Raw genomic sequence first — 288,358 nt, forward strand, 5'->3', positions numbered from 1 at the left:
ACAATATGAAGATAAGGTCACATACACGAAAGGATGTGGAGAGTTTAGTCATAGACTAGGACCCTATTGTGCTACCCACATTGTGCAGTGGTACTGCAGTATAATTGCTGTATGAAATCACACATGAGACCCGGCAATAGGTGGAGATATTCCTTAGGTTTTTTGGGGTAAGCCTCTAGCCATACTGTTTCTGTATCCAACATTTATCTTCTCTCTCTCGTCTCCAACAGAGGTGTTAGCCAGCAGCTGAAGAACGCTGTAGAAGAAATGATCTGCAAATATAAATGTTTTTCTGGTTAATTCCTATTAAGTAAGACTCCTTGTGTGCAAATTCTTCTTGTCTCCATGGAGCACAGAGCTGTGTGTGCCAAAATGTTTTCTGGATGGGTCCAGGGAGAGGAATTGTGTGAAAACAGCAGAAAACAACCAGCAGCATAAGCCATATTTTTGCTCAGCGAACAAATTGTAAGAAGGGGATATTTCACCCTATGGAAAAATTGCATCAAGGAGATGTATTTGTCAGAAGTTTCATTCTGAACCAAGCCTGAGAATTCTTGGGTTCCAACAGAGAATACTCATGATTGTTTCATGTAGCTCAATTAGAAATGTGGCACATTTTGTAACAAAAAGGGCAAAAATGAACAAAGACAATGATAGCTCATTTCCATCTTCTTGGTGTGCCTCAGCAGATGAAAATCAAGAGTGCACCTACAGTTCGGGGCCTCCTGTTCCAAAGATGTCCTCAGAGACCAGCTTTTGTAACATATTGTGATGCAGATTTGATGAACTCCATCTAGGATCTTTCATGGCTTAACCCCATTCCTGCTCCTGGCTCCTCTAGTTCCTGAAAACAAAGTGAGGGGGCTAATCGACTAAGGTCTAGTGTGACAAAGGGGGCTAGTGCTGGTACCGAGCTGAATTCAAATGAGCACCTTTGCAGATATGGACCAGGGGCTTCCAACTGCAGGCATTATCAGAATGAGTAGAGACTGGAAATCACCAGTCAGCAAACTGTCGGGAAGTACTGTTCACTAGAGTGTCTCTAAATAAGAATTTGATTGAGGCAATGTAATGGAAAAATAATCAACTTTCCTCCTAGTCTGTTTTCCATTTATAGTCAGATTCCAACCCTTTACTCTTAATTTGCCCTCATGGCAAATATTTCATATACATAGGTATGGGAAATGCACAGTCTTTGCAGTAAGAGTGTGCTGCATAGGGATGTTCACTCTTCCCTTGTTCCACTGTAGTATCAGTAGGTAAGATACCATTACTGTAACATACCAGGATATACACTGCACACACACGTTGCCTGCTTTGAATTGTACTAATACAATTTATAGAAAAGGGGTCGTTCTTCACAGTTTGTTACCAGATTCCTTCTTGGTCTGCAACGTACACTATTTGACATTTGAGCTGATTTGAGTGGTTAGCTATGCCACATAGTATTGCTCATTGTCAGAGTCTGGCTGGCCCTTTAAATGGAGTCAGGCCTCCCCTGTGGTGGATGGACTACTCTCCCAGCTGATCCTGATCAGCTTGATATCAAATGGCCCTGTTCAGTTACTAGACCCAGTTGGGAAAGGGTCATGGGATGCCTTCAAAGGGTGAGAGAGTTTGATTAGTGTGTTGGGGAGGGGGGTTGCAGAAGTGCAGTTGGCTCCTCTAGTAATCCTGGAGAAAGGTAACTCCCAAGCAGATGGCCTTGAGCAGAGTTCGAGGAAGGAGGCTGCCTCTTGTGATTGGCCCTGGATGAAAGGCAACTCCTGGGGGAAAAGCCCTGAAAGTTGGCGCTCTGCAGGAGAGCGGGAAAGAGCTGCGAGCTGAGTGCTGGAGGAGCAGAAGATCCTTTTGGTTTATTGCACTTGTTACTTGTGCCTTGCCAGGTGGTGCTGAGAGAAACTACTGCTGGGCAAGTTTTCCTCGGGGGACTGAGGCAGGCTGAATAGTGCCGAGGCAGGCCAGAAGGGGGCACTGTGGATGCCACCTTTCTTTTGCCTGAAAGGATGAACATGACCTCTTGGATCTGCCAGGTTGTCTTGGTACTCTTGCGGGAGAGATACTTTTGTGAGTTTTCCTGTTTCCTGCCATGGTGGAAATACCATCAAAACATCTTCCATACATCTTTTGTACAGATGATTCTGAAGCAGAAGCACAGCAAAAACTGTATGAGCTATGACTGATTATACCACCTGAGAATCTGCCCCCAAGAGTCTGCTTGACTTTAACCTCTTTGCTCCTGTTGTCCACAGAGGGTACGTCTACACTGAAATGTAAACAGGGGCTCAGACTCAAACTTGGGCCCAACCCCCTCCTCCATCTACACACAAATCTGTCAGATCCAGGACAGTAAGCCCTCAGGACCCAGGTCCTAAAACCAAACAACGTTTTGCGTCCCACTGGGATCGGGTCCAAATTCCATCATTTTGCAGTGTGTCTGTAGCTTGGGGCCAGGTCCCCAGACTCATGTCCTGAAATCTTCCAATGCTATCCCACAATCCTTTGTGCCAGTGTTTCTTGGCCTTTCTATCTCAAGACTAGCCAATCGACTCCTGGGAAATGGAAGTAATCATCCTGGTTCAAGTACAACTACTCGGTGTTTAACTCTTGCTTATTATTCTGGCTGCTAAACGGCAAACAGAGTGAAATGTCTCCTGTGCTAGCTATGGCCACTGTGTGGCAGCAAACAGCTTATGGTTTTTCCTGTTAGCACCGCAGCTGAGTGATAGGGATTAATACAGTCCTAGGTGCACAGAGTCCAAACTGTGGGCTGGCCTACTGATCAGCTGTTGAAATGTACACTTCAAAACCAAATCATGGTCACAGGAGAATAAAGAATCTTCCAGGCAAATATTAGTCTCCAGTGTCTGGGTGTAGCACCTATTTGACATGCCTGCTATAATAGGGAAATGCTGATATGTCTGGAATAATTAGTTGTATTATTGTCCTTTGTTAAAACCTAAGCTCTAGTTGAGAACATCCGGATTAATTGTATGCACTCCTGTTGATGAGGTCACAAGATAATCAGAGGGACACAACAGGAACTGAAACCATCACCGTGTTCGAGTTTCTAGGTTTCACTATAATGTAGTGAGATCTTGTAATGGGGGGTTAGCTGGGGGAACTCCTGGAGGAGGAAGGAAATAGAATCCAAGGAAAGGCAGACACAACTGCTGAAATAGAAAAGAGAGAAAATCAGAGGCATAGCAGGAATGCAGTAAAAATAGTCTTTTTAAATAAAGAGAAAGCACAAGCACCTCAAACCATGCAAAGTCCAGAGACTCACCCAGAGGTTCAGAAGCTTCTCAATACTTTTATGGATTTCAAATCAGGCTGGAAATGTTACCAGAATGTTTTTTTGGGTGGGGGGGGGGCAGGGAGGTGGTAGTATTTCCTGCCCCAATCAGGCATGCCAAAATCCAAATGATCTTTTTCAAGTGCAAACCAATTTTATTTTTGAACCTCAAAACATTTTTGGTTTGAGTCTGAGTCCTGAGAGAGATTTAGATTGGTTCTTTTATTTATTTTATGACAACCTGATCATAAAAAGATGCTGGGACAAGTGTTTAAAGGAAATAATAAATAAGAATTAAAGTTAAAAGCATGACCAAAAATCAAGCTGATCCATAAAGCCTTTTACCCTCGTCTCCATCAAATCCCTCCTCAATTATTATTATACTTCATTATTTGTATTCCAATAGTGCTTAGAAGCCCAGAGACCAGGGTCCTATGTGCCAGGTACTATACAAACACATAGTAAGAGACAGTCCCTGCCCAGAAGAGCTTACGGTTTAAATAGAGAAGATGGACACTGGTTGGGAGAAAGGAAACTTTTAGTCCTATTTTCACAATTGAGGCACAGAGAGATTAAGGGTGAAACTTGCAAGAGCACCAAAGTGGAGGAAACAAAAGAGCCTAAATCTGATTGACTTTCAATAGGTCTTTAGGCTCCTAAGTCACTTAGGGTAAAATTTCCAAAAACCTCTTTAGGGATTTTAGGGACCACACACGAAATCTACAGCAGAGTCAGAAACTGAACCCAGAACCTAAATCACAAGACTATCCTTCCTTTCTAAGACCCACTTGTTCCATGATGACTTCAAAGAACTAAAACTGAAGGGCAGCTGAGTAGAGATGATGACCCTGCACCTGAACTGTGCTTGACCCAGGTAATAGGGAAAGGTATTTTTGCCAGTGCCAGCCTATGTTCAACCACAATGAACTTGGGTGAATGTATTTAGGGGAGGAGCTGTGCTTGTTAAATAATTGTCAAATATGGCGCACAGCCAAAGGGAGCAGCAAAGATAGAGGCTTAAACAAAAAAGCCAGACAGAATTCTTCCAGTCTAGGAAGGAATGTGGTCATGCAGGTAGGCAGGAGCAGAATTCAGTAGAGGCATGAAGGTTAAGTTGAAGCAGAAGCGTGACTTGTACATGGACTAAGGAGACACTGATAAAAACACAGAGGTATATTCAGATTGTGGCCATTTTCAATCAATGGCATAATTCAAGAATTTAGTCATAGGTTTGTTATTTTCTTACTTTAAATAGGAAATAGCACTTTTTGCTTGTTAAATATCTCAACAAATGAAAAATATCTCAATTCAGCCCATTGTTTCACCTTAAAAGAGTGTTTATCTGAAACTAAGATAATAAACCCATAAAGTCATGTTATAGGTGTTTGACGAAGCCTGTAGTTTGGTGTTGGTTGGTGGCAGTTCCCCTTTACAGCTGCATGACTCTTTAGTACCTTTGTTCTCTTTGTCTTTTCAAGTTCGTCAGAAATGATGTATTATAGATCAGATTTATTTATCTTAGTGCTATCAAAAACTGGATAGAATAAAGCGGTTGACACCAATGTTAAGCTTTTTTCCTCCCAATCATTTATTACAAAAAAAAAAATAGTGCAAGCCAAAATGGATTTTTTTACCTCCTGCTCTATAAATCTTAGTTGTGTTTCTCTTATTCTCTAGAAGAATAGGCCCCATTGCAAGGAGTCTTCTATCAAGATTAATACTTCTCTCCATCTGAGGATGAGCACAAGACCCAAATGCTGACAGAACTCTCTGCAAAGTCCCACAAATAACTTTCCTGTTCTGCCAATAGATGAATTTCCAGCCACACCTTGCAAATAACATGTTATAACATGTTCACACAACTTTTTTAAAGGGTCAACGACTGGTCAATTGTCAGTAACATGAAGAGGATACCTAAGGTTTAGGTATTTTGACAAATCCTTCAGGAAGGCTTTAAAGATCAGATTTTCAAAGACTGGTAAGGATAGTTACACTCACCTGGTTTGTGTGTACACAGTTCTGTGTGAAAATTGGATATTTATAGGCATGTGTAGCCAGTTAGACACAACTACCTGAAGAATAATATGGCAGGCAAAATTTAGGGCATGTGTGCTCCTTATGAAATCTGTCTCTTTTGAAAGCCATCTGGTTGCATCAGAAGAATTTTCTCTCTCTTTCTGAGTTATATGGGAGAAACATCAGGATCAGAGCACTGCCAACTCACTTACTCCTTTCCGGGTCCATGTTGTTGCCACTTCTCTCTTTCCTTTTGCTTGTGCTGTCGCTATTTCTCTCTGCCTGGTCTTTCTTGCTTATAGTCTCCAAGTCAGTTGGCTTCCAAGTGCTGTTTTTCATTTTCCTCATTAATCTTCAGCTTCTTCAATACCACCTGCTACTGAAACAGTGAACTCTGTCTGGGTGGAGCATTGTAGCTGCTTCTGTCATTCTTTTCCCCGCTCTCCTCTAGTAGGTCATCCCTGAGATCTCACTCTTGCTGGTCCATTCTGGTCTCTGTGTTCCAGATCTGGTATCCCTAGTGTTGATCTAGGTGCTTCTCTTGAGCCCCATCCTGGTTCTGGAACACACTTCTTTTCTGATCCTCAGAGAATAGCAGTTCACCAGCTGGGCCGTTGTCAGCTCTTGAGAGTTTATTTGTCTATCTCCGCATAACCTCATGAGCTGACTTTTCTTGAGTTGCTCATAACTCACCTTACCTGTATATTTCCCCAAAAAGACTAGAGGGCACTTTTTTTTCTCTTTGCTTTTTCCTACTACCATGCTTGCTTTTAGCGCTGTTGGAACTTACTGGAAATTCCCCATTGTCACTACCCCATCATGCTTCCATCATATATGTCATAGTTACTGAGCTAACTACACCACGGATCCTGCCTTGTCTCTTTGAATGCACCCAGCTCGGGCCTCCAGGCATGGTCTGAGAGTGGGAGAATCTTGTGATTGCACCTCAAGAGGGATGACTGTTTTAGGCCTGAGATATGAAAGGGGATGCACTCAAAGAGACCAGGAGGAGTCAGAGGTGCAGTTATCCTAGTAACTCTACCACATACGATATAATATAACTGTGGATGTTCTCAGTATCCATGTGAATTTCCAGCTGTTCTTGATGCAAAGTAATTTTCCCTGCGAGGTTTCCAGAAGAAACGGGCATGTTCTAGAGGCCACAGAAAAATATGGACAGTTTCTGAGTAGCTCTGCATTGTGTCACAAATATTTTGCATGCTTCTAATAAGGATATCAGTGTGTACGTCCTTATGCTGGTTCAAAGTCCAAGCCTTCAGCCAAACCCTGCACGCCTTACTCATGTTGCAGAAGTGAGTGGGACTGTTAATCTCTTAGTGAAATAATGAATACCACTCTTAATTAAATAAATCCTTGTACAGAGTTAACTAACGTGGTCTGACCAACCTCTTCACAATGATTATTTGGTGGGAGGGACAGATTCTGCTCACGTTCACAGGTGTAAAAACAGATCAATTCTAATCTAGTGTAACTGAGCTCACAACTTGCCCCCCAACCCATCTTGGTAGCCTCAAATGTTTCTATGCAGTGCTATATCCACATCAATCGAAAGCCACATTAGAAGCAATGAAATTACATGACACATCCATCTGCCATTTCTAGTGCATGCACTATAATCTACGGCGCTTCATAACCAGAAGGAATTAATATTCTTCATAACAAGAATATGATTTGGCACTTCTCTGGCAGTGAGAGATGGGGGGTTTAATGCTCATTTCAGATGGAGGTCTAGAGGGTTGAAGGTGAAAGGGGCCCTCCATCAAATCCTGCCATTCTTTGGAAGCTTTGGGGGCAATATTTCATACACTTTCCTCTTTATGTACTTTAATAAATCATATGGGAGCATCAACTCTGAGTAAAGAATAGCAGCAAAGGGGAAAAATTACCCAGATAGTGATCTGTCTTACTCCAAGCACGGAAGGTCCTTGTGTCTGTGAGGCCACAGTATTCTTCCTAAAGCTATTTTCCCTTCTCTTAAGGTTTACCCTTGATGACTCCCCCTGAAAAAAACTTATGACTGTTGTTGTAGGAAACAAACATTATTGGAAGTCCAGGATGTTTATCGTACTCTCAATAGTTTAAAAATAACTTTCCCAGTCACAATTAAATTACAAGGGCTCTTCCTAACTGTGATAATTTTAGAGTCACAGAATAAAATTCTGGCACATTTGAAAGGATATTGTCCAACTTATGATGTCGTAAACAAAAAATTACCCCACCTACATCACTAATACCCTCGATTATTTAAAATTAAAGAAATTTGAAAATCCAGTTTACTTGATCCTCTGCATTCTTTATTTGCTCTCAGATTGGACAACAAAAATCAGTGAAGTCAGTTTCATTCTTGCTTGCTGTCAATATCTCATTCGGGTTCTTTTTGCTGGCTGTTTGGGTTTCAGACTTTGCGAGGGGATGGTTATTTGTTTGAAAACAGTTGTCTTTATTAGGATCTTTAAAAATGTGGAAACCTTCCTGTTGGTCTTAGGTCGTTTCCTTTTTAAAATATACATGTGCCAAATTTGTCAGAATCGATCTAAGCCAACTTTCCCAGGAAGACACTCTGCCACAAATCACACTTGCTGTTTATTTGCACAGGCTTCTCAATTCGATTCACAACCAACGTGTATTAGAAGAAGGACTATACTGCATCCAGCTTGTCACATCATTCCCCCCACCCCAGGCATCTGTGCCGCTTTCAGTGTAGGGTTTAAAATAGAACAGTGTGAAATGTTCATAAACAGTGTGAAACAGGGGTAAAGGTTTCTGTTCTGTTTTCTCATTCACCTGAAATAAAACATATATTATCATCTCAGACTCCTTGCATTCCCAGACTGAGAAAAAACAACAAAGCAAGAACAGGACAAACAAAGAGACAGCCTCTGGAAAGGTAACTTGCCCTGTAACATTGTACATCAGAACTGGAGTATGAAATGGAAGCTGTCCCTGAAGCAGGCATGGAGACTCCTCCTCATCTGAAAGTGTCATACGTCGGTAAGAGAATGACAACATTTCCTCTTTTTCATAACGACATACAATACACATTCAGTTTCTTTGCAAGCCTGTTACCCAAACCCCAGGCCAGTTTTGCCAAAATATTCATTCGAGTTGATAAAACTGGTCCAGATTTCAAGGGATGCAAAATGGGACAGTTTGATTGGCTTCACTCTGAGTTTTGTGGGTTATTCAACTCTGGAAACTCCAAGAGCAACTCATTGGTTGCGAAAAGTGTTTTGGGCTTCAGGTGAAACATTCTGCATGATTTCCTGGGCAACCAAAGCACCATGTTTTACATAGTCCTAGTGAAATTCTGTGCGTTACACATGCAGGTACAGGGCGTTGTGGTGTCGGGGAAAGGTGGCTTTCATCCTTCTGCTTTCTGGGCTGAACAGAGGCCAAACAAGACCCCAAAGAGCTTGAAGTTAGAGACAGCTCCACAGGAGTTGCCCAGAGTGGCCACAGCAGTATGTGCTATGACCTCACCCTCTACTGCCTTACCCTGGAATGCCCCCAACACCAGGCCTTGTAAGGAGGCCAGCCCTGAGCTCCCTATGGAGGGCCAGTGTGGTATTTGTGCTGGGAGACTTCTTCCCAGCCAGCTAAAAGGCTTTTACAGTCCCTGCACTATTATTTATTCTTATCCATTTGCATTACCCTAGCACCTAGGTGCCCCATCATGTACCAGACCCACATTGTGCTAGGCGCTGTACAAACACCAAACAAAAAGATAGTCCCTGCCCCCAAAAGCTTACAACTGACATATAAGACAAGAGACATCTGGATACAGATGCACAGATGGGGGAGTACAAGGAAACATTGAGACAGTGTTGGTCAGGATGATTGGCAGAGGTCTCAATATGCCGGCAGCCTAACTGTTGTCCATTTTTTTTAAGGCCTCATGTCAAAGGAGGGTTTGAAGGAGGGTTTGGAAGGCGGATAAGGAGTTAGTTTTGCAGATGTTTTCAGGGAGCTTCTTCCCAGGCATGAGGGGCTTGTTTGAAAATTTAGCAAGTGGGTGATGGAGACTGGCATCCTGGTCTGATAGGCAGCAGGAGTTTTGATACTGAATGAGAGATAAGGTAAATGGGTGTCAGATGTGGAGGGCAGTGACACAGATGGGAAAGACCCTCCCAGTATTCTCAGTACCTTTGCATTCTTGTCAGAAGCAGTCACATCATCAGCCATCATGTTCTTTAGCCCCTGGTAGGCTAATAGGTAAGGGTGCACATGTTGGGAATCCTGGTGACAAACTGCTGACAAGGGTCCAGGAACTTATGCTTTACACTTGGTTTGCTAAGAAATACATCACCTCAATTACTTCAAAAACCAAAAGTGCCCCCCAAAACCTGAAATTCCAACCCTCTATCCCCAGTCTACACCCATTTGTGCCCATTACCAAATTTTCACAAGCACATTTCCTGGTTAGCTTTCTTGAGATGAGGCTCAGACCTGGAAGGATTCCCAGAATGTCTCATTTAGACGCAACTGGAGTTATAATTTCACACTCTGCCTTCAGCTGAATTGGGTGCCACATCCCTTGGAAAACATTCCAGTGTGCATAGGAGAGTAAATAAAGCACCTAACAGTTGGTGTCCAATGGGTTATCAGCTGTTCGTTAAAGATCAGGGTGTTGTGACAGTACTGGATTGATAGGCAGTTAGAGACTCTCTGAAAGGCATTACTTAACCCTTCAGAGCACGATACTCAGACACAGATATTTATGCAAAGCAGTTGCGCATTCATATGCTCAGCAATCATCTATCCATGGCAAAAGGTGTCTGACCTCCCACATCTCAGCTATTTGATCCAACCTCAATCCCCACAATACTCCTGACCCCTTTCCAGCTCCCCACCCAGAGGTGCCAATCTGGGTCACTCTATCTTCTTGATGGCTCTGTCCCTAAACCCTCCAGATGTGCCCTCTTGGCTGACCTATCCCTATTCTGATGTATTCAAGAGGTGGCTGGGTTAGGAAACCTGGAATGGGAAAGCAGGTCACAAAAGGGGAGCAGAGGCCAAAGACTATGGTGTGTTTCCAGGACTTGCTCCAGATAAAACCCAACCTCTTTTGTCTCCCGCCTGCTAGAAACCCCTCTCATATCACTGACCCCTCCCCCACCACGGGGAATTAGTAGTCTAAGGGTTAAAAGGAAAGTACCGGTACGTGTTTTCTTAACTCTAAGCCTCCTTTCGCAATTTCCTTCTTGAGTTACTTCATCAGATTAGGTGCTTTGCTACATATAAATATTGGCTGCGCTGAGAACATGAACCTTTACACTCTGAAGTGAGGTGAGCGTATTTCAAAAACGTGCTAGGGAAAGGAAGTTGTGGCTTATCACCAGATATGACAAACCAGTGACACTCCCACTCTCTCCTTCCCTCATGCCTAGAGATTTAGGAGAATTAGTGCCTTCAGAAGCCATCTGCAGTGCTCAGGCTAGACGGGGCTAAACTGGACTATCCATGGGATCAGCAGAGAATTCTTGAGAGCAATAACTCCTGCTTTCCTTAGGGTCCAAAGAAGCTGGCAAGTAAGAGACTTCACTTTTAACCAGCTGGTCACATGTGCAGGAGTAAAATGATGCAATAACATGCCACAGAAACATATTCCAAGAGCATCAGAAGTAAATTTACATAAATACTGTGATTGTTTGCTAACCCATGAGAGAATATTGTCTATAAGGGTGGTGCGATGGCAGGGGGAGGCAGCAATGGAAGACAGAGTAGAAATGCTGACAGCCCGCACTTTAAATCATTTTCCAGGCAGAATAGTGTGTTTCTGGTGGTTGGGCTAAATAGTGCTCTGAGAATCCAGATGCTCAGGGGTCTAGATTCCTGCAGATGCTCAGGGGTCTAGATGGAATGATCATAGGATGGTATCAGTGATGACGTCTTAGAGAGGTTAGATGTGATTGCTGCAGGAATCTGACCAACTGGATCAGAGCTTTCCCCCTCTTTATGTCATCAAGGGAACAAACAAAAGATAGCAGACCCTACCCGACAGTGTATTGTAACTTCTTCTCTTCATGTCCTAAATGGCTGTACAGTGAGTTGGGAATCAATAGCTGCTGTGATCCACCCTGGAGGAGACTGAAGGAAAGAAAATATTCCTGCATATAAGTAGTTGGTAAAGCACTTTGGGCCAGATTTTAAAAGGTATTTGGGTACCTAAAGATTCATTGGGGAGTTAAGTGTCTTGGCACTTTTGAAAACACCACGATGCACCTATCTGCGTATTTAGGTGCCTATTTAAATCTAGCTCTTTGTTGCTCCATCTCAAAGGCACTAACTACATCAAGTACATGAATTAATTATTATTTAGGAATAAGAACAGCAAAAACACTTACATATTATGCTCTCTTGTACCTAATTCCATGGAGCATTTTGTTATACAGTTTATAGGGATGCTATTTATGAAATGGTAGAAAGCCTTTTAAAACACTCATGTTCAACCTTTTTCTTCTCCGCCCCCCCAACTTTTTCTTCCCTTTTGTCTCTTTTAAAAATTCACTTCACCTATCCAATATAATATGTTCATGCTCATGAAAACTGTTTTTGTGGCCTCTTCATTACAGCCCTTTCACAGCCGCCCTTCTGCAAAGGAACACATCATTTCACTTCCAGGTTTCATACAGATCTTCTGGGATGACAACTGCATGCACATGGCTCTAATATCAGACAATTGCTGAGGCCAGATATGAAAAACCTCAGCCACCCCAGCCGGTTGTTACCTGGCAACATAATTCTCAACTTTAGTGATGTTTATTTTTCTTGTCCTTGGGATAATCCATTTCGATCAAAGGCTTTAATGCCAATCTGTCTGGTTTATCAGAAGGAATGCAAAATATCTTTTATATAATTCTTAAGCCCTTGAGGCAAAGGCTAGGTATTTTTTAAGGTTGTGATTAAAGAAATCTGCAGTCTGGTGTTTTGGTGGCAGTGTAGCTGTGGGGATCCTAGACAGAGAATTTAGGCACCCACAGGATGTATTTTACATTATGTTTCATAAGGCTAAATGTTACCTCTCATCCTTGTATGTGAAACATTCAGCCAATGTTGTATCATTACAAGAAGGCAGGCCTGAGGAATGAAGTTTGGATCCAGAATCGGATCATATTTGAATATTCCCAAAGTTTAGGGAAAGTAGGGGTGGGCATGAATATGTTCAGATTTGATGTCCCCATTGGAACCAGTACAGAAACTTACGCCATCTGGATCGGATTGTCTGGTTCTGCCTCATCTCTCGTCTTTATTGTCTGTGCAATAGCATCTAGAATGTTTCAGATGCAGTACTGGCAAAATACTGAACACAGAGGGTGCCAAGCATTTCATTCAGCTAAGGTCTATAATGACTTTTTTTTTTTAACAGAGCTTTAAGTACCTCCTTTGATTTTTCTTTTAAATGGAATGGGCTCCAACTCCTTGCAGCTGAATAGGTAGGAGGGGTGGAGATGTAGATCTAAGCCACCTATCTCCATCTCCATTCTTGGGCTGGCCAGCCGCTGGCTGGCAAACAGCTTCCCAGGCAACTTAGAGCAGCCTCAGGGACTGCTCTAAATCACACTGCCTGCAGATCTGGCAGAGTGCTGCGTACTCCACCTCTTTCTTCTGAGGAGATGGAGAACAGAGAAGGGGTGTTGTAGAGCTGGGTGTGCCGGCATTGCACCAACTGAGGATTCCTATTTGCTGGGGGGATCCTCAGCTGTCCCACTAGGGCAGCCAGGAAAGGGGCTGAGGATGAAGCCCAGTGGTTTTATCAGGAAAACAGAGGCATAAACCAGTTAGGAAATAAATGTTATATGGGTTACAGTTAAGGGCACAGAGAGCGGGGGCGGGGAATGTTGCAAAACACAAGTTAAAATAATTGGCCCTAAATCTTAGGTTTTGAGACGTAAGCTGCAGGAGTAAGTAAGGAGTCATTTCCCTGAATGTACAACATTACACCATCAGCTAGGTATATTAGAATGGGGGTCCACTTTCCTCTGAAGCAGCAGGAATCGGTCACTGCTTGAGGCAGGACGTGAGCCATGATGGCTCAGTGGACTGACCTAGTATGGCAAATCTCTCTCTGTAAAAATAACTGGTTATTCTTACTATTTCCTTATATTGAAACAGAATTTCCTGCCCCCCCGTCTCCCCACTCAGATTTTTCTGAGGCTTGTGTAGGGGACAGACCTGTTTTGAAGAGTGTTGAACTCTGGCATAAAGCACCCTGTGCGGTGAAATAATTGCATTAAACAGCAATTAGTGGAGACTGAGTTGGAAGTCTGGGTCCAGCATTAAAAGCCTTTGATCACAGCCAAGGCAGATGTGTTTGACGTAAATTACCAAGTGATGCCTGTTTCTTATCTTGGTTTTTCTGCTTGTGTCACATAAACATTTAGCAAATGCACTGTGTTAATTAGCTTTATTTTATTTCTATGTCAAATAGTCAAAGGGTATCCATTTTATTGCTACTCCTATAGAATTAGATATACAGGGTCAGATTCCCTCCTTTGCCAACAGATACCCAGCTCAGTAGAGTGGGGGTGGGGGACTCATGGGGATGGTATGAGGGGACGGCCTAGAATGGCATGTGGCCCATTGGCAACTGCCAGTAGCAAAAATCCCCAACTGCTGGAGACGGGACACTAGATGGGGAAGGATCTGAGTTACTACAGAGAATTTTTTCCCAGGTATCTGCCTGGTGGGTCTTGCCCACATGCTTAGGGTCTAACTGATTGCCATATTTGGGGTCAGGAAGGAATTTTCCCCTGTGTTAGACTGGCAGAGACCCTGGGGATTTTTCACCTTCCTCTGCAGCATGGGTCATGGGTCACTTCACGTTTAAACTAGTGTAAATGGAGGATTCTTTGTAACTTGAGGTCTTTAAACCATGATTTGAGGACTTCAGTACCGTAGCCAAAGGTTAGGGGCCTATTTCAGGAGTTGGTGGGTGAGGTTCTGTGGCCTGCAATGTGCAGGAGTTCAGCACTAGATAGGATGACCAGATGTCCCGATTTTATAGGGACTGTCCCAATATTCGTGTCTTTGTCTTATATAGGAACCTATTACCCCCCACCCTCTGTTCTGATTTATCACACTTGCTATCTGTTTACTTAAAATCAGATGAGTTGGTTATAGCTCCTTGAGTCCATGGACTAATCAGTGCTGACCCCATTAATGCCATGAGTTAGAGCAGCCTTGGGGGCTTCTGTACCACCTCTGCAGGAGCCATGAGGATAGGGGGCATTGGCAAGCTGGAGAATGGAGGAGCCAATGCAGATCTATATACTAGCTATTTAGTGACCTGCGAAGGCCTGTAGGCCATAAGAGTCCTGCACAGGGACTGGCCTGGCTCTGAACAGGGGAGGCATTTAGGTGCCTAGTTCTCTAGGAGTTAGGTGCCTAAGTACCTTGGAGTGTCTGGGCCAACTGCCTTCCCTCTGTCTCTGTTCCACAGTAAGGCTGACGCTCCTATGGAGGTGTACAAAGAATTATCAGTGCCTCGTTTTCTATTTGGCATTCTTCATTTTTATAATCCTTTTCTTCCTCACCTCTCAAACAACCCTTCTGTAGCAGGCCGGTCACAAGAACACTGCATGGAGGAAAGAGACCATATTACATAAATACTGCTGTACAAATAAGTCTTCTTTGAAAGTCCTTTTTAAAGGCGTGCTAACATTAGTTCATAATTTTCAGCTCTTCTTTAGTCATTTCCTATTGTCATATGGTTTTAAAAAAATCCATGAGATTAAAGAGGCAGATTCCATCAGGGTCCTTGTAGTGCTCAGTGGAGTTTGTAGCCCACTAAGTATACAGAAACTTAGTGGGAATGTTGGTCTCGTATCTGTCATCTCAACCTGCTGAGCTCTGAATGTGCAACCCAGGCTTTTGAGTCATCCAGTGAGGAGGCACACAACAAAACACAGATGAGGAGGAAGCTTGTGGATGTATAGCTTTCATTTCTTTGTGAGATCTAAACTCTGGGTTGAAGATGCAGCATTTCCAGAATTTAATTCATAGGAATGGACACTGAGAGAAGGGTGAAATCTGGATCTAAAACATGTAGGCTTCTTCTTAATCAGTAGGCAAACTTTCCAAATAATGCAGATATGTAGTGCGAAGAAATGCAAATTTTGTAGGGTAATTTGTTTGCAGTCAGTGGTCACTCTGTGAACAGACAGATTATCATTACTAATGATCATTATTCCCGTAATAAACATAGATAGTTCTTGGTGACATTTTCTTGGGGTGGGAGGAGGGGCTACAATTATAGATGGGTTTCAGAGTAGCAGCCGTGTTAGTCTGTATTCGCAAAAAGAAAAGGAGTACTTGTGGCACCTTAGAGACTAACCAATTTATTTGAACATGAGCTGTAGCTCACGAAAGCTTATGCTCAAATAAATTGGTTAATCATAGATGATTTTACCCATATATCTTCATGAAGTAACTTAGACCTAGTAGCTGTTTCTTATGGGACATTTTGAATCAAACAAAGAGAATTTGATATTGCATGTCTGGCAATCACTTAATGCATACGGATCTGCGTAGCTTATACTGGGGGAGGGGAGAAATAGTGGTACTATTCCAAATTCTGTTTCTAAGCCAAGCTCTGCCCTAAATGAGATGTGTTGCTCAGAGGCCTGTCCTCTTAAATTGTCCAAGGTAACGAATGTCCAACACTGCCTGTTACATAAAATTGTTTATAAAAATCAGCATAAAATGGAGACAAACAGAGTGGTACAAACTGACTTGTGTAGGTTAAAAGAACTGGGTTCAGGGGTTTTCAGGGCACCTGGTAGAGTCACAGGTTGGCATGACAATTAGGTGACAGGTTTCTAGAAATGGGAGGAAATGTTTATAGTTGAAATCACCAAAATGTGTTTGGATCAGTAAATGTTAATGGGATGAGGTTGCCACCCCTTATTGGACATTGTTTATTTGGGGGCCACTAAATAAGAGGGAAGAGTGGACTGGAAAGACTGAGCTTCACCATTTTGACTCTCTCCTTCATCATCTCCTGGGACTCTGGTATCCACCATGACCCCAATAGGCCTCTGTCTTCCTGATCCTGAATGGCATCCTGTCCAGGCCAGGCCACAGAAAGAGGGGACAATTTGACATTGCCACTTCCACCAGCTTTGGCTAAATCCTGAACGGCAGCTGAGATGTGAGATTTGGGTTCCTATTGACACCCACCCTCATATGTCATTTTTCCTCCCTATCTTATTTTCCCTCTTTCCTATTGCTCTCCTTTGTCTTTCTGTCTAACCAGAGTCTGGTTTAGCCAGACAAGACAACTCATCTTTTTCAACACTGTGGTGACCCTGTGAGCAGAAAAGCTGCTAAAAGCAATGTCTTAAACTGCCTGACGTTGATAAAAGTTGCCAGATCTTGCGTGGCACCTGCCGTGCTCCTGTTTCTCCAGCAGCCAGGCTACAAGTGAAAGCCAGCGTCAGAGACAGAAGCTACATTTTTCTCTCTTTGCCATTCTCTCCTCTCCCTTTTGCATAAATTTTTCTTCGTTTGACTTAAAGAAAACAGGATCAGACTTCATCAACAGCTCCTGACCATCTCAACTAACTTTTTCTCTTTCCCCATGAAAAGGGCAGTTAATGCAATCTTTAATACCATCTAAAACACTGCCAAACACTAGGGGTTTCTGTCTGAGAGCTCTCTATAGGTAAAGCAAAAGGGAAGAAGGGCTATTGTTAAAATGGAAGCCCTCTTTAATACTTTACATTTTAAATGCTTTAATCATTTTTCCTTTTTCTGTATCTTTAATAAAAGTTTTAAAAGATCATTAATGGTGGCTGTTACAGTGGGAATTGCCACCAACGATTTGACATAAAACCCTGGACGACGCTTAACTGTTTAATGTTGTAACAGTGAACACGGGTTTCATTAACATCTTATCCCTTAAAAAGAAAAGGAGCACTTGTGGCACCTTAGAGACTAACAAATTTATTTGAGCATAAGCTTTTGTGAGCTACAGCTCACTTCATCAGATGCATTCAGTGGAAAATACAGTGGGGAGATTTCTATACATAGAGAACATGAAACAATGGGTGTTACCATACACACTGTAATGAGAGTGATCACTTAAGGTGAGCTTTTACCTTAAGTGATCACTGTCCTTACCGTGTTTATGGTAACACCCATTGTTTCATGTTCTCTATGTATAGAAATCTCCCCACTGTATTGTGATCACTCTCGTTACAGTGTGTATGGTAACACCCATTGTTTCATGTTCTCTATATATATAAATCTCCCCACTGTATTTTCCACTGAATGCATCCGATGAAGTGAGCTGTAGCTTATGCTCAAATAAATTTGTTAGTCTCTAAGGTGCCACAAGTCCTCCTTTTCTTTTTGCGAATACAGACTAACACGGCTGCTACTCTGAAATCTTATTCCTTGTTCGGCCAGGACACCCCCTATTGAACACAACAGATGTCACTCAAAATGTGTAGTGTAGGTATTTATAATACATGCTCTTCTGGGCTCCGCTCCTCCTCACCAGGTTTGAATACACTCATGGGGTCTCCTGAGCTTCATGTTGGCAGTTTCCTCTCTGTTGGGCTTCAGATACCCCCCTGGGCTCTGATAGGTTCCTTGGTCTTGCTTTCTTGTTGATTTGGATGGAGGGGGAATGGTAGTATCTCACAAGGCCTGTAACTCACGTCACTGAAAGGTAATGTCACTCCAGCAGGCCAAGCAGACCTGCACAATAATGCCCTCCCTCTCCCTTCTCATATGTTTGATCAGTTATGAAACAGTTAAGAACCTTGACATTTCAACAGGTTTCAGAGTAGCAGCCGTGTTAGTCTGTATCCGCAAAAATGTATCCTTGACATTTAGAGTATCTTGCTTAAGCATCTGGGTTAACACCTTGCTGACATGAATCATAGAATATCAGGGTTGGAAGGGACCTCAGGAGATCATCTAGTCCACCCCGCTGCTCAAAGCAGGACCAATCCCCAATTTTTACCCCACATCCCTAAATGGCCCCTCTCAAGGATTGAACACACAACCCTGGGTTTAGCAGGCCAATGCTCAAACCACTGAGCTATCCCTCCCCCTGAAATGGATATGGACAAGGGGCAGTTCACACCTCCCACCATGGCTGTGTTCTCTCCAAACTCAGGCAGACATCTCCGCATCAGTTACACTTGGCTCACATTTTGAAGGTTTTCTTAGCCCCCATAAAAAGGTGAGACTTCACTGAGCCTTGAGGTCAATGGAGTTAAGCAAGTGTATAGCCACTGTAAGTAAGAGGAGATTCAGGCCCTTAGTTTTTCAAAATGAAAGCATAAATTTGGGAGCACAAGATGGCATCTTGGGAGAGATGTCGGCAGGTCAAATAAATACCCCTATAAAGCTCCCAAATCTGGGCATACTACAAACCTATCTTATGGATAGTATAGTTTATCTACCTTACATTTAGCTAACTATGCCCAGAAAGTGAGTTAAAATAGATGATAAATATTGTTTCCAGCAATTTACAATAAAAGCTTCAGTGACTGTAAAAAGAACATGGGTGATTCATTTGAATCTCAGTAAATATCTATTTTCATCACAGGATAAGATCAGGACAAGTTCTCAATATTTCCTGTTTCTTGCTTATTCTTATAAATAAATGGCCTAGAAACTAGGGTTCAGAAAACCACAAATAGAGCAAATACAGGAAAGGTTCTTTGGAAACTAGATTCTGGTGATAGATGAGTCACTAGAGCCACAGAACTTGTCTGGAACTGAAGAGCAGACATCACTTTCCTCCCCAAATGCCTCTTTGTATTGGGAAAGCTTCAGCAAATGATGCAGGAGGGGACAAAGAACATTGCTGTGGAAGAGAGGCTTTCATTCCAGCTCCATGTCAGCTGGTGTGTGATAATCCTTTATTTGTCATCCAGGTATTCTGTTATCATTTTATCATATTTCCAATGAGGCACGTAATGCACCTTCACTACTGTTCTTATAGCAAACATACACACTCCGCATTTGTAGAGGACAAATAATTAATTATAAAATGGCACACACCTATGAACTGTGCTGACGGTATAATATACAATGGCTAGGGATAACTTTGAGAATTAGTCACACAGAAGCAGCTGCCAACACTAGAACAAAATAATGCTGTGCAATCTCCAGTAATATTCACTGTCTTTAGAAATTGCACATGTCTTATTCTCGTCATTGTTTATCTCTATTGAAAATACACTACAATGAGTGTTTTAGCCTCAATCTAGGTCTCCTTGTACATATAGCCCCTGGTTTACCTGCTTGCTCTACTTGTGTCTATAGTAATTTCCAATACCTGTTTCTTTTTGTTCCCATTTTTTACCACAAGGCAAAACCCTCTTTGCTTTAGTGGCCAGTTTGCACAAGTGCTTTATTTCTTGTTTTATAACTTTCTCTTGTCACATCTCTGGAATCCTGTTGGGTCCTGTCATGGTAATTTTATAGGTTTCAGAGTAACAGCCGTGTTAGTCTGTATTCGCAAAAAGAAAAGGAGGACTAGTGGCACCTTAGAGACTAACCAATTTATTTGAGCATAAGCTGTAGCTCACGAAAGCTTATGCTCAAATAAATTGGTTAGTCTCTACGGTGCCACTAGTCCTCCTTTTCTTTTTGGTAATTTGATAGTTCAACTAGTTTGCTGGTTAACAGAAAGATCACCTCTCCATACTACATTAGCGGCCTTGCAACACATTTTCAGTTTGGCTGTCTTGGCTGTAATGTAATACAATGCAAATGTATACACAACAATTAGAATTAGACGCGGCAGAACTCAATTTTTTTTTTTATAATTCAGATGGATAATGTCGATATTAATTCTTAAGCATTTTTTTATTATTTTTATCAATCTGATTTTTCACAGCTGTGGGAAATTATGGAGGGGTATCAGACAATTATTCAGTGACAGTAGATGTTGAGATTCAAAGTTAAAGCTTTATAAACTATTAAAAACTCAAATTGTTAACATCTTATGTTAAAATGTACAAAATAAATATAAAATCAACAAACCTTACCCATTTTTACTATTCCTTCACTAGTCCATTTGTAACAAGTCTAATCCAAAAGTCTAAAGTGCTGTGATTTTGATTGTAATAAGTTCTCAAACAGCATTTTTCTCACTTTGTCTATCTGTAAATTTTGATATCAATGAAAATACTTTTTCATCAGTTTTTGTGTGGGTACAGTGAAATTGATGTTTCCCACATTTACCAATAAAAATCTAACACTTTGAAGCCTAGATATAATATATTTGGGGCATGTTCAGACTCAACAGAACAGGCTTTTCAAGGGCACATGGCTTTTGTTCTAGAAGCTATTTGGATACCTGAAACAAATATGGGGTTTTTGTTTTTGTTTTAATTTTGATAAGCTAGAAAGAGAATGATGAAAAATATCATGCCTATAGTGAAAATAGCAAAAAATTGTTTCTTCATTTTTGGCAGGGATATACAGTTAATTTTTGGTTCTCAGGTAACTTCCACTGGAGCCATTCCCTTCCGCTTGCACAAGCTAAGCAAGGTTGGCCTGGTTAGCATGTGATTGGCAGACTCCTGTGAAGTGGCATGAAACTCTGCCCTTTGAGCCAGTAATGACTTGAATTAATACCACAGCTCAGAGACATAGACCTTGAACTTGCATTCTTCTTAGCATATGTGCAATGCGCCTCATGTGGCATGTAATCAGGATTCACCACCGAATTTGGTCTGCTGGTTGGATCATTAACTTCCCTGGCCTAGGCTGGGTACTGACAGGGAGTGCATCATGAACACTGATCCATGCCTCCCAAACATGCACTGAGGCCCTGATACTTTAGTGGGGCTATGCCTGGTGGGTAGGTCTGCCTAAGCAACTGTACCTTGCATGATCAGGGCCCAAGTTAAGTTTGGCCTTGATCAAACATGCTTAGACATGTGATGAGTAACCGTATTCATGTGAGTAATCTCATTGCCCCTGATCCTGCAGTTGGATTCACATGGATTCACATGGATTCACCAAGGGTCTGCCTGTCCAGATCTGACTGTAAGCTGGGTCACAGAGTTCAGTGGCACGACTCCCATCTCTGTTTACAGGATTGGGGCCTGGGGCACTGTTTTTACAAGAGGGTTTTTTGCACTGATGTAGCTATCTAGCAAAACCATCACAGTAGATTCACTACACAAGCCCTGCTTGGCACTGGTGTAGTGCAGTGGTTCCCAAACTAGGGGCACCACTTGTTCAGGGAAGGCCCCTGGCAGGCCGGGCTGGTTTGTTTACCTGCTGCGTCCGCAGGTTCGGCCGACTGGGGCTCCCACTGGCTGCGGTTCGCCTCTCCAGGCCAATGGGGGCTGCAGGAAAGGCGGCCAGCACATCCCTCAGCCTGCACTGCTTCCCGCAGCCCCCATTGGTTGAGAACAGCGAACCGTGGCCAGTGGGAGCCACGATTGTCCGAACCTGCAGACGCGGCAGGTAAACAAACCAGCCCAGACAGCCAGGGGCTTTCCCTAAACAAGCGGCGCTCCTAGTTTTGGAACCACTGGTGTAGTGTGTTTACATTAGTCACTTGCACCAAGTTACGCCAGTGCAAATTTCCCTACTTTAGACAAGCCCTTAAGTAGCATCTGTATTTCCACTGAGGATACAGTGTCTGATTCCCCCTTGCCCTGCACCTTTCATAGTGACTTACACTAGAGCAAAGCATTTGTTAAATGTTTTCAGATTAGAATGATAGTACATTACACCCATTTTGCCGTGATGAAAATCTACCCAAGGGATAGGGCAAGCGAGAAAGAGGCCTAGTTTACCTTTAAACATTAGATCGACCTAGCTATATTGCTCAGGAGGACTGTGAAAAATTTTGAAGTCGTAATGTTGACCTAACCCTTGTTGTAGGCATGGCTAGGTCTACTGAAGAATCCTTTAGTCCACCTAGCTCAGAGGTGGGCAAACTAGTGCCCGTGGGCCACATTCCCTCCAGCCCCTGAGCTTCTCGCCCAGGAGGCTAGCCCCCAGCCCCTCCCCTGCCGTTCCTCCTCCCCTGCAGCCTCAGCTCACTGCGCTGGGCAGCGGGGCTGTGAGATCCTGGGGCAGCGCAGTTGCAGAGCCCGGCGTGACCCAGTGCTCTGTGCTGCGCGGTGTGTGGCTGGCTCCAGCCGGGTGGTGTGGCTGTAGAGCTGCCAGCCACTGGTGCTCCAGGCAGCGCAGGAAGGGAGCAGAGACCAGTGGGGGTTGGAGAGAGGACGGGGAGTTCGGGATGGTGGTCAGGGGGTGAGGGTGTGGATACGGGGCGGGGCGGTCAGAGGATGGGGAACAGGGGGGTTGAATGGGGGCAAGGGTCCTGGGGCGCAGTCAGGAAGGAGGTGGGGATTGGATGGGGCAGCAGGGGGGCAGTCAGGGGCAGAGGTTCCGGGGACGGTCAGGGGACAGGGAGAAGGGGTGGTTGGATGGGGCAGGAGTCCTGAGGGGGCAGTCAGGAATGAGAGAGGGGGTTGGATGGGGTGGCGGGGAGCAGTCAGGGGCAGGGGTTCCAGGGATGGTCATGGGGACAGGGAACAGGGTGGTTGGATGGGGCAGGAGTCCCGGGAGGGCCCTCAGGGGGCAAAAAGCGGGGGGGGGGGAGGTCAGATGGGGGCAGGGGCTGGGCCACACCTTGCTGTTTGGGGAGGCACAGCCTCCCCTAACTGGCCCTGCGTACAATTTTGGAAACTGATGTGGCCCTCGGGCCAAAAAGTTTGCCTGCCCTTGACCTAGCTACTGCCTCTCGGAGAAATGGGCTCATTACCTTGATGGAAAAACCCCTTCCATCGACTTAGGAAGTGTCTACACAATGGCACAACAGCAACAGCTATAGTTCTGTAGGGGCCATAGTGTAGATGCACCCTGAGGCCTGAAGAATAGGACAGAAATGCTATGCACGGTTGCACTTGTCTATTTTTACTACAACTATTAGAAGCAAGGGTGGCTTTTTTAAAAACCAAAACTTACTAACTTTGATATGTGTTGAGGTCACATTAGTGTTTGTTAATGTTTTTCGTTAGTGATCTTTATGTAAGCAGTGTCAGGATGAGCTCCACCCTGACATCTGGTGGTGAGGTGTGGCAAGTTGTGGAAAAGAACTTCAGGGGCTGATCTCATTTGCATAGGCACACCCACCCCGCCTAGAATGAGGCCATAGCTGCCCAAATGGTCACTTTGGCTGCTGTGGGATCCCCAGTGTCTCTGTTATTGGGGCAGGAAGAATAAATTGTTATTACCCTGATTATGGGAACTGTGCTTGGAACTGTACGTGGCCTTTTGTTATGATGGAGGGATTCACCATCAACTAAGTAGCACTCGCTAGGCAAGGGTCATGGGTTCCAAAACTGTGTGAATGGAGAGAGGCTGGGGCCAAGTATTAATAGTTGGTGGCATGGGCCCCTTGGTGAGGGTCTTACATGCTAATTGCACTTCCTCCTCTCTCCACTGTGGAATATCAGAGCTAATTTTGATGTCATTAGAAGTCTGGTTGAAGGCTGCTGAGCTCACTTTGGGCTGACAGTCTACCAGCACTGAGGCTCCCCTACTACAAGCTGACTTCACCTAAGAGCTGAAATCACTGAGTGTTGTGTTAAGTAGTGGGGGAGCCTGAAGATATATTGTGGAGCAGTTTGCAGGACGGCTGGAGCGCCTTGCGGACCGGCTGGTGAAGCAGTTTGACGCGGAGCAGTTTGTGGATGGCAGGAGCTGCTTGTGGGCCGTGGAGCTGAGCGAAGGAGTTCGTGGGGCGGCTGGCGGAGCGGAGCGCCGCTATGGGGCGGTCAGCTTCAGATCATGTAAGGTGCCTCTTACCCCCGTCCCATTTCCACCCAGGTTGGGAGGTAAAGCTCCGCAGATAAACTTTCGAACTCTGGGGCTGCCCTGACCAGGGACAGAGACTTTTGGGGCATTGGACTTTTGGGACTTTTGGGTGATTTGGGGTTGCTGGACTCAAGAACCAAAGGGAAAAGGGCATGCCCCAATTTGCTTGGGGTGGGTTTTTTTTGCTCATGGGTTGTGTTATGAATCCTGTTGGTGGTGTTTCCCCAACATAATGCCACATTGTTTCTCTCTGTTATTAAAAGGCTTTTGCTACACTCAGACTATGTGCTTGCCAGAGGGGAAGTATTGCCTCTTGGAGGCGCCCAGCGGGGGTGGTATATATTTGTCCCAGGTCACTGGGTGGGGGCTCGAGCCGGTTTGCATTGTGTTATTGGAATGGATCCCCTAGATATTGAACCCGGCCCTTGTTGCTGCCAACTCTGACGGGCAGAAGGGTTACATTTATAATGATATTCCTAAATTATTTTATTTTACCAGCATTAGTTGGAAGGAGATTTTTATCAGCAAATGTCCATAAAAGTAGATCTCACCCTAGGCACGCAAACAAAAAAAAATAAAAAAGTTATTTCCATCGATGATAACAGAAATGTACAGATTGTCCGCTAAAGGAGGAAAAATGCGGCTTGAGAATTTCTAAGAATTTGATTTAAGGATCTTTACTGTATATTTTGGCACGTGGCGATGACAAATTGTGCCTTAACAGTTATAAAGCGCCGTCTTCATGAATCGCAACGCCTGTCATTAACTAATTATTGTCTGACCGCCCCCACCCCGCCCCATTTCCTGCAACATTTTAAACGGAAAAAAAAAAAAGGAAAAAAAAGCAGTAAACAATGCTTAAACACAAACTTCGATGTGATCCTTTAGAAATGAGATAAAAATAAAGCTTGAATTCTGCCAAGCCGAATTATAACCCTCAGGGGCTGCTTGGCACCAACTCCCCCCCGCGGTCACTGACTGTCCACCACTGGTGGCTTCGGAATCGGCTTGATCCCCTTTATTTGGATCACCCTTTCCCGACCCGCCAGACGCCCCCGCCCGCCCCAAAGGTAAACCGGGAAGCGTCGAGCCCGGAGTGGGATTTCCCGGCCGGTGCCTGCCGGCTGCAGTGGGATTTCCCTGCTCGGCGGGACGCTCCGGCGGCGGCGCTTCCCCCTAACTCAGGGCTGAGGCTCCTGGAAGCCGCGGCGCTGGCGGGGCTCCTCCCCTGCGAGTGGCGGCGGCGGGGGCGAGGAAGCTGCAGCCGGAGCCGCCGGGGGAGCGGAGCCCGGGACACCCCGGCAGGTGAGAGCCGCTGCCTCGGGCGCGGGCAGGGACACGCGAGGGGGCCCCTGCCCCTGCCCCGTGAAGTTGAAGGCCAGACCCGGGGGCGGGGAAGAGGGACTCTGGGGTGCACTGACCGACGGGGAAACGAGGCGAGTGGAGGGGGCGGAGGGCTGGGCAGCTGGGTGCTGGGGTGGGGCGGACGGTGGGCTCTGGGTGCTGGGGGGGAGGGTAGGCAACTGGGGGAGGGTGGGCACTGGGCGCTGTGGGGGGGCAATGGGGGGAGGGTGGGCACTGGGTGCTGTGGGGGGGCAATGGGGGGAGGGTGGGCACTGGGTGCTGTGGGGGGGCAATGGGGGGAGGGTGGGCACTGGGTGCTGTGGGGGGCGGTGGGGCGGATGGTGAGCTCTGGGCGCTTTGAGGGGCACTGGGGGCTTTGAGGGGTGGTGGGGGAGGGTGGGCACTGGGGGCTTGGGGGAGGGTGGGGCGGACGGTGGGCACTGGGTGCTGTGGGCGGCGGTTGGGTGGACGGTGAGCTCTGGGCGCTTTGAGGGGAGGTGGGGTCAGGGTGGGCTCTGGGTGCATTGGGCAAGGTGGGGGTGGGCACTGGGTTTACGTGGGAGGAAGGTGGGGGAGAGGGCATTGGGGGGGAGATGAGGGAGTGGGCACTGTGTGCATTGGGGAAGGTGGGGAGTAATGGCATGGGGTGCACTGGAGGAAGGTGGAGGGATGTGCGTAGGGGTGGGTGTTGTGGGGCCAGGAGGTGGCAGAAGCAAGGTGCATAGTGTTGCTTCTAACTGTAAAGTTTGCCCCCTGCCCCCTTTAGTGACTGCTTCTAGTCTCGAGACAGACAGTGGGAGTTGTAGTGAAGGGGGGAGACCCCGGGTCCTCTTCTGTAAGGGATGGGATTTCCCTCTGCTTGATTTCCCTGGGACTCTCACACGTTCAGCGCACCAGCACAGCTATTCACTTGTACTTGGTTATTAAACCAGGACACTGGCTTCCTCTTGTCCCTCCACGTATCAAAAACCCCACCAGATCCTTTTCAAACAACAGGTTTGGTGATTGATTTTCTTAGGAACACGTAAGCGGAAAACCAATGGCTATACTCGGATTACAGGCTTCACTGTGACTGTTGTGAAATCTATATGGCTGGAGCAACATTTGAAAGCCAAGTGATGATGACTGGGTTGAAGTGTAAATGTTAAAGTGACAAATGTAATAATCAGATTGTATTTGTTTAAGCAAACCATGCAGTTGTGGATATTGGACACACAGCTGGCAAACACGGCATCTCCCTTCCCACCCATGAACTAATTGGTAAACAGAACAGGAGTACTTGTGGTATCTTAGAGATTAACACATTTATTTGAGCATAAGCTTTCATGGGTTACAGCCCACTTCATTGGATGCACAGAATGGAACATATAGTAAGAATCTATCTATCTATAATCTGCAGGTTGGGGGGCTGTCTGTAAGCGAGGACTGGTCTGTCTCCCAAGATCTGTGAGAGTGAGGGTTCATTTTTCAGGACAGGTTGTAGATCTTTGATGATGTGCTGGAGAGGTTTTAGTTGGGGGCTGAAGGTGACAGCTAGTGGTGTTCTGTTGTTTTCTTTGTTCTGTCCTGTAGTAGGTGACTTCTGGGTACCCTTCTGGCTCTTTCAATCTGTTTCTTCACTTCAGCAGGTGGGTGTTGTAGTTGTAAGAATGCTTGATAGAGATCTGGTAGGTGTTTGTCTTTAAGGGATTGGAGCAAATGAAATTTCCCTTACTTGAATGCTGCCCAGATAATTACCCAGTCAACTTGCTCAGGCAAGTAATGCTCCTCATGAGAGGTTTCAGAGTAACAGCCGTGTTAGTCTGTATTTGCAAAAAGAAAAGGAGTATTAGTGGCACCTTAGAGACTAACCAATTTATTTGAGCATAAGCTTTCGTGAGCTACAGCTCACTGCATCCGATGAAGTGAGCTGTAGCTCACGAAAGCTTATGTTCAAATAAATTGGTTAGTCTCTAAGGTGCCACTAATACTCCTTTTCTTTTTGCTCCTCATGAGATTACTGCTTTAGGGTTTGAACACTAAAGTCAATGGGAATGTGTCCTTGTCTTCAGTGTAAATAAGATCAGGCTTTTAATGTCTACTAGGCATAAAGGGTGGTTATGGAGGAAAGCTTGTTGCTACTAAGTATTACATTTTTTCAGCGTTTTTCCAACAGTGCTACTTGTGTATAATGCTGTAGTTTTAGTCTACTCCTAGCTGATTTATTTCCCTCTTCCCCTTAAAAGTAGCTTCTTAGAAGCATCTGAAGTTTTGCACCAGTGGCTATGCAGTAAGTGTTGGCAGGGTGGTATCATCCCTTCAGGCCTTCTGTATGTCATAACAACTTTAGTGCAATCTGTTGAATTATTGGTCTGTTACTAGGATGTCAGGCTTTATCAGTCTCAGCTTCTTATTCTTGTGTGGCAAGGTAAGTTTGGGAGCAGACTCCAGATTCTTGTTCTTCAGTACCATGTGCAGTCACACAGCCACTTTCTTGGCAGCAGCTTTGTGTAATCATCTGCTTTTGTGGATCAGAGGGAGGCATGGTTTACAGGAGGAGGATGAAACATTCTAAAATGCTCTTAATTTCCTCTGTTCCTTTTTTTTGCCTTTGAGTGGAAAATTGCTCCTGTTTTCCTCAGACCTACAGGAAGTATGCTGCCACCTCTCCATGCTCTCATTGTCTCCTATTCTTCACTGCTGCATAATAGTCACAGAGAAACTGTTTTTCTGGGAAATTAACATTTTCTGTGAAAAAAACATTCTGATTTCCTTCTTCAGGAGCTGGGGATTTAAATAACCCCCTGCAGTGTTGAGAACCCAGATCTGTAGAACTTCTCACCTGGGTGAAGCTAGGCATGTGCATAAGGCCATGTCTATAGCTGTACTGGCAAATTATCCTAGTTAGATGCAGCTTCTACTATCAAAAGTTGCCAAAGCAAAATAAGCTTTTTTGCTGGTATGACTGCTAGGGCTTTTGCTGGTATAGCTGTGCTGGAAAATACTCACGCCTGCAACCGACGTAGCTATGTCAGCAAAACTTAAAAGTACGCACTAGGCATCAGTCTCTGCAGGATCGGGCCTTAGTACATGAACAGAAAGAGAAACTGATTTAAAATTGTCTATAAACAAAACAAAGACTAAAGAAGTGCTTTACATAAGAACGGCCATACTGGGTCAGACCAAAGGTCCATTTAGCCCAGTATCTTGTCTTCCGACAGTGGCTAATGCCACATGCCCCAGAGGGAATGAGCAGAACAGTTAATCAAGTGATCCATCCCCTGTCACCCATTCACAAACAGAGGCTAGGGAAACCATCCCTGCCCATCCTGGCAAATAAGTCCATCAATGGCTATCTTCCTGAATTTATCTAGGTTTTTTTTTTTTAACCCTGCCATAGTCTTGACCTTCATGACATCCTCTGGCAGAGAGTTTCACAGGTTGACACTGCATTGTGTAAAGAAATACTTCCTTTTGTTTGTTTTAAACCTGCTGCCTATTAATTTCATAAGACCATAGTCTTTGTGTTATGACAAGGAGTAAATAATCCTTCCTCATTTACTTTCTCCACACCAGTCATGATTTTATAGACCTTTATCATATCTCCCCCTTAGTCGTCTCTTTTCCGAACTGAAAAGTCCCAATCTTATTAATCTCTCCTCATACGGCAACCATTCCATATCCCTAATAATTTTTGTTGCCCTTTTCCGAACCTTTTCCAATTCCAAAATATCTTTTTTGAGGTGGGGCGACCACATCTACACACAGTATTCAAGATTTGGACGTACAATGGATTTATATAGAGGTGATATTATATTTTCTGTCTTATTATCTATCCCTTTCTTAATGATTCCCAACATTCTGTTAGCTTTTTTGACTGCTACTGCACACTGAGTGGATGTTTTCAGAGAACTATCCACAGTGATTCCAAGTTCTCTTTCTTGAGTAGTAACAGCTAATTTAGACATTTTATATGTATAGTAGGGATTCTGTTTGCCAATATGCATTACTTTGCATTTATCAACATTGAATTTCATCTGCCATTTTGTTGCCTAGTCACCCAGTTTTGTTTTATTATCTAAATTGATGTAATTTAAAATAAAATAAGAGGTAAAATAAGACATTTGATCCTGCATTCCCTGTACAAACTACATTTTCATTGCCTTCAACGTGGCAGCTGCCTTGCATGAGGACTGCGGCCATCATGCCGAAAGATATGAAAAGTACCTTGGACGTGTACGATACGCATGCATCAAAATTTATTAGGATGGTCACATTATTGTTTTGCTTTTAATGCTAACTACTGCATTTTTGCAGTTAACTAAATCTTAATGAGAAAAATCCTCATTTTAAAAAACAACAAAAACTGAGGCCTTGTCTACCATTGATATGGTGAACAGTGTTGAGCACAGGTGTTACTACGTAGATGGTGTTACACTGGGGCTAACCCTTCACGTATGCACACTGCACTGATATAAAGCAAGTCTTTACTATTACTTTGATTATGTCCTGGAATTATTAGTCCTCTCTCAAAAAAGTTTTTATAACCATCGAACAAAGCTATCTTTAAAAAGTTACCAGTTTAAGTCAATTTTTAAAACCCATATATCAAATTCTGGGAATTTTTACTTTTTTATTTTTAAACTGTGAAAGTGGCACAGCTGAGGAGTAACATATCATGTAAAATGGAAATGACAATGAAGATTTCTGAAACATTCCTGAAATGTTGGAGGAGATTTATGCCTATGTGCTATGGTGTACCACTGAGATGTCTTAGAGAAGATTATTGCTTTGTATATCTGTCAATGCCAGCTACAGTGGACTGATCACATCAAGATACACAATTACCCTCAAGTGAAGTTTACAGGTTTTGATTTGTCCATAACAAATCTAGGAAGTTGAGGTTACAGTGTTAAATATCCACAGATTTAATTTTTTAAAGCTTATAAGGAATAGCGAAACTTAAAACAATTAAGTGTGTGTGTGTCCTTAAATTGTGAAATAATCCATTGTTTTGTCACTAGTTAAATAACAATTATTAAGTGATCAGGGTGCAAAAATACATAGTGTGATTTTACTTTTTATTTTAATTTTTAAAAAATATCTATAGATATTATAGGCGAGGAAGGATTGTTTTAGGGTCTCACTTGGAACTGGGGTACCACTGAGGTCACCTGACCCGCCAGCCTGGGTTATCTTTACACTGTGTTGCTGTTACAGGCTCTCAAGCCCCCGTCCAGCCCACACACAGGTAGGGACACACCCAGCTGCAAGAATTTTGTTGTTGCAGCCTTTGGAATTAGCTCTCCAGATCTAGATTTGCTAATATTCAGGGAATACTAGTTCCCTCAGCATTTTCTTGGGAGGTAAGCGTGTTGGTTGATAACTGTATTGATGTAGGAAGCACTAATTCTCTTGTATTAACTAACTAATGCACTGCATGTCTTTTTTTTTTTTTAATCGTCCTCTAAGGCCCTGATTCAAAGACTCCCTGTGACTTTCTTGGACTTTGGAACAAGCCTTGTCCTTAGCAATTCAGAAACAGGCAGCCATTTTCTCATGTTTAAATGTCCTAGGGCCTGATATGATCCATGCAACACTGCACATCTCACAATAACGTTATTTGAAAGTTAATCCATCCTGTGGCACTAATCAGACCAAATTTGGGAAGGAATAAACGTTTTCTGCTTGGTACAGAGTCTATAGTGACAGACTACTTCCTAATCTGTTTATTAAAGTTATGCTATTCCTATTTCAAGACTGGTCACATTTGAATAAACACTAAGCAAGGAAAGTTGATCTGTATCCAAAATGCTTCAATAAATTAAGAAAAATACATATAAAAACTTGTTGGCTCTTGTCTGTATCTAGAAGTGTAGATATGGACAGCTGGAGTGGGGATAGTTCTTATATGCATGAGCAAAACACGAGAGGTTAGAAGATAATTAAATCCATTAAAGGTTTAGGTTTAAACTTCCAATACCCAAGCTTTGACATTGAGAAATAAATAAATATAAGTACAAGGAAGTAGTGCGATTGAATGGTAGATTAATAGACTTTTCCCCCCAGTTAAGCTCTGTTTTTACTTTGTAACTACAGGGAGAGGATAGTTTGTAAGACTTATTTGGCTTCTTGGATGCGCTTTGATCACCCTTGGTTATACCTCTGAATGAGGCTATGTCATGCTTACTAGGCAGTTTTGGAGCTCTCTTCATCTCCCATATTGCCCTGTCTCCATCCCTGCACTCTGCAACACATGCCGGCAGTAGCATATTTGCTCAATTTCTTCCATTTTCACCTTCATTTTTGCCTCTCTGCACCTCCCGTGTCAAGAGCTCTGACATGGCTCCAGGATCCCTCTTGAGTCATCAGGCTTGCCCCTCTTCCAAGCTCCTGTGGCCCTTCTTGCTACACCCTGGACATTTGCCCTGGCCTTCTCTGACTCTTGGAAAGACTCCCCTTTCTCATGTGGGATGTTAGTTTTATACAGGGAGTCCTCTGACTTATGATGCCACTTACGATGCTTTTCAATTGACTGCCTGTTTCGCCCCTACGACGCTGGATTTGCATAAAGTTAGCTTGAAATCACTTCCTAGTTGCATTATACTGGTATGGAGCTGGAAGTGGTCGCTTCTGATCAGCTTTGAGACAGCAGGGTAGCTTGTTGCCGTGTAGGGTTGCTGCTTGTTTTTGATGGATATCGCAGCTTTAAAGTTGGGCTACAAAGTTGAAGTGAGAATTGACTTAAGCATGGATTTATGTTCTGCATTTTGTCCCATAAGCCATGTCTACTGATTTCCAGTCCAGTGGCAGGACCATCCTTCCTGACAAATCACTAGTTAGAGCTGGCCTCCATAATTACTCGTTGTTTTTGGGGTGCTATTCTTATTGTCCAACAGTTGAAATCTAGAGGGAGACATTACTACAACAATGATTTATGATCTGAATAACATGCCTCACAAACAATTCCAAGCACATAATATGCATTTCAGTAAAGCAAAGAAAATGTATACTTTTATTATCAAAAAATGTAGGCTATATTTACAGGATGGAAAACAGTGACTCTCAAAAATATTTGGGGCGAGTGGTGGATGATTAGCTGAACATGAGCTCCCAGAGTGATGCTGTGGCCAAAAAGACTAATGTCATCCTTGGATGCATAAACATGGGAATCTTGAGTAGAAGTAGAGAGGTTTACTTGGTTCTGCCTCAGTGCAGAAGGCTGGACTAAATGACTTCTCAAGGTCCCTTTCAGCCCTACATTTCTATGATTCTGTATTTGACATAGGTGCGACTACTGCAGGAATACTGTGTTCAATTCTGGTGTCCAGAATTCAAGAAGGATGTTGATAGACTGAAGTGGGGTCAGAGAAGAGCCACAAGAATGATTACAAAGGATTAGAAAACATGCTTTTTAGTTATAGACTCAAAGAGCTCAATTTATTTATTTTAATGAAGAGAAGGTTAAGGGGTGACTTGATTATAGTCCATCAATGTCTACATGGAGAACAAATATTTTAAAATTGGCTCTTCAATCTAGTAGAGAAAGCTGAAGCTAAACAATTTCAGACTGGCAATGAGGTGTAAATTTCTAACAGTGGCAGTAATTAACCATTGGAACAATTTACCAAGGGTCATTCTCCATCACTGGCAATTTTTAATATCAAGATTGGATGTTTTTCTAAAAGAGATGCCCTAGGAATTTTGTTGGGAAAGTTCTATGGCAGGGATTGATAACCTTTGGCACGCAGCCCATCAGGGAAAGCCCCTGGCAGGCTGGGCCAGTTTGTTAACCTGCAGCATCTGCAGGTTTGGCTGAACGCAGCTCCCACTGGCTGCAGTTTGCCCCTCCAGGCCAATGTGGGCTGCGAGAAGTGGCGTGGGCCAAGGGATGTGCTGGCTGCCCTTCCTGCAGCCCCCATTGGCCTGGCACGGCGAACCGCGGCCAGTGAGAGCTGTGATGGGCCAAACCTGCAGACGCGGCAGGTTAACAAACCATCCTGACCCCACAGCAGATTTCCCAGGCAGGCCATGTGCCAAAGGTTGCTGATCCCTGTTCTACAGTATGTGTTATACAGGAGGTCAGACTAGACTACCCTTCTAGCCATGAAATCTCTGAATTTTACAGTGAGAGATTAAAGGAACTCATTTAAACTATTTAGTTTGTTAAAAAGAAATTTGAGATGACTTAATTATGATCTAGAAGTACCAGTTCAGGAAGAAGAGATCTGATATTAGCGGGCTCTTTAATCTAGTGTAAGGGGACTGTTGCCCCCTTACTAACATTCAGTGGGGGTGTTTTAGTTGCTAGCTCCCAGTACTAAAACGGGGGAAGGGTCGATGGGAAACCAGGACCTGGGGACTGGCAGTCCCCAGGAACAATGGGGAGAGGCCAATGTTCCAGGTCAGCCTGAATGACAGGGTGGGCAGGCTAATCAGGGAGTCAGGAGGCGAGGGAGGTCCCATCCTCCGTGTGAGCTGGATTTGCCTGGGTCAGACAGAGTGGGGCTAAGCTAAGGAGAAAGCAGGGGCCTGAGCTAAGCTGGGGAGCAGAGCTGGGCCAGATCTAGAGGGACCAGAAAAGCAGCCCAGAGAGAGCAGACCCTGTCCTGGGAGCAGAGCTGCAGCCCCAAAGCCAGAGGCACAGTCCAGAGAGAGCAGACTTGCCCTGGGAGCAGAGCTGCAGCAACCAGAGCCAGAGGGGCCAGAAAAGCAGCCCAGGAAGCAGGTCAGTGCTGGGAGCAGAGTCACAGAAGCAGCCTGCAGAGCAGACCTGCCTGGGAGCAGAGCTGCAGCAACCAGAGCCAGAGGGGCCAGAGCAGCAGCCCAGGGAGCTGGAGGCAGAGCAGCAGCAGTGCAGAGACAGAGTGGTGCAGCTGGGGCTGGAGCAGACCGGAGCTGGGTGCTGTGAGCAGCTGGGGAGAGCGAGGGGGACCCTGGGCAGCGGGCCCAGCACAGGGAGACGCCTCAGCCAAGGGGCTCTGCAGGCCAGGCTTGGATCGTAACCCTGACAGGTCAGGGGCAACACTGGGAAGAAGGGTCCTACCACTTAGAGCCTGAGAGCGTGTGGCCACCACCAGAGCGAGTGTCCAACCCACAGCATCCCTGCAGCACAGCCAGGGCCGGAGAAGAAGGCCTGGGACTTACAAGGAACAGACTGTGAACTGCCCTGACGTTCCAGAGACATTGTTTGTGATGCTCCCTGCCACAGAGCGGGGTGATGTGTTTCCTTTAACCTTTCCCATTTTTTCTTATTCTTTTTAAAATTAATTGTTGATTAAATAACTTGCATTTGCTTTCACTTGTATGTAATGGTCAGTGGGGGTCAGAGAAGTGCCCAGTGCAGAGAGAGTACCCCAGAGTGGGGACACCCTAGCCGTTGTCCTAGGTGACCACAGCAGGGTTGGGGGTCGAGCCCCCCAGGAATCCTGGACCCAGCCTTTTTGGGGTTACAAGGACTCTGCCAGACAGGAGAGTGGAAGGGGAGTCCTCAAGGGCAGGGAGGCCCCTGGGTAAAGGAAGTAGGAGCGAGGACTCAGATCCTTTTGCTAGCCCACTTCACCAGGGTAGTGCAGAAGCCAGGAAAGTTCCCCACAATAGCGGGACTATTCCCCTGCTTACACTAGCATACAAAGACATAACAAGATCCAATGGATGGAAGTTGAAGCTAGCAAAGTTCAAACTGGAAATAAGATACAAAATTTTAACAATGAGGGTAATGAAGCATGAATCACTGGGTAAAATTCTGTGTTTGTCTTATGTTAGGTAGGAGGTCAGACTAGATGATTGGAATGATCCTTTCTGACCTTAAAACCCATGAGTAAGTCCGCACAATAAGTACAGTTTCAGAGTAGCAGCCGTGTTAGTCTGTATTCGCAAAAAGAAAAGGAGGACTTGTGGCACCTTAGAGACTACCAATTTATTTGAGCATAAGCTTTCATGAGCTACAGCTCACTGCATCCGATGAAGTGAGCTGTATCTCATGAAAGCCTATGCTCAAGTAAATTGGTTAGTCTCTAAGGTGTCACAAGTACTCCTTTTCTTTTTACAATAAGTACAGTGTGGACAGAGGTAGTTCTGAGTTCACTAAGCAGTGCTCTACAAATGTCCATCAGAACTGGTCTGGAGAGACCATCCTTAATGGGAGAGAAGATTGTTCAGTTTCCTTGGGATTTAGATGGAATAATGCTGTGTCTTACAATAGCCTTCCTATATCCCCCACCAAAACTGTACACAAATTCCTGGTTAATACTCTTGTTAGTAAATTCTTGTTAGTAGGAAATACACTGTTAGTCCTGAGACGGAAATGAGAACCAGATGCCTAAAAAGATCTGAAAGTGAAATTCAGACTCTGAATCATCAAGTACTGTATTCCAGACACTAATGGAAATAAAAGTGGCAGCAACCTAATTTAAAAAATCAAGTGTCCCTGCCTTTGGGAGTGGTGTGGCTTGATTATTAGTAGCTACGATGTCTTGAAGCTATGGTGAACATAGATCCGTACTGTTGAATTGGGCTTTCGGAGAAACTGCAGTGACAATGCTAAGCAGATAATGTAAAAGTAATTTCAGATGTGGATAAGGTGAGCTCCAATATGCATTTTGACATATGTCCCCGGCCAGCACATCCCTCGGCCCCCGCCGCTTCCTGCAGCCCCCATTGGCCAGGGACAGCAAACTGCTGCCAGTGGGAGCTGCGATCGGCTGAACCTGCAGACGCTGCCAGTAAACAAACCAGCCTAGCCTGCCAGTGGCTTTCCCTGGCAGGCCATGTGCCAAAGGTGACTTAGTTCCCTGACTTAGTTCCTTGCTCTTTATAACTCTGTTCCCTAGACCTTGCTGCCTGGATGCTGGGAAATGGAGCACTTTGGGATAAGGAAAACTGGGCTGCAGAACAGTTTGCTTAGTGGAGTTTTTGGACCTGTTCCAGGCAAGGTTAGATTGTAACTGGCAGTTGTATGATGCCATTCCTGCTGTATGATGCTGATCATAGAGGTCCTGTTAATATTTACTGTTAAGAATCTTGCTTAACAAAAACATATTACAGGGTCACACAGTTGACACCTTGGCTATTTTATGGCTAAAACATGTGATGCCTACGTAAGCCCTTTTGACTTTTTTCCTTTTTAGACTTATATTCCCCGTTTCATCTCCCTACCTTCTATTTTGAACATATTTCCATCTTTCTTGTATCATTTGTGCATCCTCTAATAATAATTTTAAGAGATGGTTTTTATAGATTTCTCTTGCTAGAGTGCATAGCTGCCAAGTTTCAAGGAGTTCCATGTGACATCGTATGCAAGTTATTTAATGATTTAATTTGTATAGTACAAAACAGTTTGCACTTAGGCACAAACTTCTTCTTTTTTAAGCTTTGCGCAGTGAGGGCTGATGAAAGGCAACAACTCATTTGACCTCCAGTGGAAACAAATCACTGATTTCCCTCACAGGGTTGGTTCCCCAGGGCAGTTGTGAGAAGGCAGGTCCTTATTCCTGGCACTTCTCAGAATTAAAGGGAGGAGTTGGCATCATGGCAGGTAAATTAAGGTCTAAAGGAGGTGCAGTTGCCGTGCAGGAAGGAGCTGGAGGTAGTTATTGGTGTGAACCTGGAGGAGTTAGCCCTATTAGCCCCTTCCATGCATCAGTTCCAGTTCCCGCCCTGTCTTTCTATTGGTTCCTGAGCCTCATTCAACCCATTCAAATCCCCCATCATCCCCACTCACATTCTGTTTCCCTATTAACTCCTGACCTCTCCATAGCTCCCTCCAGTAGCTCCTGTCCTACTCACTCTTAGCTTGGCCAATAGCCCCTGAGTCCTCCGAGCAGCTCCTCCTTCCCCTTGGTACCTCGCATTAGTCTGTTCTCTCCCCTCTGTGGTGCAGCCTTACCAGACATGTCCTCTGCTGAGCTCCACGCAAATATGAACTGGGAGGCAAGAGCAGGCAAAGGAGGAGGCACCGAGGCTGCCTACTCTTTCTCGGCAGTGCCCCAGCGACTTTGGTGGCTCTCTCTGTGTGGTATTTGTGTAGTGAGGGTACTGTCTGAATGTGCAGTTTGCTGTGAGCCCTGATGTTAGAAAAACATCATGAAATAAATAAGATTTTCTGCCTCCCGCTGGTACAGCTATGAGGCATGCTGTCCTGGGTCTTGCTTTGTGTGGCAGAAAGGGTGGAAAGTATTGGTGAGAAATTTTGTATATAGCACTTCTTCTGTTTTAGAAGATAATGTAAGAAGTGAAAGTAATAGCTCCACAAGTTGGAGGCAGGTGCATATTTTTTTTTTCTCCACTAACTTTCACTACCAGGTACTATTTTAAGATGTCTGTAACATTTGATTCTTCATTTACTGCCCAGAGTTAGTCTGCTTTTATGTGAAAAGAAAAACAAATTCTTCAGATTGTGTAGGGAGTCTCCAAGTAGCTAGGGCTGCTTCCTTCCTCTCCCCAGTCAGGACTGCAGACAAATGAGTATGCAGATCATGTACTCATTATTGTAACTCATTGTATATGTGACCGGTTATTTAAAAAAAAAAAAAAAAAAAAAAAAAAGGCAAGAGCCCAGGGCTTAAAATACCCAGGGATCTCTGTGTACAAGAAAAAATAAAATAAAAACAAATCTCACAACAAGCTTTGTAAAATAAATGTTGTTAAGTTCAGTGTTTGCCTCTAGAGTTTTTACATTATGACGTTCATCTGCAGAGACCTAGATTTCCTTCAGATAACATGAATAAAAGGAAGTCTGTTTCTGTTGATCTGTTTTTATTCAAGCATTGCAGCATGCAAGAGTTGTCTTTGGTGAAGCAGTTAGCATTTAACGTACTGCCTAATATAGTGTAAAGTGATGGTAAGAGAGGAATGGACCAAACCAAAAGACTATAATGTGCACGATTCCAGTATGTCACCGTTTCCCACCTTTTCTAGCTGAAGGATCCCAAAGTGCTTTTCAAAGAATTATGCAATAATAGAGAGAGATTACTTTCAATTGAAACTGCAGGAAAAATTTAGGAAGGAAAAAAAATGTTATTGCCAGAGTTGGAATTTGGCAAAAACACGTAAACCCCTGCTGTTGCAAAAAGTCCTATGAAATCTTGAATGACCATATGTGATTAGGACTTTATCTACACATTTGCACCTGCAGGAGCCAGTAACACCAGCCTGGGACACTTCTTTGTATTGACACAGAGGGAAGAATAGTCTGCATCATATTCAGGACCAGCTCTAGGCACCAGCAAAGCAAGCACGTGTTTGGGGTGGCACATTTCTCAGGGCGGCATTCCGGCCATCCCATCCCCCCTCCCCACCAGCTGAGCCCACCGGCTGCTCCCTCCACCCCGCGCATGGGTGGAGCTGGGGACGCTGCTCCCCACCCCGCGCCAGGGCAGGCTCCCACCTTGCAGGTGAGATTGTAGCCCTGCCTGAGCGGCGGGGACTGCTTGTGGACCTCTGCGGTGCCAGTCCAGCCAGAACAGAACCCGGTCCCCAGACCCAATTTATGAGAAACTGGGTGCATCGGAAGACACTAACGTTTTTCATTACAGTGTATAGTTGAACCCAAATTGTTTGTAATTGTGATTTTGTTAAAATTAAATGAGTACACTAGTAGGAAATTGTTTTATTTCACTAACTACAAATTCTCTATTTTCATTTTTTTAAAATTTGTAAACAGCCAAAAAACAAAACAAAAACATTGCAAACATGTTAAATGCCAAAAAAAAAAAGGGGGGGGGGCAATTTTTTTTTGCTTGGGGTGGCAAAAAACCTAGAGCTGGCCCTGATCATATCTGTATCATTGAGGTATTCCTTGTAGGTCTCCTATCCACATTTTGGCCCTGTTTAGCTTATGAGATAAGAAATCACAGCGCTGGGAGGTATGGCTGCAAGCCCATCCAAATCAATGCTTCATATTGGCATCACCTGTTCTACAAGAAAAGTTAAATGATTTAAGCAGCCAACATTGCAGGGATAAAATCATGACCCTATTGAAGTGAATGGGGCTCAGATTTCCCTCGAAACGTTTAAAATAAAGTCATCACATGGGGAACTGAATTTGAAAGCTCAAGGATAAACTGATAAACTTGAATGCAAACAAAGGACTACCAGTACTTTGCAAAAGTATTTTCATAATCCTTTTGATTAGGATTGCTTATCCGAGGCAGGCTATGTTTCCAGATAAGTAACTAAAAGCAAGCCATTAAAATGTAAGTATGCAAAGCTTTCTGTCTCTCAAATTATTTGCTTATAATGGTAACGATTTATACTTGAGTGAGGTTCTGTAAGCAGTGATGGGAAAGGTCTGATATATCTAACGTGACCTGTTTCATATCTAACACACTTTAACATACCCTAAGTCAAGTCTGTCTATCAATTAGCTGCAAAAATTAAAGAGAATAACGGGTATGTCTACACTACGAAATTAGGTTAAATTTATAGAAGTCGTTTTTTTAGAAATCGTTTTTATATAGTCTATTGTGTGTGTCCCCACACAAAATGCTCTAAGTGCATTAAGTGCATTAACTTGGCGGAGTGCTTCCACAGTACCGAGGCTAGAGTCGACTGCCGGAGTGTTCCCGCAGTCTCCGCCGCCCATTGGAATACTGGGTTGAGATCCCAATGCCTAATGGGCAAAAACATTGTCGCAGGTGGTTCTGGGTACATGTCGTCAGGCCCTCCCTCCCTCCGTGAAAGCAAGGGCAGACAATCGTTTTGTGCCTTTTTTCCTGAGTTACCTGTGCAGAAGCCATACCATGGCAAGCATGGAGCCCGCTCAGCTCACTATCACCCTACGTCTCCTGGGTCCTGGCAGACGCGATACTGCATTGCTACACAGCAGCAAACCATTGCCTTGTGGCAGCAGATGGTGCAATAGGTCTGATAACCATCGTCGTCATGTCCAAGGTGCTCCTGGCTGCCTCGGTAAGGTTGATCAGGAGCACCTGGGCAGACATGGGCGCAGGGACTAAATTAGGAGTGGCTCGACCAGGTCATTCTCTTTAGTCCTGCCGGCAGTTCTATTGTACCATCTTCTGCCGAGCAGGCAGGAGATGAGGATGGCTAGTAGTCCTACTGCACCATCTGCTGCCAGCCAAAGATGTAAAAAGATGGATGGAGTGGATCAAAACAAGAAATACACCAGATTTGTTTTGTATTCATTTGCTCCCCCCTCCGTCCGTGAAATCAATGGCTGACAATTGTTTCGGTGAGGTCTGTCAGGGGCACCTTGAAAAGTTTAATGGAGATTCAGTCCTGCCTGAAATACCGGGGGGAGGGATAGCTCAGTAGGTTGAGCATTGGCCTGCTAAACCCAAGGTTTTGAGTTCAATCCTTGAGGGGGCCATTCTGTGTGACAGTTTTTGTTTCTCCTTGAAGTAAAGCCACCCCCTTTGTTTTTAATTCCCTGTAAGCCATGTCGTCAGTCACCCGTCCCTCCGTCAGAGCAACATCAGACAATCGTTCTGTGCCTTTTTTCTGTGCAGACGCCGTACCACGGCAAGCATGGAGCCCGCTCAGATCACTTTGGCAATTAGGAGCACATTAAACACCACACACATTATCCAGCAGTATATGCAGCACCAGAACCTGGCAAAGCGAAACTGGACGAGTAGGCGACGTCAGCGCAGTGACGTGAATGATGAGGACATGGACACAGACTTCTCTCAGAGCACGGGCACTGGCAATGTGGGCATCATGGTGCTAATGGGGCAGGTTCACGCGGTGGAACGCTGATTCTGGGCCTGGGAAACAAGCACAGACTGGTGGGACTGCATAGTGTTGCCGGTCTGGGACGATTCCCAGTGGCTGTGAAACTTTCGCATGCATAAGGGCACTTTCATGGAACTTTGTGACTTGTTTTCCCCTGCCCTGAAGCGCAAGAATACCAAGATGAGAGCAGCCCTCACAGTTGAGAAGCAAGTGGCAATAGCCCTGTGGAAGCTTGCAACGCCAGACAGCTACCAGTCAGTTGGGAATCAATTTGGAGTGGGCAAATCTACTGTGGGGGCTGCTGTGATGCAAGTAGCCAACACAATCAAAGATCTGCTGATATCAAGGGTAGTGACCCTGGGAAATGTGCAGGTCCTAGTGGATGGCTTTGCTGCAATGGGATTCCCTAACTGTGGTGGGGCCATAGACGGAACCCATATCCCTATCTTGGCACCGGACCACCAAGCCTGCGAGTACATAAACAGCAAGGGGTACTTTTCAATAGTGCTGCAAGCTCTGATGGATCACAAGGGACGTTTCACCAACATCAACGTGGGATGGCCGGGAAAGGTATATGACATTTGCATCTTCAGGAACTCTGGTCTGTTTTAAAAGCTGCAAGAAGGGACTTTATTCCCAGACCAGAAAATAACTGTTTGGGATGTTGAAATGCCTATAGTTATCCTTGGGGACCCAGCCTACGCCTTAATGCCATGGCTCATGAAGCCGTACACAGGCAGCCTGGACAGTAGTCAGGAGCTGTTCAACTACAGGCTGAGCGAGTGCAGAATGGTGGTAGAATGTGCATTTGGACGTTTAAAGGCGCGCTGGTGCAGTTTACTGACTCGGTTAGACCTCAGCGAAACCAATATTTCCACTGTTATTACTGCTTGCTGTGTGCGCCACAATATCTGTGAGAGTAAGGGGGAGATGTTTATGGCGGGGTGGGAGGTTGAGGCAAATCGCCTGGCCACTGGTTACGCGCAGCCGGACACCAGGGCGGTTAGAAGTTGTCAGGAGGGTGCAGTGCACATCAGAGAAGCTTTGAAAACCAGTTTCATGATTGGCCAGGCTACGGTGTGAAAGTTCTGTTTGTTTCTCCTTGATGGAACCCCCCACCACCCTTGGTTCGCTCTACTTCCCTGTAAGCTAACCACCCTCCCCTCCTCCCTTCGATCACCGCTTGCAGAGGCAATAAAGTCATTGTTGCTTCACATTCATGTATTCTTTATTAATTCATCACACAAATAGGGGGATAACTGCCAAGGTAGCCCAAGAGGAGTGGTGGAGGTGGGTAGCACCAGGAGGGGTGGTGGAGGAGGGAAGGACAAGGCCACACAGCATTTTAAAATTATAAAACTTATTGAATGCTAGCCTTCTGTTGCTTGGGCAGTTCTCTGGGGTGGAGTGGCTGGAGGCCCCACCACTGCGTTCTTGGGCATTTGGGTGAGGAAGCTATGGAACTTGGGGAGGAGGGCGGTTGGTCACACAGGGGCTGTAGCGGTGGTCTGTGCTCCTGCTGCCTTTCCTGCAGCTCAGCCATATGCTGGAGCATATTAGTTTGATCCTCCAGGAGCCTTGGCATTGAATCCTGCCTCCTCTCATCACGCTGATGCCACCTTTCAGCTTCAGCCCTCTTTTCAGCCCACTACTTACTCTCTTCAGGCCACCACTTCTCCTCCTGGTCATTTTGTGCTTTCCTGAACTCTGACATTATCTGCCTCCACGCATTCGTTTGTGCTCTGTCAGTGTGGGAGGACAGCATGAGCTCAGAGAACATTTCATCACGAGTGCGTTTTTTCCACCTTCTAATCTTCGCTAGCCTCTGGGACGGAGAAGATCCTGTGATCCTTGAAACACATGCAGCTGGTGGAGGAAAAAAAAGGGACAGTGGTATTTAAAACACATTTTATAGAACAATGGGTACACTCTTTCACGGTAAACCTTGCTATTAACATTACATACCTAGCACGTGGTTCCTAGCCGCTGTTTGTACAAGCGTAACTTACCTTTGCTTGGAACCAGTTTAGGTGAACTTAAAGCACTGTCCCCTCTGTCTCCTAGGGCTTTACACTGGTGCAGCTATGCCAATGCCTGCCACCAATGGCAGAAATCGTGGGGAAATTCTTTATATAGACAGGGGCTAAACTATTTCAGCTTTCACGTTGAGGGAGCTGGAATGTGTAAAGTTGCACTAGGTTAGGCTTCAGTAGAGTTGCCTTTGAACTGAAACCAGTATTAAGACATGTGAATAAAGAACATCTTCCTAATAGCCTCTGTTTGTCATTTGTTGGTCTTTTCAGCTACTTATTATAAGAATTGTTCTAAATGTTGAGGAGTGGTTAGTCGTAGCTGAAAGCATCCTAACTTAAGCATATGTTCACAAAGCTTGGTGGCAAGCAAACCGACCCTTTATTTTCACTTTCATTGTATAAGCAAATTGAATACAACAATTAGAATATTTATGAAAGGTATAACAGCAGCGTTCATGTGCTCAATTGCATATACTTGATTTTTACTGCTTTTGAGGGTACTTCTTAAAAAGTTTGCTGGGTAATGTTTCAGTGTAAGCCTACAGGTTCAGTTTATCGTGTTGTTCCATGGGGACTGGTGGCAGTAGTGGGGTGAGTAGTCAGAATGAATATGGCAACACATTCCACAATGATGGTGCATCATATTGTAATTTAGCATGACTCTCTGCACCTATTTACTAACAATTTGCACTTGTAGAAGGTCTTCCATCTGAAGGTCTCAAAGCACTATATGCTAGTGAATTTAGCTTCACGACACCCCAGCAAAATAGTGAATAAAGATGAATTAGTTTACATAATTTATCTAAACTCTCAAATGAGCCTTTTGACAAAACCCCTCACGAGCATTTTAAGGAAACTTAATAACCAAAGTAATGTTCAGTTCCAATAATCAGAAACAGGTAAAGAGAGAGAAAATAAAGTGGGAAAACGTGATCAATATTTGTCTTGGCCCAAGGTTAACTATGGAGTGCCCCACATTTTCCTACTAGGACCAGTGTTGTTCAATATAATTATTTATGGTGTGGGAATGGAAATAAACAGAAGTGGCAATATTTTTACATGACATAATTATTTAGGTCAGTGAACACTGTGAGGAAGCTCAGAGGGACCTAACCAAATGATCACATATGAAATGCAATGGTGACAAAGTCAAAATAATGTAAAGTAGAGGGAATAATATCAACTACTTGTACATATTCTAAATATACTGTAACTATCCAGGAAAAAGTGGAGAGCTCAAAGAAAACTAATTAATGTGTTGAGATGGCCCCAAATCAAACATAGTGCTAGCATACCTAAAGAACAGGAGAGAAAACGCTAAAAATGTTTAGTTATATCAGTTAATGGCGTGCTCTGACCTTAAGTACTATGGTGAGTTCTGATCACATTGTCTCAAAACAAAACAGAAAAGCAGAAATAGAGAGGGTTCAAAGCTAGGAGACAGAAATGATTAGAGGCATGGAAAGCCTTCTGTATGAGGGGAGAGAGAAAACGTTGGGACTATTCAGCGAGGCTCTGAGTGGGTATAAACATAAATAGTATAGAGATGGGAAATAGGAGAAAGGACACTCCTATTTATTCTAATACAGGAAAAAACCCAAGAAGACATTCAATGAAATTGAAAGGCAAAAAAATTAAAATTGATCACAAGAAATACTTTTTGTGCATAATAAGCCTATGAAACTCCTTGCTACGATATATCATGAATGCCAGAGAAGAACGAAGGAGGAGGTATTGGGGCTGAGGCTCTGGCCCTGGACAGTTTTTTCTCTGCATATGTGTGATTGCTTAGACAAGATTTTGTGATGATGTTGGCACCAAGCATTTGAAATTTACAGCAGGAAAGAAAACTTCTGATCTACGATGGAAGTAGAATATATAGAGAATGCTGAAAGTATTGAAAATAAGACTAAACTTATTATGAGCAAGTGAGAACCTGCTGCTGTCTGTTAAATTATAGTTACTGTCCTGCTGCTAAAGATGGTGAGTAAAAGCAGGAAAAGAAAACACTGGAGAAAGTAAGAGCAGGCTGTTTTTTTGGCATTTGCTGTAGATCACAGTAATCAGTTAAGAGAAATGCACATATTTATAAAAAGACACTCCGATGAAGTGAGCTGTAGCTCCCGAAAGCTTATGCTCAAATTTGTTAGTCTCTAAGGTGCCACACAAGTACTCCTTTTCTTTTTGCGGATACAGAGTAACACAGCTGCTACTCTGAACCCTGGCACATATTTATGCAATTCCACTGCAGCGCATTGTCTCGCCCAATGTTGTCACTGGAAAGTTTGTCACTGCTTCATCAGAACACAGCATTGTGGTGAGATGTTATTGGGATAATCTTTCTTTACTTCTTACTGTGATGCTCTCTCGGGGCATCTAGAATTGTAGTCATGCAATTACCTTTCTGCGTTATCAAGAGGGATTTTTTGGTGCTTTACTGGATGGTAGCTCCCCACCACCCCAGTTTGGGAGCCAGCCAAACAAACTCCTTAGGATTCTGCCAGTCCTAACTTTGCCTTGCAGGTTAACCCTTGGTGTACTTCAGTTCCCAGTCTCTCTAGAACAGTGTTTCTCAACCTTTCCAGACTACTGTACCCTTTTCAGGAGTCTTATTCATCTTGTGTACCTCAAGTTTCACCTCATTTAAAAATTACTAGCTTATAAAATCAGATAGACAAAAGTGTCACAGCTCACTATTACTGAAAAAAATTGCTTACTTTCTCATTTTTACCATATAATTATAAAATAAATCGATTGGAATATAAATATTGTACTTATGTTTCAGTGTGATAGTGGAGCCTGTTCTTCACTTGTGAGCTTTGTCTGAAGCCTAAGCGCTGACGCTCAGGGCTGAAGCCTGAGCCCCGGTGCTTGGGGCTGAAGCATGTAGCTTAGCTTCGCAGGGTCCCCTGTGGGGTGGGGCCCTGGGCAGTTGCCCTGCTTGCCAGCTCCTATGCCAGTCCTGCACTTGCGATCCCCCTAAAACTGTCCTGCGACCCCCATGGGGGTTACAACCACCAGGTTGAGAAACACTAATTCTAGATGAGCAGAGTACCCCCTGGAAGACCGCTGCGTACCCTGAGGGGTATGTGTACCCCTGGTTGAGAACCATTGCTCTAGAACAGTGGTTTTCAAAGTGCGGGTTGCGACCCAGTACTGCGTCATGGAAGGTAAGGCACTGGGTCGGGGCAGCTCTGGTCAGCACTGCCGACCGGGCAGTTAAAAGTGCTGCCCAGCTAAGGCAGGCTAGTCCCCCCCTGTCTGGACACCGCGCTGCGCCCCGCAAGCGGCCAGCAGCAGCTCGGAGTCCTGTAGCCCCCCCCGCCTAGGAGCCAATGTGCTACTCCCGCCCTGAGCACTGGCTCCTGGCCAATGGGAGCTGGGGAGGCGGTGCCTGTGGGCAAGAGTCGCGCGTAGCCACTTGTATGCTCCTCTGCCTAGGAGCTGGACCTGCTGCTGGCTGCTTCCAGGTTGCAGCGCGGTCCATGGTGCCAGGAAATGCAGGAAGCCTGCCTTAGCACCCCCGCTGTGCCACTGACCATAAGCTGCCTGAGGTAAGCACGTGCCCCACCCTTGTGCCCCAATCCCCTGCCCCAGCCCGGAGCCCCCTAAACCTGCAGCCCCTTTCTGCACCCCAAACCCCTCATCCACAGCCCCACCCCAGAGCCTGAACCCCCAGCCCAGTGCCCCCTCCCACACACTGAACCCATCATTCCCGGCCCCACCCCGCAGCCCTCATCCCTGCATCCCAACCTTCTGCCCCAGCCCTGAGCCATTCCCAAACCCCTCATCTCCAGCTCTGTTGGGTTGCGGGCATCAACAATTTTCTTCATCTGGGTAGCCAGAAAAAAAGTTTGAAAACCACTGTTCTAGAAGGTCTCCCTGCAGCATTCAGCCCCTGTCACTGGATGCCCACAGAAATACCAAATTTGCCATCTCCAAAGAGACAGACTATACCTGCCTACTGGCTCATTTGAGGATGCCTACCTCACCTTAATATAACAGCACTGATAGGAATTTATAATAAAACAGGAATAAGTTTATCACTTACATCTGTTATTTATTAATACTTAGAGATAATAGAAACAGAAATGGTTACAAAACCACAAAAGTATAATGTGTGTGTAAGAGACTACATGTAACCTCAGTAGGCTCCAAGCTTTGTCTAAAGCAGTTTTCTCACCTATAGCTGATTCTCAGCATCACCAACCCCCATAGTTGGGGTTCCTCTGTTCATAGATGCAAAGAGCTCTATGTCTCCTTAGTGATGAATACCCAGAATGTCTTTTTGCTTCTGCTTATGTTCCCCAAGATTTGTTGTCTTTGTCGCCGGGTTCAAGATGAACCCTTGGGGTTAAGACTCCCGTGTCTTCCTATGCTGATTTTACATCCTCATATTAATTTGCTCCTCCTGTTTGACCTCTGATGCAAATGAACTATTCCTTGTCTCTTGCATCATCAAGCTCAGTTTACATTATAGACGGGGAGAGAACTATCTTCCTTCTTGTCTGGAAAAAAACCTGTTTCTCCCTTTCATTGGTTACAGACTTTAGAGCATAAAATCAGTGTAATTCCTCATATAGTGGTAACACATTTCATAATGATATTAATGACCATCATGTTACTGGTTTTCATCTGGTATCTTACACAACATTCTTTCTAGATAAAAAACAACAAGGAATCTGGTGGCACTTTAAAGACTAACAGATTTATTTGGGCATAAGCTTTTGTGGGTAAAAAAACTGCTGCTTCAGATGCAGGTAAATATTATGACAGCGGTGTATGAGGTGTAGTGAGTTTGTCAGGCTTACTAAGAGTTGCTGACATGCAGCAATGAAACACTAATGGGCCTCTGTGTCACTCACTTACTCACTCCCTAACCTCTTCCTGCCCTGTCTTGTCATCTGTCTTGACATTTGGTATTCTGTAAACAATTTTGTGCCTTGGGGAAGTAGGAAATTGTAAAACTATGGGGGTTTAATGCTATCAGTGGCTGATACTTTTTATGTCCAACAGTGGGGTACTTGGGTCAGTCTGACCAGTGCTTGTAATGTCGGAGTACTGTATTGTGTTCATTAATTTGATGTGTGCTGTGCCAAGTTTTTTCAAACATTCCTTGGATTATATTGTCATTAGGGAAAAAAGTGACATTCCTTAGGTTGGTGGAACAGATTTTGAGACACACTGGTCCACTATTCTTGAAGTATTTTGTTTTTATGGTGGTGGTGATGATGATATGGTATAAATTATTGGGGAAACACTTTATTCATAGTGTTATTTGTAGAGTGCTATATACATTGATAAGGGACTGCCCCATGGCAGCTATCGTTCAGATGGCCCTGTTCTACAAATACTGTTTACCGAGTGAAGTGCTTACTATCATGAATCCTTTCATGGAGAACTATGCCTGGTAGCGTTTGCAGGAGTAGGTTGTATGTTCAATAACAAAACAAAAGCAAACAAAGACGACAAGCCGTGGTGAATAGTCAGGAAAGTGTGTGTGTATGTGGTGGGGAATAATGGAAAGGGAATAGGAAACACAGCTCTTTGAAGAGCTTTGTTCATCTAGGGAAGCAGATGTTATGAACTGGTCCTGTCTTTATCAACAGCATTTTGAATGTGACAGGTTTGTGTGTGAGAGAGCAAGAGAGAGCCAGCAAAACAGAAGGTGCTGGATAAAGATGAATTTGAATTTCAAAAGTCTTATTTTATGGCATTTTCTACAAACATGTTTGGCCTGGTAATTCTAAAATGATGTAATATTGGAAGTGGAGGCCCTATGACTGTGAATGGCCCATCGTGTTTGAAGGTGGAAAGGTTTCTAAATGAGAATCGTCAACAAAAGCAAGCTCAGTACAGCCTCCTATAGTTAAAGCATTGCACTGGGATTTGAATCTGGTCTCATTTGCTGGCTCTGCATCGACTTCCCTGTGTCCTTTGGCAAGTAATTTAGGGCCAGATTTATTTATATTGTTCCTCCACACGAGTGCAGTGTGCTTGCTTCTCCCCTTGATTTCAGTTGGAGCTGTGGGCGCTTACCTCGCTAAAAAACAGGCCCCCTGGCCTCTCTGTGCCTCAGTTCCCCACTGGTGAGATACGGAGAATTCTTCCTACCTGAAAGAGGTGCAGTGATAAATTCATTTAGTCTTGATTTAAACACTGTTTTTGTACCTGGATAGCAGGGACCAGCAACCTTTGGCACCCGGCCCACCAGGGATAGCCGCTGGCAGGCCGGGACAGTTTGTTTACCTGCAGTGTCTGCAGGTTCGGCCGATCGCAGCTCCTATTGGCTGCGGTTCGCCGTGCCAGGCCAATGGGGGCTGTAGGAAGTGGCACAGGCCGAGGGATGTGCTGGCCACCACTTCCCACAGCCCCCATTGGCCTGGAATGGTGAACCGCAGCCAGTGGGAGCTGCGATCGGCCGAACCTGAAGATGCTGCAGGTAAACAAACCGTCCCGGCCTGCCAGCGGCTTTCCCTGGAGGGCTGCGGGCCAAAGGTTGCCGATCCCTGCTGTATAGCTATGTGGGTTAAGGGTGTGACTTTTTTGTACCAAAATAATGGCACAGCCACTAGTGGACAGTTTTATACCAGTACAAAAGTGCCATGCACCAGTATAGTTTGTTCACTTTCCTGTATGGGAATAGCTATACTGATATAGATACTTTTACACTGATTTAACACAAAAGCAGTATTGCTACCCCCCAAATGCTCACAAACCACGAATTAGGGTCCCCCCCCCCAAATCAAAGGAGTAGGTTAAAAATCATGAGATTTTAAAAAACAGAACAAAACAGGATTGTTTTTATTTTCCTTCTGACTGATAACAGTTTGTTTTATTTTAGCTGGTTGTAGAGTTTTGAAAATGTACAGTAAAATTGTACAAATGCGTTTTCCTGTGTTCCAACCTGCTGTAATTGTTCTGCCTCACACTTTTACAAAAATCTAATCCTCCCTGTGCAATTTATTAAGCTTCTTTCACTTATAGGGGCCTTACAAATGTCCAGTATATTGGTTTGCTGTTTTCGCAGGATGTGGTCAACGCCTTTCTCCGCCTCCCCTCCCCGCCCCCAAACTCATGGAAAAACCGTGCTTGCACACACATAGGTTGTTTGTTTCCACAAAGACCTGCTCTGAAAGGAAACCACTTTCCTGCTTGATTGCTTGGAATATCACTTATATAGCGAAAGCAAATCCTCCCAAAGGAGTTGATTAATTTATGAAGCATTTGATACCAGTAAGTGTCTCAGCCATTAAGTGCCTAATCCAAAGCTCTTTGGAATCAGTGGAAATCTTCAACAGGCTACGGATGAGACCCTAAGAGAATTACATGTACCTGAAGGTAGGTTCTTTGTTCCCTTTGCGTGTAAATCAGCTTTGGAACTGATGGAGCATTCTGTGCAATTTTTAAAGTCTGCCCAGGAAAGTGTGTTTGGGGATTCTTTTTTCTTTTTGAGTCAGGTTATTTGGATAATAGCCTGTTTCTGAGATTGCATGCTATTAATGCTGTAGTCAATAAGACTTGTATTGAGTTAGATCATTATTATTAATTGTTTATATTACATTAATACCCAGAGGGCCAATTTGGGATTATGGTCCAGTTGTGCTAATCAGTACAGCAAGGAAAACACAGTACCTGCCTGAAGAGCTGACAATCTGAAAAGTAGAGCAATGTGGAGGGAGAGTGACACCCTTAAAATCTATCGATGAGAAAGATTGTATAAGTATATTAGGAGGTCAGCAGGGACCCATATGATCATGTAGTCTGACCACCTGCATAACACAGGCTAACGAACCCCACCCAATAATTTCAGCATAAAGCCCATAACTTCTAATTGAGTGATAGATTCTAGAAAGACATCTAGCCTGGATTTTTATATAAATTTTCTAACTTTTTAAAGTTTTATTATTTCATCAAAAAGATCAGCATGTCTCGACTCTTCCTTGGCCTTACTGCATCGTCGTCTGTCTGGCTGCGTGTTGGCACCGCAGCAGAAATGGGTCTGGAGGGGAGAATAGTGGCGTTATGCCTCAGAGAGCATTGCATGCATGAGGGGTGTGATGAAAGGATGTTCAAAGGTGTTTGTGGGAGGAGTTTTACAAGTGAGCGATTGAGGCTGGCGTCATTGGCGGAGAAGAGGAAACAGGGTGAGGGGTAGGGTGATGCATTAAGGGCTGTATCCAAAGCCCATTGAAGTCCATATAAAGAGTCCCACTAACTTCAGGCAACTTTGCATCAGCCTGTGGGAGACCAGGAGTGGATATGTAGAGAGGGGCAGAGTTTAAAATGTGGATTAGTGGTTTGTTAATCAGCAGCTGGCTGGTTAAATTAAGTATATTCATCTCATTTCTCCAGCTGACAGCCATAGCTTAGTTTGTAAAGTAGTGTATGCAGAGATGAGTTCCCTAAGTATGCTGGCCTCAGTTATTAAATGCTCCATGGCCAAACTAATTGTGTTCTACCTCACAACTGTGCTGAAGTCTATTAAAATGTCTTCCTCCCTTAGTCCTCTCAGAGGGTCTGGTTTTGGCCATTCTAAATGAAATTAAAAAGTATTTCTGATGTGACTAGTCTCTCTGATATCAATGGGGCTATTTCAGGGGCCTCCTGATTCAGCGGATGCATTATACTAGGAAGTGGTGATGGAGAGCAAGCCTGCCTCACACTCACCGTGCAACAACAGCTCCTGTCCTACAGGGCTAGGCCTGACTCCTCGCTCTGGGCCTCGTGATCTGGTGCACGGGGTCACAAGTGGCAATCACTCAGATTTGGCCCCACCACCTCTCCATCGTGATGGAGGAATATGTACTACATGCATGAAAAAGGGTCTGCAGGATCTATGGCTGCGGGATAAGTGTTCGAACAAGTTTTACTCTGTGTGTGTGTGTGTGTGTGTGTGTGTGTGTAGATTAAAGTATGTCTCTTTAATCTAATTCAGATGGTATTCTACAAATTCATGCTCTTCTTGCCTACAGGCACCTTGGATTTATAGCTCTTGCTGTGCCAAACTTTCAAAGTGGTCTCCTCCAAAGAATAATTCTGACATGTAATGGTGTGTTTCTGTGGGGAGGGAGGGACTTCCAGGGACAATAATGAGTGCAGGGAATCTAGGGACAATAATCAGTGCAGAGAATGTTATTAGCTGTGCATCAATTGAAGCCTGGATTACTAGATTCTTGGGTGTTGCCTTGAGCCATCACTGTTCATTCCACCTTGACTGATGAGTGGCAGTCCTCAGTGTTCTGTTTATGAGTTGGTATACTGGGATGCCCAAGAATTTGCTGAAAGTTTTAGATACTCTCCACAGAGCTATCTCCTGCACATCCTATCCTTTTTGGCCAACATATCTAAAGTACTGCCCCATGCTGAAGTGTCAGTAGAAAAGGTTTTAGAACAAATTGATACATTAGACAGGAATAAGTCATCAGGACCAGATGGTATTCACTCACAAGTTCTGAAGGAACTCAAATATGAAATTGCAAAACTACTACCTGTAGTATGTATCCTATTGTACAAACAAACGTCTGTACCAGATGACTGGAAGCTAGCTAATGTAACACCAATTTTAAAAAGGGCTCCATGGGTGATCATGGCAATTACAGGCAGGTAAACTTAACTTCAGTACTGGGAAAATTGGTAGAAACAAATGTAAAGAACAGAATTACCAGACATAGATAAACATGATTTGTTGGGGAAGAGTCAACATGGCTTTTGTAAAGGAAAATCATGCTTTACCAATCTGTGAGAATTCTTTTACGGTGTCAACAAGCATGTGGATAAGAGTGATCCAGTCAATATAGAGTACTTGGCTTTCCGGAAAGCCTTTGACAAGGTCCTTCACCAAAGGCTCTTAAGGAAACTAAGTAGTCGTGGGATAAAAGGGAAGATCCTCTCATGGATCATTAACTGCTTAAAAGATAGGAAACAAATGTTGAAGCCTGGAGGAGAAGACAGGGATAGATCATTCCAACTACCCTGTTCTGTACACTACCCCTGAAGCTTTGGTACTGGCCACTGTCAGAGTCAGGATACTGGGCTAGATAGACCATTGGTTTGACCCAGTATGGCATTGCTTATGTTCTTTCAGGCAGGAAAGTGTGCACAGAAGCATTGCATTGCAGTTTTTTTCTCATGAAAACGTTACCATGCGTCAAATCTTTGTTTACAATATTTACTAAGCCAATCACTCTTCCAGATTACAGTACCTCTGGTTTCAGAGTGGTCACCGTGTTAGTCTGTATCAGCAAAACAACTGAGGAAGCCTTGTGGCACCTCAGAGACTAACAAATTTATTTGGGCATAAGCTTTTGTGGGCTAAAACCCACTTTATCAGATGCATGGAGTGAACAAAACAGAAAGCAGTGTAAATATTACAGCACATGAAAAGATGGGAGTTGTCTTACCAAGTGAGGGGTCAGTGCTAACGAGGCAAATTCAATTAAGGTGGAAGTGGCCTATTCTCAACAGCTGACAAGAAGGGGTGAATATCAAAGGAGGAAAATTACTTTTGTGCTAACGAGGCCAATGCAATCAAGGTGGACATCACCCATTTCCAACAGTTGACAAGAAGATGTGAGTATCTGCAGAGGGGAAAATTACTTTTTGTAGTGACCCATCCACTCCCAGTCTTTATTCAGGCCTAATTTGATGGTGTCCCATTTGCAAATTAATTCCAGTTCTGCAGTTCTTGTTGGAGTCTGTTTTTGAAATTTTTTGTTGTTGAAGAATTTGCCACTTTTAAGTCAGTTATTCAGTGTCCAGGGAGATTGAAGTGTTCTCCTTCCGGTTTGGGATCATCCTTCAGGATAAGTTGTAGATCTCTGATGCGCTAGAGAGGTTTTAGTTGGGCCTGTAGGTGACGGCTAGTGGCATTCTGTTATTTTCTTTGTTGGGCCTGTCCTATAGTAGGTGACTTCTGGGTACTCTTCTGGCTCTTTCAGTCTGTTTCCTCACTTCAGCAGGTGGGTATTGCCTCAAACAACTCTGACATTATAATAAAGAAGGCTGACCAAGGAGGTGCTGTAGTCAGCATGAATAGGTCGGAATATGAACCAGAGAGAGTTGCCTAGCAGCCTGACACCACATTCTACAGCCTGATCCCACTGAGGGCTACCAAAAGAAACTACATCATCTACTCAAGAAACTCCCTGAAGAAGCATAGGAACAAATCTACACAGACACACCCCTAGAACCCCGACCAGGGGTATACTATCTGCTTTCCAGTGCATCAAGGATCTGCAACCTATCCTGAAGGATGACCATCAGGGGCTCGTTCACCTGCACATCTACCAATGTGATATATGCCATCATGTGCCAGGAATACCCCTCTGCCATGTATGTTGGCCAAACCGGACAGTCTCTATGCAAAAGAATAAATGGACACAAATCAGACATCAAGAATTGCAACATTTTAAAAAACCAGTAGGAGAACACTTCAATCTCTCTGGACACTCAATAACAGACTTAAAAGTGGCAAATTCTTCAACAAAAAAACCTTCAAAAACAGACTCCAGTGAGAAATTGCAGAACTGGAATTAATTTGCAAATGGGACACCATTAAATTAGGCCTGAATAAAGACTGGGAGTGGATGGGTCACTACAAAAAGTAATTTTCCCCTCTGCGGATACTCGCACCTTCTTGTCAACTGTTGAAAATGGGCAACGTCCACCTTGATTGCATTGGTCTTGTTAGCACTGACCCCCCCCCCACTTGGTAGGCAACTCCCATCTTTTCATGTGCTGTAATATTTATACTGCTTTCTGTGTTGTTCACTCCATGCATCTGATGAAGTGGGTTTTAGCCCACAAAAGCTTATGCCCAAATAAATTTGTTAGTCTCTAAGGTGCCACAAGGACTCCTAGTAACTCTAGCAGTTGTCAAGTTGAATATTTTAATTCATAAAGTTTGATAACCCACAATATCAGGTTTCAGAAAGGGGAAAGAGTGGAAATGGCCCACTTCTGATGATCCTAAAGGAAATGGGCCTCACATAATCTTAACCATCATTCCTTAGTATAGGGCACACTTTCTACTGCTCATTCCCTTCTAATAACACAGTATGCTTTCCTCTTACTTGTTAGAAATGGACTGAAGGTCTGTGGGTGAGACATCATGAGTCATAATCCAGAACTGCTGTTCACTTTAACGATTTGGCTTTTATTCTTCTCACATTCTTTTTAGTGACCTTATGAATTACTGAAGTCCATTCAAAACCAATAATGCCAAGGAGCTGGTGACATCCCTGTTGCAGCTATGGATTTGGATAGATCCTCTGTCTGGGGATCCCTGAAACAGAAAACCAGGCCTTTGTTACAAAACTTCAACATAAAGATGATAAAGAAAAGCTCTAGAAAAATGGTGGCTAGAAGGCAAAGGCATTCCTTGGACCGACGCCTCAGCGTATCTGTGCCCGACATACTGGAGAGTGAGTCTTTCATAGGTGAAGAAACTACTTATTCAGGTTCCCAGGCCCTGTCCACCTTTATCCCCAGCACTCTTTCCAGCTCGGTCATGTCTCTCAAGAGCAGCAGCACTTCTTTGAAACGGGCAGGAGAGGACCTGCAATGGAGACAGCAGGAGGCTGTGCATACGGAGATCAACATAACTGAAACAGAAACGGAAGTCATGTGTGGATCAGAACCCAGGCGGAAATCCAGCATTGACCTCTTAGCATTGCTTCAGAGAGCTCGCCTGAGTGGTGATCTGACAGAAGAAATGACTGAGGTAAGGGGCTTTTGGATAAGCCAGGGTAAGTAACCATGTCAGAGTTTGCATTCTGTCCTTTATCTGGGTTGGTTATGAAGGGATGAAGAAAGGCTAAAAATAAATTTTTAGGTCAGTAAAAATTAACGTATATAACTTGAGAATAAATCCTATTCCAAATTTTCCCTTTCATATACTGGAAAGTTCTAAATGCCACATTGGAACATTGTTCTAGCATCTGGCTTTGGCAAGTGCAGGATACTTTTAAAGGCAAATTTTTGAAGGTTCTCAAAAGAATGATCCCTTGATTCAAAAGTGTTTGAAGGCTTCTGACCTTCAAAATATGTTGCTCTCTGAAACATTTGGTGTAATACTTTCTTTGTTATCATAATATACTGGTTTCATCAGATAGCAAAGACCCACCCAAACCAGATTGAATAGTAGAGTGGGAGGGAGAGCAAGGTAAACTCTGCCTGAAATATGAGCTAACTGAAATAACTCGATGGCGTACAGTGAACTTGTTGGATTCTGCTCAGGAATTTCATTCAAGTTTTCATTACAGGATGATCAATCTGGTTAAAAGCACAGACAAAAGGGTTTTCTAACACTCCCATTTAATACTCATGGAAATGAGAGACTACCACTGACTGCAGGAGGCATGTGAACTTTGTCAGTGTATCTCTGCCAGGGTTATTCAGTCCTGACTAGCATCACCACTTGCCTATGTGTGTGTGTCTTTACAATATGTGTCATTAATACTACTTACTGACCTGTTCCATTGCTGTCCTCCTGCACCATTTAAGCTCCATTTTCTTTTGAGTCAAAGTGGTATTTGCTGTCTACAGTGAGATTCAAATAGAGCGAAGAAACCTGGGCCATACCCGTATCTTGCTAAACAGATGTTTAGTGTAGTGGCTCATGTTTCAAAAGTGGGGGCCGTATTCACACAAGCTGATGCAGAAAGTGTAAAACACACCTCAATGAACCCCTGCCCTCAAGTATCCTATATACCAGGAGGGATTCATCTACAGAAAAAGCTGTTCCTCCTGCCATCCCACTTGCCCCTTTCTGGTGTTTCCTACTCTTGGGGCCTTGTACCCGGGAGTGAATCCCATTGTCCCCGTGAGTGAATCTGGTCTACTGCTCTAGCCTTGGTAGTGACCTCGTCTAGTTACTGGTTTAGTCTAGAATGTGGTTTAGCCCCCATCCAAATGGTTGCCAAGCTTACAGTTAAAAATCATTGTAGCTGACATTGTGACAGTTCCTTAGGGCTGTTCCCTGTCCATTGCCAGGGCGCTAAATGTTCTGCAGCCACAGAATCCAACCCAGGCCACAGAAATGTTCTCCAGAACTTAAGCGTTCAATTTAAAACAAACAAACAAAAAAATCTGTCCCTTATGGTTGCAGAGATAAGTTTCCAAGTGTAAGACAAGTACTAAACCAATGCAGTGCTGTGTTCCTGAAATCTGTCCGTTAAACGATAACTTGGAGAGATGAGAACTACTCCATTTATTGTAAATAACTATATCGTTAGCTGTTTCACTGCTGTTCATTCTAGCCGAAACATCCAGTCCCACAATCCCAAATAGTGACAAAATCCCTGATTTTTCCCTGATGTAGATATCACAATTTAGGGGTGGTTTACATTAGAGAAGTTGGGGAAATGGTATAACCAAGACATTTTATAATTGCACTATAAAGTTGTAATGACTTCTGATATATATGAGGGATATATTTACTGTTCTAACTGAATAGTGAGTTCTAAAATGCCTAACCTGTCCTGGCTGGAGTAATTATCATTATTACTTTTATTATCATATTGTACTTTGTACTACTTTAAATAATGACAATCAAATAATAATATTTTCCTACAATGTAACTTTAGCTTGTACTAACTTTAGCAGTGCCAGTTTAAAAGTCCATTAGCTAACACATAACTTTAGACACTGGGCAGATGAAGGTCACTTATTTTCAAATGTATTTTTAGTTCTATCTGTAAAATAACTTAAAATTTGCATGAAAATAAATGTAGTTCCAACTATGATACCAATAACAATTATGTGAGTCACATACATGATTGTGATCAGTAAACATAAATGCCAAAATAATTTAGAAAAATAAATTCCCTTTCTTCATAAACAAGAAAAAAACTTAATCACATATGTTAAAATTATGTTTTTAGTTTAAGACAATTGACTAAAATAGAGTAGATAATGGGAATAATACAGAGTGTGTCTGTTAGAGAAAGTAAGCAGATTTTATTAATGTTTGTTTATCTGTACTAAAGATAGTGTACAAAGTATCAAACTTGTGTTTCTGATATCTGTGTTAAAGCTCTAGAACTGATACCTCAAGGTTTGGGATTGGGAATAACTTGCTGTATTATCTCCTTTTTGTTCTAAATTTACATATAAACTTTAAACATGGCTTTAATTGGAGTTTGTATATATATATTTTTTTCTTTATATAACAATTAAATACAGTGCTCCTGTCAGCTAATTCCTAAATTATTATCGGCAAAAACCCTAGAGTTTTCAGGTGCCCAAGTAGTCCATGGAATCATGGCTAAAGTTTCCTCCGAGCCCCCCTGTCATAAATATAAAGGGAAGGGTAACCACCTTTCTGTATACAGAACTATAAAATCCCTCCTGGCCAGAGGCAAAACCCTTTCACCTGTAAAGGGTTAAGAAGCTAAGATAACCTCGCTGGCACCTGACCAAAATGACCAATGAGGAGAGAAGATACTTTCAAAGCTAGGGAGCAGGGGTGGGGGGGGAGGAAACAAAGGGTCGGTCTGTCTGTCTGTGTGATGCTTTTGCTGGGAACAGATCAGAAATGCAACTCAGAACTCCTGTAAAAAGTTAGTAAGTAATCTAGCTAGAAATGCGTTATATTTCTTTTGTTTAATGGCTGGTAAAATAGCTGTGCTGAATGGAATGTATATTCCAGTTTTTGTGTCTTTTTGTAACTTAAGGTTTTGCCTAGAGGGATTCTCTACATTTTGAATCTGATTACCCTGTAAGGTATTTACCATCCTGATTTTACAGAGGTGATTCTTTTACCTTTTCTTTAAAGAAAAGTCTTCTTTTAAGAACCTGATTGCTTTTTCATTGTTCTTAAGATCCAAGGGTTTGGGTCTGTGTTCACCTGTACAAATTGGTGAGGATTTTTATCAAGCCTTCCCCAGGAAAGGGGGTGTAGGGCTTGGGGGGGATATTTTTGGGGGAAGACGTCTCCAAGTAGGCTCTTTTCTGTTCTTTGTTTAACACGCTTGGTGGTGGCAGCATAGGGTTCAAAGACAAGGCAAAGTCTGTACCTTGAGGAAGTTTTTAACCTAAGCTGGTAAGAATAAGCTTAGGGGGTCTTTCATGCAGGTCCCCACATCTGTACCCTAGAGTTCAGAGTGGGGAAGGAACCCCAAAATCTGAAATGGTGCTCCGGGTGAGCCAGGAGTGGCCAGAGGGCTGCAACAGGGCCACGGGATCTGGTAAGATGCAACCCCAGTGTGATGGTGCAAAGCCTGCCTTGAGGCACATGCTGAGCATCAGGCACCACAAGTCACAGCAGTGGCGCAGAAGGGTGGCAATATACCATATACCACGCCACACTTATTATATGCCGCCACTGCTGGCGGTGGTGTTGCCTTCAGAGCTGGGTGCCCGGCTAGTACCCGCCAATATCAGGCTGCCCTGCCAGTGATTAATTTGTGCCAGGGCTGAGCTCTGGCATCTCTTTTTCATTTCAAATTAAACACTGGGGGAGGCAGTGGGGCCCAGAGGCGATGGGGTGGGGGGGAATCCCAGGGAGACCAAGGGGCCAGGATTGATGGGGGGGCACCAAAATAAAAGCTTGCCCAGGGTGCCATTTTCCCTAAGGCCAGCCCTATTCTTATGCTCTAAAACAGGGGTGGGGAATCTTTTTTTCTATCAGGGGCCATTGACACCCAGAAAAAATCGGGCCTCACACAAACAGAAAGCGAGGGTCTGATCCAAAGCCAAAGTCTTTGACTACCCCAGTCTTTGGATCAGATGCTGTGATGCAGTTCTCACCATAAATCAGCCCTACCATCCCCTGGTGCTGTCGTGTGGTCTTCTCTGAATTTCCCCCGGTTTGTCAGTATATTTCTGTGGGGCCCAGAACCAAGTGCAGGATCCCTGGGAGCATGGGGGAGGGTTCCTCCCCAGAACTGGACTGAGGGGGCTGTCCTCTCCCTGTTTTGGGGTGGGTGGCCCAGTGGCATAGCCAGGACGGGACACTTGGGTGGGCCCTGACTTTTGGTGGGTGGGAAATGATGGGGGGGGGGCAGGAGGAGGGTTTGGGGCTGCCTCCCACCCACCCCTCCAGGCTTCCTTGCAAGGGGCGATGGACACTCTGGGCAGGGGCTCCCCAGGGCCCCAGGCGCTCACCCAGCTCTGAGAAGAGACGCTGCTCTCCAGCAGCAACGGCTCCCTCCCACCACCCTGCACCGGGCCTGACTCCCCAAGGGCAGGTCTACCTTTTTTGAGCATTCTTCTGTTGCTGATGGGTCACCCACTTGCTCGCCCACCTGCCACTGGGTCAAGGGAGCATGCTCAGGAGCCCCAGCCAGTTGGGGCCCCCAGAAAAATGGGTGCCCCCACCTGCTCTGACCCCCCTGCCCGGTGCTTCTGCCGGGGAATGGGGTCAGGGCACGCGGGGTCTTGCCTCAACCCCACTCATTCAGGCATTTCAGAGTTGCTGCAAAAAAAGAAAAAAGGCACCCAGTCTATAAAATTATGTATCTCTTACTATGATCAAAGAGAAAAGGAGCTGCTAGAAAAGCATTCTCTGAGTACCCCCCTGCTTTGGAATTTGCTGCCCTGTCTTGGTGACCTTCAGAAGACCTTGCAAGGCTCCTCTTTTCTCTAGGTCTTTTGAAAACTGAAGTGTTGCTAGAGAGATGATATTTGGGGGAGAATGGATGATTCTTCAGTGTGAATTTTCTTTTGCTTGGGGGCTAGCCATCTATTGTCGCTATCTGGTGGTGGTTCTGTGTGTTATGTCTTACCCTTTTAAATAAATGTCAGTAGTGCCTACAGCCTGGCTAAAGTGCCTTTTTAAGTTTTCCATAATATATAATGAATATTTTTATCCTTGCATTTTGGGCACCCAATATTTACCAGTGAATGGATCACAGAAGTGTTTCCTCTGTGTGTCTTATTTTGTTAGCTTATTTAAAATGGTAAATGAAACAAAATACTGGGCTCCATCCTGCTGTCATTCACTCCATTGTAGTAATTTCAGGGACTGCAGTGGAGTGACTCTGGATTTACACCAGTTTAAATGACAGCAGAATTTGGCCTAATGCAAGGAGGATAGGCTTTGATGAGTGATCACATTTATTAGGTGCCCGCTGAAATGTCGTTATACTCATTATACACTTGAGAAGGGTGGCAGTTTGACAACCCTAAAGATGGAAGGCCAGTTTATCCACGGAACAGGTATATCACAAGCAGCAGCAGCCGTGTAGCCTTCCTGCACACACCAGTGTCCCTCAATTCTGATTTGGAGGGATGACCTCTAAGGATGAAAGAGAAGCTTGAGTTTAATAACCCATTTAATCACTGGCCTCTCTGCTGAGACACCCACAAGGGTGCCAATTAATGCAGTTGTTGGGGTTTCTTTTGAGACATGGATACTTTGGCATGGTAAATGGACTAAGACCACCAAGTCATAACTAGTAACAACTTTACAGTAGGTCACTAACGACCTGGGTCCTATCCCATTGCCTGCTTGTATCTCAACTGTCCCTCCAGATAAGGTCAGAGAAGATGGAGAGTGTAAGCTCTTTGGGGATAGGGACTGTCTTGCTGTGTGTCTCTACAGCAACAAGCACAGTAGGACTTCAATCCTGATTAGGGCCTCTGGATACTACCAGAATACAAATAACAATGATAGAGGGAAAATCTCTTCCTACATTTGAGCAGGAATTGGACAGCGCTTTATATTCTGGTTTATAAGGTGAATGACTAAGAAACATTAGCTATGTGAATGATGCTGATTTTACAGTTCAAGTATAGGAGGTCACAGGCCCACCGACAGCAATTCTGGGCCCCAGGGTAATTGCCCCCTTTGCCCCCCCCCCCATCAGCAGGCCTGGGAGGTCAAATTCTGCAAACCTTATTTGGGCAAAATTCTCCTTGTGACCTTGAGCACCTGATTTAACAGAAGTTTTCTCTGTTCCAGATTTGGCTCCCTATGTATCTCTTCTCATTTTGCACTTTCAGTCTAAATCCTTAAAAAATAAAAAAAAATGAATTCTCCAAGCTGTGAACCTGAGTCTCTCTTACCTCAGTGTAACTCCATTGACTTCAAAGAAGTTGCTCCTGGCTTCACTATTGATCAGATCAGAATCAGGGTTTGCATATCTCCTATTGCATATCTCCTATTGGGACATTCTGACCAAATGAAATTTGGACCAAAAATGTAAATATGAAAATTTTCATGACTTTTCCCCATTTCTGTTAACCTCTTTATATATAATAAAAAAAATTCCATTTTGGAAAAAAAGACTAAATATTGATGTTGCTCAATTTTAATTGCAAAAACTAACTTAGCTGCATTGTTGTTGTATAACACCAAGGAGTCAATGCCATGTTTTTAGGCATGCATATTCAAGAGTCTCAGTGAAATTAGATTTACTAGAATAATAGGACTATATGGAAACCAAATTATAACTAGTTTCATTATCTGAAAACTATAACTTTGTTCCAAAGATAGGATGCAAAATGTACGAGGAAAAAATAAAGGTTGACTTAATAATTTTTGGGGTAAGTGGTTTATCATAAATGGTATGCAGGTAGCAAAGAGACAAATATTTTTCATTTCACTTTTCTGCAATGTTCTTTGCTCTTCCATTTATGCAGTTTATAGCAAAGATGTAGAGCCAGACTATTATCAGTACAGTTGATGGTACTTGACAGAAATTCCTTAAAAGCCTCAGACTGCTAGAAATACTCTGTTTAAGGCAACACAATTGAGATTTTACGCACGCTAGTCAGAAAATTCAAAATTAAAGGTCCCCAAGCAACTGTAACTCAGCCGTTTCGTGTAGAGAGTCTATGTTGCATTATCTGATGATAATTTTGCTGAGTTTAATATGTGTTTGCAATGTGGCCAAGTTATGGTTATAGTGGGAACCATAACTTTAAATTTCCTGCCTATCATGCAGATAAAATGTCAGTTGTAATGTGGCATTAATGTAGTTTTTTCAATGCAATTTATTTTTTGAAAATTAAAAAAGAAAACTGAAGTGATTTAAGTTTTGAAGTATAAATACATTTGCATTTATTCAGAGTATTAATGTCTGTATGACTGAAAGGTGCCTGGGGCAGGAGCTAGTCTTTTTATTATGTTTGTACAGTGCTTAACACAACAGGGCCCTGATCGTGCCTCTATGCTCCATCAACATGCAAATAATAAATAATGATGACAGCACTTGAAAACTGATTTCTGGGCTGTGTGTGTGTGTGTGAGTGAGTGAGCGAGAGAGAGAGAGAATTCTGGGTCGTTTGTGTGTGTGTGTGTGTGGTGTGTTTAGGAGAGGGATATCATCCTTCTTAGCATTAATCTATGCTGAAATTCTGACCAATGTGATCATCCTGTATGAAACCAGTACAGCTGCCCTCTATGTTATGCCTCATAAGAGCAGAAGAAATCTGAGCAGGGACCTGTACCAGTGGCCATAGTGTTATCTGGGGTATCCTGACCCAGATGTCCACTTTTACCCCTACAAATAGCCTATCCATGGCTCAATGTATGAAGTCAGAAGCAGCGGAAGCCTGCTAAAAGTGTGTGTGTGTGGGGGGCCCACTGGTGCCTGAACTATGGCCCCTCCGCCATACTGCCCCTTCCCCTGAGGCCCTTCTCCCCAAGCCCTTGCCCCAGCACTGCCTTTTCCCCCAAGGCCCCGCTCTCCTCACCCCATCACTTGTCCTTATGGCTGGTAAAAAGTGATGGGGCCATGGACCCGTGGCCCCCCCCCCGGGTTCCAGCGCCCCTGCATGGAGTACTCCTAAGGTGTGTTTACACGGCACACCACTGGCGGCGGCATGTAAGGTACATGTCGCTACCTGCCTCAGTGAAAGCAGGCTGCATCCACATTGCAATATGTAGCTACATGTGACCGCTGGGAAAGTCTCTGGCAGGGAGGAGGCAGCAGGGTAGAGGCACCATAAGCAGGGAGCTGCCAGCACCTCTTCCCACTACCTCCCCTCTGCTAGAGCCTTTCCCAGCTGTGGGAGTCTTTTCTTGCAGTGGAGAAAGGCTGAGCAGCTGCCCACCCATGGAGCCTTTCCCCTCTGCCTACCCCCTGCCAGGGGCTTTCCCTGCTGCCGGAGCCTGGAAAAGGTTCTGGTGGCAGACAGGCAGCGGGATGCTACACTGCTAAAAACAGCAGTGTAGACGGGGGATGCACTGCTTGGATGTGTGTAGAGCTGTATAAGGTACGTACTCTAAGGTGCTATTTATACACTGCACACCCCCAAGCACAGGTAAGCGCTCTACACGCGGTCGTAAGATTTGTGCAGTGTTGACTTACCCATTAAACACTTGCAGATGCAAACTCTAGGGTTTGGAGGAGTCAAGCTTTGGCTGCAGAGGTTGCACCCTGTCCTTCCCTCCATGCCACCTCTTTTCCCATCTGCGCAGAAGGACCAGACCGCATTTTATTCAATCATAAAAGAAAATGGCGCAGAACGTGTTTTCTTTTTCCCCCCCCATCTCCTTGACCACCGTTGTCTCATTCATGAGGGAAACATGTTTTACCAAGTTAAAGATTGAAGAGTTATGTACATCACATGCCAAGTTTGAAGTTTTAAAATTTAAATGGCGGCATTATTTGAATTTCTAAGATTTTAGTTTGATTTCTTCTTTCTCCCTCCCCAAGCTTAGAGATCTCCAAACTAAAATACACAGTGAGATATTACAAAGATTTCCCCATTAAAAAACTATGCCTTTGGATTGAGAAGGTGAGTTAGAAATTTCAACCTGAAGTGTCGTTTCCCTTCCCCTTATCTCTAGTATGCTGTTGCTCCTGCTTTTTTTTTTTAAGCACCTGGAATTGGGACAGTGACAAAAAATATCTTGTCATCCATAAGTATAGCATCGCTAGGACAGTGTTGGAATGCAGAGTGGGAATTCACTAAATTGGTGGAAGTGTAACAATTTCTCAGTCTCTACCCCTCGTCCACACAGTCATCAGCAGGGTTTGAACCAGGAATCTTCATTACTGAAAGCATGGGCCTCTACCATTTGAGCAGAAGAGCTAATTCCAATAGCTGGAAGAACTAGAAGGCTCTTCTTTTCTGTGTGGACCAGCCACTAGAGAGTGAGGATAGCAATATACCATGTGACGTGTTTGTGTTAGGCCTGATCCACACCCAACTAGTGCCAATGCAAGTCTGTCAATTATAGCTATTCTGATACAGCCGCTAGTGTGGATGCAGTTGTACCAGGGTAAAGGTATCTTGTATTAGCATAGTTCATACTCCTTCTTACTTGTGAATAAGCTATGCTGGTATAAATACATTTATACCCGTATAACTGGGTTCATATTAGAAGGGTTGTACCACTTTAACTATACCAGTATAGCTAACTATACCAGTATCGCTAAAGTGGTACAACTTTTATGTGTAGATGAGGTCTTCTAAGCAGAGTTTGTGGTAAAATGGGAGAGCAGTACACAGTGAGTCTTTCAGGTGTCTGAGTGCCTTCATCTCCAACTGGCACCGATAGGAAGTTAGGAGTATTCAGCCCTTCCCATGTTCGGGGCCCAAATGAATGTTTTGTGGCAAAGGATATCTGTACTATGAGCCTCACACTTGAAACTGGCTCACCTTTCCAAACCCTGCCTCCATGCCAATGAAGATGTATTTTACAGTCACTTCCACAGAAGCACTAATTTATCAACTGTTTTTAATGCTACATTTAAGCACGCATAGTTGTTTAGATTTTTGGTTTACTGCCTGCTCCCTCCCACATCTGAAAAGGCAGAGAGCTGTTTAGTTTTAAGGGCATCTATATGTTTGATTCATATTAAATGGAGTATTAAGACCTGAGAATATTTGTTGTGGTAGGTGAGGGGAATCCCGATATTTCTTTTGCTTATTTGATCATCTTTTACATTTTTGTTTTTAACAGCATCCATGTGAAGGGATAGATCTGGAATCTTCAATGTCCTCTCAACTTTTTGATGAACAAATAGTAAGTTTATGGGTTTGAAATGTTTTGAATCCTGAGCAGACTATCTGGGAAAATGGGGGTTAAATTTAGATTTGGGTTCAGCTCCTTACAGATAAAGGGAATACTGTACATCTGAATCTTCAACTTCCTTAAAATATTTTGTTTTGTTTTTTTTGGTGTGTGGGAAGGGGAGGGTGAAGTGGTGTGAGACAATCACATGTCAAAAGAACTGAGGTACTCTAGAAAACAACATCATTTTCAAATGAGATTTCACATACAAGCTGCCACATTTTTCAAATACTTTTCAAAAGAAAGGGTTGGATACAAAAGAGCCTTCCAACTGTATTGCTTAGAGAAAAATCTGGTCCTAACAAATTGTTTGTTTTGGAGAAATGTGCTGCAAAAAGCACCAGGGTATGTATTCAACTACTTGGAAGATGTAGGAAAAACTTGGAGTGGATTTTGGGACTGAGGGATATTATTTGAATATGGGGGTAGAGCCATTGCAATGTTTATTTGGGCTCAAGCTTTTACTATTGAGTTCACCTTTCATCATCCTCCAGGCAGTCTAAAGCAAACCGGGTTATGACACATGCTGGCCATGTTAAAAAGGCATTGTTAACGTACACACACGCTCAGTGGGCGCAATGTGTATTTGCAAAATTTGGATTCAACTCTGGGACTTTTACCATTAACATCCTGAACTTCATTATCTTCCTCCATAATGGTGATATAAATCAGATGTTTTATCTGAAGATACAGTCGGGATGATGATGATGGTTTATATTATGGCAACATCTAGAGTTCCCAACCAAGATCAGGGCCCCATTGTGATAAATGCTGCACAAATACATAGGGAAAGACTGTAAAATATTAGATACCTTAATCTAAATAACATGTCCAGAGAAATGTTATATATTGGCAATGAACATATCTGAGTGGAGATGAATGTAAAAAGTACAAGAAAGTAGGAGGAAAAGAACATAATTTTATGTTACTCTGACTTGGAAATCTCAATATGGACATAACCAGCGTACAATGCATATCTACAGTATTATTTGTCATTCTCGCTTATGGCCCATCCTTTATATTACCCCTTTTCTATCTCTTGTGCATGTCTGTGATGTTGTTCTGGTTACCATTATTTGCATTATGTGTTTGTTATAATTACTACTAAAGCTGGCTGCAATTCGGGATTTCTAGTTCATAGGAATTTTCAGTATTTCGAAATTTCCTGCAGACCAGAAATTCCAAAAGGATTTGGCTTCAGAAGCTCAGAAACATGTTGTTTCAAAATGAATTATGCTTCCAGACCAAGGCAGCTGCTGTCTGAAATTGACAATAAATAATTGGTCTGCTGCTGAGGCAGCCTGCATGGCAGGGCTGCTTTGGAGCTGTGGACACTAGAAGCCCCAAAGTCTTAAGCAGGCTGCCGGGAAAGGTTTCTTTTGGAACTCTGCCTGTGATTTGATAAAAGTTCATCAAACTCAAGATGTTTCTGGAAAATAATTTTCAGGTTAGCCGAATCAGCGTTTTCCAACAAAGCTCTGTCTTGTTGGAAATTCCCGACCAGCAATATTTATGATTAAAATGAAGAAAATAGGTAATTCTGACACAGGCTTTAAAACAAAGCCTTTGAAAGTTGGCTTGTGTGTGAGTGCGTGCGCATGTGCCAAGACATGCGTAACCAGGATTCCTCTTGCATAAGGAGAGGAAATGAGGCCTGTGAATTTCAAGTCACTCCAGAAATAGAAAGCATGTTTTTGTGTGTGAGCTGAGCTGTATAGATGGTGAAACTGATGACTGGCTTCTTTGCCTTGCCACAGCCTCTTGAGGAAGGAAATGACTGTTTGAGCAGCTTATCAAGCTCCTTTGCTTACCTACTGACAATACACCTGAAAGAAGGCCGGAACCTGGTCATTAGGGATCGCTGCGGTGAGTCTGCCTTTTGATGTACAGCAGATAACTCTCTTTTGGGGGAAAAAAAAACCCAAGAACAAACTACGGTCCTGATTCTCCCTTCACTTTCTTTCCAAACCAGTCTAACTCAATTGGCTTCTCACTTACTCTGGTGTCAATCAGGGGAGAATCAGGCACTACTTCTGTCTGCCAGCCTCCAGTCTGCCAGTCAAAATGTTAAATTTCCTGTCATATAATCACCCTAGGTACACAAGGGAGGGGATGGGCAGATATATATTGCTGCTTTTCCCAGGTCTGAGAATTATACACGTTGCAACGTGACCTTGTAAAGCACATGCTTTCCTCCTACTGCTGGCAAAAGACCCAGTTCAATTCTAGTTTACTTAAAGGAAACCAAAGGATGTTTTGAAATCCAGTGGGTGGTAGTGAAGGGGAAGACCAACAGCTTTGTGATTTCAAGGATGGTGTCTAAAATGTGTGTTTTATAGGGAGGAAGTTAGTAAAGATCTTGAAACTTGAGGGCTGCAACGTAGGGAGCGTTCACTTCTGAGGGTAGGGATTATGTAGTTTCACCTAATAAGGCCTGGGGTGTATGTTTTATGGCTTAGTGAAAGGAAGGTCAGAAAGACATTGAGGAAATGAGTTAATCAGTGGGACATTATTCAAATATTATGGAAAATGTTTGAATTTAGGTCGCTGCTGGCTTGAGAGAGTAGCACGTAGTCCTTGACTGTATGCAGGAGCATTTCCTTTAAGAGCTTAGACCTGGGTCTCTTTGCCTCTCCAGAAATACAATTACTAGTGTTAATTATAACACTCTGTCCATGGAGAAACCTCTGAATACTTTTACATTGCAAACGTGTAAGCACTTTCTCTCTTGAAACTGAGCAATAGGGCAAAAGTACACGAGTAACAGGATAAGCATGGACCTGTTATAAAGATGTATTTGCTTTCTTATAATGGGCCCTGGCTTGTTGGGCTCCTTTCTGATTACTAGATGCATTGTTTTTTCTACACTATATTTTACTGTCCTAGCCAGACGGTAAGCTCCTTGCCAGGGACTGTTTCTTTCTCTGGCCAGCTCCTAACATTCTGAAGATATTAATAAATAGATGTTATGTAGTCTAAATCCTTTACTTTTTAAACAGAACTGCTCTTTGTTGAAGTGTTTTCTGACAGGACAGCATGTCACCAGGTTCACTAGAAATCATATATGTCAGAACAAGTCTTGCTGTTGGATGGCTCTGTGGAAAGGACTCTCTACTTGCTACAAATGAGCAACTTGGGCAGAGGAATGTTTCCCTAGAAGAGAGAAGGCAGTCTTAATCTCACATTGTATTTGCTGTGTCTTAGGTGAGGCACTGCGCAATTCAGCTCAGTGTAATGTGACAACACAAAGACAATCCAGGGCAAGATGGATTATTGTTGGTTTGTTGGTTTAGCGAGGGCGTGCATGGGGAGATGTGCAATCCACTAAAATTCCTCCTGTATTTGCATACAGAGAAGTACAAAACGAGTGTCTGCCAATCGGGCCATCTATCTTCACATTGCTATAATATCTATATACAAACCCTCGACTTTAAAAGCACAGTTATGATCAGACTTTTGCCATTGTGGTGCTTTTGACTCTCAGGTTTTTCTTCTTGAGAAATTTAGCTGGGCTAATCTGCAGCCATCTGTGTTAGGGTAACAGATGGGTTTTGAAATGTATTCTTAAAGGTGGAAAGTCCTGGGTTCATCCTACCCTCCAGTAATGGGGGAATTTAATAGCTAAAGGCCTGATGCTAAGAGTGCCCTGCCACTGAGTCTGACTGTTGATCTGTCAGCCCATAAAGTCTTGGTAGGACACCGTGTCATCGGAGTTGCAAAGAGGCAATCCCTGAAATAGCTATGGCCCTACTCTAAGATGGAGCTCTAGTATTTGATAAGGAGCCAGTGTATGGCACGGTACATTTTTTGATGTGCTCTCACTGGCCTTTTTTACCTAGAAAGTGGGTTGCTCTGCCCCATGCTGTAAGTATATGCTTCTGTCTAGGTAAAAGAATGCAACCTATTAAATTAGACAGAGTAAATATTCAGGGTCATTCCACTTTTATTGACAAAGAATACAATGTAAGTTACTGGGCACCTGAAAATGTCCAGTTAGGAAATGGATCAGTCTGAATGTGAAATCCATTAAATGTCTTAAAAAACAATGTAATAAACTTCAGCCAGTTTGGTTATATTGGAATGGATGTGGGAAGCTTCAAAAAGATTTCAGTGCATTTATTACTCCTCAGGCTTTCCTGATTGCTCTGGCAAAGATTTCAAGTTACCACTCTGTGCATGTGGAAAAGCTTATTTGCATGTGTGTAGATAGGTAGTTCTGAATATAGTTACCTGGTTCATATCTGCACATGGATCACTGGGGGGTTTTCCTTCTAAGAGACCTCCTGAAAATGTGAAGCTTTCAGATTTATTTATTATTTTTGCCCCCAGAGTGCCAGCTGATGCTCCTGAAAAGTTTGGGAACCAGAAACCTACCCAGCTAACTAAGCAGTGCAGTTAAACACGGCTATCAGACGGGTTTAAAACCCACAACCCTAGCTGCTTTACTCATGTGGTGGCATATTGCTATAAGCAAATAAGTATTTTGGTTCTGTAGGTCTTCTGGGACTCTTGTAAGCAGGGTTGGTGCATTTCATTGGGATTTTACATTGTTTGTTGGCCTGGAAATGCTCTTAACTTACAAAAAAAGTGCAGATAAGCATCATCTGGCAAATTGCAGCAATGTTGTGCTGTATAGCAGTCACAGTGGAGAGTATGTCAGAGGCATTCGTATGTTAAGAATACCCAATATGACTGTACCACTCAGGGGTTTGCTCATATTTGAGATCCTATTGCAAATCTAGGGGTAAATTCCTTTCCAGTGACACAAGATGAGCTTCAGCCTAAGATTTCTTGTCTGTTACACAGGGATGGTCATATGAGAGAGAATAGTATGTCATACACAGAAAACCCAAGATATATAAAGCTGTTAATATTAAATCAATAAGGTTTGAAAGAGTTGGCATGGCCTAATTTCAACCAATTTTAGTTTAACATGTTTTATAGTATTCTTGTCCTAAATCCTGGGGAATATAATTTAAGAAGACCACAAACACTTATAAATTTTACATAAAAAGTTATTCGTCAACCTAGATCTATTTTGGTAACATTATTCTTTGATTGCTCACCACTTTAATTTGTTAATTTTTGTTCAAAGATTGTGATCATATTGGGGAAACGTGATTCAAGATGCACAGTATAACAATGTACAAAAATTGCCACTTATTTGGGGGGAGGGGAAACGCTATGATCTTTATTTACAGACTGATCATCCACAAGCTCTTTAAATGGATAAATATGTCATGGACTGTGATAGAGTATATTATAGCTAGACATGAAAAACTGTGTTAATGGTGCCCTCTTGTGGCTATTTTAAATGCTGCAATACACTTCGGGAAGAATGAAATTATAGTACTGGGCACTTCCCTGGAACTCTTCCATGGTGGAACTCCAAAAGCTTTACAAATATTAACTAATTAACCTGCTCAGTCCCTCCAATTGCATTCCACTACTTAAACAGCATCTGCATTCCACTCCATTCCAGAAGTGGCACAGTTAACTGTGTACACAAGTGCTACAGAAAAAGTTAGGGCAAGAAATGAAGAACATGTTAATTGGTCAATACTCCAGGGGACAGATGAAGTTAAGAACAGAAGAACGACCATACTAGGTTAGACCAAAGGTCCATTGAGCCCAGTATCCTGTCTTCTGAAAGTGGCTAATGCCACATGCCTCAGAGGGAATGAACAGAACAGGTAATCATCAAATGATCCATTCCCTGTCCCGTATTCCCAGCTTCTGGCAAACAGAGGCTAGGGACACCATCCCTGACCATCCTGGCTAATAGCCATTGATGGACCTATCCTCCAGGAACTTATCTAGTTCTCTTTTGAACCCTGTTATAGTCTTGACTTTCACAACATCCTCCGGCAAGGAGTTCCACAGATTGACTGTGCGTTGTGTAGAAAAAATACTTTTTTGTTTGTTTTAAACCTGCTGCCTATTATTTTCATATGGTGACCCCTAGTTCTTGTGTTATGAGAAGGAGTAAATAACACTTCCTTATTTACTTTCTCCACACCGTCATGATTTTATAGACCTCTATCATATCCCCCCTTAGTCGTCTCTTTTCCAAGCTGAAAAGTACCAGTCTTCTTAATCGCACCTCATACGGAAGCTGTTCCATACCCCTAATCATTTTTGTTGCACTTTTCTGAATTTTTTCCAATTCCAATATCTCTTTTTTGAGATGGGGCGACCACATCTGCACGCAATATTTAAGATTACTGGTGTTGGTGTGTAGCCAAGATACCAGAGTCAATAAATCTGCTGGTGTTTCTCTCCCCCCCCCCCGCCTCCAATCTCCTCAGAAGGACATCACCTCCAGCATCCCAGGCCTTCCTAACACTACGCTGTGGTTTTTGTCCAAAAGTAACAGAGGAAAGCATGCTGCCTATTCAGTTGCCAGCACTTCTGAACTAGCTGTTCTAATAGAGATTAAAATGAGAGTGCAAGTCTATCCTTGCCCCACCCACAATCACAGAATTGCCACTATTGCCTACCGAATATAGACATTTTTCTTCAGGTGGCTCTTCCCAGACTGGCTGATCATCTTCCCTCCTGCTGGGCTGATGCTGGGAGCTTCAGATGCATTTAATGGATTCACTGCTCCTCACCAGCCATCACACTTCCTCAGAACTCACCAACTATATTCTTAACATCTATTAAGTACTAATTGATGAAACTTGGCTAAATTCATCTCAGGTGTAACTTCACTGCCATCCACAACCTGTGAAATCCACAGTTACATCAGGGGCAAATCTGATTTTCTTCATGATCTTTCACCTGTTTCCTTCATTTTCTCCTCTTCTTTCCTTCTACTGTATACTACTCCCCCAGTCTATTTTTAATTGTTCTCCATTTTCTTCTCGCCCTTCTCTTCATAGCCCTAATTCCAGGGTCTGTTCTCCTTTTTGCTCTGGTTTGTGTTTCTTCCTCATTCCCTCAGGTTCTCTTTTGCTCCCCCTCTTCATCCTTATTCCCCATCCCCTTAATCCTGTGCTCCTCCCCAGTTACTTTCTTTACTCCTTCATTCTCCCTTTTGCTTTCTCTCCCACCTATTCTCTCACTCTTCCATTCCTGACAATCTTGCCTTTTTTCCTTTCCTCCCCGCCCCCACCTTTATACTTGCTGTGTTTGGGTGCAGGGGGAACAGTTTCTCAAATCAGCTGGAATCTGACCCAGCTCTGTATGTACGCTACTGCTTTCTACAAAATGGTTAAGCAGTGGGGGAAAGAAAATAGAGATTAGGGGGTGTGTGTGTGTGCGTGCGTGTGCTTCCTCTCTTTGCTCAACTGCTGCAGGGAGGATGGTTCCCTGGAGAAGGAGGGAAATTTCCATCCACCAGATACTCTGCCTGTGGAGTTCTGCTCAATGTCACTCCCTGCTAACAGTGAGGAGAGGAAGGGCCCAATCTGTTGTTTAATTGATTAATACTCAACTGTCTCCTATGGTTTCCTGTTGGGGACAGGTGGTAGTTTAGTAGTAGCCAATTTAAGAGTGCAGCCGGATTCTGCATAAACCCCCTTGTTATTCACAGACACAAGGATGAAGGTTTTTGGAGTGCTTTTTGCCAGATCTGTAGCCTGGCCTGTGTTAAAGCCTAGAAGTCTATTGACCAAGTACTGACCTTATTTCACCTTATCTAGCCTATGGGACCTACATAGGCTCTCACCACAAGGCAGTTTAGCAGCAGGCCAAATCAGTTTACTTCACCTTACTATGACACGTGCAGGTTGAGTCTATCCTCCCTATAGTAGCTTTATATCCATAAGTTTGTAGTTCTCATAATGAAAGAACTGCATACTGGATTGTGTGCATCTGCACAAGTGTCTGTACTGGATTGAGCCAAACTGTACATTTTTACTGCTGAAAGCATTTGTTAAACATAGGTTTATTCTTTCACGCATTGATGGTTCCCTTTGACTTTCTGGGTATGTTTCAAGTCCTGTCTATTTAACCAGTAGAAGTGCTTTTGTGGCAAAGGGTTTGGTTAATTTTGTGTCTTGGGGAGTTTTTATTATCAGTAGTTGATGTGTTAAATTGTGAGGTGATTGGATGTTTGTGAATGTTTAACTTTGGTATGATAAATTGTAAGAAATCCTCATAAGTGCATTTTGTTAATGAAATATACAAACTTACAAGTAGTGTGGGTGCTGCTGAAAACTGTTCAGGATTCCAGGGTGTTAAGATCATTCCATTACAATTTCCTGGGTTTCAGAAAAGCTTAATGTCTCTTCTCTCTGACCTTCTACATGCTGCTGGACCCGCACATTTCTGTGGACTACTTTTTTTGGTGGTCTCTCTGATCCTTTCATGTCTGATCCCACAGACTTCCAGGTCTGATATTCTTGGAATTAGAAGTGAGTTAATCCCTTTTTGATTTGTTTTACTCTTACAGTCCTTTTTCCAAGTGCTGTGTTATTAAACTGAGCCGTTCTAATGAGACCTGAAATGCTCTGCTCCTTCACAGTGCTGATATGTTGTGACTGTGCATGCTACTGGCCTTCTGAATCATTTTGTGCAACAGTACAATTGTGTCACTTCGCAGTACTGTGATGTCACACGTGCCTTTTCTGTAATGAAGTGGTCTCTTTCTCTCCTGTTATTTGAGGATTCAATTGACAATTGGTAAAGCGTTAAAACATTCAAATATGCTACTATAACAAGAAACGGAAACTCAGCTCTTCTTGGTGAGATTCAGTTTCTATATTGTGGTTAGGGTGAGGCCAGTAGCTGGCTTTGAGCCTTAAGGTATTTTTTGTCCTGAAACTCTGTGTGGTTATGCTGTGTATCATTGCAACTTTTTTCTGTGAAATGATGTACACTGAGTGGCTTAGTCTTTTTCTGGCCATATACTCTAACAAAATCCATCTCTCTCTCTCTCTCTCTCTTCCACACCAGTCTCCAATGAACATACTCTTGATTTTTTTTACACTTCTGCGTCAGTTTTAACATTAACTTTGAGTCTCTTCCTTTCTCTCTCTGGGTTCCTAATAACTTCCTGTTGTTCCGTGGTTTGATCTGTCTTCTTTCATCTCTTTAGAGATAGTGTGTGTGCAGATCTGTTTGTTTGTTTTCCTCACATGCTTCCCCGCTTTTTCCCAAATCCAGGCAGAGCAGGAGAGTATTCACCCCTGCATGAGGTGCTTATTTCTATATTCTTGCATGCCCATCTCATGACTTTGCGGATTGATTGGGATTCACTTGACTAGATCCTTTGAGGTTCACCATTTGGTACAAAGTAAATTTTAAAAAATGAATACCTAAAGCATTTCTATTTAAACTGGGCCATAACTAAAAAATACCGTGATACTTTCACAATGCTCGGATATCCAGTGCCAGGCTATTAATGTGATTACAGATTACCAGACCACAGTGGAAGGGGCTGTTTTTTTAATATGTCGTTGAGCACATTGTCAGCAAATAAGACTATTGTTTAGAATGCAAGTGTTCATAACAGCTAGACTGCATAGTTCACAGTAAATAAGTTATCTGTTAAATGTAGACTCTCTCTGCTTTCATGGTATCTGCAATCAGATCATTAGTTCCTCAGATCTATGATTCAGATTTACTAGGCCACTTTCTAGCCCAATGATTTTGCTTTAAGACTTAATTGTGAACAGTTTGCAAATATCTGGAATTTGAGCCATGTTGGATAGTTATAAGTTTCCAGGTAAATCACCTTGTGTTGTCTCTCTTCCTTGAGTGCTGGAACATGCAACAACTTCCACTATGAGTATTGGGATGCGCCAGCTGCAAATTCGGTTTCTGTAAGTGCTTGTGCATATAACTCTGAAACTTTGCCTCCCACATACACTCATTCCAGTACACACAATCACTTGCATGATCGTGAGAAATGGACATGCAAGGGGAAAGAACATGACCAGAGTGGTTTCATCTAAAAACGAGAACTGTTAATAGAAAATGTTAAGCAGTGTCAATCAAGCTTTGGGAAGAAAAACATAAAATCTCAAACCTATGCTGAATACCGCCTCCAACAATCCATCCTTTATCTTAGGCAACCACATGAAAGCATTCTTAGGTAATGCCTGCATTATGCAGGAGGTCAGACTTGATTGTCTTTTCTGGCCCTAAAGTCTGTGAATTTTTCAATACAATTTTTTTCTCCCTCTAATAAAAAAACCACCTGTGTTAAGTATTTCCTGGGCCTTGGGGTGGTTGCATAAAACAGGTTTCACTGTATTGTAGAAAATATAACTTCCTAATGGGAGTGCTAGGTACCCCAAATGATTAAGACTCTAAATGGAAGGTGCTGTCAAAAATGTATAAAATAACACAATCTGGATGTTATGGAATGATCTTATCATCATTAGAATCCATCCTCCCTTCCTCATGTGATATTGACATGGTTAGGGAGGCATTACACTAATGAAATCAGGTGACTATGCTGCCCTATATGGATTGAGTTGGTGTCAGTCGAGTTCCACGTGGGCAGGAGTCCAAACCATACTAGACACCATCACAGTTGACACTAATTAGCTGGCTTTTTGGCAGTCCCTGCAGAGAGGCCAAGTGCTGAATGGACTTGGTGACTGAATTCCCCTCACATCTCTAGTGGTGGTCCCTTCAATGAAAGATGAGAGTCCCATTACCCAAGTGGGAGTGGGGAATCTTGTGCTTCCATTGTGCCTATTTTGTGTATAATTAGAGGACTTCAGTCTCTGGAGCCCTCAATCCATCATCTTTCGCCAGCTGAGATTTACTTCCACTTTTTAAAGGTTTTCATGACATCCTCCACATTTTTTAATATATTCTCCATGGAAAATTGGCATACACAAAACAAATGAAAAATACAGTTGTGGAATCCTCATGGGAAGGCCATTTAAAAGTTGTTATATGGTGTTTGCGTTAAAAAAAGAAAAAGCTTGTCACGTAAGGCCCTCACATTCCATAAACTTTCTCAGAGATCTGCTCAGTGCAATACATTTTATGCTGCAGTTACAGATGGTTCTAAAAAGAAACCAGCCTGCACAAGCATATGTAGGTGTATGCGCCTTAGAAGCTGAGCAATTCCCTTTGGGAACATACATTTCTTCTCTCCCAGATGCCCTTTGCATTTATCAGAGCAGTCATTGTTTCAGAGAGGTGAGTTGCTATAACTTTCTTGTTGGTTGTTCTCAATGGACAGGTGTCCATATCACAAAATTTGCCACTATAAATAGCTCTGTCTGGGACCTTTGTTAACAATTTTTATAGTAATGTCACAAGAGGACACAGCAGCAGCACCGCGAAGGTCCCAGAGTGCGGCTGTACATCCCAGCTTGCCGTGCAGTAACTTGCTATGTAGCCAAGCCTTTAACTGTGCTCACAGTAGCGCGTTGTGAGTTCAACGTAAGAATGACACTCTCACAACATTGACAACTGATTCTACCCAAAAAACTTTGAAACAAATCAACTTAAAAAACAAAAAGTACATTAATAAAGTTTAATTAACCAAAATTCCTACCCCACACAGAGCTTTTACCCCAAAAGAAGCACCAAAGACTCTATTAATTCTACAAGGAACTTAGTTACTCCTTTTTAGAAGGTGCTCAGAGATTGTGGTGATGGGCAGAGTGTGAAACCCTAAGATAGATTCTATTCCATATAGCTTCTTATACCAGCCTCATCACTAGTACTTGAGCAGCTTCCAGTAGCACATCAAGCAACGTGCGTAACTTGTCATATGTGGTTTGTTCTTTCTCTCATCTTTTCCCCCAGGGGAGAATTGTGTAGTGTTTTGGTTTGGTAAATTTGTGCAGTTTGTGTGCGCACAACGTCTGCGGGAGTGAGGGGGTGTGTGTGTGTGTGTGTGTGTGTGAGTGATGTACAGTCTGAATGCGTTACAAAAGGCAAGTTTAAAGATATGTGCTTTGCACTTGATGCAGAAGGAAGGTTGTTAGGATTGTGATGGTCCTTAGTTCCTGTGGGTGTTCATTCCACAGCCTTGGATTGGCCCAACGTAAAGCTCAGTTTCCTGCATACACAAGCTTTACCCTTATGGTAAATATTGCACCATGCTCTTCATCACTTCCTGGGTGCACTCCCACCATCTATTCTCTTGGTCCTCCTATGGTTTTCTCTACCCACGTCACTAACGAACATGGAAGCTAAGGCACATGTTCTTTTTAATGCCACTTAATGCTTTCTTGCTTCAGAAAAAGACCAGTATTAATTAATTATTGCATCATGGGTTGCTCTGACCTTCTGCAAGACATCTCGCGTGCTGCTTACAAGGTGCATTTTACAAAACATCTCTTGTCTGCCTCCTTGTTTTTTATCAGGTGTCAACTCACATTCTCCTTCCAAAAGCAGTGGCTCATTTCTAAGCTTATATATGTTCCACACACCTCTTCACTGGCAAAGTGTTCTGGTTTAATTTCCTTCATAGTTTACCGGAGGCATTTGCTTCTAAACCATTCTAAACACACACACAGCTTTTCAAGTACACAAGCTTTTTCATTTTTTTTCCTGCTTCCCCCAGTAGATATTTGATTCCATTTTTGTTATTTCTGTATTAGTGTTTGGTTTTTTTTTTCATTTGAAACAAAAATACCAGTGATCCATCTTATAATTTTTTTTGTCATTATTGTAAACAACTGTAGTAATATTATTTCTATGGGTTTGCTGAAAAATTACACTTGATTCTATATGGCTATAAAATAAGTCTGCAAAATATTTTTTAGAAATAAATTCATTTTCTTTTCCATATTAAAATTTGGAATTGAATATCCTAAAACAACAATTAAAATGATCTAGGATACATGCCGTATGGTTTTCTTTGTTTGAGTTCTTAGGATTGTGGCACCGATAGATCTTTGTATTTCTAAATACAGATACTTTTAATTCCTTGCATACCCAGCAAACTGATCTCTAGAAGATGAATATGTGGTTTGAAATAACACCAGGTCTGCTGTTACTTTTTCAAAGTGTGAAACAAGTGTGTAGGGTTAGTAAATAAAGTTGATGTGGCAAATCTCATAATAGCTGCTAGAGGGCAGCAGTAACCATTTAAAAACACTATGAACTCTTTCTGAGGAAACTAAACCCTATCTAGTTACTGTGTGCAGAATACTTTTGTTTGTTTAGGCAACTTCAAGTCCCAGTGAACTTAGTCCACCTATACTGAGTGAATGGCCTTCAGTGTTACGGGATAAGCCGCTTTTCTAGGAAAAAATACTACTCAAAAATAATCTACTAAAAGCATGGTAAAAAAGGTCTTTCATATAGCCCAAAACCTTACTCCTGTTGAAGTCAAAGGCAAAGCTCCTTTTTGACTTCAATAGTGCAGGTCCATAGTGCTTTTGTGCCTGAACTCTTATTGTCTGTTCAGTTTAGAAGATAAACTCCCCCTGCATTTGGAAGTAATCTTATATATATAATATATACACCCCCCCCACATTCACATGCTCACTCACAACTGCAGAAGATAATGAATGACTCTTTAATATGAAAGTTAAGTATATTTAACAATCCATGGGGTTATAAACCCCAAGGAGAAGGAAGAAAGGGTTATATAGTATGCTTTCATCCTGGCCAATGCTGACTAGCACGCACAGTCTGACTAATTACTTTAAATGCAAGCCAGCTGCTTAACGGGTTGTAAAATCCATGGAAGGATCACAGTTTGAAAAAGGAAAAAATGAGAAACTGATTTTAATTAAAAATAAAATGGATATGGTGAAAATTATTTAAAATAACCAATGACATTAAAATAAGTACCCTTCCTTTAATTAAAAAAAAAAGCGCCCCAAAATCTTAGTCACAACAGAATCATTTTTCAGAGGTCACATTTTTTTCCTCTATTTTTATTGGGCTTTTGCTTAAGACTCCAAGAAGCAAATCAGCACGTGTTCATGCTAGCTTTATTTCTAGGTCATTGAGCATTTTTCTGTCATTTTCCAACTTATTGAAAATAAATTTCAAAATCCTGAGCCATGCTCTTCCCCAGTTTGGAAGAGAATTAAGCTAAACTGAATTAAATCCACTTGAATTTTGAACGAGTGTGTCCACACAGGGATTTAATGTGGTTTAACTAATTTAATTTAAATGCACACCTTTAGTTCAGATTAATTCTCCTGTGTCCCCATGGAGACAAGTCCTAAGAAAAAAAGAACCGAGACACTGAAAAAAGGAGACCCCAAAGCTTCATTAGAGCTAAACAAATTAGTTGTGTATTCCTCCCCCACCCTTTCTGAAAAAGGGTTGTGGTTTAGTGTTTTGTTCTGCTCCATTTCTAATCTGATACCATTGCCAGAAAAGATTTTATGTTCTTGCTATTTGGTTCCGTCAGAATAAGTACCATAGAGCTGCATTGTTTGTGAAGCTCCCGATGCAAAGGTTAAAGTCCATCTGTTGGCTGACAGTGAGACGTCATCTCGTCATTTGTCAATCTCAGAGTTGCATTCTTGAGCAGCCGACCCCTTTTTTTCCTGCTTACCTAGTTGAGATGTTACTTTCCTGACAGTAAGACAGTTGTGCTCAGCTAGCAAATCGCAGCATGTTTCTCTTGCGTGCTCTCCCTCAATTATTTTCCGTAACAATTAACACTCTACTAACTTGACACCCTTTTCTTGTTTGGCTTTGTAAATCATCATCCCTTTTTTTATTAATTCCAGACATTAATATTTTGTTTCACGCAAGTGCTGCCATTCACCCATGAAAGAGTTTGAACATTATGTTGCTGTCAAGATACCTAGGGATTACCCAGTATGCCTTGCCTTAGTAAGTGACACCACTGGGCCTGCTTTTGAGATGTTTATTTTGAGAGTAAGCTGACAAGCATGAAGGCTTGATCCCAGAGTGGCAATCTTATTTAATTAAAGGCCTCTTTTTATTATAGATTTTTCCCACTGTGTTTATATATATATATATAAATGTGGTGTGTATGTATCAGAATGATTGTTAAAGCCCGATTCACTTGAACAGTGCTGTTATACAGTAAAGAGGGGTGTATGGGGAAGGACTGGTCATTCAAAGTAAGGTCATTCAGCAGTCTTGATACATTTCTGTGTAATAATGCAATCAGAACACTTGCTTAGCTATGGAGCTTGTGTTTCCTAGTGTAAGAGGCTGGTTATGTGTTGTTTTTTATTCCTGCAGAATCTAGATTTTTGGTTGTTTGCTTTCTTAATTTTATTTTTTAAAGGTTCCCTTCACTCAAAGTTTCTTTTCTATTTAAGAAACAGATGAGTTATAGCTGTAGACCACCTGCTTCCATTGCTCTATTCATGTTTCCATTCCATCAGTTCCTTCCCTTGTCTAATCTTGATACTACCTCGTTGGTGTAGTGAATAGTTGGGGGGTTTGGTTTGGTTTGGTTTGGTTTGTTTATTTATAATGCAGGCTGCTTCTGCTTATCCAATACATGAAGGCAGTCACGCTCTTTTTTTTTTTCCCCCCCCCTTCCAGGAGAGGGGAATTGGAATATTCAAGATAGATAGGGGTATTTGGTGTAGCCTTTTGTTAATTTATCTAATTTCCTAACTAATGCATCCTCTGAAGGTTGTTGGGCATATTTTATGTTGGGTATTATTATTTAGTGGATTATCTGTGTGGTCCTTTCTGTGCAAAGTGCATGCTTTTGTTCAATATTTCTTTTCTACCTGTGTACTTAGGAAGTGTGTGTGTGTATGTATGTATGTATATGTATGTGTGTATATATATATATATATATATATATATATATATATTTCTAATTATAGCTAAGGGCATGATCTAAACTCACCGAAGGCAATGGAAAAACTCCCATTGACTTCAGAGGGTTTTGAGGCTGACCCTAACTGTGGGTCTCTTGGAGGAGCAGGAAAACAAATTTCCTTTTAGCCCCTGTGCAACATTGTCTGTCCCTCCCTCTCCCTGCCAAAACTAATAATATATATATATATAATTCTGCTATCGCTGTGTAAGAAAAGAGTTTTCTGCAGGTTGTATTTGAAAATAGATTAATTGGGGGATATTTTGTCTTTCATCAAAATGTTTTCATACTACTTATTAAGCCACCCCTTATGAAGAAGATCTACAGAACTGAATAGGGTTCTATAAAAAATAATTCTAAAATCCTATAGAAATTAGTAATGAATAAGAGCCCTCCTATGTAGGTCTTCTGAATGAGTCTATATAGAATTTTTTAGCAGCTATACAATTCTCTGTTACATTGTGTTGGTTAGTTTCAAAAACGTGCCAAATGTAGTTATATTCATATTGAATCCTGTAAGATTTTCTGTAAGTGATTTTGATAAAAATCTGCAGGCCTTTTTGTGTATCCCATTTTATTTGTGATTCTGTGTTTTTGTTTGTCTGTATGTTATATAGATTCATCCTTGCTTTTGTTTGCTACTTCCTGCAAAAAAAAAAAAAAAAAAAAAAAGAGAAAAGAATAACCAAGGTTCTTCCAATATGACATGGCAGAGAACACAAGCACAATGTAGAATTCTTTTTTTCCCTTCTCCCCATCAAATAACTTTTTAGCCATGTTCAGCAGAATCCCTGAGCTTTTTCTCCTCCATTATTTGTTTGTTTTTTTGTGGTTGGTAGTGTTGGAAAGTTTTCCAGACTAATCCCATTTGTGTTATTGTTTATAATAGGTACAAGTGATCCATATGTGAAATTTAAATTGAATGGAAAAACTCTATACAAAAGTAAGGTAATCTACAAAAACCTAAATCCAGTTTGGGATGAAACTGTTGTGTTGCCAATACGGACTCTTGATCAGAAGCTCCGGGTCAAGGTAAATTTTTGGTGTAGGGTACTGAAACATTGGTAAAAGCTCCTCTGAACCAATTGCGCGCCCTCGCTCTCACTCTGTATTTATTCAATTTGATGGTTTGACACAGAGAACGTGTATTCAAAACACAATTAGGATCCAATGTTTTCTAAGCTTTATATTCAAATGCACATGGATCTTTGCCACATTTTACTTGGATGTTGTGTTTTCAGTGTGTGAATGTCCCAAATCAAAATAATCTGTTTGACTGGAGGTGTTTAAACCTACTGTGCCAAACTCTGCCCTCAATTGCATCTGTGCAACTCAGTGAAATCAGTGGGGTTTACCTGAAATAATTTAAGAGTGGAATATGGTGAACTGAGTTGAGTAGAATTATTACCTGTGAGGTAGTGGTGACAAGCAGCAAAGCTCTTTCTCGTTATGAGGTAACTTTATAGTTAACAGAACTGCAAGCTACCAGTTGTAAGCACTAATTGCTAAAACATCTGTAGTTAAAAAACTGCCTGGTTGTGTACAGTATTCGATTGTACTATACTACCAGATATATAGGAATGGTCCCAATCCATTGTTGCACATATGACTCTGTTCACCATATATCAAGAAGGTATTTCAAAATGCTGTTAAAGTAGTCAATTAAAAATCTACATTAAAGAACGGAAATGGAGAATTTCCTAGAAACATCTAGGCTTTGATTCCCAAAATATGGGATGAAACTCAAAATGTCAGTTCTTTTTTCTGATGTGGCAAAACTGGCTTAGGATGTAAAAATAATATGCATTTATTTTGTTACCAGGTATATGATCGAGATTTAGCCTCCTCTGACTTCATGGGATCTGCATTTGTGGTGCTCAGCAACCTTGAGCTCAACAGGTACTATATGAATTTATTAAAATGTGTTACTGTGGTTTAGTTTGGAAATGATCTCAACACTTTTACAGCAGCTTAATCTTTTATCTGTGGGTTGTCCGTCTGACTGTAGAGCTGGGAGACCGGAATTCATGTTTTATTCCTGGCTCTTATACTGACTTACTGATATCTTGAACAAGTGCATTTTCTTGCATTATGGGCCCCATGGCTGTACTATCTGAGTGCCTCACAAACATTAGTGAATTTATTTCCACAACACCTCTGTGAGGTAGGGAAATATTATCATCTCCATTTTCAGAAAGGGAACTAAGGCAGAGAGAGAGATGAAATGGTTTGTCCAAGGTGATGCAGGAAGTCTGCATCAGGTCTAGGAACTGAACACAGATCTAAGAAGTCAAAGTCCAGTCTTTAACTGTCAGACAACTCAGCTGGACAAGTCATTGTCCATATCCTTTCCTGTAAAATGGGGATCACATTGATCAGTTTTCTGCCTGTCTGAAGGTGGTGGGTTATCAGTATTAATTAATTGCTATGGAAATACAAGGTATTACTTAAAATCGCTGTGCTCAACTTTGTATGTTTTGTGGAAGCTGTGAGGGGGAATATATGCCACAAGGAAATACGCTAGATTGTACATTTTAATGTTTAGACTCAATTTTGAAAACTTCAAAATATGCTAAATATCAGCCATAAAAAACCGAATTTGCACAATTCAGTGCGACCTTTAATAATGAACCAGAAAGTAAAATGGAGCCTACAGATGCATTTCTTTTCTGCTTGCAGAACTACTGAACAGATTTTAAAATTGGAAGATACAAACAGTATAGAAGATGACATGGGAGAGATTGTGTTAAACTTGAATCTAACAGTCAAGCAAGGAGACTTCAAGAGAACTGTAAGTGGTTTAGGAAATCAAATTTATAGCTAGAATGCACAAAAAAAGAAAGCTTCCCTAATCTGATTTACTCTGTACTGGGAAATGCCACCTTTATTTTCATCCTGAGACTCAGCATAGAAAACTAGATAGTTCACGATTTAAAAATCAACCACATTGGACTGGATAAAAGTTGATTATGCTTCTGTAGCCAAGTGCTTCTGTTCTGTGTCTTTAAAGGGTGAGCCCACGGATAGCAAGTCTCCATATAGTTCAATGAGTGGTAGGTCTGTGCATGTGTGTGAGATCTCTAAAAGTGTATGCCCTACAGCTGCAGGACTGTTCTTTCAGGACATGCCATTTTCTCACTCTAAGCAAGAGGTTTAGATTTTATGAATTTTTAAAAAGGTGTTAAACCTCCAATTAGATGTGATCTTTTTTTTTCATACCAGTGAAATATATATATATCAGTGTGAAATGTTAAAGCAAGGATTTACTATTAAGACTAGGTTGTGCCAGCCCTGCATTAGTGCACATTGCTGAGAGGAGAGAAATGGATACAAGGAGCTATGTTTCAGAGTGGTAGCCATGTTAATCTGTATCACCAAAAGCAATGAGGAGTCCTTGTGGCACCTTAGACTGCCAAATTTATTTTGGCATAAGCTTTCGTGAGAACAGGCCAGGCACAGCCTTAAACCTCACCAGATTCTTCAGTGAGCTTTGGATCAGGCTCCTATTGCAGAAGTGCCGTGGGACTCCAGTGTTGAAAGTGGTGATAGAAACCCAGAAGGAGCTGGGCGGAGGCTGCAGCATGTGATTAAAAGGAATAAGGGCTTTCAGGATCAGGGTTTGTGTGACTTTTTTTTTTTTTTCTTACATATCACCATTTGTGTTTCACACAAAACATGGACCATGCCTAAATCTGTAACTTCGTCTTGCAGTCATTTAGAGAACAGGTTGACAGTGAGAAAAGCCCCAAAGTATATAATTTGAATAGATCCAATTTTCAAGCAAGTCCAATTTTAAATATGTAACTAAGAAGTGTTGCAGGTAAAAAAAAAAATGAGAAGGGTTTCTGTGAATATTAATTATAACAGTTTTAATTTTTCAGAATCCAATGTGAACGCTGCAGTCTACTGTAGACTGTTAAACTAGACACTTGGGAATTCATAGTAGGTATGGGATATTTATGAAAGTGAGAATGTTACCAAAAGACGGATTGGGGCAGAGAATATAGGAAATAGACTTCACAAGAGAGGTGTGCCTTTCATTATTGTTTCTTCCTAGTAGCTGCCTGGTTTTTAAGAGTTGTTAGTTTATTAGGTAATTTAATAGTGTGTTGTTGGAAAGTTTTTGATATTTCTCCCTCTGCATATAATTATTTAAAAATGTCAACAACAACCAAATAATAAAAAAAATTCCAGAACACTTATTTGTGTTGTGCTGATCTCACCTAGCATATATATGCTGTAAGAAAGTAGCTTTTCATATACAAATAGGGTGGGAATGAATTGCCTGATCTTAAAAGTAAGAAAGCAAGAAATGTTGCGAGCATGACCGTTAATGTTCTGACCTTTCCTTAGTCATTAATGAGACTCTCTCTCTATGTCAAAGTCCTCTAATAAACCCTGACCACTTCCCTTGAAATTTTGGCTGTTCTTACTAGTGTAAGCCCTTTTGGCTGGGATGTCAACTCCCCCATTAATTTAGTGTGCAAGGCATGGGATGGCATTCAGGTCACTGTGTGCAGAAAGGGGCGAGACAGGTGCACTGTCCACGTGAGAGCTGCTGGAGGCATTTGTTCTTACTTGGGGAACAGTTCCTCTGGCAACATTAAGGGGATGTGGGTCAGAGTGGACCTGGGGATTCTGGGATAAGAGAGGGTACAGCGTTAGTTCTGGGCAGCAGCCTTGGGGATGCCTGGGTGTATGGTTAATATTCAGAGTCAGAGCAGATGCCTAAAGAGCAAAATGGTCTTGTCCATGTTATGCACTCAACAGCAAGCTGTTCCCCCCTCCCTCCCCCGGGCCTTTAAATTAGCTTAGTAGGATCAAATGGCACCAAAAGTTTGAGCCATGTGTCTTACTAATGGCTCAGGGTCTCTTCGACTTTTTATTCTTGATGCTTTATTTCCTTTTATTTCTGGTGCAATGCAGGTGTTCTGTTTTCTTCCTTGTTATGATCTGTGAGGGAGGTAGTTTAGTTGAATGCAGTAATAGAGCCAACTCTGTGCTAGTAATATGCCTTCCTTAACACAGTTTTATAAACCAGTGTTCAGATTATTTGACTGACCACTTTACCTGTTTTCCTCCCTTTGCTTTTGGATTCTCTCTGTTGCAATTGTGGGAACGCATGAATAGAGGTGGTCAAATCGGAAGAAACAAACTTCATCCAAGGTAACCTATATCCCTTTTCTCTTTAAATCTCTTGTTCCCTTTCTCCCACAAGAAATATCATCATCTTATGTAGCATCTCTATTACTGGAGGTTTGCAAACATGCTAGCGCCTTTCGTACGCTCCTCCGGTATTCTCTTTGTGGGTGAACAGTCCTTTTGAACAACCCAGGATTCCACACCATCCATCCAAGATGGTTTTCTGTAACTAGTTGAAAACTCTTGGCACAGGTGCAGACTGTCAGGCCCTCTGGGCAGTGATTCTCATTCCTTTCTCAGTCTGACTGTTGAGTGGGAAATGTTGGACCTCTAGTTGTTTGTATTATAGTAGCAACTGGAGACTCCCAGTGTGCTTGGGTGCCCATTGTACAGACACATTGTAAGAGACCGTCCCTAACTGGAAGAGCTTACAGGGTAAATTGACAAGGAGGAGGAAACAGAGAGATGAAGGGACTTGCCCAAGGTCACACAGCAGAATGGTGGCATAGCTGGGAATATAAATCCAGGTCTCCTGATTCTCAGCCCTGGTCTACACTTGGGGTGGGGGTCGACCTAAGATACGCAACTTCAGCTATGCATCTTAAGTTGACTTACCTGGCCGTGAGGACGGTGGTGAGTCGATGGCTGCCGCTCCCCCATCAATTCTGCTTCCACCTCTTGTGAACTGGAGTTCTGGAGTCTATGGGGAGTGTGTTCGGGGATCGATTTATCACGTCTAGATGAGACTCGATAAATAGATCTCCGATAGATCGATCACTACCCACCAATCCGGCGGGTAGTGAAGACCTGCTCTCAGTCCAGTGTCCTATATATTGTACCATGCTGTCTCTGTTCCTGAGCAGAGATTTCCTCAGATCCTTCTGTTGAGGGTTTCCCCTGATGGAATGAACAGGTCTTTTGGCTGCTAGAAATAGAATGGTGCCATCAAGATGTTCATGTACCATTACTGAGTATGCACATGAACGTCTTCCCTTTGGGCCATTTTTTTTTGCACCCACTTATTGCATCATGCTTATATTGGATTTTAAAGCTGTTCAAGAAAGGGACTGGCTTTATATTTGTTCTGTAAAGCACCCAAAATGCTTCTGGGTAGATGATGAAGATAGTAACTTGAGACATCAGCATCAGATCCTGTATTTCGGGAGATTACAATGTAATTTTAGAAAAATAATTTGGCTCTTCTAAGAACACCTAACATCTGAGGAGTTTCCTCATAAAGCTGTTTGTGCCTATATGAAATTAATAATTACTCTCCCTTTCAGCACATTGTAGATAGGGACCCCCACTCAGGTATAATGCATCCAAAAATACTTCTGTAAAGAGGACATGTAATGTACATTCCTGGGCACAGGTCTGCAGCTATTTTGGCTTAACCAAACAGTTCCAGGGATAATGCTGGCCCTCTACAGCTATATTCATACTGCAGAGATACAGCCAGAAATTGCTAAATGGAATATGACAAAGTGATGGAATAATTGAAGAGCTCAGCAGTTTAGTTTTTAACTAAAGCTCTTGAAATTACTAGTGCCCACACTCGATCAAATGTGGCTTGATCTCTCTTTCTGCCATGTGTGCGTGCACACAGCTGTCTCTCGAATCTCGCTGGCTTGGAGTCACAGGACAGGGAGCCAGATATTCCAACTCTAGTCCTTTCGGTCCAAAACAGCCAAAGTTCTGTCTTGCTTTTTTTTCTTTGTTGTACATTATCTCTCTGTATTTTAAACACTTGATTTGAAATAACGGAGATAAAGCTTTAATTCACGTTGGCAGGTCATTCAGTTCCCCGGGCTCCAGTTAACATCTTAACATTGTTTTAAATAAAATTAAGAGATGCCAAAGCATGATATTGGATTAGTGGATGCAAGATTATTGTTGAAAGAAAAAATAGCTGCAACCCTTTGCTCTATTCAGTTATAGCCACTAGAGGGTAAGAGAGCTTCAGTTCTTCAGAGAGAAGACATAGTTCATGCTCGAGTGTGATCTCGTAAGAAAAGCTTCTGTGGCCATCCAAGGCAGTAAAGAATTTCCCAGAATGTGCTGGAAAAAATCTGACAAAGCAGTATTTCCTAGTTTATTGATTCTGCTACTGCATTAAAACATTAGTACTGTCCATCAATAACCACCTTTAGTTAGGAAACTCTGGTCTGTGGAAACAGTACTGGCAGTTTGTGGCAGAACATAAAGGCTAGAAAGAAAAATTGTGAGCATGGGGAATATAGATGTCTAGGGAAGGCATGAGAGGTTATGGAACAATGGCCAGAGGAGTGTGATGGGGTAGAAGAAATGCAGACAGACTGGATAAAGATACCAGAAATATGGGGGGGGGGGGAACATTATATAATAGATACACAAACTCAGCACTGTTGTTTTGGCTATTACCCTTTGGTGGTTGTTCAAGGAGGAAAAACTCCATATTCAATCCATTTGTGCAACTCGGTTCCCGATAAATCTGCATTGCACTGATTAAATTAAATGTGTCTCAGAAATCTACATCTCTAACGTGATCAGGAAAGCAAATGTTTTATATTAGGGGTAGCTTAACTTCTTCTCAAGCTGAATGAAAGTGGGATTTTACTGAAATTTTCAGATCCTGTTATGTAGTGTTTTCATATGTGGGTAGAGAAAAAAACAAGTTACATTTTTCAGTCTTTGATTTCTCAACTCTCTATCTGAGACAATTATAGCTTATAACTGGATCTGATCCCCTAAGTTTTATCTTAGACTGGATAGCAGATACCAGTGTCACAAATGAATCTTCTTATTATTTTAGTCACCAGTCCATCTTGCAGGGACTCAGTAATATCCCAAAAGGAGCAGTGACTCCACACTGGTACCAATAACTGTTGCAGTCCCATGTGCAGAGTGGAAAAAATATAAGTTAAACCTGTTGTTACCTTTTTAAGTACTCTTTTTATTTACTGTCCTTCCAACTCCCTATCTTCTTTAAAAAAAAAAAAAAAAAAAAAAAAAGAGAGAGAGAAGCAAATATAACTTTTTAATACAGAAAATAGAACACAATAAAAATAATGCAAGCATTGGCTATAGGTAGGCTGCAGAGATGATTTCAGCTACTGAATATTGCATATGAAATCAGTGTGCAACAGGTATCGAACTGGGTGGCTTGTATATTTGTCAGCATATATTTATCACTGCTTTTAGAGGGGGGGTGTCATATAAAGTAAGTTATTTGGGCATGATTACATCCCCAAAGGTAGCAAGATATGTGCGTCAGAGCCCCTTGCTTAGGATGCAAGTGTGGGATAGCATTGTTTTTGATACAGCTAACTTCAGAGTGTAATTTGCTGCTTTGCTCATCAAATGTACATGGTGCTGCAGAAGGAAGCATGGTCCCTTTGGTTTTATTAAGTATTTGCCGTACTCTATCCATCTGTAAGAAAAACAAGATGAAGTGCCCCTTTCCCTTCCTCTTTTCCCAGGCTGCTTAGCCTATAGTGTTCCCCTATGCCCCAAAATATCTCTGTCTGATGCTTAGTAGCCTTGTTTCTCCCAGGTGGCTAGACTCTTGCACCGAGGGCGTCCTGCATGTTATTTCCATTCTTTGTACAGATGAATAACCTTTAAGTGTTGAACATCTAGGAAGCAAACAAATGGGTTTGCTTGGGGGGTGGAGGGGATTGACCTGCAGCAGTTTATTCCCAAAACAAGTGATTCAATTGCCACCTTGATATCTAAAGCTGATTGAATAAATTGGCTGAAAGGATGACTCTGGACTGAAGTACTCCCACTCCTCTTATCACAGGGGATAATCCTTCACCCTCCTTTTCATGTGTGTGTTTGCCTGCCTCATTGTATTTGGCTCTCTATAACAATACCCTTTGGGCAGTGGTGCCTCTGTGATCCTTGAACGTTTCACAGAGCCATAGAACTCAGTTGCCAAAGGGTCATGTGCCATCACGGCAATCTCACGTCAGTTCAATTGCCTTTCTCGTCCTCCTCTCCTCTTTCCCAGAGGGAAACTGCCTCTGCATAACCGTTTCCCTGTCTAATGAGTAGAGGTCCAGAAACTTGTTTGTTTTTTTTTATTTTACAAATTACAGTGGTTCCAATTTCTACTTTGACCTATTCACAGGAATTTGAACACTTTCTGTTGTCCTGTCTCATCCTTTTAAGTACAGGAGGCGTAAGACGGGTTCATTTTACGCTTGTCCACCTCACTGTATAATTTAAATAAATGTATGATGGTTTCTTTTTTATTGCTCACCAGCATACAGAAAGGCTTTGACCTTTCCCCACAAGCACAGTGCCCTGTCTGGGGAGGCAGTGTAACCTACTAGTGATTGGAGGAGCGTCTAGAAGTGAGGGCGCCTGAGTTGTGTTCCTTACCAGCTCTGCCACTGATTTGCTGTGAGTTTGGGAGCACGTCCCTTAGTTTCTCTCTACCCATCTATAAAGTGGAGATAATACTTTCCGACCCAATGGGGATGATGCAAGGTTTAATTAATTGACACTGTGTAAATCACTTAGAAATGCTTAGGCGACAAGCATGAGAAAAGAATTAGAATGAAATAATTTGATTTAAAAATGAATAATAAAATATCTGCCCCTTCTTACCTTGGGTGACATTCGCCTCAGTGCAAACTGTCCTCTCCTACACTTTAAACCCATGGAAATGATCCACGGTCTGATCCAAACGCTCCCACAGAGGAGTAGACCCCATGTGCCAGCCACCTGCATTGTGGTAGGTAGAGCAGCTTCCTGAGAGCTATTGTTCCCACCCCCGGAGATGCAGAACTGGAACAGGCCAAGAAGCAGATTTTGACTGTTCAAGCCTCCTACTCTTACTCAGGGCTGGTGGCAAAGCAAACATTTAGTCCTTATGAAGTCATGCAAGGGGTCTTATGTGGCCCTTTGCCCTCTATTGAATGTTGCCCTGAGGACTTACATACTGGTTAGGAGGACCATAGACCTGGATTGCTACCATAAAACACTGGACTGATCAAAACCAGAAGGATCCCTATGAGAGGACTCACCAAATTTGATTTTAAAATTATGTGATGATAACTTTCTTTGTTGCTGAGCCTGGAGACTCTAGCTAAGTGGAGATTTCAGTTTAAAACAAAATGTACTGTGGATAATAAAGTTACTCTGTCTGTTTTTTGTGAACTAGCTTCAAAAACCTCTTCCTCCTCCAAGGAAGGGAGGGAAAATCCTTGGACCTAAAGCAGCAAGTACATCACATCAAACATGACTGTGTTAAATACTAAAATGTTCAAAGTACGACTGAGATAGATAAAGGCTTTGATGGGAAGTGGATATTTCCCAGGGACATTACAAGCAATAATCCAGATGTTATGGTGTAATGCAACGAGTGTCCATGGATAGATTGGGAGCTCAAGCCAAGCAGCGCCTGCTGTAGGCCTTAGCCCTCCACTCCCATGCTGTTCTGCCATATGGAAGCAATCTCTAGGCCCCTTTAATAGCCAGCTTTGGATTCCATTTTCACAGGGCTCGTAGAGCTAAGTGGAGCTGTTTTATGGACAAGTTAGATAGAAGCCTTTCCAAGATAAACATCCAATTCAAAATTAGGACATACCAAGCCACAAAATTATTTTAGGGCATATTTCATGGAAGCACTGCCATTTTTCTTAAGCAATTGCCAGACTGTAGGATGCCCTTTGATCCCTTGTGGACATTACTCCCTTTTTTATAAAAAGGATTTTGAAATAGTTGCAGTGTTTAGGGAGGAATATATCTGCCGGGACTTTGAAGTATGTCCATGGGAACAGTCATGCTTTAGCTTTTTGGCCTACAAGATGAACTTAAAAAAAAAATTGCACTGCAGCTGGATTTATGAATCAAAATCTCATTTTCTTTTTAAAGGTAGGAATTTGCATCCAGTGTGCCAGGAAAGCCAAACAGTGTGTTTTAAATAGAAGTATATTAATATGCATGTGGGATTCAAACATTTGGGTATTTTAACCAGTAAAAAGGAAGTTAAAACTTGTGTATGTGCCTCCCATGATTTAAGAATTTTGTTTCTGGATAATTCTTCATTAAAATGTTGTTCCCAGGCCTGAAGTGCTCTTGAAATCTTTTTATTTAGTAACACCATATCTTACTTGTTTTTAAAGCTAAAGTGTTCTGTTTTCATGTGACTAGTGAAATCTCCTCCTCCCTTTTGGACTCACCAGTCTGTCATGATTGAAGCACAGAAGCATGGCATGTTAAAAATTGTTGCATGGCAACCAAATATGGCATGACTTACAGTGAGAAGAAGGGTATAGCCTTAAGTTTCCAGATCTCTCTGCTACTCCCGCCTGAAAAAGGTCCATTTACTCATTTCCACTTCCCATAAAATATTGCCAGTGCTATACTGTTATGTGCCATTACATGATGAAATCAGAAAGTTAATAAATATGTTGTAATTGCCATATAACCACCAGATAAAAGTCGTCATGTTTCAGCGGGCATCAGTATTTTTGATTCACAAGCTCAAATTCTGGTAACATAAACACTAAAGACTAGTAAACAAAGACCAAGAGGTGCAGAATGGGAAAGAAAGGTGGTCTGGTGGTTAGTTGGAGCACCAACTTGGGAATCAGGAAATTCATGGTCAATTCCCATCCCTGACACACTTCCTGTGTGACCTTGGGCAAATCACTTAGTGTGTCTGTGTCTCAGCTCTCCAGCTATAAAAAGGGGGGTAGCTGTACTTCTGCACTTCCACAGATGATGTGAAGATGCAGTAGAGATTGTCGCACTTGGAGTGAGGAAGGCCATATAAGTACCTAAGAGGTGTATCCAATAGCGTCTTCATGAAGTCAATTTGTTTTTCAGTCAAGTTTCATACGAAATATCCGACTGTCTGAATACATGCGAAAGAACGAAATATGGAATGGAATTGTGACGATCACTTTATTGGAAGGGAAGAATATCCCAGGAGGGAGCATGATACAGATTTTTGTCCTGTTAAAACTGGGAGATCAAAAATATAAAAGTAAGGTAAGTATTAACAACTTCTATAAGTGTGCAAGGTAGGGCAAATAAGGGGTCTGTTTTTTTCTTTACACCATTGGAACTCTTTCTTCAGTGGACTGGTTCCTGATTTATAGCAGTGTAAGCGAGACCAAAATGAGGTTCAAGGAGTTTAGATTTTTTTGTCCCTTTTCCTCATATGTGCATTTAATTGCAGAATAGGAAATAGAGACTATGGTGTGTGTGTGTGTTTATATATAAAATATACACTTCACAGTGATGGATTCGCAACACTAATATAAAATGAAATAGGATTCATGCATAACACATAGTTTTGTTCTCTGCCAATACAGAAGTCATGTTGTAATGTTAAGTGTGCTGTATAGGGCAGACCCTAAAAACTGTGCATTGACATTTTAAAAACATTCATTGACTTTTAAAGAATATACATATTTAATATTAAAAAAGAACCCTTGAAATTTCCAGTGTTGCTTCCCAGAGTTAGTTCTTCATTCTGTTCTTCATAGAGCTGGGCCAGAGTTCATGTTTACTTGTACCCCATGCAGCTTCCCTGGAGCCCACAGATTGAATGGAGTTCCAGTGGCTGGGCATTTCACCATTTCATTCTAAAGATGGGGGAAATGCAATTAAAAACAAAACAACAAAACCCTCTTAATGCAAACAAATGAGCTAGATATTCTAGACTGGGTTATAGGACCTGATAATTCTAGAAACAAGCCCTGAAGATCTGACTACAGAGGTTCCACAAAATGTGGTCATCCTGTGGTTGTTTTTCAAAAATATATAAATAATTCTAACCAAAGAGGAACAGAACATGATGCTATTTCATTAGAAAAGTAGTTTTTTAAAAAAAAAAATGAATAGATTACTTAATCTTTATAGTTAAGATGCCTTATCTCCATCTAAGATGCACTTTTATGTTTACTTTTAATGCAATAATAAATATTAAAATTGAAAATGTTTCACATCCGTTTATGGGGATTACTTAATTTACCCTTGTTCAATCACACAACACACAAAAGCAGACAAGAGGAGGGAGACCATAGCAGTGGTACAGGTAATCCAATATCCTGTCTCTTGTAATGGTCAATGCACATATAGAAGAATCACTGGTGTACTTCCAATATAATCTAATGTACTGTGCATTGCAAGAGATATTAAGGTCCTCATCCTGCATACACTCATGTTCCTGAGTAAATTTATGGATATGAATGGTCTCACTGAACTCAATGGAACTATTTGCATGCATAAAGTTACTTGTGTGTATAAATATTTGCATGATGAGGTCCTAACTGCTCATTCCTGCCTCTGCTAAGGTCCCTCTCTTTTAACATAAAAGAATGAACACCTGGGACCTGATTCTGATCTCATTCAAAACTGTTCAACCTCACTGACTTCCAAGGGCTTGCCCCTGATTTATGCCAATGTAAGTGACATTGATCCAGGCCGCTGGTCTATTTAAACTGGAAATGGTGGTTCAACTTCCCTATATGTGCATTTCTCCCGCCACACATTCACATCATACTTTTCTATTTATCATTATGGGGAACAAAACACTTTTAAGAGAAATGCAGATCTGCATGATAGGCTGCAGAGCCTTGCTGGGGATGCTCCTCTTGGTACTTGATGCTCAAACATCTGGCCTTGCTCATGTAGATGAAATTGATGTATACATAACTGTGGAAATAAGTGCCATTTAAGAAAAGTAAATATTATAACTGCATGTTTTCTAGACACTGTGTAAGAGTGCAAATCCTCAGTGGAGGGAACAGTTTGATTTTCACTACTTCTCTGACAGGAAGGATATGTTGGACATTGAGGTCTGGGGAGAGGATAACAAAAAGCGTGAGGAGCTTTTGGGAATGTAAGTTTTTAAAGTGTACATGATGATGTGATGGTACTTTTAAAATTCAATGTTAACAATGTAACCTGCACTGTACTGTCCAGAGTAGCATAATACTTTGTTTTACATTATTCTGACAGCACCCAGATGCTGCTTTGAGGGGAACAATATAAATACCTACATGTGTTGTGTTCTAACATAACATGCTGGTTACTTGAGCAGAGGTTGTGACTCACATAAGTCTATAATTTCATTCTGTTTCACAAATTCATTGTAGTCTGACCTGTTGGGTAGTCAAGTCTGTCCTGTGGCCAACACAGGATTTTTTCCCTACTGAATAGACCCTAAGACTTTTCCCAATTCTGCTTTAAATTTCAGAAGTGATGGGGCTGGCATCACCTTTGCTGATGAGATTTTTTTTCTTTTAAGGATTAGTTTTTGAGTTTTTTATGTTTTCATAATAGGGAAGTGTGTGTCCTATCTCTTTGTCCTCTCCTTTCCCTCCCATCAAGTCACATTCTGTTTGTATTAGACTAGAGGTCTCATTATCTTTTGTAACCCTTGTCATACATTCCTTCTTATTGCCTTCTCCTTTGACCTTACTATGTCACTACTCCGTCCCTCATCCTGAAATTGGATTGACACAGACAGACACTTGTAGCTGCGTGGAGCCCCACATGGGCCTGCCTGTGCATATCCAATTCCAAGATCAGTGTCTTAGCGTATAAGTTCAGGTGAGCAGCAGACATTGCTGATTTGGCTGACTTAATGTACCCTCTCTAAACACACACACACACCATACATCATTTGAAAACTTACTATGTCTACTTTAAGATGAGGTATGATGTGAAGGTATCAAGTGATGCCATTACTGTAGAAACGGGGATAAACAATGACACCATCAACATGTTAAAATGACCATTTTGAAATATTTGTATTCGTTTGTTAGTTTAATGACCGCAAAGCATCGCAACAATAATCTTAAGGTTAAAATAAAATCTAATAATAAATGTGTACAGGTATCATTGAAATGTAATAGCGCTGGTGACGTGTCTAGTCTACATCATTATCCTCATATGCTTCATCACTATGATCTCTGTCAAGAGTATGTGGGTTACCACAATCTTCTTTGCATTCTGTGGCGGGAAGATTGTTCTGAAAACAGACACAGTTCATTGTGCAGTGACTCCTTCTTGTATAATTACAAATAAGGTCTTGTAGAAGTTCGCATGCCACCGGGCCCTTGAAGAATACAGAAAGTACTTCATCCACATTTTTCCATCCATGTTGCAATGGTGAACCAATCTCTGGTTTTCCCATGTGCAAAGACATCCAAATCTTTGTTTTTCAAGATGCTTTTTTGACATGCTCGTCAAAACTATCCTCACATGGTGAGAATTTGGCCAGTGACTTGTCCTTTTTTTGATGGTTAGATTGAGGCGCAAGCAGTTTAGGTCTCTGTTTGTTTTCCTGCACTGGTCATTCAGTACTGCTACCAACTTAATTGCCGCAGAAATTGTAGCTTGCCTATCACTCTCTTCCATCTGGCAAGATCTCTGAAGCGATAAGCTCTATTTGTTGCGACAACATTTAACAGATTTTTTCCCAATACCAAATAGGAGTGACATGGAGTCACATCATTTTAATTCGTAACCAGCAGGAAATATGTTGCAGAGTCAGGAGTGAGTCTATCAAAAATTGTATGTACAGGTTTGAGGTGACACTTATCAATTGTGCTGATAACATCTGGATTGAAATAGACACACTTATCTATGTGTTCCATTTCTTGAAAGTAGTGAACAGCAAGGACCAAAACATCTATATCAGTTGACCTAATTACTAAGGTTCCTTTGACCCTCCCCAAGAACCCCAAAAGCCATATCGGTGCATACAGCATGCAGAAGCATCCTTGTGTCCGCTTCCTCTTGAGTACAAGTCTTGGGCTTCTATAACACCTCTGCTGGTGATGGACTTTGCTCCTTCATCTTTGGGAAAAGCCTCCAGCAAGAAGGACGTTTGTGTAGAGTGTGCCTCTACACTTTCAGGTGCATTTTGAACCATCTCCTCACAGTTAAATTTGACAAGTGGCTGCTTGCTGGATGCCATGTTCAGAAACTTTTTTCCATGGAGGCACAGAGCATCCTCCAATCACCTGGTATTCCTTGCATCCAACCTTAGATCCTGACTGGCCCTGTCTTTCTACAGTTTCACAGAGCTACTGTTGTCATATCTGTCAAAGACTTCAGTTACAGAAATAGCTTTGTTAAATCCATTAAGGACCTGCCTCAAATACTCAGCAGCCAATTCATAGTACGTGTGGAATTTATCTCCAGCCATCATTTCTGTGACAGCCATGGCATCTCTGATGTACACTGTGGTTTCTTTGTTGAATGCTATTAGCTCATGGATTCTTTCACATTGAACTTCCAGCTGATGCCTGAATTCAGCTTTCTCTGTTCTTCTCATTGTTCCCTCAGCGTGGAAGATGGACATAGGCACAGGTCCTATTGGATGACTAAAACCAGTTGCCATTGAAATACCATCTCTGCATCTTGCTAAAGACAGGGCTCTGTGAGAAAACAATTTCTGGACTGATAGCTGCTGTGATTGTCCCTCCCTTGCCAGACTTAAATTTGGTGGTCTTGGGCATGTCAGCAAATATTTTTATGTCAGATTTCTTGGCTCGGTTAAAGAAGTTACGTATCCCATCAGAATCAAGTGCACCTCTCACAAGTCAGTATGTTGCAAAATGTTGATATTTGCCATTTTTGCCACATGCTAATTTGCTTCATCATTGCTGGGGGAAAAAAAACTTGCCCATGTAAAACCAATAAAAAATTTGTAATACATTGTCCTTTGGTAGCTTTGACCTATAAACACCACGTTAAGGCATTGAAATTACCTTAAATGGTAAAAATTGTAGTCACAGTCCTGTTGCAGTGTTTCTGGAACTGTGCAAAAGACTTTCTCATTTCGGGTACCATTGTGTCGCCTCACCTATGGGCTTGTGGCACTACCTGACAGCTCCACATTATACATACACTCACATCATATATCATTTAAAAGCTTATTTTATGTATGTTGGGCGGGTACATTAAACTAAAAAAATGTGGCCCTTTTTGGAGCGTTGCTGCATACTTCTTTCTTTGTGGCAGGGACCCTGGCTTTAATTGTGTTAAATTTAGCGTGCTTTGGGGGCATTCATTGGATAATAACTAGTAGGAATAGTCTACTGCTTCATGCATTCAAATAATTTGCAACTCTTCACCAAATGCAATGATGTCCTCTGGCCATACAAATATTTGTGGTTTCCCAGAACAGGAAATGCTTTCTGCTGAATACTTTTGCTTATCACATGGACAAATGTTTGCAGAAGAATCTGGTTCTCTCTTTCTTTAAAAGAATACATGCTCATTACTTTTGATATTTTCTATTCCTAGTTAGGCCCCAAATGCTAGTACATTTCCCATCTGGCCTCAGTTCCCTTAATGTTGAAAGGATTCATCTTGGTTTTCTTTTAGCATAGAGAGGAAAAAAGACTTAAGTAGTTTTTCAGCAGGTGGAGTTCACCATTTGTTGTGGCAAGAATTAATCGGTGAATTGGTTATTTTTGCAAAACAATAGCATTATAAAATTTTTTGGCATTTAAAAAAAAAGTGTCTGTATGGTCGAGACCTTTTTTAGGTTATTTTTTTTTTTTTTTTACTATTTACCGAAAAAAAAAATCTTGTCTTCCCAAGTTCAGGGAAATACTCTCCATAGCAACACAATGTACAGGAAATGTAGAGACAGCATTTACAATTGAGAGTCTAGAAAGGGTGTTCCAAATATAGGGGAGCACTGTTTTTGGATGTATAATACAAGCCTTGTTCTCTCAGTGTAGAAACACCTAACACTCAGTAAATAATTTTTTTTTTTTGTGAACAGTTCATGTGTAGTTCTAATCTGAAAAGCAGTTCTGCAAAACATAGCATTGTTGTTTTGTCTCAATGATTCACATGCCATTCTGTGTTCTTCCTGGCACTTGTATCATCACCATAATAAAGAAAAGATTCTATGGATACAGTTGTACCCTGAGTTGTACCTGTGCAACCTCCCTTGTCTCCAAATTCTGTTCTCTCCACTGTGCAACCCAAATATTTTCAGCGAAACTGCACAGTTGTGAACAAGGGCAGAATCTGGCTTTGCAACTGGAACTTAGTTAACAACCCTTAAGCAAGCTAGAATAGAATCCCCTTTGCTCTCCCAGAGCCCTATTGGCTGTGCTGTGCTTGTAGGAGCTAAACAATTAAAGTAAAATGTGCTTTAACACGGAAGCCGCCTGATCTGACTAGACACGTGGTGAAATCCTGAACCCACTGAATTCAATGCTAAAACTTCCATTGATTTCCACAGAGCCAGGATTTAACTCGGAGCAGTTCCCTTCATTAAGAAAGTGTCATTTTTACATGGCCCCTCTTCTAGACATAACTGGATTTTCAGGCAAACTGCTACTCTCGATTGTAGGCGCTGTGGCTCCAATTGAGTCAGTAAGATGGTAGCCGTATCATAACATAAAAGGGTAGGGCATAGCTGGGCTTCCAATTTTCTTCTCCTGTCTTTCCTGCTGAGTTCTTATCTTCCTTTCATAAGATACAAACATTGAGCATGCAGCCAGTACAGAGCGGTTCTGTGTCCTGAACTGTAGATATTAGAATGTGTATGATAAGTAGTATACTATGCCTTCCATACAAAAGTCATGTTATTGCTAGGGCCTCAGACTTTTGTCCACTTCTGAGCTGGTCAGCGGGCTATCTCATACCAGTCATTCTGTCAAGAAAATGGCCCTTTGATAATTTTTTTTCTATATGTAGTAAGATAATCTCAGGGTCTTGGTCAAATTACATGTTGGGTTATTAGATTCTGCCTGCCTAATTCCCCTGGCATTTCCAATCAGTTTATAAAATGAGGAGGAAAACTGTGTCCAAAGTGTTGTGTAGTTCAGCTGCCACAACACAACACCGAGGTGGCTGATTTCAGTGCAGGTGAAATGATCCTTCTATTTAGTCTGCATAGAACCATTAGTACCATTTGTTCAGCGTTATTTATATCCATCAGAATAAAAGGCAAACTTTAAGCAGAAGACAATGTTGATGGGTTAATAAATGAAGATGTTAAAGTTTGCAGAATCTGTTTAGGCTGAATGAAATTGTTTATGCGAAATTCGAAGAGAATGTTTCCGCGTTAAGGAATACACTTTGAGAGAGACACTGTAAAATGTTGATTTTACACAAATTTAGTTTTAGAAATAGATTTTAGGAAAATTGCTAGACTTAAGGAAAGATCATTATAAGCCATTAAATAAGAGTGCGTGTGTGACATCTTTATGAGGGATGCCTCTGGCAAATACCAGTAGTATCTCTGCACCAAGAAACAATCCAATTATACAGCAGCGCAGTAGGTTGTCGTAAGGCTGTGAGAGCTGGACCAAAACCCTGGATTTGAGCTCCACCAAGCTATAAGAAGAGTTTGGAGTCAAAATACCTATCTTTAGAGTGGGTGACACCAAAACCCTATATCCAAACACTCCTGGCCTTTGTGGAGTTTTGAAATCCCTATCCAAATATTAAGACTCATATTTTTAATCCTGTTTTCTTTTATTGACTACAATCTAATCAAGTGCTGAGTTGGCTCTAGTATAAAATATTAATATAAATTGCGGTGGTGAGTAAGAGGTTAAGATCAATTGAAGTGAGTAAAAATCTAATGTGTCTGCTTGTTACAATAAAAACAAACAAACAAACGACCCCTCTCCCCCAAATTAGCACTGAACTCAAATGATAAAACTGCAAAATTACTGGAAACAAAAAAGGGGCAAGGAACTGAATGATGCGTAAGTATGCAGACTACAAATGGGCTAACAGGGCAGTCTTTAATACAAGTTAAAATATATTACAACCAGAAAACCTTCATGAGTGACCTGGGGGTGGGAAAAAGCATCAAGAGAAATGGGATATATGTATATAATGTGCAGTGTTGGGTGTGTGTTTGTGTGGCCACCTTGGCCAACATACCAGGGATTGAATCAGTGACCTCCAGAACTAAACACTTGAATTTCTACAGCTGGAATTAAAGCTGGAGTCTGTAACAAACTCTGATTCTGTGTGGGTAGGGAACAGAGGGGGTATGCATAACACAATGTGACCAGTAGGTTACATCTGTATCGCTACCTAACATGTACAGGTGTACTAATATAGGGGGGAAAGGATTAGACAGTAGGTTTTAGAGAGGTGATTAGAGCCAAATACTGAACTAAGAACTGGGGAAATGTAAATTGGGGGAAGAAGGTGAGTAAAAACCTGAGATTGCCACTACACAGAAATGTTATATTAGGAATTTAGCTCAAGGGGGTATTTTGGTCTCCTAAAAGCATAAATAAATTTGTGGGTTTAGTCGTTTACTCTCATGTGGCGCTTCATACTAGGCTTGTATACTGCTGCCCATCATGGTGGTATCTGAACTCCTTCGACATAAAATCAATAGTAATAGCGAAGTTCCACTCACATGTGTAACAGTAAGAGAGAAGAAAAATGGTTTCCAGAGTGCAAGGGAAGTGCTGTGAAAGTAAGTGAACCATAGTAGCAGTAGTCGAGAGCTGGTTGCTGGTGTAGAAATTACTACATTCATCTGTTAAACTCAATTCTTGATTAATTTTTCACGACAGTTTTTTGCAGTGTTATCAATTAAATTAAATGACTCAAATGAATCAGATTAACTGCACTAATTCTCTAAGAGTTTTGCCTTTTGCCAGTGCAGATGTGGAGTCTGTTTGCAATTTCCTAAGGAAAAACTGTACCACTTATAGACAAGGCATACTAGCAACTTGAGTGAACACAGATGTTTTGAGTCAGTTACTTTCCATGGAAATCAAAAACGAGTTGAGGAAACAATGCTTACACTCCTTCTCCTGCTGGTTTCCCCTCCACATCTGCATCCCTCACCTCACCCTTACACTCAATCTTCTCTTTGACCTTTTGTTGATATTAATTTTTTTAATGGGTGAAAACAGTCAGTCTTACCCAAAACAAACTGGAGTTAAATATAAGTCTACTTTTAGGACACAGATTTTTGATGAAATTATGTCTGTGTAGGAGGGACACCTTTCTCTCAAATAATTGCCTTCCTCCTCCCCCACCCACCTACTCTTATTATACATAACACCTAAAGTTATGATGACTAAAAGAGATTGGAGAAAAAGCTATTTTTTCTGAGTTTTTCTCAGTTTTGCTTTGTGTATTGTGCAACATTCTGCACACAGTTACCAGTATTGAATGAAAGCTGAAGTTGAACTTATTTAGGAGAGGAGTTAGGCAAAGGTGATACTGATCTCCTGGATTAAAGTGATAAGAGTTTGAGGAAAATGTCTTTTTATTTCTCCTCCCCCACCTCCTCACCTTCCAGGACTGAAGGTGTAGCAAGGAACACTAAATGCAATCTCTTGCAGTGGGAACATGGGTTGAAATTGGCCTTTGTATAGTACGTGGAACTTCGGTGCTCTTTTCTTGGTTATCTTGTTTCCTCTTCCATAGCACTTGAGTGCAATCAATAAGAATAAACTTACAACTAGTTGTGTATTTAACCTGTGCACTACATAGAGCTCACAGAGAGTGAGAGGCATGTCCATTGATTCCAATAGTTAGAATCTTACACAAATAAACACTTTCTAATGCAGAGCAAGTGAATGGCTTACACTCTCATCACACCAGTGACTTTTACTTCTTAGGTTAGATTTTGTGTGTGTGTTAATTTAAAGGTTTTTGGGAGGTTTTTCCAAACATTTACAGAAAATAGGCTGTTAAAAAGCAGAAAGCATGCAATTTATAGCAGAGGGGTACAAACCGCTCCAGCTCTACAGCTGGAATGGGATCAATCAGGAGCAGTGCATGCACCATTTACCCAGAAGAAACCCACCTAGGGGACCCCTGTGGAATTTTTGCCTATTAAGACAACACCTTAACAAGTTTTGTTTAAATAAAAACTTGTCGGCAGGCATTAAGTGGAGTGAGAACTCTCTCTATCATCCATCCCACATCCGCTGGAGAAATGTGACTCCCCGTATACCATGGAAATAAAGCTTCTCCTTCCTTGCTTTTTTTTTTTTTTTTTTTTAACCACAAACTTTTGTTCAGCTTATTTTTAAATGCCAAACCTAATAGAGCTTCCTGAAAGTTCCACTCCATTTACTGGACTTCCACATAGAAGGCAGTTAGCTGCACTAGGTGTATAGACTTTGTCACATTTGACCATTTGCTTTTAGGCTTTCCAGCAAACTCTCTCTTCTTACCCCAACCTGGTCTCTTGCCTTGTTGTCTCTCATTAATGTGCGCTTTCTTTTTTCTTTTTTTTCCAAAAGTGTCAGAGACTATAACAATGTGCATTATGAGCTGGCAGCTTACCTGCAAGCCACACTGCCCCTCTGGGAAATATAACAATACAATGAAAGCCTAGATCTAGTTAGGTTTGTAAAGGAGATCAGGGCATACAGTACAATGTAGCATAAAATGAAGTCTGCCTTAAATGAAGCTGGTATTTTAGACACAACATTTTGACTTTGTATTTCCACTCAGATTATAATAATTTTACCTTTTTAGAAATCAGAAGACATTGGGGTTTTGTGGGAGAGGAGAGCAGAGTTGGATTTAAAACCTCACCACTACAGAGGCTGCAGTGCTAACTTTCAATCCCTATGCAAGTACAAGGAAACCAGAAATGAAACTGACAAGAAACAAAGTGAAACTAACTAGCTTTTCTCATTCCTCCCTGCTTCCCCATTTCCCCCACCTTGACCAAATAGCCCAAATGGTGAAAAGTAAATTAGATATCTAAACTTAGTTCATTTGTACCTTTTGATCCTTAATGATAGGTAAAAAAAAATTCTTATTTTTAAAAGTGTACGTGTTGGGGTTTATTTGTCCCATTAAAGTAATCCTCTTTATTATTAATTCATGACAATGTTATTCTAGGTGTAAAGTGGATATTACTGCACTACCTAGCAAGCAGACCAATGTTCTAGAACTGCCAGTGGAGAAGCATCTGGGGTCTCTGCTTATGCTAATTGCTGTTACCCCCTGTTCAGGAGTGTCTATCTCTGATTTGTGTGTCTGCCCCTTGGGAGACCCCAGTGAAAGGAAACAGATTTCCCAGCGCTATGTGAGTTTTTGTTTTGTTTCTACTTTATTAAAAAAATACTGAAAATTGTATCAAAAGAAGATCTGTCCCAGTCGTAATAACACCACTTCTAATGGAAAAAGGTATCACACACCATAATTATGTTTAGTGTGACAAGTGAATAGACAGAGCAGTTAGCCTCTAGCAATTTGGCTGTTTGCATTTGGCAGTTTTTAAACTTAACAGTTCCCTTTTGAAAACTTGAATTACATTAAGATGTTATCTTAGGAAATGAGGAGACTATGAATGTTTAAAAAATCATAATGAGAGAGAGAAAGTAGTATTTAGAATTCTTTTCTCATTGTGGCGATGTGCTCTGGTCTGTTCACTTTGGGAAGATAAAGCCTGATTCTAATATTTAGTACTTTCTGTACTAAATCATAGATCTTAAAGTGCTGCACAGGATAGATAAACATTATTACCCCCATTTTATAGACAGGGAAACTGAGGCACAAAGGGTTTAAGTGATTGAGTTAATGATAGAGCTGTGAATGGTGCCCAGATCCTTGACTCTGAATTCAGTACTCTAGCCATGGGCTTATGGTGCCTCTCTAAATATATCTTATACTTAGTTTTGGAATAATGCTATTTTAATATTCAGGTATGTGCTTATTTCCTTTGAATCTCCTTGCCTAAATTAACCATTTAACTCCTGTAAACTGAAGATTACATATAAATTAAAAATAAATGATAAACAGACAGTTTACATGCTGGGATGAACAGTGTAAGTGTGTTGCAATGGGATGAGGATTGGTAGAGTTGTGTGAGTGAGTATCTGATAGTGAAACATTGAGCAGTGGGGATAGGGACCAAAATTAAGGGCTAGTCTACACTAAAGCTATAAGTCGATCCAAGTTACACTACTTCAGTTATGGAAATCATGTAATTGAAGTCGACGTAACTTGGATCGACTTACAGTGGTGTTCCCACCTCTGTGTTGACGGGAGACACTCTCCCGTCTACTTACCTTATGCTTCTCGGGGAGCTGGAGTACAGAGGTCGATAGGCTAGCGCTCTGCCATTGACTGAGCAGGTCTTCACTAGACCCACTAAATCGACACTGCTACATTGATTGAAGCAGTGCTGATTTAGCCATGAGTATAGACATGCCCTAAGACTTATGGTTTTCTAGTAGTCTGTCAAAATCTGTCTCACTAAATTATTATTTTTAAAAAAGTCTCTATTCACTATTTTTTCCAGTGTATAAAGAACTCCCTTCAGGACATGAAGGACATAGGCTTCTTACAGGTCAAAGTTTTAAAGGCAGTCAACCTGTTGGCAGCAGATTTTTCAGGTATTAATTGTCTTCCTTCTTTTTATTTTGGGTCTTTTCTGTTGTGTTTTGATACCATGTTAATGTTTTTGAGGTGTAGTGCATGTTAGTGAATCCCTCACTTATGCCATGAGTCTAGCAAGGCAAAGTAAAACTTGTGTATCACCCACTTGTTAAAGCATTAAAGGTAAAATGCATGCCTGGGAACTGGGGTCCCACAAGCCCTATGCATCACTTAAGTCTCCAGTGTGGGGCTTATTTGGGACTTAAGTGGTGAACAGGTTTTATGGGCCCACTGCACTGGGGTCAGCTTTACCCTTCATATTTATGAGTGGCATGTCCAGTAACTTTTGCCTTTTTCTCAATAACTTAAATAAATTAGGGTTCTTGTGAGTTGAACTGTGGGGTGTTTTTGTGCAGTACTGGCCCTGCTACCTGTTTCTAATGCTGGAACGGTAACTATTATCCTGCAAAACCTTACCCACAACAATAAGGGTTTGCTGGATCGAATTCCTAGCCCTGTGCTCAGGCCAGCAGAGAACACCATCTCATTAAGTACACTTTAGACTTGATGTCAACCATAGATGGAAAACTATCTGAGATTGCTGTCTGAAGTAGAGGCTCTCAAGTGGCCAAATTGTTGTGGCATCAAGGTCTTCCTAGGTCACATCTGAATATCTAGGAAAATTACTTTTCCATCATCACATGGTATCTCTTTGTCGCCTATGAGCAGTTTACATCTAACCATTCCGCATCCCCAAGTTCTACAGAACATGATATGAAATGTCATTACTTTTCTCTTACAGTTCTCTGTCCCACCACTTCAAGCTCCAGCCCCTACGTTCATGGCTCTAATATAGACTAGTTTCAGCACAAGCGAAGTGATCCACTATTATTGCTGTAAATTGTGACTTGTGCCAGTGATCTTTCATTCAGAAGCACAGCCCCTTTAGGAGCTGTGTTAAATGCTCTGGGTTAAACACTGCACTCCATTTTCAGCCATGGCCCATCCTGGTTTGGTGGCTGATAGGTTTGGTGTAACTGTGTTCCATACGTGGCACAAGAAGTGTGATCAGCCCCATTGGACGGAGGTCCAAGGTGTATTCAACCCCAGCTGGAGAGAGCCAGGCTTGACCCTGATGGATAATCACAAACATTAACTCACTGGATATGTTCTTGGCTATTACAAGGCAGGAACTATATATTTTAGCACTACCTGACAAGTGTCATTCATATTGCAACTAACAGGCGATTATTTTCTGAGGGTGGAGCCCCATTCGCTTCCCTTTGCTGACTGACTAGTTGACTCCATGCTAGACGAGGATCACTGTAATCTAGGAATCACAAAAAACACCCAGAGACTTAAGTATCAGTATACTGTACTGGAGAAAGAGGCCTGTCAGCTGTTAAAGTATATATTTTGGAGACCATGTTCTTTATTTTTAACATCAGATTTACTGCAGGCTGTACCCTTTGCTGAGATGCATGCTCATTTGTGAGTTGTGACATGCGTTATCAGGGGAACCCTTCTTCATCACTGTTGCGACAACATTTTGCTAACCAATGGAGGGCTAGATTGGGGCAAATGGAAAATAGCTCTGTTCTGGGGTGAAAATTTGGCCCCTCGTTACATGGATTTAATTGGGAGGATTTAGAATGCCGAGGCACTGTGTTGCTCTTGCTTCTTTCAATATGAATCATGGAAAATAAGTCTTGGAAAAGTATCTACAAAGTGACCTTGATTCAACTGCTGTTTGCTGGAGGTGACATGTCTCAGCAACTTTTTGTGAGCTCATGAACTAAATAATAGAATTATAGAAATCCTCAAATTCTTTAATGTTCCCCATTTACCTAGTACCCTGTTCAGCACTTGTCTAGGCTGCCTGAATGTATGGGTCAATGCTCCCTCTTAAGTGGAGATTTATCAGTGCTGGAAAACTGTAAACAGTAGTTCCTATTACAGCTAAATAGTGAATCTGGTCCAAAATATACTTAATATATTAGTTTCTCTCTTAGTAGGAAAAATAACTTCTGGCCTCTTTTGAAGAGGGCATTATGTGTTGGGCATTATGTTATTTTTGCAGGGCACTTCTTGGAAGCTGATACCACTGCGTGGTGACTGATGAAATAATGGCAAATGATGAAATTAAAAAAAAATATTCATGTAGACATGAGATCTGCTACATCCAGTATCTTTAATGGTGCATACTTCAGATACAGGTCTGATTGTAATGAAAATGTATTTTACCTTCTGATTCTTTTTGACTCATCAGAAAGGCAGAGAGCTAAAGAGAAAACATTGTCAACCGAACCTGGGGCCATTATTCAGGCCAATCTCTGATTGTAACATCAGCAGCATTTCTCCAAAGTAAGGACTATAAAAGATACTAGCCCACATTTTCAAAAGTTTAACCAATAAATAGTGTTATTTATAAGTGTAGCCACCCTGTTGTCCCCCCTCCCCACCCCAGGAACAGGTAATGGACTTTTTTATATACTAGCAATGCACTGAAGAACTGAAAGGATTAATGTGCAGATCTTCTTTAAAAAATATAAAAAAGTCCATGTGCAATAATGACCAGGGTAGAACTATGTGGGTCACAAGCTTGCCTTTGATCTTGAGTTTCCTCAGCTGGCCTTTCACCTGACTGATAAAGGGCTGCTACAGTATGTAAGCCTTTATTGGTTTATTAGTTACTTTAGCTGCTCTTCATCTGTAAACTTAATAAGGCTAAATGTACTGTAGTAAAAAAAAAAAAAAGCCTTTATAAGCTATGGGACTAATTTTACCTACAAATGCACAGAATATTACAGGAAGTTTTGTCCAAGGACAGATTTGGATCTTGGCTGTGTTCATCCTTTGTGTAACTCCACTGAGGCCAATGGCGTTATAGAAGCAATGGATTGGGCCCCATTTCCCTAAATGCTTAAACAGGAGTGTGTGCATTTGTGTGTGGATAATGAACACTGAAGGAGATTCTGGGGATCTTGATTTTGCAATTGAAAGACTTTTCATAAAGGGTCTGAAACACACATTCCTTGTGCACAGCACAGAATGAAATCCTGTTTAAGTGCAAGGTTACTTAGTCTGTCATTATGTTCAAAATAACTAAGGCTTTGAGCCTGAGCCTGATTCATGAGGCAAATGACAAATTGTTTTGCAATGGCAGTGCTGAAAATATCCTAGTATTATGCGGTAATAGACCCACCAAATTACAAAAGGATGCAGCCATTTTAGGTAAAAATAGCATAAATTTCTGATTGTGAAATGAGAGACATAAAGATTAATTATCTGTTCTGAGCCATTCATAAATGATTAGTGCAGTAATTATGTGCTTCCATAGTAGAACCCTCCCAAAGCAGTGCTGTATTTCCTCCACTGCCTGGGAGACTGTTGCAGGTTTATTATTTTTGATAAAAAGTAACTTAAGGTCCAGCAAAAATCTGATAGAGACAATCAAGGAGACAATAAAAAATACAAAGATTTCCAAGGGTTAATAGAAGAGCAGTCTGAGCATGTATCATATTTTCTCAGTAGCGCAATGATGATTCAATGATGGGAATACTTCTGCAGACCAATTATCCAATTCTAAGTGTAATGGCATTTTATACCTTGTTACTTACTACAGTAATGAAGATCAGATTTGAGTATGGTTGGTATTTCTGTTATAGGTTGCTGCATGTTGGTACTGTACAGTTTACCAAATTTGAGTTTTTAACCTACAGTAATAATGAGAATCAGAACCTTATGTTATTGCATGCAATTCTGGCTTTTAAAGAGCTTCCTGAAAACTCACAGGTACTATTTGACCCAAGTTTAGACCAGTTACTATGTCCCATATTAAAAACGTAAAGCTAAATATGTCTAAGGACAACAGCAGGAACTTCGTCAACCCCAACTAGTTCAACTTGAACCTCCGCTAGATAATAGTTTTGTCATTGTGAAATGACTTTTTCTGCTTCATTGCATGTTTCTGTGTGCACATGAGCATTCTGCTCAAAGACGGCATTTGCTCACTGACCAAAAAATGGTATTCAGAACACAAAATTATAGAGTAGGATTGTCTTTTGGCACATACCATTTTGCGTTTCAAACAGTTTCTCTGTCATTAAGTACATTTGCAACTTGTACCTGGTTCCAGTGTATAGGTGGGTAGGAGACTAATAGATTCCACTAAAATGTGAGATTATTAAAACTTTCCAAAAGTGACTGGTAAATATTCACTGTTTTAGATACTGGAAAACATTTCTACTTAGGCTGTAAATTCCTCAGGACGGAGACCTTGTCTCCTTATTTGTTTGTAAAGTGCCTAGCACAGTTTGGGTACTATATTAATAACAGCAATTTAAAAAAAAATTAACAGAAGTCTGCTTAAATGTCTGTTTTCTTTTATATAAATGTCTCTATGGCTGAGATACACAGTAACCTAAATAAGACTAGAATGCCTGTAGTTGAGCTAAATGTAAATATGAATACCTAAGATAATGAACTTAAATCAGATATACAGCTGAACAGGCTCATAGGCACTCTGTTTATAGTAAAGTTTGTCTGAAAGCGCTGGAGTGTTTTAAGGTGTCATGCTGTGCCAAATGCAGGTATTGCAATCCTCTGCTTATTGAGAAAAGTAACTAGGAAATATATCTTCCCGATAAAACGCTTCCACTCTGATATCCTTTTTTGATAGGATGTTTCCTTTAATAAGTTTCTCACTCTGTCTTGATCCAGCAATTGGGTCCATTGGTCTGACCTGACTCTCACTGAAGTCGTCGGGTGTCTGTATGGATTCAGAGATCTACTCGTGCAAATCTCATTGCAGGATTGGTGCTGAAGTGGGCACAATACTTTGCTTATTTTATGAGACTGCATGTACTTATATGGTTATATAATGAACTAATAAAGCAAAAGCTCTCGGCAGATTATAAAGCAAAATGAACTAACAGAAGCCCTGACATTTCTATAACCCAGACTAAAAGTCTGCATGGTTCATAACCCTTGATCGCCCGTGGAGGAGAATATAAAAACGGAAACTTGTTCAGAATGGGACTACCTCTCTTATTGCATGTCATTTTTCTTGGTAGTCAACATTGGCTGATCTTCCTAATCACCAAAGATTTAAAGATTATTCTTGATAAGATTTCAGTTCTCTGTTATGAAGACAAGTTGCCTACATGGATTAGAATGGAAAATGCTTCGATAAAGTTTCAAAGAGGAAAACAGTGAATACATATTGATTGTGTTGTTAATTTAGTAATTCAGAGAAAGGAAGACATTTCCAGTCACCTTAGTGCAGTTTATTCTTTTTTGATCTTCTGATCTCCTTCTCCCAACCCTGCTGCAAAAAGAGTGAGCTAACTACCATCACATTATCTAACCCTTCTTTGTTTTATTTTATTTTTTTCACCTGTTCTTTCCACAGGTAAAAGTGACCCTTTCTGTGTGTTAGAGTTGGGCAACGTCAGACTTCAGACCCACACAGTTTACAAAAACCTCAACCCAGAGTGGAACAAAGTTTTCACCTTGTAAGTGAATTGCATTTGAAAACATGCCGTAAATGCGAAACGGTGAGCAGCCCCAATATAAAAGATATTTATTTTAGGAAACATGAGGTAAAGTTTGGGTCATGTCACTTTCTCCATAGGAAGAAGAGGTTGACTGAGTTGTATTTGATATTTCTCCATTAAAGCATTTTCCTTTTTCAATTCTGGCATGGAGTTTATTAATAGAAATCATAACAAGAAGAAACTGGGATATTTATAGGAAGAATCATGACTATATATAATAGACTCCAAGAAATTGTATAGCAGACCTGAAAATGGAAACCTAGATATAGTCGCTCTTAGGTTTTTCCATAATTTAAAATATAACTTGTGTTTTGTTTGGACATGATAAAACTGTAGTTCTGTACATAATTTAATTTGAAAATGATCAGGAAGTAGAGTTCTGATTGCCCATGATGAAACAGCTGAGTTTAAATCAGGCAATAAGAAGCCCTACCCAAACCAGAAATTTACACCTTAATCAAACCAAAAAAATGTGTGATTATTAAGTGAATTTGATGCCTGTGAAAAGTGCCCTGGAGACTGAAGGCCTCAGTATTCGCAGAATAGATGCAACTTGCTGTTGCAAAGCAAGGTCATCACATGGGCTGCTACAGTGTAAATTTCTTCTATAGTGCCCCACCTACGTTTTTTTAGGGCTAAAGTGGAATAATAACCACCTTTTGGAGATGAGAGAAGAGTCTGTTTTCCCTTAATGATTTGTTCCTTGTCCACTGCTCTTGAGGCTACTGATAAAGGGTGGCAGTTTTATCTTTGTGATGCGGATGCTACTCCACTAGGAAATTAGTCTTAGTATTATTGATTCAAATCATACAAGCTAGCATGCAGAGAGGCTGGGCTGGCTTTGAATAAGATGAAAAGTTTCATATCTTATTGCTCTGTGGTCGATGGAAAAAACTCTACCATGTATTTCCACTGAGTTCACTGGTGCCAGAAATGAATCTGTAACATCTATACCTCTTTTGCCCTCTGGCCCCTACTGTGTGTCTCTTTTGTAACTCTCCTTCTTACCCTATTTGTTTATTCTGAAGAAGCTCCGCATGCATCACTATTTATCCTGAGCTTACAAAGTTGACCCTTGGTCCAGATTCAAATGTTTTAGTAAATCTGTTCCTGTCATATACATTCTATGAGACTTTCTGTTCTATTTAGGTTTTTGGACTGTGCCCATCAGTGTAGTCTGAGTACTTTTGACATTTTATATCGCTAATAGCCTGTGTACAACTATTTTAATGGTGTTTTTGAGTTTACCTTTGAACAAAAGTGGAGGTGTAAAGCCTCACAAACTGGCAGGTTCTGGTAGCCATTTACTTTTTCTGGGCTCTCAAAACTTTATGGCTATATATTTAATTGCTGTTTATATAACTCACATTACGATAGTATAGGTATTTGTCTCCCTCTTCTGGCTGTCTCCCTCTACTCTCTCAACCTAAGAGATTAGTGAGTTGTCTACAGCTGTCTGCTAGGGGAATTAGTATTTTAGTTCATGCTTTTAGTGCAATAGGTTCCAAGCTTAGTCCTTGGTGGACATTCATCCTAAATTGTGGCTCTGTTGCTGGAATGTTCCTGGAATTAGTTGTCTTCTAGCTAGAGTAGCAGCTTGTGAGGCTTATCTTCTACAACAGTGGCTCTCAACCTTTCCAGACTACTGTACCTCTTTCAAGAGTCTGATTTGTCTTGTGTACCCCCAAATTTAACCTCACTGCTTGCTTACAAAATCAGGCATAAAAATACAAGTGTGTCCCATCACACTATTACTGAAAAATTGCTGACTTTCTCATTTTTACCAAAAATTATAAAATAAATCAATTGGAATATAAATAGTGTTCTTATATTTCAGTGTATAGTATATAGAACAGTATAAACAAGTCATTGTCTGAATGAAATTTCAGTGTGTACTTACTTTGCTAGTATTTTTATGTAGCCTGATGTAAAACTAAGCAAATATCTAGATGAGTTGATGTCCCCCCAGAAGACCTCTGCATACCCCAGGGGTACATGTGCCCCTGGTTGAGAACCACTGTTCTATGAGACCAAAGCCAGACAAAGCCTCAGTGGTTAGTTGTGTTAATTGCACTTGGATAAACAATAACTTGCTTGCTTCCTCCCTCCCTCCCTCCAGTCATCTACAGTTACCCAAGCTCTCACAGACACCAATACGTTTCCCCGGATGAATCTCTTATTTTATTAATGATCCTGATGACCAGTTGAGATTAGCAGGCAGTTGTCATCCCCAGTAAAGCATATGGATTAGATGGAATTAATAATATTATCTATTTTATTTGAGGGTTTTTAGAAGTCTTTAAACTACTTGGCCAAATGGGGAAAATTGCTCAATTGCTCAGAAAAAATGAGAGAGGTTTTCCTCTTTACATACCTTTTTGGCACATGCACGCACCTTCCTAAACTCTGACTCAAACTTTTTCTCTTGCCCACCTTCCTCACCCTCATATGTTCCATCAATGTCAACATTCACACACCAGAAATCTCACTGTCTAGCAATAATTGTTGTCTTTCACGTGGATACGTGAATCTTTCATGAGGGAAAAGCTTGGGGAATAGCCTTGGTTTGATTTAATTTTTGGAATTTAATTAAATGCTAGTTTTATACTCCAAGGTAATGCAGACTTAATTAGCGAAACACTATTCTCTGATCTTCCTGGAGCAGACTGAATGTGTACAGACCATTTTTTGTGCTTCTCATTCCAGCCCTATTAAAGATATCCACGATGTTCTTGAAGTGACAGTGTTTGATGAAGATGGAGATAAACCCCCTGATTTTCTTGGAAAAGTTGCTATCCCATTGCTGTCTGTAAGTTATCTTTGCACGTGTATCATTTGAACATTGATGGTTTCATTGGGAGCAAGTTGCATTTCTTTCCCTTTCTTGTATGAAACAACTCAGATCTAGATATAAACAACCTCTTTTTTGTGGTGGGGGAGGAAGGGTTGTTTATGTGTATACATATATAAATACACATACGTACGTGCGCGCGCATGTCTTGATTGGTCAGTGTTTACAGTCCTCCTTACTGTCACAAAGGTTGCCAAATATGGTTGATTTGGAAAGAAAACTACGTAAAGTTCATCCGTGCAATATGCCATTTTGGTCTGAAAACATAATTGAACTGTTTTTCTGTGTGTTTGTCACATCACCTTTCAGTAGTAACATTTCAGATGTGTCTTTATTCATTGTTGCTTCTTGTTACTTCAAGAAAGTAATTGCACATCACAATAGGATTGACCAAATAGTTGTTGGCACAGCTGAGCAAAATTACATAGATTCATAGATACTAAGGTCAGAAGGGACCATTATGATAATCTAGTCCGACCTCCTGCACAGCGCAGGCCACAGAATCGCACCCACCCACTCCTGCGAAAAACCTCTCACCTATGTCTGAGGTATTGTAGTCCTCAAATCGTGGTTTAAAGACTTCAAGGAGCAGAGAATCCTCCAGCAAGTGACCTGTGCCCCATGCTGCAGAGGAAGGCGAAAAACCTCCAGGGCCTCTTCCAATCTGCCCTGGAGGAAAATTCCTTCCCGACCCGAAATATGGCGATCAGCTAAACCCTGAGTATATGGGCAAGATTCACCAACCAGATACCCAGGAAAGAATTCTCTGTAGTAACTCAGATCCCACCCCATCTAACATCCCATCATAGGCCAATAGGCCTATTTACCATGAATATTTAAAGATCAATTAATTACCATAAAAGGGTGTGTTTTACAACGTAGTACTGCAGTTATTGTTCTGTAAGCAAATGTGAAGAGAGGACGATCATGGGAGAATAGAAACAGAATTGCATTCTGGTATCTCCTCGGAACTCCAGTCCTGGACCAGGACCCCATAGCTCTAGGTGCTCTACAAACATAGAACAAAAAGATAGTCAGTCCCTGCCCCAAAGATTTTATTATATAAGTAAAAGACAGGAGACAACAGATGGATACAGACACAGATAAGGGGGAATACAAGGAAACAATGAGACAACATACAACATGACAGGCTGTGTGAACAGTATACAGTGAGTATTGATAACACCCCCGGTAGTAAAGTTGAAAAGTTAGCTTCCATGACAACTCCGTTTTCATGTGCTAATGTTTTGTCTGAAATAGGTTCACATTTGGGGCTGAAACTTTCCATGTTGGTCTCTGCTATTTTATTTATTTAATTATTATTTATTTTTGCAAAGGGTGATGGTGTGGGGAGAAAGTAGATCAAAATCTTTTCAGCTATTTTTTGGACGTTTAGGAAAGCAAGAAGCAAACACCCTTTTCATTGTAAAATTGTACCCACTCATTTAAAAACAGAACTACAACAAAAAAGTGGCTGGAGTTTGAAAGCTGGATGGGACATAGTCCTCAGTGAGGACTAGTTGCCTTGGTTTGGTGGGTGTGGAGGGGGGGAAGGTGAGGTGAGGGAAATTACAATTAAAATAATTAAGCAACAGAAAAATAACTTTTGGCTGTGCTCAGTAGTACCAGAATCTTATCAGAACTCAATGAATTCCTGTCCCCTTTATGATGTCACTGCCCATTCTCTCTGCTTGAATTAATTAAGGGATGACAGGAGCCGGTGCTTTCAGGTTTTCTGTTGAGCAGTTTGCATGAGGGAGACTGTGGGGTGGTGAGCAACACCAGTGCTTGCCCCATCCTCAAAAACGAGTGCTTTAACATCCAAGATGGGGTGGAGGGGCGCTCTCAGAGTTAAGGAGACCTAACAGTGTGCCTGCAATTTTTACTGCAATCTGCAGTATTTTGTATATTCTACCTTTTTCATTTTGCATAAAGAATTATTTTTTCTGTCTGAAAATATCTGCTCCCCTATTACAGCAGTCTGGCTGAAAATTGTTGGCAGCCAAACCGTGCCAGGAAAGTCGGGAACCCAGGCCCCAATCCAGCAAAGCATAAAAGCACATGCTTAATTTTCGTCCTGGGAGGAATCTCATTGACTTCAGTGGGACAACCTATGTGCTTAAAGTTAAACATGTGCTTAAGCACTTTGCTAGATGATAACTTCAGAGCCCATTTGTGAAAATTTGAATGTTAACATTATGAAGCGCAGACAATTTAATTGTTTTCAGCTAGGAAGTTAAGTTTTAAAAAACTATATTAATTGAAGAACATTATTTCCAGCAGCAATGTTAACATAGCCACAGTACATTTATAGTGGATAGCATTTTCTATTCTCTGCGTGTGCGAGGGGGTGTCAGTTACGTGGCTTACTATGTCACTGTTTTATATTTTAAAATATTTATCATTCCAGCATATAGGATGTCAGGTGCAGCAGAGTGAATGCTGCTGTGAGAACCTTACCTTTTGCAATCTCTGCCTTGTGTGCAATTTTAACTGCATTAATGTAGGTATTTGCTGTTCATACCTGCTTTATCAGAACCTGTACATATGAGGCATTGGAAAAGTACTAGGAAGCATTCATTAGTCAAGTGGCTACCAAACGAACATATCAACTTTGATTTCAGTGTAGATGCTTATGAAAAGGGTTGAATACAGAAGGTGGGCTCTATGGTTCTAAGTGATGATACTTGGCTACCTTTTGTATGAAATTATCTGCATAAAGCTAATATTGATAATCCAGTACCACAAAAAAAAGTGCAGTTATACTCTGAAAAGTGATTCTGTAAGAACAGTGCTCATGGGTTCTATGTGTGTTCTTCCTCTGTGATCTCCGTTCAGTCTCTTGCTTTACAGGTTAAAAGAGAGTTGTTTTTTGTAATTGCTGGCATAACTCAATCAGGAATCTGAAAGTCACACTGAGTTCTTTCTTGCTGATCATCACCAGAAATAAAGTCTGAATAGTATCATTTTAGGCAGAGGAGGGATTCAACAGTTCTGGAAATCAGGTCCCCTTTATTTATGCACCTAAATATGAATTTTGGTGCATAATTTTAGTTTGAAAAATTTGGTTTAAGTAAATGAACTGGAAACAAAAATTGATGGACTAAAATGGGCCTTTTTTCCTCTTTAATTCCTTTCCCCCCACTTCTTTATTTTCTCTCTTTGTGGGAATGAAAGGTGGGGTGAATACAGAATGGTGTGGATGGAGTTTAAATGCATGACTTTTGTAAATGTTACTATTTTGAGGGCCTGATCCAAAGCCCACTGTTGTCCAAGAGAGCATATCCATAGATTTCAATGGGTTTTGGATCAGGTTTGATATGAACATAGTCTCATAATATGTAAAAGTGCTGCGAATGATACATGTACATTTCTTCTCAGATTAGAATTGCAGTGTTTTGCAGCCTTCTTTTACTCTGCTACTGTGACTCTGAGTTCCTTAAGACATTTATTTTCTGCTTGTCCATTTTAGTGGCCTGAGTCATTGACATCTGTAATTTTAGAACAATGTTAAAGTCAGCTTCATGTGAAGAGCCATTTGATATTTACAGGGAAGAACAACTCTGAACATCTTTTATTCCATTTTTGATCGCTTGGTTAATTTTTCCCCAAGTCCTCATATCCCTGATGTTACTGGAAGAGAGTGGCTCGAGCATCTGCTCTCCTGCAGAACCGGTGCTTGCCAAATGGTCTGCATGATCAGCAGCAGGCTGTGTGGGCTCACAGTGAGGAGATGTTAGATTTGGATCCTCTGTTGATTTTATAGGCATTTGTTAAGTATCCCTTAGGAAGCGTGTAACAAGGCAGAGGAGGGGATTGTGTATGTGTGTGGTAGAGTCCAAACTCCATTCAGTCTGGGTTCTTTGTCCAAGATTTGAGACAAAAAAATTGTTTATGCTTTCTCAAGCCAACTGATTTTCTTCCTTCCCTTCCAAACTTTGCTGCCTCCTATTTCATGCAAATCTAGTGTAAATATACTGTTCTCTGCCTATGATTAAAAACCATTTAGCACCTATTAAGTTAGTCTGTTCAGTCAGAGATTTGCAGTGTTCTGAAACTCTCTTCTTTGAAATCGGAGTCTTTTTTTTTTTTTTACCCAATAGTGTTAGCACTTTGTCCATACATTTGAGTGTATCCTCTGAATTCTTTTGAGAAATATATTCCAAGAGAGCAGTAGTTGGAATCCCATGGAGTGGTGGCTGATAACCACACAAACAGTCTAATTCATAGGCGATTTGGCTTAACCTTTGCCTGGCATTAAATCCCTTGCCGAAAACCAAAAAGCATTTCACAATATTTTCTATCTCTTTGGTTAAAAATGCATGAGTTTTACTTGTGATCTGTTTGCAGATGAGATGCATTTACTTTTAGATTCACTTATGGGTGACAGAGATTCTCATCTTAATAAAAAAATGTACTTCAGTGTATGTACATATGGTGTGTGTGGGGGAGGGTTCCTCAAATATTAAAATTTGAGTTTATTTTGATTCCGATGTGGTCAGGATTTTCTTAGGTTGGTGCTTTGCACAAAATCAAGTGTTCAAGCTTAACTATTGTAAATGCTCATCACCAATTAATGTTAAGCTTAAAGGCACAAATATTAACAAACAAACAAAAACAGTTGGACTGCCACACTCCATTGTGATATTTGACATTTGCACTTCATCCTGAATAGCCTGTTCCATACATCATCCAATTAAGGAACAGAAACAATAATATATGGGGTGGGGGAAGAGTTCAAAAAAGAATTTGCCAATAATTTCAAATAGTGAATGAATTTGAGAAATTCATATTCGGTTGGTGAACTGAATAAAGCAAAAATTGCTGACCAAATTATTTGTGAATTTTTATACAGCTCTAAAAATAATATTTAGTACTTAATTTATCAAAGAACCATAGAAACATTAACTGATTTTTATAATGTCCCACTGAACTAGGTATCATCTCCATTTTACAGGTAGGGAAATGGAGGCAGGGAAGCTTTGACTCCCCAAAGGCCACACGTGTTAGTGTGAGTCTGAATCCGCACTTGAAAGGTTCTGGCATCAATCACTGAAATCAAGACCAGACTTAATCTTTGCTTAAATCATTTCTGAGGTTAAAAAATAGACTTGGTACTAATGAAAGATGAGGAATTTTTGTAACACCCAGCTCAGCAATATGAGGAATTGAAGCTTGGTATGTTCCAGCAAGCTGTGGACCAAATACAGTGCATGTACTTTATATATCCTAACCTCAGGAGAACTTGGCTAAGAGAATTTTTTTCCATGTTAATCAGCCCATGAATTTTTCTCCCATCTCTCTTGCCTTTTGCTCCCACTTCTTATTAAAACGACCTTATGGTCTTTTCAGTTTTTTGCTTCAAGGGGCTCCCATATTATACAAAGATGCAAGTTATTTGGAAGATGGAAGTATGTAATGTGCTTCAATGAAGTTGAAAGCAAAGTAATGGTCTTGTATCAAATATCCCCCATGTTGGAGGGGCGGTCAGATGAAGTACTATGCTACAAGATGGAATGTTCTTATCTGTAGTATTATCAGCTCAATATTGACTCCAGCTGAACTCTTTTTTTTTAATTAACAGGAAAAGGTCTGTAAAATATCCTCATCAAATAACCAAATGGTTTCAGTATCCAATAGTACAGTGATGATAACTAACATAAATGTCCCAGAGGTTTCATGTTCTAAGGGATATCTCAGATTGAGAACACAAGGACCCGAGCCAGCAGGATACTGAGCACCTCATCTTCCTTGAGAGTTGAGGGCACTTAGCATCTGACCAGTAGTGCTTGGTGCTACAGGATCAGGCCCTATATGTGACAGTTGTGGTTACAGATCACTACAATTGTATGATCTGGCATTGAGTGGGTTGACTAGGTGGCTTGCTGTCTCCTTTTCCGAGAGAAAGTTGCCTTTGAATAATTCCATGTGTCTCTTCTATTAGGCACTCTTTATGCTACTCAGTGCAACGGTATGACACTGTGCATTAGTGATGAGACCCAGAAAGAATTTCAGAGTCCCAAATGCTTTAGACATGTTACCCAGGGGGAATAGCCATTGTCCATTGCATACATCAAGGGTGATGATGTACAAGGGTTTTACCCAGCTGCGTTGAGTCATATCATGAAGATATGACATCAGATTCACATCAAAGGTGGATACATGGTGAAGTTTTCCTATTTCAGTGCAAAAAACCTCACTAAACCATATTTCTTTGAGCTAAAAGCAAAGAAAAAACCTTTGCTGTGTAAGGTTCCTGTCTTTTCAAAGCCTTATGTTGTATTAATCTCAGGTTTTACTATTTCATTAAAATTCACAAGCAGTCAGTAAGATGGTTGCTTAATAGATTTAGCATTGGCTAGCTACATCAATACCATATTCAGTCATATTTGTTTTAAGGGGGCGTTTGTAAGAATAGTTCAGCAGATATATTCATGAATTTGAGAAAATGCAACACAATATTGGCCTGGAAGGATGATAACCTGGGGGAGGACTTTACAATGGATTTACGCCATAGTTCTCATTAAGATTGGATATTTCCCCCACACCAAGATACAGAACCAGGTTATTTGGAGGCACAGCACAGCATGGGGTGGGGCTGCAGAGGTGCACCTTTGCACTTCTGGAAATCTGGGTTGTTTCAGGCATGGTCCATAATGTAAGTTACAGAAACCCTAGAGGCTGCTTTAATTTGTATCCGCTTCCCCGCAACTACCAATGGGCTGCTGTGTAACCCAAAATATTTGGATTACAAAGCATGCCAGGCACCCCCTATACTGACATACTTCCTCCACATGCCCCTACATTGGTGGGTTGGGCCAGTGGGTGGAGGTAGCGGTGTAGGATTATCTATGGCAGCCTTTTGTGCTGGGGAAATTTCTCAGATGGCTATTCTGTCCTCTTTATATTGTTGGAGCAGCAAAGAAGGGGCCATAGCAGGTGCCAGAATCTGCCCAATAGTAATTACTCCGCTTAGAGCAGGGATGTCTTAAATTCAGCCCAAGGACTAAATTCATACCACAGCTGCCTTCTCTCCAAAAAATGAAGGTTGAAGACAAAGATGATCATGTTCTTTTTTGCCAGTGAACTCAACCAATAAGAAATTTCTATTGGTATGACAGGGAAACAACCGGTATAGGCAAATATGGTTGTGCATTTTAATATTTTTATTGTGTTTTCTAAACCTATTAGCATACTTGATGTGATCATCCTTTTTTTTATGGAAAATGCTATGATGGGAAAGTCAGCATTTGCCCATGAAAAATTTCCTGATTTTCCATCAGGAAAACCTAAACAAATATTTAGTTTCTGGTCAGGTTGACCCAGACCAAACATTTGAGTTTGTAGAACCAACTTGAAATGTTCTGTCTGAGGACAGTTTGACATTAATCTGTGTCCTCCTGAGCTACTGCAATGCCTGAGGAGAGTTGTAGTTCAGGTGCCTTGCTCCTCGCGTGGACTACGTCTCCCATGGTGCACCATGGTGTCCTCTCTGGTTGAAGGGTAGCAGTGCCTTATGGGAATCACATGGTGTAGGCTGGCTGGGGAGCCTGGCTGCCATGAAAATGGGGACTTGAGACACTCAAAATACAAGTCTCACGAAGTACTGAGGCAGCTCAAGGGGACACAGATGAATTCCAAACCAACTGGAAATGTAACATTTTCAATATTTCCAGCACAATTTTACAGACATTTCCATTCTATGAAAAACTTCAATATTTTGACTTTTTGTCCCAATTTATAACACAAACATATTTTGAAATAATTGGAATTTTCCTACAAGATAGAAATTTTGATTTTCAATCAGCTCTAGTCACAGGCCTTGCCTTGGCTCTTGAAGTGACAATGGAAGGTCATGCATGGAAGGTCTAGCAGCATCGGTCATGTTAGGGCCCTGTATGCTAGGTGCTGTACAAATCTAGGGTAAGAGACAGTCTCTGCTTAAAGAGCTAACAAACTAAAAGGCAAGATGTTACCTGCAAGTGAAGCAACCAAGTGGTGTGGGCCGCAGGAGGAGGAAGACAGGATAATAATTGTAGAGTAGGAAATTCTAGCATCAGTATTGGTAACTGTAGTAATCACAGTAATCACAACTTGCCCCCTGCCTTACCGTTATCAGATGGCTCTTCTGTATGCATCATGACAAAGGTGAGTGTCAGAATGTCAGAAGCATTTGAATGAGGATATGGGGGAGGCTTTATGTATTTGAAGGATTTTTTTTTGTGTGGGTTTTTTTGTGTGTGCATGGGTTGTTTTTTTTTTTTTTTTGATGGAATAGCTTACAATAAAACACACAGGAACTTTTGGGCAAAGCAAACAGCAGGTATTCTGAGCTGTAACATTGAATAAGTTTTGTAGAATAAAGGAAAAAAATTGTCTAATGAGGGATAAAAAACAGTAGGGTGAGGAGGTACGTCATATTGAAGAAATCTTTTGGTTCTGAGAATTCTTCAAATTTTCTGTTCATAGCTTTTCTTAGTCATTAGTTTGTGTCTTTACATCGAGCTCGCTGAGAAGATGTTGGATTCATTTTCTTATAGCACATCCATCTACCTGAAACCAAACAGTGCTAGGAAAAAACATCCTATCTGGCCTCAGACCTTACAAAAAGGAGCAAATCAATAAGTCGGACTTTCCTGCCCTCGGTGTTAAATCAACCTGTTAGAGGCAATCTTGCACATGATCAGCTCTCCCAAACAATGTAGGCATTCCATCGTGGGATCTGATCAAGGTGTAAAGCATAGTGTCACTAAGGAGTAACCTTAACTACCTCTCTTCAAAGGTCCTACTCTCAGCCCTGTTCAAATTTAGATCAGAAGTGTGTCTGTGTAAAAACTGTTCCTGTCCTTTTCACCTAGCTGTAATATTCAGTATTCATTGATAGCCTTGCCAGAGACAAGTCATGTTACAGAGACCATTCGTTGAACTCATTATTGAATAAAATCCTTGGGATACCAGGCAAAAAGCAAAAGTTATTGTAGTTGGGGTGACACAACGGTAGGTCAGATTTAATCGGTCTTTCAGATACTTTCTGCCTGACTCTGGTGTAACATCCATTCACATTTCCTGTAACTAGTGGGAATGTTTGCCAATGGCCATGAACAGCAGTGGTATGAGGAAAAAGTGGACCCCAAATTAAATGGAAAAGAATTGGCCATCTTTAAATATTTGGCGGGAATGTGTTGTACTGAAAGAGAAACAAATGTAGGGAGAAAAAGTATGACTCAAGAAATTAATGCAATGGAAATGTACTGTAGCAAAAGCTAGCCTGGACATTTTTTCTGTGAACTTCTGAGGGATGCTACCTTTTTATTTCTATATGATCAAATGTACTGAACTTCCCCACTGCATTTGTTGAAGCAAACTGGGATAGCATGCTAGTGGTGCATTAAACAGGGGTTTTTTTTTTTACCCTGTATTCAATAAAAAATGTAAGGTGGAGAAACGCCACTTTATTTCCAATTTTTTCCCCTCTTTTTTTCCTAAGAAGGTCAGCGAACTAGGAAATCAATATGAATGTTTAGTGTTGGACTGAACTACAATTGCACGTAAACCAAATAGAATTAAGAACAAGAAATAAAACTGACTGTTAACACTTCCAACAGAACTGTTGTTTTTCCCAATACAATTTTAAGTAAAGTTTAATAGTAATGATATTCACCTTTTAAAAGCACATTTCTAGCTTTGAAAAAGGTCTTTCAAGCCAAAACAGTCTCTGATACCATAATTCATTTCAATGGGCATGAATTCATTATTGGTTCTAAACTTGCGTACAGACACACATGGAGCCATACCCACTGCATTTGATTCTGCTCTCACTGTGCAAATCTGGAGTGAAATCAATGAAATTTGCTCTGGTGTAAAATGGTATGATGCCAGAATCAAACCAGTAAGTCTAGCTAAAGCTACTGTCATAGTACTGCGTGTTTCTACTTAGCCACATTTGGTACTACTGTGGTTGATGCTTTCCTTATCTAGATTTTTGAAATGGATAATTAACTAATATATACCAAGGACAGATAAAGAGTACTCCTCATCAGGTTATTGTCAAGAATGTTTTCCCCACTAGGAACAGAGGAAGAGCTATGAGGAATGTGTATCTGAAAGATGCAGAAAATCACTAAACCATATATAATTTAATTATCCAATTTGTTTTAGCTCGATGTGAAATAAGCACAAAATTAACAGACATGTACATTAAAGTCTGAACTGTGCTTTGAGTTACCTGCTGTGAATGTGTGTGCACATGTGCATCTCTGAAAAGTTGTTTTCAGCAGCATTCCTTCTACCTGTTGCAGAAATGTTAACCAGAGTGTTCTCCAGGCTAACAGGCTGCAAAAGTGATTGGCGAGGAACCCAATCCATCTGGACTACTTTGTGGATTTTGATTGGTTTATGTTATTATCAAGGAAGAAAAATGTGAAGATGATCAATTCTCTGAGCCTTATGGAAGTTTTATTTTCCAGAATAGGAGATATAACACACTCCTTGGTTGGTGGACTAGAGTAGATAGGCTTCTTGGAAGACTGTATCTACAGGTTTGAGATTGCCATTGGTTGCCGGCCTTGTTCAAGCAGATTTGGAGTCTCTTGGGAAGCCATTTATTTGTGCTGTCTCCCTAGCTAGAATGCCTAAGATTCCGTGTGTGATATCCTTCTGCTGCTCATCTGCCCCAGATTCTTGTATCAGCTGGGTATGAGGAGTGACTATAGAATTAGTATCATGTCCAGAATTGATGTGGGTGGGTTTATGGAGGGAATGATGGATGTAATACATGCAAGTTTCCTGTTAAACAACAGAGGTGAGTGAAAACTATGATACACATCATTGCGAACTGTGTCAAAAGAGAAGATATCCTGACTTCCTGCAGTGCTTTAATTCTTATCATATGTCTGTTTCATAGGGCTGGTTGAAAATTTTTAAACAAAACATTTTCCTCCTTTTTTTTTTTAAGAGGGATTTGGTTGCAATCAAAATTTTCTGAGGAAAAGAACTGAGTTTGGTGGAATTTCCAATTGGAAAAATTGAAACAAATTGTTTCATTTCTGATCTACACATCAAAGTGAAACATTTTAGTTTGGGAATGTTGAAATGTTTGGTTTGACATTTCCAAATAAAATTTTTTTAAAACTTTTCATTCGGCCAAAAAAGGTGATATTTTGACGTTGTCCTGAATTGGGACAAAACACCACACCTCAAAATATCCATATTTTTTCATAGATGAGAAATTCCACTTTTTGATCAGCTTTAGCTGTTAATCAGCACAAAGCAGTTTACATTCCAGCAATATATTCTTGGAATATGAGGAATAAATATCACCTTAGCACTAGTAGCCCTGCAGGTCCAGATTTGGCAGCACTGTCTAAAACCGTTTGGGCTGTGAAGTGGCATCATATTTCTTGTCAACCTAGAAGGAGCTGCTTTCATGGAGGTACCCCTTTTGTGTTGTATCCCATATAGGTTCGACCTATATGTGGTTTGAAATGCTCATGTAATGAAAGCAGAATCAATCTAAAATCAATTAGACACCATGCGTTTTTTTTTTTTTATTTTTTAAATAAAAGACAGACATACCAATCCCAAAACATCCTATCAGGTGAAGCTTTGGATGACAGCATTAGTGGAAGCTGGAATTCCTGTTTGGATCCCACTGAGGATGTAAACTGGTTCTTTCTGGGGTCCCTCTTTTCTTTAACCATTAGCCAGGAAAGGGATCAATCCGCTGAAAAACTATTCAGTACAAAGGAGGTGGAGCAGCATTGGGAAAGAAAGTGACCTTTCCCTTGTCATGTGAAAACACTCTATTCCCGTTTGTGCCTTTTATTCCTTACCCATTCTCACCATGGCTTGTATGAGCACTTGTACTAAACTAATGCCGTGACAGCAATAGCTATTTTAAATATGGTTGCAATTTCATTCCCCCAAATTTCCTCTGTTCTCTTTAATCTTTGATCATTACAGTCCCCAAATGGAGATTTTCGGTGAGCTGCAGTTTTTATGTTGCTGCTGTTTAGAATTAACTGGTCCGCTTCCTAAAAAGCCAAATGTTTAATCAATACATATCCTACTGTGTATAATAAATACATTTCTGCCATCACTTTTGAAGAGAGGATGCCATTTATTTGAGCCAAATAGTTTGCAAAATGGTAAAGGAGATGGTTTTTTTCATAGATATTTAACATGACAGGGCCAACAGGCAGATTAGAGCATAGAAACAGCATCTGAAATTCTAAGGGGAAAGTCTTTTACAGGAATTTGTTTATTTTGAACATTTGTTACATTAACATTCATTCCAATTGTAATGATTGATTGATTTTGGACTCTCTTTGTTCTGTGGCTAATAATTTGACAACCTTTCAATAAACTGAGAATTTGGAGATTTGTTATTTTGATTTTGTTGTTGTTGTGTTTCCTTTTCTGATCTTTGGAAGAAAACTTACATTTTAAATCTGTAATAACACAGACTGATTACTTCCCATCAACTCACTGGCTTCCAGGACAGAATTTTCAGGCTGGTTATTGTTTGCACTGCTCTGCTATAAAAGTACAGGGTCTGTAAATTAAAGTTGGACGGTAATAGTTTTTAATCTGCAATTTTATAGTCCTCTAATCCAATGGTCATGTTACATTTCAGGCTTTTTCTATATTGTCATCTTTTCTGGGGAAGGACGGTGGTTGGAAAGCTATTCTAGACACAGCGGAGAGTTAATATTTATTGATACACTTTATTATTTATTTATTATAATTCTAGATTAGAAATGGACAGCAATGTTGTTATACATTGAAGAATAAAGACCTGGAACTTGCTTCAAAAGGAGTAGTTTGCTTGGAGTTGGATGTCGTATTTAATCCAGTAAGTTTAAATGTTTTCACTTAACTCATCCACTCTGTAAGAAACTGGAATGCCTAAATTTGCTAGTGCCAAGGGGCTTGGTCTTTTAAACACAGGAACTGAATGGAGAAGGTCCTGACCTGGTTGCATCTGGAGGGAAGGTTGGGCTTTATTCTTTTTATAAAGAAATACTGGCAGATCACTATGCTGCAACATTCCATCCAAGTTGATGTGACAATGAAATGGCAACTTTGGGCTGGGGATGACCACAGATGTTTTGGGAAGAGGTGTGGGTTATTGCACGCAAGGGCTTAATTTGCAGTAACAAAAAAGGGAGTTAATATTTACATTACTATGCAGGAATTTTAACGACTAATTGTTCCCAGAAAGTTGACCCACAATATTCTATTCAGAGAGTGTTGACAGGAACAAAAACTCAGACTTGGGTGTGGTGGTCTCAGATTGCTTGTGTCCCGCCATCTCTTACTGAATTAAATTCCATTTTACATTTGCTGTTGCTGGATGGAATGTAACTCACTTCTTACTAGCCACTTATTACAGTGATATAGGAAGCAAAGTTTTTTATTTATTTAAATGGTTGGTAGGTACTGTTTTGCCTTGTATGGAGTTTAGGTTTGGGATGTTGCTACAGAGAACAATGATCAATCCTCTTTGTCAAAGAACAAGCTCAAATATATTATGGCTCCCCTTTTCCGGAGGCTTTCAAAGCTGTTCCCAGGCCATTCCTGTTTTTCAGATAGACTGGAATCGATCTATTTAAGTATCTGTTAGCCATCACTGTAGTGTCTGGGAACCTCTTCGTAATCTTTAATTTATTGTACCCGCACAACACCGCAGTAAGATAGGAAGGTACTGTTTCCAATGTACAGATGGGATATTAAGGCCAGAGTCGGCTAGACCAAGGTCACACAAAAAGTTTGTGGCAGACCGAGTGCCCTATCTACTTGACCATTCTCCTGCCTATGGCTAAGATACTACTTTTTGTGGGCTAAATTATAATACTATTACTCATATTTGAGTAGCACCTTACTCCATGAGTCATCCCATTGATTTCAGTGGACCTATTACTAGAGTAAGGTATATTCAGCATGAATAAGTATATCACAAGCTGGTTTAAGTGGCTAAGGGCGTTACAGGAGCGTAAAATACTTCCGTCTGTTCTCGGATGTCCCTTCTAATACCTTAGTATTAAATATGCAGTATGAACAGGACATTTGGGGAAGTGATCTTCAGTTCCTGTCTCTTTTTTTAGAACTTTTCTGTATGGGGTTGATCCAACAGAGGAACAGAAGGGAGTATGCTGAGCTGTGTGCTGAGCTTAACCATGGAGCAGCTCACACCCTGCAGTCTGCCTCTCTATTGGAGTAACCTAGATGAGCCCCAGGATTGTGCAGAATAACTGATATGTACACCTAACACCTTGTCATAAACCATTTAGCGACTGAAACAAATAAATAAGTAAAGGACACCAGAGCTCCAAATCAATATGATGATACCAAACTTGAATGGTAACATTCTAAATAAATTATTCTTTCCTTAGGTAAAAGCAAGTATCAGAACCTTCAAGCCACGAGAAAAGCGCTTCATTGGAGACAACCGCAAGTTTTCAAAGAAGGTAGGTTGACTCTGGGCCGAGCTATCACCTCTGTTTGGAATGGCTTTTCAGTAGCCTCACTAGTACACCCAGATGATAGAACCTGTGGTCAAACTCTATTTATGTATGGAAACACGGAACACAGATGTCAATTCTGTGTATGTTTTTTGCATGTGTATAAATGCTGATTTGCATTCACACACAGTTGCTTCCTGATCTAACTCAGTGGTGCTACATCTCCCCAATTTCTGGAGGGAAAAGAATGGCTTAATAAAGAACTTTTAAAATATATGCATGTTGCACAGTTTATGGAATTTGAAACAAAAACCTATACTTTGGTTTCATCCCTGAAGAATAAAGAAAAACAATAAGATGATATAGAAATTTAATAAGGTTCTAAATCAATTACTATGAAAGTCTATAGTATTTAATTGAGACTAATATTCTTGCTATTTTTTAACCATCTGTAGCAAGAATATAATTTTTTATTCAATTCTATAGAGAGATAGCCCAAACCCCTAAGGGAAAGGGTTTCATTTTCTGTTAAATTCTGTAGGATTTTGCCATAAAGGTGTGTTTTTTTGTTTTTTGGGGTTTTTTTTGGTGGAGGGGGGAAAAAAGCTTCCATTCTTTTTCCTTCAGACTTGCAGATTTTGGGGGTGGGGGGAAGTGCTGAAATATTTGGGTGTCATACGAAAACACATAGTAGCTGGAGCGTGTCTCTGAAATAGAAGCTGTAGCATATGTACAAGCACAAAGGCAATTGTAGCTTAAAATTGTCACTGTTCCTGAAGTGAAGTAGGAAATTGGAGCATTTAATTAAATTCCTTTCTCTCCCCTCCCGTCCGACGTTTACCAGATCTTATCGAGAAATGTTGATCGTGTGAAAAAAATCACCATGGCGATATGGAATACAATACAATTCCTAAGGAGCTGCTTTCTCTGGGAATCTACACTAAGGAGTGTGGTAGCATTTGTGGTAAGTGGATTTATTCATATTCCATCAGACTAACTGATATGAGGCATTGAGTCTTACAGCACCTTCTCTCCTCCCCCTCACCCCTCCAGCTTAAACTCTCTTGTTGTTGGTTGGTGTTACTATTATTGTCCTTCAGTTTTATTATTTAAATCACTGTAGTGCCCACAAGTCCCAAGCTTGATCAGGCTCTCCTTGTGCTGAATGCAAGATGAACACCACAGCAGTCCTTCTAGAACAATCTCTCCCATATTTTCACCTGTTGCAGAGGCCTTCTGCACAACAAAGCCCCTTCTGAGACCTTGTATGGAGGAGCTATGTGGGCCCAAAGGCAGCACTGGGGGCCTCCGAAGTCTGTGCACATAAGGATTGGATGGGCTGCACTGGCTCTCAATAGGTTTACACAGAGAAGTGTCACGACCAAGGACCTAGTGGTCTAGAATCCCCACAAAGGGCTTACAGAAGGTCATATTGGCTGGACTTGCGATAATGGAATGGCGGCAGCCCTGTGACTTGCCTTTGGCTTGTTGTGCTGCTGATAAAGCACTGGAAGAACGAGTCTATAGGCAACAATCCTTTATTGATGGGACAGGATAAACTAATAGGTCTTTTCCGTTCCAACTTTAATTTCAATGAGATTGCATTTTACTGGAGTTCAGCAATGCTTGCCACACCTGTTAGTTGAGGGCGTGCCACTTGTCCGACTACATACAAGCAGCTCTATGCTGACATTAATTGTCTCTTGTAAATCTGCCCATTGACTGTAATAACTATATATATATATAAAAATTTTGGTCAGCAAGTCCTGGTGTGGTCTGAGAACTAACAGCCAAGTTCTCCACCTATCTGGCCCACTTTTCAGCTGCATTCTTTTTTTCCTCTTTGTAGTAAACACCCTTTTTTCAGCTTTCTCATCCACTCAAGCAGAAAGAGGTTTCTCCTCCTTTTTATTCAGCAGTGTGGCATTTTCTTCATGCTTGAAATGTCTGGCATGCCATTAAAGGTTGCAAAATTGTTTTGTGGTGGTCCAGAGGGAAAAAAAAGTTTTTGAGTTAAGTGTTTATTAAACCAAATAACAGCCACATCTCCAAGTGTTTGCCTCCCTTTTTGTCTTTGAATTATAAGTTGCTTTAGGGTTCTTTTGATGAAAACACTTCACAGTCTATTTGCACGGATGAGTAAAGTGAGCTGTCGCTGCTTGAAAGATTCACAGAGTAAAGACAGAGAAGCTGTCTTTCACCGTGCAGGTTGAGAGGGATCTGGCAGGCACAGTTGAGGAGGAAGAGAGGGTGTTTTTTGTTTTTGTTTTTTACTTGCGTTGATAATATACACAGTTGACTCTAATGGATCAAGAGCTTGAAAGGGTGATGATTAGTGTTTTCCAGTCCATTCTCCAATTGAGATACTAATTGATATACCTTTCCCTGTGATGTACACAGATATACTGAACCCCAAGGGGAAGAAGGCTCAGTTAATTTTAGTTCTTTCCTCTAGAACATGAAATTCTGGGTTCCTTGGACGATCTGCCACTCTTATGCTTGAGTGTGCATGTGTAATCGCTGTGGTTCCCGAGACCCGTGTGTGTATATTCCGAATGTGAAGGGTAAAATGGGACTCTTAGTTGAAGCAGGTATGTGTGAGTGCACTGGTGGAACTGCATGTTTGTACGTACTGAAAATGGAAAGAAGGTGAACATACAGGGTGCCAAGTGCCCTGATTCAGCAAGTTACTTGAGCACATACTTAAAGTTAGGCATATGGTTAAGTAGCTCGCTGAATCTGGCCAAAAACAAACATGGAGATGTGTCTGTCTCTAGGCTGTGGAGAAATATAACAATGTTAGCAAGTGAGGGAAACTGAAATATAAGGAAAAAAGGGCAAGTGTAGGGAGAATGAAAGTGGGAAAGTGTGTCTAGGACCAAGGAGCTATAGGTGATGGTCCAAGATGCATCTAGAGAAGGAAAAATGGGATCAGAGGGTGAAAAGGACAATTTTCCAAATTTCTCTTTCTACTGCGTGTCGTAGATGCTTTCCCCATAGAACTAATGTTGTGTGATATGTCATTGTGGGGGTGGGTGGGAAATGACTGTACAATGTTAAGATAATAGAGAGTAACTTTCCTCTGGAAAAAAATTTTAAACCTAGCTGATTCAGCATTAGTGTTAATTATGCCCCCTTCACTGAATATTTCCAGTGTCTCTGTTAATAGTTTTAAAAGTGCCTTTGCCGTAGTCTCGGTGCAAAATGAAAACTGTGTGTACAGTTCATACGCAGCAGGTCAACCTCTAACCTGCCTAGAAACTTTTGCTCTTCCTCCAACTTTTTCAACCACTCTTTTCCCGAGCCCTTGGAAAACAAGGGAAAACAGAGTTTTGGAGTACCCATTGGGTGTTCTTACCTACTCATTGACCAAATGAAAGGTGAACTAAAACCATAAAAAAACCCCACAATCCTCCCAAAAGCAGCCCAGTTGCAGCTCAGCCTGTTCCACAGGTCTTTTATTATGTGGCCATTCTGACATTAACAGCAGGAGAGGAGTCTGAGATCCCCAAGACATCTCTTGAACCTTTCTTCTTGGTTCTATGCATAATTGGAAGTACAAGAGTTAATTTACTTCATTCAACCACAGTTGCTGAGGGATGGTACTGTGAATGGCATATATTTTTTTAAAACTGTTCGTGCATGATTGTCAGGGCTTAGAATATGGCCAGAAACACAGGAAAGCTCCACGCCTTCCTGCTCTGGGCTGTGTGCTGCTCTCACACCTCCATTACTGTGTACCGGGAATGTTTTCCCATCAATGTTGACAGGGTTGTGAGTTTGACAAGAGTATTTACTTCTTCTGCTGGAGGCACATCAGAGAAAGAGAGATGGACAGAACCACAGAGAGAGAGAGAGAGAGGAGGTCACGTGGGACCATAGGAGAATCCGAAGAGTGCTATCTCCTTTTGCATCAATCTATAGGGTAAAATACTCCCAAGTTAAATCTCAGTGCTTGTCTCCTCTCCCCATGGTGGAATATAAATAACATGTGAGTAGATTTCACATGCATACACACACCAACTAAAAAGTGAAAGCAAATTCCTCATCAGCACTCAATCTGTTTAGAGTAATAGAATCATAGGGTTAGAAGGGACCACAACAGTCATCTAGTCTAACCCCCTGCCAAGAGGCACGATCTGTTGTGTCTAAACCATCCAAAACGGATGGCTCCAACCTCCTTTTGAAAACCTCCAGTGAAGAAGCTTCCACAACCTCCGGAGGCAGTCTGCTCCATTGTCCTACTGGTCTGACTGTTAGGAAGTTTTTCCTGAAATTTAACCTAAATCTGCTGTGCTGTAGTTTGAACCCATTGCCTCTTGTCCTGCGCGCTGTGGTGAGAGAACAACTTTTCTCTCTTTTTTATGGCAGCCTTTCAAGTATTTGAAGACCACGATCATGTCCCTCCTTAATCTCCTCTTTTCCAAACTAAACATACCCAGTTCCTTCAGCCTTTGCGTATGTGGCTTACATTCCATCCCTTTGATCATTTTTGTTACTCATCTCTGGATCCTTTTCATTTTCTTTACATCCTTTCCATATGTTGGTGACCAAAACTGGACATGGTACTCCCGCTGAGGCCTAACCAGTGCCGAGTACGGTGGTGCCGTCACCTCCCATGACTTACATGCTATGCCTCTGTTAATGAAACATAAAATTGCATTTGTGCTTTTTTTTTTTTTTTTTTGCAACAGCATTGCATTGCTGAGTTACGTTGATATTCTCCCAGATCCTTTTCAGCAGTGCTTCTGCCAAGCCAGTTTTCCCCTAATCTGTATTTGTGCATTTGGTTTTCTTCCCTAAGTGTAGCACCTTACATTTCCCTTTGTTGAAATTCATTTTGTTGCGTATAGCCCAGTTCTCCAATTTATCAAGATCCCTCTGAATTTTAGCTCTATCCAAAGTATTGGCAGCCCCCTCTAGCTTTGTGTCATCTGCAAACTGGATTATTATGCTCTCTGTATGTACATCCAGATCATTAATAAGATGTTAAATAGCAGCAGACCCAGAACAGATTTCTGGGGAACCCCACTTGAGACTCCCTCCAATCCAACGTAATTCCAATAATAGTTTAAACTGATGACTTGTGACTGTCTGTGACTGGGTTCCCTCACCGCTCGCGGCACCTACTCCTGGCCATCCTGCGGATCAGTTCTGCCAGGCGCTTCACCCTCCTCAGCAGTCTCTCTATCCATCATCTTCTCTGTCTATAGCCTCTCCCTCCCTCTTGGAGCGGCAGCCAGGTCACTAAGTTCCTCCCCTTCCAGGGAAATCACAGTCCTTCTGGACCAGCTGTTTGGCTGGCATCTCCAATACCCTGTGCAACTACCCAGTGGCTGGTAGGGGAACCCAGGCTTGCCCTCTACACTGGGTTCCAGCCCAGGGACCCTATAACATTCAGTCAACTGTCTTAGTCTTTGCTGCTGTTTCCCTGGGCTTCTTCCGACATCACTGTCTCCCCCCTCTCTGAGTACACCAGCTTCCCAACTCCCTCCTCTCAGGGAGTAACTGCAGCTTGCCTTTCCTGCAGTCCTCCTTGCTACATGCAGCTCCTGAGCTTTATACAGGCCCCTTCTCCTCCAGCCCAGCTGCGACTGCCTCCAATTAGTGGTGGTCTTCTCGCCTATCTCTCTCCCATACTGGCTGCTTATTTGGTCAATTAGGCTTGCCTGGCCTAATTTACCCTCTCAGTGGCCAGTGTGGGGAATATACCCCATCACACTATCTCTGCAGTCATTTGCACAGACACTAGGGTGAGTACTGTTTGGGATTACATAGGTGTTGCGTGAAATCAGAATTTAGTCAGTTGACTTTTGGTGTGCGGAAGGTGAGGGGAAAGGTGAAGTTTCAATGATCAAATGAATTTAACTCGGTGGAATTCACCCTTGTGCATAGGGCCAGTACAAGGTCTGTGTACCACTTATGTGCTCAAAACAAGGTGTTAGTGGAACATAAGTAGTCTATAAACCTTTGGTTGTCTACATAGTGAATATCACAATCACTGCAGACTCAGAAAAGACACTAATATATTGGCACATAACTAGGAATATCCATATATTTGGACAGATTGCTCATAGTGAGTGTTAGACTTGTATATCTATGCAAAAATTCTGGACAGTTCCTACTGTGTCTTTCTCCCTACCAGAGCCAGCAATTCCACAGATTTGAAATTTAGGGGGTTAAGTGCACTTGAGCCCAAACTTCCACCTGAGCCGGAATGTGCTGATGATGCTATATTTAGGGTGCTAGCTCAAACTTCACCAGTGCAAGTCTGTCTACTTGCACAGGGAGACTCGCTCCCAGCTGCAGTGTGAACATATCCGTAGAGTTTAAGGCCAGAAGGGACTATTAGATCATCTAGTCTGACCCACTATGCATCTCAGCCATTAAATTTCATTCAACTACCTCTGTATTGAGCCTATTAACTTGTATTTGGCTAAAGCCTGTCTCGCAGAAAGGCGTCCAGTCTTGATGTGAAAGACATCAAAACTTCCCTTGGTAATTAGTTCCAATGGTTGATCTCCCTCGCTGTTAAAAATGTGTGCCTAATTTCTAATTTGAATGTGTCGATATTCAGCTTCTAGCAATTGGTTCGTGTTATGCCATCATCCATTTAAACGTTGTTTCCATAGTATGTTACTGTTTTTCAGAAATCATTTATTAATTTCTATATTCAGCCTGGAATTTTCCATAGGTGTGTTCTGCTTATGAGCAAAATGATATACACACATGCTCCCAACTTGCTAGTTTTTCCAGCATTAGACCTATATATGGCTTAATTTTTTAGATGCCGTTTTTCATCTTGTTTAGTTCATATTAAAAAAACCTCACAAATATGGTTGTGGAAGTTAAGCCCATAAATTAATTGTTAAGTTAATTGCTATTGCTATATATTATACATTTTAAAAATCTTTTAAAAGTTAATTATAATCACAGAATGATTTTTATAAATAAATGTGCATCATTGCACATTGTGCTTATGATTTTATACATAATTACACCTTCTATTGACAGTTTTCCGTGCATTAATAGTAATTATGTCATTTAATGAAATTACAGTAATTGTATTAAGAAAACTATACTCTGGTCAAATTAAAAGAACCTATTGCCTGCCTTTTACTATTGTATTCCTTTTAAAATTTTTCATGGAAGTCATAAAAGACATTTGACTAGAGCCAGGCGTAAGGTGCAAACCAAACTCCATAGTATCTTGGGTAACTTCTGACTTCATCACTGATCTCCTTCAGCTTGTCCCCTCTCTTCCCCCATCCCCCATACTGAGCTCTGCCAGTACACCTAAGACTTATTTTAAGCATACCCTACTATTTCAGTCTTGGGCCTCTACTAACCAGGGCTGCTATTAGGAATAGGGACAGGTAGAAGCTGTTTTCCAAGGCCATACATAGCTGGTGGTTTAGGCCGGTTGGCCAGTGAATGGTAGCAGGCATAGGCAGAGCTGTGCTGGTTGGTCATAAGTTTTGGCTGAAGTGCGGTATGGGAAGTGTGTGTGGTGGCGATACGTAGCTCCTAAATTTTACACAGCTCCATGTATGACATTTTATGCAGATTATTTAACAAATTATTTTACATATTCTTAACTCTTTTTTACATATTGTTGTAAACTTCAGCTTCAAAATAACTATGGATTTAGTGCTGATGCAGCCCTGATGAATTAACCTCTATCTACAGGGCAGCACAAGAACATATTTTCCACACACACTGCCCTGCCGGCATGCATCAATCCTAATCTGGAGGGATTTCCTCTAGAGTAATGGTAGTTCAGTTTGCATGGTCCTTGAGGTTCTTGGCCTCTCTCCTGAGTCGGCCCCAGTTAGTGCAAAGCATGATGGTGAGTTTGTGAACTGGGAGCTAGATGAGAGTCCCACCAAACTCATTTCATAGAGTTTCCCCCAACATCCCATTAGATGTGAATAATTTTTAACTCCCTGATGAGTTGGGCTGGATTTGTACTGGTGACTTATAGGCAAAAGGCTCTGGTGTTCATTAGCAATATCCCCTAATTAGCACCAGCAGTACATCTGAGATGGAAGCTTGTTTTCTGGAAAGATACATTAATTAAACCAAGTACTCATTGTCATCACTGATTGTCATTGCTGTGGGAATATTAACTGCCACAGCAGAACTCAGACAGGTATCTCAAGCTTTAACAGTAGCCCTCCATCCCACCCCAACCGTCCCCCCAAAAATTCATAGCTTGAAATCTCTTCAATAATTTGAGTTTCTTTTGTTGTCTATATGAGCTTCTTGCTCATCAGAACATTTGCCTGCATGTCTCCAGTCACATGCATGTAACAGAGCTGTATGCACAAATGTGGGATTTCATACGCAGCAGCGGGAGCATAGTGTAGGGAGCAGGATGAAAACCTACCTTTTATAATGGTGAGAACAGTCTCATGAGGGTATAATAGTTTTAAATAAAAAAAGGCCTAAACAAGCCTCTCTGATCCAATCTCACCTCAGACTGCAGGAAAGTTTGGATCTGAACTTTGCAGCTCACGCCAATCTTTTTGAGGACATAACTGTTGTTTCTCTATGACTGTATCAGGAACCCAAGCAGGACAGGGACTGAGGAGAGCCCTAGACAGAAACTCTGAAATGAAATGAAGGGGAAGGGGAAGACCGTCTCTTTGGTAGTAACACTGGTTTCCTTTTTCTGGTAAAGTTCCCTGTTCAGTGTTTGAAGAAAGCGAGCCTTATGGTGATTCTTTACTATTTCTATAGATCTATTTCTGATGTTTTAATTGGCCGAATTTCAATCCTCAGTGGCTTTTCAGCTATTCCTGCCACCACTACTACTTCAACTAACAATAAAGGAAACTTCAGATTTATGCAAACAAAGATTTAAGAAATCAGAATATCATTAAGAATCTGCCAGTCCTAAATTGATCCTGTTGTGGGGCCCTTTTTAAAGTACCTTGAAGAAGGACAGCACAAAGCAAAACACCCTTATGAAATAGATCTATCAAATATTGTTTGGGAGGACACTTAAGGGTTAATTCTCTACTCTTCTGTTTCTGCTCAACTGTATTGCACTGTGAATTGGACACTTCACCCTTAGCTGTGAATTTCCGTGCCTTTGGTGGCTCAAATCCTTAACATGATTCTAACCTATACTGATTTATGTGAATAATCGCAGCGCTTTCTGTGCAGTGCTTTCTAAACTTGCGTGCATCATGTAGAAATTAATCCCTCAGCCCTGGCGGCTTGGGAAATCCTCAGCTCTTGCCTCCCATTTTCTCTATACTTACATTAAACTGATTTTAAATTAAGCCCTAGGCTTTTTTTTTATGTGTTTGTAATCCAAAAGTTGCAGCCAGAACCGGAAAGCCAAATTCTGCCACAGGATGAATGTGTGCACAACACTCATTGACTGTGGGTCATTGGGAGCCATGCATGCAGGCTTTCAAAGACAGAGATGAATTCACTGTGGTGGTACAAGGATAGATAACCCCTTAAAACAGATTCCAGCCCCTCCCCCCCCGCTTACTGAGTTGAATTAATAATGTGTATTTTTCATCTGTTTGGCTGTCTAATAACGACACATAAAGTCAGCCCCAAATGTACAAACATTTTGTCTATTGAAAAGGGTTCTTTAGAGCTTAAATTTGAACCAAACGTGTGTGACAACAGTTCTAACTGGCTTTCTGCTTGAGTTGTGACCTGTTGGAGCACTCTGCTCAGCGCTTGCATTTCCAACTAATTTGATATTGCCTTTTTTGTGGTTCAAGCTTTGTCATTTGTTTCTAAGCTGTCATTTTTATTAGTCTCTCTGGCTGATCTTTTTGGGCTCTCGTCAGGTGGTGTGTGTTCTCCATTGTCTGGCTGGTCTTGGCAAGCTGTAGGTCCTTTTATTGCCATATGACGTGGGCGTGCTTGTAGCAGTAGCCTGTAATTATACCCACCACAGGTGACAGTTACAAGAGAGCTTTGGTAATAATTTTAGCTGCCTGATCTGATGTTTATGAAGAGAGAACTCTCTTTGTGGTCTGGTTAGAGTTTGCTATAATGTATTGTACTTTAGCTGTTTGATTTATGAAGCCTTTTTTTTTTAATCGTACGTGTTAGTCTTTTGAAGTTATGAATCTAATTTTACAGGAAATTATTGTTGGTCTTATACCATCCCACACAATTTCTATTTATTTAACATACACTGTGTTCAACGAGATAAAATTGTGATCCAGTCTATTGCTGGTTTTTACTTGTATATGCAACACCACTGGATTCCTAGTACTTCCTAGAGTTTTAGCAGATGCATTCTGTCCTTTTAGTTGTTCTAATCACAAATCAGCACAATCAAGCATCTTTCTTGGGATTCAACTAATTGTCAAGGACACGGGTCCGAATTCACTATCTGTGTACGCAAGATCAATTCCATTGCTGTCAGTGGAGATGCAGAATCTACTCATGCCAGAAATAGATTTAGCTCGTTGTTCTTACTGTCATTGTACAGGTCATCCTTGACTCAATGTACAGAATTCTCATTCTTTGTACAGAATTCCACTGATGTCACTCGGAATTTCCTACAAAAATATAGGGACAAACACAGTGTAATGTGCAGTTGTTTGTCATGAAAGTGCAGCTCTGGATTTGCTAGAGAGGGTTCAAACAAAGTGTTTTTAGAGTATATTTTGAATTTGAGACACCAATAATTGTAATCTTTGTCATCTGACTAATCTGCAGACAGATAACAAAAATGTACTTGTGACCAATCAAATCAGCTCATCTGGTTCTACCGGAAAAGAACTCTCTCTTTTGCAATTTCAAGGCTTATAACATTTACAGACTCTATTTATTTTTACTTGTGGACTGCATCACAGAAAGTTAACAGTATTGAATGAATAGAAGTTCATCTTTTAAGTTTCATGAAAATAAAACCTTTTTAGCACCCTCAGTAAGTTCATATACAGTATAAAATTGAACATTCAATTAAAAATGTGCCATGTTTTGCAAACCCCAGAGGTACTTTTCTTTTTCCTGGATCTGTTGGGATTTTTACTATGTTATTTTAACCCTGTCATCTATCAGAAAACTTCTCAGAGCACCAGTAGGCGTATTTGATGTACGTGAAAAGTATGGACTCACACTGACCTTAATTGATTCTTCCATTAGCCTAGGCATCCTGAAACTGGTTTTTATTTTTGTGTCTTCATTTAAAAAACAAACATGTTCTTTAGTTTTCACGTAAGTATAATCTAAAAGAAAAAAAGTCTCTAAAAACCTGGGCTTTTCACTCTTTTGGACTGACAGGAAAAATAGGCTGATTTCCATCAGTCGAGGATCTGGCTCTAATTCCACTGTCTTCAATGGACCTACGCTGCTTTACACCAACTGAGGATCCAGCCCTCTATTTTAGAGTAAACTCTTCACCTAGGCTTGTTAACTGGTTTTCAAAACTGGGGGAAAATCCTGTAGGTGGCGATAGACTCTCATGAATGATTAAACTCCCGTTTTAATGTTTTTTTTTCTCAGATTTTTCTGGCAGTTTCTTTTTTTTTCCTTACTTGAACTCTTTTATTTTTAATTTCATACACCCATTCAGTACTAATCTAACACTACTTGCAGAAATCTGGAAGAAATATTGTATTTTGAAGGCAATGCAACATTTTGGTTTTTGTGGTGATGGTGATCGCTATCGTGATGCACCATGAGAGGGTGCGGGAAGGAAGGGGTCTGCAAGGGAAGACCACTTTATTTATTTTTTTTCATTCTTTACAAGATCTGAAATGAAGGAGGCTTGGTGTAGAACTCCTATTGCATTTAAAAATCCTATCTTCTCCCTTTTTTAGTTTTGCTTTTCTTTACCTGCAGCTAAAATATGATGCACATGGCAGAGGTTAGATTCCGGTACCAGGAAGTCCAGAGTTGTTGGATACAAGATTGCTTAAGAAGGATGATGATGATGATAATAATTAATAAATACCCTAAAATCAAATCATAACATCAAGTCCAATTGGATGTTTAACCCATTCTCGTCCTTTTTAGGCCTTTGTGGGACAGGGAAAATGTATTTTTATCTGAGTGTATCCACAAAATCCTAGCAAACTATGAAAAAAATAAAATATTTGATTATGGTGAGATGCAGTATCTTGATAGCAAAGGTTGAAATTAGCTTCCCAGTATAACCCTGATTTTTGACACCTTCTCCACCACTTCACCACAAGCAAATGGATTAATCTGTATTTTTTCCTAGTGCTTTTTAGCCAAGGTTAGAATTGTTTAGGGTGCTCTTTATTTTAAACACAATGCAGCGACTTTATATATTTTGTGTAAATATATAGATAATATGGTACTGTTGTTTTCCCCAGTCTGTCTTATTCTGATTTATTTCAGACACTCATATTAGGTTTTCTTAGAGGATTCTCTGAGAGGAACACAATATATTTACACGAACCTACACTTTAAAAAACCCCAAAACAACAAGCAAACTTAGTCTCCCCTACTAGTTTAGGTTCAGAACTCCCTAAATTGCTTTCCATTGTATGTTACTGCCTTTTTCCTCAGCTTTTATCTTTTAATGTCAAATAGTAACTATACTGCTTTTTCTCAAAGCCAGTCACTAATTTTCAGTAGTTGTATTCTGTTGCCATTCAGTTTTAAAACCGCTGTATTATACTTTGATATGGAAGGAGTTCTTGTAAATATACACACACTAGTAGCTGCAATCTTTTTTATTGTTTTCCATGTTTTTAAAGTTGAGATGCACAGTTGAAAAATATTCTCTTGTATAAACTGAATGTGTTTGTAACATAGGTTCTTCACAAAAGCAGCTGCATGTAGATGTGTGGAAAAGCAAACAGAATCTTGCAAACTGTACCTAGGTATCTGACCCCTATTATCGGCTGGCAGTGTACATCAAATGGATTTAAGCGTAGAAAAAATACTTGTTTGCATGATTGCAGCTCCCATTATTCAAAGATGGGTGGGAATCTAGTTAGCTACTCTGTAAAAACCCATTTTGCAATGTCCATATAAAGAATGTTCAAAGCTGGCCTCTGTCAGAAGATGACAACTATGGAAGGTCTAACCCCATTTTAAAACTGTGCTAAGCAAATTTTCTAAAAATGTGTAGAATATTAAATGGGGAAAGCATAACTTATATTGCGAGATCAGCATTTCAACAGCATGTGTCCATCAGGAATTAAATTATGCCTTGATCTGCCAGTTAGTACTTGTGGAAGTTTTGCTTTCTTGTACAAATTTTGGAGGATTGTTTACAGCTAACCATTTTGCTTTTCTTGATCAACTAGATCGGTCCCTGTAATACCCTCTCCTCTAAATCTCTTCACAGGAGTTAAGCATTGCAGTCTTTTTAAATGATTATTTTTATGACTAAAATATTAAGTTATGCCTTTTAAAAATAGATGTATGTCCCCAAGCAGAGAAATAAGCAGTGAAATAACCTAAAATTGTTATTAGTGTTGATATTCTGTAGCACTGCTGCCTGATTGTTTTTGACAAGTAATAACTCTACAGTCCTATAGATTGCAATGGCTGCTCTCTGTTTTAAAAGGATACTAACAGAGATAGTGGACCTGTAATGCACAATGAATGATGTCTTATGCACTGATACCTATAGTAACACATACAGAGTGACTATGAGATCAAATGCTCTGGCTAAAAAGCCTTAGGGAAGCATTATGTGTCTGAGTTCTGATCTATTGTCTGGGAGGTCGGAGAGTGTTAATGCACTCTGCAAAGATTAGACTCCTTCTCTAATTGCTCCAACACTTCCTTAAAGGATTTAAGCAGTCAGGAAAGGTGACGCTCCTTGTCAATTTTTGTCTTCTGACAGCCTGTTGAAGTTTATCTGTCTTTCCATGGAGACCACTAGATCAAGTAAACCAGGCAGTGTCAAAAGCATAAACCCTGAATTAGGACTGAAAGCAAAGAGTGACATTATTTACAGCTCATTTATTTCACCTTTTAAATGCTCTAAAGAGGGGGACGGGATCAGTTTTATATTCCATTTGTATTGTTTAAATTTTGAGTTGATTGCAGAACTGTATGAACAGTTTAACTTCTTGACTTTCCTTAGAAGTCACTCTTTACTTCCAAAGCAGGTCAGATTTTTTTTTTTGTTCCTTGACATAAGGCTTTTGGGGTTGATAATTCTATACCCAGTGTAAATTTACAGTAACTAAGTTAATATATTTACAAAAGCTTAATTATTTTAACCTCTGTAGTTTTAGTAGTCACTGTAATACTGGTTATGTAGCTAACCTAGCTACATAGATCCAGATCCTGAACTTCTACAATGGCCCCAGAGTATTAAGTGTTCACCCAAAAGTCTGATTATTTTGACAAAACCCTGATCATGAGCTGATCTTTCTTCATCCTCCTGGAATCTTCTGGCAGGACCCAAATGTATATAAAGCTCAACTCAAAATCTGTGGCACTTCTCTTGCAGTAACTCTTTCATAATGGTTAACATGCATGTCTCTTAACTCTTGGATCTGAATGGGAAATCTTAAGAGTAGAATTCATCAAGTGTATTCTGATCATTCTCACATGGACAGTTGCCTTTCACGTCCGCACATAGCATGTTATCTCACACTGTTGCTATATTACATGAAATGTTTCATCTGTATATAAAAATTAAAAATTCAAACAAAAATCTGGCCCTCATGAAGAACAGGCCCTTTGGGCATATGGTTCATTATGCATATTCGTTTAATTACTAAAACACTTGGGATGTCTCTACTGCCCTTGCTTTCAACTTGCAAAGTTGGATCTGTTCTGCAGCACAGAATATGTCAAACAGGCGTGTGTCATAAAGGGCTTTGATTTTCTCCTATTTAAAATATATATAGTTCTAGGATGTATTGTTAGAATTTATTGAACATTGGCCCAATCCACTTCATGAAAACAGCAGCTACAATGTGACTTTTTCCTTACTAGCTTCCCCCCTTCCCCCGCTCCCCCTCCCCGGCTGGTTTTGCAGTCTTTAGCTCATATCCATGTGAGTATCAAAGTAATGCGAGACTCAGGCTTAGGTTTCAGGCACATTCCCAAAAAGCACCTAAAGTTGCACGTTAAAGCTGTATAACTTTTATTAGCTAAGAAAGGATTGCTGTGATAGTGTGACTTTAATTGATTTTCAGGGCAAACAGGTGGTGGTGGTTTAGGCATCCCCATGTCTCCTGCCATTCCTAATTTGGAGCTGTGCATATAATAGCTTTATTAAAATAAACAATCTTCTGGCGTTGGTTTTACCTGAACAGCTGCCTTAAATTGCAAAAGGATCTTGCAATTTTTTTTAAACCATTCTGTGCTTTGTAAAGCAAGATGCTATAGGCCTGTCACTGGAGAATCTTCATTGCTTAGTCCTGCTGTCAATATTGGGTTTTTGTTGCTGCTGCTATTGCTAGTCTAAAATATGCAAGACTGAGATGAAGAAAGTTATCATATTTAGGACTGTAATTACAATGACTGTTCCCGTCGTTTTTAGTGCATTCATTACGCACTGTAGCAATTTTGGAACTATGTAGTTTATGAACACGATAATTTTGTGTGTGTTTTAATCACTATAGATTTTTCTGGAACATACTTGTTGGGGATAAGGGGGGGTAGTTACTATTTTTGCTCTCTTCCTGACTACAGAATCTTGTAGTCAGATTGACAAAGAGGACTTCTGGATTCCTGAGCAGTGCAGTAGCCATAATCTGGACTAGGAAACTATTCATGTACACACAGCTGGGAAGAGAATCATCTGAAATTCTTTGTCTGAGAGTATGAGTATTTTAAGTTGGTGTTTTATATTTACTATTTTTTCACAGGACAAGCTTGTATTGTGGTTGGTGCGTGCTTATTTGTTTTATTTCATTTTTGATCCCAGATTAAAAACAAAGAAATCCATATACTAATTCTATCAAACTGACCATGGCTTCCATCCTTGGTCCCAAGTTCCAGAGAGTATTCAGCCTGGCAAACCATTTTCTAAAATGGGAGACTTCATAAAGAAGGATACCAGTTCAGTCCTAAGCACTAAAATGTACATGCAGCTATTTCACACTTATGTGGGTTTATTGCAACCCAAATTCTTTTCATGCCAGAGATGAAGGCTGCCAGTGAAGTAACCTTATGCACTGAACTGCGATACTCCTGCCACTGTACACTGAACTAATTCTAATTAAATACACTTGGTTTATTACAGAGAGCCCTTTTTTTCTTTATTCGTTCAGATCTAATCTGCACTATGAACATGAGGCAGAAAGCCTTTTAAGTATATAGTTTAAGCCTCCTTTTTTAGTAACATTTGTAATTTGATGTTGATTTTACCAAAGGCAAAGTACACTTGCACTGAATACTTTTCCCACTTACTGTACAATTAAAACACCATCTGACTCTTACCACTAATGTTTCCTATAATGTTAACCAATATGTCTCCAAAGTGAGTAGACATTTATCGGTGCAGTTAATGGTGATTTTTTTCTTGACCTTTTTAAGTTGCTCGGCTTTACCAGGAGCAAATAAAATGTTAAGTATTTTTTTCTTTTGCTTCCTTTTAATTAGCACAGAGGTTTTGCTGATGCTTTTTGAAAGAAGTATTTACTGAAAAATCCGACTTTCAACTTGCACAATTACTGGCGTCTTCGAAAACCTATAATGAGAAACTTTGTCTGATCCTAGCCATGAAACTGTGACCCTACTGCTGCTGCAGAAAAGGAATCAGAGATCCAAAAATGTCATCTTTCATTAGGTTAGCCAAGATAAAGTAATGAAGCCTTTTTAAAAATCTGATTTAAGGTACCTTTTCCCCCTTTCTTTTCCTGGGACAGCTTGTTTTAACCCCATTGTAGGTAACCATTTGATTCTCCCTCCTTCCCCGCGCAAAAAATATCAAACTGTCTTAAATAATTCCCCCACCCCCTCACTTTATTAAGGTTTACTGCATGAGGATCTTAGCCGTATTTTACTTGGCTCAGGAAATGTAAAATATGGTAGATAAAAACACAGGGGAAAAATTAGAACAGTCAGCATTCTAACAAATGGCTGTTTCTACAGTGTTCGCTACAGAAAAAGATCTGAAGGCTTCTCACTCTAGAACTACTGTACATGCATAAAGATAGGTCCCAAGGACCCTTCTTACTTTACCCTTCCCTGGGGCCGGGGGAGGGAGGAAGTCGTAGCCACAAGAAAACTATATAAAAGCATCAAACCAGAGTTCTGGTAGGCTATTATGCTTTGGGGGTTAAATGTACATATGTTAAAATAAAACCTAGCTTGTTTTCCAGTTGAAATAACATCGGCACCAACACCCAACTGCATCATCCTCAGATGTCTGCAATGCAGTACAAAGCACTGGGCAAAAATCATTGTCAAGTGGGGGCTCTACTCTAAGCCCTAGTAGAATGTGAATGTTTAAGGGATCTTGTTTTCTCTCTACTGGGCTGCTATCCTCCGTAGTGTGACCTCTGATATGCTGCCTTGGGTATCTCAGCACTGGGTATACCTACACAGTGCAGAAAAACCCATGGTACCAAATCTCAGATCCTGGGTCAATTGAATTGTGCTGTGGGGCTAAAAACAGCAATGTTGACGTTCCACTTGGGACCCTCTGAGACCCTCCCAACTCACCAGGATTCAAAGGCCGGGCTCCTGCCTGAGCAGAAATGCCCATACTGTTTTTTTTAGCCGCACAGCCCAAGCACTGCGAGTCCAAGTCGATTGAGTATTTTGGAAATACCGAGCAACAAAATAAAACAGCAATTCATCGTGCAAATCATCATGATTCGTTAATGTCTAATTCTGAACTCACGCACTGATGTAAATCCGCTGAAGTTGATGCCAGTGCTCTGTAGCAGGACTGGGATCCCGCAGGACCCGCTGCCATAATATCCTGAGCAGGTAAAATGTACTGTGTTGCAGGCAGTATTGGGTGAGCAAATAAAAACAGACTGCGGTAATTTGCGGGGAAACACTCTAAAACTTTTAATACTTAGATTTAAGCGAGGGGTAGAAAGAGATTTGATGTTTATTATAAAAAGAGTTGAAGTATTTTTACATGGTTTAAGCAAGATTTGTTTTATTCTTTTAGTGGTAAAATTTGTGTCTGAATTCTGTTTTTAAATATAATATATTAACCAGCCTTTTTTGTTTTGGGGCAGGGGTTAGTAGTTGCAAGATTTGTGGGATCAAAGCTTTTTGCGGGTGGGAGCGGGATCAAAATGCAAGAAACAATGCGGGAATGGGTGGGATAGGTATTTGCGGGGCAAAACATGAGCATGATTAAAAAAATAGCCCCATGCAGGGCTCTAGTTGATGGCAACACTGTACAAACAGTTTGATATCAGAATCTGGACATTCTGCAAGGGATCAGAAATCATTTTGAATTTACCTGTACCATCTGTCCAGAATACAGAGTGGTGAATAACGGTGGTGTCCAATGAGAAAAACAAAGAAGAAACTGCAGCCTTGCCAACTCTTGTGATTGTATTGGGAGCCTCACAGTATGTTGTTTTCCTTAAAGCCCCAGTTCTGGGAGGCCTGTGATTACATAAGAGCTGCAGCTTTCATTTAAGCTCCTCACAGCAGCAGAGAAAAGCTTGAAAATGTGTCCTCCCCCGCCAAAGGTTCAAAAACCATAAGGCATGTAAATAGGACCCAGAATTCATTGGCTTAAACAGCAGGAGAATTTTCAAATCTATGATTTTTGGGGGGAGCAGGAGAGAGAAGGGGCGTGGCTTATGTCTTTTAATGCTTGGGGTTGGCAACACTTAATTGTAATTCATAGAAGCCCAATTCGTCTCCTGCTCGTTTGGTGCTCTAGGGAGGAAGTAGGTTCCTTCATCCCTTTCACTGAGCAATCTGTTCCCTGTGCCGCAGTGCACATGGCTAGCTACTCTGGTTGCTGAATAGAGTGGGTGAAGCCAGGGCTGCGCCTGTTCTTAATCTTCTCTCCAACCTTTTTCTCTCAGCAGGGGAAGGGGTGTGGGGTAGCCCCTCCTCACCCCACTGCAGCTGGAATGTGGGAAATTAGAGCTAGAGCACTGGAGCTGAGGTGGTGGTTTCCACCTCCAGGAGACATGCCTGTGCTCTCTATGATTGGGCTAGCACACTAAAAATAGAAGGGTCACTGCGGTGCCATGAACAGCTGCCTCTGTACCTGTCGGAGTACGCATGTACCCGTTCAGCTAGCCCTTCTGCGGCTTCACTTCACTCATTTAGCTCAGTCAGCTGCCAGTGTGTCTCCTCGAGCTGAAAATTACACCTCCAGCTCGCAGTGTAGACATGCCCTACATAGGGCAAAGCATGAGAGGGAGGGGCAGGGCTTTAACCCTTTTACTCCATCACATGGCTGAGTAAGGGCTGCAACGATCTAATCCATTTGTAGTGACTGTCCAGGCCTTTTCCTTTTTGCTCCTCAGTCTTGTGTAACCAATATCTTTAGAGGTTGTTTTTCGTTGTTGTTGTTGTTGTTAAGAGCCCTTTTTCTGAACATACGTTAGGTTCTAATCCCTAGTTCTGTGCAGTGACATGCATCTAATGCACAGAGACTGTATTCTTTCTGGGCATGATTTCTTTTGCTTAGAAGCTAGTCCTGTTTGTGATGGAGGGTTTGTAGAGGGCTGCTAACATTTCTTTGCCAGAGGTACACCCTTAAAATCAGGAACTGGTTACACTGATGAGATGCACAGAGCAATGTAGTGATAGCAGGTAACATGGTATAAATATTTAAAGATCTCCTTTCCTTCGGGTCATTTTTGATTTCAGTGATCCAAGCTCAGTAGAACATACACTTCATAAGACTATTGAGATTCCCCACATTCTTTTGCTGGGGAAAAGCAAATTAGATCTAAAGCAAATAGGTTTCTTCTGTCAGCAACTGTTTATTTAAACATTATTTCACTTTCTGCCACATGTTTTATGTCTCATGTTATTGCATTACAAAGAAAGAGGAATTCTAATACAGTCTTGCTGATCAACTGTTTCTTGAATTAATTTCATTGCTGTCAGGCACTGTATTTGGTATACTGCCACTGAGTGTGTTGGGGTGGTGGGGGCAGGATTTGGAGAACCAGTGCAATAGGCACAGTAGGGATGGTAGAGACAGTGCTATGTGGATGCATCAGCCTTTGCTTCCCATCCATAGGACAAAGAGGCTGCTCTAGCTCTGGAGGCATTTCCCAGTACACAGTCTGGTAGCTCAGACTTCATGTTGGGGGCCAGGATTTGGACTTGGTTCTTGTGATGGGTTGAATAAACCTCACATGAGTCAGGAAAGGGTCAGTGGGCCGTTGGGGGTGCAGTAACCCCCACCCTGTGATATCTGAAACAGGTGACAGTTTTTGAGGGAGGAGTGAAAAAGAGAGCCCACCTCAGCTGCTGGCTGACTGGGAGAAAGAGCAGACGGTGCGCTCTCTCACTGTGGGGGAGAAGGCTGGCTGGAGCCAGGAACTGGGGAAGACTGATGCCTCAGGGCCTCCCTGAGGGAAGGGAAGAGATCACATCTCTTTGTTTGTTTTGGACTTTGGGGGTACCCCAGAAAGGGTGGAACATTTAGGTGACCTAGCCAGAGAGCTAGCCAGGTGTTGGAGGCTGGGTGGAACAGCTGAAGACCCCACAGGAAACAGACAATGCCACTGCTGCACCATTCCACACGATAAGGGGGCGCACTGCGAGGGGGTGTGGTCACAATGATCAAGAGTCTGTGAGAGTCTGTCACAGTCAGATGTGTGTAGTAGCCAAGTATTTCTTGATAATGTGACATTTTCACATTTTGTAAGACCTTGCTGCTAAAGCTGCTTGCTCTTTGATGTTGCCACTTTGTGTGTTTTCCCTTTTAATCATAGGAATAAGTCTCTGCCAGAAATAGTTGTCAGTAGGCCTATTTTCTCCTAGAGATTCATCTGAACTTTTTTTTTAGGTCAATACCATATTGTATAGGCTAAAATCCCTTAGTTTGTTTGGTACAGGGAGGGATTAAAAGTATTATCTGAAGAGAGATATCTTGTAATTTTGTCTATCATTGAGCATTCAGCTGTGACAGGTACTCCTATTTGATAGTCACTATTATGTATACAAGGACCTGAATACATTAGCTTAGCCTTTAGATAGATTAGAATTGTGGAGCTCTTCTTCCCTAGGACCATGCTCAATGCATTGGACCATATTTGTATCTCAGGTCAAAATCAGAGTTCTGGTTTGGGGCCAAAACGGATACCGTGGAGGCACAACTTCAGATTAGCTCATGTTTTCCCCCAACCAGGCCCAGGTTCATGAATCTAAGCAAACCTTTTGACAAAGCTGGTTTCAGATTTGAGATCAGTGAAATCTTGTGAGATGTGTTTTAAGGGCTTGGGGGTTTTAGTTTTGGTTTTTTGGGGGGGGTGTTTTGCAAACTTTTTTTGCAGCTCTACTGATGAGGCATTTGCTTAGGCCTGGGACTTAGAATGGTCAGCCTGACAAATTGCAGTTTCAGTAAAGGTTCTTTGCTCACGTTTCATGTCCTTTCCCTTTTTTATTTTTTTCCATCTGATGAAAATTATTTCTTTGTACTTTTCCCATCACTGTCATGTCCCAAGAATTACTCTGTCACACAACGCACGGGGCGGGGTGGTGGTGGTGTTAACCTTCACTTTGTCAAAAAGGTTTACTGGGCCAAAGGGAAGCTTTTGTTTATTAGAGATAAATATTCATAATTACCATACAGAGATACTACACTGACATTGCTAACACCTCACCCCGCCCCCCAAATTAGGATTCTAAATCTCCAAAAAATTATTCTACCCCATGATTGTGGGGTTGCTGGTGGTACACATTTTATGGGCATAGTTCAGGAGACACCCATCTAAAATCTGGTTTTAATAGTCCGATTCTAAATTGGAACCAGAAGGACAGAAAAGCCAGATTCAAAATGTATTTCTAAGGGTTTCAGCTCAGATTGCCTTCTCTCATCTTTTACACTGCTGTCAAAAGGGCCACTCTCATGGTTGTTCAAGCTCCATGCTTCTTGACAGGAACAGTTGGACTCCTCTTCAGTGATTTTTCAGATGAAATGGTTTCCAAACCTCCAGAGCTTTAACTTGTAGTTATTAGGCCCTTTGAAACAGCAACACATTAATCAGCTGAAATCAAGTGGACTGTCTCCAAAGCTATGATGCTAGTGTTCTGTTCTAGACAGGACTCCACTCTAAATCTTAACTCCAAGAGTTCTTTCTTCTCCAGAAAGGTCTCTCTCATTTGTATTTTTATTTTGAACTGTCGTTGTTATGTTTTATAATTCTTATAAGTCTCTTCCTTATTGGTTCTTATACTGCCCAGTTCAGCCCTTTCACAAAAATTCTTTGCCTTTTTTTTTTTTTTTCTTTTATTTCAGAAATTAGCTTCTACTCTTGCTTGCTAACTTTTCCCATCTGGAATATGCAGTTTACCAATGTAGGTGGTGATGGTGCTAATGGTTAATATTTAATGGAAGGAGTTCGGTCTACTGATAATATGAAGCACTATGAAAAAGTTAAGTTAGAGTAAAGTACTTTGGGCAAGGACTCCTGGGTTCTCTTTCCTGTTCTGCCATTGGCTCACTGTGATCCTGAATAAGTAATTTAACCTAGTTCTGCATCAGTTTCCACAAGTATAAAGTGAGAATGAGAATATCTGACTTCGTGTGTTTGTATGGAACTCCTTTTATGTCTTCGGCTGAATGATGCTATGGAACTATTTATAAGGCACATTACAAATACACCGAACCCTCACTAGAACACGCCTCCATATAGCACAAATTCGCATATAACGCGGTTGTGGCCATGGATCCTGAATTTAATTACTTTAATTACAGTTCATTTTAATGCGGTTGCCGCGTTAACGCGGTCCTGCGCACGGATCCCAAATCCCGCGTTCTCGCGAGGGTCCGATGTACCTTATAAACTGCTCTGTACTGTGTGTTCTAAGTAATCGCCTCACATACCTCTGAAGCTGAATAATTTCTAATTTCTGAATATATAAATAAATTTGCCCTTGCCACCATACTGTGCAACAGAGCTTAAAGCGCTCTGTACTCTAGCTACAGAAGCAAATCCGCTCTTTCAAAGCAGGCTTAGTGAAGTGCAGCTACCTGTGGGTTGGAATTTGGCAGCTGACTATGGGTGCATCAGTAGCAATACAATGTAACTTTAGGAAAGGAATTGATCAACAACCTTGTCCGTTTGCAGCTATGAAACTATTTTGTAAATAAGCTTAATTTTACTACTCAAAATGTAATTTGGTCAGGAGACCTAACAACGTACTTGTACAAAAAGTGCTATGGGATTATTAATGATTGCAAATGAACAGGATCTTGATTTTATATGCTATCTAAAGGACAGAGGGTTTGAAAGTTCATATTAGAATTACAGTTGGGGACTTCTGTTGGATTATCTAGTGTAGATATTATGGTGACCGCTGCACTAAAAATGTACACATAGGCTCTGATTCTGCAATTGGATCCATGCAGGCAGGTTCTTGCAGAGATCCTTTGACTTCAGTGGCACTCCAAAAGACGATTGCAGATTTGGGTCCTTAAATCCAGCCGTCCCTTTCTGTATCATCATGGGACTGAGTTCAGTACTATCCCAGATAGGTATTATGTATACAACCTCCTTCAGTAGGTTATACTGACTTTTTAATTCATAACGATACATGCTATCATTGAAGAGCTTCCACAAAAAGATCAAAACTTGGGTTTGATAAATATGTGGAGGTCATTCTTGTCCAGGGTGGTGTTTGGATTAGGGCCAGAACTGAAATCACCCTTACTGTATCTCAGAAACGTTAAATAAGCAGAGGTATGAGGGGGCAGTGGTTGAAACAGGTTCAGAGGAATCTCTTTTGTGAGAACTTTACCACCTTCTATAGCATCTTCTTTGTAGGATTTCAAAGCTCTTTGCAACGAATATTGACTAAAGCCTCACAGCATTCCTTCAAGGTAGCTAAGTATTATCCCAGTTTTGTCCAAATTCCTGTCCTGCTGTGGTCATGCTTGCGTACGTTGGTGGAGTCGAATTATGTATAGTGTGGAAAAATGTGATCTACCTTGTCATGTTCTAACTTCAAGTGCTGTGAATCAATAGTATGGGACTGTGTTGTCTGGAATTGAATCCATTTTCTAAAAGCATATATCTTAGGCTATTTTTTTTATTACTGGCTATCAGAACCCAATAAAACAGCCTCTAATTCATTCCATAGCAACACAAAGTAGGGGTTATCGGTGAAAAATACCATTGTTGAGCGGTTGGCTCACTTAGAATGGGTCATGTGGAGTCTTTCCCCTCTTAGTAGCTGGGCTGAGTTGGGTCCCAAGTGGGTGACAACTGGGCAGTTTGTCTTACACAGAAAGAACTTTTTTCTTTTACAGAGTGCATCTATCCCCATTCCCCAGGCATGAAATCCTGGCCCCACTGAAGTCAAAGGCAAAGCTCCCATTTATTTCAGTGGGGCTGGGATTTCGCCATAGGAGTTGGAGCTGTCAGTTTGTGTCCCTATCACAAAATCACTGCCACAAATGGCACTAATTGGCACTCTTGTGAGCAGTGTCAGAAAGGCTGAGGATTAATAGATGTGGAGACTCAGCCATCCTCTCATCCCAAAAGTTTCTCCTTCGCAGTATTTGGATGCATTGGCAGGAGGTGGTGGTGTTTTTATTGCTGTTGCTCGTGCTGTACCTGCCTTGTAGAGTTTCAGTTTCAATGCCGTCAGTCCAGCACCTCTCACCAACCTAAAGCTGTAAAAGAAAAAGGGCATGGCAGGGGATTGTTAGCTGTGATGTCACAGCTCTTTCCCCCTTTAAATAAACAGATGGGTTAAGTAAATTCCACCTTGGCTGTGTTATTCTAATGATGGGATTTTAGATCTTGAGCATTCATTCTAGAACAGCATTTCTGGATTTAAAAATCAAAAAGCACTTGGGTATATGTGTCTTGTATTCCAGGACAGATGTTTATGGTTTAAAGCTACTTACAGCATTAGGCTGGCCTGGAAACACATTGTATGGCTGGAAAAAAGAATTTTGTGATCACAACATGCATCCTGTGGCAATTGTGGACCTAATTTATAACCTTATTCTGTGTTACCATCAACTCCAAGCTCAGACCCTGTTCAGATGATGTCATTACACAAAAATATTTACTGCTATCTGCATATAGGAAAAAAGAAAAGGAGTACTTGTGACACCTTAGAGACTAACCAATTTATTTGAGCATGAGCTTTCGTGAGCTACAGCTCACTTCATCAGATGTTTCAACATCTGATGAAGTGAGCTGTAGCTCACGAAAGCTCATGCTCAAATAAATTGGTTAGTCTCTAAGGTGCCACAAGTACTCCTTTTCTTTTTGCGAATACAGACTAACACGGCTGTTCCTCTGAAACCTGCATATAGGAAGGAGTTGATGATGATAAAACCTGATTTGCTTTGATTTCTTTGAAAAATCCAGCCATTTTTGTTCTAAATCTCTGTCAGGGAGGCCCCATCCCACTCTGAACCATTTTGCAGATCAATTTACTTTGAAATTTGGCTTCTGCTTTTAGTTTCTGGCATCACTAGTTCAGGTATCGCTCCCCATGAGCAAAATCATACTCCTACTGTGGGCCCAGAGGTCTCCAGACACAACTGAAATAATGTAGTTATCCAGTGTTGAGAGGTGGCTGGGAGACAGGATTTTCTGATCCCATTCAGGGAGGCCTTGCATCCTGCTCACCACAGAGCCCTGCCCTATAAAAATGGTCATAGTGGGCTAGTCCATCCAGCCCAATAGACTGCACTGACAATGGCCAATGCCAGATGCTTCAGAGGGAACAGGACAATTATTGAGTGATCCATCCCCTGTCATCCAGTCCCAGCATCTGGCAGTCAGAGACTTAGGGACATCCAGAGTCTGGGGTTGCATCCCTGATGATCTTGGCTAATAGCCGTTGATGTGCCTATCCTCCATGAATCTATCTAGTTCTTTTTTTAACCCAGTTGTACTTTTGGCCTTCACAGCGTGCCCTGGAAATGAGTACCATAGGTTCATAGAATCATAGAATATCGGGTTGGAAGGGACCTCAGGAGGTCATTTAGTCCAACCCCCTGCTCAAAGCAGGACCAATCCCCAACTAAATCATCCCAGCCACGGCTTTGTCAAGCCTGACTTTAAAAACTTCAAAGGAAGGAGATTCCACCACTTCCCTAGGTAACGCATTCCAGTGCTTCACCACCCTCCTAGTGAAAAAGTTTTTCCTAATATTCAACCTAAGCCTCCCCCACTGCAACTTGAGACCATTACTCCTTGTTCTGTCATCTGCTACCACTGAGAGCAGTCTAGATCCATCCTCTTTGGAACCCCCTTTCAGGTAGTTGAAAGCAGCTATCAAATCCCCCCTCACTCTTCTCTTCCGCAGACTAAACAATCCCAGTTCCCTCAGCCTCTCCTCATAAGTCATGTGTTCCAGTCCCCTAATAATTTTTGTTGCGCTCCACTGGATGCTTTCCAATTTTTTCACATCCTTCTTGTAGTGTGGGGCCCAAAACTGGACACAGTACTCCAGATGAGGGCTCACCAATGTTGAATAGAGGGGAACGATCACGTCCCTCGATCTGCTGGCAGTGCCCCTACTTATACAGCCAAGAACGCCATTGGCCTTCTTGGCAACAAGGGCACACTGTTGACTCATATCCAGCTTCTCGTCCACTGTAACTCCTAGGTCCTTTTCTGCAGAACTGCTGCCTAGCCATTCGGTCCCTAGTCTGTAACGGTGCATGGGATTCTTCCGTCCTATGTGCAGGACTCTGCACTTGTCCTTGTTGAACCTCATCAGATTTCTTTTGGCCCACTCCTCTAATTTGTGTAGGTCCCTCTATATCCTATCCCTGCCCTCCAGTGTATCTACCACTCCTCCCAGTTTAGTGTCATCCGCAAATTTGCTGAGGGTGAAATCCACGCCATCCTCCAGATCATTAATGAAGATATTGAGCAAAACCGGCCCCAGGACCAACCCTTGGGGCACTCCGCTTGATACCAGCTGCCAACTAGACATGGAGCCATTGATCACTACCCGTTGAGCCTGACAATCTAGCCAGCTTTCTATCCACCTTATAGTCCATTCATCTAGCCCATACTTCTTTAACTTGCTGGCAAGAATACTGTGGGAGACAGTGTCAAAAGCTTTGCTAAAGTAAGGAATAACATGTCCACTGCTTTCCCCTCATCCACAGAGCCAGTTATCTCTTCATAGACGGCAATTAGATTAGTCAGGCATGACTTGCCCTTGGTGAATCCATGTTGACTGTTCCTGATCACTTTCCTCTCCTTTAAATGCTTCAAAATTGATTCGTTGACTGTGCATTGTGTGAAGAAATACTTTTTTTTGTTTGTTTTTAAACCTTCTGCCTATTAATTTCAGCATGTGACCCCTGCTTTTTGCATTTTGGGAAGGGGTAAATAACAGTTCTTTATTCTCTTTGTCCACACCATTCAACATGGGAGCTGCTTTGCCACCCCAGATGATGAGGAATCAGCTTGGGCACAGGGAAGAAGGAGCAGCAGATAATTAAAGCATTGTAAAAATCCACGGTCTAATCATCCCATGGGAGTGGATGTACAGCAGCACTTGGGGCAGAAGGTTTCCATCTCACTCACATCGAACCTGCTGGCTATTAGTGCTTAATGAAACTGAGTTGATTTGCCTCCTAAAGAGTAGCCAAGTGCATTTGTTACGAGCTGGCATTGGGGACAATGGCAGTCCAGACTTGGCAGGGTCCCAGTAAAGAGGGAATAATCCCCATACACTAGCATTATGTTGGTGGCCTTGTACTCTTCTGAGGAGATGGGGACAGAGAAGCTAACAAACGTCAGCCTAATGCATGAAACACAATGGAAAGAGAATAAGCTATCTGGGTAGATTTTCTTTATTGAAGGGATGTGGGTGGGAATGAGGTTAACAGAGATACAAGGATGCATGTTAGTAGGGATAATATTGAAGGGGTTTATTATGTTTCTCTTTAAACACTTGTTTTAATCCCCTCTTATTGCTTTGTCTCTCTTAGGTATTTGTGGTCACTGTTTGGCACATAGAGCTTTACATGGTGCCTCTGGCTTTGTTGCTGCTCTTTGTGTACAACTTTTCTCTGATCACAACAGGGAAGGTCAACAGTGCCCAGGACACCCAGGCAAGTAAAGTAAACTAATGTTTCAGGGCCAATTGTAATCTGCCTTTGAGCAAAAATGATCTTACAGTTTATGGGTTTTTAGCTAGTTCTATGTCCAAATGGTATTCTATTTCTAGGTTCCTGTCAAAAACAAAATAATAGTCTCTAGAGTTTTGTGGTTCATTTCATGTCATAAACCATTGTGGGACAAAACTTACTGCTCTTAAACAGCTGCAAAGTTTCAAATAGTTTTAATCAAAGAATGGGACAATACTTGGCCCTTGGATCTCTGATTGCAAGGAGGCATGATTTGAACCCCTGGGTCCATATCCAGCCCTGCAGTTTATTTTTCAGGAATGATTCAGGACTTCCTGGGGCTGAGGAAGGCCAACACAACCCCAAAAGAGAGGCCAGTTTTTAAGTCTATTCTGTGAGATCGATATCATCCTCGTCTTATTTTTACTCTGACTTTAAAAAGAAAAACAAAGCTGTTCAAATCCAGCTAGATTTCAGTTTTAGATCTGATTTTTGAATAAAAGTCTTTTCTGTGCAAAAGTAAATTGCAGAATGGAACTCTGTTATGATACAAAATGTCATTTCTGTGATGTTAATGTTAGCACTCTTCGAACATGTTATACATAGCACAGGTCATTGAAGTTAGAAAGAAATAGAGTAAATTAACACCTAGAAGATTCTGTTTCAAAGCTTTATGATAATTCTGATAATGACATCCAGGCAAATTCCCTTTTTGAAATGTTCATAGAAAAGCATTGTCATTTGTACACACAAAAAGCAACTTAACATAGTGCAACCACATGGAGATCTTAAATGAAGGAATAAATGGCATCCTAGGTCAAATATGTATTAAAAACATAATTTTAGCTAGTCAAGTTGTTCCTAGTGAAGTTTTGAGTCATTCCCAGGTCAAAAGTAGTTACAAGATGATGAAAATCATATTTCAGTAACAGGCGACTCTATGCAGATTTGACATGAGGATAAATGGTGAGAATCTGCTAATCTCCAATGTCGGGAAAGTCGGAAGTATTCATAAGTGTATTGTGTATGTTCCCTGAGTCCTTTATTCCATCACCAAAATAGGAATTTCCCACTGGGGAGAATCCAGGACAAATAGTTTATTAAATATAAAAGATAATCTATAAAATAATCTTGAGACTGACTAACCAGATAAAACCAGGAGAGTGCAGAGTTAATGGCTGCCACTGCCCATCGCTCATTCAGTGATGTGTTGTGTACCCTAGCAAACAGAATCTCACTGAAATCTTTATTGTGCTTGTGATGGATACCACAAAGTGCCATGCATACACAGCTGAAAAGTACAGAACAGCTATTTTCAACAAGACTTTGGTTAATCAAAAGTTGGTCACTTCCCCTACATATGCAACCTGGGAGTAAGGCACACCATATGTGCATATAGTAATGCCACTGACCTCAACAGGATGCTCTCCGGTAAGCAAAGTTACACATGTGCACCCAAGTGCTTTGCTGGATTGGAGCCTTACTGAGCCTCTAGCAGGTCAAAGCATCTTTAATATCCCTTGGATTCTTTTTCTGGTACCCAGATTCTGAGCTTTCTGAATTCCAACTCTGTATACCTCCTGTAGCTCAAAATAGGTAGTGTTGCTCTGAGTTGCATATGCTCTGGGTGGGAGGAGTGGGTAGTATAACTGTCCCTTTTTCAAAATACCAGTGGTTTGAGTACAATCCTATTCTTTCTGCTCATCCAGACCTTGGCTGCACATGGAGTAGCTTAGTTTTCTTCATGCCTACGTACCCATGTAAATTTTCAAAAACAAAATTCATTTTGTCCATTCTGAATGCACATCACGTTCTCTGGAAATGTGGAACCCGAACCATGTGCCTCAGTTTCCTGAGCTGTAAAATGGGGATAATATTAACCTAGTGTACATTACTAGGTTTCTGTGAGGCTATAATCATCAGGACTTGCAATATGTTTTAAGAATCTCAGGTGGGAGCTGCCATAGATATGGAAAATATTATTATTACTATTAACCTAGCTACGCAAGGCATTTCAGCAAAGACATTGGCAGATCTGGAGGTAGGACTCACATATCCTAGCTCTGAGGCCCTTGCTCTGATGAATAGATACCACTACCTCCCTAAATAAAGCAACCTTTAATTATGATCCTTCACATCCCAACATTTCAGTGATGTTTAAACATTTTAATATGGTAATTCAACTCTTCCTATTGAATAAGCAAGACCTAAATTAACTTGGAGGATCCTGTTAAAGGCTCAGCTAGAAAAACGCTTGAATTGAAAGCCAGGGGTCCCTAAGTTCACACCCTAGCCAAGTCTTTTGTTTTCTTCCCTACCTGTCAGAGTGGGAGTCAAACTGAAGGAATAATGCTGTATAGAAATCTGTATGTGATTCTTGAGATTGATTATGTTCATACTAATGTATTTTCTTCTGTCTAATGTTTCTGTAATGGCCCTAAAGGGAGAGAGCAGTCATTGTAGCAGTGAGGATAGAACAAACTGAGTATAGAATCTTCAGCCTTGACATACCAACTGGTTCATTTATCAGACTAAGAACAAAGCTGTTTACAGACAGTAGAACTTGGCAATGAATTTAAAAGCCTGTTGCCTTCAGACTGCTGGGCTCAGCCACAAATACCTCGATGTAGACTTAAAATTTGCATAGGTTATTGCGTGCTATTGTTCCTGATCTTGGGGGGGAAAAGACCTTGAACATAGAGTAATAAAATAAAAATGGTAGTTTAAAAAAATGGTTTAGAACTAAATGTACCAAATGAAATGTGATAAAAGTTATGTAAATGTTTTGAACCTCTGACTGTCAATGAGGAATTTTAATATGGACATATGTTTTTCAGGAGACTACATACCTGGATGAGGATGAAGATGAGGATGACAAGGTAAGTGTGTCACATGTAGGTACACCAGTTAGAATGAAATAATGCAAATGATGCAGTCTTACTCCAGGAGATTGTGGTTTATACTCTGCACGGGCTGCGGGGTGGGGGAAGAGGCGGTTTCTATTAATGATGGGCAAACCTGAGAATATCTGAGGTTTCATTTGGATAAGCATTCCAAAGTGTGGATGCCTATTTGAAGCTTATAAAAACTGATGTCCCTTTGGAGTCCCCAAAAGTGTGCTAGAAATCACGGGGAAAATTGTACTCTTTTGGGTACAATATTTCTTAACAATTCCAGTTCTGAATCTCAGATGGAAATTCTATCTGAATAACATTTCTTGTGGTATTGAGGCATTTCCAGTTTTTGTCCAAGTTGGAGACCAGAAATGCTGAGATTTGTGGAGGGCTGGGGAGAGTTATCTCAATATTTCAGACCCTCCAAAAATGTTGGTTTTAGTTTGGCTCCTGAAATGTACAAAGGATTGCGGTTGAAGAGAGGTGCCTCTTAGTTTATCTGAATATACTTGCTCATCCTCCCGCTTCATTCTGAAAAATACATCGGATTCTTTCCAGTTTATCAAACCAAGATGACAAATGATAAAAAGGATTAGAAGGCATGACATATGAAGAAAGATTACAAGAACTTAATATATACATCTTACAAAAAAAACATAACTAAGTGAAGGGGAATCTGATAGTCTATAAATTCTTTCAGAACTAAAAGGTAAGGAATTATTTAATGAATAACTGTTAGCAAAAGGAATTTAGATTTTAGGGCATAAATATTCACAAGGTTATGTGCAACTTGCAAAATTTCATAATAACTTGGCATGCCATTTCTTGAATATTCCATAGGTTAATAGAACGTTGAAATTAACTGTTCAGTAGTAAATCAAAGTCATAGTTAGTATACAAACCCTTAACATTACCCACTTGTGTACATTAGGGTTCGATCTAAACAAGCTATTTGCTGGGAACAACTTCTTTACATTTAGCTTACTGTTCTGTCGGAAATTTAAAAAAACTGAGCAGAAATCTGAGTTTCATACAGCTACCAGTTATTATTCAAAACTATGTAACAAATAATTTATTTCAGACTGTGGATTCCTCACAATCTATATACCACAACTATCAGTTCAAGTCTTCTCATTTATAATTCACTGTTTGCATTGTGTGATTGGTCAACTAACTCAAATGTTGTTGTTTCTGCTGAGTGAATGATCCTAAAGTCAACAAGAATCTTTCTTGATGGCCACTGAATGCTTCTGGTGCTAATATTTGTGCTCTGACATATTTGTGCTAGTGTTCCCAGGTGAATATTCTTCCAAACAAAAGTCACTGTGCACTGAAATTTGCAGAAAATTAATGAAAAGTAAATTGACTATTTTTATTTGAATAAATCTTTATCATTACATTTTTGGTAGTATTTGTCCAACTGTAATCATGATAGTCTGATTCACATATTAGCACATTATATCATTCCTCCCGCTTATTTTATGCTTACAATAAAGCATGGCTAACATGTTCAAACTAAGAGTTGCATGATTTTCCATGGAGTGGTGGATGTTCAGCATGTCTGAAAATCAGAGGAGTTTCCTAACTTTAGGCACCAGATTTGAAAATGCGAGCCTTCATCTTTATTGGTGTATGGCCTCATTCTTCAGTGTTTACTCACTTGGACAGGCCTATTCGCTTTCGTTTTACCACATTACTTTTCTTCATTTGTGCATGCTGCTTCAGAGAAAACTATCTACCTTGTCTTAAAGCTCTAGACAGTTAAACCATGAATTTGACTGTAATATGTGCCTGTGACCATGGTTTAGAACAATAAAACAAGTCTCACTGGTGTGTGGAGGGGGAGGGAGGGAGGTGGTTCTGTTTTGCTATGTAGAGGCACACAGTACATTTCACCTTATGTAAAAAAGGGGGGAAAGGACATTTGAAGATTTGTTAAATAAGCGTTTTGTCCAAAATTGGCAGAGGACTATGCAATAAATGAATATACTACAAAGCCAAAATATTTAGGTCCAGTTTTATACTGATGTAACTACACCAATTTCTATAGGGTTTTTGCACATGGATAACTGAGATATGAGTCTAATTGCTCTGCATTTTGCACTTCTCCAAACTTGACCTTATTCTTCTTTTACCACTTTGGTTTTGGAATGCTCCTGAGAGACAATGTTCAAAATGCTGGTTATTTGGGAGGACCATGATGCTGTGGTCAGTGTTGCTTCTAGACCTCACTGCTATATGCATTAAGTACTCATGATACCTGGCAACTCATGAAACTGGGTGGAGCTATTCATAGCAGAGGCAGCTGCTGTGCCAACTCTGTTATTACATTATCAGGTGCCCATCACCATAATACTTCATAGCTAAATCTCACCATAACCATACCATGTAACCTCTATTAAAGTATTAACTTAGACCCTTGTATGACCATCCTGTCAAGTGTACTCCCTTTTTGGATAGTAAGCGAAATGGCATGTGTGCATTGAGGGGAGCCTAGATCCTTAAGTACATTTAGCTGTGCTCAGTATCTTCATAGTTTTTTCAAGTGCGGTAGTGATAGGGGTGGTCGGAACACCCTTGCGAATTAAAGAAAAATGAGTTTGATGACATTATCTCTATGCAATGTCTGCATTTAAAAGAAAAATATACATTTTTTTCCTATTACAGGAACTCCTAAAGTTGAAATCTGCTAGTAGGGTCATAGTATACAAGGTCACTGTTTCTGTTTCCTGTCATTAATGTGTTGTATCAAAATACTCGCACACATAGCTCTTCTGGATTCTGTTGCATGTTAGACATAACAGACCGTGCTTCTGGGAACTGTAACACGACCCCTGAGAGATGAACTGTTTACAAATTATAAACACACAGACGCTTAGTTCAAAAACAGAAGAGCAGATTAACTCCCTTCCACCTAAACGATCAGTCTTGAAAATGACAAGGCTTAATTGCTAGCTCCTCCTTTCCCCACAAATGCCGACACAGAAGACTGTGAAAGATAAGAATGCTTCGTCCCTTTGGCACAATCTGCTCAGTGGATGAATGCCTTCTCGGATTCTTGCCATCTTGGATGCAGATTTCAGACTCTGGGGTCTGTCAGGCTATAGCTGTCTGGAGCGGGGATTGTTTTAAAATTACATCACTGTGGCATCTTTCACCCTCCAATACAAAGGTATAGAAAAGTTGCATACAACTCATAAGGATTTTGTAATACTCTTTTGGAAGTGGCATGGAATCTTTCATGACCTCAGGTTGTCGGGATCTTAGTTTTTCTTTTCCTACAAAAGAGACCAAACAAAGTTGCTGCCAATACCGGGTTTGGAAATTGGTTCAGCAGAAACTCGAAGGAAGGATGATCAAGTGATTAGGGCACTAACCTACGGTTGGTTCCTTGCTCTGCCACAGACTTCCTGCATGGCAAGTCATTTAGCTTCTGCGCCTCCATTCCTCATCTATAAAACAGGGATAATAGCAGTGCCTCATCTTGCAGGTGTGTGGTGAGGTTAAATACATTAAAGATTGGCAGGTGCTGCAGGGGGCATATAAGTTACCATAGATAAATAAGGAAGACTGCTCACTACTGAATTGATTCCATTTTCTGCAGCATCACCTGTTACTTTGGGGGTCTCCCATCCAAATAGTGAGTAGCACAGCCCTGCTAAGCTACTGAGATGCAATGAGATCAAATCAAATAAGGCTATGGCTGCAAGCAGGGTTATTTACTAACTTCCAAGAAATATAAAGTGTCTTATGCTTGGAAAAGAAATCCCCAAAGGAAAAAAAAGGCATTTTTTCTGATATAAGAAAATTTCTGTTGTACTAGTTGGTACCAAAAATACACCAAGTTTTACAAGCATCGTTCAGAAAGGCTCCAGCCAAACAAATAAAAGTCAGATTCGTCCAGTAGCAAACAGCTGACATTTTCCATTTGTGTTAGATTTAGCATGTGGAAACCTTCTGTATGAATCTTATTTGTACGGGTGGTTTACAATGAAAATTGCATTAATTTTCTCCACAGTAAAGGTCAGTAATTGAAACATGAACCAAGAGTCTATTGTGTAAGACGATATATCCCTATACTTAGGAAAGGTCACTCAAGACAATATCATCTCATTGTTTTCATTCCTTAGGGTAAAAACAATTGCATTAGGGTTTTTTCACCCCTTCAATTTAACAATCACATATAATATTTCCACATCTCCCATTAATATCACTGAAGACTAAAGATGATAAAGGCTTGAAAGTACAATAAGCTACAAAGAGCGTTCTTGTGCTAACAATGCTGTTTTAATACTAGCTGTCTGATAGACAAGGATGTTTCACCAGATCATGTAATGAAAGAAAATTAAGAGCATTCTACAGCCATATAAATAAGAAGAAAACAAAGAAAGAAGTGGGACCGCTAAACACGGAAGACGGAGTGGCGGTTAAGGATAATCTAGGCATGGCCCAATATCTAAAGAAATACTTTGCCTCAGTCTTTAATGAGGCTGATGAGGATCTTAGGGATAATGGTAGCATGACAAATGGGAATGAGGGTATGGAGGTAGATATTACCATATGTGAGGTAGAAGCGAAACGCGGACAGCTTAATAGGACTAAATCGGGGGGCCCAGATAATCTTCGTCCAAAAATATTAAAGGAATTGGCACATGAAATTGCAAGCCCATTAGCAAGAATTTTTAATGAATCTGTAAACTCAGGGGTTGTACCATATGACTGGAGAATTGCTAACATAGTTCCTATTTTTAAGAAAGGGAAAAAAAGTGATGCGGGTAACTACAGGCCTGTTAATTTGACATCTGTAGTATGCAAGGTCTTGGAAAAAATTTTAAAGGAGAAAGTAGTTAAGGACATTGAGGTCAATGGTAAATGGGACAAAATACAACATGGTTTTACAAAAGGTAGATCATGCCAAACCAACCTGATCTCCTTCTTTGAGAAAGTAACAGGTTTTTTTTAGACAAAGGAAACACAGTGGATTTAATTTACCTAGATTTCAGTAAGGCGTTGGATACTGTGCCACATAGGGAATTATTAGTTCAATTGGAAAAGATGGGAATCAATACAAAAATTGAAAGATGAATAAGGAATTGGTTAAAGGGGAGACTACAGTGGGTCATACTGAAAGGTGAACTGTCAGGCTGGAGGGAGGTTACCAGTGGAGTTCCTCGGGGATCGGTTTCGGGACCAATCTTATTTAATCTTTTTATTACTGATCTTGGCACAAAAAGTGGGAGTGTGCCAATAAAGTTTGCGGATGATACAAAGCTGGGAGGTATTGCCAATTTAGAGAAAGACCGGGATATCATACAGGAGGATCCGGATATCCTTGTAAACTGGAGTAATAGTAATAGGATGAAATTTAATCATGAGAAGTGAAAGGTCATGCATTTAGGGATTAATAACAAGAATTTTAGTTATAAACTGGGGACGCATCAATTAGAAGTAACGGAGGAGGAGAAGGACCTTGGAGTATTGGTTGACCACCGGATGTCTATAAGCCGCCAATGTGATATGGCTATGCAAATAGCTAGTGCGGTCTTGGGATGCATCAGGCGAGCTATTTCCAGTAGAGATAAGGAGGTATTAGTACCGTTATACAAGGCACTGGTGAGACCTTACCTGGAATACTGTGTGCAGCTCTGGTCTCTCATGTTTAAGAAGGATGAATTCAAACTGGAACAGGTACAGAGAAGGGCTACTAGGATGATCCGAGGAATGGAAAACCTGTCTTATGAAAGGAGACTCAAGGAGCTTGGCTTGTTTAGCCCATCCAAAAGAAGGCTGAGGGGAGATATGATTGCTCTCTATAAATATATCAGAGGGATAAATACCAGAGAGGGAGAGGAATTTATTTAAGCTCAGTACCAATGTGGACACAAGAACAAATGGATATAAACTGACCATCAGGAAGTTTAGACTTGACATTAGATGAAGGTTTCTAACCATCAGAAGAGTGAAGTTCTGGAACAGCCTTCCAAGGGAAGCAGTGGGGGCAAAAGACCTATCTGGCTTCAAGATTAAACTTGATAAGTTTATGGAGGAGATGGTATGATGGGGTAACATGATTTTGGCAATTAATTGATCTTTAACTACTAAAGATAAATAGGACCAATGGCCTGTGATAGAATGTTAGATGGGGTGGGATCTGAGTTATGACAGAGAATTCTTTCCTGGGTATCTGGCTGGTGAATCTTGCTCACGTGCTCAGGTTTCAGCTGATCACCATATTTGGGGTCTAGAAGGAATTTTCTTCCAGGGCAGATTGGAAGAGGCCCTAGGGGTTTTTTGCCTTCCTCTGCAGCTTGGGGCACGGGTCACTTGCTGGAGGTTTCTCTGCACCTTGAAGTCTTTAAACCATGATTTGAGGACTTTAATAGCTCAGACATAGGTGAGAGGTTTATTTCAGGAGTGGGTGGATGAGATTTGGTGGCCTGCATTGTGCAGGAGGTCAGACTAGGTGATCATAATGGTCCCTTCTGACCTCAATATCTATGAGTCTATGAGCATGAAAGCTTCTTTAGTAGCATGAATACTCCCTCCTAGATCATTGGTGTCTCTTGATTTCAGCCTGTCACTACTGCTCAGTGAAGTTATTTATAGGAACACTGGTACACCATGGATATAGACATAGCAGTAATATTTTCTAGGAACAAGATAGAAATGTAAGGGCTGGCTCCTCCAGTCTGGGTAAGCTGTGCTCGGGGCAGGACTTTAGAGGGGGAGTATAAAGGAGCTCTAAATAAACTCTGTCCCAATTTTGCAACCATATGGGGACTAATCTGGTTTCAGGTAATACTTAGGGCAGCCTTATAGCTACTGTAAGTTACACCTGGCTACCTATGGACCCAAATGGCCAGTTTGACAAAGGGGGAGTACAGGGATTGCTCTTGCCGTGCCCCTTTCCTCCTGGAAACCTCTCTTACACCAGAAAGTGGAGAGGTGGTTCTTATCATTATTTATACTATTATTATTTATTATTTATATTGTGGTAACACCTAGAGGTCCCAGTCCCATTGTGCTAGGTACTGTACAAACACAAATCCAGGCCCCAAAGCGCTTATGGTCTCAGTGGAAAAAATAAGAGACAACAGGTGTATACAACAAACAGATGGGGAAGGGGGGAGGAACTGCAAGGTCACAGCAAGACAATACTGATTAGCATGATGAGCAGTGGTTACAGCACACCAGTTTTGAAAATATGCCCCTTTCAGGCCAATGGTGCTCTCATTTGTGTCACTCTGAAATAATGCCATTAACTTGAATGGAGTTGTCATGAATTTCACATCATTGTAACTAAGAGCATAATTTGGACCTTATATGTCACTCTAGAATGTATACTTTCCTCTATTGTTCATTGACTAGTTCAGATACATTCAGATTTCCATTGGCAGGCAGGCATATTTTCAGCATGGTGTTAAAAAATAGAAATCCTGAAATGTACAACTGCCTATCATCTTTGGATTGTATGAAGTAGGTGTACAAATCTAGGCATGCATTGTGTACATTTACCCCTCCTTCTGTTAAGTAATGAGAATCCTCCAGCAGCAGACAATAGATGTAATAAAGGGCAAGAAAGTGTCTTTGCAACACAGGTTGTTGGGATCATTTCAGTCTATTCAAAGGCCATAATGGAGAAGCACAAATCAGAGTCCAGTTCAAGGTTGCTGTGCTCATTTTCAAAGCACTGCATGAAATTCATCTTAGCTACTAGAGAGACTCTCCCCCTCCATGACCACTACTGCCTACAACAGCCTTATTACACTGGAACAATGAAACTGTCAGCCACCAACAGGGAGAGACTTCTAAGCAGAGGAAACAAAACCTCCACAGGAACTGGGCCAAGACTATGGAACTTGCTGCTAGAATGACCAAGAACCTCATGTTCAGAGTAAAATACAAAACCTACCTCTTTGCCTAAGCCTTCTTCTCATTAAATGACATGAACTTACTCTTGGGACATACTCATGTACTACACTGATTAGATTATGCCAATATATCAACCTACATAGATTCACGATCAACCCATGTTGATACAAACAACTTCCTTAAATATTAGGGCAGCTGTTACAACTGAGAGTACCTTGACCTGGCAGAATATGGAGATTCATTCTCTCCCCTATACAGTCAATAACAGTTGGGGACAATTCTCTGAGGTTTATAATCCATTAAATCCTTTTGATTTCAAAGGATACACATCTGTGAATATATTGGTCTTTGGGAATCTTTCTTTGGCAAAGATGGGTTTGAAACACCATACTATGGCATAGTGCATGACAGTTACAACGAAAATCAAGCATTGGTAAAGTCTGCATTTCTTTAAATGACCACAACATATTTTTTAAACCCAAAAGAACAACAGAGCAAGAAGCCATGCATGCCTGAGTGTTTTGGATTTTTTTTTTAAAGTCAATCCTGTTTGTTCTTAATACACTGGAGAAATCGTACCTAGTATATTGGACAAATCCCATTAAAGCATTACCCATGTTATGCTTTCAAGGACAATGTCAGTTTGGGTTATCTTCTGCATAAAAGCTGATCATGATAGTTAGACCTGCCCAAGAGCTAGTCAAACTTTCACAACAGATTTTTTTTCCTGAAAATTTCTAGGTTTTCATTCATGAATTTTTTTTATTTTTATTTTTTGGGACCTGTCTCACCCCTTTATTACTCTTTTTGTGATTTGCCACTATTATTTTTTTTCCTTTATATCCTCTTCTCTCCCCCAAACGTCCCTTGGGTTAATATGTGCGTTTCCTATGGCATGCCAAAAATCTGTTGATGAATACCAGTTGTATGAAAGTTACATGCAACATTTCTTTTTTGTGTGAGTGTTTTATGTAACTAAACTGAAATCCGAGTGGTATAAAGCCATTTAGGAATTGTTTGTGATTTCAAGCTTGAAGTCTCAGTTATACAATACATTACCATATGAGTCAGCAGTGCACTTAGAGAACAGCATTAGAAACTGTCCTTGAATTTGTAATGTAATAGATTAACAAACACATACTATATTGGATGTTTCCATAGGAAGAAATTTAAAGGACAGATAATAAGGTGCATGGTTTTAACCGTGAGGGTGATTAAACATTGGAGCAAACTTTCAAGGGAAGTGGTGCATTCTCCGTCTCTGGATGTCTTAAGTTAAGCCTGCATGCCTTTCTGGAAGACGTGCTTAGTCAAACACAAGCCATTGAACTCAATACAGGAATGTAGTGGGGCAGCTGCCCCACTCCAGGAGGACAGGGGTTAAAAGCAGCACTGGAGAGGGCTGTGGCTGGGATAAAAGGAGTGTGAGCAGCTGAGGGAGTAGCTGACCACAGGTGTGGCCAGCTCAATCAGGGCCTGGCTGGCCCTGATAAGGGGGCTGGGGGGCCAGGAGCTGAAAGAGTCTCTCTCTAGCTTTGGAGAGAGATGAACTTAGCTGCCCGAAGGAGCAAAGGTACCCGATGCAGAGCAGTGCTGGGGAAAGGCAAGAGGAGCTGGGGAGCTCAAGCCTGGCAACTCCCCAGGCTGAGGCCTTGTTTAAGGCCCAAGCAGGTCCTGGAGCCTGTAGAGGCGCTGCGTCGGTGAGCCTGCGATCCGCTACACAGAATAACTAGATGAAATTTTATGGCCTGTGTTGTACAGGAGGTCAGACTAGATGATCTAACAGTCTCTCTTCTGTACTTAAAATCTGTGCATCTATAGTTCCTAATGATTTCAACAGGGAAGTCTGGGTCTAGTAAACATATCTGACCAGTCATGGATTTCTGTTTATTGTAAGAGATTTTTCCCCCCTTCATATTTCACACAATTTCAAAATGAAGTCATTCTCATCAGTTTTAAAGCTGAAGTGAAATTTCTTTTGTTACTGTCCCTTACTTTCTGGGAAATTTATTAAATTTCAGTGAGATGAAGTTGAGAGATTTGTACATAACTCTTCAAGTGAATTTATGTGGGCCAATTATTCGCTGCCATAACCAGTGATGAGCTGCCAAAATCTTAACAACCAGTTCCCGCCTCACCCCATGAGGGGTTGTGTCCCCCACGCCCCGGGGACTCCTTCCCCATCCAACCCCCCATGGTCCTTGATGCCTCCCCCCGGGACCGCTGCCCCATCCACCCCCCTCCCCTTTCCCCTGACTGCCCCCAGAACCGGGCAGGAGGGTCTTGTGGGCCACCGTAGTGGGTGCCCACGCCGCCCAGCCCCTAAGAGCCAGAGGGACCTGCTGGGGGGCAAGGTGGGGAATCCCGGCAATGCTTACCTGGGGCAGCTCCCAGGAAGCAGCCGGCAGGTCTCTCTGGCTCCTAGGGACGGGGTAGCATAGCTGGGGGGGGGAGACACTGATCACATCAAAAGTGGTGCCTTAGGCATCAACTCCGTGGGTGCTCCGAGGCTGGAGCACCAACAGGGAAAATTTGGTGGGTGCACAGCACCCACCGGCAGCTCCCTGCCCTGCCCCACGTCTGGCCCCAGCTCACCTCACCTCTGCTCCGCCTCCGCCCCTGAATGCGCCACCCCACTCCGCTTCTCTGCCCCGCTTCTTGCAAATCAGCTGTTCGGCGGGAAGCTGGGGAGGGCTGAGAAGCAGGCGGCGGCTTCACACTCAGGCCGAGGGTGGCGGAGGCGAGCTGGGGCGGGGAGCGGTTCCCCTGCGCACTCCCCCTCCTCCCCCGGGTTACCTGCTGCAGCGCAGGCGGCCCTCCTCGCGCTTCCCCCCCCCGCCCCAGTTCCCCTCCTCTCCACCTCTGCCTCCCTGGGCCTGAGCGTGAAGCTGCCGCCTGCTTCTCAGCCCTCCCTGGCTTCCTGTGCGAACAGCTGATTCACGGGAAGCGGGGGTGGGGGGCGGAGAAGCAGAGCGAGGCGGCGCATTAAGGGGAGGAGGCGGAGTGGAGGTGAGCTGGGGTGAGGAGCTGCCGGCGGGTGCTCTTTACCCACCAAATTTTCCCTGTGGATGCTCCAGCCCCGGAGCACCCATGGAGTTGGTGCCTAAGGTGCCACTTTTGACCATTGTTAAATTTAGAAGCCCTTTTAGAACCGGTTGTCCCTCGCGGGACTATCGGTTCTAAAAGGGCTTCTAAATTTAACAACCGGTTCCAGCGAACCAGCTCCAGCTCACCACTGGTCATAACTCTAATAAAGAGTGAAAGGTGGAAACACCTTTCCTTACATAGGCAAAGGCTTTGTATCTTGCTTTTTAAGTTCAGGCTGATGTGTGTGTGTTGGACACAAAAGACTTAATTTCTGAATTCGCTGAACTTTTTTTTTTTCCTGACATGGTTAATCTTTTGTAAGACCCCTTTGTGTTTTTGTTCATGCAATTAGTATAGAAATGAAGGTTTTGTTAAATCAGGATACGCATGGAAGATTTAAAGTAACATACTGATTATATAATTAATTCGCAGTTGTACATTTATTTTGATGGTGTTAATGCTTTCCCAGAGGCTGAAACTAGTTTGATTCTACCTACAGTGCTGTGATCAGCTGAGAAATAGGGAAGAAAAAGGCCTTGAAGAAATGGGGATTTCACTATTCATTTGAAGAAAAAATGATTTGCTGGAAACAGGCAGGATCGTTTATTTTAAATTTAAACTTAAACAAAGACGTTATGAGCTAAGGTTTTAAACAGTGGGTGTCCAGACTTTTTTCTTTTTTACTGGGCCAATTACACATTGACTTGAGACACCTCCGGCCACAAAGTCATGGTACAATAATATCAAAAGGAGTGTAATGCTGTGGAATCTTCAGCCTTGTGTACTTTGGAAAGAGTATGGAAGTGAAATCCTCCTTTGAATTCATTCTACATCGGACTCAAATGTAGTACATTTATTGATGCTCAAACAAAGCTTTTTACATGATGATTGCCTGTATTTATTTCTATATAACAAAGAGCAGTGACTCTATCTTCATGACTTTAGAACGTTCGGTCTTGCATCATTTCTTGGGTCCAGTATACTGTGGGGTGCAAACTTCAATAGGAGCTGAGGCTGCTCAGAACCTCACAAGGGGTCAAAGAACGTTGGAAAATCAGGCCTTTATTGTGCATCGTTTATCTTCTTTTGTGTCACTTAATGAGTTATGCTTTGTGTGTCTGGAGTTAGGGTCCTGGTACTAATTGCCACTCCCCCCATCGCTCCCCAAGTACGTAACACAGAATGAGGCATAGAAAAAAATCCTGGAATTTTCAAATGATCCTTGCAAAAAAACATTAGTGTGTAAGTACATCACAAGAGCAACCCAGATTACTCGCTAATCAGAATCTGATTTCAGTGACAGCACTTGTTAATTATTTCTGTAGACTACACACACACACACGCACTTTTCTGTCCTGTATGTTTTATATTACAAATTGGAAATGCCACTATCTAGCAGTGACTTTGTGTGTGTGCATATGTGTATGCTAAGTAAGGAAACGCATATGATTGCTATTATATCCTTCAGAATGAATCACTGTTTTGTTTTTCTGAGGCAGCTTGGTAGCTGCAGCAGAAGTAATGTTGCGTGTGTTAAACTGTGTTATCACCGCATTTCGTAGCTCAATCGGAGATGTGTAAATAAAGTCAGCATGATGCAGATAGTGCTGCCAGATTATCTTCGTACAACTCTGGGCAGCAAGAGTAGGCTTGCCCTGGAAGATCACTTTTGGAAATTTCTTGCCTTCCCTCCAACTACAAGTTGGACAGAACTAGATAATTACTGGGTTGGCTCTCCAGTTTTTGCTCTGTGTTCCACTTGTATGTAAGGTGCATAACAGCAGTGTAGAAATAGTTTAAAATAACCATGACATCATTTAATTCTGACCCTAACAAGGTTATAACTGGACCTGTGTGAAAATGACTGGGTTTTTTTTTTCTGTTTTGTCATTAAACGGTTATTTTGTTCTGGGTCATTTCACATTTAAAAAATTCTGTGAAAGTACTTTTTCATACTCAAATGTGATATTTAAAATTCCACTTCTTTTCATAGCACAGTGACGTATATGTAAAAGGAATATCCAAATATTTAAATTTGATCACATCATGAATTTTTGTTTAAAATTTACTTTGAGAGGAAAAAAAGGACTATGTGTTATTTAAAAATATATTTTGGAGGAGAGGGGGAGGAAGACGTGGCTGTTGTCTCAGAGGTTGTTGATTGGCATCCCATCACTCTAGCAGGAGCTGAGGATAGGGAGTCTGTGTCAGGTACACACAAACTCCTCTCCAAGTGACCTACTGCTGAAAGGGAAATAGTGATGAACCTTCCACCATTCCATCTGATGGCTGTAGACCCTATCAATCTGTTCTAAGCGGGGGCAAGGACATGGCAGAGGATGGTAGGGTGATGTGCAGAGGCAGAAATACAGGGATGTTCCAAGTGTGAGTATGTGTGGTGCCCTAGATTACCTTCATCTGGCCCTAGTAACTGGGGAAATAGGTGAGCATGCAAGGGGCTGGTAGCACCACTCCTACAGGCTCCTCCCAGTCTGGGCTTTAATTGGTTAAAACACATTTCCACCAGCCCCCTCAAATTGGACTATTCTTGGACAATCAAAATGCAATGTAAAAACCTCTATATCCAGGTGTTTGAATTTTGTACAGAATGAATGTTTTGCACACTTCTAGTTAGAATGTTTGTAGCCATACTAACTTGCGTGCAAAGAAATGTAATGTTAACACTGATAATTGTACCCTGATTTCCATGGCTGATTTAAACCATGCTGATTTTAATGCATTCTTTGCTTTCATTTTATTGCTGCACATTGGTTTCCTGTAATCCTGTGGCCTAAAATAAGCAGTAAGCTTATTTCGCCACCAGAAGCAAAAATCCAAACCCTGAAGAATTTTGAGTGAAAATGGCAAAGTTCATAGTTTTGGAGAGGGTTGGAATCTTTAGGGTTTGTTGTGGAATTGTAATGTTTAGTGATTTGAGTCAGAGGAAATGCTCTATGCTTTTGGCTTTGCATGGAAATACTTGTGAAGCAAAGACAGTGGTTATATATGAGTCTGTACAGGGCACGTATAACAAGTGTTGCTGAAAATAGATTGGGCAAAAAGACTCAACTGTGTCTTGAACAGACAGGTGTATAGAAATGATATGGTGGGAAGTAGAGCATATTAGAGTGTTTGATTGGACTAGCAATACCATGATCACAAAGAAATTTGGACATTACATGATAAAAGGGGAAAGAATATCAGAGAGGAAAATCAGATCTCTAGGACAGTTCTCACCTGGTTCTAAAGTTCAGTAGAAATGATTAGGTTAACATATGACACACTCAAAGATTGACCTGTAAGTCTGATATTGTTTTGAAGCAAGACTGGGTTATTAACACTTACTGAGCGAGAATGGTGGAGGCATATTGGGTGCTGGGAGAGACCAACCCAAGAGATTGGAAATAATTTAATTTTACATTTGGTCACTTGACACATACTTGTGTATAGAGTAATGTAATGGCTGTCGATAAGGCTATGAAGCTTGTGAATCCTGTCTTGAGCAGGGAATTAGATGAACAGTTTCATGCAAGGAATGTGGGAACTCATTTGTGTGGTATATTGTGTTTGCATCAGAAAACCATCGCCCAATTTAGCAGAATTTGTATATTTAGCAGTAATTGCTTCTGAGTGAGCTTGATCCTGCAAGATTCTGAGCACCTGCAGATCCTCAGCACGTCTCCTAATCAGGTTCTCAATGCAAAGTCTAGTGCAGGTCAACATCAAGCAAGAATTGCAGGTCTGGGATGAGATGCATTTACCTGTCAGGCCTCTGTGGGGTAGATGATCACTGTTGGAAAAGGACCTGTGCTCACCTGAAGGGGTGGGGTGGAGGGGGGAGATACACAAAGTAATGTAGTATATTATAAATGTATTGTACATACATTTAAACTACTGTGTGTATTCTCTCCTGCTCCCAGCTGAACATCCACATGTGTGGATATGAAAATCTATTATATACCTATTTTGTCTATGAACACATTAGGAAATGGAAAATAAATTAAAATTTGGTTTACTTTTCAGGAATCTGAGAAAAAGGGATTAATTGAAAGAATCCACATGGTGCAGGATATTGTTATAACTGTTCAAAACATCTTAGAAGAAATAGCCTCATTTGGAGAAAGAATTAAAAAGTAAGTGAATGTTTTGTTGCCAGGCCCTAAAATGTTTAGGACAGTGCAAAGGTGCATAGCTATAAGTAAGGAAATAAATTCCTCCCTCAGAGAGTGGCTGGGAGTTGTAGGGGAAGAGCCCGGCCAGGCCTGGCTCCATTTCTTCTCCCCAGCAGTGGTACCACAGAAGACAGCTCAAAGTAGAGAGGACAAAAGTTAGCAGCAGCACTGCCTCTTCCCAGCTCTCCCCAGTGTGCTGCCCTCAGCCCCCTTTCTTATCTACCTCCATGGATGAGGGTAGGGAATGGGGGACTCTGACCTGTGGGTCCAGGGACTCTGCTGCTGGAGGGAGGTGGTCACAGAGGTGCAGTTGAGGGTATTCCTCCGGTTCATCCTCTGTCTTTGAACTAGGTGGGGATTAATGCCTGAAGCTTTCTTCCCATCATTCCTCCCAAGGCCGGACATATGGGTTATCTGTTGCTTGTCACCCCATCCTGTGCCTTGAAGTGCTTGTCTATGTATCAGTTTAGGCTTCCTGCTGCCATGAGGAATCCTAAGGAGGTCCTTTATCATTTGTCACAACAGAAGGCCTATGACTTATGCCTCACACTAGGAAGCACGGAGGTGGGGGGGTGTCTCTAAATAACCCCTTCCCCCCCCACCCTCCACCACACACACACACACGTTTGTATTTTATAATTACACGCATAGTGGAGTGTAACTGACACTCACTTTTTTTTCTCTTTAACACAAAGTAATTGTCGCAGAGCTACACTTAAATGAGGAGCTGGGTCGGGGCTAAAAATATATCAAATCCATGTGTTGTGGTTCCACTCCATCCATCCCAGCTGTGGTGGAAATGGCCAAGAGATGTATTCCACTCCATGAACAGAGTACTGTTCTGTCCAGCTGCATGGCAGGAAGGCTCAGAGTGCTTAAACACTGTTAATTCTGGTATTTATTTTGGTAACAATGATGTTAAAGAACCCATTGGTATTAATGTGGATGCCCTATGTAATTTCCAAGGAATTCCATTGTAATTCAAAAATGATGTACCATTAAAAAATTGCTACCAAAGTTATTTTTTTAGTTTTTTTTTTAAAGTGACAGTCTGGTTTGTGCCAGAGCTCTGTCACTCTGATTATGCAGTCCGAAGGATTTTTAAGAGCTTAACTGTATTGAGCTGTTTTGTGTTTTGTTTTTAAGTTAAGCTACACAGTTGTGTAATAATTGTGGTAGCCCTTTCACCCTATCTTTCCTTAATATTTTAATACCTCCCTGGAAGTTAAAAATATTTTCCCCCTCCTACAAATTTTGTATGTGAGATGAAGATCATCTTATTTTATAGCCTGATGTTGTTCTGAGTGGTCCACTTTTGACTCTCTTCACCTGCAGGTGATCCATGTAATGCAAGGACACCCTGATCTGTAAATCCACTCATGCTTTAACTAATGCCTTGTACTCCAGTTTGCCTAGTGTTTAGCTGCCACTGCCAGGAAGTAGATGGAGATCAGAGAGGCATAGTGCAAGGGCAACAGGGTAACTGTGAAGAGGCAAGAAATTGCAACTTTCAGTTATTTCACCTCTAGCTCTGACATACAGGGCTAGGTCAGTAGTAACTGGGCTACATGGTGGCCTGAGTGAAATGAACTGAGCTTCTAAGACTTATTCCTAAGGGAGAGTATCGAGACTTGTTCCTCACCTGAGAGTATCATGCCTGAAAATGTTGTCATTCTCAGAAGATACCAAAGACTAAATAAGCATGGTGACTGAATCATGTGCTTCTCCAGAACAAGTCTGAGGCATGTTGGTGACATGAAAAGGCTTGGACTGCTGCTGTCTTGTGACAGTTCCCTAAATAAAAATAGTGATAGACCTGCAATGAGATATGTAGAATCCAGAGACTATTCCCTTTGTAGCACCCAGATGCAGAAATCTACGTATCTGTCTTCCAAAGTCTCTGTGCTTTACTTTACAGTTTATTTATATGCATTGAATATTGCAGAAGGAGTCCCTGAGTTCTTAATGGGCTGTAAGTTATAGACAGCATTTAAGATCAGTAACACTGAAGAGGTTTTCTTATTATTATTTACAGCACATTCAACTGGACAGTGCCTTTCCTGTCGGTCCTGGCCTGCTTAGTTATGACAGCAGTGACAGTTATTTTGTATTTCATACCATTGAGGTACATTGTTTTAATCTGGGGTAAGTGCTTCATAATATTGCATTTGCATGGGAAGAATCCAATATTAATTTATAAGTGGGAATAATAAATCTTTAAACTTGCTGTTACGGGCATCAAATATTTGCCCGTAAGCACTATGAGGATAATAAACACACCCTAAGCCTTGGTGGAAGTGAACATTTGTACTGAAGATCAGACTTTCTGCTGGTAGACTAAGGATTTACCTATTCTGAGCTTTTTCTTGAAGTGTTCTCCTGGTTTACCATAAAGGGAGCCTTAGTGTAGATAAAATGCTGCCAGCATCTTTACTATTGGGTTGTCTAGACTCCAACTGAGCAGAATAAGATGACAGTGGTTGTTAAAAGCCTAATGCCCAAGCTCCCATTGGTGGATCGACACAGCTGGTTGGAAAATTAAGGGAAAGCGAGAGGCACATCCTGGAGGGATCACAAGAGTCCCCTCTGGCTTTGGAATCTATGAACTAACTAGACATGTCTGAAAGGTTTAAACACTAAGGGCCAATCCTGCAAGACGCTGAACTCTGTGGGGGTTGAGGGTGCTCAGCAAATAGCTAGAGGCATTTAACACCTTTCTGGAGTGGGAGATGGATGGGGAGGAATTGGTCAGGATAGTGTGAAGGTACATGGTTAAATTTTACTAGGTGAAAATAGGTTTCAAAATTGTCTGACAGTGCCAAGACTGTGGTATAGTCTCTCATGATAAGTGACAGAAGCCCTGTTGCTGGAGACATTTCAGTCTTGGCTGGACAAAGCACTAACACATGTATTGTACTGTAGACAGCAGCCCTGCAATAGCAGAGTTGAGAGGGTGGACTGTATAACCCAGGAGGTATTTTTCTGGATCTGGTTTCAAAAATGATTTGGGTGAAATACTATTCATTTCTATTACTTGATTGACTTGGTTCTTTCTAGTCAATTCAAGTAACGAAACATGTCCCTGTAAGTTGCATTCCAAAGGAGGGTGAGAGATAAATATATGTCAAGGAAGGGGGGGCAAATGTGCAGGCAAATAGTTGACATTCCTATGGACACAAAGTTGTTATCCAGTTGTATGAAAATAATTTTGGTAAGTGAACAGGTGGCTCAGTAGCTGGTTAGTCCGTAGGAGGTGATAATAAGAACGCATAACAGTAGATTCACATTTAGGAATGGGTGACTGGATTGGAGGAAAATAGGAACCAGCCCACACTTCTGTACACATTTTGAACCACACCTGAAATTGTTGGTAGGCTCACAAAATTTGAGACCCAAAGTCAGCAAGTTGGGCAGTCTCTGCTTCCCTTCAGTTATTATGAGTTCCAAGGTCAGGGGAAAAGTTGTGTGTGAGAGAGAGAGAGATGTATTAGGGGCTGCTTCGAGTCTGGGGAATGGAGCACCCAGGCTAGTACCTCACAGTGTATGTGTAAGACCTAGGAAATCACTTGCCCTTGTGAAATCACCCAGGCCAGCATATCATCAGCTGTCGGGAGTGGGATGTGAGTTGGAAAGAGGGAGCTTAGTTTTGAGGGAGGAATGGGAATGGGGGGGTCAATAAAGAGGTAAAGGAGAAGGATCTGTCTAGGCTGGGAGAAAGAAGTATCTAAACCTTTCAAAGCCATTAAGTATCCAAATATCAGCTGGATCTTCTCAACAAATCTTGTAGCTCTTTGCGTCCTTTCAGAGAAGTTGGACAAAATCCAGTAAAGTCAGGGACATTTCTGAAGGTTTTTGTGTAATCACAATGCAGTGTTTAAAATAATAATAAATTGTGATCGTGTTTTGCTGCTCCCATGGAAGATGCCCGCCTTTACTGGTATATTTGATCTGATGTTCAGGGTTTTGTGTAGTTTCCTGTTCTCACTGCCCATTATAGCAAATCCAGATGTACACGCTTTACAGACCTGATTTTCAGTGGGGCTGTGACTTCTGTGTGCATTTTGCAACCAGGGAATAGAATTTTTGTATGCAGATTTATGCCTGTACTAATAGAGCTCATAATCTGAAAATCAGGCCCTTAATGTATGTCTGTAATAAGAGAAAGTTGGATTTTTTTTCTCAGAATGTTTTTGTCGCCCTTCGTCAATTTCCTTGGTTATTTACAATGCTAAATCTGGTTAGGGGTGAAAGAACAAAAACCAGAGGGCAGGGTAGCCTCATCAAACAGCTTTGCAATGTCACAACGTCATGTAACTGTATGCTTCTGGACAGTGGTCAGCCCTGATTAGTTTTACAGTGATGAATCATCCGCTAATGTCAGTCTAACATTAGGGGCTGGATATGAGGAGGACGAGTGGATGATACTTTCAAAAGCTGGAGCTGGGAGAAAAACAGTAAAATAAATTATTGAACTCAACGAAAGAGCGAATGAAAAGAAAAGAGAGGAGATTCCCGTGAACTAAAAGTTCAGTAACAATATGTTTCTGCCTCAATGTGGAAGACATCCAGAGTACACCAAAGCTATACATCCAGTCAACATCATCTAGACTGACAGGGCCTTCAAATATGATACATGTTAACCAACTACCCTGTGGCAAGGCCTCAAAGGACCTTATGATATTTTCTGTTTTTAAAAATCAGGTACACAGAAAATTGTGTTGGCATTTTGCTACAAGAATATAGCTTAAAAGCTGCATTCATATGTGAAGCAGGTACATTTGAGAGAGAGAGCAGTGAGGGAGGGAGTGGAAGTCATTGCATTTGAAACACACGTGCATAGAAACTACTGTGAAATTTTAGCTTGGGTTGTGATTAGATTAGGTGCTTGTGACCTCTTTCTTTGCTTATAGGATACCAAAATCTTAATTTTCAAGATGCATTATTATTTGCTCTCCTTTTCCTAATAAGACTTAACTCTCCTACGGCACATTTCAGCCTTCCATCTAAAAAGCTTACTACACAGGAGGATAAGCCACATGACAAATTCTTGTTTCCAAATGGGGAAACTGAGTCAAAGAGAAGTTGAGTGGCTTGCCTAAATTGACACTGTCAGAGCTGGGAATAGAGCCCAGGTCTCCTGACTCCCAATGCTGGACCTTGTTCATGTCGTTGCTCAGAGAACAGGCTGGATCAAAGTTGTATGGTGCTCTCCCTCTGATTTAGGATTCACACCTTCCACTTCTACCCACATCAGTAGAGCTGGTCAGAAAATGCCATTTCTGCAAGACTTAAACTGTTCATGGAAAAGGATCTTTTTTGGTAATTTTTAAACTCCAAATTTTTATAATCGTTTTTTTAACGTTTTTTAAACAAAGTTCTGATTTTCTGATTAGAAACAACTTTTTGTTTTGAAATTTAAGGTAATTCAAGGAAAAATAAATATGTAATTAAAAATGGTCAAAATTGAAACAAAACATTTTGGAATTCTCAAAATGAAACTCTTTGATCCACCTAAATTAAACTTATTTTAAATATTTGGCTCACAGACACTTTTGAGAGTTTTAACTTTTTGGCCTGATTCAGGCCAGGAAAATTTTTTGATATCTAAAATTTTTTATGGGATAAGAAAATTGTGATCTGCCCAGCACGCCTGGTGAGCCCTGATTCCACTGCTGGGACCATCTCCAGCTAAGCACAGTTTGGCTATCTCTGCAGAGCAAACTAGGAATGACATTGCAACGCTTAGTAAATCAAGTTATCAACCTTAGTCAGATCAAAAAATAAAATCCTAATAAGTTTTCACAGTTTCCCACAGCATCAAAGTACAATCAATGTGTCAAATCTGGCTCTGCAGTGAAAGGATAAAAAGCTATGAAACATGCTGGGGGCGGGGTAGATATCCTCAGTCGCTTTCTTTTTCAAACTAAACAAGAAAAAAAAAAAACCTCCTCTGTCCCATTTCTCTCTCCACCCTCCAGCCTCCTATATTTTCCCTCAAGCTTCAGGAGAGGACCACATTTAGTCTAATGATGCTATATTTCAAAGCAGAATGGGCTGTTAGTTCATGTATTCCCCACCACTACCACCTTCCCCCCCCCCCCCCCAAAAAAAAAAGAAAAAAGAAAAAGATGATGGGTTCCACAGTTTCTGCTTTTTCAGCCACTGCCTCTCTGCTGGTATGGTAATGGGATTTTCACCACCCAAGTAAAGCAGAGTCTTTATATAATAATTCCCTTTCCTTCCTTCCTTCCAAAAGGCATTTGTGAATGATTCCACATGACAGCAACACGTGCATGACTTGAAGTCAAGTCATTGTTTTCACACTCATTTTTACTTGTGAATTTCTGTTTTTCACCCCACTTGCCTGAGCAATTAAAAATAACTAGATAAATAAACTGGGTTTGTATTGTTTTGTTTTGTTTTTCAGGCATAAATAAATTTACTAAGAAGTTTAGAAATCCCTATGCCATCGACAATAATGAGTTACTAGATTTCCTCTCCAGGGTACCATCTGATGTTCAAAAGGTAATGAATGGCCACCACCAATGGGGGCATCAAGCAGGACTCAGAGTTCCCAGCACTATGCTTGGGGAATACAATGCCGAAGCATTTTGAATAACAGAGATAAGGTGTCAGGAAAATCCATAAAGGGGGCAAGGAAAGTGAGGGAGAGGGGAGCTGAAAACCTTTGTCGGACGCATAAGATGATAGAAGAAAAATTTATCCTGAAGAGAGCAACTTAAAAATGATCTTGAACTTGCACAGCATGGTGATGAACTATTGGTTTGTTCACCTTTTTGCTCTGATACTTGTATGGACGGCGGGGGAGGAGGGAGGATACAATCTCTCTGAGTGACAGAGATAACTATCCAAAGGGTTTTACTGCATTCCCTGTCCCCTCATGCAGGAGTGGGAGGATGATTCCATGACTTTGTGCTTGCTGTGATCTGCTTTGGGCCAGTTGCCATCCTAATTTCTTCTTCCCCCACCCACCTTGAATGCAGGGTTTCTTTGGACAATGCTATGCTCACCTTTTATGGCGCAGAGACTTGAGATTTGTATAAAATAACCGTGATCAAGAAGATTGATCTTTTACCAGCATGGAATTATAACTTTCAGTCGAGCCAGGATCCCCCTTCCCCCACTTCAGTCATGTCTTTTTTTTTTTTTTTAAAAGCACTGTATTCAATAATCTTGTCCAGCTGGCTGCAAATTATCTGAACAGTGGGTCTTTTAGAATGTTGAGATCCATTTATTTCTCCCGGTGGAAGGAAAATAGTCTTACTGGGTGGCAAATCACACAAAATAAAACAAAAGAAACAATCCTTTATAATCAGCCAGAATCTTATAACCAAGGGCCCTGATTCTGCTCCCCCCCACCACCCCCAATCACACTGAAATAACTTTTTACTCAAGCAGTAGTACTTGCAGAGTGCGGTGCTGCTCACTGCAAATAAGAGGATCACAATCTAGCCCATAGTGATTTTACTCTGTTGGAGATTGGAAAATGATTGTCTCCATGCGGTGTCAATGCAGCTGGTAGAAACACAGTTGGAAAAGGTTTCCCACAACATTTGTTTCAAGAGATCACCAGATTGGTTTATGGTAGTGCAATAGCTAGAGAAAAATATCTCTATAGATTGGGGCGGGAGGGGGGGAGCTAAACAGAAATAATCACAGAGACATTAAGCTTAAGTGTATTTGTATTTTTGTTGTTGCTGTTCCAGAATGCACTGGATTTGCAGAGATGGTTTGCACTTGTCCTTTAATGTTTATATGTAAAGATAAGCTGCTTTTCTATTTGTGTTTTATTTAAGATTTACATTTATAACATTTTCCTGACTGGTTTCCGTCATCCTCGGGGAGCTTCACTGAGCTCTCTAAGGAAGGTGATGCTATTTTCTATGAGGAAGCATTGGTAAAACACATATGAAGGGATATACCATCCTAGGGGAGTTTTGCCATAAATGCTAAAAAAAAAATAGTGAATACATTTGGCATCTGATACAAGAATCTAATTAAAACCATTCCCAGGCAATAGCAAAACCATCTCTGCCTGTTCCACTTAAAATGTTGCTAAAGCACCTTTGTTTCGTTTTGCTAGTACTATGAGTTAAAAAATACCCCCAGTATCGTAGCCTGTTACTGTATGCCAGCAGCACATGGCCTGGACAAAAGGCACAGAAGCATGGAAAAGTGGCGTACTCTTTGTAAGATTCTCATGATTTCAATGGGGCCGCTTTTCAGTTATGCAGCAGACAGTTTGCGATTGGGAATTACACCACATTTGGATTTATCACAGATGTTTTAACCGTTATATCGCAATTGAAATTGCTGTGGGGAAGTAGGGGAAAATCTTTGTTTCGTTTCTGTTCGGGAAAATATTTTTCCTCTTTACAATGATAAAGCATGTCTCTGTACAGTTTTGAGACTACTCTGACCTTACTGAATATTGGGATCCACTTGCTTTATCATTCCCAAGAGAGTCTTATTAAACTTATAGGTTAATGCAAGCAAAAAAAAAGACTGCTTTTTTTTTTTTTTTTTATCTGGCATTGCTGAGATCAGGTAGTGCCCCATGCATCTCATTAGAAAAATCTGCTTTTAATATTTTGGTTTCAAGAAATGATGCATGACTTCTCAAATCCTTCCTGCAATTAATCCCCCATGTTCCTGTGTTTAGAAAATGATTCATTACTTTTGAACCTTCCTTAGTTTCCCTTGGTTTGTCCTTGGGGAGCCATTAACACACACTGTAGTGAGCTAGAGTTACCTAACTGCAAACGTCATGTCTATTTGTTTTTACAGGTGCAGCGTGCTGAATTGAAACCATACAGCAGCTCCAGTCCCCTCAGGAAGAAACGGAGTACTCTCTAGGATGCAGACAGATTTTGGAATGCAACATCCTCCTCCATATACACATACATACATACATACAGTTTTTTCTCCCCACACCCTTTTTTTGGTTCAGATCAACACTTTAATACCTGCCATGGGCCCAGGATGGTTCCATACATTTTCTGATGTGCACATATCCTGGGCTGCCTTTCTTTTTGGCGTAGAGGCCTCATCCAACCAGAGCAGGGACGAATTAGTGGGTGGAGAAGAGCACAAGTGCGTGTTCCATTTTTTTACTTGGATTATTAGGGTAAGACCGAATGTTGCAGCTCTCCTTGTTTGTATGTAGCAAGATATAATTCTGCCTAGTGTAGTAGATCAGCTAAGCTGATGTGAGGAGATGCTCTGAACTAATTTTTAACATATCCAACAGATTTGCATTAAGATACGAGGCCTATTCTTTTCTCAGTTAAATCACAGTGCATAGAAGGGTTTAAACTCTGAATTAACAAGTCTTTGATACCCTGCTTCTGTTCAAGCAGTGTATATTTTGAAAAGTTGTTATCATAATTGCCAGAAACAGCTAGAAGCTCCCACAGTATCTCAATTTCATCCAGCACTTGTGTTTTTAAAAACTGCTGTTAACTCCTTGATGCCAGAATTGCCTGACATGAGGTCCATTGCTGGCAATGGACACACCAGGATCCGCCATTGTGAAAGGGTTAAGAGAATTTGCGAACCTGAAAAGACTGTATTTCTGACTTGCTATTTATAATTCCATCTCACCAGATTTTTCAGCATAACTGTTGCTTTTGTCTAAATCTGGAGATGTCAACACTACAACTCTCGAAGAAAAATATTTTGTAGCCTTAAAGATGCAACATCTTGGGCAGGAGGAGAGCACTACGCCCAAAGCGGTGTTGTAAATATGTTGCTTTGCTGTAATAGTTCTCAAACTTGGGTCCATTGACCATCAATGTTCTATGGAGTCTTTCCTGGTGCCTTTCAGAATGAAATGGTAAGAGGTCCAAGCAATGAAGAACTGGTGTTTTGATAGTAGAGGTGAGTCCATGAGAAAATTTTAATTCTCCCAATTATCTAAGTCCTTATATAACATTTCTTGTCCACAGAACTCAATGCATTACGAAGTTGGGTAACCATTGTTTCCCATTTCACAGATGGGGAAAACTGAGGCACAGGGAGGCAAAAGTTTATGCTGCTAAATCACTTGAGGCGATGTTGACTTGACTAGAACCTAAGTCTTGTGACACCCCTCAGCCCCCCATCCACTGACCTGCCCTGAAGTGGTTCACAGAACAAAGAAACCAGAGAACCACAGGATACAGATTACTTGAAAATGCATTATTTAGAAATAAATCTGATTAATCAATGGCTGTAAATATAGGCCTACCTTTATTGGCAGACCTGTCTTGAACAGAGTTATATCATGGTAGCCAGCACTGCCCCCTGCAAAAGAAATGGGATTGTGATAGTGAATGGATTATTACTCAGATTCAGTAATTTTCTAATAGTTTATTTTTCAAAGTTGTTTTAACAATGTTTACAATGCCTTCATTGAAGGAGAGGAAATTTTTTCATACAAGATTTAATTTTATAAACAAGGTATTTCACTGGGATCTCATGTTGTAGGTATATGTGAAAGACTAGCAAATGAATTAGCCCTCATTTAAAAAGGAAATGTGTGCTGTGTATAGTATACATACCTATGTATATGCATACATATATAATGTATGTACGTATATGCATATATATGTTTTTGTTATGTGTATCCTTATGTACATGTGCACACACATTTGGATTGCAGTTAAAAAATCTTCAAAGAAAATGTTTATGAAAACCGCCAAAGATTCTAAAGCTTATCTTGTGTCTGTTCTTTTTCATTTTGTATCTTTCCCGGTATGTCTTTCTGGCTGAGTCAGATCTCTGCATGATTTGATTTACTTCAAGTTAATGAAGCCGGTTGGAAAGAGCCTTGTAGAAATTATAAAAGATCCAGTAAATCTCCTATTTGTACAAACAGTAGATATGCACCGACCCCTTTTGTTAAACCAGTTACTCAATCTTCTGTGTAAACAATGCCTCATTGTCTCACTCTAAACTATCATCTAGTTTATCATACTGTCGTCTGTAATTTTGTAAGGACCAAAGTCAGCCATTTTTAAACACATGTGAGATCTGTTCATTTATTTGAATGAAAACATTCAAAAGGAGCAAAAATACTTTATTTGAATGGAAGGTGGGACCAATATTTTAATAGTATTTTTTTCTATAGAATTTTCCACATGAACTGATTGCTGTTCAGGAGACAGGGTAATGTCTATTTTTTTTAAATGTAGGTATGCTAAATTTCAGACTAGTTTGTATTAGATTATTATGCTGGAGACACACAAACATAAGAGTTTTGCTATGTTCCAGTACCTATATATGTTGCAAAGAGCTGTTTGTTATGATAAATATTTTGAAATACAATAAACATTTGATCTTAAGTTGTTTTGCTTTTAATTAATCTAATCAGAATATATATTTCCTATTCATTGTAGAACATTTACTGTGGTACAGTACTTAACATCTGACCATACAAAGTAAGCACATTATATTGAAAGTACATGTCTTGACAGAAAGGAAGTGCAGTATAACAATAACAGCAGAGAATTGGGATTTGGAATGGAAGCCATGCTGCTATGGGGAACAAAGAGTGGTGTAGGGACTGGCGTGGAGGAAGTGGCCATCTGTACAAATCCAAACACAAGTATCCTGTTATCTACAGGATTTCTCTATGGGTCTCAGCCCATCCACAGGTTTGGAGGGGTTCCCAACTCCCTCCTTGACTTAAGGAGTTCTCCAGTCCTCACATACAGGACCTGACCTTGGGAGATTGATTGCTCCACATTCAAATGACCAATCTCTGTCTTCACAGTACTCTTCACTTGGTCCAGAATGGTGGGGTGTGTTTTTGTTTTACAACCACACTCACGTCACAATTGGTGCAGGTGTTATTTTAAGTAAGGTATTTATATAATGGAAATGTCAATGCACATATAATAGCGTTTACATCCCAAACTCTCAAACTATCATAATGCATTCCAAAACACAAACCTGACCATGGGTCCCTGTACGGACTAGAGATAAGTTAGCTGTGCACACATGTACATATACACTGCATGGACAGTTGTGCAAATATCGGATCTGAGATGTACCCACCAATTGAGTATTTCTCCATACATTTGGCCAAACAAGCTGCTTCTGAAAAGTTGTTTTTTGTGAATGCACATAACTAAAATTTTTTCCTTGAACAGTCATATCAGTTAAGTTCTGTCACTAAAATGCATATCCTGGAAAGCAGGCAACAAAAGGTTGTTAAGCCTGAATAAAGCATATCCATTTAAAATGTCAAACAAATATTGACCGATTTCCTTTTTTTGGGGGGTGGCGGGGGTTGAGGGACAGGTATTTGCCATGCTTTTATTTTAACCTTAAGTGATGTCAGTTCCTACCACTATGCCACTACTTATTTATTTCAATAAAATGTGGGTACAGTGGAAGTAGAGGGAAATGTAAGGAGTGGCTGGGGTTTTGGTTTGCTTTTGGGGGGGAGGGCTTTTCTGTTTTTTTTTTTAAAACTCGGTACATACAAAGTTATCTGTTAGAAACTGTATTTTTTAATCCATCATATTTTGCATCTTTAAAGGGACACTATCCAATTCATTATTTTTTCAACTGATTGATTTAAAAATAGCATTTTTCGGATAGAAAATCCTTTAAATAGTATGTCCTGTTTTTTGCGGGGCGGGGAGTTCAGTCCTTTAAAAGAGGATGATGATGTTTATAAGAGTCTTTTTAGCCACAAAAGAGATGGCTCTGATCCTACAGCTGGTTTCATTTGATTGGTGTCTGGGGGATTGGTGCTCTCACAAACCAAAGAAATAGAAAGTAAAATTATGGGAACTTTTCAGTTTTATTAATCAATAGCAACGATAAGTTTAAATTTTATTGCTAATTTTAAGTTAATGGTGTCCCCTTAAATGGCGGCTGTTTTGTAATTCAGGTAATGCAGACTTTTAGTAACTTCCATTTTCTTGCTGCGTATGAAATATTTTATCTTTAGCCTTTGACACATTTTAAAAACACTTGTGCAGTGTGTATTCTACCTCCTGTTAAAATAGCTCAGAGAGCTCAAATGAATCTCTGAGGAAAAGTAACTAATTGTCTTAATTGTCCTGTGATTCTTCATGCCCTTCCCTTAATACCATTTTTTATTTTCTTTGAAAGAGTTTTTTATGCTTGCTTGATGGTGCTGGACTTGAATAGTACTTGACAAGACTGTTTTTAGGATATAGAACTTTAATAACATTGAAGTTTCCTACTCGCTTCTTCATCAATGTTCTTCAACTCTGACCACCCTTACAGAACAATTGGCAGTTCAGGTTCCTAGATCAGCAGTTCTCAAACTGTAGGTCAGGACCCCAAAGTGGGTCACAAGCCCATGTTAATATGGTCACCAAGGCTGGCGTTAAACTTTCTGGGACCCGGGGCCAAAGCCCAAGCCCCATTGCCAATGGCCGAAGCCAAAGCCTGAGCCCCACTGACTGAGGCTGAAGCACTTTGGCTTTGGCCCCTCTTCCCAGGGTGGCAGGGCTGAGGCAGGCTCAGGCTTCAGCCCTCCCCGCCCCCACACCCTTCTGGGGTCATGAAGTAATATTGGTTATCAGAAGGGGGTTGCGGTGTAATGAAGTTTGAGAACCCCTGATCTAGATTATAATCGGTGACCTCTTCAACTGGGATTGAGGTGAGTAGCAATTGTGATGGCAGTTCATTCAATATAGGCACCTGTCTATTAGGAAATAGACTGAAATCCACTAACTCACTTTATATAGGCCACTAACCAACAGATGGTAACAGCCCACTACCAACCTGAGCCAATCTGTCGCTACCAGTCTGAACAGTCTGGGGGAGAAAGATTTACTATTGCCAGTGTTCTACGCCATTCACTTTTTTTTTTTTTGAGAACCTGATCCTTCAAGCACCCCAACATGCAGAACTGACATTGACTTCCCCTAACATCAAGAGCATTGCACTAGAGATGAGTTTGGGGAGGGGGGGTTATTAAGTTCTTTTTCAAATAAGATTAATAAAATGCCTCTTAACCAAACTCCAATCTTTAGATTCTCAGCCCTTTAAACTAAGTTGATAGTCTGAGAAATGTTAGTTTTGGCTTTAGAGACTGTGGTGTGTGTTGGAAGTGAATCCTCTTCTGATTCAATATTGTACTTGCATTTTATCTGTAAAGCTGCATGTGTTAGTGCCCTGGTGCATCCACCCCTTCAAATCACACAGCGGCACGATAAGAATATCTGCTCTTTAGAATCCATAAAGTTAGCAACTCAGAGGGAGGCTGAGATACTACAAATGATTGTTAATCTGGCGTGTTGCAGATGGAGTGTTTTAATCGTTCTCAAATTCGGAAAAGTTGAGCCAGTTGAAACGCCATCATTTCTGGGTTGAGGTTCTATCAGGTGATTCATTGCGGGGAAGGGAACCCTGCAACAACCAAAATCTTATAGTACCAAGGGAATATAATGTGAGAAAAAGACATGTTTTATTTAACATATACATAATCATTACTCATTTTGTTTGGGTCATTTCAGGTGCACCATTATGGGCTTACATCACTTTTTTATCGGCTATTTCTCCCCCGCCCCCCCATGTTTTGATTTAAAAAATGCCGTGTTTAAGGAGGATTTAGAAAGCTTTGAAAAATGGATTTGTGCTACTTTAATATATATAAGCCTGAAACGTCTATTCCAGGGCGACGAGGAACTGTGGTAGCTGGTCATGATGCTTAACGCAGCATAATTTATGTAGTAGAAACTAAAGTTGTGAGTGGAAATTCTGAGGGTGCATGTGACCAATGGGCTGGAGATCTCCCCCCCCCCCAACCCCCCAAGTGTGTTGGACTGAACTAGATGATACCTGCCTTTAATTGGAGGAGGCGAGGAGAGAGGTAGAACATATGCTGACTTAATTGGAACCAAGGTTCTGACCCTCAGCTTTCTTGGGCTAGTGCAAAGCAGCCCTCAAGCCACCTAACTAGACCCTAGCCTTGCATTGGGGAATCCAATGAGTGGGGAACAGGAGACACGTAAAGGTTATCCCTACCTCCTGCAATCACCATCTGCTTGAATGGAGCAGCCCCCAGTGTATAGAGGAGTGGGGGGAAAAGATAACGGATGAATATATTCAAATAATATGAAGTCTGATGGAAATAGAAAAGTGGCCCTGGGTGTGTTGGGGACCACTAATATAGAGATTCCTTTTCCTGTCCCAAATACTAGTGCTAGCTTTTCCAGTAGGTGAGAATGAATTTCCCAGTGTCAGCCTCCACACATTTGGGTGAGTGCCGGGGTAGAAGGAGAGACAAGCCTCTGGTAACATACTTGCTTGCACAGGTATCACCATGGCCTCCGACCGAATAGAATGTCAGACCTGTTCAGGTGTGGGTGACTCTTACCATCCAGGTGGTGGAGTCTCATAGAAGTGATACAAGTCATCAGACTTGGGATCCTCAGCTCCAAAATATGCAACCATCTAGATTCTCCTGCAGCTCAGAGTAAATGGCTTGGTATTTCATAGCAAAGGGTCCCAACTCCAAACCTCTTCTGACAATTGGGAAGTAGATGTTGTTACATTCAGGTCAAGGTAGCTCTTAAATCTTTTGGACCAGACCTTCTGCTGGTATAAATGGAAATGGGCTTTTCAGTTACAATGGCGCAGCCCATTTGCACCAGCTCAAGATCTGGCCCTTTGAATGGATTGCTTAAAAATACACTAAAGAGAACTCAACCCAGGCTTTAAAAAAAATTCCCATGAGCAATCTATTGTTGCTACTGTCAAGTCCACCTTCTGTATGGTGCAGGTGGGATTTGGCTGAACTTTCTTATCCCTGTGCCACGTAAGGAACCCTCTCCCAAAGTAGAGCAAATATTTCTCCTCTTCATTTCTTAGTGGAGATGCACAGTGGAAATAGTGCATCTTCCCACATGCAAAACAACTGCATTGTAAGTTCCTCAGCTTTATGTGCTAAACGTTGCTTTGATCATGATCCATTATTTCTCCCCCATCTCCTGTGTGTCGTTAGACCCCTTGAGAGAGTCTTCTAAACTGCACAGGAAGTCACTGCCCTACAAGAAGGGAAAAATATATGTGCCGTCTCCCGCCATCCCCGACAATAGACGACTTTACTGAAAGTCAATGCCATCCACTTGCATTTATCACTGCCACTCTTGCTCTGCATATTTTTGGTATTCGCCATGCATTGTTAACGGTGATTGTCATGTAATTAAATCACTGCTCATCACAAGAGCCTATTTTTATGCTGAGATAAGCATCAAAAGTCTGCCGCAGCATCCCCCAGATCAATAAAGATGTTCCCTGTAGGATTACAAATAGTCTGGGGTTGTGCAGGGCACCAGAATTAATTAGGAATGATTTCTCTTTTTCTTTCCACTTTCAATACATTTTTAATTGTTAATTCATTTTCGATGGGCTTGTTTTTAACTCTGCCTTGATGCCCAGATGCCTCTGTTCATGGATTTTGAGCATCATGTCACTTGTGGCAACACCTCTTAGTCCTCACCACTCTTGCCATCCCTTCTATAGTCATAGAATCATAGAATATCAGGGTTGGAAGGGACCTCAGGAGGTCATCTAGTCCAACCCCTGCTCAAAGCAGGACCAATCTGACTTATTCAGAGAGGTTGAGGGAGCTGGGATTGTTTAGCTGACTTATGAGGAGAGGCTGAGGAAGCTGGGATTGTTTAGCCTACAGAAGAGAAGAATGAGGGGGGATTTGATAGCTGCTTTCAACTACCTGAAAGGGGGTTCCAAAGAGGATGGCTCTAGACTGTTCTCAATGGTAGCAGATGACAGAACAATGAGTAATGGTCTCAAGTTGCAGTGGGGGAGGTTTAGATTGGATATTCGGAAAAACTTTTTCACTAAGAGGGTGGTGAAACACTGGAATGCGTTACCTAGGGAGGTGGTAGAATCTCCTTCCTTAGAGGTTTTTAAGGTCAGGCTTGACAAAGCCCTGGCTGGGATGATTTAACTGGGAATTGGTCCTGCTTCGAGCAGGGGGTTAGACTAGATGACCTTCAGGGGTCCCTTCCAACCCTGATATTCTATGATTCTATGATTCAGTCCCCAATTAAATCATCCCGACAATCTAGCCAGCTTTCTACCCACCTTATAGTGCATGCATCCGACGAAGTGAGCTGTAGCTCACGAAAGCTTATGCTCTAATAAATTGGTTAGTCTCTAAGGTGCCACAAGTCCTCCTTTTCTTTTTGCGAATACAGACTAACACGGCTGCTACTCTGAAACCTCCCACTGTATAGTTTTTCTAAATTATCCACTATTTTTCAATATATGTCAGATAAATGTAAACAGTTAAGTACAGGCGAATGTGGAAATTTATTCTGTGGGAAAAATAGATTTAGGATTTTTTCTCCAACTGAGGGTTAATGCATCTCTTCTGAAGGTTCTAGTAAAGGAAAAATAAGGGACCAGTCATACAGTCTTCAGTGCATGTACAGAGCAATTAAAGGAGTCTGATGTGAGTTATAACAGTGCAAATCAGGAGCAGTCAATGGAATTGAAGTAGTGTAAAATTGGAGTGAGGTTGGAATCAGGCCTATTGACTTCAATGAGATGAATGCAATTTTCTAAAAGATTGGTTTAGAATCAGGAGGTTTTGTGAATTTGTATATTATTGTTTAATCCCTCTTCCTAATGGGGAAAAGCCTCCAAGTCTGAAATAAATTTTGCCTTTGAGAGAGTGTATACTCTATTTGTTTAACTACATTCTACATATCCTTTATGCATATCCTATAACTTATTACCTGTGCATGGTTTTTCAGTTAAAGGAATGTTTCAAAATCTAACTTACTTTTCACTCTTGATACTTGATTAACTTTTTTTGCATTTCACGCAAGCCTAGACAATGATATAAAATGCCCAGCTTTACTTTTGTTTATAGTCCCTTTCACTTTCTTGTTTTCATATATCAGAATTGTCTCCAAATTTCCCATTCAGATCTCTTATCTGCCAAAACTGTTCTGTCAACATTGCTTGGACATCAGAACCAATTGGTGCTCACTCCATTTGCATGCAGAGTTGTTTCTACAGCCGCAAATCCAGGTCATCAATCAAGGCTCAGGGCCACATTGTGGTATGTGCTGTACGGACACCCACTGGAGTTCCACGGACATCTGTGGGAATAACTGTAAGTAAAGACTGCAGAATTGGAGTGTAATATGTAATTGCAAATTATGCATTGTGAGCCTGCTAGAATTATTTGAGAGAGGCGACCGAATCAGATAAGCAGTAGAGATTGAAACTACAGGGGTGGGTGTATATGTGTGTGTGTGTGTGTATATATATATATATATTCTATTGAAATAACCATGCAATACTGATATTCACAACCAATATGAGCACAATGATCTCAGCCATGAACATTGCACCTCCATCAACAACAAATTGCAATGATAACAGAGGCAGCAGAAAGACATTGTCGTGAAGGTCTCAAAGAACGGATATGCATAATATACAGTGGGGTTCAATGTGAAACAAGGGAGAGACCTTTGCCTTAGTTGCCCACTGATCTAAGGGCTGAGTGCTGTTTCCTTTGAACATCCAACAGCATGAAAAAAATACCTTTCCCGTCGATATTTTTTTGGGGGAGGAGAGGTCCTCACTCCCTTGGTAGCCACAGGGAAGAAGCACGGATTAGAACAGGTTAAGGGTTACTGTGGGGATAAACAGCCAGTTCTCAGCATGCAAAGGAAGTGAATAGTTGGGTGACAGGTTCTGTTCTTTATGGGCCTAATCTAAAGTCCATTGATGGTAGTGGAAAGATTCCATTGGAGCTGTGGACCATGCCTTATATTTGTTAACCCCCTACCGGGGGACAAATACTGGCCAAAGGTGTCACTAATAATTTAGATGAGTCTAAACTAAAGGATTGAGAGATTCTTCACAAAGGCAAGCATAACTGGGGTCCCCAGCAACTTAACAATGGAGGAAATGCATACTGGAGATGCTTTTAATCTGCTCTCACACACTGTTGCATGAGAAAGGGAGAGCTAGACACTATTGTGGACAGCTGAGTGGGAGGTTTTCCCAGTGTGTGGAGGGCACTAAAGAGTGGAGTGAGGAATTAGGTGCATTGAAGGAATAGCGCATACTACAGACACCCACATTCACTGTTGACTTACATGCCCATGCTATGGCATTGTATTACTCCTGAATGTAGGTCAGTGAATGATGTAGAGAAGACCAGCTGTACATTGTTTGCCTCCTCTGATAATACAAGGGTAGAAGGGCACTTGAAACTATGAGGCAATAAACTTAAAACAGATGAGAAATGCTTTCCCACAATATATAGCTAGCTGGTGGCATTCACTACCTCAGGTTAATACTGAGTGACTGCTCACACCTGGACTAAGCTGACCTGGGTGCTGATCGCCGGCGTTAACTCTGCGGCGAAGACGTACCCATCCTGAAAGGGAGTCCCTGCCCGCCAGGGCTCACATCCTCAATAAACAAGTCAAACAAAGGGGTGGGAAGCAATATGTGCGCATCCTCTTGAATAAGCTCTGTAATGAAAATCTCAGTCAACCTCACGGGCTTCTAAAGACTGACTCTTGCTTTAATCGGAAGTGTGTGGAACTGAATTTGATTATAGATGATGGGTTTTGCACAGCAAGAAACCCGGCACATGCTCATCTCTGTGTTGGGGCAGAGGGGGTAGGTTTTTAGAGCGCAAAGTACTCCTAGATATATACTGAAGGCATTTGCTCTGCAGTTGCTGGCAAAAGGCAACTGTCCCCAGAGAATGATGGAATTCACACGCCTGTCAGCCAGCCAAAAGCTACCTGTCCTATATTTACATGTAATGACACAATGCCTGAGGACCTAAGGGAACTGGCAGCAGCCAAACATGCCACTTGTTCAATCGCTTGCTGTACTTTTCCCGTGAATGCACCGAATGGATCTGATTTTGGGAGTGAACCTCGGCACATATTAGGGTTCGTCTACCCTGCAAACAAAAGACCCGCAGCAGACCTCAGAGCCAGGGTCTAAGATGTGTTGCCACAGGTCTTGGGGTTTTTGTTTTTGTTTTTTTTGCTGTGTACATGTACCCTTAATCTCCCAAAGTGTGGCATCTTTCTCACTGCAGCGTTGCACGTTATTATTGGAAGCAAATGGTTCTCTCCTCCTACCATGCCAGCAGAACCCCACTAATTTCAGTGGAGTCACTGCTGACTTACCCCAGTGTAAATGAGAGAAAAATCAAGCTCATTTATCTCTGAATTTCACCTCCCTTCATCCTGAGAAAGACAGTTGGGGTTTCATCCCCTTATGCCCTCAAATCCCTAGTGATCCATAGTTTGCCATGGACCTCTGTCAGTGCTACTAAAGGGAGCACAGATGGCAGGGGTGTTCTGTCCCACTTGAAGAAGGCTTTAGTTGAAAGGAAATTGTTGATTAAATGCATCATGAATCAAAGAGCTACAGATAACTCACACAAGGGGCAGGATCTTCTGATGGGGGTGTGTGTGGAAAGGCTTTCCATCTCCTTCAGTGCTGGGGCTGGCTAGGGGCACAAATTGGAGCACCCACAAGGGTACAAGAAATGGGAATCAATGTTTAAAAACTCTCAAGTGCAATGTTCAAAGACTGTAAAATACTCCACAGTCATTTTTCTGTAAGACATGGCATAATATAAAATGCACCAAAGGGGGTGTGCTATGAAGGCTTTCTTGGCATGGGTTTGAGGTTCTGCAATGCAGGAGTGGTGGGTAAAACCCTGCTACAGCACCATGAATTCTACATATAAGTTATAGAAATATGATGTAAAGATTTTGTTTTAATTGGGCGGCTCTTTTTGTGTCCTGCCATCTCTAAGGCCAAGTGCCTGAAGTACAGCGGGTAAAATCCTGGCTCCGCTGAAGTTGATTGAAAATTCCCATTGACTTCAATGGGGTCAGGATATCACTGCATGATTCTGCTTGTCCACGGCTGAGTGGGAGCCATAAAAACCTCAAAAATAACTTGACTATCCCTAAATAGTCACCTTTTAAAAACCCTTTTCCCCGTTTTGAGCAATTGCTCTCCCTTGCCTGTCCTGGGTATTGGGTCAGGCTACTTTGGAAGGGATAGGAGGGGACATCCAAATGTGGGGGAAAGGAGGATACATTTTTGTGGCAGAGTGAACCAAAAAAGCCACCCCAACTTGGCTATTTGAAGGATTTTGGATTGTTAGAATAAGGCCTGAGGAGATAGATTAACAATCAGAGGGCAGGTGAGGGGATCCAAGGTCACGGTGCTTATTGCATCATTGAAAGGAGCTTAGCTCCCACAGTGAAGGCTCTAAGAACCTAAACAGAAAAGAAGAGAAAGCAGCATGATGAATTGCAGAGGCATGCAAGAAATTAATGTATTACGTGGATGTCACGTCTGAATGTGCAATTGCATGTGTGTGGCTGTGTATGTGTGCATTATTGTTATGTAATTATAAAAGCATATATATTTCTGTATGAGTGTAAGTAAATCTTGGCAGTGTCTGTTTCAAAGTCATTTCAGCTTGGTTTGCTTCCCTGTGTTCTGTTCAGCAGGGTCCTTGCAAAGAGTTCCTCTCCTTTCCCCTTTCCTCTTCCCCTTCCTCCTCCTCCCATCATCTCTGCTGCCCAAAGTCATCCTTCACTCTCCGAAAACTGACTTCTGTTTATGGAGCGGCTGGCAGCAACAGCATTCCGGAGCTGAGCCCTGGCTAAGAAACAAGCCTGCTTTTCCCTGAGCTGTCAGGAGCTTTTAGAAATAACACCCTCCTCTGAGGAAGTCAGAATAGCAACAGGAAAATAAGTAAAACCTATTATAAAACAGTTGTCCAAGAACTTAGGCACGGCGCGGGGTAGAGATCAATATGCTGTGAAGGTTAAATCTATTTTCACACTGTGTTCTATTTCACAGTTTAATGGTGTTTTAATGTGTCTGTCACTGAGCCCCCTTCATGTTTTGCAGGTAGAGCCTTTACAAAGGAGAAAGAACCTTGGCTTTACAAGCTTCCCAGTAACATCTTATTTACCAGCTGAGATCTGACACTTTCCCTTCCTCTCTGGAGAGACGCTGGCGTCCGACTATTATTTTTTAAAGACCTAATGCGGTGTTGCCTTTACAATAATTTCAAATGATCTTTTTTTTTCAAAATGGTTTTTGGGAAGCTGGGAGCAGTTGGGAATGATGGGCCTGCGTGAAGAGGGACGGAAATACCTAGGGAATGTTTGAACAAGGTGTATACACTAGGGATGTGCTAACTCCCTTTGCCTAATTTGGCACCCAATCCAAAACGGTGGCTTCCAAACTTTGGCTCAAATTCTAATGCTAATGAGGTTTGTCTCCCACTTTCGTAGAGCATGGAAAAAGAAGCAGACGAACGAAGGCGAGGAGACCACAAATCCAAGGAAAAGATGGGATGCAAAATGGAATAGGGAGAAGGCAGAAGGAAACACAACTCCAGGGTGACACTAGGGGAAAAGAGAGCTGAGAAGTAGGGGAGGGAAATGATGCTAACATCCAGAAGTAGGTGGTTTCTATCCCTAATACTTAGCACAGGCTGCCTTCTGGCTTGACTAAAAACCCTGTTTGTTTGCTTTTAATTAAACCACTTGGGTTTCAATTACAGGGGGAAATAGCTCGCAAGCTCCAGCCACTGGTTACTGTTTGTTCGGCGCTTAAAAAAGGTAAAGCGCCGTGTAAATGCCAAGTATTGTTGTTGTTCATGTTACAGCCTGCCTACTGCCGGAGCTTCAACACTCCTCATACTGCAAGACATTCAGCCATTCCCTGCCTCTTGGCACTTGCATACTACGGTGATGAGAATGGGGCACAGAGGGGTCTGTTTTTTCACGGGGACCTCTAACTGTCTCCGGCCTCTTCCACCAGGCAGGAGGCTTCCCCATATGTTTCATGGGACAGTTTAAAATTGCCTTCTTCAGGATGAATGTGCCCCACCCATCTTTGGGTCAAATTCATCAGCACCATTATCAGGCCTAACCCTCACCAAAACCAGAGGAGTAATGCCTGCTGAAGCCAGCTGTTAATCTTGCCCAATCTCTCTATACTCAATTCCCTCTGTTTACCTAGAACCAGTCTCTTCTCTGTCCTTTCCCATAATGTTACCCCTGTTATTATGAGAGCCTTTTCCTCTGCATCGCCTGCTGTCTGGAACGCATTCTTACATCCCCCCCATATAATTTCAAATCTCATCTGCAAACACCTACTCCCCCTTTGTCCATATCTCTTCATTTTTTCCCCGTCCTATTTAATGCTGTCGAACAAGCTAGGATGTACAGTTCGTAGGAAAGGTGATATAGAAGGAAGGTCTATATTGTATTATATCTTACTTGGAATCAGCTGTTAAAAAATCCAAAGCTTCCCCTTGTACTGGTTGCTTTGCTAGAGTAATAGACATTTGTTCTTTCAAGTCCATCGTGGGTTGGTGCTTTCCAGATTGAGTATTGACCTGCAGAGCAATGACTTGGCTTAAGCCATGTGTCCCACTGTACCAGACATGTCTGTAATGTGTTTTTTGGCTTTGCTGCCTTGCGTGTTCCGAGTTCCTCTCTTCTCCCCCTTTTCATTTTCCATTGTTTAAACAACAGTCTTCTGGTGACTGTGGAGCAGAACTGGCCCTGTATTGTGGGGCCAAAATAAACTCGGTGCTTACTGTGTTTTCCATCCCTCACAAGGTGAAATACCAACTCTATGAGCTATTGACCTCCTGATGAGAGCCTGTGGTCTGGAAATCCAGTGGCAGATTTCCCGGGACAGAACTCCTTCTTGACCGACGTTGCTGAAAGTTAATCTCCGGTCCTTGGGAGTTAGAGGAGCCAATGGGCTGATACAATAGCTTCAACAGCAATCTGATTTTTTTTTTCAGCCTGGTTTTTCCATCTTAACTTTGCAAATGCAAGATATTCAAACTTCAATGGGTCTAACCCAAAATGCCAGATCCAAAAAACTGGATCCAGATTCAGATTTTCCTAAACATTCAGGGTCTTGGATCTGGCCCTTTATAAAGTGGAGACTTGGGTCTGGAATTTGGATCCTGCATTTTGGTTCTACTCTGTGCTTTTGGATGCTTATTCCAACTGAACTGGACCAGATCACTGAACCCTGTTATGGTTTGCTGCTCACTATCTTTACCCTGCATGCTTAAAGGACAGTTTCTCTTAGTGCAACCATTAGAGCAAATACATGAAAGCTTGCATTGCAGGCACAGAGATATGGTTAAACTCACGCTCTCAGAAGTGAGGCTGACAATACAACCATAAACGTTATATGACCCTGACTATGTGAGTACAGCTTTGTGTGACCTAGGCCAAATTTGCATGCTAAACCCCAAACTCACAGATTAAAGTGAAAACTTAAATCTGCTGGGTAGTGTATATTAAAGTATTTCTTTCAGTCAAACTATACAGAAACAGAACTTGAATATCCTCTGGAATTCCATCATCAGTATATCTTGGGTTAGGAGGCCAGGAAAAGAGGTAGGAGTTGGCAAGAGAAAAGTATGAATAAAACAGAAGGCCCATTTTTTGCAGCCACAAAGTCTTGTCCGTTTCTCTGTTTTGCAGCTGATCCCTGTTTTTAATCTCACTTAAAAGTAACGTTTCTTGAGGTGGTTAATGCAGTCATGTTGCTTAATAAAAACTCCTCTTTACTATAGTCTCCCTGTAGAAATACTTAAGGATCCAACTAACAGACCAGAAGAAACTTAAATGTTAAGGAAGGAATAAGAGTAGGGTGGCCAAGATGTTGTGAAAACTAGTTAATCCCCAGAGGGATGGGACGTGAGGATTTATTAATTTTTAGAGAGTTAGAGGAGCCAATAGGTGCTCCTATGCAAGGGAATTAAGATAGTTTCTGGCACTTAGGTGGAGCCAGGTTGAACCGTCTGCCGAAATTGAAATCCAACATTGCCCTATGCTGAGAAGCTCTTTCTATGCACAGTGTGATCTTCTCTCAGCTGTGGGTTCCTGACTATTCACCCAGGCTGGGAATTCATGGAGAAGGGCTGGCATGTAAGCCAGTAGTAGAGATGGAGCTGAGAACCCTGAGCCGCTCCAGGCCGGGAAGGAGGACTGGCCATGCTGTGAGTAGGTGTGCATAGTGGAAGACCATGAGGCTTGTTGGGCACTGAGAGAGGTGAATGCTTTCGTGCTTGTCTAGGGCAAGCCTGGTTCTAGTGAGGTGACTTTGATAGTCTGTGGAGATAAGTCATTCATAGCAGGTGATTTATTTATTGAATGTTCCCTCATTTTCTGTTCACAAGTTTGGCAATAGCAGTTTGCAACTTTTTCAAATGTATTTTCTCCACCTTATGCACTGGATAACTTTTTTATATGAATAATTATGGATCTCTAGGTTGTTCCTAAGCAGTCAGTTGAGAGTTTGTGAGACCAGATTCTCAATGGGTATAGCTCCATTGAAGTAGATAGCCAATATCCAAGCTGTGTCTATTCATTTCCATTCCACTATGACACATGGTACATTTCTGTTTCCTAAGTTGATGAGTACAACTTTGGAGTCAGGTTTCTGCTGCTGATAATCACCTTCCAGAGTTCAACATCTGCTGTCTCAACATATTCTCTAAAAGTCACTTACATTTGGTTCCCCCCAGAAAATTCTCTCCCTAAAATTCTCATACAAAACAAGAACCATAGCGGCGCCACCATTTGTTAGGCCATTCAGTTGTATTCAAATATTCACAAAATAGCAACCCAGCTGTAATAATCAGTGCTCTGTGAATTCTAATGCAGCATACACATGATCAAGAAAGCTGATACCCAACCATTGAGTCCCAGTGCTTTGATTTAAGGAGTTTCCAATCACCAGGGATATTACAGTGGTATACAGGTTTATGCCACAAGCAGTTATCAATGTAGGTTCCAACAGACAGCTGCTGTACGACTCACATTTGCATCAGACAAATAGCTTATTCCTTGTTCTATGAAGCCTCAGTTGCCTAAGATTTTGTTTTTTTCAATTTCAAATGTTCAGATATGTCTATTAAGTTATTGAAGTGGAACAAATCAATGCATAACCCAGTATTAATTGTTTGTCTACAGTCAAAGAATGAGAACTTTCTTGTTTGCAAAATTAAAATTGACAAGCCATTAGCGTAAGCTTTGTTCTAATCACATTCCATACATATTATTTAAATTTTCAACGATGGAATTGACATAATTTGAAAGCTATCTGCTGTTAATGTGCAGCTATGTTTTATTATCACTCCTTTAAAGCTGGTTGGTAACAATGGGATAGTTCACACTATTAATCAGCATTGTGCATTGCAGACTAGACCATTACGCCAATTGACCTTCTTACCCAAGAAACCTCTGATGAAGCACAAGATTCAGTTCAAAATATTTTGGTGAAATCCTGATCCCACTGAAAGCAAATGGACTTTTGCAATTGACCTCAATGGGGGCAGGATTTCATCCTTTGAGTTGCATCTGAGAGAGGAGTAGTCCTCAGCGGGTGTAAATCAAAGGAGCTGTGTTGATTTACACTAGCTAAAGTTCTGGTCCACTGTTTGAAACAGGATGAAAACCTCATGCCCAAGTAGAATTGGCACGGACTGTGATATTGCAGTGAAATTGTATGGAGAATACAGCCACAGACCAATATGTAACAGTCATGCCCTTTACACAACTCAAAGAACAAGTAAGGAGCTGTTTTGGTTGATGGTCAGAATTTCAGTAATGTCTCTATAAACTTCAAGCACCCATTGCATTCCACTCCTGTAGTGTTTTCTTTTCTTTTCAGACCCCCTTGAAACCATATGTAACATCTCAAAGGTATTTCCTAGACAGGGAATGTAATAAGTAAATAAAGTCAGAAATCTCCTTTAAACACTTAAGAAAATATAAATTGTGGCACAGGGAATGTTTTGGCTCATTGAGCTTTCTCAAGTGGGTACTCTTGACTTGCTTTCTGGAACCACTGCAACAGATAGTGAAGCCGCTTTGATTTCTAGCCTGAATAGATTCTTGCTTATTTTCATTTTCCCAACTATTTGCTGAGATACTTCTCCGCCACCGCATACCTGGCAGCTGCATCAGCAATTGCTGTTCCATGCTAGATGGTTAAAGGGAAGTTGTCAGCTAGGTTTTGGTCTAATACTTAGACTCGGTTAAAAGTTTAGATTATGATTTGAAGTTACCCCATATTAATACTGCTGAATTAGATCAGGATCTGGCCCATTATGTATGTATGTTGTTTGAATTTCAGTATCACCTAGAAGGTCAAAATTACTATCTGGGCCTCTGTTGTATGGACGCGTAGCAAGAGATGGCCCCTATAATGAAGAGCTTATGAACTAAATCAGTGGTTCCCAAACGAGGGGCGCCACCTGTTCAGGGGAAGCCCCCTGGCAGGCCAGGCTGGTTTGGTTACCTGTCGCGTCCGCAGGTTCGGCCGATCGCAGCTTCCACTGGCTGCAGTTCGCCCCTCCAGGCCAGTGGGGGCTGAGGGAAGGGCGGCCAGCATGTCCCTCGGCCTGCGTCACTTCCCACAGCCCCCATTGGCCGAGAACTATGGCCAGTGGGAGCCACGATCAGCCGAACCTGTGGAAGCGGCAGGTAAACAAACCAGCCCGGCCCACCAGGGGGCTTCCCCTGAACAGGTGGTGCCCCTCGTTTGGGAACCACTGACCTAAATAGACAAGCCAAACAAAGGAAGTGTGTGTTTTCATTTCCATATTATAGATGGGGACATAAAGCACAGATAGACTAAGTGAGTTGTCCAAAGTCCCACCGGAAGTCTGTGGCATAGCTAGGAATCTAATCCTTCTCCCCTTCAGATTAGCCCAGTGCCTTAACTGCAAGTCCATCCTTGAGACTTTTTTCAAGTTTTGATTTTTTTCATTTAAAACTCTCATGCATTAATTACCTTTGCATTTAAACAAATGTGTACCATTAACAACATGAAGATCAAGAATTAACATGCTACCACAAGCGGCAACTACAGCATAATGCCACTACAATATGCAGTTTGAAAAAAAGCACATTCTTTGCTTCCCAAAGATCTTTTATGCCTTATGCAGAGCTCCAGTTTAACCTCTTTGTGTTCAGGCTTTTGCCAAAATTGCCTGGGATCTAAATATTTCCCTGTTGTGTGGTGAACCCAAATTGCAACGATGCCATGGTAATGCATGAGAATGCAAAAGTGAAGCCAACTAGAATCAGTGGTGAAACTGACTAGTCTAGATCCATTTTATGAACTGAGTTGAAAGGCAGCTATGCAAACAAAAGCATAAATGGTGATACCGAAGTACGTTTTTAACCATCTTTAAATGTCAGAGTAACAAAGGTTAGAAAGCAAGCATCACTTTGTTTTTAAAATAGTGTAGTGTTACATTAGAAACACAGAATCATAGAATATCAGGGTTGGAAGGGACCTCAGGAGGTCATTTAGTCCAACCCCCTGCTCAAAGCAGGACCAATCTCCAACTAAATCATCCCAGCCAGGGCTTTGTCAAGCCTGACCTTAAAAATTCCTAAGGAAGGAGATTCCACCACTCCCTAGGTAACGCATTCCAGTGCTTCACCACCCTCCTAGTGAAAAAGTTTTTCCTAATATCCAACCTAAACCTCCCCCACTGCAACTTGAGGCCATTACTCCTTGTTCTGTCATCTGCCACCACTGAGAACAGTCTAGATCCATCCTCTTTGGAACCCCCTTTCAGGTAGTTGAAGGCAGGTACCAAATCCCCCCTCACTCTTCTCTTCCGCAGACTAAACAATCCCAGTTCCCTCAGCCTCTCCTCATAAGTCATGTGTTCCAGTCCCCTAATCATTTTTGTTGCCCTCCGCTGGACTCTTTCCAATTTTTCCACATCCTTCTTGTAGTGTGGGGCCCAAAACATTGACACCATCCTTTTATAAAATGTGGCCAGTTAATACTGTTGAAATTGAGTGATGTAGGTATTCAGTTACAGTTTGGATGAGCCATGTTTACTTTTCAGCCAAGGGAGGATCCTATATTATTCAGGGGAGAATGAACATTTTACATTGTTTTGTTTAAGGAAAGGGAATTATCTGACCTACAAAAGACTGCACCTTCTACCGGTGCACTGCAGTGTCCTCTTTCACCATGAGTTCCATACCAAACTCTGAGGTAAGAATGCCACCCATGAAATCATTGGCACCAACCTGGCTTTGTCTTGTAGGTATCCCGTCCAGCCCTGACCATGTCTGACCCTTCTTTATCTAGGGGGATCTAACAAGACCAAATTAAAAAGTGTGGTGTCCGTAATAGCTGGTCTTTTGGCAGGAAACACAGTTTTTTCCTCCACTAAATTGATTAAGAATGAGGAATTACTTATAGACATGGGTTTTACAAACTGGATATGACACATGGCCTGACTGAGAATTAAGCTAACCTGAAAGTCAGTCTGTTTCTTCGCAAGTTGGCCATGTGTGTTCCCAGCAGGATTGTTGGAGAGAAACTGTGTCCAGTGTATTCTGGACTAGTGTAATCCCCATTTCTCATTAAAGTTATTTGCAAGTCCATTTATCTGACATGTGCATACAGCACAAAATAAAGCAATGAGAAACCAGTAATCTACAATGAAACCTTTGTTTTAAAATCCCCTTTTTTCTCTCTCCTTCATTTAAACTCCAACTGCCTATAGCACAAAGGACTCCATGACAATGCTATCCTTTGCTGCAGAAGCTTGTGGCAGTTTCAGTTCACATTGCTTCTCATCTCCAGTCTATCCTGCCAGAGAAAGAGGAGAACCTTCTCTAAGGAATGACCCATTCAGTCACTGTGGGCTTGATCTGGATAGGCGCTGAATGTCGTCAAATCCCATTGACCTCAGTGGGATTTGAGAGCACTCCAGCACCCAGCAGGATCTGCTCAGCTCCTTACAGGACTGGGCCCTATGTTGTCAACTCGACGTTCACTCAGATGAATGGTATTTTCATTCTGGAGTCATCCACAGTATACCTGGACTGGACTAACCTGCATGACATTGAATTGTGTTAAAAATATTCGGTATGTAGAGCAGAGATTTCCAAATTATTATTTTGTTTAAGTGAGTGGGATTGAAATCTTTTTCTTACAGCTTTTAAGGTTCGCTCCATCCAAACATGTCTGATTGTGTAGGAACATTCTATAAATAGCCTCTGCTTTTTACCAAACCTGCTTTGCATGTAGATGTGAAGCCGCTTTCATCTCCATCTACTTCAGCTGGCGCCTTTTAAGTAACTTCCAGTTCAAGTGCTTGCTGATGTGATACAAGTTTCTGTCTCTTGGCAAATCCCCAGGCTGGAGAAGAAAATAACCCTGCCTGAGTAAGCTGAATCCCTTTGCTTTGTGAACTGGTCAGCGGTGGAGACAATGAACGGGAACCAGTATTGCCACAATTTCACTTGTCATAGACTCCAAAGCCATGAGGTATGGAGAATTTTTGAAGGGAAGTGGTGTCTGTTTGGCTTGCCTTCTGAGCGAAAAGAAGTTGTTCTTGCCGTTAATTTAAATTACATTGGAATTAGTCTCCAATTACAATTTTGGGGGTCTTTTTATTTTTAAGATGACAACAGTATAGGTATTTAAGTGCCATGGAGTCATCTCTGAGGACTGAGGGCCAGGTTTTGATCTCACACGAGTGTAAATTCTGGAGTAAATGCTTTGACTTCATTGGACGTACATCAGCTTTACACTACTGGACCTGGATACGACTTACTCAGAGATCAAGTGAAGTAGCAGCATTGGTAGTGCAGGTTTCCAGCACACCACACTCTGCCAATGCAGACTTGGATTTGGTGACCGACCAATTGGATTTATATGGGCGTTCCCTTTCCTATATTGAGTCAGATCTTGGACTAGTTGGGGACCAGCTCAGGAATGCTAGATCATGATCTCAGCCCACAGAGGACATGCCTCCTTTCTGCTAGAGATTCATAGAGATCCACAATTAACGAAATAGGTGACTTGTACATGCTGACGTCTCTCAGCAAAATGGAGGATCTTATTTCTATAGCAAGGGTTTATCTAGATGTGGACAGACTCAAACCGGAGAGACATGTGAGTCCCACCAGAGGCCCAAGGACCGTGTCCTGATTAGCCTGTTGTCCCATGTGTCCCCGTCCCCTTGTTCTGTCCCTCTCTCCTCCCTGCTGGAAAGGGAATGAGGCAACTGGTAGGCTGCTTCTTCCTTTCCTCATGCCTCCCCTCCCAGGAGTTCCAGGCTGGCCCATTGGGCACCTTTGGGGAAAGGCGCACTAAGAGCAGAGGAAGAGGAAACAGTCTTTGTGGGCTCAAGCAGCCCTGGATAGCCAGGAGAGGTCACTTCAGGAGAAACCTTGCTCAGCTCTGCAAGGTGTGAGAGACTGACTGCATTTGGGGCTGGAACAGGCACACAGGGGAATCTCAGAGTCAATCCCAGGCTGCCATTTCAGGTCCCTCCCAGATGCTGTCCAGGCCCCACCAGAGGAGCCAAGACACAGTCTGAGGGTACGTCTACATGTGAATGAAAGACCTGTGGCACGGTTGCAGCTGGCCTAGGTCAGCTGACTCAAGCTCATGGGACTCAGGCTGTGGGGCTAAAAATTGCTATGTCTACATTCAGGCTCAAGCAGGAGCCTGGATTCTGGGAGCCTCCCCGCTCAAGGGGTCCCAGAGCTCAGGGTCCAGCCCAAGACTGAATGTCTACACAGCAATTTTACAGCCCTGCAGCTGGACACCTGCCAGCCTGAGTTAGCTGACCCAGGCCAGCTGCAGGTGTTTAATTGCTGTGTAGACTTGCCCTGAGAGCCCCTGGTCTAGGGTGCTCTCGAGACCACCAATCCAGGCTATCAAGATTTACCTGGATGTTGTTCTTCTTGGCTTCATTTGAGTTCTTGTGAGCCCTGTAGCCCTTCATGTCCGCTGTGGACAATATCATGTAACCTACTTCTGAGGGTGGTGAAAAACGAATGACAGTTGGTGAAGCCCTTTGAGATCCTCAGAGTGGGGAGAGTCAGTGCCATCTCTTGTCTGGACCTCCATCACTGAAGGAAAAAAATTAAACCACGCATGGCATGGGAGAACCATTGCTGCTGTCAGCTTAAATCTGTGAGACATGCAGGCCAGTGCCTCTAAATACTGCCTTATTTCACACCTCAAATTTAAGTCCCTGAACTGTTGCTTGTTTGCCATCCCTTATTTCCCCTCTGATTTTTTAACAAGCTGGAAGTGCAGCTGGAAATTAATGCTTCCTGTCCTTTTAAATAATAGGACATTAAAAGGGGGGTGAGGGTGTTCAATGTGCTGGCATTTAACATGCCACAATATTTCAGTTATTTTTCACAGGTTCGGGTGCTGGTGTGTTATTACAGCTGTTCTGAAATTCTGACAAAGAGGTGCATGTCTTTTTTTTTTCCACTGTGTCCCACCATAATTGCTTTTTGCTGCATCTCTGAGCTGTAACCATGGCGATGCGCAACATTCATCAGAGGACCCTCTTGTTGTTTCCCTCGTGTGAATGAATGAAAAAAAAAGTAGCATAAAATATTCGGAGAAGTTTCCAAAAGACGGCTGGGTTTTAGTTACAAAAGGCAGAAGCTGCGTTGGGGAGGGGAATGGATGGGAGCTCCCGAGCTCTGGGCTTGTTCCCATCTGAGAGAGAGAGAGTGTGTCAGAATCTAGGGGCCCCATTTTTGTGGAAAACATACTGCAACTCCAAAGCTGTTGCCTTTTGAAAGGCGGAATTGTGATCCGAAGGGGCAAATAGAAAAGCTTGAGTCTTTTCCGATTGTCCTTGGTGACAAACTGGGCCTTGTTTTGGGAACTAGCTCATGTGGTTTATTATCATACTAAAGTCCTGTCAGTTCTGACTGGGCCTGGAGAAACCTTCTCACTCTGAAAGAGATTTACAGCTGCTCTTTTCCAGGATATTTTTCCCAACAGTCCCCCCTTTGCTCAGTGTCCAGGGAGAGAGATTCAAACAATTGGATGTGGTGGGAGTAGGAAGAGATGAGGGAGAGTGGGACCTTCCCAGCTCCAGTATGCCTGTGGACATCTGGCACCACTCTGTCCTGCTCTCTCCCCAAACCAAGTTTTAGATTAGCTGAAGCCTGCCAGGTAAATAAGCGACTCGGGCAACGTACCCTTTGCTAGGAATATGTGCACGGCCTAGGATTTCTTCCAAGCTGGGATGATTAGGCTATTCAGAGTTTAGCCAAGTGTCTTAATCAGCTTTGCCTACCAACGCAGCCAACTTCAGTGTCTCAGGAACTTACAGCTGACTTGCCAAGGCAGAATCAAAGAAAACAATGCCATGGTTAAGATGAGCTCTGCATGCTTTTTGCACTGTGCAAGGTTTGCACGTCATGATGAGCATTTCCTGTCCTGTAAGGTGATGTGGATGGTCATTTAGTTTTCATACTGTAATGCCTCCTGACCCTTTCCAGAGGGATTCCAGTAGAACGCGACATTTAGTTGTGTGATTGTATTTGATTTTTAAGATGCTCTCCTCACCGGTAGAGCTACACAGCTTGCTCCCATGAGGGCGTAGGCAATTGCCCAGTGTCATTTCAACGAACATGAAAATAACGCTCTCCATGAGTGGAAAAGAGGACTGTAAGGAGTGGCAAGTAAGATTATGGATTATGTAGTTCTGATCTTGCTGTAGGCTGGGAGTCAGGAGGTCTGTGTGACCTTGAGTCATTCACTCAACTTCTCTGTGCCTCAGTTTCCTTGCCAGTAAAATAAGGTTAATAATATTTACTTCTCTTTGTAAAGCATTGGCTTCTGGACCTAAAAAATGAGACAAATGATTATTTTTTTCCCCAAGATTGTAAGGTCTTTGGGGGCAGGGACTGTCTTTTTGTTGCATGTTTGTATATCACCTGGCATCATGGGATACTGGCCCATGACTGAGCTCTGAAGCACTACAATGAGAAAATAATAAATAAGAATAATTTAAGAATCCATAGTAAACAATAATCAAAGGTAATAACACTGATTAATAGCAGTTAGCCCTTAGGATATTTATCCTTTGTGAGATCCCTTTGTAACTCTTCATACTCAGCTTTGGACTTAATTATCTTGAATAGTTTTGTGTCATCTGCAAACTTTGCCACCTCACTGTTTCCCCCTGTTTCCAGATCATTTATGAATCTGTTGAATAACACAGGTCACAGTACAGATCCTTGAGGGACCCTGCTATTTATCTCTCTCCACTGTGAAAACTGACTATTTATTCCTATCCTTTGTTTCCTGTCTTTTCACCAGTTACTGATCCAGGAGAGGACTTTCCCTCTTATACCATGACTACTTCAAAGAATTCTAATAGATTGGTGAGGCATGATTTCCCTTTACAAAAGCCGTGTTGACTCTTCCCCAATGCATTGTGCTCATCTATGTGTCTGATTCTGTTTTTTATGATAGTTTCAGCCAATATGCCCGGTACTGAAGTTAGGTTTACCGGTCTATAATTGTCATCATTGACTCTGGAGCCTTTTAAAAAAATGGGCGATACATTAGCTATTCTCCAGTTATATGGTACAGAGGCTGATTTAAGAAATAGATTACATACCACAGTTAATAGTTCTGCAATTTCATATCTGAGTTCTCTCACTATGCTTGGGTGAATACCATCTGGTCCTGGTGATTAATTACTGTTTAATTTATCAATTTGTTCCAAAACCTCCTCTATTGTCACCTCAGTCTGGGACGGTTCCTCAGACACTGAAATGCGTTACCTAGGGAGGTGGTGGAATCTCCTTCCTTAGATATTTTTAAGGTTAGGCTTGACAAAGCCCTGGCTGGGATGATTTAGTTGGGGATTGGTCCTGCTTTGAGCAGGGGGTTGGACTAGATGACCTCCTGAGGTCCCTTCCAACCCTGATATTCTATGATTCGTCCTCTAAAAGGGATGGCTGAGGTGTGGGAATGTCCCTCGTATCCTCTGCAGTGAAGATTGATGCAAAAAATTCATTTAGCTTCTCATCAATGGCCTTGTCTTTTTTGAGTGCTCCTCTAGCTCCCCAATCGTCCAGGGCCCCCACTGATTGTTTGGCAGGCTTCCTGCTTCTTATGTACTTAACAAAAAAATGCTGTTAATTTTTGTGACTTTTGCTAGTTGCTCTTCAAATTCTTTTTTGGTCTTCCTAATTATATTTTTACACTCTACTTGCCTGCGTTTATGCTCCTTTCTATTTTCCTTAGTATGATTTAATTTCCAATTTTAAAAAGATGTCTTTTTTTTTCTCTAACCACCTCTTTTACTTGGTGGCATAGTCATGGTGTCATTTTTTTTGGACCTTTTACTGTTTTTTGTTTGTTTTGTTTGTTTTTAATTTGGGGTATACATTTAATTTGAGCCTCTATTATGGTGTTTTAAAATTGTTTCCATGCACCTTGTAGGCATGTCATTCTTGTGGCTGTTCCTCTTAATTTCTGTATAAGTAGTTTCCTCATTTTTCACATTTTGAAGTTATATGCTGTTATGGGTTTCTTTAGTGTTTTCCTTCCTACAAAGATGTTAAATTTAATTACATTATAATTGCTATTACTGGGCTGTTCTTCTATATTCACCTCTTGGACCAGATCCTGTGCTACACCTAGGACTAAATCAAGAATTGCCTCTCTCTTTGTGGGTTCCAGGACTATCTGCTCCAAGAAGCAGTTATCAGTGGAATCTAGAAATTTTATCTCTTCATCCTGTCCTGAGGGGACATGTACCCTGTGAATACAGGGATAGTTGAAATCCCCCTGTATTGTTGGGTTTTCTGTTTTTGTAGTCATTCTAAATCTACCCAAGCATATCACAATCACAGTTGCCATCCTGGTCAGGTGGTTGGTAATATATTCCTATATGCTAGACTCTTATTATTACAGAATAACATTTCTGTCCATAGAGATTCTATGGAGAAGTTTGAGTCATTTAAGACTTTTACTATATTTGCTTTCTTTCACATATATTGTCCCTTGCCCACCAGTACGACTTACTCTATCATTCCTACATATTTTGTATCCTGGTATTATTATGTCTCACTGATTATCATTATCCCACTAATTTTCTGTGATGCCTATTATATCCATATTCTCATTAATACCAGGCACTCAGGTTCACCCATCTTCGTATTTAGACTTCTTGTATTTGTATACAAGGACTTATAAAATTTGTCAATATTTAGTTGTCTGTCTTCATGTGATGTAATTGAATGGGACTCGTTTTTCATTTGACGGTTTCTCTTCAGTTCCTATGTCTACTTATCAACTTCTATCCTCTCCTTTTTACTAGGCTATAGAATATTTCCTTTAATAAATCCACCCCTAAGGGATTTGTGTGTCCAAAAGGTGTACTCCTCCACATCTGTCAGCTTTCTCCCAGCCTTTAGTTTAAAAACTGCTCTATGACCTTTCAAATTGTACATGCCAGCAATCTGGTTCCATTTTGGTTTAGGTGGAGTTCATCCTTCCTGTATAGGGTCATCTTTCTCAAAGGGTTCCCCAGTTCCTAATAAACCTAAGTCCCTTCTCTGAACACCATTGTCTCATCCACACATTGAGACCCTGCAGTTCTGCCTGTGTAACTGGCCCTGGCTGTGGAACCGGAAGCATTTCAGAGAATGGTACCCTGGGGGTTCTGGATTTTCATCTTACGTAGCAGCCTAAATTTGATACTTAGAACTTGTAATAGTGATCCCCTAACGTGGGGGATCTCAACCCAAGGGTTGCAGTCCCCAGGGGAGATTGCAAGCATGTGTTGGAGGACAGGGACAGCAATCACCCAGCCCTTCCCATATTGCCAAATGTTGGGGGTCCCCATACCACGGGAAGAGGGATCTTGGTATGGAAAATGTAATAAGGTCCCACTGTGGGAGTGGCTGGCCTACATTCTTATTCGTAAGCCAAGTTTTTCTTCCTTTTGTTTTATGTTCAACAGCAACCGTTGAAAACTCTGCAGTGGCATTGAACAGAGCTGTTGTATTGGGAAGAAGCTGCTTCAGTTTTCCTCAGAGCACCATTGTGAAGGTTCCCGTTCTGGGCACCAGAAGCCATTATGATCAAGTACATAGAGTGGAGCGCGTAGCTGAAAATTAATTTTTTTTTAATTAAAATCTACATATGTGAGCCTCTCACTGGAAGCCACATTTCTGCTGAGAAATGGCACTGACGCTATGGGCCCGAATGGCAGAGACTGGAAAGCCACTGTCCCTCCCAGCTGTAATCCTGGTGCAGCAGCCAGCAGATTTTGTCCTTCAATATTTAAAGAGCTGCTGGGTGGTGCCTCATGAAAAAGGGTTTGAAAATATTCCAACTACAGTGAACCATTTTGGCTTGTGCACAATATTCTCTCTGTGTTTCTTGTCCTTCTTTACTTGTTATTAAATATCAGACAAGTTCCTTACATCTGGCCCCCTCTGTGCGTGAAGCTGCTCAGAAATTGGGTGCAAAGGTAGTTGTAAGCTGCCTTCATGTCCTCTTATTGTGGGACTGGCTAGATTCTGGTGTGATTCCCAAGGCTCAATTTAGAGCAGCCCCAGATTTCTGTTTTAATTGCCCTGACTACCATTCTGGTAGGTGAGGATTGCTCTCAGAAGGTCTTTGAATACATCCTCTTTTCTCCAGCCATTTCTCATATGCTGGGCCACGAAAGGGGTGTCATAAAAGCTGCTGTGCTGGCAGATTTCTCAGGTATCTGGTTAAGTCAGTTTTCTGGATGCCTTTTGCATCAATATAGGGTGTCAGTTTCTGCTTCCATCCACTTCCCCACCTGTTCTGTTTGCCCTTCCCAGTGATGATCAACCAGATGATGTCCCAATGAGCAGAATTTGCCTCTGAGTGGTCAAGGGCACTAGGATTAAATCAAAATGTTTGGGAAAGCAAACAGATACCAGGAGAGGTTTTAATTTCTCATCTTTTCTACCTTAATAGATTAAATATAAAATTCATTTCATGTGATCCTCAGTGCAGCTATACAAGCATCATCAGCGAACAGCTGAAGCAGAGTTAATTACATTCCACTGTACTGTTCTCTGTGTGTTAGGGATGGTGTGAGACAGAGTTTGGAATGTGTTACTAATTATTTGGATTCCAGAACTTTTCTACATGGTTAGCATGACTCACCCTCCCCTCCTTCCCTAATCCTATCTTGTTTTTAGTTCTTTCTTCATTTTATGGAGCTGGGAGGTAGCCATACTGATTGAGATGGCATGTGAAAAACTAAAGGGTAGTTGCCAAGGTGGGAGTGACTAGCTACCAGAGTATGTACCTAGGGTCTTGGAGGGGATTGTCCTCTGGGGGGCTAGAACCTCGTGCTGCTTGCACTGCTGAGCTAGCTTAGGTATGTCTCTTGAGCTGGAAATTACACCTTCTGGCTCCAGTGTAGACAAAAATACACCAAGAGTCTTTATCCTCTGGATCTGGCATTGTGCCCCAGAGATGTCTGCAGCAGCGGCATGGAATCATAGAATTTCAGGGTTGGAATGGACCTCAGAAGGTCATCTAGTCCAACCCCCTGCTCAAAGAGGGACCACTCCCCAATTTTGGCCCCTGATCCCTAAATGGCCCCCTCAAGGATTGAACTCTCATCCCTGGGTATAGCAGGCCAATGCTCAAACCACTGAGCTATCCCTCCCCCGACCTATCATGCTAAAATGCAATTTAATTTGAATAGTTGTGGTATGTTAATGGAATGTTATGCTAAACTCCTACACTGATTCCTGCTCGCATGCACAGGGTGAACTGATTTCCAAGGACCAAGTTGTGCCAGCATGGCATAGGGTAAGTGTGCTGTCCCACGGGAACCTCCAGAATGCACGGTGCCTCCTGCAAAGCTGTCGAACCACCACGTTGGAGGATCCAGAGTGCACTCTCCTCTGCTATTTGGTGCAGGGTTATGACTTCACCTCTTCTTTGCATCTCCAGCCCTTTTGGAGTAGCCGCCAGCATCCCTTATGCTCAGGGCAGTGCAAGGGCTCTAACTGTAGCTTGCCCTAACTTAGGGCCATAATGTGGAGGAGGAGGAGAAGGGAAAACATGCTTGTGCCTTATCCTCCCACTTGTGTATCCACATAGAGACTGGTTACAATCTGGCACCATTTTTGGAGATGGGAAGGGACTTTCCACCATGGAGCATTGCTAGAGTCCTGGGAGTTCTCTACCATAGAACTGTGTGGCATTTTTATGACATATCCATTGAGCCAGGTTTGCTGCAAAGGTCACTAGGATGCCCAAAGCCATTTAAGCAAGACTGAACAAAGTTTCAGACAAAACTGTGGGTTGGGTGGAAACCACAGGTCAGATCCTCAGCAGCTGTAAATCAGCTTCACCAGCAGAGAGTTTGGTCCCAAGTTATCACCCACATTTGAATCACAGATCACAATTTTATAGAAAGGGTCCATTTATAAATAGTTTATAAAGGGTTAATACCTTATGAATAGATGTTACCAGCATGTTACAGACATGAAGAACATGGATTGTAGATGATTAGATGCACATTAGTAGATGGCTATAAGCCACCTGTGGGACTCTCTAACCGTCTATACCCTCTGTTTTGCCATTTATTAAAACCTTAATTTACTATTTATTAAATATTTATACACATATCCTTAATAAAAAGTGTCTGAATTTACTTAACGTGAAACAATTATGTGATGAAGAGATTGTTCCAGATTCTGAATTTCCAGATCTATTTAAAAAAAAAAGAAAAAAAGCAAACCAAAATTCTCCCACTCTCTTGCCAAACTGAAAACTGGCCACTCATTTTTTTCACTAGGTCCTTCCAACATTTGATGTGCCTTTTCCTGCAGCTGTAAAATGCTTCTCAGTGAGCTGAGGAGTCTTGTGCATGGACAGGAAATAAGTGAAAATAACCGTTAACTTCAGGCTTCATGGGAAAAGGAAGCAAAAAAAGGTCACCACTTGCCAAATGGAAATGAGCAAAACCAGGAGAGGGCTGGCTTCTGTGCATGCAGTGTTTGCAAGAGGGGCTAGTTACACAGCTCTGCAAGCTCAAGTTGTCCGTCTGACCACAGTGAAACTGAGCGAGGATGATGTAGGGGGAATATCAGGAAACATTTCCTGATAGTGAAGCCTGTTAGACTGTGGAATGATCTCCCAAGAGAAATGGCGGAAGTCCTGTTGCTAGAGTCAATGATAGAATAGTCTAGACAAAACCCAGGAGGGTATTCTCTTAAGGACCAACCCTGCGTTTGGAAACGGGGATGGGGTATGGAAAACATGACCTTTTCCACCTCTCTCTAACTATGTTGGAGGGGCCACCTATATGGCTCAGAGGGTAGGCCAATATCTGTGACCCCCGCTACAGTGAATGCCAGCAAAGATATTAACCATGATTATGGTTTTGTGATGTGGACTAGGAAGCAGACATCAATTTATTTCTGACAGGCCAGCTATCATGCAGGAGATGGCTCTGTCTTTTGGGCACTACTTTTGATTTGGGATGGATCTGAACCAGTTAATGCAAGGCAAAAAGCTCTATGCTCTCTTAATCCTGAGTCGATCAGCACTCCAGTGATTTCTGTCTTCCAGCTTCTGAGGGTGCAATGAAAACAAATTAGGCCTGTAAAGCTATTTAAAACACTTGAGTGCCATGTTCAGCACACGTCCCTTCATTAGGCCATGTGTGTTACTCAGCGACTAGACGAGCAGAGCCACCAGTAAAAGGAGCTTGTGCAGTAACATAAGGTTACATTGTTTTATTTTACCTTTCATTACAGAGCACGGGCCTGATTCCCTGGTCCGTTTGGGCTGCTTTGCTATCTTCGCTGATGCCAAGCAGTGCTAAACCTTCAGCATCTAGACACCTCCTGATTCCCTGCAGTGAGAGAGAATCTCTGGGAAGTGCAGAGCTGCCACCTCTTGCTTGGCTGCTGGCACAGAGGGCATGGCCAGGGATCCCTTATGCCTGGCTGATTGCTAGCTCCTGGAACAGCTCCCTGGAATTTTTGGCAGCTGACATAAATTCAATTAGCCTTCAGGCTGCTCCAATATACGCTTGGGACTGAAGTGATCCCTAAATAGTCCCAAAACTGTGAGAGCACGAGCATGGTTACAGACCCTTGCCCCCTAACACCACCACCTTCTGAACTGCATCAAGCAATCCTGAAGCACCACCCAGGGTCTGGACCCACACCTTACACTTATCATAATAACGTTTTGCCAGGCTCTGTGTGGGGGAGGTGATGGGTGGTGGTGGTCTTGATAAAATAGGAATTATATTTTTGTCCTATCACGTAACTGTGCCTTAAAATATATTGCACAAAATTCTAGCCATCCATTTTGCAGTCAAGTTGTTAAATTGGAAATTTTATTTTAGAGAGACAAGGTGAGTGAGGTAATGTCTTTTATTGGACCAACTGCTGTTAATCAAAGAGACACACAGCTGTTCTTCAGGTCTGGGAAAGGTACTCCAAATGTTAAAGACAAGGTGAAATGGGCAGTTAACACCTCTACAGCCAGAGGACAAAGGAGGGTTTGTGGATTACAGATTGTAATAAGCCATACATCGAATGTCTTTATGGAATCCGTAATTTTTAGTGTTGAGCAAAATTATGAATTTAAGCTCCTAGGCTTGTCTTTTGAAGATGTTGTGCAGATTTCCTTCGAGAATGAGGATTAAGAGGTCAGATATGGAGTGATTGTTTTGTGAAAAGCGTTTGTGCCATGGGTGATATGGCATTTTTGTCCTCTTTTTCCCTGTGTGAGCTCATTTGAGAGCTTAGTTATTATTTTCTGATTGATAAAGTGCAAAATTATTTTCTCCTTTTGTCAATAGATGAGCAAGCCCCCCAAAATCAGATACTCTTCTTTAAAGTAATCTCTATCTATCTATCTATCATGCTAATTTCATTCGAACTGTTTTGTTTTTTTTAAATGCATTTCATAAGCCATTAAAATGAATGTGGCCCTTTAAATTTCTAAATACCGGAGGAGATCCCATTAGGTCTTGTCCTCCTGTCAGTGTCTGAATGTGGATATTGAAGTCACAGATGCAGAGGAAATGTGCCCAGTTGGTAGATAACGCCTGACTGCCCTTTGACCCTCAGGTTAAACTGCTGTCTGGGCTCTGCAGTCCAGTAACCTAGTTCCAAGGAATGGAAAGCTGCCAGTTATCTGTCAGGATGCCAAGGCATTAAATCTATCAGAGGGAGACAAAGATATAATACGTTTTAATGTCCTTTCCTTTCATGCCCCTCTTTGTTAGAAGAGATGGGGGGAAATATATTTCATATACTACCCATTGTGAGTCCCTGATTGACTATATATTCATATGTACCAAAGCAATGAGATTAAGTCACCTACATTCTAGAGAAAGTAAATATGCTATTTATCTTTGGACCATCACACTCAGGGTTTTTCAACTGATGCATATTAAGGCACATCATTATTTATTTGTTCTTTATTATTCAGTAGCCCTAAGGATTTTTTCAGTCTGCTGTATTATAGGTAAACTGGTGGTTTATCAAGCTAATACAATGAGACTGATAAGCCAAAGCCTGACTCCTAGAGCCTCTGGTGTAATAAGGGAAAGGATAGGAACAAACAGATGCATATAGTTTTGATTTGATCCTGATGGCACTAAATAGATGAGTGATTGATTGTTGTTGTTTTTGTTGTTTGTATCTGGGCAAGAGACCAAAGCCGTTTGTTTGCACATTGAGTTTGTCACCAAAAATGCCCCCTCTGACCTCCCTGGCATTCCCAGCTAACATGGTGCAGAGAGGCATTTGGCTGTAGGGTTAAAAAGGAATGTCCCCCTTAAATATACTCAAATAAGTTATGGCTGCATTAGTGCCTCTGACTGACTTGTGATTGCGTAACTTTATTTCAGAACATAACCAACAATAAAAAAGTGCACCCCTCCAGTAATTCATGGTCCATTTTAACCTTTTCAAGCTTTTAAAAAATGCCTTGACCCCGCTTCCCGCTGCCTTTAAAGGCTGACTGGTTAATATTAGTAAAACCCATCTTCATCATCTCCTTCATCTCCCCTATCTCAGTTTGGTGGCCATTAAAAAAATATTTCTGAATGCATGTTTGGGGTTTGACTTGAGCTCAATGGATGCCATAAACCACGACAACACAATAAGTTGACTCTTTCCTCTGAGTCCATATTAAACCGATACTGTTTAATCTCTTTTGCTGTTGGAGATGCCACTCTTTGATTTGATCTACATAAGGCCCATGTCTGAGCACCTTTAATATATCTTTAATATATTTATCCACACAACATGCCTGTGAGGTAGGGCAGTGCTATTATCCCTGTTTTACAGATGGTGAACTGAGACACAGAGAGACGAAGACTAAGATTTTTAAAGGTATTTAGGCATTGCTGTGCTCAGCGCTGCAATACTGAACTGATTTAGGAGCCTAAATCTGATTTTTCAGAAGAGATTTAGACACTTGAATCTAATTCCCACTGATTGTCAGAGGGAAATTGGCTCCTAAGTGTCTAAATCCCTTTTGGCAATGAGATTTATGGTCCTAAATCCATTCAGCATTATAATGCTGAGTGCAGCAATGGCTAAATACCTTTAAAAATCTGGGCCTAAGTGACTTGCCCAAGGTTACATTGCAAGTCTGTGTCAGAGCAGGAAATGGAATCTGGGAGAAGGAGGGGTTTAAGGTCCTGAGCTAAAACCCTTCCACAGTTTAGGAGCAAGAATAAGGGGGTGACTGGACATATTTCAAACTGGATACCTACATTCTTCCTACCTAAAGTTCCTCCTGTAGTTTCAGCGGGAGAAATTATTCATTTCCTCCTGCTGTTACTACTGCGTGCTGCTGCTGCTGCAAAATGCTGCCAGCTTCACTCCAGAGGTGCCTGCCTTCCGGGGTCAGGTGCAGTGTCCCAGGTATTGGTATTAGGTATTATGGTATTTTTTATTAATTTTTTTTTCTGCTCATTGAACTTTTTGCTCCCAAACCTAGCCCGGCCACTGGATGTGAGTTTTATCTTGCTCGTCGGACGTTTGAAACCAGGACGCCACCTTAAAGAAATCAAGGCTATGTCTACCCTTGGAGCTTGGCATGTGATTCCCAGCTCAATTAGACATATTCACGCTAGTTCTCAGTGAACTAGTGCACTAAAAATAGTAGCGTAGTCCCAGTGGCTGGGGCAATGCCGAGCAGTGGGAGAGGCTAGCTGAGTTCAAACCCGCCTGGACCCATGTACGCATACTGGATGGCTAGACCCTCTCGCTACTGAGCATGCTACTGCTGTTACATTACTATTTTCAACATGCTAGCTTGATGAGAGTTAGCACTAGTGTGTCTTCTCGAACTGGGAAGCACACCCCTAGCTCCAAGTGTAGAGAGACCCAAAAGTTAACAAACAAACCCTGATCACTTATTATTCACACCAGTGCATATGCAGATGCTTCTTGCCCATGCTGAAATGTGCCCAGCACTTCTTCATGCTCACTATTTTATGTGTTTATTTTTATTTTTTATTATTATTAATCATTTCTCATATAAGGTGTCCATCACCCTGGAATCTTGGTGGTTTTCCATGATGTAGATGAATGAGTTCTTGTCAGACGAAACAAGCCAAGACCAACTTCCAAGCTGAGCTAAAGGTGATAAGTACTCTTGTCATAATTGGACTGACAAATTTACTCTGGTTAGGAGCTCAGTTGTGAAAAGTATATACAATTTTATAAGAAAAAAATACAATGACCTATAACAACAAGTGCCGATGGAAAATAGGTCAAGTTACTTTCAATAATGAATGCTATAAGCAGTTGCAAGAGAACCAGACAGAGAGACTAAATTAGTCCAAACAGGCCTTGAAGTATATCAGTGTCGTCTTTTTCTATGTTGAAATCATGCTTGCTGTTAAACAAGGGTTTGGTATACAGAGACTTTAGCCTGCTTAGTAGCATGGCAAACACACATTTGGTCCATATATTCCATCTAAAACCAGTACCACATAGAAGTTTAACAAGTTTACGGGGCTTCCTTTTGACTTAGTTAGTAGGGTGAATCTCAGTTTGAATCCTCTCTGCATTAGCATGTAAGATGCCCATATAACAAGTGGAAGATTCCACAGATTGGGCACTGGTTGGCAGAATTAACCGACACACATCTGCAACAGGTTGGCATACACTGCCCACATAAGCGCCAGGAGCTGGTGGACACTGCAAACACAAATTGCACTGGGTTGGTGGACCCGACGCCCACCGTTGTTCAATCTTCCTTTATTTTTGCATTAGTTCCATCTCCTTCCCCTCCTCACATCTTCAGTTCTGTGTTCTCTCTTTGGGGGGTGGGGGGTGGCAGCAGTGATTACATCTGCTGGCGAGGACAGCACCCATACGAACGCATCCATTGTTTTCTTTCATCTCCTTCCTAATGGAATGGAAAATGGAGCATAAAAATATCCCATGGAAGGTTAAGTGCTCTCTTCTAACTGCGGTGGCTTTGGAGGAGTCACTGAAGCAAGGTCTGTGCAGGGTAGAAATTGCGGGGAATGGGCTGTATCTTTTTCTGTTTGGATGAAGCCGTGTTATTACAATTAACATTAAAGCGGGAATGCACAGGGCGAAGGGGAGAGAAGGCGAGGAAGCACTTTTATGGCAGGAGATGAAGCCTGCCCCGTAGACTGTAATTGAGACAGTCCAGCCGGTCTCTCTAAGGTCATTTGTTTTTATGTAAGGCAAGAGGTGTAAAACTGGTATAAGAAATCCAAACAGGAAGGGCCTGAATGGCACATGTGGAAGAGCTTAACAAACACACACTCAGCCCAGGCTATGGGCTGCTGCTTGTCAGCTAGAGCCCGACTGAAATATACTGGATTCAACGACATGCCTTGGAGAAACCAGCAGAGGCGCTGATTTTGAAAGATGAATCTCTGAGGGGTTATGGACTGCACTGTAAAGATGTCACTGCACTGAGCTCTGAGGAACCCACTCTCGTTAGCTTTGAGATGACAGATGCAGTTGGTTGCCCTGTTAGGAAAATGCAGTTTGGGTGGCAATGGAGTGCAGAGAGAGCAGTGGCTCTTTATAAAGTCTCTGTTGGATGACAGTGCTAAGGCCACCTTCACTTGTGCAAGAGGAGAGGAGACAGCTGCACGTTGTTTTAAAAGTATTGGGGTGGAGGGGGTGGGTAGGGAGGAGGAAGAGAAATAAAAGGGGATGAAATACTGAGAATAAAAGTTAATTAAAAATAAAATCAAGAGGAATGTATCTCCAAGGCCGCCACTTTTGCAGAGACCACCTGTCAAACATTTCCCTGTCTATAAACCCCAGTCTGGGAACCAATCTATGAGATAGTTCTTTAATTTTTAATGCCTCTCTCCTGGCCTCGGAGATGGCTCTTACAGACAGAGGCTGTCACCTGTAAAGAATCAGATGTATATGATGCACGCACCAAAAGTGAGTGCTTGGAATTCAGGAATTGACACCATTTGGGAGAGGGAACTGCCAAAGGAGATTGTGAAACTGTGGAGAATAGAGTGTCTCAGCAGTGTTAGGGATTGTCAGCTCTTTATTTAAAAAAAAAAATTGTTTCAGGGCAGTTGAATTGACAATAGAAGGGGATGTGGCCTGCAGCCAGATAATTAGAGGTGTCACTCATGCATAAAAGTGGGAGTCAGGAGCTCCTGAGTTCTAATCCTCACCCCCTCTGTCAGGCAAGACCCTTAGCCTCTCTGCCTCAATTTCCTCATGTAAAAGTGGGGATCATAATTTGTTCTAATCTAACTCACAGGGATGTTACTTGAGAGGCTCAATTAGTTAATATTTGTAAAGCATTTTAAATAATACTAATTAATTAATGCTTAGCAGATGAAAAGCAAATATTGTTGTTGTTAAAGTAATGGCCAACCACCCTGCTGAAAGACACAAGCGGGGTACTGATTATTGAAATCATTTTTCGATAGTGCTACAAATGTCCATGGAGCTTTATAAACCTCAAGTTATGGTCCTGTCCCCAAAAGAGAGAACAATTAGTTGGCTCCATCTTTGTTGTTAGATATTGTTGTGTCGGATATTTTCAGAGACAAAGAGCAAACAGATACTTTCAGTCAGAATGGCCTTTATTTTAACCATGAAACCAGAAGGAAGAAAAGCAAAGTGTCTGTGAGAGATGGCAAGATGCATACATCTTACAGTTTGCACTCAATTCTGGGAACAAAATGGTTGCTCAACTGGGCAGCCAGGGAGAGTGCTTCGAAATGCCAATGTGTAGTACTCGGGACATAAAAGGTCCCTCAGTTTCATAGCTGTATGCAGCACAGGTCAACATCTGTGCACTTAAAGCACATGAATTACATAGCATCTGGGGCAGGGAGTGGTGTGGGGGGTTTAAGTAGCTCAGGGGATGGATAATGGCTAGGCAGACTGGCTGTGCCTACAGCATTTGGCTCCAGGCTTGGGCTTGCAGGCCCCAGCTCTGTCTTTCTCGCCTCCAGCTGCATTTCTGGCACTTGGCTGGCTGCAAGGTGCATGGGGTTGATGGCTAAGGTTGTCTCCTGTGCCAGCCAACCAGATTGTCTCCTTTGCCCTAAGCTCCTCCTCCTTCCTTCAGAGAGAATCAAAAAGGAGAAAGAGAGAAGCTGAGCCCACTGATAGTTATGGCAGGTGCAATTTGCTGAGAAAAGGAGGTACTGGAGCCAGGTGGGGAGGGATTTGGGGGATGAGTGGGAAAGGGAGAAGCTGGGGGAGGACTGATGGGCTTGGAGCATTTGTGAAGTGGAGCGTCCACTTTTGGTGGTTCTGAAAATTATACAAATTTATTTCCTTAGCCTCTTCACCAAGCCCAAGCTGGGCTGTGGGTAAACACTCAGGCAGACACTCAGGTCTGTCATGTCTGGATGGCACTCACAGATTATGCCTTATCTAATGATATTTCTATGACTTCTGTCCTACCCACAGTGCCCTGCTCCAGCTATATTCTCCTTCTGGCCACCATAGCTCCTCCCTTTCCTGGCATTTCTAGGTCTAGCTCTGTCCCAGAGTTCATTGCTGTCCTTGCAGTGAGGGACTGGTGCCTGCATAAATCCTGCTGGGTTCCAGGTGGAATGGAAGCTGGCTGCTATGAGGAAATGCAGGCACAGGTAAGAGCTGGGATGAGGGAAAAGAGATTGGGTCGAACCTAGTGAAGGGAGAGGAATTTCCTGGAATTTAAAGATACATTTACCAGTGCTAAACTTTAACCCAAGGAAAGGGATGGGGAGACTTTCATCTCTTGGTTACCAGTGTATTATTTTTTTCTAATTGGAGCCCATTTTGTTCGTGACAAACAAGGGATACCAGGCAATAGCTATTTAGTCTGTGGTCTGTATGAAATGAATTGGTGGTCTCCATCTTCTTCCTAGTGAATATGTGTCCACATCAGAAATCCCTCCACCACAGATGGTTGGTCCCCAGACAATTGACGCCCAAGACATAGGCAGTCTCAGCAGAGGAGATCTCTCCAAGTTCCACCTTGCAGCATGATGATAGGAGAGTTGACGAGAAAGTGTGCACTGCTTCTGCTCATGCTGTACCTTTTGTGGAGATAAATAGATGTCTTAAGTTTCCAGGGCTATTAATCTGGCACATTTTTAGGAACATTCAATTTGTTTGGAGGAGGGGGGTGGGAAATAAACTATAGAAATAAAATTACTATAATTGAATGTAGTTCCAGTTATAGTGATACGAGGGCTGTAAATTTGCACTTGACGTTTACAATGTCAGGTTTGTAGGTCTCTGATTTTGTTGCTTAGGGATGACTTGTGCTGTAGAGGAGAATCTGTTTGTATCAGCAACTTAGGATGTCTCCAGGGGATCCCCAAATTGTCATTTGTTTGATAACAGTTGCCTTTTAGTGCAACACTTTTAACATTTTTGCTGTGGTTTCAGAGTTGTCTGCAAGCCCTGTTCAGCTGAGCCCAGGAGCAGTTGTCGGATATTCAGATACTATACAGATTCACAGGGCATAAATACCTAGACAGGGTGAAGCAGGCCAGACAGTTAGGTCACAGTCTACCATGCTGACCATTTTGTCTCATTTCATCTATCCTTATCCACCCGTTGTCTCTCGTCTTACACTGAGATTGTAAGCTGTTTAGAGCTGGGACAGTCTCTTTGTTCTGGGTTTGTACAGCACCTAGCACAATTGGGTCCTGGTCTATGACTGAGGCTCTGAGGTGCGACACGAATACCTTTAATAATAGGTCAATGGCTCACTCTCCATCCTCCAGTAACTGCAACCACCTTTCTGTTTGCGAGGGCTTCCTGGAGAGTGCATAAGTGAATATTTGTTGCATTGGAGTGAGACTGTTTCTGGCTCCAGAGATGAAAGGTACAGCAGGCCGAAGGCCATGCAGGCATTGCCACACTGTCATTCTTCTACACATGCCAGCCAATGGGTCTCAGTCCATTTCTGGAGGGGCTGTGTCTGAACACGAAAAAGCAGTTGATCACCTTTGTCGATAAGGAGCAAATGAAGGTTGGCTTTGTGCTGCAGACTTCTGCTGTTGGGAACTGGGCTGAGACCCACCAACTCATTGCTCTAACTACAGCACCACATAAGAGTTTTGTGCTCTATAAAAATTAAAATCAATTGTTATGAGTGAAGAGGCCTATTTATAACTGAATTGTACATCTTCTAAGCCTTGTCTTGAAGCTGGGATCTTGCAGGAGGAGCAGAAAGATAAAAATAGAATTGGAATCCATTAACATGCTTATTCTGTGCCAGACCAGCTAAGTCACTTAGAAACTTTTCAGTCTTGGTATTTTTTTTCAGTGTCTTCGATCGTGTTTTCATGTACAAACATCTTCAGGAAAATATTGATTACTTAATGTATATTCCGTGACAACCCACTCCGAATGGATTAAGTATACTCTACTCAATGAAGCAAAGAGGTGTTGATGAAGAGAAATTGAACTGTATCCCTGAGATAATGTTCTCTCTCTTAAAATAGAGAGTATACAGAAACCAGCTCTGCACTACATTGTAATAAAAAAAAAAAGTGGCTACATTGTGAGTGTCATAAAACTAATATTCAGGACATAATTGTAAGTTGCTGTCATGTCAAATACTTGATATAAACTTCTGATGACTTTCAGTTGAGGTCTTGAGAGCTTTGTGGCCGCTGAAGATTAAGCAAAAATGGGATTTCGAGTTTGGATAGTTATGTTCTGCTTCTCTAATATTCCCCTTGCAGTTTCAATTGGTATGATATTTATCTTCACTTCCTGTCCTCAACTGGTGTACAAGTGATTCTGCACACTGTTAAATAGCTACTGAGCTCCACATCAGAGTTGGCTGTGTTTCAGTGCTGGAAGGTGTTTTCAGAGCCTTATCTTTCCCTCTTCTTGTATACAGAAGGAATCCAAAGGGAGTTCTGGGTGTAGAAGGACAGTAGAGTGAGTGTTGCCTGTTGTTTGTGAAGTGCTTTGGGATCCGGATGGATAAAAAGCCTTAAATAAATGTAAGAGATCATAGTAAATGGACAGAAAAATAAATAAGAAAGAGCCACATGAACAGAGGGCAAGCAGGTTAAATCAGGTAAAAGAACAGGCGAGGAGACTTCCACTCCAGCTCAAGAGTAAATTCTTAGTGTTGGTAGCGCAGTCCATGAATGGTTCATGGAAGGATGAAGGGGTGCTGCCATTCCCATCTTCCTGACAGCGTGATTTAAAGTAGTGTTGTTTTTTCTGTTTAGTTTCTGGCATGGCCTTGTGTCTCACTGTGCCCTTGAAAAGGAAAGAACCAAGTTTGTTTTGCTTGTTGACATTTGTCTTTAAAGGGTGAGTGGGCAGGTGTGCTTGCTGGGTACCTTTCAGAGCTGAAACCCCTGAAGAGTAACAAAATGATAATATTGTGCGGACTTAACATGCCTGGTTTACTTTTGTCTTCATTGTGGTTTTTTATGCTACCATTATACTTTGTAATAGACATAGTCAGCATGTAGTCTGTAGCATGAGCCAGCCTTCAAATACAAGTGTTTCTTATGCTGTTGTTTTATATAATTTTTGATATTCAGTCAAAAAGAAGCCTCTGAAGAGGGATCTTTCTTTGCTAACAGCCATCATTTTTATATAAAATCGAAGGTATTCATATTACATCTTCATCTTCTATATCTCAACTAGTAACAATATCACAGCTACTCCCTCCTGACAACTATATTCATTTTTCATTAAAGATATTTCATGTTTTATTCAGGAATTTAAATGAAGCTATCAGAGCTGTAATAGCATCAGTTTGGGCTAACTATATCTCATTCATGCCAGCCTCAAGAGTTCTAATTAATATATTTTTAGCTCCCTGGCTGTCTTTAGACTGAACAGTTGAGTGCGAAAGACGGGGGAGGGGAAGGAAAAAAAACAACCTTCACCCCCATATTCAGATTTGCAGGGGAAAATCTCTGAAAGAGGGAATGTGGGCAATTATGTATTTCCAGTCCTTGTTTTGCTCTTGACTATTTTCAGCTCAGAAATAACTTTCAAGAAGTAGAGACCTTTCTGAAAGAGGGTGAGGGGTGGGGGACAAACATTAGTAAGATTTATTCTTTACTGATCACTTGTGAATTATACAGTTGTGTAACTTTTGTTTTGTTCCTTTCTCCTCCACACGTACTGTGGGATTTGCATTCCATTTTTGGTGATCATTCCCCTTGACCCTTTTCCCCCCAACGTATTCCGAACACACAGCTTGTTAAAATAAAAATTGTTGAGTTTCGCAAATATGGTCAGGAATGCAAACAGGCTCCTATTAAAGTCCTTAATGTGAAAAAGAAGCTAATTTGGTACCAGCATTATTATTGATAGGAGAATTGAATGGTGGATGGTAAGGTTCTATCTTCTCCTTCCCCTCTTTTCAGTGGTAGGAAATGAAGCTAGGATTTTCTTTTTTTATGTCATTCTGTCATTGGAATTCATAGCACTTGAATTCACTTAGAAGCCCGAACTATTTCCTCAAATCACTTCAGTCTCTGTGACTCTCTCGGGCTGTAGTTTATAAATCACTCTTGTGGTGGACTATCTAGAAGGGATCAAGACCCCTGGAAGCTTGAGCCATATTGAATTGCATTATGTAGCGGAGTGTCATTAGGAGTTTACTGTAAGGGGGCAAAAAGAGGCCTTATAAATAGGCTAATTCAGCTGGCACTTATATGTTTTAAAGGTGTTATTGAAGATAGAGGACGGTAGCATTATTTGCTCCTAATTTTGCTCTCATCAGCTTCAGCTAAGGGGTGGCTCTGGAATAGCAGAGGAATAGAAGTTTTAGAGAGAACCTGTCTCAAAAACCTGGATTATTTTTTTTTTTTATTTAAGCAACTTCTAGGGATCATTTAGGGTTTATTTAACTTGCTTCAAAGCTTGCAGGTAATCTAGCCTATATTGTCTCAAATTGCTGCAGTCTCTCCACCTCCATGGCATTCCCCTTTATCTTATTTCCAATCACTTCGAAGATGTTCTCTTCAAAAGGTCTGCATAGTAACGTGTGTGCATTTGAACAAGGGTTTTCTGACAATGAAATTATTTTTGCTGGGAAGTTCACATAACAGCTGCATTTTTCTGTCTGATTAGACAGTAAGGCAATGCCAAGTAAAGCATCTTTCTCAACCGGGATGATGGTAACAACAATGATTTTATTTGTGTGTGTTTCATTTCCAGATTAGTTAGCAGGAGGTGTCCATGCTTTGGGTGTGGCCTCACTGATGATTGTCGCCATTTGGCTGGGTTTTGGGGGTATCAAATACCTGGATATCCTTAGTGTGATGACAGGAGTGTCATGGTGAGAACAATGACCAGAAACAGGTGTACTGCATTCTGGGAGATATGTCAGGAACTCTGGCTCGTTGCCACTGCAGTTCAGTCTCTTCAGAAAAAAAAAAAAAGAAAGAAAAGTGCAGACCTCATTCCATGAACCCAGCTTCCATGCCATCTGTAGGGTTTTTGTGTTTGGTGTAAACAGGACCTGTGCGTGAGCGTGCGTACACACACACAGAAGTACTGTCAGAAGTTTGAAGGGCGGGGAGTTGAGTACACTCAGATGGGCTTATAAATGAGGTCTGGTGATTGGCTGGCCTTCACCAAGGCTTTACAGAAAGTGTTTCCTTGGGATTCAGTTGATGGGTTGCTTTGATACTCTGTCCTTGCACTTGCATAACCTGGATTGGAGTCTAGCCCAGTCCTAAGAGATAGAGGGTCACTCCAGTTTGATAGTGTAAGGTCAAAAACAGAATGAAGCTGGGATATCTCAATTGAGCTTCGAGTGTATAAAAGTATAAATCAAAAAAGCAAAATCCTTGAAGGGACACCTTGCAGCTGCCAGAGCAATGAAAAGCTTTAAAATAGTAGATTCAAGAACAGAAGAATCCTGTGGCCAGTGCAACTAATAATACCATCCAGTATCCACTTGGAGAACATGAAAATACTATTCCCCTATGGAAAAGTATAGAACCGATTGTTACAAACAAGTCTGGACACAGATACTTTGTTGTAATGTCAAGCCAGCAGCAATCCTAATATATTACACACACAAATGTAATGAATGTGTGTATATATACAAATATAATGCATGCTTCTATATAAATTCCAATTTTTTAATGATCTTTTTAGCAAAATGCAACCTGAAAATCCGACTTGATAGCTCCTATAGAGCTCTGGCAACTGTTGGATTCCCCTCGTCTGTGTCCTTGAAAATTATGGATAGGCCCAAAGTTCACCCGTTTAGTCACAAAAGGGGAAAGAATGAGCTTTTTCATCCACATTACTACTGAACTCCACTGTCTCATTTTGCTGCAGGATACTAATAATTTTATGCTTATTTAAACAGACACATTTCTAGTGTATGGGCATATTCCAGAAAAAAACCTACATATAGCTCAGAGAACAGTTCTGACGGGCAAACACCTGATCCCCTTTAAAAAGAGATAAAAGGGAAACTATTCCCTTGCCAGTTTGCTACACTACAGGGCCTTGCTAGCAGTTACACACTGGTAGCTTGCACTTCTGACTAGTACTCAGCACCACGCAGGCTAAACTTGCAGGTACGATGTTGATAAATGGTTTGTGAAGACACCTCTTAAACCTACTGTAGCAGAACTTGTATGTATCAGTGAGTGCCTCACAATGATGTTTAGAAGCCAAAGTTTAAGAGTTCAGGATGTGCACATCTGCCAGTCAAACCCAGGTTGGGGGTGGATCTAACTGAAGTCCCAAGCTGCATCGGACTTAATCCCCACTGTTTTAAAGATTCAAAGAGTGTTTTGTACTGTCGCTACTGGTTTGATATCTTTATTATTATGTTCTGTGTAGAAAGCAAATATGGTGTTCAGAAATCTTATACAGGAGTTCTGATTTTTGGTTTTTGCTGGTGATACTTATAGTCATGCATCTAAAAAAAATAAAAGGTTGTAAGCATACAACATACACTATGTCTTAACTGTTATCTAGCGACGAGTCTTGAGTTGCCTTGCACTGCCCTTGGAGGTGTCAAAAGCAGCTTAAAATCTTGGGATCTGCAGCATAGCATGGTAAAAGATATATGGGATGAACTGCTGGCCTCACTGAAGTCAATGGCAGAACTCTCATAGATCACATGATTACTGACACTAGAAACAGATTTGCATGTCTGTCTGTTACCTATACTAGCAATCTAGGTTCTTTGGTGTCTGAGTGTCTAGAGAAAGAGACTAGACAGCAGTGATGACCCCAATCAGAGGGACCCTTCCCCGATGGTGCTGGAGAAAACTGCCTTGGTGTCTCTATATAGAGGGATGCTAATGTGGGTGTTTGGGGGGCCGTGGACTGTCCCACAGAGTGGATCATCATGACCACAGACATTCTGGGAGGGAGATACATACATATATATAACTTCTCTTCTCTTCTTCTCTTATGGGGTCTCCAGGCTCTATTTCCCAGTTTAGGGGTGAGGAATCTGGTCTCCCCTTTGATCTCCTCTATAGGACAATGCTCTTTTACTTAGACTTTATTTGCACGTTCCAAATTGGTCCCCAAGAAAACTGTCCCTCCACTCAGGCGCTGATATTGGAATAAAGCAACCCCAGAATAGGTGGGGGTTCTGATGCACAAGATTTAGTGTGAACCTTTGCTCATTTTTAATACCAAAGTTGAACTAAGCCCTTTTCGGAGGTTCTAAGATCTTTAGATACTGAAAGTTATTTTGCTTCTGGTTTCCCTCCAGAACTACAGGGCACTTTTACAGTGTCGCCGATGAGAAGGGGCAGGGCCAGGAATCTTGTGAGAAAGCCGATTAGCATAAGGGTTCTAGTCCAGTCTGGCAAACTCAAGAGGTTCACTTTGTTCAGATAAGCTCTGGAGAATCAGAGATTCCAAAACTATCAAGTCAAACCTAAATATCCAGACCTAATGGATATTCTGAATGGAGTTTGGAGTCCTGATCACACTTTGCTACACTCTTTATACAAATCAAATGCAAATATCCAAACAGGATTTCTCACAGTTAAAAAAATGTCCCCCACATAGTAGGTTTTGTAGAATCTTTCAGTAATGTCCCCCACTCATTCCCTTGTTGTCCATATTTGGCTCAATAAGTCATTGTACATTTTTTCCTTTGTAATTAGCATGCTGAGAGACATCTGTCTAAAATAAATTAGGTAAATATTCAGGTGTGTTTAATTGCTGCTGATGTAATAAATTAGTCATTTTCAAAATCTTCACATTTGCTATGATTTTTTTTTAAAAAATCTATTAAAATAATCATCATAGCTTGTTGTATAATGTTCTGTTTTAAGCAGCTAATCCTTTTCACACAAGCGGTTTTTGCGTGTCACTGATGGTCAAAGTATATAAGCCCATCTGCTGTCTTTTATGGGAATAATCTGTGTCAGGAAGTGAAAATGCTGTGACTGTCTGCTCATAAAATTTCCTTCCAATTCTTCCATTGGGGCAGTAAGTGGCAGGTTCCAACACTCAGGGATTTAACCATGGATGGATCCCTTGTCACCTTCCAGAGGCATATTCCCTTGCCTCTAACTCAGCTTGCCCCATCCCAGCTCCTTGCTTCCTGGAGAACTTGGCTTCTGCAAGGTATCACATTGTGGAGATTGAAGTCACTTGAACTGGCTGTGGTGGTTTGTTTCTGTTTTTGTGAGGATAGTCTGGTGGAGACCTGCCACCCTCAATTCTTCATACTCCATGTGCTTCCTGCTCCACGCCCATGCACCTGGAACCCATGGAGTTCTCCTGAGGAAGGTGAATGGGCATGTCACAGAATGGGCAATTCCATGCCTCCTTAGCTGGCCTCGGTAGGTATAGGCTTCTCTCTGTGTCCACATATGGAGGGGAACATGGGGGCCAGAGCTGGTACAGTCACTATAAAGCCTTTTGGACTGCCTTTAGATGAAGGGTGCTGTATAACTGAGAAACCATGCAGAAGGAAGAGCACTGAACGTGCTCAGCTGTTTAGCTTTTCTGCTTTTTAGGAAGCTTGTGCCTCTCTTTTGCAATGCAATTGTTATGCCTTCAGTTCTCTCTTTGCTGGGTCTATACAGTGATCATGCCTAAAGTGCACTTTGCTGTCAGCAGAGATAGGCTGCCATTTTGTGTTCAGGTCAATGCAGACCGTTTCTAGAAAAGAATTGAACATACTTTGCTCTCTCACAATTCATTTTCTCTTTTTTTTTTGTTTTGTTATTACCTATTTCCAAAATAAAGGCTGATTCTGATTGAAAGTACAGTGCTCAATCTTGAAGCCAAATGGCAACTTTGTCTGAGTAAGGACTGAGTAAGCCAGTGCATTCTTGTTGCTGACTATTGGCTTGTCAATTCCTGCGCGCCCTATTATAACTTGATCTCTTCTGTTAAAATGTTTCAGAATTCTCTCTCCATTCTGAAACCCATTAAAGTTTTCACAGCATCAGCTGCTTGAACCTGACAGCTCTTCCCTTTCCAAACGAGAAAGAAACTGCACCTACTCAGGGAAACTAATGATATTGAAAATCTGTCGAAAGGGGGAACAGAGGAGAGAGGATTAAGGGCAAATCCTGGTTTGAATCCATCCTTTTGTTTTATGATCAACGTAGCCTCTGTCTGATGTATCAACAAAAAAACAAGGAATTGAAATCAAATGAGAAGGGCTGGCAATAATATCAGAATATTCTGTAATGTTTCAGCAAAGCCACCATTTGGCTTTTGCCAGCAGGAGACTATTATTCCACCCCCCCTCTCCTTGCCAGTTACATGATATACTTGGGAACATGTTATCAAAGACTAAGAATCAGGCCAATGGCTGCTGATGTTAAAAGGACATGACATATGCACAAGGCAGGGCATAGGGGCTGGCTGCACATATTAAAGTCAAACACATCACAATCCGATTAGCAGAAATGGAGTGTGTGTGCTCTCTCTGGGTCCCCCCCGCCCAAGTTATACTTTGTGCTTTTTTTATTGATTGATTTATTTTTGAAGGAAGTAATTCCCTTCCCAGCTTCTTGTGCACCTCTATGCCTCCCCACCCCCTCCCCACTCAACCTTGCTTTCTCACTTCATAGAGCTGCCTGAGAACAGGCATTCAAAGGGAAACTGGAAGAAAAAAATTGGAAATATTGCAAATGCAAAGAGCTCTCTAATCTCTTTCTGACCTGTCCTGTACAACCAGAGATTTCTGCAAATCTAACACAAATGTATAAATCTTCAGAGCTGGGAGGGAAGTATAAAAGCAACACGTGTTGTTTCAGGAGAATTTAAGCTAAAGGAAAAAATCTAATATGTTTTTTTTTATTTTTATTTTTTGCTAGCTTACTGTTTTGAAGGAGACTTTTTCTTTAAAGGATGCCTTTAATTTCTTACACTGTTACATCTCACTCAATATATTAGTTCACCATCAAGGATTTGATTTTATTATTAAGTTCTTTTATATCTTTCTTCTAGTATTTCAGTGGGTGCAAGTGCAAAGAAAGCATATAAATGCCTATAGGGAGGAGAGATTTTCAGTTGCTGTTTCTTTAATGAATAAAATTTTCATTAGAGCGTAAAGCAATTCATGGCTGCAACATGTTCTGTGTCTGTCCCTCACAATGGAGAATAAAGAATAAATTTTCGGAGATGAGGCTATGTAATATTCTGTTGAGGTTCTTAGGCTGTGCCCATCACCCGGGTATCTGAAAGCCTTCCAGCTGTTTATTAGGGCCCCAATCCAGTAAAGGACTTAAGCATGTGCTTAGCTTTAAGCATGTGAGTAGTCCCGCTGATGCCAATATCTCATGGTTTCCAAGTCCCATTGAAATCAATGCTTTGCTGAATAGGGATGGATTTACTCATGTGCTTAAAGTTAAGCAGGTGCTTTGGTGAAAACAGTGTGGGCACAAAGTTAAGCAAAGCAAATGGTCAGATAGTATGGGACTTTAGAAGGCATTTCTTTATACACAGCATGGTTAATATATAGCATTACCTAGAGGAAATCAGTGCTCTGTGAGGAAGAGAATCTCCGATGAGGCAGGCAGACCTACATGGGGATTTTAGCTTCCTCCCTTCCTAAAACTTCCTCTATTCCTATAATCTCAGCGCAGATGTTTCCTTTTTAATCCCTGGCCCCAGCTGGCAACGCATCTCTGCTCTACTGTACTTAGTTGCAATTACTGTAGACATTAACTCTGCACATGGTTAGGAAATAGACTTTATTTCTAGCTGTTAAAAAACCTGATGATGAGCAAGATTTCCAAGGAAGAAATAGAAGTCAATTTGTGTTCTGATGAATCCCATTCCCCTGAAGAAATGTAATAGAAAATAAAGAGTCAGGGAAGAGCCTTGGAGATGACTGAAATCCTAAAGGTTATGCTGTGCAGTTCAAAATGCCCTCTTATGGATGGAGATGATCTCAGTGTTATTCATTGGGAAGGCATGTGATACATTTGTCCCATACCTATGAGAAACACCTGCCTGCCTGATTGTGATTTATTCTAATTTTCTATGCCCTAGAACAGTTTCAAGTGACCGCTATCTTTTTTTAAGAACAGGAAAATAAAAAAAACAACAACCCCACCCCAAAAACCTTACCATGACAGTATTTCCACTTTCTATCCCCAAAGGTAAGATCCCTCTCTGTTCGCATGCATGCGTGGAGACGTGTGCACACACACATATTACCCTGATTTAAAGCGTAGGATAAGGACGATCCAGCTTTGGATCAGTAACTCATTTTCTAAATATAAAAATACTACAGTAATGCAGAGGATGGAACTTCTGTATCATGAAAGATTTTGATTTTGGCTTCATCCCAAGCAGAACTGAAGACCGAGAGTTTTTAAATTCTCTGCAAAGAAAGATTCTGGAAAAACAATTGTTTTGGGTCATTTGAAATGTTTCATTTTGACAAAATTGTTTCATTTAGACTTTGTCTTGTTATGTATATTATTTCAAAGTTAAAAATTGGAATGTTTCATTCAGAAAATGGCAATATGGGACCTCTTCTCTGATTTTCTTCCACAATGAAATTCTGACCCAATTGCACCCCCAGTTTACAGGTAGAGAAGTGAAGTGAGTAGCACAAGGCCACACGGTTAGCCAGTGACGCATCCCGGATTAGAACCTGGGACCTCCTGAATCCTTCTAACTCCATGCTCATCCCTCAACCTATGACATTCATATCCAAATCCTGCATTATCAGGCCCAATTTGCAAAAGCATCAGTAGATTTTTCATCTGGGTCATTTAATGAACCTGTGCAAATAGGTGATTTGGGTATGCACACACCCATCTGCAGACGCAGAAAACCTGAAGTGCACACTCACATTGGGCATGTACACGCACAATGGCATCTGTCCATGCTTCTAAAATAATAGACCCAAGTCTTTACTCCGCTCTCACTTGAGCAAACTCTTATTGAAGCCAATGAACTGCTGAGTAAGGACTTCAAGGTGTGACTCAGTTTGTTGGAGAGTGGTTTAGGGGCTAGAACATACAACTGCAAGTCAGAAACTCTGGGTGCTAGTTGTGCTCTGCTATGGATCTCCTGCATGATATTGATAAATTGCTTAATATATTTCTGCCTCACTTTCTCCGTCTGTGAAATGGGGATAATGATAAAACATACATACTTGCCTACCTCAGAGGGATGTTGCTTGTTTAATGTTTGTAAACTACTTTGAGATTCTCTGTGTTAATGAAAAGTAATATTGTCGTTTATGCTCTTTTTAGATAACGTTTAAGGATTAAAATTGGAAAATGTGGTGCAGGGCTTCTGATCTCACTTTGTAGGCTGAAGTATGACTGATGGCTTCACTACTTAGGCACCACAGGGAAGGGTGCTATGGAACATCCAAACTGGGTAAATAATTTTGCCCTTTGTTGTCAACTGTAATGATAGGTAGAGATACTGATATTTTCATGTGTTATGTGGCTGAGTTGATTCCTGTATTAGCCTCTGATCCCCAGAGACTTAGGTTTAAATTAAATGGAAGATGTGATAGCGGGTTCGGGTACAATACAAAATTACCTGCACCAGCCCCAAAATGATTTTTGTAATTGAAAAAACCTAGTTAATTCTATATTAAACAGAAAATGGAAATGATGATTTCCATTTACCCTCAAACTTTCTTTATTTTTTGGCCAAAAGCAGAAATAAGTAAAATACAGAAAAGCTATTTTTATGGTTTGATCCAGAAAGTGCTAGCAAGTCCTGGGAACCATAGAATATCCGGGTTGGAAGGGACCTCAGGAGGTCATCTAGTCCAATCCCCTGCTCAAAGCAGGACCAATCCCCAACTAAATCATCCCAACCAGGGCTTTATCAAGCCTGACCTTAAAAACCTCAAGGGAAAAAGATTCCCCCACTTCCCTAGGTAACGCATTCCAGTGCTTCACCACCCTCCCAATAAAAACGTTTTTCCTAATATCCAACCTAAACCTCCCCCACTGCAACTTGAGACCATTGCTCCTTTTTCTGCAACAGAACAGGTTCTCATAAGACAATCATGCCTATCCCTAGACAAAGCGTATGTCTACACGCCAATCCTGGGATCCATTTGCAACTACTGTAGATACACCCAACTAGCGTTAAGCTCGCTAGCTCAGGTATTGGAGCAGTGAAGGAACAGCACAATGGACTTCACTGCAGGGCAGTCCTGTGAGTGATTACCTGGGTTCTGGGCTACTGAAGCTTGTGTTGTGACAGCTTCACTGCTCCAGGACCTGAACTGGCTAGATTAACGCTAGCTCAGGTATATCAACATACCTGACAATATACCTGACACCATGTCCCATGATTGCCATGCAGGTAAGACAACTCAGATAAGCTTTGCTGGAGCTTCCAAACATTTGGCTGCTTATTTGAATCGAACCTTGGATAGTCTGCGGTTTGCCCCTCATCAGCTCCACCTAGGAATAGGCCATCGGTGACACTTTTTTAAAAAAAAAAGTTCTGGTTCCAAATGGATCTTATCTTAAGACCATATCGAAGATCTGAACATCCCCAAGCATTGGAGAACTTCACATTTAAATCCCTGGCAGCAGATCAGCACAGTGTTGCAAATGAATTGGTTGTGCTGCAGTGGCAGGCATGGCCCTTTTTGTGCCCTCACAGATCTTTGCATGTCTGGGCGTTGGCTATCTGGATGCAGGCGAACTCTCAGCCATAAGCACATGTGTATAGACCTGGTGGGAAACAGCTTTCCCCTCCTGTGAAAATCTTAGATTTAAAAAAAAAAAAAGTTCACATCCTAGTTTAGGATGAAAAATCAAAATCTCAAAAATTTTCATGAACCTACCCCTGCCCTTCCCCCCCCCCCCCCAAAAAAAGAAGAGAAAATCAGTTCAGGACAATCAAAATGTTTCCATTTCAGAATATTTCATTTTGAATTTGCCATTTTTTTTTAAAAAACCCTCTAATTAGTTTAAGTTTCTAAATTAAATGTCCCTTTGAGCCAGAATCTTTTGTTTAGAAAATGTCAATGGAATATTTTGTTAACTTTTTTTGGAGTTGAAAAATTCATCAAAACCAACCCTTTCCCAGGAAAAGTTTTGGTTGCAACAGACGAGAAATATTTAATTGAAAAATTCCCAGCCCACTCTACTCATATAGACGACATTCAAAGTGTAAAAAAGAAAAAAAAAGTGGTTTGTTTCAGATGAGAGCTCTGAGGTTAATGGTGGTAAACTACTGTTGGGTCTGAAATAAAATATTGTAATTTTGTATGCACTTATGAAAAATCCCAGGGACAGCCCACTAAACCTAACAGATTTTTGTTCAAGGAAGGGTTTATTTAGACTGCATTGCCTAATTCTGTAAATATCTTTAAAGGTAATTATTGCTTACTGCACAGATACAATGAGCCAGGCTTTTGGCTCTCATTCACTTATGGGGCATGGGGTGGGGTGCAAAACTGGGAAAAAAATCATAAAAGAAAACTTTGAAACCTGAAAAATTTCAAAGACATAAAAAGCTATTCCTTTTCAAAACCTATGCAATAAAAACAACTTTGAATTTTAAAAACTTTTCATAAATCCTCCCCCTTCCCCCCATTTTTGACCCAGCTTTGGTTATTTCTATAGATCTCTCCTTCAGTGTTCTAGGCTACAATGTGATGGATGGATGGGAATCCGTGATAGCTACTATGGCAATTTACGTAAAATAAAATTAAAATAACTGCAGCTGCGTTACTGCAGAGAAAACTAACCGTGCAAAATCTGCCATGTCAGTAAAAACAGGAAAAAAGAAAAGGGAAAGTTACTCAATTTATTAGCTTTGGGGCTTATTTTCCTTCACTCCCACTTCATGTAGCATGACTAAAAATGCCACAAATGGATTCATTTTTATGACAAATAATGACCTACAAAAAGTATTTGGTTGCTTTTCTATTTTTTTCCTTTGCAGTCACAAAACTCCTCAGCCTATTTAAAAGAAAGCCCCAGACAAATTTCCTGCAGATGCAGTTGTGAAAAAACCCACTAGGCACAACAAGATCATAGTCACAACATGGACAAGCAGAGACACAAGGCTTGTCCAGTACAGTGTTTAACATCTCAAACCAGTTCCTTCTGACTTATCACTTCCTTGGGCTAGTGAGAAGACTCCAGAAACCATCAGCAGTAAGAAAATATAGCCCATTAATTCCAAATCTGAGTTGTATCCCTTTGGGGGATGAGACCACTTTGAAGTATGTCCCCTCTCCCCACCCCACATTTCTTCTTAAACTTCATAAAATCGTAACAGTTCTTCACGTTAAATTAATTTTCCCCAATAAAGCCATTTGTAGGGTTGTCATCTTTAGAATTCATCAGTTGACATGGTTTAGTTGGTAGCTGAAAAGTGTTTTAAAATGATCTAATCTGCATTTACATATAAATCCAATGTGTAAGCAGAAAAAAAGTGCTTGATATCGTGTCAGTGAGTAAAATGGACTCTAGAACCTATACCTGAATGGGGAGCTGGATTCATAAGTGTGTGCTCCCATTTTTGAAGCAATTCCTGAATTTAACATGGGTGTTGACTCTGCTGCTGTCCAAATGCATTGGGTAGTGTCCTGTTAGATTTATAGTATGGATCAGTGTACATTCCACTGTCCCATTACCATAGGGCTTGACTGTGGTGGCAGAGAAGAGAAAGGGACTGTGTTATCATGGATATAAATATATTTTTAAAATTGAGTCTCAAGGACATGGATGGTCCTTGTTCTCTCTGTCTCCCAGACTATCACAGCTTCTGTTGTCTAATGACATGAGATAGGGTCTTCCTCAACATGGGGCCCTGCTATCTACAATGCACCTGCTAGTCCTTCTCTTTCTTCCTGACTGCCATCTAAGGGGTGTAAAGAGGTAAGAGGGAAGATCCTTTCCAGACCAGGAAGAATAATGGAAGCCAAAAATGACAAAAGGGCAAAGGAACAGATTGAGAGGACTGGATGGGCCCTCTTTTTCTGTTCATGCAGATTGTGACATATGGAAATTGATTCACTATTCTATTTTTGCAAATAGTTCTGGATATTCCAGAATGTGTCTGCTTTGACTGGACATGGAGGTCATGGTTTTGTTTCTGTTCCCTGACTGGATAAATATATTGCTGAGAATGATGTTTCTGGAATGAATATTCTTGATTATGAATTCAAACTTGGCTGTCCATGAATATTCTCCAGCAATCAATTAAGCTTAGCTATTTCCATGGGAAAACCCATTCCCTAAAATACTTACTGCACAAATATCCATCAACATTGTATTTTCCCATATCAATTTTGGTCAGCGAAGTTATGTTAATGGCCCTATAGTTTTACTTTTCAGTCACGTCTATAAGCAACAAAAATTGGCTCCATGAGATTTTTCTAACCATTTGCTTCTTACACTATCACTAACGATCAGTGACAACAAAACTTACAAGCGCTCTGCATGGAGCTGTAGGTGTCTATGCAAGATTATTAAATCGAGTGCAGGAACAAGGAAAAGGAGAGCCAAGAAATACATTGAAAAACATTTGTCCCAAAGGAGTGGATGAAATATACCAAAGTCTCTTCCAGCTGTCTAAGAAAGCAGTATAAGCAATAGATTATTTAAAAAAAAACTATTAAAGAAAATGGTGACACTATTTTAAAGGGATATAGCAGCCAGCAAGCTAACTTCAGAACCATTTAAACTCAGACAGACAGAAAATAATTCTACGTCTGCTATTTAGAATCATGGAAAAAAGAAAAGGGAAAGGCCTTTTAGGTCAACCAATCCATCCCTTGCCAATGCAGGCATGTTCCTTACAGCATCTTCACATCCATGAGTGCTTTGTCCAGTCTACTTTTGAATAGCTCTAGCAAGGGGGCTTCTATCTGCTCCCTGGAGAGATCATTCCATTTATTCACTATGAGCTCACGCTATGGATTTTTTTAAAGTATTTTTATTTTCATTGACAAACCAAGCAACAAAGATTGGTCTGCCAGGCCCAAACATCTCCAAATTGCAGATTTTCCTGGACTGGGAAAAGCTTTCAAACAAGAAAGGGTCACCCTTCTCCCCCTTGCAATGAGCCATCATGAAGCCCTAACCAAAGAAGCATCTCATTCATTCCCTGAAGTGTAATCCCTTTAGATTTTAAAAAAACCTCTGAAAATACCCTTTGTTCCTAAGGACAAGAAATAATGGACTGTTTCCACTGTATAGGTAAGAAGCAGGTTTTGTCTTGTATTAATGTTAGCTTTTACTTGGAAATAGCTGTATATATGTACCTCTGAAATGGACATGTGTTACAATTCAACATGTATTGTGCCCCACATTGTTTCAGCTATCAAGGAATCACAGGTGTAGCTCCAGTCCTAGGTTTTGCTACTTGAACACTTTGGGTCAGGTTCGGATCCTGCTTGCAATGCTGATCAAAATCAGGAATAACTCCTGTGAGGTTATTGACCTAAGATGGAACCATATAGATCATTGTTGCAACCAAAGTCCTGTAGTGGCACCAAATCTTGTATAAGGGGGTCAAATAAGGTGTCTAAGACGAGGTTATGGTTTGCTGGTTATGATTGTGCTGTCTATGTGTGTGTATCATTTTTATAGTTAAAGTTATGAATATTGGCTCTATATTGTCTGTATTTCAAACTTGTGCTATGCTTCTGGGGAACACTCCAGAAATGTTGGTATCAGCTCTTCCTCGCCTGCTTGATGGCCCATTAAGGACCATCAGCTACACAACTGACCCACTGAGAGAAGGCAGACTCGCCTTATGACTCAGCAAGGTATGCAAGGACATGCCTATGGACAGAACTCTGAGGTTTTTCCAGGCCATGTGAGGGACAGCTTGTCTTTGGGACAAAGAAAGACAGACCACATGGCAAGAGAATATAAAAAGCTGCTGCAGCTCCTCCATCTTGTCTTCAATCCTGCTTCTTACCTCTGGAGGGACTTTGCTACACTGAAGCTTTGAACGAAGGACTGAAAGACCCATCCTAGCTGGGGATGTACTCCAGAGACTTGATTTGAACCTGCAGTTTATTCTATCACTGCTGCAAGCCTGAACCAAGAACTTTGCCATTACTGTATGTAATTGATTCCACTTAACCAATTCTAGCTCTCATCTATATTTCTTTCCTTTTATGAATAAACCTTTAGATTTTAGATTCTAAAGGACTGGCAATAGCGTGATTTGTAGGTAAGATCTGATTTGTATATTGACCTGGGTCTGGGGCTTGATCCTTTGGGATCGAGAGAACCTTTTTTCTTTTACTGGGGTATTGATTTTCATAACTCTGTATCCCCAAAATGAGTGGCACTGGTGGAGATACTGGGAAACTGGAGCGTCTAAGGGAATTGCTTTGTGACTTGTGGTTAGCCAGTGGGGTGAGACCAAAGTCCTCTCTGTCTGGTTGCTTTGGTTTGCCTTAGAGGTGGAAAATCCCCACCTTGGGCTGTAACTGCCCTGCTTTAAGCAATTTGCCCTGAATTGGCACTCTCAGTTGGGTCCCACCAGAACCAGCATCGTTACAACTCCACTGAAGTCAAAGGAGTGAGGCTGGTACAAAACTAGCGGAGGTGAGATTGGAATCAGGCTCATTGTAGAACATAGCTTAGTGTCCCAACCTTCATCTTGAACTTGCGCTTCCGTCACAAACAGACCAAGTCAGGCCTGACTCTTTCCCAGGGAAATTGTTAACATGGAGCGGCAGTGGGAGATTGCTGCTTTATTGGCTTCTGTTTGTGTACACACAGGGTGCTGTGCTGAGCACCGAGCTCTTTGTACTAACTGGAGTGCTAATATGATGTATTAAATGTCATACTAACATCGCTCGGTATGCATATCTCTCCCATTGTACTGCCTGTTTATGCTTATTCAGCCCTTTGAATAATTTAACACATTTCAGATTCCAAATTACCCACAACAATTTGACGGGGCTGCTGGCAGTTTACTTGAAATACTCAGTGTTAGGTCAAAGTAGGGCCCAAACATCTGTGAAATAGAAGGACACTTCGTACTTAGCAAAGCATAATTAGACTTATTTTTGTACACCATTAAAAAAAGGGTGAGTACGTCTAGACTAATACCAGTCATAGTAGATGGGATTAGGTACTATACGTGCCACTTTCTGGAGGCACCCCTGAAACCATGCATAATTCGGGCCAAAGAATCAGAGGCATTGATTATAAGGGGATAATCATTATGGATGGAAATGAGGCAGAAGGTCAAAAGTTTGTCAGACATCAGCATGTCAATACCGTAGGCCTGCAACTGTGAGGATATCTGCTCTGATCCTATTGTAGCTTCCGACCAAGGTATGTAATGAAAGGAGCTTCGCTGACAATAACATAACAGCAGGAGAGTATGTTTGTGTGTGGGGGGGCGGAGGGTGAGAAAACCTGGATTTGTGCTGGAAATGGCCCAACTTGATGATCACTTTAGATAAGCTATTACCAGCAGGAGAGTGGGGTGGGAGGAGGTATTGTTTCATGGTCTCTGTGTATATAATGTCTTCTGCAGTTTCCACAGTATGCATCCGATGAAGTGAGCTGTAGCTCACAAAAGCTCATGCTCAAATAAATTGGTTAGTCTCTAAGGTGCCACAAGTACTCCTTTTCTTTTAACATAACATTGTCACCAGTGAAGCCAGGTCGTTCCCCTTTTGGATTCTGATCCAGTGTGGAAAATTTTACCCAAGAGGAGATTTTTCGAAAGTTATGAGCGTGTAAAAATCTGATATTATAATGTAAATTGCAATCCAGGCCTTTCATTGCCATTATCTGTTAATCTCTGGCCACTGTGGTACATAAGCACCTGTATGGAGAGCACTTACCGTATAGGTGTGAAAGGGGGCTGGGAGTGCGGAGGCATGGCGTACGTAGTAGCAAATGTAAGAGAGCTGCATCCCTCTTTCCTTCCAACCATTAATATAGTTGGCAGTCTGGAAAATGCTGCTGTTATAGGGTTAAATTAGCAATGCGGCATTGAGCTGGGAGGCAGAGAAGCAAGCTGTCTGGGGAGAGTCATGTGCCTGTGTAATATGTGACCCCTGTTTTGCAGCTAGGACTGTGTCATATCTGCTTTCATTGTACTCCACATGTAGAATGAAAATGCCTTTCATGACCATTAGAATCCTGTGAGAGAGGGAGTCTGGCTCCTGGGCTGAGGTGGGTTACTGACCCCACAAAACAAACAGGGAGCCCAACACAACAACAACACAACTAGTGTGGCATGGTGCTCTTTGAACAGATCCTGGCTTCAGCTGGCAGTAGATTAGAAATCCCATCCGATTATTTTCCTGCCCTCTGTTAACCTCCCTGCCAGCAACACAAACACTGGGGTTTCTCACTCGGGCTGCTGCTGCTGTTTGAAGCCCTGGGGGACAATGAACTCAGAAATACCCACAGGAGTGAGGGGAGAGGAGGTGCTCTTTCCAAAGGACTTCCAACTCGATTACTGAATTCCCCTGCCCTTTTCTGTCCCCACTCCTCCACCCTCATAGAAACCCCAGGAGGTGGAGGGCAGGGTGTTGAACAAGAAGTGAGCGTTTTCCATTAAGACTTAAAATCTCAACGCTGATGAGGCATCACCTAGCGCAGAATCACCCACTGTTCTGTAGACTCCAGCTCACCAAAGTCCTGCGAATTTGATGATGCAAGGTGCAGTCAGCGAAGATATTTGTTAAGTGACAGCTGGGCTCTGATTGAATGAACCCTCTCGGTCTGAAGCCCCACCCTGCTCTGGAGGATATGCTGAAAATCTTTCTCGGGGATTGGAACGGCCTTCCACCAAACCGAGATTCTTTAATGAAATGTTTGCTTATCATCCATTTAACCTGCTTTGAAACAGCCTGAGCCTGCATGGTAACCTTGGGTCAAAACTATTTTGGATAGCCGAAACTCTTGATAAACACATGCTTTGGAAGGTTAGAAAGCCATCGGCGGGAGACATCAGATTCACTTCTTTTATTATTAGGGGGGGGGGGGGACCAGAAGTGTTAAGAGGAGCGAATTTTGTACAAAACATGAAAAGAGGAGGGGAGGGAGACCCCTTTCTGGTGCCAAACTACATTGCTTATGCAGCAAATCCTTTTTGTTGTAACTTAGCAATACTCTTGAAATAAGGAGCCCGTGGTACCCTGCAGTAGCAGCAGGCAAACCATCCTGCTGGCTGCTTGATATGCAATTTCAGCGTGTACATTCTCTCTCATAAGCTAGTCATTGAGTCCAGATGTGCCACCCTCACTCAGAGTGAGTGGTACCCTACTATATGTGTGTGTGTGAGTGTGTGTGTGGGGGAATTTGACCTAAGTAAGGGTGCGGGGGACTAGTGAGCCTGAAATGAAGAGGACAATATTAGCACAAGGTGCAAATCTTTACTGAGAGCAATCTGTGGCCTTGTCTAAACTGGGCTATAATTTGACTGGCTAAAATCAAGCTAAAAGTGTTAAACTATGCATGTGGGGTTTTCAGTTGAATTATTAAACTAACTGAATTAGAAATAATGCCCCTTTTCTCCTAGTCTATACTAGGTCTAAAGTGAAAATCCTGCTGCTCCCTCTATGGCCTGGGAGGCCCCCAGTCACAATGGAACTGGGGCAGTTCCAGTGAACTGGAGGGTGAAAGGCTTGGCAGTGTCCCATCCTAACTGAATGTCATGGAGATGAGCATTGTGGGGTTCCTTGTGTGCGTCCACAAAGCAAGGTTTTGGGGGTGGGACTGGCCAGGGGGAGCAGACACAGATAAGAGGATCTGCTGCTAGATGGAACCATCTGACTTGGCCCACTGAGGAATGGGGGAGCAGGAGCTGTCTGGGGCTGTGCAGCAGCATGGCTGTATGATCACAAAATAGCTCTATAGCCAGGGGAGAGAATTCCTTCCCCATTCACCAGCTCTGCAGAGCCTCTCTGTGCCTAACCTGACTTCTCAGGCATTGCATGGGGTACCCAATAAACCTTTACTTATTTATCTGCACAGCCCTCTTAAATCACCAGGCCTCAACACCTTTATTTTTGTAAAGCCACAAACATGTCCCTCCTCTCTCTGTTCAGACACATTTTTCTGAATAAAGGACATTCCTCTATTCTGTTGCTTTTCCTTTTGTTAGTAATACCAGCCATATTATCTTCAATACAACAAATATACTGTACCCACGTACAATTTCTGCCTCAATTATAATAATCCTATTATACAAGGTTTCCTACAAAAGTAGCCAGCAGCAGGTATAGTCAGAAAAGTGACTTCAAGAAATGATGGCCTGAGGTTCCCCACATGCTGTCTTCCAGCAGCTTCCACGGATAGCGGGCTCAGTTTCTAAGTCAAAAGATTATGATTTTTAACCCTAAGGATGGGGAATTTCAAACTCCCACTGCCAACTCTATACCTAGCTATGTTCTTTCTGACTCTTTACATTGTTGCCAATACTTAAAGCTGAACGAAAAACCAAAAAGTTGAATAGTTTATTCAACATGTAAAGGAAAAATATTTTTATATTTGTCAGATCCATGCTTTGACTCATTTTATTTAACTGGCTCTAAAGATGCTGGCGTGAGAACTTAACTAACCACTTGTTAATGATGCATGATTCAGAAAACAGCCTAATTCTCCCTCCCCTACCTGTGTTTGCTCTGTAGGGTTGTGTGTGATAAACTCTCTTTCTTAGGGACTTCTTTGGCCCCCATTACCACTGGGTGGCAAGTCATGTACGAATTAGGTGTTGCAACTCCTACAATCCCTTTGTAAATCTAACCCCAATACCAGCTCTTCAGTAGGAATTAGGCTGAGATCTTCAAATGTATCTAGACTTCTTAGTCACTATGGCCCAGATCCTCAAAGGTATTTATGCTTCCAACTTCTATTGAAATCTATGGGAGTTAAGTGCCTGAATACCTCTGCGGAGCTGTGGCTCAGTTCCCCAGTTGTAAATTGGGGGCAAATATTTCCCTACTGCGCAGAGTTGTAGGGAGGGCAAATATATTAAAATTCATGTGGTGCTCAGCTACTGTGGTAATAGGAGCCAGATAAGTACCTTTGAGGAGCTGGGCCTAAGTTACTTGTCCAATATCACACATGAAGTCTGGGGCAGAGCAGGAAATTGAACTCCAGAGCACCCCAACCAGTGGACCTTCCTTCTAACTAAGCATGCATGACTTGATGATACGCAGGGAGCAGTTCTTCAGAGAAAGAAGAGGCCATATTTTTCCTCTAATCATAACTGCACCTTAATACTCTGATATCTCTCTAGACAGATTAGTGTGAGTCTATCCTGATCTTTTTGACTTCTTCTAAAGACTACTTTTTTTAATGAAAGATCAGAAGGCTTGTTCTCTCTGAAGTTCCTCAGTTCTACTCTATGTCTATAAACAATAGCTTTCCCACACAAAACAAAAGGGCAAACACATCTTGCCATCCATTTTGACTAGGTAGAGTCACGTAACATATAATCTCTATTATTTTTTCCTGCAATTTGTTAGTGACTGTTGCTAGGTAATGCCTCTTCCACTAAGCATCAGTGATCTAATGTGAGGGCTTTGAGGATGTTTCATTATATAATTAAGCCCTTGGTGGTGCTGACTTCTACATTATAAAAGTCTCAAATATCTGTTTCATGTTAGCAAAAAGTTATTACAGTATAATGCACGGGAACATAAAAAAGCACCATTGAGGGCTATGAAATATCTTTAGAGCTTCACTGGGCTGCTTCTCTTATTATTACTGCACATATTTATAAGGCTCCCATCACTGTGGTATCCAGCCAAACTGTACGTAGTTTAGATCAGGAACACATGGTATCTTTTCCAAAAAACCGGCAACATAACTGCTTAGAACATGATCAGGCCACATCATTGCATCCAAATGTCTCTAATACTCCACTGAATCCATCATGCTCCACTGACTCAGGATGGCCCCTGTATTTTTACATCCTCTAGAACCTTAGCTGAATAGTGAATGGCAATAAATGCTGCTTGATAGGGACAATAGCAGGGGGAAAAAGCTGCTTAATTGGGATGCATTTGGGTAATCCCAAGGTGATAAATAGAGCTGGGCAAATAATCAATTATTTGGTTCAGTGGTCAAACTGAAAAAGCTGAAAAAAAATGTTTGGGGTCAGTCTGAGATGAATTCTTTTCTGTTTTTTCCTGCAGAAACAATAAATAAATTTGGGTTGAACAAAGCCTTTAAAAAAAATCCAGTGTTTTTAAACTTTAAATCTACCTAGATTTTGAAATAAATGTTTCTCAAAAGTTTAAATTTTTCATTTCAAAAATGTCAAAATGAAAGAGGTTTTTTTGGATTTTTTTCCCCCATTCTTTTTCCTGACCAATACGAGTCACTGAATATGACCCACGTTCACAAACTGTTCTGGTCCACCGGAAACTGAATTTTTCAGCGAACTCTTTGCCAAAACAAATTTTTCCAGCTCTAGTAACGTGTCATTCACCCAAGAGTTGCATGACTGCAAGATTCTAAGCTTTATATTTCTATAGGCCAGGTGTCTTCAGATTAAGATCAAGGGCTTGAATTTTTGAAGACTGCACCACTTATGTGCCTACTGTTGTGCCAAGCTTTGTCCGCCTGTAATTTCTTGTGGCTGGGAATGCTGGAGCGTAAATGTCTATTGGGCTCTGCTCACAAATTAGGAAAGGAGCAAGCTGTGAATTTCACACACTTCACATCCTGGATGCCCAGTGAATAAGGTAGGGCGGGGTGGCCAACCTGTTGCTCCGGAGCCGCATGCGGCTCTGCAGAAGTTAATATGCGGCTCCTTGTACAGGCACCGACTCCGGGGCTGGAGCGACAGGCGCCAACTTTCCAGTGGGCCAGGGGGTGCTCACTGCTCAACCCCTGGCTCTGCCACAGGCCCTGCCCCCACTCCACTCCACCCCTTCCCGCCCCCTCCCCTGAGCCTGCTGTACCCTCACTCCTCCCCCATCCCAAACCTCCTGAATGCCATGAAACAGCTGATCGGTGGGAGGGTAGGAGGCGCTGATCGATGGGTGGGAGGCACTGGGAGTGGGGTGGGGGAGAGCTGATGGGGGGCTGCTGACTTATTACTGTGGCTCTTTGGCTATGTACATCAGTAAATTCTGGCTCCTTCTCAGGTTCAGGTTGGCCACCCCTGAGGTAGGGGATCTTTCAAACACAGAAGCTTTCACAGGCCACAATACTCTCCGTTTGTAAGAGATGACAAGTCAATCAAAGTGCTACTATTTACACAGACATTTAGTAATACAAAACCACAGCCAGACAATTTCCATGAACTGAAGGCCCCACATTGACTGATCGGTTTATTGACTGATTTGTTTAATGGGCTAAGGCTGGCTTGCTGGGTCTGTCTGTCGGGGGAGGGAGGGGGGTTGCAAGAGTGGAATGGGGTGCTGTGTTATTTTGAACTTGCCTGGTGCTCAGTTTATTACTCAACGTGATGTTCAATATTGTTTTTACTGCATTATTCAGCCAGCTCTAGGGAGGAACCACTGGCCCTGTTTGTGATCATGAAGGAGTGGAGGGGAAAGCAGGAAGCTCTCCATCTCTTGCATGGCTGCTCAGCTGCTGCTCACAACAGCCTTCCCCAAGCTCTGCGCGGTGCAGAGACTGCTTGTGTCTACTCCCTGTGAAAGAGGATGGGGGAGAGGTGGTGGGTCCTCGCATTCTCTCTCACTTTTTTCTCTTCTACAGTTAATTTAGCACTGGTGGAAGTTACCAGACTGACCGCTCTGGAGATGGAAGTTCCTCTGTAGACAGGTACATCACAGACGCCGACAGTGCAAGCTCCTTCTACACCATAATAATGTACTTTAGCCCAGTTAGATCTATTTCCCTGGCCCATGACCCATTCAGTCTTTGGCCTCTCTGCTGATAATAGCCTTTGATGGGGCCAACTGGTACCAGTTGTGGTAGTGGCTTTGCAAGGCACCGAGCTTCCTATAGTAAAGGACTAGGAGCACCCCCAGCTCATTTCAGATAAACCACTTAACCCCCGTTAGATGGTATCATTATCTCCCTGGGTCAGATTGGATCCAATTCCTTAGAAACTTCCATATCCCAGTGTCAGGCTGTGGGTTTTTTTTGTTTGTTTTAAATGTTAAGAATAGTAATACATTAATGATTATTAATAACCTAGTTTCATCTAAATAGTCCAAAGAGCTTTGTGTTTAACCAAACATTAATTAGCATTTTGATACCCATTTAAAATAGGTAGGTATTGCCCCAATTTTACAGTTCCATAAGATGAGATCCAGACACTTTGGGACTTGCTTAAAATCACTCTGTGATTGAAGCAAAGAATAGAACCCAGGAATCTTGTCCCTGGGATCCCCAATTCTAAGTGCAAGACAACACTCTCTCAAACAAATCTGCATCACATTCCCATTCACAATTATTCCAATATTAATTACCAAGGGCAAAACTTTCATTCAGCTCAGTCATACAAATAAATGTAAAGAAACCCTGCACTTTATAATCATCACAGTTTGCTTTTATCTGCATACAGGACAGAGTTGTAGAAATTGCATCTAATCACTAAAAACTAATGGTTACAATTCGTAAATTAGCCAATAAACTGGATTGTAATTTCTTTGTTAAAATTTAGAGAGATTAAAACTTTTTGGACTCGTATCCCTCTTCGGATGTGTCCATGAACCCGCTATCCTAGCTGTACCAGGTGCAGTGTGCATAAAAATCTCAAGTAAATATTGATAAATACTTCCAGAAATGGCCATATAGAATCCTAGTCACATCATGCATGCTTCATTAATTTAAATCCAACCCATTAGCTCTATTAGATGCTTGCTTACTGTACTACAGGAATTATTACTAGATATAAAACATTTTTCAGAGCAAAAGTATGCGTATAATGGCTGTAATTTACTGCACAACATACCTACAAGCCGATACATTAACCCTAATCTTTGTCACACTTGAACCAGCATTCCAACAGTATGTGGCATTTCATGAATGCAGCATTTATCTCTGAAGTTCATACAAAGTTGCAAACCCTAGCAAGGCTTATCAGCCTTTACAAACCGTCTCTGTCCACTGAAGTGTGACATGCTGAATATAATTCCACTTACTGTGCAGTCATTGGATGCAAAGTGGGTGCATCGAAGCAACATTTTAGATCATTTTAAATGAATCATGAAATCAAATGTCCAAATAGCCTTTAAATTCCAGGTATAACCTGCTATCTGAGCACTTAGAGTGTTTTGTAAGTCAAATAAACTCCTCCAATAGTCTCTAATGAAGTAATTATGCCTTTACATATAAAGGACCAGGGGTTGTAGACTGGGAGTTAGGACTCCTGGGTTTTATTCTTTCCTCTTCTATGAGCAACTGTAAGCAAGTCACTTCACCTTTGTGCCTCAGTTTCAGAGGTGTGTAGTGAGGGTGAAATGTGAAGGGTTTAAAGATCTTTGGCTCTAAAACACCACAGAAGTGCAAAGCATTGTTTATAATTACTCCAAGCTCACACAGAAAATTATTTTTGCATGCTGCTGGTAAGATGCATCGGGGCAGCGAAAGATGGCAAAAGTGGCTCTAAGCTGTCTTTTTATCCCCATACCCTTGTGCATATGCACTCTGCCCATGCAAACCCATGTGCACACACCCCTGCTCGTTCATCAGTCACAAGAGTGGCAAACTGATGTACGTGGAATACAACTGAGAAATGAGCTAATATCAATGTTGCCATCCCAAGCATTTAAGAAAACAAAACAATATAGAAGATTTTTTTAAAAAATGGGGTAATTGTTACTTCCCTCATCTCCTTTGGGCCTTTCGGCTACGTTCGGCCATGTTTTCAAGCTTTTCTCCTCAACCACAAGAGTTAGAAATGTACAATTTAAAACAAAACACATGCCGGCTGAGATGCTCTCATCATCTCATGAGTCCAGCAGTTGGGGCTTTAAATAAAACACTTCAAGGCAGATCCTCAGGTGATGTAAATTGGCATAGCTCCATTGACTTTAGTTGAGCTACGATGACTTACACCAGCTAAGAGGATCTACCCCTAACATTGCAAGAGTTGGCAATATTATAATATGTATCACTTCTGTGTATCCTCTGCAAGGAAGACATCTGTGAGTGCCAAAGAATTTCAATGTACTCTGTCTTAAAGTGATATGCAGAGCATTTACATCGGCTAAGGCTACTACTTAGCTATACTTTGGCTTTTAAATGCTTTCTGACAATGCCACTGTCTATGTACAATGCATATCCTCTCTGGCAAACACTGCAGGGACATTGAAATGGTGTAGCAGCATGGCCCCTTTGTACCTCTTAAAATATCAGCCTTTGGGACCTTGCTGTATACTCTAGACCAATGTCTTTCTCAATAGTTTGGAGGAGTGTGTGCAGCTTCCTTAGATTTTATTTACTGAAAGGCAGTTTCACATTGGTCAAGATACCCTCTGCCAACAGTTGTTACAAATACTGAAACCCAAGATATCAGTATGGTCTGTTGGTTAGAGCAGAGGAACAAGGACAAACAGTCCATTAAGGTCTGTTACATGGAAAGCACACAATAAACTCTTGTTACACAACATATTAAAAGCTGGAGAGAAATTCTGGCCCATTGAAGCCTACAGCAAAATTCTTATAGACTTCAGTGAGGCCGGGATTTCAACTCAGTTTCTCAGCTGGTGTAAATAAGTGGATTTTCTTTTAATTCAGTGGAACTGTGTTGAGAATTTGGCCCTAAGATGAGCTTCTGGCCAGCACACCTGAGGCCTGGTCTATACTACAAAGTTATGATGGCATATAGCTATGTCGGCAAGGCATAAAAATCACACCTCATAGATGACATAGCTCTGCCGATAAAACCCACAGCTTAGATGCAACTATGGTGACAGAAGAGTGCTCCGGCCGGCTTAGCTAACATTGTGTGGGGGAGATGGTATTACTGTGCTGGCAGAAGAACTCCCCCTGTTGGCTTGCACTGCATCTACACTAGGGGGCTATGCTGGCTCTGTAGTGTAGATATGGTGTGAGCCATCTGCAGTTAGCTCACAGCGAAATTATCTTTTTAGGTTACGTTTACACTACAAGTGCTACAATGGCAGGGCTGCAGCGTATATGCTTGCTACAGAGATGGAAGGGGTTTTCCACCCACTTGAGAGGCAATAGTTGGGTCGACTCAAGAATTCTTCCGTCGACCAAGCAGTGTCTATGCCAGGGCTTAGGTCAGCTTAACTACATCTCTCAGGAGTATGAATTTTTCACCCCCCGGAGTGACGTAGCTAGGTCAACTGACGGCTTAGGTTTAAAATAGGCCGCAGTGAAGTGCCTCTTCCCTTCAACTGCATCTAAGGACAGTTGTGTTTGGGAGCTGAAATAAACCATATGGTATGGCGGCGGAGGCTTGGTCTACACTCTCAACTTATGTCTACACTACCAACTTGGTCTACACTACCAACTATGTTGCTCAGGGGTGTGGAAAATCCGCACCCCTGAGTGACACACTTATACCGACCTAACTCCCGGTGTAGACAGGATGGAAGGGCTTTTTCTGTCATCATAGCTACCACCTCTCAGGGAGGTGGAATACCTATGCTGATGGAAGATGCTCTCCCATTGGCCTAGGTAGCATCTTCTAGGTACCAGTGCAGATGCAGCGCTGCATGTGTGCCCACGCCCCGTGTAAATTATTAAAATATCTTAAAGGGAATTTTACCTATAAAAAAATGTAAACCCACAAGTATATAGTGGACCTAGAGCCATATTTCACAGTTAGGGCCTCTCTCTGTTATGGATCAAACAGAACTCCAGATGCAAACTTTGGACAGTTTTGAAATCCAGGCCCAAACTTGATTTGGAATATTACAGGTTGGTCCCACTTCTATTTACGCAGCGACCAGAGACATTAAATAGAGGGGGCTCCAGCTTGTAGCAGCTGAAGACAGAAGGCCTGATTCACAGTTGCTTCAAGGTCCATTTATAGCAGCTGTATAAGTATAAAGGGGCCTTAAAACAGCTAGTTCCAGCCCCTGGGGAATTCCCATGGAGTAGGGAAAGTCCCTAGCTGATGCAGACCCAACTATGCTGAGGCTTGTATCCATGTATGCAAGGGGTCTGATTTTAATTTGGCTGTGAATATGTTCAAATACAAGTTAGAATAGCAAGGAACAAGCTGCTCACTGGAGACCTGCTAGACAGAAACAAGGGGGCACAACAACATCAACAGACAGCATGTGTGCTAAGGGAGAAGAGCATAGCTTGATCTGTGACTGATTAGGCTTTTAAGACTTATTACTTAGAATATCTGAGATGGGTGCATTTTCCGACAGACACTAGTTAGATGGCTACAAGGGACGGACGGTCTCATTTTGCCTAATTTTGAAAGTAAGTCAGTGTCTTAGGTTTGAAAATAAGACTCAAGTACTAAGAATAAATGGTAGGTGAATGTTTACTGGGAAGCTGGAGGTGATGGGCAAAGCAGACCTGGGGGAAGACAGTCAGCCCCTTCATGGATCATAGAAACAAGAAGCCTGATTTCCACCCTCGGAAGCTGAGATAGAGTCAAACTTCTCAGTGATTATCCAACCTGAATCAAACTTGGCCCCGAAGCCTTTCAAGAATTCTGTTTCCCATGGTGTCCCAGAGCTGTAAGGACATTTATTTACAGTTTCAGGGTGGGGACAGTTCTGAATCTATTCAAACCAGTGAGTCTATTATTTGTGTATGCTCAGTGTGTACCCACTAGGGATCAAACATGCTATCCTTTGCATGGCTGTGCTAAAGGGAGGAGAGCGTGCAGGGGGAGCTCCTACTTCTTGCATGATTTGGCTGGTTGCATGGGGTGTACAAGGGGATGGGGGCACAGGGGACCAGCTAGATCTGCCTGCAGCACTAGTGACCCCAGAGCGGGTATGTTGAGGTGGGTGAGATACGTGGCCACGGTTTCCTTCCTCTGTGGACTTGGCTGCATCAGTCAAAGAGGGCACCAGAGAGTTCCTGAAATACCTTTATAAAATGTGTTTCAAGACCCAGGCCTCGCCATTCTCCTCCCTGACCTTCAGAAGCAATAGTGCTCATGCATCAGGAATAATAACTCCAGCCAATATTGCTCCGGCAGTGCACCTAAACCCAGGCTGTACCATGTAGAGGCCTAATTGAACCCTAGGGATGGGTCAGTCTCTGTCTCATACACACACACACATATGTCTCATCAAATTTAGTAACCCACCCCTGCTGTCATTGAAACCGACGTTCTTTAATGCAATGACAGAACCCTTTCCCTCCGTAAATTAAAGGCCTAGCTCTGTTCTCTCTGCCAGTAGATGTCCCTGTTATACACAACCGCAGTGATTGCATCAGACACTATATTGCAACTGTAACTTGTCTTGCTTGTGAAAATTGAGTTCATCTCTTGCCAGAGACAAGACATTGTTTACATCATTTCTGATGGGAATTGTTTGTATGGATTTTTTTTTTTTCTATTTGAGTTTCTGGTGTAAACTTTAATCAAAAAGTACAGAAACAGACATCAAGAGCTTAAAGGGTAAGTTCACCCTTCTGCTTCAGAACCATTTTTTTTCTTTGTTGAATATATATAAAAAACACAGAACAGCCTTGTGATTGGAAAGCCAGAAAGAGGCCACTCAGCTGCCGTAGACTCTGGTCACCTTATAGGTAATGCAAGCCAGGCAACCGTCCTATTGTAACTTTTGCACTCCATGATTGGACTAATTTTTATTAACTGTAAGAAACTATCATTGATGGCAAAAGGGTTGCAAATTCAAACTAGCACCAAAGAGTTTGGGGTCAAATCCTGAGCTTGGGTAAATCGTTGTAGTTCATGGAGTGTATGGAGTGATGACAATTTACACCAGCTGAGGTTCTGGCCTCTCAAACTGATCATGTGGCTTTTGAAATATAGCAGTTTGTGGTCTGGTTGTCCTGACCATGTGTGTGGTCTTCTACCATGTTTTACAATATAATATATATACTTACTGTACTGTAGCAATTACATGATAGTACTAAGATTAGATTACTGTTGGAAAGTTATCCTTATTATAAAGTATATCTCTGTTAATATATCTCTATACTGTTAGTCCTTGGTATAAGAGGGAATAATTGTTACCATGTAAGATTTTCTTTATGTGTTATTGATTTTTGACCCACTGACTGTCAGACTCTGTAGGTTTTCTCCAGCAAAGAACAACAAACAGCTGTGCCTTCAGCCCAGACTGTTGCTTCTCTCTGACCATCTGACGAGAGGCGTGTGTAGCTGGCAGGGCTTTCTCATCAGGATGTTCAGACATTAAGTCTGTGGCAGCAAACTTTGCCAGCCCAGTAACTCAGGTGCACACTCTTCATAAACATACAGTTTGGAGCAATCATTTGTGACATTCCCTAATATTTCTTTGCATACTTTGATGCACTGTACAATAACAAAATGTTTTAAAATGGAGTGTACCACAGTTGTGAATGGGGAAAATGGTCAGATAGGTTATTAATTGGACAGATTTATTTATGGCAACAAGAACATTCTCTCTCTCTTTCTTTTCTTTTTCTTCCGCTTTGCTTTTTGTCTTTTAAAGCAACTTTCTTTTCAATTTATGTTCCATGTTGTCACATCAGGAGAAAAATAAATGATGAATGTTTGGTTATTTCAAATTTATTACACATTACATCAGCTGGTATTATGGCCGCACGATATGTAATGCTCCATAAATTACAAAAAAAAAAAAAAGTCATGTAGTTAAGGTGAATGCTGTTTGCAGACTGTAGAGCAGGGGGAGGAAAGACTCACTGACACCCTCCCCCGCACAATACCCCCAATAATTTGGCATTGTTTTCATGATTGTAGTTAGAATGAGGATTCTGAATATTGACAACACAAAATTAATGAGGACAGAAGTTACTTGAAAATAAAGTAGAAAACAGGTCTTGCTCCACTCACCCTGTAATCCAACACTGCTCTGAGAGTCATTGTTCCTCAAGGCAAAACCTTTCATTTGAAATTGGAATTAAATCAATGTAGCACTTGGTTTAAGGTTCCAAAGGTTAAATCCTGAAGTCCTTATCCAGGCAAAATAAACCTAGAGGTCAGTTGGGTTTTTCCTGAGCAAGGACTGGAAAGGTTTGGCCCTTGGTCCAGGAAACCCAGGTGTCAGCTGCCTGTGACTCAGGGACTGCAGAACAGATATTTCTGCCCACCATTCCACTAGCTGTCTCCCTGATTCTGATGGAGAGCGACAATCAGACAAGAGTCGCGTTTCTGAGCCATCAAGGACTGCACCAGAAACGAAAAGATAAATCTTGAGGCAACTGGGATCTTAAACCTTATTGAACACGACAGTCTTCAGTTCAGAGCCACTGTGTCTAAAGGAAACCACCAACTGGAAGGGCTAAGCAGACTCACTCTGTGCCCCGCGGAGTGGAAGCCCACCCAAAATGCATCATGTGGAAGGCATGCATGCTAACCTCGGGGCAGGATGAATAGCAAAAGTTAGAGGTGACACAGATCCTGGGGGAGGAGAGGGGATGGGGAATAGCTGAAAAATCCTTCATCAGCCTGTGTACCTACTAAGACATGAGTTCAGATGCTGTTGATTCTCTTCTATATGGCATCTTATACCACATACATCACCATGCTATTTAGTGACTCCTTAAAAAGCATAAGCAGAGCTTTGAATGACAGCTCCTTGCGTGGGTTTAAGTGATATAGCCAACTTTTTCAGGAGAATCTCTCACCTTGGGTCTGGACAGGTTGTTAAATTGGTAATGAACAACTCAAAAGATTTCTCAAAGTCATGGCACCAAAACCATTGGGCAGAAGGGCAAGAATTGTGGAAGCTCTAAAATGTCTCCTGCTGCTGCTGAGAATATATCAGTCAGCAATAACTGATGGAAGAACGAGGTGACTAGCACCTTCTATCTCTGACTTTCTGAGAAATTGGTCTTAACTAAGCCCTGGAAAAGTGGTTGCTGCTTGTGTGAGCGAGAGCACTTAGCATTCCAATATCACCACAGAAATGCTCACTCTGAGTAACATTTGTTTCACTGACAATAGTTTCATTTATCTAACTGCCATTGCAGAGAACACAGGATGGGAGAGGCTACAAGGCAAGGAACAGAAAGTCAGCATCATGATCACTTTGCTGAAGAATAAGAGAGAATTTTCATCAGATGACTTCCTTTGCTCAGAATTACTAACTCAAATTATACTAACCTGTGGGCTGCAGGATGGCAGAGAGACAGAACCGGGCTGTGCTTTTTAGACTTCAATACAAAACTTGTGTTTGCCTTTTACACCCAGTGGAGGGCAGTTAAGTTACATGATACAGAAACAAACTCAATTGCACTGTGATAGGAAGCTCTCAAGAAGCTATGCAATGATTGGAATTAACAGTTCCTTTAACTGTGTGAAAGAACACTTAGACTACCTGAAGAATTAAAAACAAAAAACAACACCCTAGCAATATTTTTCTCCTTCTAAAACTTCTTTGTAGGAGTGGGAGAGTAGGAGTAGATTTAAAACTTTCCTCCTGCCGTCAAGGAAAAGAGTCCTATATACATAAATACAAGTTTCAAGTGGTTTTTGTTTTAAATGTCAGGTTTCAGAGTAGCAGCCGTGTTAGTCTGTATTCGCAAAAAGAAAAGGAGTACTTGTGGCACCTTAGAGACTAACCAATTTATTTGAGCATAAGCTTTCGTGAGCTACAGTTCACTTCATCGGATGCATTCAGTGGAAAATACAGTGGGAAGATTTATATACATAGAGAACATGAAACAATGGGTGTTACCATACACACTGTAACCAGAGTGATCACTTAAGGTGAGCTATTACCAGCAGGAGAGTGGAGGGGAGGAGAGGGGGGGACTTTTGTAGTGATAATCAAGGTGGGCCATTTCCAGCGGTTGACAAGAACTCTGAGGAACAGTGGGGAGTGGGGGGGGGATAAACATGGGGAAATAGAAAAGGAGTACTTGTGGCACCTTAGAGACTAACAAATTTATTTGAGCATAAGCTTTCGTGAGCTACAAACCGCAAAAAAACCCGCAAACTGAAAAAAACCGCAAACTGAATCTCATTTCCTGTTTGGCCAGTGTGGCAAGCTGCAGGTGGCAATGCAGAGCTCATCAGCAGAGGTGACCATGATGGAGTCCTAGAATCCCAAAAGAGCTCCAGCATGGACTGAACGGGAGGTACGGGATCTGATCGCTGTATGTGGAGAGGAATCCGTGCTATCAGAACTCCGTTCCAGTTTTCGAAATGCCAAAACCTTTGTCAAAATCTCCCAAGGCATGAAGGACAGAGGCCATAACAGGGACCCGAAGCAGTGCCGCGTGAAACTTAAGGAGCTGAGGCAAGCCTACCAGAAAACCAGAGAGGCGAACGGCCGCTCCGGGTCAGAGCCCCAAACATGCCGCTTCTATGATGAGCTGCCTGCCATTTTAGGGGGTTCAGCCACCACTACCCCAGCCGTGTTGTTTGACTCCTTCAATGGAGATGGAGGCAACATGGAAGCAGGGTTTGGGGACGAAGAAGATGATGATGATGATGATGAGGTTGTAGGTAGCTCACAGCAAGCAAGCGGAGAAACCGGTTTTCCCGACAGCCAGAAACTGTTTCTCACCCTGGACCTGGAACCAGTACCCCCCGAACCCACCCAAGGCTGCCTCCTGGACCTGGCAGGTGCAGAAGGGACCTCCGGTGAGTGTAACTTTTAAAATACTATACGTGGTTTAAAAGCAAGCATGTGAAAGGATTAATTTGCCCTGGCATTCGCGGCTCTCCTGGATGTACTCCCAAAGCCTTTGCAAAAGGTTTCTGGGGACGGCAGCCTTATTGCGTCCTTCATGGTAGGACACTTTACCACTCCAGGCCAGTAACACGTACTCGGGAATCATTGTACAACAAAGCATTGCAGTGTATGTTTGCTGGCGTTCAAACAACATCCGTTCTTTATCTCTCTGTGTTATCCTCAGGAGAGTGAGATATCATTCATGGTCACCTGGTTGAAATAGGGTGCTTTTCTTCAGGGGACACTCAGAGGATCCCATTCCTGCTGGGCTGTTTGCCTGTGGCTGAACAGAAATGTTCCCCGCTGTTAGCCACGGGAAGAGGGGAGGGTTGAGGGGGTAGCCACCCGGTGGGGGGAAGCAAAATGCGACCTTGTAACGAAAGCACATGTGCTATGTATGTAATGTTAACAGCAAGGTTTACCCTGAAAGAGTGTAGCCACTGTTTTATAAAATGTGTCTTTTTAAATACCGCTGTCCCTTCTTTTTTCTCCACCAACTGCATGTGTTTCAATGATCACAGGATCTTCTCCTTCCCAGAGGCTAGTGAAGATTAGAAAGAAAAAAAAACGCACTCGTGATGAAATTTTCTCTGAGCTCATGCTGTCCTCCCACACTGACAGAGCACAGATGAATGAGTGGAGGCTAATAATGTCAGAGTGCAGGAAAGCACAAAATGACTGGGAGGAGAGGTGGCAGGCTGAAGAGAGTAAGTGGCGGGCTGAAGACAGGGCTGAAGCTCAAATGTGGCGGCAGCGTGATGAGAGGAGGCAGGATTCAATGCTGAGGTTGCTGCATCAAACCAGTATGCTCCAGTGTATGGCTGAGCTGCAGCAAAGGCAGCTGGAGCACAGACTGCCACTACAGCCCCTGTGTAACCAACCGCCCTCCTCCCCAAGTTCCATAGCCTCCACACCCAGACGCCCAAGAACGCAGTGGGGGGGCCTCCGGCCAACCAGCCATTCCACCACAGAGGATTACCCAAAAAACAGAAGGCTGGCATTCAATAAATTTTAAAGTTGTAAACTTTTAAAGTGCTGTGTGGCATTTTCCTTCCCTCCTCCACCACCCCTCCTGGGCTACCTTGGTAGTCATCCCCCTATTTGTGTGATGAATGAATAAAGAATGCATGAATGTGAAGCAACAATGACTTTATTGCCTCTGCAAGCGGTGATCGAAGGGAGGAGGGGAGGGCGGTTAGCTTACAAGAAAGTAGAGTGAACCAAGGGGCGGGGGCGTTTATCAAGGAGAAACAAACAGAACTTTCACACCGTAGGCTGGCCAGTCATGAAACTGGTTTTCAAAGCTTCTCTGATGCGTACCGCGCCCTCCTGTGCTCTTCTAACCGCCCTGGTGTCTGGCTGTGCGTAACCAGCAGTCAGGCGATTTGCCTCAACCTCCCACCCCTCCATAAACGTCTCCCCCTTACTCTCACAGATATTGTGGAGTGCACAGCAAGCAGTAATAACAGTGAGAATATTGGTTTCGCTGAGGTCTAAGCGAGTCAGTAAACTGCATCAGCGCGCCTTTAAACGTCCAAATGCACATTCTACCACCGTTCTGCACTTGCTCAGCCTGTAGTTGAACAGCTCCTGACTACTGTTCTCTCCACAGGTACCGTTGCGGAGAGTGGACCAGATGATATGTCTGGGGCGAGAAAGCAGAAGGAGACTCCGCTGGTTGGAAGGCATGAGATGCGATGTCCTGAGGTTGGGGGTTCCACGACCACCACTCCCAAGAGGAGAAGGCGGGTGGTGGTGGTCGGGGATTCTCTCCTCCGGGGGACTGAGTCATCTATCTGCCGCCCTGACCGGGAAAACTGAGAAATCTGCTGCTTGCCAGGGGCTAGGATTCGCGATGTGACGGAGAGACTGCCGAGACTCATCAAGCCCTCGGATCGCTACCCCTTCCTGCTTCTCCACGTGGGCACCAATGATACTGCCAAGAATGACCTTGAGCGGATCACTGTGGACTACGTGGCTCTGGGAAGAAGGATAAAGGAGTTGGAGGCGCAAGTGGTGTTCTCGTCCATCCTTCCCGTGGAAGGAAAAGGCCTGGGTAGGGACCGTGGAATCGTCGAAGTCAACGAATGGCTACGCAGGTGGTGTCGGAGAGAAGGCTTTGGATTCTTTGACCATGGGATGGTGTTCCATGAAGGAGGAGTGCTGGGCAGAGACGGGCTCCATCTTACGAAGAGAGGGAAGAGCATCTTTGCCAGCAGGCTGGCTAACCTAGTGAGGAGGGCTTTAAACTAGGTTCACCGGGGAAAGGAGACCAAAGCCCTGAGGTAAGTGGGAAAGCGGGATACCGGGAGGAAGCACAGGCAGGAATGTCTGTGAGGGGAGGGCTCCTGCCTCATACTGGGAATGAGGGGCGATCAACAGGTTATCTTAAGTGCTTATATACGAATGCACAAAGCCTTGGAAACAAGCAGGGAGAACTGGAGGTCCAGGTGATGTCAAGGAACTATGACGTGATTGGAATAACAGAGACTTGGTGGGATAACTCACATGACTGGAGTACTGTCATGGATGGTTATAAACTGTTCAGGAAGGACAGGCAGGGCAGAAAAGGTGGGGGAGTAGCACTGTATGTAAGGGAGCAGTATGACTGCTCAGAGCTCCGGTACGAAACTGTAGAAAAACCTGACTGTCTCTGGATTAAGTTTAGAAGTGTGTGCAACAAGAGTGATGTAGTGGTGGGAGTCTGCTATAGAGCACTGGACCAGGGGGATGAGGTAGATGAGGCTTTCTTCCGGCAGCTCACGGAAGCTACTAGATCGCATGCCCTGATTCTCATGGGTGACTTTAATTTTCCTGATATCTGCTGGTAGAGCAATACAGCAGTGCATAGACAATCCAGGAAGTTTTTGGAAAGTGTAGGGGACAATTTCCTGGCGCAAGTGCTAGAGGAGCCAACTAGGGGGGGCGCTTTTCTTGACCTGCTGCTCACAAACCGGGTAGAATTAGTGGGGGAAGCAAAAGTGGATGGGAATCTGGGAGGCAGTGACCATGAGTTGGTTGAGTTCAGGATCCTGACGCAGGGAAGAAAGGTAAGCAGCAGGATACGGACCCTGGACTTCAGGAAAGCAGACTTCGACTCCCTCAGGGAACGGATGGCCAGGATCCCCTGGGGGACTAACATGAAGGGGAAAGGAGTCCAGGAGAGCTGGCTGTATTTCAAGGAATCCCTGTTGAGGTTACAGGGACAAACCATCCCGATGAGTCGAAAGAATAGTAAATATGGCAGGCGACCAGCTTGGCTTAATGGTGAAATCCTAGCGGATCTTAAACATAAAAAAGAAGCTTACAAGAAGTGGAAGGTTGGACATATGACCAGGGAAGAGTATAAAAATATTGCTCAGCCATGTAGGAATGATATCAGGAGGGCCAAATCGCACCTGGAGCTGCAGCTAGCAAGAGATGTCAAGAGTAACAAGAAGGGTTTCTTCAGGTATGTTGGCAATAAGAAGAAAGCCAAGGAAAGTGTGGGCCCCTTACTAAATGAGGGAGGCAACCTAGTGACAGAGGATGTGGAAAAAGCTAATGTACTCAATGCTTTTTTTGCCTCTGTCTTCACTAACAAGGTCAGCTCCCAGACTGCTGCGCTGGGCATCACAAAATGGGGAAGAGATGGCCAGCCCTCTGTGGAGATAGAGGTGGTTAGGGACTATTTAGAAAAGCTGGACGTGCACAAGTCCATGGGGCCGGATGAGTTGCATCCGAGAGTGCTGAAGGAATTGGTGGCTGTGATTGCAGAGCCATTGGCCATTATCTTTGAAAACTCGTGGCGAACGGGGGAGGTCCCGGATGACTGGAAAAAGGCTAATGTAGTGCCAATCTTTAAAAAAGGGAAGAAGGAGGATCCTGGGAACTACAGGCCAGTCAGCCTCACCTCAGTCCCTGGAAAAATCATGGAGCAGGTCCTCAAAGAATCAATCCTGAAGCACTTGCATGAGAGGAAAGTGATCAGGAACAGCCAGCATGGATTCACCAAGGGAAGGTCATGCCTGACTAATCTAATCGCCTTTTATGATGAGATTACTGGTTCTGTGGATGAAGGGAAAGCAGTGGATGCATTGTTTCTTGACTTTAGCAAAGCTTTTGACACGGTCTCCCACAGTATTCTTGTCAGCAAGTTAAGGAAGTATGGGCTAGATGAATGCACTATAAGGTGGGTAGAAAGCTGGCTGGATTGTCGGGCTCAACGGGTAGTGATCAATGGCTCCATGTCTAGTTGGCAGCCGGTGTCAAATGGAGTGCCCCAGGGGTCGGTCCTGGGGCCGGTTTTGTTCAATATCTTCATAAATGATCTGGAGGATGGTGTAGATTGCACTCTCAGCAAATTTGCGGATGATACTAAACTGGGAGGAGTGGTAGATACGCTGGAGGGGCGGGATAGGATACAGAAGGACCTAGACAAATTGGAGGATTGGGCCAAAAGAAATCTGATGAGGTTCAATAAGGATAAGTGCAGGGTTCTGCACTTAGGACGGAAGAATCCAATGCACCGCTACAGACTAGGGGCCGAATGGCTAGGCAGCAGTTCTGCGGAAAAGGACCTTAGGGTGACAGTGGATGAGAAGCTGGATATGAGTCAGCAGTGTGCCCTTGTTGCCAAGAAGGCCAATGGCATTTTGGGATGTATAAGTAGGGGCATAGCGAGCAGATCGAGGGACGTGATCGTTCCCCTCTATTCGACACTGGTGAGGCCTCATCCGGAGTACTGTCTCCAGTTTTGGGCCCCACACTACAAGAAGGATGTGGATAAATTGGAGAGAGTCCAGCGAAGGGCAACAAAAATGATTAGGGGTCTAGAACACATGAGTTATGAGGAGAGGCTGAGGGAGCTGGGATTGTTTAGCCTGCAGAAGAGAAGAATGAGGGGGGATTTGATAGCTGCTTTCAACTACCTGAAAGGGGGTTCCAAAGAGGATGGCTCTAGACTGTTCTCAATGGTAGCAGATGACAGAACGAGGAGTAATGGTCTCAAGTTGCAGTGGGGGAGGTTTAGATTGGATATTAGGAAAAACTTTTTCACTACGAGGGTGTGAAACACTGGAATGCGTTACCTAGGGAGGTGGTAGAATCTCCTTCCTTAGAGGTTTTTAAGGTCAGGCTTGACAAAGCCCTGGCTGGGATGATTTAACTGGGAATTGGTCCTGCTTCGAGCAGGGGGTTGGACTAGATGACCTTCTGGGGTCCCTTCCAACCCTGATATTCTATACTGTCCAGGCTGCCTGTGTACGGCTTCATGAGCCATGGCATTAAGGGGTAGGCTGGGTCCCCAAGGATAACTATAGGCATTTCAACATCCCAAACAGTTATTTTCTGGTCTGGGAATAAAGTCCCTTCTTGCAGCTTTTGAAACAGGCCAGAGTTCCTGAAGATGCGAGCGTCATGTACCTTTCCCGGCCATCCCACGTTGATGTTGGTGAAAGGTCCCTTGTGATCCACCAGAGCTTGCAGCACTATTGAAAAGTACCCCTTGTTGTTTATGTACTTGCAGGCTTGGTGCTCCGGTGCCAAGATAGGGATATGGGTTCCGTCTATGGCCCCACCACAGTTAGGGAATCCCATTGTAGCAAAGCTATCCACTAGGACCTGCACATTTCCCAGGGTCACTACCCTTGATATCAGCAGATCTTTGATTGCGTGGGCTACTTGCATCACAGCAGCCCCCACAGTAGATTTGCCCACTCCAAATTGATTCCCAACTGACCGGTAGCTATCTGGCGTTGAAAGCTTCCACAGGGCTATTGCCACTTGCTTCTCAACTGTGAGGGCTGCTCTCATCTTGGTATTCATGCTCTTCAGGGCAGGGGAAAGCAAGTCACAAAGTTCCATGAAAGTGCCCTTATGCATGCGAAAGTTTCGCAGCCACTGGGAATTGTCCCAGACCCGCAACACTATGAGGTCCCACCAGTCTGTGCTTGTTTCCTGAGCCCAGAATCGGCGTTCCACAGCATGAACCTGCCCCATTAGCACCATGATGCATGCATTGCCAGGGCCCATGCTTTCAGATAAATCTGTGTCCATGTCCTGATCACTCACGCGACCGCGCTGATGTCGCCTCCTCGCCTGGTATCGCTCTGCCAGGTTCTGGTGCTGCATATACTGCTGGATAATGCGTGTGGTGTTTAATGTGCTCCTAATTGCCAAAGTGAGCCGAGCAGCCTCCATGCTTGCCTTGATATGGCGTCCGCACAGAAAAAAGGCACGGAACGATTGTCTGCCATTGCTCTGATGGAGGGAGGGGCGACGGATGGCATGGCTTACAGGGTTGGCTTACAGGGAATTAAAATCAACAAAGGGGGTGGCTTTACATCAAGGAGTATTTCAGGCAGGACTTCACGGAGGGTTCCAATAAGAAATGGTGCACCTAAGTAATTGTTCTTATTGGAACAAGCAGGTTGGTCTGGCCTCTGGTTGATACATGGCTAGATTTACCTCGCTGCACCTTCTCTGTGAGTGACTGCAGTGTGACCTAGAGGAATGAGTCCCCTAGATGGGGGAGACGGGGAAGCAAATAAGTACAAAACAAATCTGGTCTATTTCTTGTTTTGATACACTCCATCTATCTTTTACATCTTTGGCTGGCAGCAGATGGTGCAGAAGGACTGCATGCCATCCACATCTCTTGCCTGCCTGGCAGAAGATGGTACAGTAGGACTGCTAGCAATCCATATCGCCTGTCTGCTCACCATAAGATGGTTCAATAGGACTGACTGCAGGACTAAAGAGAATGACCTGGTCAAGTCACTCCAAATTTAGTCCCTGCGCCCATGTCTGCCCACGTGCTCCTGGCCGACGTGGCCAGGAGCACCTCGGACATGACGATGACGGCTACCAGTCCTATTGCACCGTCTGCTGCCACAAGGCAAGGGGTTGCTGCTACTGTGTAGCAATGCAGTACCACGTCTGCCAGCACCCAGGAGACATACGGTGACAGTGAGCTGAGCGGGCTCCATGCTTGCCGCGGTACGGTGTCTGCACAGGTAACTCAGGAAAAAAGGCGCAAAACGATTGTCTGCCCTTGCTTTCATGGAGGGAGGGAGGGAACGGGGGCCTGAAGATATGTACCCAGAACCACCCGCGACAATGTTTTAGCCCCATCAGGCATTGGGATTTCAACCCAGAATTCCAATGGGGACGGAGACTGCGGGAACTGTGGGATAGCTACCCACAGTGCAACACTCCGGAAGTCAACTCTAGCCTCGGTACTGTGGAAACACTCCGCCGAGTTAATGCACTTAATGCACTTAAAGCATTTTCTGTGGGGACACACACACTCGAATATATAAAACCGATTTCTAAAAAACCGACTTCTATAAATTCGACCTAATTTCGTAGTGTAGACATACCCTGAAACCTGTCATGGGGAAATAGTTTTACTTTGTGTAATGACCCATCCACTCCCAGTCTCTATTCAAGCCTAAGTTAATTGCTGCTGGAAATGGCCCACCTTGATTATCACTTCAAAAGCCCCCCCACCCCCACTGCTCTCCTGGTGGTAATAGCTCACCTTAAGTGATCACTCTTGTTACAGTGTGTATGGTAACACCCATTGTTTCATGTTCTCTATATATATAAATCTCCCCACTGTATTTTCCACTGAATGCATCCGATGAAGTGAGCTGTAGCTCACGAAAGCTTATGCTCAAATAAATTTGTTAGTCTCTAAGGTGCCACAAGTCCTCCTTTTCTTTTTTGTTTTATATGTTAATCAGTCTTTCCCATATCTGTATATTACCTTCCAAAAGTTCTTGGTGTTTCTATTGCCCTTCTATGTGTAACCTCAGCTGTCTTTTTTTTAACTGTAGTTGGTTTTCGTGCAGAGAATGTTTTAAGGAAATTGACACTTTTTTTCACTAGATCAGAGATTCCAGGGGAAAAATAGGATGATTTTCAATGACTGAGGAGGGAAGTTCTCAGTGTGGAGTTAGCAATTGTTGACCTATTATTTTTTAAGTTCCTCTGAAAGAAACGTTTAGAGAAAACATTCCATCCAGAAATAGAAATCTAATCATTGTCCTTTTAAACCTGGTCTTTTTTTTTCCTCTTTGGCTGATAACACTTACCCGTGGGCCATTATAGTCCAGCAAAATCTGACCTGAAAGCACAACTTTCCTGGGTCTGGTCCTGCATTATGCACAATTACTGGAAGTGTGGGGTTCCCAAGAAATGCATGAGCTAGCCCTCTCTGGCATTTCATTATCCAGAACAACACTCTAGCATGTCCTTGTTGTAAATCCTTTACATTTCATTCACTGTAAAGAAGGCTGATAGGTGGAGTTAAAAGAAGGATTTAAAAACACTGTAATCATAACTGAATATGAATCATCTTGGGGTCAGAATTAAAGTGTTTTCAAATCAGATGTATGCTCAATTTTTCAAATTTTAAAGTGTGTCTATCATTGTCATTTCTAGGCACATGTTAAAACAGTACAAGAACTGATAGGCCAAGGTCAATCACAGAGTGTATGTCCAAAATTAAACTGCTGTGAATAACAAAGATTTATTTACAATTTTTATGTCTATCATGCTTTCTACTGAAGGATCTCAAGGCATGTCACAAACATGGATTCATTCTCTCAGCTCCCAGAGAGGTCAGTATTATGATCTTTGTTTTATGGTGGAGGAAACTGAGGCACCCTGAAATTAAATATTTTGCCTGAGATCACAAAGGAAAATATGTGGTAGAGTTCAGATTGATGATAAACGTTTGCTCTCAAGTCACCTTTTCCCGGACCTGTACCTTACCCTCAAGCTGTCCCCTGCCCCGAATCAGTTGGGAAATAAATATTGTTCCCTTGAAGACATAAGCAGCCACAAAATAGTTCCAGTTCGTATACATATAGTTTTAATACAGCTGATATTAGACCACTGAGGCTGGAAGTCGTATACTCAATATGGTGTCCTACATGTTTTCTTTTGGATGCTATTTTTTTATAATGATAAAATATTTGGGGCCATTTCTATAGAACTTATTTATAACATATCTTTTATGCAGTTGGGGTTTTTATTAGACACATAAATATACCCTGCTATCTGTAGTCCCATAGGGCAAATTGCAGGGATTTGCTCTGTAAAGCAACAGCTGGTTATAGTTCCAAACCTCCCATAATCACTCATCCATATTTCACAAATGGAAGTGCCGGGAGGACTATGTGCTGGGCAGTCTACATGCTTATGGCACCAACCTGCCCACTTGCCAAGTTTTTCCTTCATTCTCAGGGGTGCCATCTTTGGAAAGTGGTGCTCCTGAACATGACCCCAGCACCTTTGGTCAATGCTGACTGGCCCCGAATGTGGCCTGTCGGCTGTGCAGAATGTTGATTGGGCCCTAAAAATGACCTGCTAGCCCTGGAGAATGCTGATTGACAGTGAAATCCTTGCTGATCTTAAACACAAAAAAGAGGCTTACAAGAAGTGGAAGATTGGACAAATGACCAGGGATGAGTATATATATATTGCTCGGGCATGTAGGAATGGAATCAGGAAGGCTAAATCACACCTGGAGTTGCAGCTAGCGAGGGATGTTAAGAGTAACAAGAAGGGTTTCTTCAGGTATGTTGGCAATAAGAAGAAAGCCAAGGAGAGCGTGGGCCCCTTACTAAATGAGGGAGGCAACCTAGTGACAGAGGATGTGGAAAAAGCTAACATACTCAATGCTTTTTTTGCCTCTGTCTTCACGAACAAGGTCAGCTCCCAGACTACTGTACTGGCAGCACAGCATGGGGAGGAGGTGGCCAGCCCTCTGTGAAGGAAGAAGTGGTTCGGGACTATTTAGAAAAACTGGACGTGCACAAGTCCCTGGGGCCGGATGTGTTGCATCTGAGAGTGCTAAAGGAATTGGCAGATGTGATTGCAGAGCCATTGGCCATTATCTTTGAAAACTCATGGCGATTGGGGGAAGTCCCGGAAGATTGGAAAAAAGCTAATGTAGTGCCCATCTTTAAAAAAGGGAAGAAGGATGATCCTGGGAACTACAGGCTGGTCAGCCTCACCTCAGTCCCTGGCAAAATCATGGAGCATGTCCTCAAGGAATCAATTCTGAAGCACTTAGACGAGAGGAAAGTGATCAGGAACAGTCAGCATGGATTCACCAAGGGAAAGTCATGCCTGACTAATCTAATTGCCTTCTGTGATGAGATAACTGGTTCTGTGGATGAAGGGAAAGCAGTGGATGTGTTATTCTTCGACTTTAGCAAAGCTTTTGACACGGTCTCCCACAGTATTCTTGTCAGCAAGTTAAAGAAGTATGGGCTGGATGGATGCACTACAAGGTGGGTAGAAAGTTGGCTAGATTGTCGGGCTCAACGGGTAGTGATCAATGGCTCCATGTCTAGTTGGCAGCCGGTATCTAGTGGAGTGCCCCAAGGGTCAGTCCTGGGGCCGGTTTTGTTCAATATCTTCATTAATGATCTGGAGGATGGTGTGGATTGCACCCTCAGCAAGTTTGCAGATGACACTAAACTGGGAGGGGTAGTAGATACGCTGGAGGGTAGGGATAGGATACAGAGGGACCTAGATAAATTGGAGGATTGGGCCAAAAGAAATCTGATGAGGTTCAACAAGGACAAGTGCAGAGTCCTGCACTTAGGACGGAAGAATCCAATGCACCACTACAGAATACGGACCGAATGGCTAGGCAGGAGTTCTGCAGAGAAGGACCTAGGGGTGACAGTGGACGAGAAGCTGGATATGAGTCAACAGTGTGCCCTTGTTGCCAAGAAGGCCAATGGCATTTTGGGGTGTATAAGTAGGGGCATTGCCAGCAGAACGAGGGACGTGATTGTTCCCCTCTATTCGACATTGATGAGGCCTCATCTGGAGTACTGTGTCCAGTTTTGGGCCCCACACTACAAGAAGGATGTGGAGAAATTGGAGAGGGTCCAGCGAAGGGCAACAAAAATGATTAGGGGACTGGAACACATGACTTATGAGGAGAAGCTGAGGGAACTGGGATTGTTTAGTCTACGGAAGAGAATAATGAGGGGGGATTTGATAGCTGCTTTTAACTGCCTGAAAGGTGGATCCAAAGAGGATGGCTCTAGACTATTCTCAGTGATAGCAGATGACAGGACAAGGAGTAATGGTCTCAAGTTGCAGTGGGGGAGGTTTAGGTTGGATATTAGGAAAAACTTTTTCACTAGGAGGGTGGTGAAACACTGGAATGTGTTACCTACGGAGGTGGTGGAATCCCCTTCCTTAGAAGTTTTTATGGTCAGGCTTGACAAAGCCCAGGCTGGGATGATTTAGTTGGGACTGGTCCTGCTCTGGGCAGGGGGTTGGACTAGATGGCCTCCAGAGGTCCCTTCCAACTCTGTTATTCTATGATTCTATGATTCTAAGTTCTCTGGAACCAGGCTGCAGAGTAGGGCATTTAAGGAGCAGGGGTGGAGTTGGTGGGGAGACAGTTACTGACAAGTTCATTTGACTAATAAACAAACATTTTAATGATAGCACTATAAAGAAAGAGGATTCTCTGGGTAAAGCCCTGGAGAAAGCTAGTATGGAGAGGGGGTTTGGAAGACATATTTCACATTACATCACTTTGTAAAATATGTGCTATTTTAGATCCAAGCTCTACTCCAGTTAGAAGTGCTTCAGAGCTTAAACAGGGTGTATTTTAATGCCCGGTGAGTGGGAATAGATGATAGCTAGTACAATTAAATGTGAACAGCAAAACGTTTCTCCTGGGGTAGAGGGACGTATTCAGGGGGTTTTCATATGGATTTAGTGGTTATAGTCTGTACTGTAACTGTAGAATGTCATTGGTTATTTCATTTAATAGCACTTGGATATTTGAGACTGTGGAAAATGCAGGATTATAGAATCATAGAATATTAGGGTTGGAAGAGACATCAGGAGGTCATCTAGTCCAATCCCCTGCTCAAAGCAGGAGCAACCCCAACTAAATCATCCCAGCCAAGGCTTTGTCAAACCAGGCCTTAAAAACCTCTAAGGATGGAGATTCCACAACTAGACATTGAGCTGTCTATGACACGGAGAGAAAGAGTTATAAATGCATTTGAGTTATAAATTTAGGATCAGAACTACAGATGAGTCAGCAGCTTCCAAATGCACATCAGCTGTTGAATTTCCAAAGTTACAACAGGCACCAATGGTACTGGGCTGCTATACCCCTGCCTCCTAGTGTGTGCAAAAAGAGCCAAATGGATCCCTGGTGTAACTGAAATGAAGCCCATAGAGCTTCTCCAGGGATGACTCTTTCCTCTAGAGGAGGGGCAGCCAAACTTACTGGTCCTCCGAATTGTATATGACAATCTTCAGAAGTTCAAGAGCTGGGGAATGTCTTCCAGGTCTTCAGCCATGGGGGAGGCATGTGTTGGGCCTCGGTGCTTGAGCCCTGCTCCTTCTGAGGCCCTGAGCCCTGGCAGGTACATCTCAATGCTGAGGGCTTGAGAACCCTTCTCCACTGGGCAGAAGGCAGAAGCCCCAAGCTCCCTCCTCCCCCAAGTCTAGTAGATGGAGAATGCAGGGGAGGAAGTGGGGGATTCAGTGAGCTGCACTTTTACTGTAAAAGAGCTGCAGTTTGGCCACACCTGCTCTAGAGCCTAAACTTAGAAAATGCCCCCCCTCTAGCATTAGACAAGTGAATTACATCTAATTTCACCCCCTTTCTGCCTTCTACAAAGAGGCAGACCAGGCTTGCTGCAGTCTAATATTGGGTCACATACATAGAAAAACAGCTACTCCAAAAACAAATATTTGGAACTGTTTATGTCAAACAAGAGGAATGCTTTACTGTGTCAGGTATAATTAACCTGGAATGCAGGTCCACAGGATGCACTTGGTTGATGAATAGCATCTATCTTAATGGGTCAGGGTATAAACTGACTACCAGTGGGGTCAGGAAGCAATTCACTGTCCTTCCTTCATGGTACAGTATGGCACAGTCATATGCATTATAAGGGCTCTATGCCTTTCTTAGCATTGGCCACTGTCAGATGGGGAAACCAAATCATCGCTGTATTGTAGTAGGGGCTGGCTTTGTTTCTAAAGGAAACTTCATATGGATAAACCAAAGTCTTTGCTCTGCTTGGACTACCCAGATTGATGGTCTGCGATTGAGGAAGAGCAGGTACCAAGGAGCTGCTAGCTCTCCTCCTGCACTGTTAGGAGAAACCAGGGTGAGATGTGTAATTTTAGGGTAAGACTAAATTACTACACTGGGATTTTGTTGTTGGTCGCAGAGCTAGCCCTCTTCCCGACCTAGGCTTTCTTTTCACTGAGGTGCAATAGTTGGACCTGTCTATGCCTCTTTTATTATTAGCTCTGCAGAAGTTTTTTTTTAAAAAAAAGACATATACCCCAGCTCAATCTAGCGCAGTCATGACAAATCAGTAGCTCTCCCCTAGCTTGTAATTCTGGGGAATTCATATGCAGAGGTAGGTTTGACATACCTCGACCATGGGCTAGGGAATTTGCAGCAGAGGTTTCCTGTGCAACTGGCCCATCCTTAATCTAAACAAAACTCCTTTGCGATTACATTGGTCGTGGCCTGCTGCTGTGTCAGACTGGTGGGGAAAAGGCCTGGGAGGGGAAAAGTGATGGTTACCAAAGCAGAGGACTGGGCTCCTAAACTGGCAGACAGAGAAGGACAGCTTCTCGAGCACAAAAATCAGAGACCACCCCACACATCCACATAAACACCTCTGCTCAGTTGACTGCCTTGATCCAGAGACTAGAGAGTATGTGTGCCAGCCTGCCTCTGCCAATCTGGCAAAACAGCTGGTTTGCTGAAGCCCACGTCTCGAGAATATAAATATACATAAATGAATTTAGCCTTTACAGGCTCGCATATGGCAGGATGCTAATAATGGCTTCTGAGGCTGCTATACAGTTCAGTCAATAGTTTGATTTCTTGCCCGAGAGCTTCCACCCACACAAACCCCAAACCAAAGCAAACCAACCAACCAAACCACTGCAGACATAGCCTGAGCGAGAAAAAGAGGGGAAGCACAGGGCACGGTAAATGGATTTCTGGGAAACTTTGACGGGGGCCTTTACTGTCAGGCACAATCCTGGTACTGCTCTTGAATAAAGCCCTCTCTGTTTCTTTGCACTCTAGGCTGTTTTAATTAAATTAATTCATTGATTTTAATCTTGGCCACAGAGCGTTAGGTTTGACGAAGGACAAAAGTGACTGAATGCCATTTTAACAGAGGGAGGTTGATTTCTATTTGAGACAGAATACCTCGTTTTTACCTTTTAGCTCCTGGAAGAGTAAAAAGTGAGAGGTCAAACCTGCATCACCATGACAACCCCTGCAGCGATGTGTTTTGAGTGGATGAAGGGAGGTGATAATGGAAATGAAGCTTCTTCCCTTGTGCATGGTATCTGTTGGGGTGGATGTTTTTTTCCTGTCCTGCAGGGTGTGGCCCTGCAGTTACAGTGGGCTGAGACACAAGTCTTCCTTCTAATTTAAAGCACTGACACATTCAGTTTGTTTGTCTGAGATCAGTCCTTGATGTAGGACTGCAAGAGCATGTGGCAAAAAGAAAGACACACACAGCGTGCTTATGTGAAACAGTATGGTATAGATCATGGGAGTTGGCCATGCAAAAAGAGCCTCTGCTAGGCCAGGTCCCAGGAGGGAGTGTATTAAGTATTAAATTGATACCCAGGAGTAGAAATTGGCCTCTGTTCTCCATGCTGACATATGATTGGAATCCAGTAATATTATCCACAAAATAGCCGGCCTATGAGGAGATAAAACCCTGAAATAATGGAGAGGGCCAGAACCTTACTAGTAGAGAACTAAAGCAGCAGAACAAGCAAGCCCAAGAAGGAATTGCACTTCAACACAGAACCTTACATAAGAACATAAGAATGGCCCTACTGGGTCAGACCAAAGGTTCATCTAGCCCAGTGTCCTGTCTTCCGACAGCGGCCAATGCCAGGTGCCCCAGAGGGAATGAACAGAACAGGTAATCCTCAAGTGATCCATCCCCTGTTGTCTATTCCCAGCTTCTGGCAAAAGAAGAAGCTGAAATCATGCTCCAATTTCATTCCGCAGCACAAGAAGCTATGCCTGATAATAGCTAGGTATGAGGCAAGCCGAGATTATTGCCACTGAACTGATAGCAACAAAAACAAAACAAACCCTCCTATAACTACTAATTGTGCCCACAGCTAGTTTATGAAAAGACATGCTTGTAGTACTCACACATCCTCCAGAAGCTCGGTTTGTTCCACCTATCAAGTCTTGTATTACACTAAGATTGGAAACAGTTTCAGGCATGGGATGTCTTTTACGATATCTATGTACAGCACCTAACATGATGGGATCCCAACCCAGCCAACCATCTAGGTGCCACCATGGTAAAAATAATAAATAAAAATAAAGTTAATAAGACTTGATTCACAGGGGCACATCAGAGAGCTCTAAATACCATGCACCTGTTTACTAAAGAGAAGCCACTAAAAATGTCTCTCTTAATTTAGAGCAGGAGTGTAGGAATCAGCATGTGTAGATTTTATTCCAGATTCTATTGTGTAACTGTGGGCAGGTTGCTATAGTCCAACTCCCCACTGTAGTATAGATATACCTATTTCATAGGCCTGTGCTTAAATGTAACATTACTAAATATTTCTAAAGTGCACTTCTATAGCACCTTTTATCCAAGGATCTCAAAGCAAAGAATTATTTATTCATTCATTATAATATGGTTTATTGTGAAAAGGCCTCTTCCCAGGGCCTTAGAGTAGGACTGAATATAAAGCACAATGGAATCATTTAGTCAGTTGAGAAGGCAGGCCTTTTATTACTATAAAAACACAGTTTTAAAAAATATAGTTCAGATTTAAACACAACATGAAATTCAACCTGATGCCAATGCCTGGATTATAAAAATAGGGTTATACTCCATGTATATTGGTGAGCCCTTAAAGGTTTCGATGTTTGCATTGGAAGAGCATCCTAGAGTTCAGATGCTTCTCTAGACCTTATCTGAACCTCTCAGATATACAGAATTAGGCTTTAAATTATGAAAAATATGCTTTTTCATGGGGTTTGGGAGGATGTTTATTTTTTCTTCTGTATGTTTTTATTTCTGGTTCTAAACAGCCTCTTAGATTCATAGATGAATAGATTTTAAGGTCCAAAGGAATGATTGTGATCATCTAGTCTGACCTACTGAATAACATAGGCCTCAGGACTTCCCTGCATTAATTCCTGCTTCCAGTCCAATGGATGTGGCTCAATTAGAACACAACTTTTAGAAAAACGTCCAATCTTGATTTTAAAATTTCCAGTGATGTAGAATTCACCACAACCCCTGGTAAGGTGTTCCAATGATTAATTACCCTCACTGTTAAAAATGTGTACTTTATTTCTAGTTTGAATTTCTCTAGATTCACCTTCCAACCTCTGGATCTTGTTATATACTTTTGTCTGCTAGAATGGAGAGCCTATTATCAAATTTCTATTCCCCCTGTAGGTACGTATAGACTGTGATCAAATCACACCTTCACCTTCTCTTTGATAAGCTAAATAGATTGAGTTTCTTGAGTCTTGCACTATAATGCATGTTTTCCAATCCATTTATCATTCCCGGGGCTCTTCTCTGAACCTCCTCCAATTTTTCAACATCCTTTTTGAAGTATGGACACCAAAAATAAGCACAATATTCCAGCAGTGGTAGCACTAAAATGTGCAGTGGTACAAGAAATACTAAAAAATGTATTAGATCATCAAATACGTTCATTCTGAGTTGTGGGCAAGATTTCAGGTCAGTTCTTATTGTTTGCAAAACCTTTTGCCCATTCTTAGCTATATATTGAAAATTGTGTGTCTGGGAGTAAAAAATGACACAAGTAAATTCTAGGGCTGTCAATTAATTGCAGTTAACTCACACGATTAACTCAAAAAATAATCATGATTAATTGCACTTTTAAACAGTTAAATACCAATTGAAAATTTTTTAACATTTTTGGGTGTTTTTTCTACATTTTCAAATATGTTGATTTCAATTACAACACACAATACAAAGTGCACAGTGCTCACTTTATATTATTTTTATCAAAAACATTTGCACTGTAAAAATGATAAACAAAAGAAATAGTACTTTTCAATTCACCTCATACAAGTACTGTAGAGCAATCTCTTTATCATGAAAGTGCAACTTACAAATGTAGTTTTTGGTTACAGAACTGCGCTCAAAAACAAAACAATGTAAAACTTTAGAGCCTACAAGTCCACTCAGTCCTTCTTCTTGTTCAGTCAATCGCTAAGAGAAGCAAGTTTGTTTACATTTACAGGAGATAATGCTGCCCGCTTCTTAATTACAATGTCACCTGAAAGTGAGAACAGATATTTGCATGGCACTGTTGTTGCTCTTTTGTTTTTTATAGTGTAAATATTTGAACTAAAATAAATATATAAATAAAGAAATAAATATAAAGTGAACACTGTAAACTTTGTTTTGCGTGTTGTAATTGAAATCAATATATTTGAAAATGTAGAAAACATCCAAAATATTTAAATAAATGGTATTCTATTATGATTTAACAGCACGATTAATCATGATTAATTTTTTTAATTGCTTGATGGCCCAAGTAATTTCACAAGTGGTGAGCTATATGCACATTCATTATCCCCCTATAGTGGCAGTTTTCTTATAGGATAACAGCCTAGTACTGCTACAGGCTATTGGAGATACTTCTTTCTCTGAAGTGGTAGAGGTCAATGCTTTTATGTATTTCAGTGTATAACTCCCATTGGTCCCTTTAAGGATCTGTTCATGAGTTCTGATGGTCCCTGGATCAAAGTGATGGAACATGCTGGGATCATTACACATGCAGAACAAATTCTAAAAATGTTGACTGCATCTGCACAGTTATGGTACCCACCATTTAAAGAAAAGGCATAGCACTCTTGTGGCTAAGTAAGCTACTTTTGGTCTTGGATATGCTGAGTCTATAACCTTTTTCTAATATAAAATCATTGATGTTGGAGACATCCTGATTCATCTTGTCTATACCCATGTCATATAAAGAAGATTTCCTTTAAGACTGTGGAACTCATTGCTACAGGATGTTATAGAGCCAAGAATTTAGTGAGATTTGTAAAGGAATTGGACATTAATATGGATTAAAAGAAAAGCCAGAGTTATAATGGTTAATACTTGTGAAAGTTTTTGAATATCTATAATAAATCATGCTTCATGATTTAAACCAGCATTTAATTATGAAGGATTTGGATGAGACCTTCATGAAGAAGGGATGGGGAGATCATCCCACACCTTCCTGGTATTTCTTGCACCTTTATCTGATGCTGGCTACAGTCAGAGCCTGGGTTAGATGGACAATGGATCTGATCCAGTATGGTAATTCCAGTAGTCTTGAAAAACTCTACCAATGGTGTTTACACCATTCCCTTTGAGACAACAACCAGATCTGCACATCTGCTGGGCAAGAGAGCAGTGCTAGACCACTGGGATCAATCTGCTAGTAAATCAAAGCAGACCTGAGTGATATTGATGTAGTATAGCAATGATAATTTCACTCCTCATGCTGGTTGAAAAAGAGAAGCCAATTCAGACATTCCTAAGAATGAGGGCCAGAATGCAGCCCTGTGGGACACCATGAAGAATACAATAAGATCAGCTACAAGGAAAAAGTGAGTTATCAATTACATAAAATACATACTTGGCAAAAATGGACTAGATAATTTCTGGAAGGGTCCTGGATTATAATATGTGCTGCAGGCCCTGTAAAGATTTATGGGTCATTGCACTCCTTGTACTTTAATCAACCAGTCTGAAAAAATGTGTTAAATGTTATGTTCCTACATGAAAGGGAATTGCACAATATTCATTTAAACAAGATCCTAGATCTACTGTAGATGACATACAATTCAAATGTACTCTGACTCAGCCTGAAGATGGGCCACAGCCATGAAATTTGATCCAAATTCTTGTGAGGTAACTCCTGTCTCTTCATGTGTCAGTATAATAATGCCTGCATCTGTAATTTTCACTCCATGCATCCGATGAAGTGGGTTCTAACCCACGAAAGCTTATGCCCAAATAAATCTGTTAGTCTGTAAGGTGCCACCGGACTCCTTGCTGTTTTTGTGGATACAGGCTAACACGGCTACCCTCTGATACTTTATTCAAATTCTGGCATGTTTGAGTTCAACTGAGTTTAAGAGCCATATCTAAATTTTAGGAAAGTTTATGGAGTGGGCTAGGGTTAGCTGGGTTCCAGCTCAGAACTACATCTATTCTATATCTTCTCTGTGAAATAAATCATCATGAAAGTTTTATTCATTGTTTTTTATAAATTAACTATTTTTGTTTAATGGTTCTGACTAGTTTACCAGTCACTTTAGTCTCCCTGGAAACTTCATGTCAGAGTCAAAGTCAACTTAAACCTTGACTCTTTCCTTGGATGGAAACTGATGATGGGGGAGAGGGATAACTCAGTGGTTTGAGCATTGGCCTGCTAAACCCAGAGTTATGAGTTCAATCCTTGAGGGGGCTGTTGAGGGAGCTGAGGCAAAAATTGGGGATTGGTCCTGCTTTGAGCAGGGGTTTGGACTAGATGACCTCATGAGGTCCCTTCCAACCTTGATATTCTATGATTCTATGTCTTTAGTTTGCTAGAACTAGTTTTGTAAGAAAACTTTTATCCCTGAAGACCACCTGCTGGAAGCTGAATTGCAATGCATGAAAAGAAAAGCTCCTGTAGAGCAGCAAGACGTTGATGTGTTTATAACTTTGGGATTCCAGGAAAGTGATTAAAACAAAGTACACAAAATGATGCCACATAGTCGTGTTTCTATCTGGTTAGCATTCCATGTGGAGTCTATGCAGATGCTTAAGTTTCAGTGACTTTGCAAGAAGGTTTTCTTACAATAGTCAGAACATTTCATTGAAACAATGTTAATAAGTAGAAAAGTCGTGAGGATTCACCTAATGTGGGTATGACCTGGAAGTTCAATATAGCAACATCCAGTTCTGAGTGGACAAAAACAAGAGGCATCCCGGGCTTCCCTAGCATGTCTTTTTTTCATGAAAGATGCTGACACAACAAGCTAATATTACTGTCCATAGGTTAAAGGGCAGTTGTATCACTTGAGTAGATTAGAAGCCTATCCAGGAGAGAATGAGTAGCTATTTCCTTCAAGGAAGGGAGATGATGGTATATGAAGTAGCATATAGACAGCACAGCCCTTGAACAGTAATTACAATAAAGATTAAATACATACAGTACACTAATTTCATATGGAAGTGTGCTTTAATTATGTATCAACAAAACAATGAGCAGCTTCAATAAGAGCCGTGAAAGTTATCACTGGGGATTGTCCATGAGAAGAAAGAAATAAACAAGAAAAAAGACTCTTTTTGTACAGAAAACATGTTATATGAAATCCTTTAAAAAGCTGTTCCCGATTAATTTACCCAGGGTTAATTAATAACTAATTCATAGCTTAGATTTATATGGTGACTATCAGTCTTAAAGGATCCACAATTTCTTTACAAATGTGTTTTCATCCAATTTAATTCAATGGCAAAACATTTGTGGATATCAGTGGGAGCAGGAATGGACACTATATACTGTACAATATATGTAGTGGGGATCAAACACCCATCCCTGAAATGCAATGGCTTCTGGGGTGGAGCAAAGCACCCATCCCATAACATGAATAGTAGATGTGCTTTCTTGGAGAAGTGAAGAATTTCTTTTCCAATCAAACATGTGATAAATGTATATGTCAATATGGTCTTAATTTAGACTTCAGTAAGTGATGCGAAATGTGGGATTTTGTTTTGCCTTTCAAGCAGCAACCACAGCCCGTGTCTTGCTGGGGCAGAATTGCAGAATAGATTTTTGATTATTTTGCTATCTTCCTATGTGCTTTGACAGTGCCTCGCCCATTGTTGGCACTGCAAGTAAACAAACAAATAATGATAATAGTAATTAATCCTTTCATGGAATCCTGGATGTCACAGGGGAACAAAACGCACACAACATTGTATTTAAGGGCAGGTAAGCTTACTAACACTCATGGTTTTTTTCTTTAGCCTGGATATCCAACAAAGCATGTACCATCTGCCAAGCTTCACTTCTAACACACTTCAACTGTTGCCTGCAACACTACTTGATTCAGCATCTACAGAACAATTCTTTTCACTGTGGAGAAAAAAAAATAAGGAAGTTCCCTATGAACTGAGCAGGTAAGGATTCTTGTAAAAAGGAAACAAAATAGCAATATGCTAATCTATCCTTACTTCATGTGGATGCAAATAATGACCCTAGGTGCAAGGAAGAATCAGGTCCGAGAAACATAAAGTTAAGGGGATGTGAATTGCCACCATTCTGATGTTTAGCGCATTAGAATATTTGATGTATATTTTGCAAACTTTCTAACTTGCAAATAGTTTTCAACTATGCAAAATTAAAGAAACGGGTTAGTTGTAGCTAGACAAAACTAAACAGTTGTTTTCTTATTCTTAGATTGTAAGCTCTTTGGGGCAGAGACCGTCTTTTGTTCTGCATTTGTGCAGCACCTAGCCCAGTGATGACTGGGACTCTTAGGCACAACCACAATTCAAAATGTAATAATAAATCAACTATCAGTGGGGATTGGTTTTTGATACTGCTTAGATGAGTGAGGAAGCAGTTCTGGGGGGCTAATCTGAAAATCAGAATGCATGTGACTTTGAAATTCACTCTCTGAATATTCATAGTGGATAGAGCATTAGACTGGAACTTGGGAGACCTGGTTTTATTCCCACCTCTGCCACTGGCCTGCTGGATGACTTTGGGCAAGTCACTTAATCTCTTCTTGCCTCAGTTGCCCCATCGGTGACAACAGATCCCAAGGGACATTGAGAAGGCTGCTAAAAAATGCTGGATACCAGGTACTCTGCCTACTGCTTACTTACAATTCTCTGAAAAGTGGAAGTTCAATAGGAGACATCTGAATACCTGTCAATTAGGACATCGGAGGCAGTTTTGATTCCTTTGAGGTGAAAGAAAAAAAACTTCATTGAAGATGGTCATTTGGTCCATAATGCACCGTACTCTGAGTGGAATCCAAACATTGCATGTAACCAAAGATCCAGTATGAATTTATTATAACATCTGATACCAAAATATCTAGCTGCCCTACATACTACTGAACTCATAACTAAAATCTTCCAGAAAGTGATCATCAGTTCACGGACAAATAAATCTATGCTGGATACTATACATTTCCATACACTTGAAAGGCCCAGTGAGAAGCACATCTGCTGACGGGTGATATATGACTCGATGGTCAGTTACCATTCTTTTTTTTAATGGGTATGATGTTCTTATTCCCTCTTGCTGACCTTTTTTTGTTATAACCCCTTTGCCTTTCCATTCTCCAGTCAGTCCCATTAGCAGGATGTTGTGCAATATGGTGCTTGTCATCTGTTTCAAAGACACAGTGATGTGATACAGGTATGCCAGATGGATAAACCTAGTGTGACTAATTATTGTGTATTTGCCTTTAATTATTATCATTTATTACCGGAGAAAAGACAATAGAGGTTCCCAGACTCAGAAGGGAATGTCGGCAGAAGGGGATTTTTTTCCCCTAAAACACCAATGCACAGAGGGGAAAAAAAGTTTTTCTTTGTTGGGGAAAAACTAAATAACAAAAAGAAACAACTGACCACCATGATCCATCCATGAGAGATTTTATCCAGTCATTCCCTATGCACTTGGAATAAAATATCTCACAGGTAGTGAAATATTTTCTTGCTATTGTGAGCAAGGATTGTCCCTTGAACTGCAAGTAATGAGTCAAAGGTACCACCTTATTCTTCCTACCATACTGTGTTGGGGAAGGGGTGGAGTCATCAGTTCCACCAGCATAGTGGAACTGATACAGAGAGGGAATAATCGGTACTGATATGGCACATTGCTTTGACTATGTCTTTGACTATTTGTTATTTAGGTGACCAATCAGGCACCATGAACAGTCAGTCACATATACAAACAGTTCCTGAACATTTCTGCAGAAACATTTCTGTGTAAAGTCATAAAATTCAAAGTCTGTACATGGATGATTTATAAACAGGAGGAAGGGCTACATTTATCGCTATTTTCTCTGATTAGTTCAACCAGATTGTCTACATGGCACCATGGTCCAATCAACAGGGATGTGAATTTTAGCGTGCTCTAAAATGTTGCACTCACATTTCCCTGTGTGGACCCTGCTGGTGAGGACTAAGGTGTACCAAGTTGGCACTGAAATAGTCCTGGTACTTTTTAGTTAGCGCCAGTTTTAGGAACTTGTTAGTTACTTTTTAGGGGGGAGGGATAGCTCAGTGGTTTGAGCATTGGCCTGCTAAACCCAGGGTTGTGAGTTCAATCCATGAGAGGGCTATTTAGGGATCTGGGGCAAAAATTGGGGATTTGGTCCTGCTTTGAGCAGGGGGTTGGACTAGATGACCTCCTGAGGTTCCTTCCAACCCTGGTATTATATGATTTCTACATGGGGCAGTAAGTGCACAATACATCTACAGTTCATACCCCCATAGACCAGACTGCTGCTCCATGTAAGCAAGCCTTTACTTTGTTCTGAACAGAAATTATCTTCCCTCTCAAAGTTTGCTAAAGTTAAGACTGTCATTTTCTTGGCTGGGTGCTCTAATCGGGGAATGAACAGGTTGTATTTTGGGCCTGGTGACCTGACATTCTCCCTTTAAAGCGTTTGAATGGGGTTTGGAGGAACGCTTAATATTCTGTATTTTTTATTGATTGTTGAATTCCAATTCCAAACCAAATTTACGATCTGTCATTAATACATATCCAGGGGAAACGGCCCCTTATTACCAAAGATGATGGTATTACATCAGCAGATTGACACTGCATATTCAGTACTCAATCTAATGAAATGACTTTTTGTTGCAAGAGCCTCTGTTGGTCCTTAAGAAGATTTAAAGCTAATCTTACTGGGAGATGTTTCAGTCCAATTATTTTTCAAGAATTTTTTGGATTTCTTTTTCTTAACACCAGTGTTCAATTCTCAACATTTTTTGTGTGCATAGCAAGTAAAGGGGAAATCAGTTCAGAACCTTCCCTAAGTAAAAATAAATGCACCCATGTCATAAATATAAAGGGAAGGGTAAACCCCTTTGGAATCCGTCCTGGCCAGGAGAAAGCTCCTCTCACCTGTAAAGGGTTAAGAAGCTAAAGGTAACCTCGCTGGCACCTGACCAAAATGACCAATGAGGAGACAAGATACTTTCAAAAGCTGGGAGGAGGGAGAGAAACAAAGGGTCTGTGTCTGTCTGTATGCTGGTTTCTGCCAGGGATAGACCAGGAATGGAGCCTTAGAACTTTTAGTAAGTAATCTAGCTAGGTATGTGTTAGATTATGATTTCTTTAAATGGCTGAGAAAAGAATTGTGCTGAATAGAATAACTATTTCTGTCTGTGTATCTTTCTGTATCTTAAGGTTTTGCCTAGAGGGGTTCTCTATGTTGTTGAATCTAATTACCCTGTAAGATATCTACCATCCTGATTTTACAGGGGGGATTTCTTTATCTCTATTTACTTCTATTTTTTATTAAAAGTCTTCTTGTAAAACACTGAATGCTTTTTCATTGTTCTCAGATCCAAGGGTTTGGGTCTGTGGTCACCTATGCAAATTGGTGAGGCTTTTTATCCAACATTTCCCAGGAAAGGGGGGGTGCAAGTGTTGGGAGGATTGTTCATTGTTCTTAAGATCCAAGGGTCTGGGTCTGTAGTCACCTAGGCAAATTGGTGAGGCTTTTTACCAAACCTTGTCCAGGAAGTGGGGTGCAAGGTTTTGGGAAGTATTTTGGGGGGAAGGACGCGTCCAAACAGCTCTTCCCCAGTAACCAGTATTAGTTTGGTGGTGGTAGCGGCCAGTCCAAGGATAACGGGTGTAATATTGTGTACCTTGGGGAAGTTTTGACCTAAGCTGGTAAAGATAAGCTTAGGAGGTTTTTCATGCAGGTCCCCACATCTGTACCCTAGAGTTCAGAGTGGGGGAGGAACCTTGACAACCCATAATCCAATTTTGATAGAATTTCGTCTTTGCTTTTCTGACCAGTTCTACACTGTTATCTCCACATTGCACAGATAAACCAAAGTAAGTTTCCCATTCTTTTCCCATTGGGAGACAATTGCACTTAGCGGGAATGATGCAATGTTTAGCAGAAGAGCAGAAAAGCTTCCAACAGTGCCTGGCAAAGCAGAAGGAGAGGCGTATGATTTCTCCCTGGGCTTCTACTTTTGTTTCTCCATTATTTACAGATGTAAGTCAAGCCTCCCACACCCCATGCTGGGTTGTTCTCTTCCCTCTAGGCTGGAGAGCTTCCTCCCATTCTCCTGCCCCTCCTGCTCACTCTATATAGCTCCCTTCTATAGGCCATCCCTGAAAGCATTCTGATTGGCTAGGAGAGATGGTCTCAGGTGTCCTTCATAGACCTCTGACCAGTCCCAAAGCTGTAGCTGTTCTGCCTCTCATGAATGGTCTTCTCAGTGTCCATTTACTGTGCACTCGGTTGCTGTAGTAATAGATGCCAAGTGCATGCCTTTAAAGTGCAATTCTACTCTGGATAGTGACTATGTAACAATGGATCCTGCCTACTTAGCAGATACTCGGTGTATGTTCAACCATATATGCTAACTTCAGTGACGAAAGCAAATTCCTAGGGCTGTTTACGCCTCTCATCTCTTCAGAACCAATACAGCTAAGATAGCAACTGGGTACTTATTCCTTCTTGCGCATCATGAATAGAATTGTTAGCAAAGGTGTCATTGCTCGGGATCTAGCAAAGTCATAGAAGACAACAGATTTTTCAGAGGTGTCTATATGGGTATAATTTGAAGCAATTAAAGTTACACAGGTGCCAGTTAACCATAATGCCAGAAATCTCCTCCAGTAATACATGGAACTCCATTCAGAAACTCACTGAGCATCTTTCTCGTAACAAAACTAAAACACATGAGAATCATACAGAGCAAAAGCCAGCCTCTGGGAATAACTAGCCCCCACTCTTTTCGTACTATCCCCTTCTTCTTTATCATCACTCATTTCCTCACCAAGGTATCAAGTCCTCCCTACTTCAGAACAGGCTTGTCTTCCATCTTCAGTGTCCTCTGAGGCTAGTTTTCCCTTCTGTGTCCCCAGAGCCTGTTGAAGTTCCTTGCTTGCTGAAATGGCCCTGTATTAATGCAGCTTCAGGTGGGTAGGCTGTGGATGGAAAATAAATGGGTGCTGGAGTTCTGGGGGACAGTCATGGTGGTGTAAGCAGGGAAATGGGCAATGGAGAAGACATTCAACCAGAGAGTAGGAGTAAAGGTATTTTCTTTTGCTCCTACAAGCTTTGCCTCCCACTCCCACCCTTGAAACAACACTCCTTATGAACCTCCATTACTCTTTTAATTCAGACTGAGCTACACAAAGTTCCCATAGTATCATTTTCCCCCTAGGTTAGGTTTAGTTCCAGGTCCTTGTGGGTCTCTGGGGTCGTTTTAAAACGTCTTCTGGATTACAGATATACATTTCAGAACTAGCAGCATTTAAACTGTTTCCATTGCTTCAGGGCTTTAAAATGATAAGAAATAACACGGGTCCCCCAAGCTGTAGTTTAAATGATGAAGAGGCTACTTCTTCCAAGGACTGCAGGTGCTGTGTCCTGGATTAAACATTCGTTGCAAATTCCAAAAAAAGAGAGATTGAGAGAGAGAGAGACACAGAGAGAGAGAGAGAGAGAGAGAGCGCCTTTGGGGGAAGATATTCTAGAAAAGATGGAGGGAAGAAGTCAGAGAAAAAGGACATATCCGAAACTGAGAGCAGCCACAGACTTTCCAGACTGTTTTGCAGTGTGAATATCACTGACATTCCACCACTGCCATCTGACACAACACGCGGTTTCTTTTGCCTGTATTAATCAGCTGAAGTGTATCCTCTTGTACAACATATCGTATCATATGTCAGAGTCCATCCTTCAGGGGCCAGATTTCCAAAAAAGCTCAACTCCCATTGGCCTCAGCCCAAAATGAATATCCTAAGAAAATTCTTCTCATCTGTGACTACCTGGGCAAGCCTAACTCTGTGAGGGATTTGATTAATCCATGTTTAATAAATCAACGAAGTATTACTGCTGAGTTTTATACAGCTAGGCTGGTCTAGCCACTTCCAGCTGAGCAGAGGTCCTGATGGTTTAATAGGTTTAGTACAGAGCTCTATGCAAACAGCTGCACAAAAGAGTCTGTTTGCAGTGCAGAACACAAGAATTATTGGTCCTGTAAAACCCAAGAACTATGCTATATAATTTGGGTGCCATCTACTGGCACCTTATTTATTAACTATTTACACATCTTCAGATATAGAGCACTCTTGTAACAACTTCAGGATCGGGCCCACATTGTGGTGATTGTTGAACGAACGCATGTAAGAGATGCTAGGGCAAAGCTCTGTTCCCAGTTTACCTGGGAGAGACAAAGTCATATTTCCTTGGACTGGCATTTTGTTACATCTCATGAGTAACTTCAGCCGTGGTCAGTTCTTGTTTGTGAGACATCCAAAGAAAGCCAAGTCTGGTTTTGTTGATTCAGTAAGGAATGCTCTTCTTGCTGGAGCAGCATTGAATTAAGTTTCCAGCACCAAGTTATGTGGCGTTCTGCTGTGAATGGAGATGTCATTGGGTTAAGACATGCAAACCAAATTGCTATCATACAGAGTCCCTAAGGACACTTTTTGCACAAGTAGAGAAGTGCCAGATAGCCTACCTGTAAGCCCTGTGGCCTGAAGCCCTAGACAGTAGGTAGCTCACTATTGACAGCTGTTGGAGAATAGGGAGAGGAACAGCCCAAAGCTGCAAGAGAACTCTAGGTGGGGAGGGAACTCTCTGCTGGCATCTGTTGGTGAGCAAGGGGAAATGACTGAATGGCCACGCCTCATTTGCATTTCAGTTATCTGACAGCTGAGGGGCACTTTGGTTAAAGTAAAGTTTTGAGTTTGGGTGAGGACAATAAAATGCTATAATTCCTGTTGGGAAATGAAAGGACAAGAATCATAGAATCATAGAATATCAGGGTTGGAAGGGACCTCAGGAGGTCATCTAGTGCAACCCCCTGCTCAAAGCAGGACCAATCCCCAACTAAATCATCCCAGCCAGGGCTTTGTCAAGCCTGACCTTAAAAATATCTAAGGAAGGAGATTCCACCACCTCCCTAGGTAACGCATTCCAGTTTTCACCACCCTTCTAGTGAAATTTTTTTCCTAATATCCAACCTAAACCTCCCCCACTGCAACTTGAGACCATTACTCCTTGTCCTGTCATCTTCTACCACTGAGAACAGTCTAGATCCATCTTCTTTGGAACCCCCTTTCAGATAGTTCAAAGCAGCTATCAAATCCCCCCTCATTCTTCTCTTCCACAGACTAAACAATCCCAGTTCCCTCAGCCGCTCCTCATAAGTCATGTGTTCCAGTCCCCTAATCATTTTTGTTGCCCTCTGCTGGACTCTTTGCAATTTTTCCACATCCTTCTTGTAGTGTGGGGCCCAAAATTGGACACAGTACTCCAGATGAGGCCTCACCAATGTCGAATAGAAGGGAACAATCACGTCCCTCGATCTGCTGGCAATGCCCCTACATATGCACCCCAAAATGCCATTGGCCTTCTTGGCAACAAGGGCACACTGTTGACTCAACAAGGGCACACTGTTGACTCAACTACTGTACCAACTGTATGAAATGTGCCTGGACTGAGGGGTCACCCTGAGTGAGACTGCAGCCAGGCACAGTTAGGTAAGGGAGCCTGGAGCAGGTTGTGAGGAGGGATGAGTTTGTATCATTCTTTCTCTGGAGTACTGCTCTGGTGGTAAGGACTCTTTTAAGGTTCCTATGTCCAACTGATCCCTTTCTGCAGAGGTAGCTTCAAGAAAATGGATGGCTTCAAGGTGGTAGGTAAAGCTGCCTATGAGTTCAAGTCTAGGCTTTAGTAATGTAAAGGAGTGCACTCCTAGACTGCTGGATGTGGGACCTTACCAACTGTATTGGATCCTGAACACTGAGGGGCCAGTGTGATTTTCCTGTGGAAGAGTTAGGAATTGGGGAGTTATATTATGTTGGGGGGAGGTGTCATTTGCCTGAGTATATATCAGGGGTCTTAGGACAGGGACAAGGTGGGTGGTGACTATTTGCAACCACCTTCCATTTGTCCAGTGAGAGGAGGCTGTACATCAGCCATGGGAGACAGCTGCAGGGTATCTCTGGAACTGTCCTATGAGCATGGGGGGGGGGAAGGGTCTCTCTTTTTGGACCTCATGGAGCACCAGAGCTTGTAACCCAAGCACATAAGCTGTGCAAGGCTTTGGATTTGTCCCTGAAAGATTTGCTTTGCTTTTCCCATTTCCCCCTGTTATTGTCTTCCTCTTTACTTTCTCTTCAGTTAGCTTCTTGCTTC

At 41.9% G+C, this 288,358-nt stretch overlaps 1 protein-coding gene across 8 annotated transcripts; it reads left to right on the forward strand.

Moving 5' to 3' along the window:
• Window positions 1-25,341: 25,341 nt before the first annotated feature.
• MCTP2 (multiple C2 and transmembrane domain containing 2) lies at window positions 25,342-186,928 on the forward strand. 8 transcript variants are annotated; one of them, XM_073304233.2, is made up of 23 exons: window positions 25,342-25,447; window positions 55,376-55,918; window positions 66,056-66,118; window positions 67,924-68,032; window positions 82,753-82,895; window positions 83,686-83,762; window positions 84,543-84,654; window positions 86,994-87,029; window positions 93,825-93,989; window positions 95,717-95,847; window positions 104,829-105,015; window positions 106,234-106,327; window positions 111,724-111,826; window positions 114,575-114,677; window positions 127,471-127,572; window positions 129,113-129,187; window positions 130,026-130,145; window positions 157,200-157,322; window positions 160,175-160,216; window positions 175,214-175,323; window positions 177,398-177,507; window positions 181,790-181,887; window positions 184,171-186,928. In XM_073304233.2, exons 2-23 carry the CDS (start codon window positions 55,448-55,450, stop codon window positions 184,237-184,239), a joined length of 2,643 nt encoding a protein of 880 aa, XP_073160334.2. In that variant the 5' UTR covers window positions 25,342-25,447; window positions 55,376-55,447; the 3' UTR covers window positions 184,240-186,928. The 8 variants fall into 8 exon arrangements, with proteins under 8 accessions (XP_073160334.2, XP_073160337.2, XP_073160338.2 ...); XM_073304234.2 differs by lacking the exon at window positions 25,342-25,447 and adding an exon at window positions 50,332-50,535; XM_073304236.2 differs by lacking the exon at window positions 86,994-87,029.
• The last annotated feature ends 101,430 nt before the right edge of the window (window positions 186,929-288,358 follow it).

Source organism: Lepidochelys kempii, chromosome 10 (assembly GCF_965140285.1).
Source record: "Lepidochelys kempii isolate rLepKem1 chromosome 10, rLepKem1.hap1, whole genome shotgun sequence".
Lineage (NCBI taxonomy): Eukaryota > Metazoa > Chordata > Testudines > Cheloniidae > Lepidochelys > Lepidochelys kempii.

Coding starts and splice junctions, on each gene's coding strand:
- MCTP2 (XM_073304233.2), top strand. CDS start 55,448: ATGGATTTGGATAGATCCTCTGTCTGGGGATCCCTGAAACAGAAAACC. Junction 87,030..93,824: donor AGAAACAAACTTCATCCAAG/GTAACCTATATC, acceptor TTTGTTTTTCAG/TCAAGTTTCATACGAAATAT. Junction 114,678..127,470: donor TTGCTATCCCATTGCTGTCT/GTAAGTTATCTT, acceptor TTATAATTCTAG/ATTAGAAATGGACAGCAATG.